This window comes from Vicugna pacos, chromosome 17, assembly GCF_048564905.1.
Source record: "Vicugna pacos chromosome 17, VicPac4, whole genome shotgun sequence".
Lineage (NCBI taxonomy): Eukaryota > Metazoa > Chordata > Mammalia > Artiodactyla > Camelidae > Vicugna > Vicugna pacos.
Genome location: NC_133003.1, coordinates 20,143,114 through 20,392,825, shown reverse-complemented (window position 1 = coordinate 20,392,825; position 249,712 = coordinate 20,143,114). Strand labels below are relative to the sequence as shown.

General features: G+C 45.2%; 6 protein-coding genes and 4 non-coding genes across 35 annotated transcripts; 6 read left to right on the top strand and 4 right to left on the bottom strand.

Annotated features, from left to right (window-relative positions):
• Positions 1–15,541: 15,541 nt before the first annotated feature.
• On the top strand, positions 15,542–31,120 carry ELP6 (elongator acetyltransferase complex subunit 6). Of its 5 annotated transcripts, none has more exons than XM_072941174.1 (8): positions 15,603–15,747; positions 16,023–16,227; positions 17,394–17,472; positions 18,483–18,553; positions 20,460–20,578; positions 21,968–22,169; positions 23,492–23,638; positions 30,257–31,120. In XM_072941174.1, exons 2-8 carry the CDS (start codon positions 16,150–16,152, stop codon positions 30,383–30,385), a joined length of 825 nt encoding a protein of 274 aa, XP_072797275.1. In that variant the 5' UTR covers positions 15,603–15,747; positions 16,023–16,149; the 3' UTR covers positions 30,386–31,120. The 5 variants fall into 5 exon arrangements, with proteins under 5 accessions (XP_031542510.1, XP_072797275.1, XP_031542509.1 ...); XM_031686649.2 differs by lacking the exon at positions 30,257–31,120 and adding an exon at positions 24,233–26,372 and having other exon boundaries at positions 15,604–15,747; XM_031686650.2 differs by lacking the exons at positions 16,023–16,227; positions 30,257–31,120 and adding an exon at positions 24,233–26,372 and having other exon boundaries at positions 15,542–15,747.
• Positions 31,121–32,998: 1,878 nt separating this feature from the next.
• On the top strand, positions 32,999–94,573 carry SCAP (SREBF chaperone). Of its 2 annotated transcripts, XM_072941172.1 has the most exons (23): positions 32,999–33,179; positions 59,149–59,368; positions 71,527–71,656; positions 81,377–81,534; positions 82,336–82,556; positions 82,742–82,847; positions 83,459–83,631; positions 84,020–84,146; positions 85,625–85,737; positions 86,751–86,845; positions 88,057–88,155; positions 88,290–88,508; positions 89,322–89,698; positions 90,203–90,391; positions 90,476–90,677; positions 90,766–90,881; positions 90,970–91,492; positions 91,587–91,672; positions 93,088–93,170; positions 93,257–93,423; positions 93,604–93,684; positions 93,873–94,079; positions 94,162–94,573. In XM_072941172.1, exons 2-23 carry the CDS (start codon positions 59,247–59,249, stop codon positions 94,405–94,407), a joined length of 3,840 nt encoding a protein of 1,279 aa, XP_072797273.1. In that variant the 5' UTR covers positions 32,999–33,179; positions 59,149–59,246; the 3' UTR covers positions 94,408–94,573. The 2 variants fall into 2 exon arrangements, with proteins under 2 accessions (XP_072797273.1, XP_072797274.1); XM_072941173.1 differs by lacking the exons at positions 32,999–33,179; positions 59,149–59,368; positions 71,527–71,656 and adding an exon at positions 80,202–80,299.
• A 311-nt stretch (positions 94,574–94,884) lies between these two features.
• On the bottom strand, positions 94,885–130,160 carry PTPN23 (protein tyrosine phosphatase non-receptor type 23). 2 transcript variants are annotated; one of them, XM_072941171.1, is made up of 26 exons: positions 129,993–130,160; positions 119,869–119,943; positions 103,586–103,713; positions 103,288–103,364; positions 102,567–102,616; positions 102,298–102,429; positions 101,992–102,072; positions 101,765–101,896; positions 101,630–101,677; positions 101,160–101,216; positions 100,975–101,033; positions 100,713–100,792; positions 100,482–100,596; positions 100,318–100,383; positions 99,813–99,958; positions 99,136–99,447; positions 98,899–99,053; positions 98,651–98,802; positions 98,384–98,563; positions 98,219–98,286; positions 96,546–97,591; positions 96,285–96,469; positions 96,085–96,189; positions 95,874–96,012; positions 95,670–95,783; positions 94,885–95,588 (listed from the first exon to the last, which is right to left on the bottom strand). In XM_072941171.1, exons 1-26 carry the CDS (start codon positions 130,074–130,076, stop codon positions 95,109–95,111), a joined length of 4,266 nt encoding a protein of 1,421 aa, XP_072797272.1. In that variant the 5' UTR covers positions 130,077–130,160; the 3' UTR covers positions 94,885–95,108. The 2 variants fall into 2 exon arrangements, with proteins under 2 accessions (XP_072797272.1, XP_031542513.2); XM_031686653.2 differs by having other exon boundaries at positions 96,546–98,286.
• A 4,622-nt stretch (positions 130,161–134,782) lies between these two features.
• LOC116284044 (U4 spliceosomal RNA) lies at positions 134,783–134,923 on the top strand. The gene has a single exon (XR_012060829.1). It is a non-coding gene; the product is annotated as a U4 spliceosomal RNA (small nuclear RNA).
• A 9,202-nt stretch (positions 134,924–144,125) lies between these two features.
• Positions 144,126–144,199, top strand: TRNAA-UGC (transfer RNA alanine (anticodon UGC)). Its single transcript has one exon. It is a non-coding gene; the product is annotated as a tRNA-Ala (tRNA).
• A 1,056-nt stretch (positions 144,200–145,255) lies between these two features.
• Positions 145,256–148,377, top strand: LOC102538647 (15 kDa protein B-like). Its single transcript, XM_031686655.2, has 4 exons — positions 145,256–145,493; positions 146,133–146,237; positions 146,867–147,016; positions 147,676–148,377. Exons 1-4 carry the CDS (start codon positions 145,314–145,316, stop codon positions 147,814–147,816), a joined length of 576 nt encoding a protein of 191 aa, XP_031542515.1. The 5' UTR covers positions 145,256–145,313; the 3' UTR covers positions 147,817–148,377.
• A 9,722-nt stretch (positions 148,378–158,099) lies between these two features.
• Positions 158,100–208,011, bottom strand: KLHL18 (kelch like family member 18). Of its 7 annotated transcripts, XM_031686661.2 has the most exons (12): positions 207,744–207,879; positions 203,970–204,113; positions 202,665–202,768; positions 181,295–181,425; positions 179,819–179,959; positions 172,900–173,098; positions 170,504–170,664; positions 169,149–169,285; positions 167,116–167,353; positions 163,842–163,946; positions 162,103–162,214; positions 158,100–161,365 (listed from the first exon to the last, which is right to left on the bottom strand). In XM_031686661.2, exons 4-12 carry the CDS (start codon positions 181,357–181,359, stop codon positions 160,979–160,981), a joined length of 1,545 nt encoding a protein of 514 aa, XP_031542521.1. In that variant the 5' UTR covers positions 181,360–181,425; positions 202,665–202,768; positions 203,970–204,113; positions 207,744–207,879; the 3' UTR covers positions 158,100–160,978. The 7 variants fall into 7 exon arrangements, with proteins under 7 accessions (XP_031542521.1, XP_072797268.1, XP_072797269.1 ...); XM_072941167.1 differs by lacking the exon at positions 203,970–204,113 and having other exon boundaries at positions 207,683–208,011; XM_072941168.1 differs by lacking the exon at positions 203,970–204,113 and having other exon boundaries at positions 167,116–167,338; positions 207,683–208,011.
• A 161-nt stretch (positions 208,012–208,172) lies between these two features.
• KIF9 (kinesin family member 9) lies at positions 208,173–249,349 on the top strand. 14 transcript variants are annotated; one of them, XM_072941159.1, is made up of 23 exons: positions 208,366–208,588; positions 208,685–208,786; positions 209,330–209,576; positions 212,980–213,077; positions 214,586–214,751; positions 216,494–216,600; positions 218,579–218,803; positions 226,035–226,118; positions 226,215–226,307; positions 227,077–227,224; positions 228,336–228,400; positions 230,416–230,493; positions 233,587–233,655; positions 234,499–234,603; positions 235,802–235,857; positions 236,625–236,715; positions 237,165–237,298; positions 238,913–239,089; positions 240,309–240,523; positions 243,248–243,424; positions 243,728–243,843; positions 244,256–244,360; positions 249,041–249,349. In XM_072941159.1, exons 3-23 carry the CDS (start codon positions 209,540–209,542, stop codon positions 249,089–249,091), a joined length of 2,397 nt encoding a protein of 798 aa, XP_072797260.1. In that variant the 5' UTR covers positions 208,366–208,588; positions 208,685–208,786; positions 209,330–209,539; the 3' UTR covers positions 249,092–249,349. The 14 variants fall into 14 exon arrangements, with proteins under 14 accessions (XP_006200795.3, XP_031542516.2, XP_031542517.2 ...); XM_072941158.1 differs by having other exon boundaries at positions 209,327–209,576; XM_031686656.2 differs by lacking the exons at positions 208,366–208,588; positions 208,685–208,786 and adding an exon at positions 208,214–208,344 and having other exon boundaries at positions 209,327–209,576.
• TRNAP-AGG (transfer RNA proline (anticodon AGG)) lies at positions 210,756–210,828 on the bottom strand. Its single transcript has one exon. It is a non-coding gene; the product is annotated as a tRNA-Pro (tRNA).
• LOC116284047 (U6 spliceosomal RNA) lies at positions 221,414–221,517 on the bottom strand. The gene has a single exon (XR_004193833.1). It is a non-coding gene; the product is annotated as a U6 spliceosomal RNA (small nuclear RNA).
• Positions 249,350–249,712: the final 363 nt, after the last annotated feature.

Below are 249,712 nucleotides of genomic sequence, written 5' to 3'. Positions count from 1 at the left end.
GAGCAAAATATTTTCATTTAGTGAAATTCAGCTTATCAATTATTTCTTTCATAGAAGAAGAAGTTGAGTCACATCAGTCCTCCAACTTTGGTACTTCTTGGTGAATATGGTGTTGGCTATTCTGGGTCTTTTGCCTCTCCATATGAACTTAAGAATCAGTTTGCTAATATCCATAAAATAACTTCCCATAAAATAACTGCATTGCATCTATAGAGCAAGTTGTGAAGAACTGACATCTTGATAATATTGAGTCTTCCTATCCATGAACATGGATAATCTATCCATTTAATTAGTTCTTCTTTGATTTCATTCATCAAAGTTTTATAGTTTTCCTCATCTAGATCTTGTACATATTTAGTTAGATTTATACTTGAGTGTTTCATTTTTACAGGGGGTGTTAATGTAGATAGCATTGTATTTTTAATTTTAAATTCCACTTGTTTATTGTAAATATTTAGGAAAGCAATTGATTGTGTATTAACCTTATGTCCTGCAAACTTGCTATAACCACTTAATAGTTCCAAGAGGATTTTTTTTGTTGATTCTTTAAGATTTTCTACATTGACCATCACGTCATCTGCAAATAGACAGTTTCATGTCTTCTTTCCCAATTTGCATACGTTTTATTTCCTCTTCTTGTCTTATTGATTAGCAAGGACTTATAGTACAATGTTGAAAAGGAGTCATGAGAGGGTACATACTTGCCTTGTTCTTGATCTTAGTAGGAAAGTTTCAAATCTCTCAGCATTACATAAGATGTTAGCTGTAGGGTCTTTATCAAGGTGAGAAGGTCCCCCTCTATTTGTTTATTGAGAGTTTTTATCATGAATGGGTATTGTATTCTGTCAAATACTTTTTCTGCATCTATTGATATGATCATATGATTTTTGTTTTTCAATGTGTAGGTGTGATAGTTTACATGAATTGATTTTTGAATGTGGAATCAGCCTTGCATATCTGGGATAAATCCCACTTGGTTGTAGTGTTTAATTCTCTTTATACACTGTTGGATTTGATTTGCTGATATTTTGTTGAGGATTTTTGCATGATGTTCATGAGAGATCCTGGTCTGTGGTTTTCTTTTCTTGTAATGTCTATGTCTGGTTTTGGTATTAGGGTAATGCTACCTCAGAGAATATGTTAGGAAGTATTCCCTCTGCTTCTAGCCTCTTAAAGAGATTGTAGAAAGTTGGTATGATTTCATCCTTGAATGTTTGGTAGTGTTTGCCAGTGAACCCATCTGAGCCTGGTGCTTTCTGTTTCGGAAAGTTGTTAATTATTTACTCAATTTCTTTAATAGATATAGGCCGATTCAGATTTTCCATTTCCTCTTGTGTGAGGTTTTGGCAGATTATGTCTTTCAAGAAGTTGGTTCATTTCAAAAACAAGAGAGAGAGAATATAGTGGTTCAGTTAGTATATAAATATGTAGTATTTTTGTCATTAGTTTCTTCTTTTGACCCTTTGCTTATTAGAAGTATGTTCCAAACATACAGGAATTTTCTGATTTGTAATTGTTATTGAGTTCTAGCTGAAATGTGTTGTAACTATAGAACATATTCCATATAATTTCAGTCCTTTAAAATGTGCTGATATTTGCTTTATTGATCATATATGATCACATTTTGTCAACGTTTTCTGTATGCTTGAAGAGTATCTGCAGTTTGGAGTTCTGTGTTCTACATATGTCAGTTAAGTCAAGTTAGCTAATCAGTTCTCTCTTCTATATCCTAATGACTTTTGGGTCTGACTTTTTCTATTGATTGTGAGAGACATGTTAAAAATCTCCCATCGTAATTGTGTCTTTATCTCTTCCTCCTTACAGTTATCAGTTTTTGCATACAAGTTTAGAATTGTTAAATTTTCCCGGTGAATTCAACCTTTTTAGCATTATCAGGTGAGCATCTTTATCTGTTATAGCTTTTGCTACTTTGTCTGATGGTACTATAGTTACATCAGCTGTTTTTTTAGTGCTTGTAAAGTGTATATTGTTTCATTCTTCTAGTTTTGACCTTTCTGTATATAGCAGAGTGATTCAATTATACATATACATAAATATATTCTTTTTCAGATTCTTTCCTACTATACATTATTTCAAGATGTTTAATATAGATCTCTGTGCTGTACAGTAGTAGGTCCTTGTTGTTTATCTATTTATATATAGTAGTGTGTATTCCATATAGTTTTTTTAAGTGTTTTTTTTTAATGGGAGGAGATAATTAGGTTTGTTTGTTTGTTTGTTTTTAATTGAGATACTGGGAATTGAACCAAGAACCTCATGCCTGCTAGGCATGCACTCTACCACTGAGCTATACCCTCCCCTCTCATGTCGTTTTTTGAGAGTAGAGATCCTGACCATCTTATTCACCACTGTTGCCCTGGGGCATGATAGGGAGGCCTGAGTCTTTGTAGAATGAACAAATGAATGAATGAATGAATGGTAGACTCTGGTTCCTTGAGAACAGGGTGGTTTCTTGTTTGTATCCATGGCCCTGGGGCCTGGAATAGGCCTGAGCCATCCTCAAGGTGTACTGAATGGGGCCCATGGAGTGAACCCACCTCTGGATCCCCAAGACGCCTGTCTTTGGGGCCCCCAGGGAGGCCTGTGCAGAGGTCCCAGGAGGTCTCAAAAGTGTGGCCCTTTGTTTGGCTTTGCCCTCTCGTAGCTGGTGCTCTCACACAGGCTCCCTCTCACCCCTTCCTTGCAGAAGAAAGGGAGCTGGCCTGCTTCCGCCTTGGCACGAACGTGCTCACTTGAAGCTCCTAAGGCCAGGCCCAGTGGGCGGCCTGAGCTGCCACCATTAATCACACAGCCTGCTGCTGCCTGCCCACGCGGCCGGCTTTGAGGGTTGGCCAGAGCCTCTGGTGGGAACCGCTTACTGCCCTAATTGGGCCTCTCTTGGGAGGCGGCAGCCCCTGCTTCTCACTTGTCTTTGCTCTGGTTGCTGCTTCGCCCTCTCAAGGAGGATGGCATGCTTCCTGAGCCAGCCGGCTCTGTGGCCAGCCGGGGCAAAAGTTCACCCTTGTTCTACAGATGGAGAAACAGAAACCCTGGGGTCGACTGGGTCCCTGCCCAAGGCCCAACAAGGCTAGGCAAGGTTGCCAAGAGTAACCACCAGAAAGCCAAGGGACACAGCTCTGTTCCTCACTCTGCTGGCAACTGGAATGAGTTCCCACAGGAAAAAAGATCTCCCTTTGGCTCCTGTGGCCACCCAGGCGCTGCCAAGTACCAGGCGCAGGATTCTGGCCTTTGGCATCCATGAAGATGTGCCCATGTGAGCATTGTCACGCCCCCCCTACCCCTCCAGAGACCCTGCCAACCCCACAGAAAGGCAGACGAGAATATGGCCGACAGAAGTAGAGGCAGGTCCCCTCTGAAGCACAGTGGGGAAAGCTGGGTAGCCAAGTACTGCTGTGAATTCTCTGCTCTGGGCCTCAGTTTACCCTTCCTGGAAAATGGGAAGTGTTTTCTGAGCAGGACGGCAGGACCAGGGGAGACCTTGCCTGTGAGAGGCTTTGCAGGATGCCTTCCATCGGTCACGCTCGGAGAGTCTCTCAGGTAGGGAACACTTCATGGTCAGCTGGTCCTTGTCCTCACAATGTGGCTGGAGTCACTGCTGGGAAATCCTCGAAAATCCTGAGCGGGCACCACTGGATTCCTTCAGTGAGAAGGCTCTCAATCCCTCCCACCATGGTCCAGTCCCTGTCTGTTTTGCTTCCACCACCTTTCCGGCCTTCTTGATACGTGGGTCATTTCTCTCCCCTGAGTCACCTCCTGGTCCTCGTTCTACTCTGTGAGCACTTGGAATGAATCTGTCTTTTTTTTCCTGCGATGGTCTTTTCAGGATCAAAAGACAACCAGAATGCTCTTCCTGAACCTTATCTTCTCCTGGCTGAATGTCTTCAATCCCTTCAGCCATCTTCATGTGGCAGCTCTCATGGCTGATGCCAGGTGCTCTTCCCAGAACATCATGGTGGGTCCAGAAGGGGGTCTCTGTCTCTAGGTGTGAACCCAGAGGGACCACTTGCCCGAGGCCCACCCCAGCATCCACAGGGCTGGGGCAGACTTGTGTCTGAAAGCTTCCAAGTTACGATTCAAGCTCACCATTCAGTGAGCACACCTCTGCTTTGAACTTCATACTTCTCCGGTGACTTGGAAAGCTAAGCTTGAACTTAGAATTCTTGGACTCAGAGTTGCACCCTATCCTGGTCCTCTTCCCTCTTAGCCCTGGCTCCACCTTCAACGCAAGGTATTTTAGGAACATGCCTGGGGACACCTCAGGCCACGTGTCTCAGCTTTGTTCATACCCCTTAGCCTCTCAGACACCCTCCTGGGCAAGCAGGCTGGGGGCCATTTGGATGAGAGATTCTGGAGTCCTGGGTACCAAGTCTGGTCTGGAGGGGAGACTGTGGGTCCTGAGCAGGCATGTCCCTCGGCCCTGAGGACCATCAGGGCCCTCCTTGCCTGGGTCTGAGGGCTTCACTGACTTGCCTTGTTGCCACAACCAGCATCACACATCCCTCTGTTGAGTCGTTCTGAGCTGATACCCATACAGTCCCTGAGGTTGTTTTCCTGAGGGAAGTATCGGTTCTGTCTGTTCAGTTTGCCCAGATGCTGGACAAGGGCCTTGTGAGAACCGAGTTTCATATTTCTCTTTTGTTCTGATTGCTTGGGGCCCCAATTCTGTCCTCCAGAACCTCACGGGCACTAACTGTTCATGTCTGTGCCACATGTCCATTTGCTGAGTGTGCCGCTCACACCCCAGCTGAGCCCTTCCTAAGTCATCTCGGCCCCGGAGCCTGGCTCTTTCACCTGGTGTCCCTTCCTCCCTGGCTACGTCGGCCCCAGGTGGAGGTTAGTGGTGCTGGAGGCAGCTCACGATGCTGGGGAGGACGGAGGACGTACAGCGCTTTGTAGACTGGGGAGCTTCTGCTGTGCAGCTGCTCCCTGGGTGGCTGGTTAACTTTCCAGCCCATTAGCTGGCCTTTAGGTGGCAGGTTGCCCAGCTCACATGCCCCAGCTCCCCAATGCTGCTCCGGCTTCAGCTGGCCAGGGTCTAGCTCCAGGCTGAGTTTCCCGGTCAATCTCCCCCGCAACCACCACCTCGCCTCTGTTCCTGTCATCTCTGCCCTCCCCTCCACATGGCCTAGTCCTGCCGGTCCCTCCAGCCCCATGTCCGCCCATGTAGCAAGCTGAACTGCGCTGCCCATGTCTCCCAAGGAAGGAGTATGGTCAGCAGCCCGCCCCTCCCAGCTGCACAGAGCCACCTTGCCCGAGGTCACCCCTGTCCCATGGTGGCCCACATCCAGTGACTGATCCAAGTTGGGGGAAAAAAAGCTGACCACCTTGGCCCCATGCCAGACAACCCCAGTGGCCCATTGTGGCTTCAGACCTCCCTGTGGGTTCAGTGGAAGCTGCCACTGGTCTGCATCACATTTTGACTTCTCTTGCATGTTTGCAGACAGGAGTGTGTAGGTAACAAAGGGCTTGATAAGGAAACTTGGAAAGTTTCTGCTTGACTCTTGGGTGACCAGCATAGTCCTCTACAGTAACTCTTGATGCCTCAAGCTTTATTGAATTGTGACTGATAAACTTAACACTAGCGGCACTGAGGTGGGTATCATGCAAAGTACTCAAGAGCATAATTTTGATTCATTCTCATGACAACCCTCAGATGTATGTAGGCATTGCTCCTCTGTTTTTCTTTTTTAATTTAAGTAGACATACACTATTATGTTAGTTTCAGGTGTACAACAGTGATTTGATGTTCAGATACATTACACGATAAGTCTAGTAACCACCTGTCACCCTACAAAGCTGTGACAGTATTATTGACTACTTTATGCTGTACAGTACATCCTGTAGCTTATTTATTTTATAACTGGAAGTTTGTACCTCTTCATCTCCCTCACCTATTTCGCCCAATCCCCCACAACCCCCGACAACCACCACTTTGTTCTCTGTATCTATGAGCTTGTTTCTGTTTTGTTTTGTTTTTTTGTTTTGCTTTGTTTTTTCAGATTCCACATATAAGTGAGGTCATGCGCTATTTGCCTTTCTCTGTCTGGCTTATTTCACTTCACATAATACCCTCTAGGTCTATCCACATTCTCGAAGGATTTCCTTCTTTTTTATGCTGAGTAGGAATCTGAATGTCAGTGAAATTAGGAGGGTGCGCTGCTTGGAAGTGACTCTTTCACAGAGCCACTCACTGAAGACGTCACACTTCAGACCAGTATTTCTTTTTTATTTTCCACTGCTTTTGATGTTTATTAGGTTTATAAAAACTGTCCATTTTTTATAAGAAAAAACATGAACTTAGTCATATTATTCCCAAGGGACACAATTACAATAATGCCACACATCCCTATATGATTTTCTTTTTATGTATTTTACTTTTTTTACAGGTGTGCAGAAAGGGATACACAATATTTAATAGGATGTTTCTATAGGTTTTTTTTTCAGACTGGTGTTTCTTATCTCTTAACTTTCCTATTTATTTGTTCAAATATCTTTACCCAGGCAGAATCTTTATGCTTTTATTAATCCTTTAGAGAAAGATATTTTGAAATTTCTATTTGAAAAACCAGTCCTTTGGGCACGGTGCTTATTTTCCGGTTTCTCAGTGAAGTCGTTGTTTCCCTTGGCCCGATCCCAGCCACCTGCCGATCTCCTCTTGGCTCCTCAGAGTCCGCACAGCCTTGCCCAGCCTCCTGGGGATTGGGCAGGATGGATGCACCTCCTGTGGCCACCTGGTGCTGTGGTGCTTCTGGCCTGGTTGGAAGTGCCTGTTTCTCCACTGCTCGGATGGGGAGTCCCATCCCCCGCCTCTTTGGGGTTCTGTCAGCCCCAGCGGAGAGCCAGGCTGTCTCTGCTTCCTAAAGGGCTGGGTGAGCCCAGAGAGCCCCTGTGACTACCCAGTAGAGGCCCCCCCGCCCCCCGCTTATCATTCAAGGAACAACAGCCTGGGATCCCAGGGGAGGGAGGAGACCCCTGAACCAGGCCACACTGGACTAACTTGGGGCTCTGGACTGGCCTGTAGATTTCAGGGTTGGGGGTGGGTTGGTGTGCTCAGACTTTGCTGGGCTGTCCAGCCCCCACCAGAGCTCACGGTCTGATTCCTTTGTCCTTAGAGGCCTGAGTGGCAATTACATTCAGCTGTGCAGTTAGTTGGCCGGGGCACCAGCCCTTTGTGATGGGACTGGGCTGGCACCAGACTGTGGGACGGGGGATGGCTGGCAGCAAAATCAGAGCAGCCCTTCTGCCACCAGCTCCGGCTTTCCGCTGGTGATACGTAAGAGGATTAGGGCTCAGGACTCAGGACAAGGGGCTTTTATTCTCAGGGCTCCGTTTTCATTGGCTTGCAAAGCCTTAGGGACAGGAACAAAAGTTGAGGAGGGACCGACCGCCAGATCTCTCACCCTTCAAGCCTTGTGCTTTGGGGGAGCACAGGGAACCCCCACCCTACAAATGGGATGAGTGGTACCCATCCTCAGCCAGGTTTGCCTGAGGCCAGAGCTCCAGGGCCTGGGAGCACATCCTCACCTGCTGAGGAAGCCTGAGCCACCAGCATGGGAATCCCAGAGCCCTGCAGGGTCAGGATGGCAGGAATCCTGTTCCAGCCTCCACTGAAATTTCCATGGGGAAACTGAGGCCCAGAAAGAGACCGTGTCTTGCCCAGGGTCAGTCAGTGAGGGAGGGTCTGCGCTGGGCCTGGAGGGAGGAACATGAGGGACAGGAGCTGCCTGGCCAGGTCTGGGAGTCAGGCCTTCTCCGCTAGGACCGCCCTGAGGCTAATTTGTTTCCACCAGTCGTGGGTTTTGCCTGCTCTAGAAGGTCTTGTAAATGGAATTATACCGTAACTACTCCTTGGGTTAAGACTTCTTTCTCACAGCATAATGGTTTTGGGTAAATGGATCAATCAGTATCTTGTTCCTTTTTATCACTGAGTATATTCCACAACTTATCTATTCATCAATTGATGGGCATCTGATTTGTTCCCACTTTTTGTCTATTACAAAGGAAGCTGTTATGAACACTCTCGTATAAGTCATATTTTTATAAAAAAAAATTTTCATGATGGAGAGTACAGAGAATAATGTGACAAACACATTCTTTCATCGGTATAAACACCTTGCTATATTTGCTGCTTTTTTCTTTGAAGAAGAAAACACAGTGTTTCAGTGTTTCAGACTCCAGTGTTTATTTCCATGTATGTGCTGGCATTTTTTCTAGGTATAGTCACTCATTCCATTCAACAAATCCTGAGCACCTACTATATACAAAGCACTGGTCTGGGCCCTGGGGCTGCAGCAGGTCAAAATCTGTGACCTTGGAGGGCTGACATCCTAGCGTGGGTGACATTAAATAATTAAATATATGGTATGTCCGGTGGTGGGAAATGCTGGGGAGAAGAATAAAGAAGAAAAGGGAGATAGGGAATGATCAGGTGGGAGAGTGGCTTGACATTTTAAATAGGATAGTCAGAGAAGGCCTCACTGAGGAAGAGTTCCAGTTTCTATGACTGTATAAGAAATAATTCAAAACAAGCGGCTTCAACATAAGAATCATTTACTACCTCTCATGGTTTCTGTGGGTCAGGAATCTGGGAGCATCTCAGCTGGGTGGTTCTGATGTGACGTGGGGTGTCTCACTAGGTTGCAGTCAGAGGGTAGATGAACTGGGATCACCACCTCAAAGGCTCCTTCACTCACACATCTGGTGTCTGGCCTGGGTAAAACCAAACAGCTGGAGACTGGTCCAGCTGGGGATCCTGGGGCATCTCTCTTCTTTATCTCTGCGGTCTTTTGACTTGGTCTTGCCAGCAGAGCATCTCCAAGGCAGCCAGACTTTTATGTAGCTGTCAGAGCTCCAAAGCTGCATGTCTGGCAGAGAGCCAGGTGGAAGCTAATTGCCTGTTTTGACCCAGCTTTGGAAATTACGTAACGTCATTTCTGCCATTCGCTTGGTCAAGGCAATTACAGAACCCTGCCAGGGTTCAAGGGAAGGAATCATAGACACTCCCACCCCCACACCACCTCCCAATGTAGTGTCAATATCATGTTGGAAGAAGAACGTGTGGGATGGTGTATACACTGGTGTGTGATAGGTACCATCTGTCCTAGAAGGTAGCATGTGTATGAAGGCCTGAAGGAGGTGAAGTGACAACCAAGTGCACACCTGAGGGAAGAGCATTTCAGGCAGAGGGAACCAGCATTTCAGTTGAAGGTAACTACCTGGCATGTGTAAGAACCAGCAGGAAGGCCAGTGGGGTGGAGAGGAGTGAGTGGTGGGGAGACTGGTAGAAGAGGTGAGGTTGGAGATGTAATCTGGGCTTTTAGGTCCCTGTAAGGGCTTCAGCTCTTCTAAGAAAGTGATGGGAACCATAGGAGTGTCAGAGCAGAGAGATGATGTGGTCTGATTTAGTCTTTAAAGGATCGCTTGGCTAAGTCTCAGGCAAGAACAGAAGCAGGAGGACTGGTTAGGATTCTACTGCACTGAGCCAAGGATGGATGCTGGAGACTCAGGGGACGAGCGGCTGTAGAGCTGGTGGGAGTGGTCAGATTCTGGACGTATTTTGAAGGTTGAGACAACAGGTTTTGCTGATGGGTCAAATGTGGGCATGAAAGAAAGTAGAGTGAAGGATGCCTTGACTTCAACACTGGAAGGTTTAGACCTGGGGGAGACTGGGGAGGAGCAGGTTTGGGGAGATGATTCTGAGTTGGTTGGCGACACCTGTTAGGCATCCAAGTAGAGATGTCAGTGAGGCAGCTGGAGAGAGGTGTGGGATGGAAATGTAAATCTCCATGATGCATTTTACTAGAAGTCCTAGCCAGGATGATTAGGCAAGAAAAAAATAAAATGCATCCAGATTGGAAAGGAGGAAGTAAAATTATAGTATTAGATGACATGTACTTGTATATAGAAAATCCTAAGGCATACACACACACACAACTATTCTAGCTAGAAACAGTTTAATAAGGTTGGAAGATATAAGACCAGTATGCAAAATCATTTGTATTTCTATACACTAGCAACGAACTATCTGAAAATGAAATTTAAAATAATTCCATTAACTCTCATTCTTCGCTGGTTGGAATGCAAAATGGTGCAATTGCTTTGGAAGCAGCTTCTGACAAAACTAACCACACTCTTACCATACAGCCCAGCAATCACACTCCTTGGTACTTACCCAAGGGAGTTGAAAACTTAACGTCCACACAAAAACCTACAGAGGGATATTTATAACAGCTTTATTCATACTTGCCAAAATATGGAAGCAATTAAGATATCCTTCAGTAGGTAAATGGATAAATAAACTTTAGTATATCTAGACGATGGAATATTATGTACTCTAAAAAAAGAAAAAAGCAAAAAGCTACCAATCCACGAAAAGATATGGAGATAACTCTTAAACGTATATTACTAAGTGAGAGAAGCCAATCTGAAAAGGCAACATACTCTATGATTCCAACTACATGATATTCTGGAAAAGGCAAAACTATGGAAATAGTGAAAAAAAAAATCAGTGGTTGCCAGGGGCTTGGGGAGAGGAAGGGATGTACAGATGGAGCACAGAGGATTTTTAGGGCAGTGAAACTACTCTATATACTATGATGGTGCATTTTTATTAGTATGGATTTGTCAAAACCCATACAACCTACACCACCAAGAGTGAACCCTGATGTAAACTATAGACTTTAGGTGATAATAATGTGTCAGTGTAGGTGCATCATTTGTAACAAATGTACCGATCTAGTGAGCATGTTGATCCTAGGAGCGTCTATGCATGTTTGAGGTCAGGAAGGATATGGGAACTCCTTCTCCTTTACACATAATTTTTCTGTCAACCTAAAACTACTCTAAAAAATAGTCTACTTGGAAAAAAATAAAGTCAAAGATCTGAATGGACATTTTCCATGAAAGATACACAAATAGCTAATAAGCACGTGAAATTATGCTCGAGATCATTAGCTATCAGAAAAATGTAAATAAAAATCACAAGATACCATTTTAGACCCACTAGACAGGCTATTAGAAAAAAAGAAAACAAGCGTTGGCGAGGATGTGGAGAAATCAGAACCTTTATCCTTGCTGATGGGACCATAAAGTGGTACAGTCACCGTGGAAAACAGTTTGGCAGTTTTTCAAAATTGGGAATTATCACATGATTCAGCAATTCCACTACTAAGTTTATATGCCTGTTGACAGAAAATTAATCAGTTGCTCTAAGAAAGAAATGGAAAAATGTATTGAGCCAAATTTGAGGATTATAACTCAGGAAGAGCATCTCAGAAAGCTCTGGGAACTGTTCCACCTGTTGGAACTCAAGGCACAGTTAGAGAAGTATTTTTTTGTTTTTGAAACAGAGGGCTGTACATCAAAGGACACACTGTTGACAGTTTATGTAATCAGATCTAAGCACCACGTGACCCCTTAACACCAAGAAGTAATGTTATCTGTAAGAAGTTGTCTTATTGATGCTAGAAGAATATGCTCTTAACAGTTGGGCAGGTATTTCTGCTGAATGGAAAAGTTGGGTCCATGCATAATGCAGATACACAATGCACAGTGGGGGTGGAGAGGAGGTCAAAGGGCAGAGAACATTTTTCATTTAAATCTTTCTTGTCTTGCCATAAAATATTAATTTTATTTCACATACTCAAGCCTGGGGTATGCCCACAGTCATTCTTGGATGTCAATAGTGTTGGCAGGTACAGTTGGTTAGTTTCACTTACATCTCTAATGAATCCACCATTCTCCTCTTAATTGCTTTTCACTACAACTACCATTGTTTCTGAGAGCACCTCTAGGTTTGAACTTCTTCACACTCTGTTGCAAATGAAGTCAATCCTTTGGGGAAGAAATGTGGAACTCCCTGCCTTCTCCCTAGCCCAGGCAAAATCCCTGAGCTGTGGCTCTGGACAGTGGCTGGGACCTGGCACATCTCTGAGCGGTCCCCTGCTCCAGCAGCTGGTCACTCTGTACAGGTGGGAAGTAACTTCAACTCTTCATTGTTTATCTCCACCTTATGCGTCAAGGTGAAGACAATCAGGACCCCAGTATTCTCAGTGGCATTGCACCCAAGCTGGAGATGGTTCTCCAGCTGGGACCTGCGGGGAGAAGGAGTCCTTGTGTTCTGGGCCACACCAGTCTGGAGTGGAATTTTCATCTTGCTGGACCAGGACAGGAAAGGGAGGAAAGGAGACTGATTCAAACGCCATAACTTTCATTTTTCTTATTGAGTAGATTTTATGAATAAATGTTTCTTCATTTGCTGAATGCCCTTAGGACAATTTCCAGGGACTTTAAATGGCTGTATTTCTTTTTGCAATTGTCACTGGTTTGACCAGGGAGGAGGAATGCAGGGATTCTCACATTGTTTTACCAGCAGTGGAACACCAATGGGCAATTAGAAGTACTAGGATTTTGGTTTGGATATTACAAGATGTCAGATCACCAGGTGACTGTCATGGGCATTGAAGTAACTTTTATATTTTCTGAAGCTCTGTAGTTCTTTCCTGTAAAAAGATTTTGAGGTTATGCAGAACAGAAACCATAAAGCAAACTCCCTCCCCCTGCCCCATTTGCACCCATTTTTTCTGGTCCTCTTGCCCATCTTGGCACAGAGTGCACTGGGCAAGTCAGTGGAAGCAGCAGAAGGTAGAACACAGGGGCCGAGGCTGGTGAGCCAGTGTGGCCAGGCGTCACCTGCCAGCGTCTCATCTGAGAGCAACTGGACTTTGAGAAGAAAAAAAGTCAATTGATATATAAAGGTGGTCTGGCTGAAAGAGCACAGGAACCAGGGCCTCAAACACACCTGGTGTAAACCCATCCTGAGCCCCACTCTTCCTCCTGTGTTGCCAGGGATGCCTCCCTCCCACTCTGAGCCCTTCACCCTCTGCCCTGGTGTCTTGTCACTTCTCCAGCCTGCATAGCTTTTTACGATTTCTCCTCCCCCCACCCCACTGCTAGGCCTGGTTTAGCCCCTCCTGGTCTCCTGCTCTGCCCCTTGGAACGCAGCCAGTGCTGTGTCTAAGCTCCCACCTTCTCGTCAGCAGGGCACCAACCCCCCTGCCTTCCTCTGTCAGTGGTCATGGCCCCCGCACAGACTCTCCTCTGATGTCAGCTTTGACTTCCTCGGATGCTCACCCTCTTACCCCAGGCAAAGGCTCCTTCAACATCAAGTGGGGCAGGCTGAGCAGACCACTCGGGGAGCAGGCAATCCACCCTCCTCAGCAGGCGAAAAATGTTCCAGTCCCTGACCTGCAGGAGCACAGTTCTGGGGGCCCCGGCTCAACCACACAGCTCATCAGGCCTCTCCAACTTCTGTCTCACTGTCGGCTCTGGGGTTCCCTTCTCAGTAAAGGACCTCATCTGGGTGGGGTCAGTCACTGGGGGGAAACAGGCTAAGAACTCCCCTTCCTCATCTGCAACCTTCTGGAAAGCACACTTCCTCCAGATCTGCGAAAGTACCCGCAGGCCCGAGTCCCATTTGTCACTCACTCACTCACTCACTCACTCACTGATCACATTTACTGTATCACAGGCACTCTTCTAGGTGCTTCACTACTCAAGAGGCAAAAATCCCTCCCCTCACCCAGCTTACGTGCGCTTGAGGAGAGACACTGGGTATCAAACTGAGTTGTGAGTCAGATAAGTTCTGCAGAGAAAAACAACACACAGGGTGTGGGTGGGGAGGGCTAGGGTATCGAAGGAGCTGAAGCCCAGTCGTGGAGTTTGGGGTGGAAGCAGGACTGGGCTGGGAGACCCTGAACAGTGATGCAGCCAAACCGCTGTGGTTTCTGGGGCAAGCGTCCTCTGTCTAAGGGCCCTCTCCACCCCCACCAACCTGGGGCAGAAATAACCAGGCCCCAGTCCCCCAGGTTCACTTAGTCACCAGACGAGGGGGCCCTCTGCAGCCCAGGTGAATCCTGGTAGGATGTCTGGTAATGCCTGCAGATCCTTCTGGGAAGTGGGGTCTGGGTGGTGCGACTCCACTTCTGCCACATGGGACTGACTCAGGGACGGTCTCACAAAGCAAAGATGTGGAGTTCGGGGAAGGAACTCTACAGACATGTGGCAGGAGAGTCATACAGGCAGAGGGGCAGAAGCTAGAGGCTCTGAGTGTGGTGGCGTCTGAGGCTGCAGGGAGGCTGGTGGGGCTGGAGCAGGTGAGGAGCAGGCGTTCCGAGCAGTATGGGGCCAGCCCTCTGAGGCTAGCTGAGGTCTCCGGCCTTTACTCTGAGCAAGGTGGGAGCCAAGGGGGCGTGAGAGTCAGGGCGGTGGGGACATTACTGAGAAGAGCTGAGCCCACGAAGGGCGCAGGGCTGAGCTTCTGAGGGGGAAGCCAAGGAGCCTGGCTAAAGGTCTGCGAAAGCAGGTGTTGGTCAACACTCAGGTCCTGGCAGCCCAGCCGCTTTAGGCGGTGTCTGCTGCCCTCTGGTGGGTGTGCGCGGGATTACCCCAGCCTTCTTTCAGCTTCTCTTGTGGGCTGTTGCCTGCGGTCTCTATGGCTTTTGCAGCTTCACCTGCAAAAAGTGAGCTGTAAAGTCTCCTTTGTCACAGGCGGCGGAGGTGCCAGGCAGCACCTGGAGGAAACCAACTTAGAGATAGGACGGCAAGGGGAAACTATGGTGTGGACTCAACAGTGATTGGAACAGGGTTGGGGCAGGGCTGTGCGATGTTCGGGGTTTTTTATTTTATTTATTTATTTTTATTGGAATATAGTTGATTTAAAGTATTGTGTTAATTTCAGGTGTACAGCATAGTGATTCAGTTATACATATATTTCTCATATTTTTATATTATAGAATTTACAAGATATTGAATATGGTTCCCTATGCTATACAGTAGGATCTTGTTGTTTATCTATTTTCTATACCTTACTTTTATCCTCTAATCCCAAACTCCTAATTTCCATGTATCTAGTAGAAGTGGCACTCTTATTCGCTGGGAGAAGGGATGTTTGGTTTGTCGCTTAGACAATGTTCATGTTTTGTGTCCAACATGATTATGGAGTGGTTTAGTTTTGTCTTCATCCATCATCATCTTCCTGCTGTTGATCTTTTCTGAAATTGTTTACGCTCAAGAGGAAAACACCAAGACCTAGCTGTGAATGTCAGGTTAGCTCCTGGATGCCACAGCCTGCTTTCCTCTTTTTTACATATGCATAATCGTGAAAGATCCCACTCTTGGCTGTAGGATCTAAGTCGCTTTGACAGAGGGAGGCGGCCTCCATCTCCAGCCCAGGTGCAAAGCTTCAGGTAAGTGACTACATTCCACATCAATCTTAATCTCGCAGTTTCCATGGAAACTCTGGCTCACGGTGCGGTCCAGGCCAGTTGTAGCCCGAGCTTCTAGAAGTGAGGCACACTGCGGAAGCTCGACAGGCTGCACTGTCCCGGAGCCCCGGGCTGGGGAGAGCGCGCGGACAAGGGAAGAAGAAACCAACCGGGTCCCGCCACACGGGGGAGCCCCAGGAGAGCAGCCGCACAGCCCAGCACGCCCAGCGCCCGGCCGGATGTGCGCCCTTGCGCGTGCGCCGGCAGCGGGTCCAGACGCCCGCCGGATTGGCTTCGGCAGGCGCTTAGAAGCGGCGTTGCGCGTGCGCGCTATGTCCACGTGGTCCTGAGTGGTGGATGTTGCTCTCTATCCTCAGCAGCAACCCTAGTTCCTGGTCCGGAGCTCGGAATGTTCCCAGAACTCAACAACCTGCTCAACACCACCCCTGACGGGCCGGAGCAGGTAAGAGGTCGCAAGTCGGAAAGGGGGCGGGTCCCGGGAGCGTGGCGGAAGACCGCATATCCGGATGAAGCTCTCGCGGACCCGTGGGAAATAATGCGATGTTGGGGGGCCCGGTGGCTGCTGGGAGTGGTAGTCTGCAGTGGGCGCACCCGGGGCTGGGCTGGACACTTAAGCCTGCGAAAGGAAGGCTTCTGGACCTTCTCGCGTCTTCCCAAAGGTCGTGTGTGCCCTTGAAATTCTCCAGGAAGCACGTCCGACGTTTGGATTCGTTTAAGTTCACAGACGTGTACCAGGAAACCCTGTGCGTGCTCAGTAGAGTGGAAGTCCTGGCGCCCAGAAGAGGTTGCCGAAAGGCAGTGTTCGACTTCCCACCCTTCACGCGGGACCAGCTTCCTAGCCGCCATGAGCCGTCTTCTGGCCCGGAAGCGCTCGGCAGGTCGCAGTGAACGCTGCTGCTCCTCTTCCTCCTCGTTGTCTCCAGTAATGCTCTTTGAAGCTGTTCTCGGCCAACATTGGACTGTATAAGTCCACCTTTGGCACCACAGCCTAGCCACTCTGTTTTCTTCACCCTCCTTCCCGAACCCTAAGGCACCTTGAAATTTTTCACATTTTAGCCCCGGAGTTACCTCTCCTAGTAACACACCTGGTTTATTTCATAACTGTTGTCTTTTTAATGAAATAGTAAGCTCCTCGAGGCAGTCAAGATACCGTGAATGTAAAGCCTTTTTCTGATTCCACAGTGCTAAGTAAATTGTAGTTTTCAGTAGAAGCTTGTGGATTTTAACCGCCCAGCAGTTCTTGCCTGCCCAAACCTCCAGATGGCGCTGGTTACCTTGCCAATTACTGCTAGCACCTCCCAAGTTCGCAGCCCAGGGCCAGAGTGAGGGAATGGTGGATAGGAGTGGGCACCAGGAAATGGCAACGCTGGCGGTAACCCTGCTGCTGTGATCTTTCATATTTTGTAAGTGAAAAAAAGTCACGATAGCACAGAGGTGACCTTTCTTGTCACAGACAGGGAGCTAGAGGTGGATGGAGTAGGGCAGCCAGGCACTGCAGAGACCATCTTTAGAGGTCTTCCTAGAGCTCCGCATGATCATAGTTCTACCTGAAGCAGTGACCAGGGCCATTGGGAGGAGAACTTTGTTACAAGAGGTCTCTGTCAATAACTATTTCCTCCCTGTCCCTTACCCTGTGTACAGAATTAGAACCAGAATTTAAAGTAGGTGGATCAGATGACCTCTATTAAAGTTCCCTTACATTTTTGGCAGTCTGTGATTTTTATTGGGTTCTGATGGTAAAAGCTTCCTTTGTTCAGGATTTAATTCTCCCTAAGACTGATCCTTGAGTCACTAAGGCGAGGAGTGAGGAAAAGAATGGATTTTATTCTATTTTTGCCTTGGGAAAGTGGAAGCTAAGATATGCTTGCCCATAATGAGTGACTTAATACTAATCACTTTAATTGTTGTTTTTTCCATAATTTTGGCTTATTATTTCCTTCTCCTTCTTATTCTTTTTTATTAAACACACACACACACACAGTCTCCAGATACAGCAGTATAGGGGTGGACACAATTGACTAGATTTCTATAGTCAGTTCACCTCTTTCCAGGGAGTGTAATTCACCTTTTTATGTTCTTAACTTTCAGGGGAAGTTGACCTTACTCTGTGATGCCAAGACAGATGGCAGTTTCCTTATGCACCACTTTCTCTCCTTCTACCTTAAAGGTATGGAACTCATTGATGCTGTAGAAAAAGAAACCCAAGGCAGAGGGGCAAAAAAAAGCCTGTTCCAGGAAACAATAAGAATAGTATTAACCAGCCAGGGCTTTGGTGTTTGGGTAACCAGGTGACTACTTACTAGGTAACAGATTATAGACCATCTTGTTCCCTCCCCAGCAATTCCAGAGAGTAGCATGTGCTCATTCTGTCCAGGTAATGCCTTCCCCTTCTCCATCCACTGCACAGACACTGCCCTCCTGAGGTCCTTGTGTGGCCTCCTAATTTAGTTGCTCCTCAGTCCTTGTGTATCTTGAGGTCTCTGGGCATTTGACCCATTGACACTTTGCCCTGTCGGTAGAAGCTTCCTAAAAAACAGGAAAGAAAACAGCATGGCCACTATAATTCACACTTGAAAATTGATTAGAAGAAGAAAACAGCCAAATGAAAAAAAGGCTTATTTATCTATTGATTCTCCTTGAGTCCATACTGAGCCAGACCAGGATACAGGGTAGACCTTTGGCACTTCTTTTTGTAATAACTTAAAGCTTTGAAAGTTTTTTTTTTTTTAGATGATGTTATTGTCAGCATGTAAAGAGCAAGAGAATCTACAGATAAATTATTAGAATTACTTATGTTCATAAGGTAGCTAGAGCTTCTTTGTGTTCCCCCTATATCCTCTTGGATATAAGACAACTTTTTAAAAAAATCAGTTGTATTTATGTGCACCAACAAACAAAAATGTAATTTTTTTTAAAAATTGCCATTTATTTACAATAGAACAAAATAAGTTTCCTAGTAATACGTCTCAGAGGAGAAGTTCATCTCAGAATCATTGAAATAAGGTATAATTATTAAATATGAAAAAAATACATTTTAGAATCAAATTGGGTTTGTTGGGTTGCAAGGCCTCTGGGTCTCTACACCTACCTCAGTGCTTTTGTTTCCAGAGGTACGAAGTATATGAGACAGATTGTAAGTAGAGACTTTATTAAAAATCAGTTTATTTTGTTTTCCAGCTAATTGTAAAGTCTGCTTTGTGGCACTCATCCAGTCCTTCAGTCACTACAATATCGTGGGACAGAAGCTGGTAAATATTCCAGGCCTCTGGGATGAGATCCCTGACTGTGTGTGTTTAGTAGGCTTGTGTGAGTGTGGTCTAAGGCTGAACTTCCCTGTTTGAGTTTTAGAGAACTTAGCAACCGAGGAACTAAGGAAATCCTGAGTTTCTGAACCCCTTATCTGAAGGGTGAAGGCAGCATCTCTGCGTGTTTTTTGAATTTATAAAGTTTGTAGAACCAGATCTATTGTTAATTAATCAAACCCTTCTCTACTGAGTCTGGACCAGTTAAGGTTTTCTCCTCAGTGTGAGCTTAAATCTTGTGTGTTTAATCTTTAATCCTAGTGTGTTAGAGATCACAATTTGGTCTGCTGCTAAGTTGAGCGCCTCCCACTCTCTCTCCCTAAGTCTAGGGCTGAGGACCCAAATGTGGGAAGAGATGCTTTTTGTCACCTGCCCCTCACTTCATCTTGGTTTGTCCTTTATCTCATTAGATGCAGGCAGACAAGGATAAGATGGCCAAGAGGCTGGAGAACCTCCTGACCTCACCTGGGCCATTACTTGTGACCTGTGATTAGGTGGATTTACTGGGTGGTTGTCGTTGTGTGTATTTGTTTTTTGTTTTCATCAGGCCAGCCCAGAGAGGGAGAGAACCGGGCTACCCATCAGCAGGGATCTTTTAAATGCCAGTCTTACTGTTGGGCCAAGTCACTGCCTTTTCTGATGGGGACAAACCAATGAGAGGGCCAGAAAAGGGTAGGCTCATCCTTTGCAGAGAAAGGAGAGGCTCCTGTGTTAAAGATCAGAGCATGAGCTCCTGAGAGCAGTCATGTCAGGAACACAGGTTGCATTTCAGATCTGTGCAGCATGTCTCTGTGGCCCTAGTGTCTGTGTTTATGGATGAGAAAGCTTCACTCTGCAGTCTCATGTCCAGATTGGCTGCTTTTTCTGTTACCTTTGAATCATTATCAACATAGCAGGAATGGCACACACAGCACTGGGCATGCAAAATACTAGAATGTGAGCTTCCGTACTGTTGGTGTATTATTGTTCTTACATCAATAGAATGGTTATGAGTAAGAGCACAGGTGACAACGAGGAGTCCTTCTCCCTGCCGGAGCCGCTCTGTTGCTAGTGGTGTTGCATAGTGAACACTGGTGTGTGAATGAGCGAACGAGACCTGATCTGGGGACCTGGAGTCTTAAGGAGTTCCGTGTCACCTGTTTCTGCACAGGTAGAACAATGGTTTGCATATTTAGATTAGCGTCACTGTCTCTGGGTGTGTGTTGGAATGCAGAGTCTTGGGCCCTGCCACCAAGGCTTCTGATTCTGGAGATCTGGAGTGGGGCTCAGGGATCTGCATTTTAATCCGTTATCTCAAGAGATTCTTAATTGCATGGCTTCTGAAGACCCATATTTAAGAAGTGCTGGTCCAGGGCAGGGGTTGACCAACTACAACCTGCACCCCTTGTTTTATGTAAATAAAATTCTATTGGAACACAGCCACCCCATGTGTTTACAAGTGGTCTGTGGCTGCTTCCGCTCTGCAATAGCAGAGCTGCAGCAGAGACTGGCATCCTGCCCCTACTCATTGTTACTGTTTACTTACTGTTTTGAAAGGTACTTCGTTTTGTAGATACATGCTCTTCATATTACTATTGTAAACTGAAAAGCAGTACTGGGTAATCACAAAACTAAATATATAGGCAAAACAATGTAAGTTTTACAAAAATGTGACAAGTAAATGTAAAGGCACGTCTGAAAACAGAATAAGGATGGTGGGGTGGGATCACCTGGGGGAGAGAGGACATGGGCCACCATGTGGGGTGAACAGGCACACACCTGTAGGGTTTGGAATGTGTCTTATGCCCTCTTGTGAGCTGGAGGTGGGTTCCCTGTGAGGTGCAGGAACCCCCCTCCTCTCTGTCGTGTTTAGGGTGTCAGCCTGACCGCAGCGCGGGAGCGCAGGCAGCTTGTGTTCCTCGAGGGTCTCAAGTCCGCAGTGGACATCTTCTTCCGGCCTCAGGAGGAGCCACACCCCCTGCAGTTCCTCAGGTTAGTCAGCCTGCGGCCAGCTGGCCCAGCAGGGCACACCTGGCGGGTGGGCCCGGAACAGGCTTGTGGTGTGATCCCCTCTCCCTAGTGTGTGGGGGACAGAGCTGGCTTCCTGGGTTAGACACTTCCCTGGTGTCACAGCATCATCAGAAAGCCCTCAGCTCTGACCTTGGGCTAGAGGATGTGCGGCTGTCCCCAAAACTACAGAAAGCGTTCTTTGCTGGGTGTGTGGCAGAACACTGTGCTCTGCTGGTTTTTCCAACCCTGGCTCAGAGCCTTAGCACACACCTTTGTTCTGTTCTTGGCTTGATCCAGGACTCACAGACTATGAGCAAGCGCCAGCTACTTTTTTTGGTAGATCAAGTTTTGTTGGAGTAGCCACACTCGTGTGTTCTCAGACTGTCCCTGGCTGCTTGGCTGCACAGCAGCAGGGCTGAGGGTTGAGGCAGAGACCATATGACCCACAGGCCGGACATAGTCACTATTGGCCTTTTAAGAAAAAGTTTGCTGACTGCAGGTTGATATTCTGAGATTGGCTTTCCTGCCTCTTATCCTTTATGAGTGTCAGCCACAGACAGCTCTGTGCTCATGCCCCGCCTGGCTGCTCTCCGTCCTGCACCACAAAGGAGTCCGTGCAGGAACTCGCCCCGCTGTGCCTTCCCTCCAGCTCAGCCTTCTGCAGCAGCTGGGGTGCAGTGTGGCGTCAGAAGACCACATGCCCTGACCCTGCATGTGTGGCCTTGCGCACAGCCCTTTTCATCTCTGAACCAAGGTGTCTTTGTCTCAGTGATGGGCCTGTTACACCTGAGGCGAGGTTGTGGGGGGGTGTTGTCTCTGCTTTTAGCGGGGCTCAGCCGTGGGGTAGTGTGGCAGGTGCCTGGCCTCTGGGCCTCGATTCTTTTTGAGCCCCAACCTGTTGCTGGAAGATGGAGGTGGGGGAACCAGCAGTGTGAGAACCAGGTCGGACCTGCTGTGTACGTAAGCAGCCCTTACACTGCTGCCCCTCACCACCAGGACACCCTAGCTGATGTTTAGCTTTTCATGTCCAATTATGGCCTCATAGGAAGGCCTTTCCTGCCTGCCCAGTCCCAGTGAATCTTCCAGATGCTTAAGCTGTTGGATCAGGAGCCCCTGGGGGCTGTTTATGTTTGTGTCCCCCGGTTTCCAGCACAGTGCTTTGTACCTAGTAGCCTCAGGGCGTGTTTGACTGAAGTAAACGTACTCGTGTGCACGCACACCTGTTCTTCCCAGCCATGTCGTCAGTCCCTTGGTGTCAAGGACTGTGAGCAGGTTCCCCTTCTCCCCCGAACCCTTCTCTCTTGTGCTGCTCAGTCTCATAGACATTAGTAGAGAGACTGGGCTCTCTCTTGACTTTGCCCTGTGTCCCAGGGAGGCCAACACCAGGAACCTGCAGCCCCTGTATGAGTTTGTGCGGGAGGCCCTGAAGCCCACGGACGAGGAGGAGGCTGCCTGGAGGTGCCCGGTGCTGCTGGTGGACGACCTCAGTGTGCTGCTGAGCCTGGGCGTGGGGGCCGTGGCGGTGCTGGACTTCATCCACTACTGCAGAGCCACCGTGTGCTGGGAACGGAAGGTAACGGTGGGCCTGCTCCCCATGCTCTGCCTGTGACCTCTGTGGGCCCAGGCAGCTCCCGACCTCGCTTGCTTGCAGTGATCTTTTCTGTTTAATTCCTTGGGCTTTGGCTTTACTCTAAGAGTCCCAGAAATCTTTCAGTCTGTGCACCCTGCTCTCTACTGCTGTTGCTGAAAAATAAAGCCCTCCAAAACTAAAGGGATCCCTGGCACCGTCTTTAACGGGGCGGTCACTTGCGGTACTGCAGTGGTCCCAGCTCTGCCACACGTCATTATTGCTTTGAGCGTGTTTTGAAGATCGGTTGAGATAGTCGGTTTAATACAGCTTTAAAAATTGATGTGATACAGGGATAGAATGTATGTAACCTTTACTGTCAAATTTTGTGGCAAAAATAGAGATTTTTGCCATGATAGAGATTTTAACAAAATAGGAATGGCGGTGGTGCCTGCCTTCCAGCTAGCTGACTGCAAGGGTTGGGTGAGGTAAGGCTCACGCCACGCCAGCTCAGGCGGGGCGCAGAGCAGTGGGGAGGGGAGGTAAATAAGTTGGCCGGGGGTGTGTAGGTCCCGCAGTGCGTGTTGAGCACCTCCTGTGTACAGGGTCCTGCCTGGAAGCTGGGTTTAAGGGGCCTTCGGAGTCCGTCCTGGCTACAGTCACAGGGCCAGGCAGCAGGTTGATGTGGCGAGAATGGAAGGAGGAGGAAACATGAGGGGCCTAAGGACACAGCTCATGGGGGCTCCGGAGGGAGTGAGAGAGTTAGAGTCAGCTTCTGCAGCTCAGCCTGCTCTGTGACCCACTGCCACCCACTTTTTGTAAAAATACTTCTTTTAGTTGAAAAAGTAAAACTTGGGAATAGTTTTTAAAAAAAGGACCAGAAATAAACAGTATAAAGGCTACTTCTGCAAAAAATAATTGTTTGTCTCCCTCCGTCCATGGCATGTCCTTCCAGAGAGTCTTCAGTTTATGTACACTTGTCTCCCTGCAGTTTTCTTCACGTTGCTGGTAACCTGCCATCCACACAGCTCGGTACTTCTTTTCCTTTAATGACACACAGTGTGTTTTGGTGTCCGTTGCCTGAGAACACAGATCTGTTTTATTCCTTTTAACAATGGGACACCATTCCTCCGTTGCAGATGAACTGAGCACTGGTGGGATGTGCTGGTGAAACTGTCCAGTGCATGATTGCAGTTATGGTCCTGGAGCCCAGGCGGGTCCTTCCCATGGAGGGGTTGCTGTGAGAGGGTGTGCAGGGCACCCAGTGCTCCCTGATTCTGGCATCCCTTCCGGGTCAGAGCAGTTCTCCCTCTTGGTCTCTGTTGCAGGGAAACATTGTGGCCCTTGTGCATGACAGTGGAGATGCTGAGGACGAGGAGAATGACATCCTGCTGAATGGCCTTAGTCACCAGAGCCACCTGATCCTGCGGGCTGAGGGCCTGGCCACTGGCTTCTGCAAGGACGTGCATGGGCAGGTGTGTAGGGGCTGGGGGCAGGCACTCGCTGGGCAGTAGCTGCTGCCTTCCCTGAGTAGGGTGCTGTCGGGTCATAGGGTGGTCTGGTTGGTCCTGCCCTCTATTGGGAGGCCTCGGAAGTTGTGTGAATACGAGCCGGTGTCTGCCCCAGATGGTGCTCGGCCCATGCATCAGGGCAGGTTTTCCGCGGTGGTCCATTCTTGGCCAGAGCACAGCTCCTGGAGAGGAGACAGCTGTCTGCAGTGGAAGGTGGGGGCCCTGCTACTAAATATGGTGGAGTTCCTCTGCAGGAGCACAGCGGCTTTGGGGAAATACGTGACAATACTCTAATGGTGTTTCTCCGGATGACTCTTTTCTACCTCTCAGTTTTTTTTAGTCTTTCATGTTTTCTGTAATGAGCGACTATGACTGTTATGATGGAGGGGAAATCTTTATTTTTAGGTAGCTGGTAATGAGCTTTAGTTTGGAAGTCGGTCCCATGACCGCATGGCACATGTGACTGTGATCTCATGGAGCCCTCAAGGAAAGGTCAGGTTCCCGATGGGGCAGGGACTTGGGGGGCCTCCGCTTTCATTCTTCTCTCTGACGCTGCAGCTGAAGATCCTGTGGAGGAGACCTTCACAGCCCACAGCCCCACGAGATCGGAGCCTCACTTACCAGTACAAGATACAGGACAAGAGCGTGTCCTTTTTTGCCAAAGGAATGTCTCCTGCTGTTCTGTGACCTGATTTAGAGGCAGCTGCAGCCACTTTGGACTATTTTTGGAGTGAAAGATAAAGCAACTGAGCAGGAGTGGATCTTTACACCTTTGTAGCAGGCTGGCAGCTCCACTGTGACCTAAGGCTGGTGGAATGGTGTGGCAATGGTGTGCCTTCACTCCCCCCGGGCCCTGCTCAGAAAATGTACGAGGAATCTGCAACACTGCCTCAGCTGAGAGAGATGCTGCATGTTAAACTGGCTGAAAGGGGTCCTTTTGAGCCTTCCTTATAAACACGCTTTAGCCCTAACTGCCCATTTTTGGTTCTCATACCTTTTAGAGCCAAAGTAGGTATGAATGTTCCCACCAGGAGGCAGTCCTGGATGGCATGTGTCCAGGGTAACAGCTAGGACAATCGTGGCTGGCATAAAGTGAGTTCCCACCTCATGGCTTCCCGTGGATTGTCTCACTTAATTTTCACCTTCATCCAAAGATAGTTTCCCCTTCAGTCCAGTGAGGAAACAGGCTTCGAGAGGTTTGGAAGCATGCTCAAGGCTGTAGGGAAGGCTGCAGGTAATGGAGGCCTGACTCTAAAGTCCACACTTGCTGACTGACTGTCATGGAAACCAGAGGCAGGCTCCCTGCCCAGTTCATAGGTCGGCTCCTCCAGTTTCTGTCGTACCTGCCCCTGTGCCGATGAGATCAAGCCATCGAGGGCCTGGCCTCCTGGCCTTGGCCACGAGGCCCCATGTAGGGCACAGGTGTGCCTGGCCTTGGTGAGAGGGATAAGGAATGTTCCTGCTGCCAGGCAGGACTGGGCCTTGGGGTGTAGCCAGTGTCTCCCTCACCAGTGAAGACTGAAGGCGGTGACCTTCTGCCCCAGCATCCTGCAGATGCCAGCTTGCCACACTCAGCCCCTCAGTCAAAGTCACTCAGAGTATTCTCTTAGGATGGGTACGTTTTATTATATGTGCTTTGTACCACAAAGAATTTGATTTTGAAAATAAATAAAATGAAAAAATAACACTGCTTTAAGGGAAAAAGGAAATTTCATATCTATTGTTTGATTTTAACCTTTTTTTACACTTTTTAGTCTTTGTAAACTGAACAGTTATCACCTCTCTCTTCAACTCATACCGACTTTTGGGTCAGTTATCCACTGAAACAGTAGCTGCTTTTCTTCTCAAAATATTGCAGACCTGATAGAATGTTTGAAAATCATGAGTGTAAGTAATTTAAGAAAGTAGTTATTAAAGGATCTCGTCATTCTTTTATTAGTAATGCAGTGTTTATACCAGCTTCGTGTAAGTTACAGTTCTGAATGGGTGAGGCACCACGGAACACTTCTTACACGATACCAATTGTTGCTGATATATTCTTCTCTTGATTTATAAGTGTTTTCACTAAATTTTTAATGTTTAATGGCTATTTAGCATTTTATAGGTCATTATAGTCTAATTTGCTTAGCTATTCTCTGGGCATATAGGTTCCAGTTTTTGTAATTATAAATTACGCTGTGATGAATTTTATATACTGTACCTTTTTAGGGATGGGGGAAAATACTTGTTTCCTTAGAACTTTCATTCATTCCTGCACTCAACAAATGCTGAGGCCTTCTATGTGGCAGGCCGCTCTCGGCCCTGAGGCTATGACAGTGACAAGATAGGGCCCTGCCCTTCTGGAGCTGACATTCCAGTGGAGGAGACAGAGACAGACAGTCACCAGAACTGAGAATTAAGAGATTGTAGAGTTAGACCTTGATAAGTGCTATAAATAAAGCAGGGAGGAGGCCTGTAAGGAGCTATGACAGTTTAGAGTGTACTCCCTGAAGTGGAATTTCTGAATGAAAGCAGGGACTGGCCCTCATATGTCATCAGGTGGTTCTTCAGAATGATGAAGCCAGTCAACAGTGATCGATAGTTTTCCTCCACCAATGCTGGGGTACTGGCAAGGGTATAATTTTCTGTATTTTCCCATGTGTATAGAATCTATTCCTCACTCTTAGTCATTTATCAATTAAAATCTGGTGTCAGCTTATTTTTTATTCTTTGTGATATTTTGGAAAGTAAGATTTTATCATTGTAAAATGGTCATTTTAATGTAAAAATATTTCTACATCTACAAAAATACTGTCTACAGAAACATTTTTTTCCTTATATTCAGAAATACATTAAAGAACTATTTGTAGAATACCTGTTTCATATAAGGGGTTATTAAGCTAAAGACACCTGCTGTAAGCTAATGGGGCACAGAAAACAGGAACCTAATTGATGTGATGCCGTGGAGGAGAAGATGAGGGCCATAAAAACGATTCAAGTAGTGGGAGACTGATAGGCTGATGGTCACAGAAAAGAGCAGTGATTTCACCTCACTTTTTTTTTTTTTCCCTGAGTTGAGGGAGTGGAGATTGAAGACTGTATGGCAGCAGTGCTATTTGAACAGGACCTTGGAATGTTCTGTTTTGTCTCTGATGGTATCTTAGTTCCTCAGAATTCAGAAATGTATATTTTTTCTCAGTGGAATTAAGATGCTATCCTTTTTTTTTTCTAGTTTAATTTTTAAAATATGCTTAAAATTTTGGCTCACTTAGAATTTGATACAGTGCTGTGATTTGTCTCCATGCTGATAACTAAAGAGCCCAACAGAATTTATTGAAAAGTAATGTTCCTTTCTCTTTCTGTAGTTCTGATTTATTTATATGTAAAGTTATTAAAATGAGCCTCTCTGAAGTTTGTCTTTAGTAGACATTGAAAGGTTAGTGTATGTCTGTATCAAGAGTCTTTTAAAAGAATATTGTATCCCGAGGACCTCTTATTTGTACTAAAGTTCCCAGTTTTCACAAAAAAGGGAGGGTAGGGGAGGGATATTATATTCAGGTGAATTTCAAAAGCTCTTTATCAAGCTGTATAAAATATTCTTCAGGGACTTTTTCTCCCATTTTAGAAATTGTAGTTGTATAATTTCATTTTAAAATAATGAAATTAATGTAATATTCTCTTATTAAGTGCTCTTTGTTATTGCAAAAGGAATTACATGATTTTGTTGTGTTTTCCTTGTCTTTGATATAGGAGTGCAGTTAACTTTTTAAAATTTATAACTTATCCTACAGTTTTTCTAAAATATAGCTTCTAGTAATTTTGGGGGATTCTGGAATTCTTTAGATATGTTTCTCTTTTTTTCCCTTTTTCTAGATACTATTAACATCTGAAAATAAGGATACCAACCTCTCTTATTTTCTTTTGAATAATTTCAACCTGCATTTTAAAATTTGTTTTAAGGGTGATTTGAAGGTGTTTGTTGTCTAGTTTCTATTTTTTAAGGGGATAGGAAGCATTGTATATAGTAATTCTTAATTTAAAAAGTATCTATTATCGAGTCAGTTAAAAAAATAACCTTGGAGAAGGAAAGGACAAAGAAATGTTCCTCCTCAATTTCCTGTCCCCCCTTCTTAAAAGTTTAACCAGTGATCATTGAATTCTGTAGACCTTCTCAGCCTCACTGAGGTAACGGCACTGTTTTTCCTGTGGATGTGATGAACATGGTCACACTTCTCTGTTGCGTGAGCCTGGATTCCTATCTTGGTCTTGTCTTCCTGGTAATTGTATTTTCTATGACCTGCTGTTAGGCTTGCTAAGATTTTTGAATTAATATTTATTATTGAGATTTATATTATTGTGATATCATGTCGTCTCTATTTGTGAGTTAAGACGACCTATAATTTTTTTGTTTATCTGTGTCAGCCTGGTCAGGTTCGAGCATTAGAGCAGTATACGCCTCATAAGCCGTGTTGAAAGAACTTGCTGCCTTTTGTACATTTTGAAATTCTTAGTGCTTGTTATTCCGAGTTAGGACTTGCATTGGTAAAGGTAACTTTTCGGAGGCAATGACCTTACTCAAGTTACTTAACCTCTCTAGGCCTCAGTTTCATCATCTACGAAATGGGGGAGATAATGGTGCCTGTTTCATGGGGTTTAGAGGGTTGTGAGGATGAAATAAGTGATGAGGACACGTACGGCAGCCCTGGTCCGTGTTTAAGTATTGGCTACTGCTGCTGTTCTCCCCTCACTAACTCCTACCTTCCGTGGCCCTGCTTCTACACATCCACTGGGTGATTCTTGCTTTTTGGTTTCCTGCCAACTAACTCCCTTCCACCCAGAGCACTTGGAAACTCAGTGGCAGAAGTTCAGGGGCTTTGAGTTGGGCAGACTGGTGTTTGATGCTGCCTCGTCACGACCTCCGGCAAGTTGTTAAAACTCTGGTTGCTTCGGTTTTACATCCCTAAAATGGGGTTTATCTTACCTGCCTCTAAAGGCCATCATGAGGATCATACAAGGTAATACATTGTAAAGCCCGTCTCTGGCAAGGAGCCAGCAATCAATAGTTTGTCATTATTATTGGCTGCTGTTATGACCTCTGTAATAGCCTTGTCAAATTGCTTGTAAGGTGTTGTTTAAAGGTATGCAATAAGACAACTGGTTTAGTGCGGAGAATTAACTTATATCCCTGGTCTCTGACACATGGTGGGAACTTGATGGGTAATAAAGGCATTGAATGAACAACTTGGAGATTTTAAATATTTTCAGTGACTGTATCATGATTATTATAATGACTACAGTTTATTGGAATCTAAGCATTTTACATGTGTTCATACCACTTTAATTTTTTGAAAACCACAGAGGTCCATTTTCCTGGAACGTGACTCCTAAGTCAGGGTTCCCTGAGGTAAATTTTCCTGGCCACAGAGCAGCTGCTGCAGCTGCGTGTCAGAAGCAGAATTTAAATCCAAGGAATCTGGCCCTGAAGCAGCCCTTTCTGCTTTATCACATTGCCAGCTGTTATCACTAATGCTTAATTCATGGTGAGCTTGATCATTAGTGCAAGTGATTGCAAAGACAGAGCTCTATCACTGTGAAACACCCTTCTCTGTGTCCACGAGGCTGCGGCGGCTGGGCAGTGGGCTGGAACCCAGAGTCCCGTGGCCACCTGCCTGGTCAGTTATCAGAGTGACCTTGGGGAAATCTCCTCCCCTGTCTCAAATAAGTTTTCTTCACTTGTGAAATAGACCCAGCCCCTATTTTTGAACATTGCCAAGATGTTTGGCCCAGGCTGGATTCTCAAGTTCTAGGAATTGTTATCACTTCTGGATGATCTTTAAGCTCCATTTAGTTTGTTTCAATTTTGAATTTACCTAGGGGAGCAATCCGAAGTAAGGCTGAGCTTTGGCTAGTTAGGGCAAAATGGAGCTTGTGGACAAACAAAACAAAACAAAACAAAAAACTGCCTATCATTTCAATAAACAGTGAATGTTGCCCACCATCAAGCCATCAGCCACTGCAGCCACTCCTCCTGCCCCATCAACGGTGCACCTTGAGGGAAATTCAGGATGGATAAAAACAGGGTACTGGCCCTAGATGGTTAAGATGCATATCAAAGGAATGAGTTCAGTGATTCCAGACTCTTGTATTTCCCATACTTGAGATGTCTGTTTTTACGATTAGTGGTAGTAGTCTCTTGATGTTTGACTACACAGTTTTGTTTTTGTTTTTTTCCAGTAAAAACTCCAATATATCCTGGCTTCTCTCCTTACCTCTTTGGAAGAGTTCCTCAGAGCTATCTGAAAGGCTGGGCTATCATCCTCAGTAATGTCCCCGAAAACCCCAGAATTCTCAACTTTCAGTTTGTGTGTATTTTTTCAGTCAACAGGCTGTTCCACCTGAAGTATATTTAGAAACTAAAATCAGGTATCTGTGGTTTACCTGGAAATGCATAACAGATAAGATGGATTGATAGGTGGAGAAAGGGATAGAGTTTTTTTAAGAAAAACATGTAATACTAAGCAAAACAGTGATAGTTGTAGAATCTAGAGTATATACTTGTTAACTGTTATGTTCTTTCAGCTTTTCTCTATGTTTTCATTATAGATTGTTGGAGAAGCCATAAGACCTTGGCCACTTCATTCCACTCACGGGGGGCAACAGACACTCCAGTGGCTCACCTCTTGTAGCGGAGGACTCTCGGCAGTGCTGCAAGACACAGAGGCACTTGGCTAAGTGCTTGTCAGTTTTGAAGGCTCTTATTTGGGGCGGAAGTGTCCAGATCTTACTGAGGGTCAGTCCCCTGTAAACACAGGTTGGGTAGGGAAGGGATGGGGAGTAAAGAGGGTGACAGCAGTGTCCCCAAAGACACTGTCTACCTCCTTATGGTAGGGGCTGTGAAAAGACAAGCTCCCAGCCCTCTCTGGAGAGAAGACTGGTCCAGTGGGCCTAGGGTAGGGCTCAGGAAGACTCCAGTTTAACTTTAAATAGTCCCTCAGGTGATTCTGCTGTGAGCCAAGTTTGGAACCACATTCTTTGTAGGAACGTGACGGTAAAAGGAAGGGACTGGTACCTAGTCACGCAGGGTGACTATAGGTTCACTCAGAAAACTAAAAAAATTGGATAGACTTTCTATTTGCCCAAAGGAAGGAGGCAGTGGAGAGAGAAGGAAGAACTGGAGCCAGAAGTGAGGTCCTTTTTGCCCAAGGTTTCTGAGGAGCCACAAGATGGCATCTCAAGGGATCGGAGATGGAGGGAGTGATGGGAGATGGATAAAGAGTATAGGTAAGGCTCACCATACTGATCTCTCCTTCACTCTCTAATTTAAAAATAACAACAACAACAAAATTCTTCCTTTATAGAATAAACGTTCTCATCTAAAGCCAAAATGTAACTCTGAATACAGGGAAAAATCTTAAAGGTCACTTTGGGCCAAAGCCATTGTCCCCATGATTAATTTTATCTTTTTTTTTTAACCTTTATTGAGATCTTTATTTCTTTTTTTAAACTTTTTTTTTATTGAATTATACTCATTTTACAATGTTGTGTCAAATTCCAGTGATTAATTTTATCATTGATAATGGTGTGGTGGGCAGAGAGGAAGACAAGATTTTGGAAAGGTTAGAACAGGGTCGAGGGGACGGGGCATGACAGTGCAGAAGGCCTGCTAGGGAGGGACAAGGTGGCTGGAGGTGCCTGAAGTGTGCCTCTGATTTCAGCCTGGCATTGAGCTTACATCTGCACTTTATGCAACCCCAGCGCTGCTGCCTTCCAGGGTAGGAACAGGAACTATCTGCCTTATCCAGGTAGCTCCAGGGTGGATGCGAGTAAGCTGAGAGGGGTGTGCTCACGGCAGGAGGGTGGGACGAGGCTGACCCCTGACACTCCAGATCTGGGTCCATACAGACTTGGGGTGGTGTGATCAAGGTCCCTGCGCACTGGCCCACAGGTAATCTCCAGGGGGTAGCATCCTGGAATGGGCTGGTGCTCCACAGGCTGGGACCCTCATCTCAGAGGAAGCCGCCTCAAAGGATACGGTAGGTAACAAGATCTACTTCAGGGTTTACCGGAAGGTTGGATGAGACGACTGTGCAAAGTGCTCAGCTCAGCATGTTGTCAAACCCGAACCTGTGTGCCTGACTCTGAGTGAGACCAAGCCAAAGGAAACGAGTTTTGAGCCTAGAAAGATTTGCTGTAGGGGCACACTAGGAGAATGGATGGCTCATATATGAAAGACTCAAACTCCTGATGGTTTTCAGGGAAGGGTTTTTAAAGGCAACTTTTGGGGTGAGGGCTGCAGGGTGCGTGACTTTCTGATTGGTTGGTGGGGAGGTAACAGGCAGTGTTCCAGGAATCTCGTGCGCAGCCTGAAGTTACCGGCCTCCACCTGGGTGAGGGCCTTATTCTGTATCCCTTGAGGAAGAACTAGGAGTCTTTCCTTTGCTTCTGCATTCCCTCCCTTCCCTGATTAGTAACTGAATCTGCCCTTTGGAATTCAGGGAAGGTCTAGGAAGCTAAAGCTTTTTTCTTACAAACAAGAAATAAGGGACATGCAAAGGCTTTACTATGGGGGGGGGGGACACAAGGTCCCCTTGTTTTAGTCCTTTTTCTTTGATACTCCTCAATTTTGAGGGTGACAAGTGCTGGACAAGAAAGGGAATAATGTTTTGACTAGAGAGGTTAATCATATAAACTCAGTAGAGGAACTTGGTTTTAGGGGGACTTGTTTTGAAGCACCTGGCACAGAACACACGTTCAGTGGACGTAGCTATTGTTACTACAACAAATACGTGTTCCATATAGAAAATGGTTATATGCCCCTGAGTAAATGGAAAAACCCCAACATCCATTACCCCCCACCCAGGGATGACCACTGACCACACATCAGCATCACCCCAGACCCTTCTCCTTGGATTGTTTTTAACAAAAATGAGCTCATACCCTACAGCTCATTTTGAGCCTTCTTTCAAGAACGTCTTTCCATAGTAGTAAGTACTGCTAAAACTTATCCTTTTAAAAGACCTTGGGAAGCTCGTTTTATGGATGTAATTTAATCGACCCATCTGCATTTGCTGTGTATCTCAGCTGCTTTTAGTTTTTTGCTGTTATAAAACAGGGAACCTGGGGATCCTGTGCGTGTTCTTGCTAATTCCCCGAATGTGTCGTTCAAAGCTCTGGTGCTGGGCTCGGGGCTCGGTGCCGGCTTCACGCCCCGCCTCCCCTGGCCCCGCCCCGGACCTCTCCCTCTGAGTTCTGTGGCCGGAGTCCGCCAGGGGGAGGGCTGGGAGCTGCGGGCAGGGGCTAACCACGCATGCGCGCGCCGCTGGGAGCACATGCGGAGGGCGGCGGGGGCGGGAGGGGAAAGGTAGGAGGTGAGAGGTGAAGGGGCGGAGAGCTGAGCGGGCGCCGGGCGGTCGGGAGCTAGAGGGCGGGCGGCACGCACCGGACCGCGCGGGCCGGGAGCGCGCACGCCGCGCCCCGCCCCGCCCCCGTCCTCGCCGCCGCCACCCGGGAGCTGCTGCCGCCACAGGTACCACCGCGCGCGTCCCACTGCGTCTGCTCGCGGGCCTAGGCTCGGGCCTCTCGCCGCGCGGCCCGGGGAGTTCCGGGGTGGAGGCCGCCGAGGGCACGTGCGTGCGGGCGTGGGTGCTGTCCAGCAGCCGTGCGGGCCCCGTGGGGAGACCGCAGCTCGGAGAGGGGGTCGGGTTGCCGCGTCCCCACCCCCACCACAGCAGTGCCCCCGTCGGGACGAGCCGCGCTACGGAACCCCTCCCCTTGAGTCTGGGGACCACTGCCCCGAGTGGGGTTCGCGCCGTTGGGGCCCCTGGCCCCACCGTCCCCCAGGAAGCTGCCGGTTCCAGAACCTGCTTTTGGGCTGTCTGGGTTTTCCAGAGTGCGGGGGAGAGCACGCTGTCTGCTCTTGCTTCGTCTGCAAGATGGGATTGAGAGGCAACACGTAGCTTCTTAGCTGGTTTTGCTTGATTTCTAGCTTTGTGTTGTGCTCAAACTTAAACAATGCTCACTAATGTTGCCTCTGTTGACTTTGGGTAGGTTTATTACCCCAGTATATCCTGCAGGGTCATAACGTCACGATAGCATTAGTTGCCGTGAGCCCTGGATCCAGACTTGTTTGAACCGCAGGTAGTTGCACAGGTGGAAATGCTTTTCGCCGAGGGGAGTAGCGAGTCCCCACCTGGCAGTAGTTCCCTGATTTCGTGCCTCTTACCAACCCATCTTCTGTTGTGAAAGAGCTGGGTGACTAAATTCCTTCCGGGGACATTGTAATAATTCTTGTGAAGAGGACATAGAAAAGGTTTCTTTAATGATGTTAGCTTTGAGTATGTTTCTGACCAAACGTTTGTGGAGTTTGGTATACAGTGATTTTATTGGTTTGCTGCCATCTCAGGGTATTGTGCCAAACACTGACGCTTATACAAGGGAGTCAGAGTCAAGGGTGTCTAGTTAGAGCTGAGTATATTTCAGGTGTTCTTCAGTGATGCCTAATTAACGGCCTGTATCTTTTTAATGTATGCTGGTAAAGTTTAGGTTTTAGGTGTTTTACACATTGGCAGCATTCCTCTGGGGACAAGATGTAAAAAAACCCCACAAAATATGTATACATATATCTCCATATTCATTCTTTAGGTCATTTGTTGAAGTTGAAAGAATTACATCTCATTTATTATGAACTAGTCTGGTGTTTGAGAGCTCTCTGTTTTCTTTTGCTGTTGTGGCAAAAACAGCACCTCTCCAGGGGTCTCCATGTGCTTTATTTATTATTTTTTATTTATGTATATGTTTATTGAAGTATAATCAGTTTACAGTGCTGTCAGTTTTTGGTGTACAGCACAATACTTCAGTCATACAGGAACATATACATTCGTTCTTATATTCTTTTTCACCATAGGTTGCTACAAGATATTGAATATGGTTCCCTGTACTATACTGTATTAACTTGTTGTTTATCTATTTTATATATATTAGTTAGTATCTGCAAATCTCGAACTCCCAATTTATCCCCTGCCCCGTAACCATAAGTTTGTTTTCTATGTCTGTAAGTCTGTTTGTTTTGTAAATAAGTTTGTTTGTCTTTTTTTTTTAGATTCCACATATGAGTGATATGTAGTATTTTTCTTTTTCTGTCTGGCTTACTTCACTTAGAATGACATTCTCCAGGTCCATCCATGTTGCTGCAAATGGCATTATTTTATTCTTTTTTATGACTGAGTAGTATTCCATTGTATAAATATACCACAACTTCTTTATCCAGTCGTCTGTTGATGGACATTGAGCTGGTTTCCATGTCTTGGCTATTGTAAGTAGTGCTGCTATGAACATTGGGATGCATGTGTCTTTTTGAATTAAGGTTGCCTCTGGATATACGCCCAGGAGTGGGATTGCTGGATCATATGGTAAATCTATTTTTAGCTTTTTGAGGAATCTCCATACTGTTTTCCATAATGGCTGCACCAAACTACGTTCCCACCAACAATGTAGGAGGGTTCCCTTTTCTCCACAGCCTCTCTAGCATTTATACTTTGTGGACTTTTGAATGATGGCCATTCTGCCTGGTGTGAGGTGATACCTCAGGGTAGTTTTGTTTTGCATTTCTCGGATAATTAGCGATATTGAGCATTTTTTCACGTGCCTATTGGCCATTCATATGTCTTCATTGGAGAATTGCATGTTTAGGTCTTCTGCCCATTTTTGGATTGGCTTATTTTTTCTTATTAAGTTGTATGAGTTGTACTGTAGATTAAGCCCTTGTCTGTCTCATCTTTTGCAAATATTTTCTCCCATTCTTAGGTTGTCTTTTTGTTTTGCTTATGGTTTCCTTTGCTGTGCAAAAGCTTACAAGTTTAATTAGGTCCCATTTGTTTATTTTTGCTTTTCTTTCTGTTGCTTGGGTAGACTGCCCTAGGAGAACATTGCTGAGATTTATGTCGGATAATGTTTTGCCTATGCTTTTTTCTAAGAAGTTTATATTGTCTTGTCTTATGTTTAAGTCTTTAAGCCATTTTGAGTTTATTTTTGTGTGTGGTGTGAGGGAGTTCTATGTGCTTTATAATCACTGCTTTAGGACCCCTCCGCCCCCATTATCTAGATTAGTTTACTCTCTGGAGGTGGGTATAAAAAATCTACTAGTTTATGGCTAGAAGTTGGAGGTGTAAAGATTGTGAACTGCTTGAGGTCATATATGAACAAGTAAACTGTCCAATTGGGAAATGAACCATATCTGTAGGGATGTACATGCATTTATTAACATTTGGTGGTAGACTTTAGGGGTGCTTATTCTCTTAGTATGACATGAAGGTGTCCCAAGAGCCCTGTAACGACACTTTGGTTTATGTGCGGTTTGCTTACCCTCACTGTCAGTGGCCATTTGCTGGCCACCAGTGTTAGTGTGACTGGCTCTGACAGGTTCTTCATGTATACTTTGGGTCATCACTCCCATTGAACAGATGAGAAGATTCCCCCTCATAGAGAAGCTGGGTCATTGGCAATCAGGCCTTCAACCCAAGTCTGCCAGCCTCCACCAGCTGGCTACTTCCACTGGAACTTGCTCTATTCCTGAGTTGGCCACTGAAACAAAGTCCAGGTGACCTCTTTTGCCACCTGAAGTAGGGATTCTGGGTAGAATATTTATTGAGTACTTGTGTTGTCTGTGTTCTGTGCTAGGTGCTCTAATAACAGCTTATCTCACTTAATCATCCTAATAACCAGGGGAGAGGACGCTCTTATCACTCCCTGTACTGATTAGTTTTAGAGATGTTACCTGACTGGCTCTGGGCCACCTGTTGAGTTAAAGGCAGAGGCCAGGTGCAAACCCAGGTTTGTCTGACAACACAGTCCATGCTATTATACTGTTATTGTACCTTTTGGCTCCACAGTCTTCTCCACTGCTTACCAAGTGAGAAGTAGCAAAAGAGGGTGTTAGGAGGGGCTCACAGTCTTAAAGACATGAGCCTGCTGTGACTCCCTTTGCCTGGCAAAGCAATAGAGCTGCTCTTTTCTATCCTCCCCTCCCCCAAAAAGAAAAAAAAACGAAGAAAAAAAGGAAGCGGTTATTAGGGGTGAAGGGAGGAACCCAGTATCACAGACTTGAGTCAGAGATGGTCGAACTCAGCAGGAAGGAGACATTAATTGGGCCACCATATTTGACTGCTTCCACCTGAGTGGTCAGGGGTGCTGCCTGAGAATGCATGCAGGTTGCTGGGCCATGCAGCTTTGCAGTAGAGTCCAAAGAAGGGTGTGTAAGCATCAAGGGTGGATGTGGGTCTCAGGAAAAAAAAACTTACAACCAATCTTTGTTTTTATTTCAGCCTTATTTAATTTTATTTATTTATTTATTGGGGGATAATTAGGTTTATTTGTTTATTTTAAATGGAGGTACTGAGGATTGAACCCAGGACCTCTGCATGCTAGGCACACACTCGACCACTGAGCTATACCCTACCCCCAAAGCCTTATTTAATTTTTATTATGTATTTTATAATATATACTATGTCACAGTAGTACATATGTAATTTATGTATAAATATTATCACAGTAGGACATATATATAATTTATGTATAAGTATACATATATTAGGGATATATACTTGAATTTTTGTTGTTGGGGGTTCATAATCAAAAACATTAACAAACCACTGGTTCATTTGCTGTTTAGCAATTTCTGAATAAAGAAAGTATGTGAGGTGTTGGGCTGTTTCTTCCTGAGTTGGGAGTCTAGTGAAGTTCAGTGTGATTTCACATCATTAGAGAAAGGGTATTTCATATTAATAACCAATTATAAGTTATTTTAAAAATTGCAGCCAGTGTGAAAGAGATCTGGTATTTCAATAGTCTTTATGTCTCAAATATAGTACCAATCTTAAGTTTCAAGCTACAGTGATTAATATGGCCCTTTAGAAGTTAAAATTTTGTTGAATCTCTTATGTTTTAAACATGTCACTTCAGTCTGAAACCAGAGAGACTATTCAGTTTACGCAGTTATGGCAGTTGTAATAGTTGTAGCTGTTCTATTCCCTAAGCTTAAAGTATTTTCAAATCATTTAAACACTGAAATTCCAAATACACTGATTCCTCATCACTTTTTTACAGACTGGATTCTTCAGCTCATTCCACTGCAGTAGTTAGTACATTCTTTTAAAATGAGCAGTTCTAGAATTCTACGTAATTTAAAAAATATCTTTATCATCTTCCAGCTTATCATTTCACAATTGAATAGATTAGTGTTTGTTCCAAGGAGTTTAGGTTAAAGTAACAAAATGGGTTTTGAGCAAAAAAATATATATTCTTAACTGTATAAACTGTTTTTATCTAGATGAAACATCATTACTTCGTAACAGTGGTTCTCAAACCTCAGTGTGGATGAGAATACCTGGAGGGATTGTTTTAATCCAACCGCCAGAAGCTGTAGGTCAGAGGTAGTTCCTGGAATTTGAATTTCAAACAAGTTGCCAGGTACTGCTACCCTCGGCCTAGGGAATCGCACTTTGAGAGCCAAGGCTCTAAAACCAGAGCAGGATGTCAGTGCTTACAGGTTTCACCCTGAATCTCATCAGTGTTAGTCAGTCTTACAAGTATCATTGTCCCCGACTAAACGATTATGTGACTTAACATTTTTTCGACTACACAGTGGTGCCAAAGTGATCATGCATTTCATAGAAACCATACTCCAAATTTTGAATTTTTGGTCTTTTTTTCTGGGCTAGTGATGAGCGGTACATACTTTTTCTTGAGATGCTGGACAGCGGCATCGAGCCGCAGCTCCCAGCCAAGAGAGTAAACACAGTCATGAGAGTAAACAACTGATTGACTGACAGCCATTCTGAACCCAGACAACCATTTTGTTTTTCACTTTCAGTACAGTATTCATTAAATTACATGAGATAGTCAATATTTTGTTATAAAATAGACTTTGTGTTAGATGATTTTGCCCAGCTGTAAGTGCTCTGAGCATATCTAGGTAGGCTAGGCCAACCTATGATGTTCAGCTGGTTGGGTGTATTAAATGCATTTTCAATTTATGATATTTTCAACCTAGGATGGGTTTATCAGCATGTAACCCCATTGTAAATCGGGGAAAATCTGTACGTAACTGGCTTTTGTTTTTTAGTCAATTTTCTCCTTATTTTTAGATGATGTCATACTTAAGATTGTACTATCAATTATAGTGCTATTTCTGTTTTTCTTGCTGCTTCCAAGTTTCTTGAGGGTTTAGACATTTAAAAAAATTCAATTCATCCATATTGAATAAAAGTTAACATGCACGTGCACATGCACACATGAAGTTTAGATTGTCTGTAATCCCAGTGGTAACCACTTGCTCGGGTTCTTTTCTTGCTCATTCTTCTGTTCTCTCTTCTCTCACTGTATAATGGGATCATACAGTTGTAGCCATTTTCTATTATTGTGTGAACATCTTTTCATGTGTAAAACTATTCCATTTTTTTTAAACATAAAATCTCATTTATTTTTAAGTTTTCCATTGACTTTCTCCTTAAGCAGCCTTGTCCAACCCAGCTTGCTGCATTTGGCTGTGAGCTTGGGTTGCACCTTTCAGAAGACTACACTGTCACTCAGAAGGTCTTCAGTCATGGTCTTTCTCCTCTTCAGCAATCTTCAGTACCTCCCAACTCTCCTGATCTGCCCTACGCTGGCCTACCCAACACTCCTTCCCTCTACCAGGCCATATTTATGCCACCTCATCTCCATGGAGTGATTAGTTTCCTTCTTTTGGGCCTGAGCCCTGGTTGGGTTCATTTTCACTTGTCACCCCAGTGACAGTGACTGTTAGAAACATCAAGACCTGCCTGCCTTTAGCAGGCAGTGGAGAATGTTGCATCTCATATTCTTGTCAGGGAGGATAATCTTGAGTGCTTCACCTCCCAAAAGCTATCCTGAGCTAAAGTGTAGTAAACAGCATCCATGGGATTGTGCTGGAGCATGCCTCAGTGCTCCTGTTCAGGCAGTGTTTTATCTTTGAATGAAAGTGGATCATTAGGAAGCAGCATACTTCTGGCCTTATTCCAGTTGTTTTTTACTAAGCTCGCTTTGCATGTCTCCTTCAGCTTGCATTAAGATCTATATATGAAGTCCTCAAGAAAATCTGTGAAGCCAGTTAGAAATTTCCTTCAGATCCAGTGCTTGGAATGGTCGTGCTTCTTCTGAACTATTGGCTCAGTTTTGTTTAAACTGTAGTGTAAACTGTGTCAATAATGATTCCCTTTGCCTTGGCCCCTAGGGAAGCTCAGAGTCTCATTTGTATTCAGAGCCCTCTGGCTTATGTTTTCTGCATTAACCTTACTTTAGGCTTATAACATTGTTTTTAATGGCTAGATATTTTACTCTTTCTCTTAAATTTTACCTTAAAATAAGAAACACATTTCATCCCTATTCTAAGCATTACTGTGGTTATATTCTTGTAGCCAAATCTTTGTTCCCATCCTAGTTCCTTTCATTTTTTGTACACTTAAATTCCTCTGAGCCTTACTTTCCCCTGCCCCCTCCTGTGTACTCATTCTTTTTTGTTGTTGTTCCATTCTTTTTATTGTGGTAAATACACATAACAAAATTTATCATCTTAACCATTTTTAAGTATACAGTTCAGTGAAAGTAAATACGTTCATAATTTTTTGCAACATCACCACCATTCTCTCCGTATCTCTCTTTACCTCTCAAAACTGAAACTATCCCCATTAAACAATCACTCCTCATTCTCTCCTCTCCCAATCCCTGGCAACAACCATTCTACTTTCTATCTCTAAGTATATCATAGAAGTGGAACCATACAGTATTAGTCCTTCTGTGAATGGCTTATTTCATTTAGCATAATGTCCTCATGGTTCACCCATGTTGTAGCATGTATCAGAATTTCTTTCCTTTTTAAGGCTGAATAATTTTCCGGAGTATGTGTATACCACATTTTGTTTATCCATTCATCTGTTGATGGACATTCAGATTGTTACCACCTTTTGGCTATTGTACACAATGCTGCTATGAACATAGATGTACAAATATTTGTTCAAGTCCTTGTTTTCAGTTCTTTTGGGCTTATATAGAAGTGAAATTGCTAGGTTGTATGGTAATTCTGTTAGATTCATTTTTTGAGAACCACCATACTATTTTCCACAGAGGCTATACCATTTTACCCCCTTACCAGCAATGCACAAGGGTTCCACTTTCTTCACATCCTTGTCAACACTTGTTATTTTCTGTTGTTTTGATAGTAGCAATACTAATGGATATGAGGTGATATCTCATTGTATTTTGGGGGGGGGTTGTAAACAGACCTCTTAAAGATCACTTAAAAAGCAACACAGTAAGTGATTACGTTGTATAGATCTCAACTATTCACTAAGAACAGATTTTAGTAACTTTCTTTTTTAAAATATATTCTTATTGAAGGATAGTTTACAATGTTGTATCAATTTCTGGTGTATATAGCACAATACTTCAGTCATATAGGAACATGCATTCGTTCTCATATTCTTCTTCATCATAGGTTACTACAAGATATTGAATATGGTTCCCTGTGCTATACAGTATAAACTTGTTGTTTATCTATTTTATATATATTAGTATCTGAAAATCTCGACCTCCCAGTTTATCCCTTCCCACCCACTTCCCCCTTCTGGTAAGTTTGTTTTCTATATCTGTGAGTCTGTTTGTTTTGTAAATAAGTTTGTTTGTCTTTTTTTTTTTTTTTTAGGTTCCACATGTGGTATTTTCCTTTGTCTGACTTACTTCACTTAGAATGACATTCTCCAGGTCCATCCATGTTGCTGCAAATGGCATTATTTTATTATTTATTATGCCTAAGTAGTATTCCATTGTAGAAATATACCACAACTTCTTTCTTTATCTAGTCATCTGTTGGTGGACATTGAGGTGGTTTCCATGTCTTGGCTATTGTAAATAGTGCTGCTATGAACATTGGGGTGCATGTGTCTTTTTGAATTAAGGTTCCCTCTGGATATATGCCCAGGAGTGGGATTGCTGGATCATATGGTAAATCTATTTTTAGTTTGTTGAGGAATCTCCATACTGTTTTCCATAATGGCTGCACTGGACTACATTCCCACCAATAGTGTAGGAGGATTCCCTTTTCTTCACAGCCTCTCCAGCATTTATCGTTTGTGGACTTTTGAATGATGGCCATTCTGCCTGGTGTGAGGTGATACCTCAGGGTAGTTTTGATTTGCATTTCTTGGATAATTAGCGATATTGAGCATTTTTTCATGTGCCTGTTGGCCATTCATGTCTTCATTGGAGAATTGCTTGTTTAGGTCTTCTGCCCATTTTTGGATTGGCTTATTTGTTTTTTCTTATTAAGCTGTATGAGCTGTTTATATATACTGTAGATTGAGCCCTTGTCTGTCTCATCTTTTGCAAATATTTTCTCCCATTCTTAGGTTGTTTTTTGTTTGCTTATGGTTTCCTTTGCTGTACAAAAGCTTATAAGTTTAATTAGGTCCCATTTGTTTATTTTTGCTTTTCTTTCTATTGCTTGGGTAGACTGCCCTAAGAGAACATTGCTGAGGTGTATGTCAGATAATGTTTTGCCTGTGTTTTCTTCTAGGAGATTTATATTGTCTTGTCTTATGTTTAAGTCTTTAAGCCATTTTGAGTGTATTTTTGTGTGTGGTGTGAGGGAGTATTCTAACTTCATTGATTTACATTCACCATGCTGTTTTGATCACTGTAGCTCTGTAGTATTGTCTGAAGTCTGGGAGGGTTATTCTTCCAGCTTCATTCTTTTTCTTCAGTAATGCTTTGGTAATACTGGGTCTTTTGTGAGTCCATATAAATTTTAGGATTTTTTTGTTCTAGTTCTGTGAAAAATGTCCTGGGTAATTTGATAGGGATTGCATTAAATCTGTAGATTTCTTTGGGTAGTATGGCCATTTTAACAATATTAATTCTTCCCATCCAAGAACATGGGCTATCTTTCCATTTGTTTAAGTCATCTTTAATTTCCTTAGTCATTGTTTTGTAGTTCTCCACATATAAGTCTTTCACTTCCTTAGTCAGATTTATTCCTAAGTATTTTAAAGAATAGTTTTCTTAATAGTATACAAGTGAGTACTTATGACCTGAGATAACGTATCCACTGACAGCATCATACATGTATTCAGAAAGATACCTTCAATGAGTAAGGCAGATGTCAAAAGTGTACTCTAGAAGAATACGAGCCTAGAAAAAAGCAGCATTTTAAAATCTCATTTTACGTGTGTATTTTAAATTTTATAGTATAAACAATTTAACAATTAAATATCGTAACTCTAGAGTTGACCATTTTATCAATATTCCTAAAGTTCATATACTCAAGTTGGTCTTAAAAATCTATAAAAATTCTTCTCATATTTAAGTGGTAAATACTGCCTTAAATTTTTGTTTGTACAGCTTATAAAATGGATGAAAGGGATTATGGAAAAGATTTCTAATAAATTGATTTAAGGTAGCAGCAATATGTGCTTAAGGATCTGCTTAAATTCACCTGAAGGAAGAAGTTACGAGTTTATCTTCTGAATGACACAACCTAGTGTTGATTGTACACAGTCTCAAATTACTGGTTCCCTGCTTCCCTTCAGATTGCTGAATCCTGCCTCCCGATATGTTTGCAGATGAACAGGAGTCAGGTTTGATGTTGTTCATTGGTTTTAAATGCCAAATGCTGTGACATTAGCACTATCCTGGATGTAGAGCAAGCGCTATTCTAGTAATATTTCTGAGTAATTTGCAGTGGTTGCTACTGACTCATTGTAGTTTTGATTTGCATTTCCCTAATGATTAGTGATCCTGAGCATCTTTTCATGTCTTTATTAGCCACTTGTGTATCCTCTTGGGAGAGATGACTATTCAAGTCCTTTGACCATTTTTGAATCAGATTGTTTGTTGTTGTTGCTAAGTTGTAGGAGTTCTTTTTATATTCTGAATATTAATTCCCTATTATGTTTTTCAAATATTTTCTCATATGTCTTCATTTTGTTCATATTTTGATGCACAAAATGGTTAATTTTTATGAAATCTAATTTGTCTATTTTTTAAAATTTTGTTACCTGTACTTTATGTCATATACAAGAAATACTTGCAAAATCCAGTATCATGATGCTTGTACCCTATGTTTTCTTTTAAGAGTTTTATAGTTTTAGCTTTTTGTTTAGGTCTTTAATCAATTCTGAATTAATTTTTGTATATGGTGTAAGTAAGGATCCACCTTAACTTTTTTGCATGTGGCTATCCAGTTTTCCCAGTAACATTTATTGCAAAAAGTGTTCCAAGGAGAAGGGCCCCAGTGAACCTCATCTCTTGGCTCTTTTGGTACTCTTCCTCTCACAAACAGCTCTTTTGCACATTTTGTGTTTGGAATGGAACCATCTTCCATGAAACACTTACATTAAAAGCTCCTGAGATAGTAATAAAATGGAGACTCATCACACATCCACTTTGGGGTAAGCTCTCAAGAACTGTGGTGCCTTCCAGCAGACCACATTTCCATCAAGAAAATAGGCAAGGGGCCTCCATTTTGCGTGGCCTGGCTGTGCCCACGTATGGCTGAGAGCAGAGGCTGGTCCTGGCCATGCTGCTGCCAGGTAGGACCTAGGCTCAGGCCTCTCTCCCCCTGGGCCAAAGGTCTTAGCTTGTGAAACGGCAGGGCTACCCCATTGAGCTCCTGGGTTGTTTCTAGCTCTAAAACAAATTGTCTGCCCATGTTCTTATCAGTGGTCAGTTCAGTCCCTTTGTTGGTCATTGCTGGCCAAGTCAAGAGGGAATAAAAAATTAGGTAGCCGGCATTGTGGAAGAAAATCTTTAACATATTTGTTGATGCTCAGTTGTGAAGAGGGTTGACATCCTCTGCGTGGTTACTTCCAACAACCATCACAACCAATTAATGTAATCTGGTCTTCCTTCAATCCAGATATTGCTGTGGCATCCCAACAACTATTCTAAATGTGGCAGTTATCATCCTCTTGAATATGTTTCTTTTCAGGCTTCATATTCTCCAAAATCAGCTTTCATTCATTAACTGAAACTCCTTTCCTTTTTCAGTATCCTTAGCTAAGTCTGCTAAAAATTCTTCCAGCTTCTTTGGCTAATTTTGATGCTTAGAGAAGCAGAATTTCATGTGCCGATCATTGGTCCACTTTGCAGAGTAACTTTCAGAAAAATCTTCTTTCCCCCAAAGATGAATTGTTTGCACCAATGGACTAGTTTAGTGAATAGACCTGCAGTGACTTTCCTCTAGACACCAAATGAGGTGCTGGGTGTTCTAGGGAACACAGGTGATTCAGCTGTGACCTTCTCCCAAGAGGGACCACAGTCGATCAGGGGAGGCTGAGAAAGTCAGAAAATACACAGGGCAGGGTGGAAATACAGTTACAGAAGCTCAGAGTGGAAGGCTTCCCTGCTTCTACAGGGAAGCATTAATAAATTTTAAATTTTAGCTTTTCTGTGCAGTACTGCATTCACGTAGCACAAAATTTAAAAGGTACAACAGGGTATGCACAGGAACAATTCCCTTCCATCTTGCCCTTGGCCACCAGATCCTTTCCCCAGAGGCAGCCAGTGTTACAAGTTCTCGAGTGTCAGTTCAGGGCTGTTCTGTGCATAATACAAATACAAAGAGAGCTCTTTTCTTTTACATGAAAGTAGCACACTTTATCCCTTGCTTTTTTCTGTTTGTTTGTGATAGCTCATTATTAGTACATAAGAGCTTTCTCATTGTATTTTACAACTGGATAATATTCCATTGTTAGGATGTACCTTAGTTTATTTAGCCAGAGCTCTGTTGATGGACATGTAAGATGGTTTTAGATTTTGCTAATGCAGACACCAGTGAGTAACATTCTGTATGCACCAGTCCATGTGTGGCCAGGTGCATCTGTGCGGTCACTTACCTGAGGCAGGAGTGCTGGGTTGGTGAGAATGTGCTTTTGTGGGTTTGATGGCTCTTACCAGATAAATGTCTGTAGAGGTTTTGTCCACATACGTTCTGCAGCTGTGTGGGGCAGTGCCTGTTTGTCCACACCCTCGCCAACACTATGGTACCTTAATCTTTGCCAGTTTGATAGATGAAAAAATCGTTTCTCTGTGTAGATTTTTTCCCCCCAAACTTCTTAGTTCAGCTGACAGAAAGTTAAAAGAATAATAGAATGAATGCTCATGTTATATCAGGGGTAGTTTTTTAAGGTTGAAGGACCATTTCTGTTTTCCTTTCTGTGAAAAACCTGTTTGTATTCTTGGACTGTTTTTCTGTTGGGCTTTGGTGTTTTTTAATCGATTTTGTAAAAATTGTTTTATATAAAAGAACTTTGCATTTTGTTAGTGATATGAATTACAGTTACATTTTTGTAGACTATTTATCTTTTTACTTAGGATGGTTTTGTCATGAAAAAAATTTTGGTTTTTAATTGGGTCATATTTGTTTGCCTTTTAAGATTTCTGGATACCTAGAAAGATCGTCCCTAGTAGAAGAGTATGAAGAATTATCCTGTGGTTTCTTAAAGTACTTTTTGTGTTTCATTTTTTACCTTTTAGTCTTTTATCCATTTGGAATTTATTTTGGTGCGAGGTGTGAATCCAACTTAATTTTTTCCAATTGGCCACCTATTTGTTGTAACACCTTTTATTGAACAATTCATCTTTTCCCACTTGTTTAAATAGCTCTTATCATTTACTATATATGATATGCTTTATCACATATGTATTTGCGTTTATTTCTAGACTTTCTATTGTGTACATTAATCCATGTTTTAATGGTTGGTACCATATTGCTTTCATTACCCTAGTTTTATAGCATGTTTTGATATTTGGTAAAGTTAATTTTCATTTGTTACCTGATTTTTCAGAACTTTTCCTGACTATTTTTGTTTTTCTATATGAACTTTAAAATAAGTTTGTCTGGTTTTAAAAGTCCTGTTTGTTTTCACTGGGGCATTTTTAGGTTCATGTAGGAAGAGTGACATTTTGGTGATGAGTCTTCTCCATTAAGAAAATTGAATTCCTTTCTCTTTGCGTCTTCTCTTATTTTTGAGAGATTTCTTGACATTTCTTGTCAAGTTTGTTCTCAGGTCTTTTTTGTTTGTTTTTAGTGCTGAAGTGTTACACCTTTTACCTACTTGATGATATATGTGAAGGCATTGATTTCTATATATTAATTTCTGTTACCTTACCTGATTCTTTTATCAGCTGGAAGAGATTTCCAGTTGATTCTCTTGGATTTAAAAAAAATTTATTTCTATTTATTTATTTACTTGCTCATTTATTTACTTAAATTTTGTTGGAAGGGAGGTAATTAGGTTCATTTATTTATTTAATGGAGGTACTGGTGTTTGAGCCCAGGACCTTGTGCATGCTAGACATGCAGTCTACCGCTGAGCTATACCTCCCACCCGATTCTCTTGGATTTTTTTTGTATGTAATATCATCTGCAAATAATGATAATTTGACCTTTTTTTCGCCCAATTGTATATCTGTGTTGCCTATGTTCTCTCTGTTGCCTAATTGTGATTGGTAATACCTCCACAACTAGTAAATAGTGGTGGTGAAGAGCATAGCTTTGTGTGGCCTCTAACTTTGTGGGAATTCTAGTATGTTCCCATTTGGCTTGATTTTAGCTTTGAGGTTGAGAAGGATGTAAATATGCTGCATCCAGGGCAGCTTGCGACCGTGTCTGAGGACGGGCAACACAAGACTTAAGAAACAAAGAGACAAAGTAAAGAGCAAAGATGGAACCAGGGGACTCAAGATCTCGTGGATCTAGAGTGCCAAAAGCCTGGTCAACATCATATTTATTAGGAGTATACATCTCAGAAAAATATTCGATCAAAGAGGTGGGGCTTTAGATATTTCATACAATAAGCACTAAGTTCTGCTTGCTGGTTAACTGATTAATTTCAGGCCTATCCCTTCCAGAAACAATCACCCTCCTTGGGGTATGAAAATTTTCTAAGTCTGTCCTGTTATTGCCTCTGGGACATCTCGAGATAGCAAATACTTCCCTCAGGTTAAACAGCGTGCTTTCACGCCAGAACAAAGTTCTGGCTTTCCAGGACCATTGTTTTACCCTAAGGAAATATCTGCCCTCCTTCATGCCCTTATGGTCAGTCTCAGGATTTCTCCTTACAAATTTTCTTTAGCATAATACGTGCTATAGGTCATGTACTGCGTAAAACATTAAAACAAAGCAAGCATGTGCATTTTAAGCAAGTAAGTATGAATATAATATTTTAAGCTCATGGAAATTTAGGTGAGGCTTGCTTTCCAGCTGCTTGTTTCCCAGCATAAATATGTAGTTGAAGTCTGTATCTTACTATATATTTTTTAATGTAAATCTATAGGTAAATATTTACCAAGCATCTATCTATTCTTATTTTATTAAAATTATTTTATTTAATTTTTCAGCTTTCTTGAAGTATAATTAACAAATAAAATTGTACATATTTAAAGTGTACATGATGATTTGACACATGTATATTTTGTGAAATGATTACCACTGTCAGGTTAATTAACACATCCATCAGCTGACTTTTCTTTTCCTTTTTTTGGTAGTGAGAATACTTATAGTCTACTCTCTCAGCAAATTTCAAGTACATCAGTATTATTAACTACAGTCACTGTGCTGTACGTTAGATCCCCAGAGCTTATTCATCTAATAAATGAAGGCTTCTACCCTTTGACCAGCCTCTCTCCATCTCCCCCAGGCCCTGGTAACCACCATTCTATTCTCTGTTTCTATGAGTTGGACACTTTTTTTATTCTTAAGATTCCACATATAAGGGAGATCATACAATATTTGTCTTCTATTTCTGTCTAATTTCACTTACCATCATGGTCTCTAGGGTCTTCTGAGTTGTTGCAAATGGCTGGATTTCCTTCTTTCTCATGACCAAATAATATTCTATTGTACACACACACATACACCCCACATCTTCTTTAGCCATTTATCTATTGATGGACAGTTAGATTGTTTCCATAGCTTGGCTATTGTGAATAATTCTGCAGTGAACATAGACATGCAAATATCTCTTAAAGATTTCATTTTCTTTGAATGTATACCCAGAAGTGGAATTGAGGAATCATATGGTAGTTTGACTCTTAATTTTTTTGAGGAACCTCCATACTGTTTTCCATAATGGCTATAACCAATTTACATTCCCACCAACAGTGTGTAAGGATTCCCTTTTCTCCACATCCTTGCCAGTATATGTTACCTGTTGTCTTTTTTTTTTTTTTTTAGTGAAAGCCATCCTAACAAGTGTGGGGTGATATCTCATTGTGGTTTTGATTTGCGTTTTCCTGATGATTAGTGGTGTTGAGCATCTTTTCATGTACCTGTTGGTCATTTGTATGTCTTTTTTTGAAAAATTTCTATTCTGGTCCTTTGCACATTTTTTAAATCAAGTTATTTATTTGGTTTTTGTTTTGTTTTGCTATTGAGAGATTTATGTTTGGATATTAATCCCTTATCAAGTATATGGTTTGCAAGTTTTTTCTCCCATTCTGTAGATTGTCTTTTCATTTTATTGATTATTTCCTTTGCTTTGCAGGACCTTTTAATGCAATGTAGTTTTGTTTTTCTTTTTGTTTGCTTTTTTTTTTCTTGAAGTATAATCAGTTTACAATGTTGTGTCAATTTCTGGTGTACAGCACATTACTTCAGTCATACATGAATATATATATTCATTTTCATGTTCTTTTTCACCATGAGCTACTACAAGATATCGACTATAGTTCCCTGTGCTATACAGTGTAAACTTGTTAATTTATTTTATATATACCAGTCAGTATCTGCAAATCTCGAACTCCCAATTTATCCCTTCCCACCCTCTTTTCCTATGGTAACCATAATTTGTTTTCTATGTCTGTGAGTCCGTTTCTGTTTTATATATAAGTTCATTTGTTTGCTTTTTTCCCTGTTCTTTTGGTGTCATGTACAAATACCATTGCCTTGGCAGGAGCTTTTTCTCTGTTTTCTTCTAGTATTTTTATGGTTTTAGATTTTACATTTAAGTCTTCAATCCATTGTAAGGTAACTTTTATGAATGGTGCAAGATAGGGATCCAGTTTTATTCTTTGGCAGGTGGATAGCCTATTTTCCCAACACCATTTATTGAAGATACTGTTCTTCATTGTGTGTGTGTATATATATGTATTTTTAAATTGAAATACAGTCAGTTACAATGTGTCAGTTTCCAGTGTACAGCACAGTGTCCCAGTCGTACATATACATATATATATTTGTTTTCATATTCTTTTTTCATTAAAGATTATTACAAGATATTGAATATAGTTCCCTGTGCTATACAGAAATTTGTTTTTATCTGTTTATATGTGTAGTGGCTAATATTTGCAAATCTCAGACTCCCAAATCTATCCCTTCCCACACACTTTCCCCCAGTAACCAGAAGATTGTTTACTATGTCTGCAAGTCTCTTTCTGTTTTGTAGATGAGCTCATTAGTGTCCTCTTTTTTTCTTTTTTTTAGATTCCACATATCAGTGATACCATATGGTATTTTTCTTTCTCTTTCTGGCCATTGTGTATTTTTGATGCCTTGTCAAAGATTAGTTAACCCTATATGTGTAGGTTTATATCTGGCTTGCTTTTGTGTTGCATTGGTCTGTGTGTCTGTTTTTATGCCAGAACCATACTATTTTGATTCCTGTAGCTTTCTTAATGTAACTTAAAATTGGGAAGTATGATGCCTCTAGCTTTGTTCTTTCTAAAATTGCTTTGGCTTTTGGGGGTCTTTTGTGGTTCCATACAAATTTTATAATTATTTTTTTCTGTTTCTGTGAAAAATGCCAGTGGAATTTTGATAGGGGTTCATTGAATCTGTAGATTGCTTTGAGTAGTATGGATATTTTAACAATATTTATTCTTCCAATCCATGAACTTAAGATATTTTTAAATTTATGTCTTTCTCAATTTCTTTCATTAGTGTCTTACAGTTTTCAGTGTACAGGTCTTTCACTTCCTTGGTTAAATTTATACCTAAGTATTTTATTCTTTTTGATACTATTGTAAATAGGTTTGGTTCCTTAATTTCTTTTTCTGATAGTTTGTTGTTAGTATATAGAAATGCAACTGACTTTTGTGTATTGATTTTATATCCTACAACTTTCCTGAATTTCTTTATTAGTTTGAACAGTTCTTTGCTGGAGTTTAGGACATCAGATTATGTCATCTGCAAACAGAGATAATTTTATTTCTTCCTTTCCAATTTGAATATTAATTTTTTTTCTTGCCTAATTTCTCTGGCTAGGATTTCTAGTCCTATGTTGCATAGAAGTGGCAAGAGTGGGCACCCTTGTCTTCCTGTTCTTAGGGGAAAAGCTTTGAGCTTTTCACCATTGATTGTGATGTTGGCTGTGGGCTTGTCATATATGGTCTTTACTATGTTGAGTTACTTCCTTCTATGCCCAATTAGGTTTATTTATCTATCTATTATGGAGGTACTGGGCATTGAACCCAGGACCTCATGCATGCTAGGTATTCACTCTACCACTGAGCTATACCCTGCGCCTCAATACCAATTTGTTGAGAGTTTTTATCATGAAAGAATGTTGAACTTTGTCAAATACTTTTCTGTATTTGTTGAGATGCTCATATGATTTTTATCCTTCTTTCTGTTAATATGGCATGTCACATTTACTGATTTATGTGTGTTGAACCATCCTTGTATCCCAGGAGTAAATCCAGCTTGACCATAGTGTGTGATCTCTTTAATGTACTGTTGAATTCAATTTACTAAGATTTTGTCGAGGATTTTCACATCTGTTTTCATCAGGGACGTTGGCCTGTAGTTTTCTTTTCTTGTAGTGTCCTTGTCTGGCTTTGGTATCAGGGTAATGCTGGTCTCATAAAATGAATTTTGAAGTGTTCTTTTCAGCTTTTTGGAAGAGTTTGGGAAAGAATTGGTATTAATTCTTTAAATGTTTGGTAGAATTCAGCAGTAAAGCCATCTAGTTCTGGACTTTTATTTGTTGGGAAGTTTTTTTGTTTTTTGGCTTTTTTTGGTAGGGATGGGGGTAATTTTTGATTACTGATTCAATCTCCTTACTAGTAATCGGTCTGTTCAGATTTTTCTTCATGATTTAGTCTCAGTTGGTCATATGTTTCTAGGAATCTGTTCATTTCTTCTAAGTTGTCAAATTTGTTGGTGTCTAGTCTTTCATAGTAGTCTCTTATGATCCTTTGTATTTCTATGATATTGTCTCCTCTTTCATTTCTGATTTTATTTGGAGGATTCTTAAGGGAGTAGGGGGTAGGGATGGAGGAAGAGACTCTCTTCTGTTTTGTTTGCTCCTCCCCACCATTTTCTCCTTCTCTTGCCCCATGAAATTCTATAGTGGTGAAAGCAGCCAGGTGGGACAGGAATCCTTTAGTTTATAGGGATTATGGTCCCAATAGCATGGAGAGATTTGCTGATTTTGTTCTTAATCCTTACCACTTTACCTGGGAGTCAATCACAGTTGTGGTAGGTGCTCAGCAGAGCAGGGAAACAAAAGCCCTTGCTTCCTAGCTAAAAGACTGGGAACAGGTTCCCTGGGAGCTGGCACATATCAGGAAGATTGCAGTGACCCTGAACAGCATCCCATAGGCTAGACTACTGCCCAAGTCCTATGCTGGCCACTGCACGGTATACATGAAACAGATCAAAATGGTGCTGCAAGGGCTTTGGAAATTGAACTGATATTGGAACCACAGCCCATAGAAAGTGGATTGGAACTTGTGGATTGGACCTAATCAGGTTGATTGCTGTTAAAAAAAAAAGTCAACATTTTCCATTGAAGTTACACAAGATCCAGAATAACATAGCATGGTATCCAAACATTCAGCGTGACTCCCTATATAAAGAATCAGGAAAATCTCACCGTATCAGAGGAAAAGACAGTTAACAGATGGCAACCATGATGTGACATTGATGCTGGAATTATCAAAGAATTTAGAGGAAAAATATAGTTAAAATATTAATTAAAACCTTGTTCTAAGAAGTGAAGGTGAACATTCTTGAAACAAATGGAAAGCTAGGCATTTAAATTTAAAATTGGATATTTTATAACTGAATCTAAATTTAAAATTCATGGACTAGACTCAGTGACAAAATGGAGATAACAGAAGTCAGTTAACTTGAAGGTGGAAGAATAAAAATTATCTGGCCTGACCAACAGGGATTTAAAATAAACTGAAGAAAAATGAAGAGAACTTCAGAGACTAATGGAACAATAACAAAAGGCTTATCTTTCATGTTATCAAAGTCCTAAAAGGAGAGGAGATGGAGTGGTACAGAAAAAATGTTTGAAGAAATTATAAAAAGGAAGAAATAAATATTGTTCCTATTTGCAGATGGACATGATAATCTACTTAGAAAATCACGAGGAATTTACAAGAAAGACTGCAAAACTAATTAGTGAGTTCAGCACCGTTGCAAGATACAAGGTCAGCATATAAAAATCAGTTATATTTCTTTCCACTAACAGTTAACACAGGGAAACTGAAAACAATGTGGCTCAGAAAAAAACGTTAGATGTAAATCTAACAAAATATGTTCAGGACTTGTATGCTGGAAACTATACAGTGTTGATTAAAGAAATCAAAGATCTCAGTGGAGAGAGAAATCATGTTCACAGATTGGAAGATGAAACATAGATGAAACATATCTTAAATTGATATACGAATATAATGCATTCCTGTGAAAATTTTAGCAGGATTTTTATACATATGGACAAGATTACTCTGATTTGTATATGGAAAGGCAAAGAAACTAGAAATAGGTAAAATAGTTTTGAAGAAGAATAAGATGGAAGGAATCACATTACCCATTTCAAGATTTAGTTTGTAGCTACAGTAATCAAGACTGGTATTGGTGGAGGGATAGCCACATCTATCACTGGAACAGAAGAGAAGTATTCTGGAATAGAAGACCCAGAAATAGACTCACACAAGTACAGCCAACTGCTTTTTGACTGAATGTTTGTGTCCCCGACTCTAGATTCATGTGTTAAAATACCAACCCCTCCACCCCCAGTGTTATGATATTAGGAAGCTGGGGCCTTTGGGAAGTAATTAAGTTGTAAGGATGGAGTCCTCATGAATGAGATTACTGCCCTTATAAAAGAAACCCCAGAGAACTCTCACTGTCTTTTCTGCCATGTGAGGACACAGTGAGGTGGCCATCTATAAACCTGGAAGTGGGCCCTCACCAGAAACCGTATCAGTCTATCAGTGCCTTGATCTTGGACCTCCCAGCATTTAGAACTGTGAGAAATAAATGTGTGTTGTTTAAGCCACTCAGTGTATGCTTTTTTTTGTTATAGCAGCCCAAAGGACTAAGGCAGGTGTCAAAGCAATTCAGTGAAGGAAAGGTAATCTTTTCAGCAGTTGGTGCTGGAACAGTTGGATATCTATAGGGAAAAACAAAACACAAAATACCTAGATCTAGCCTCATGTCTTATACAAAGTTACTCAAATGTATCACAGGTTTAAATGTAAAACTATAAAGAAACTTTAGGAGAAAACATCAGAGAAAAAATTCAGAAATTGGGCTTAGTGAAGAAATCTTATACATGACTCCTAAAGCGTGATCCATAAAGGGAAAAAGAGGTGAATTAGATTTCATCAAGATTAGAAACTGGCTCTGTCAGAGAGTCTGTGAAAAGAATAAAAAAAGAGACAAGTTATAGACTGGAAGAAAATATTCATAAACAACATATCTGGCAGAGACTCATACCTAGAATATATAAGGTACCCAGTGGATCAAAGAAGGAAGCACAGGAGAAGTTAGAAAATACTTCGAGGTGAATGAAGACAAAAATCATAATATACAGAAACTATGGGATGCAGCTAAAGTAGTGTTTAGAGGGAAACTTATACTTGTACATGCCTGTATTCACAAAGAAGAAAGCTCTCAAATCAATAACATTAACTACTTTAAGAAGCTAGAAAAAGAAGAGCAAAATAAACTTCAGGCAAACAGAAGGAAGAAAATAAATGAATAGAGACTAGGAAAATAATAGAGTAAATAAAAAAGTTATAGTTTCTTCTTTTAAAAGATCAACAAAATTTGCAAACCTTTAGCTAGAAATGACCAAGAAAAAAAGGAGACTGAAATAACTAGACTCATTAATGAAAGTGGAGACATTCCCACCAGCCTTTTAGAAGTAAAAGTGATTATAATACCATGAGCAGTAAATATCATGCCAATAAAGTAGGTAGCGTAGGTGAAATGGACAAACTCCTAGAAACACAAACTAACAAAACTTAAGAAGAAATATAAAATTTGATAGACGTAACAAGTAAAGAGATTGAGTTCAGTTTAAAAACTTCCCACACGCTAAAAAAGCCCCAGATCAGATGGTTTCACTAGGAAATTCTACCAAATGTTTAAAGAATATTTATCATGAACTATTCCAAAAAAAGTAAGAAGGAGCACTTTTCAAGTTATTCTTTGAGATCAGCATTAATCTAATGCCAAAGCCAGACAAAGACGTTGTAAAAAAAAAAAAGCTACAGACCAGTATCCCTTATGAATATAGACAGAAGTTCTCAACATTAGCAAACCAAGTCTAGCAACATTCAAAGAGATTATACCCAGGAATGCAAAATTGATTCAACACAGGAAAAATCAGTTGTGTAATATCCTTACTAGTAGGATAAGTTCAAAAGGCACAAAGCACAATACCCTTTGATGATTAAGAAAAAAAGAACATTAAACAAATTAGGAATAGAAGGGGACTTCCTCAACTTGATAAAGAGCTTCTATGAAAAATTCCCATGTAATATCATACTTCAGGTGAAAGACTGAATGCCCTCTTCCAAAGATCAGGAATAGGATGAGGAGTCCATTCTCGCCACTGCAGTTCAACATTGTACTAGAAGTTCTAGCCAGGACAGTTTATAAGAAACAAATAAAAGAAACACAGATTGGAAAAAAAGTTAAACTATCTCTGCTTGCAAATGACATGACCTCATGTATATAACATCTTAAGGAATACGCACACATGCTCACGTTCAGTGTCACTAGCCATTAGGGAAGTGCAAATTAAGATCCAGTTAGATAGCTACATACTTATTAATACGGCTAAAATAAAAAATAGTGACAATACCAAGAGCTTGGTGAGGATGCAAAGAAACGAAATCTCTGATGCTGCTAGTGGGATGTAAAATAGTAAGGGCACTCTGGAAAATGTTTTGGGAGTTTCTTAGGAAACTTAAACATACTATACTACCCAACAGTTGGGTAGTATACTTCTAGGCATTTATTTCAGAGAAATGGGATAGTCAGTAAACATTTGTGATAGGAAGAACAATGATGGTAGGTCCAGTGTGGCTAAAGCTTGAGGGAGATGGTAATGATTATCAACAAATAATCCTGGAAAGCTTTGGCACAGAGCCTGCTTGCTGTCTATATAGTTTTCACATCTCTTTTCCTACTGTCTCCATCTCCCTTGGGACTTTGGTACATTTATTTTTCTTGGTTGATTCTTAATTTGTGTGAGTCGGTTGAAGGGAATTTTAAATGCTGAGAGTTTGGTGAATACAGGTGCAAAATAAATAGAACATCATTTTAAAAAATCATGTCGTATGTTTATATATGTATTGTGTATGGATTTTTCTAAAATTTCCACATTTATTATCTCATTTGGGGCAGGTTGAGGATTCTGGGCACCTCAGGCAAGCTCATGACAGTGGAATGAACCTGCCTCCCCAGTCTGCCCTCATGGTCTCATTCTGTCCCTTAGTGCCCCTTATCTTCTGAGCCAGTGGGTCTGACTTGAACTGGGCTTGTCCTCTCTGTAGACGTCCTCAGAACTGTTCTTCCGTCCTTGTTCTAATAGTTTTTTCTGTAGAGCTCTGTAATTTGGGTATCTAATAACAAACTCCTTTGTTTTTGCTTGTGGTAGGGATTCCTGCAAAGGCATTTGATAGGACTGTTTACACTTTTATGTAAAGTGGTCCACTCAGGCCCTCAGGGCCTCCATCCTTTCCATATGTTGTGTTTCTTTAAATTCAGGAAGCTGAATTCAGAGTTGTAGATTTTGATCTGAATAAATTTATAAGTGTGGGGCAATGTAAGAAAAACAGGTTTTCAGTTCAAATTGGGTAAATTTTGCTTTGGAACAGCTTTGCCTTAAAATGTGTTCAGCAGCATAAGGATGAATAATTCTCTTGCTGAGTTCAGGTAGGTGAGCTCTGTAATGAACTGGAATTTGGATTTGTTTTTAACTTTATTTTCCAGGTGCAGTGAAAATTAACAATTAGTATAACTAATAAAGATCAGTGGAAACTGAAATTGGCTAAGGTCATGTCAGAAAGATTTGTATTTGCTGCAAAATGGAAGTGAGCTAGTTTTTTTTTTCTCATGTTAGTAGTTTCATGTATAAAAGCTGGATTGCAAAGATTGTACTATGTAGCGCAGGAAAATATATACAGGATCTTGTGGTGGCTCACAGTGAAAGAGAATGTGACAATGAATGTATGTATGTTCATGTATAACTGAAAAATTGTGCTCTACACTGGAATTTGACACAACATTGTAAAATGACTATAACTCAATAAAAAAAAGTTAAAAAAAAGCTGGACTGCAGATGTGGGAACCTGCCCCCCCACCGCCACGCCCCCAGCACACACACCGCTTCCTGTGTTGCTGATTTGTGTTCGGAAGAAGCCTAAGAACGAGATTGGGTTTAGTAGGATCAGAATTTCCTGGAAGGCTTGGTTTGGGGGACGCTAAAGGGAAGAAATGTGGGGCTTGGCAGAGGACTGAGGTTGGAAAAGCTACAAGTCGTTTATGGCATCAGTGTTAAGGGATCCTCTTGGTAGTGTCTCTCCACAGGCATGTATCCCATTAGTGTTTGTTTTCTCACTGGGGGCAGGATGGAGGGTTGGGGGAACAGGTTGCTTCCCCAGAGTCCTTGTTTCTTCTGGGTGGTGAGCACGGTTGCTGGTCCCCTGCTGCAGGTCCACTACTTGACATCTTTTTGACCTGTCATGACCAGGTGAGCCTTGTGAATGGTTGAGCTGTTGTCAACACCTCTGCTCCTTGGGACAGCAGCTGTCACCTGCTGATTCCTTTGTCTGTTGCCTTTTGAATTGACCCACAGAGGGTCCTTTGTAGTATTTCCTTAGAAGTTTCTTGGACTGGGAAATTGCATATGTGCTTAAGGCTTGTGCTCCTAGGAAGGTGGAAGGAGTGTTAGTCATTCCTCCTTGTGAATTGGCTGTAGTGTGACGCCTATTGCTTTTCATTTCTGGTCTCACACTTCTGAAGAGTCATCTCTTTGGACTGGGTTTTCATCGTTGAGCCTAATCAAGCCAAGACACATGTCTGGGCAGGTTCCCTGTAGCACAGACCAAAGGAAACAGCAAGATAGAACAGGATAAGTGGATTTAAACTGGAATGTCCATCAGAGGGCTCAGTAAGGAAGGGAATTCTAGATCACTGGGCCTTCTGCTAGAGTCTTCTCTTCTGATTTTATTGGTTTGAGGTTCTTGCTTGGAAGCAAAAGAAATTAACTTTGTCTTACACAAGTGAAAAGAGAATTTATTGGAAGGCTATGGGGATGGGTCACAGGCTCAACTTCAGAAAGGACTGGAGCCCGAGCAGCCGTGAACTTGGGCGCAGGAACCTCTTGGGGATGAATAAGCACTACCATATCCAGTTCCTGCTTCTTTCCGCTCAGAAATCAGAGTCCAGGGAGAGAGGTTCAGCCAGCCTGGTGGGGGTCGGGAGGGGCACCTTAGCTGACGGTCTGTCTGGGCCAAATCCTGTGGAGAAAGGTGGTTCCCTGGTTACTCAGAGGAGGAGACAGCTGCTGGACAGGCAGGAAGAGGAGGGGCCTCTGTTCGCACGCTCCTGGGAACAGCTGTGGGGCCAGGAGCAGAGACTTCCACCTAATACTGCTTCCACAGTGAAACTTGTTTTATGTCAGGGGCCTAGGGTTTTTGGTGTTTTTATGTGGAGGGCTGACCCCCAGTGGACTTTTTTAGTGAGTTACTGTTTGTGCAAGAATGTGTTTTTTGAGGGATCAGCCCTATGTAAAGATTTTTCCCAAGGATTTCTCTCAATCTGGCCTGCACACAGAGAATGGTGTGGGGTGTGTCCAGAACGCCCATTTGGCCAAGAGCAGCTGAAGGTGCTGTGTGTTACACAGGCGTCCTTTCCTGTGCCACTTGCGATAAAAATGCTCTCTCTAAGGAATCGCCTTTTAGAACTGCCTAATACAGAAGAGGACTGAGAGTTTATTGCCAGAGCTAGAGAGGCAGTCTTTTGGTTTCTTCAGTTAGGCCGACTTAGACACTGCCCACAGTCACTAGAAGCCAACCAAGATTGGGTGCAGGTCGGAGTGTTGGGATTACTGATTTCAGATCCTGCATGTGGGCATCCTGATACCCTTCCCCATCCCCGCCCCTGCCACCTCCCCCAGCAGCCCTGTTGTGCAGAGCCAAGTACTCTTTGTTAATTGGCTTTTCTCTCTTCGTGCCAGGTGCCTGCAGATGGTGTCCATTGTCAGTGCTGTCCAGCGTGTGCCCGGCTGATCCATGGTCACTTTCCGGGATGGCAGCAAGGTGACTTCAGCTGAGGATGACCCTGACTGAAAGGCTGCGTGAGAAGATATCTCAGGCCTTCTACCACCATGGGCTGCTCTGTGCATCCTACCCCATCCCCATCATTCTCTTCACGGGGCTCTGCATCTTAGCCTGCTGGTATGTTTCAGACTTGCCCTGGATATGGTGAGCCAGTGTCTTGGGACCATAGATTTCCTAACCCTGGCTGTTCTGTAGCCCTTGGACTGTATATGCTTTTTTCACAGTGGAACCTGAGGCTCATTAGAGCTGCCAAATGGAGAGCTCTAGTTCTGGGGTGTTTAACCACTAAACTAAAATAGTCCAGGCTGGCCCTGACTTGGTGAGTCACCAGATTGGTTCACATCAGTGATAATCTCTCTTAAAATAATGTTTGGATGCTTCTAAGAAACTGCAAGATAATTGAAAGGCATGATCTTTTAATTTTCCTTCTCAACAGTGGCAGCTTCCTTTGGTACCTGGTTAAGAACAGAAGCCTTCAAGTGTTGAAAGGCCAAGATGGTATCCTTGGATGGTATCCTTGGATACCATCTTGCATGCTAACCCCAGAGACTTGGTTTTCTACTGTCTAGTCATTTTCTTGTGTTAGTGTGGAGCCTCCTTATGACCTCTGGTTGATTCTTGGGGCCTGCTGTGCTCACCAGGGACTGTTGTGAGAGCTGTAGCTGCCCTTTGTCCACATCTGTCATACTGTCATTCTACAGGGCCTTGTTGAACCCTGGAGACTGTGGCTAATGAGGACATTGTAAAAGCCAAAGCTTGATGTAAGATGATACTTGGTGGTCCTCTTGGCTCTAAAACACTGACAGTCATGAAAAGAGCCCGCCTCATTATCCTTCTTTGGAAAGAATTCTGGTTTCCAAATTCACTGTACATCTAGCATTTGTAGATGTTTTTAGTGCTGTACTGGAGGAAGGATGGTTCAGGACTGAACTCGCTGTTCAGTTGTTAATGATCCCAAGTTCTTCCCTAATTAGGACTGGGAAAGATGAGGATCATTCATTGAGAATTTCCTGCTGGGTGCTGTGTTGGTGCTTCAGGTATACAATTAAATGTCTCATCAGTCCTCAAAAACCTTGGGAAGCGGTCTAGTTATATTTCCGTTTAAGCAAAGGGAAATGGAGGATTAGACGCTTGCCTAGTGTACACAGCTAATTAGGGAAACTGGGTTCAAATCCAGGTCTAGGGATTCTAGTGCCTATACCTGTGGCACTCTGTTCCTCCTGACTCTCACTCTGGCTCCGTGTATTTGTGCTGATGTTTAAACTTTGTTAATTCATGTTGTGCAAGCTAAGATACTTGTGGCTGCATCCTGTAACTGATGGATTAGGAGTGCTCTGAGAACCCAGTTCTTGGATTTGCTTGGTTTTTTCCCTCTTAATGGATCCATCTCTCTCTTTAAAAAATCATACTTTTCTGGCGGGGGAGTGGGTATAGCTCAGTGGTAGAATGCCTGCTTAGCATGCTCAAGTTCCTGGGTTCAATCCCCAGTACCCCCCCCCCATTAAAAATAAATAAATAAACCTAATTACCTCCACCTGCAAAAAATCTAAACCATAAAAAATTTTTTTCTGAAGTCATGCTTTTCTAGGCCTGAGCTAGCATGAGAATCATCTGGAGGGCATATTAAGCAAGGTTACTGGACCCTGCTCTAGAGTTCCCCATTCATCAGGTCTGGCTGGGCCTGAGTTCCCAGGCCTGGGAACCACTAAGCTGTGGGTCTGTCTTGAAAATTTCTCTAAAGTTCTGCCACATCTCAGCTAAAAGTGTTTCCTCTTTTATTCTAATTTCTGGAACAGGAGCAGCAGTTTGTGGTGATAGTCATGGTTATTGTTGCTCGTACTGCCTTCCGTTGAGGCGGAGGGGTTCCAGCGCCCCCTTCATAAATTCTCAATTCCTTACGGCCTCTCTTTGTGTACCTTTGCATATGGGAGGTTGGTAAGTAAGTACCTAACGGATGAATATATTGAATTAAACTCATATTCTTTATGGGCAGTTTCAGTTGAAGAGGTAGTTGTGATTCCCGTTCCACAAAGACAGGTATAGCTATAGGAAAGGGGTGTCTCCTCTTTACTGTGCACCTTCCAAGGATTGGGTGTCGCCAGCTGGGACCAGCCAGCTTCTTGGACAAGGAACGTAGGGTATGTTTAGCAGCTGCTTGCGTGCAGTTGGGCTTTATCTTTGAATAATTTGATATCACACAAGTGTTTCAAAACAAATTGTCCTTGGATTTATGATGTGGAGGCCTCTGATATGAAGACTATGAGATGGCTAAGGTCTCAAGTATGGAGGACTCCTCAACTGAGGGTGAGTCAGAATGGGATGGAGGTTGTGGGGGGAGGCAGATGTAGTAATAACAGTATTTAATAACCAGTACAGCCCAGATGCAGCCAAGCTGGGCAGATGCTTGTCTTATGTCCCACAGGTGTCTTGGCTGAATATCGGTCCTGAGAAAGGGGTCTGTGAGGCTCTGCTAGGATTGGCCTGATGGAAGGGAAAGGAAGACTAACCTTCACTGGCCACTGGCTCTTTCGGTCCTCAAGTGCTTCGGCACGGGGTATTTCATTTGGTTGCCTAACATCCTTGGAGGTGGTTGTTATTCCCTAGTTCTTTCTGATGATGAAACTAGCTTGGAGGGTAGTAAGTGGTACGTGCTGCAACTGGCAGGTCTGTGTTGGCAGATCAGAATCTGTACTTCTTCCGCTTCACCATGGTGCCATGAACTTTATGAAGAGCATTGTCTGGTGCTGATACCTTTTATTGCAAGGAGTCTGCTTCTTGAGCAAGAAGCCTGAGAAATAAGAGTCTCAGCTGCCTTGGGCCAGGAGAAGGGCTCAGCACGATCTGCCTAGACAGAGAACAGAGAGGCTTTTGAAGCAGTGGCCCTGTGTAATAGAAGTAGAGGAGAGAACATACAGTTGGGTTTTATAGCCATGTCAATAAAAATGTTTGTAATACATGCCAAGAAGTGTGTCAGCCAAAGCGACGCAGAATACAGCCCCTCCCTCGTCAGGTATCATGCATAGCAGAGGTGACACAGCCTTGGTGCAAAAGGAGACAATGCCAGGGAGGCTTCCTGGGAGAACCCCTGGGTCGAGGATTCCTGGAAGAATAGGTGGCGTCTTCCTCGCCTCCTTTCCTGTTTGCGCTTCTGGTCATTCAGCTGAGCACTCCCCCAGCAGGAGGATCGGGAGGCTGATTCCCTGGCTTGCCCCTCTGAACCTGCTGCCTCCTTCAGCCCCACCCTCTGAGGGCACTGTGGTTTCCTCTTGTCTTTACAGTTGCCCTGTACCAGCTGTACCATCACATTCTTAGTGCTGTGTACTTGTTTTCCCAAACCAGCATCTTTGTTATGTGATTATAAATAAACTGAGGACTTTTTTTCCCTTAAAATCTGATTGGCTTAGGAAAAAATTTCTGAGGCTAAATGAAGTCTCTTAGCCTCCAAAGATGATAAAGGTTGTATCAGAGGATCCACAGATTCTGGGCCTTTCAGGCCGGGAGGCTAGAGATCGTGGACCCAGGGCCCAAGCCTTACTATCCTCTTCTCCCTGGAAAGCTTTTCTGTCCAGAGTAGCTCTTCTTTTTGCCAGAGCTTCAGGTTGCCTGCAGAAACGAGTGTGATGAATGGACAGCTTTTGGTAGTTTTATTAGAGACTCAGATTCTATTTAATTGCTTTCCTTTATTGTTCCTGGAATGAGAGACTTGTTCAGCTGAACCCAAAGGACTGCTACTTTTGCTCCTGTTTGGATCCAGCAGCCTTGTAAGCTGTGGACCCTGTTCATCACCAGTGGATCACCCTGGGAGCTGTGAATGCTCTTTCCTCTGGGAAAAGCTGACGAAACTTCTAGCAAGTAGGCACTGTGGCAAGAGGTATCTGTTTACATTTCCTAGAGATTAAGCCGGCGGAACCCACGGTGTGACCCAGCAGCAGCCCAGCAAGGCAGAGGGTGCTGTTGCTGGGGGCCTGCCCTGGGAAGTGGCGGGTGCGCCGTGGGGTGAAGAAGAGTGTCTGTGTGCGGGTCAGAGGTTAATGTGAGGATCATTGGGTCACTTGTGTTTTCATAACCTGCTGCTCCTGATTATAGAGGGTGGATTATAGAGCTAGTTGGAATCACAGCGAGGCCATTCTAGACCTCCTGAAGGAGAATAACCCTGCAGCCTTCGTGGACATCCGAGGACAGACTTTGGCCCTTTCCTCATCCTCTTTCTTTGGAGGAAAGCAGCACTTTCCAGTTGAGGCTGGACATCTCAGCTGTGGTGGCCTCCACTTCTCAATGTCTCTCCCTTGTCTGCCCACGTCTCAGGTTTCCTCATGATCACTGTGGACCCTTTGGGGGTGGGCACACAGGGAACTGTAGAACAGGCTCCCTCTTTCTATGCCCATTTGGCCACTCTCTGGACACACTTATATCCTTTTTGTGAACAAGAAAGAAAGCTGAGTAACAAGCCCTGTCTGCACCTGTGCTTTGGAGAGTCCGGCTGGATAGAGGAGAACAAAGTCCCAGAGCACCACTGGCCTCTGTCCCAGCGCCTAGACTCAGGAGCCCAGAGGACCCGCTCCAGCAGCTGCTTTTGGGTCCTGTTCAGCATTGCAAAGCCAGAGCCTTCTCCCAAGCAGAAGTTACCCCAGCCTCACAAACAAGCTCCAAAAAAGCTCTGAAAGGCTTATAGGAGATCAGAGACTCCTTTATCACCCAAAATTTCAATCTGAAGAGAGATTAGGCGATCTCCACAGTTTCTCCTTTTAGTCTTTCCCTACCCCACCCCAGTCCTGTTGTTCCCCCCTGAGAAGGGAAGAGAGAAAACATGTCACACTCCTGATGTCTCCAGGGGGCTGTCCTATGCAGCATCTTCCCAGAGTGTCCTTTCTCTGGTTGCTCTGTCTGTATGTCTTCAGTGTCTACTGAGCTCCCTATCACAGGTGACTGGAAGTGAGAATGGGAGGAAATGTAGAGTCAAGATCATCATTTGTGGGACCCAGTGCAGCATGAAAATGCAGGGCTGTTTCTTCAAAAAGCAGGAGAAAAGTACCATTAAAGATACTAAAGTATGCTTGGATGGGAGTGGGTGAAACGCATGCTTCTGCCAAAATGCCCGCCAGACGTGCTGCTCAGCTGACAGCCTGGGATGGGGGCTGGCTGATGCCTCACCCTGCCCGAGGACACAGTGGGACATGCACATCTGAGCCCCACCCTCCTTGTTTTGCATTCAGGCCCCTGCAGGGGACGGCAGCAAAGGGGATACCTGGACAAGAAGGGGAAGGAGAGATCCTGGGATGCAAGTGGGCAGGGGAGCTGGTGGTCAAGAACCTGTCCCAGGGAGGAGGGACCACATGGGAACCTACACTCCAGATCCTCAGCATGTGCTCCTTTGTGGTGGGCTGCACCTACAAAACACAAGTTGAAAGAAACATTTATTAAGAATTTCCATGCAGCTACTATTGTTACGGAAACAACAGGCCAGCCAAGAAACAAGCACCACTCGGAGGGTTGGAGTACTCAGATTTATTACGCTGGCGGGCTCAGAGGGGCTTCTGCTCCGAAGCTCTGAGCACCTCCAAGACGTGCACATGAGGTTTATAGGGTTAATTACAAGTATGGGGCTATTAGCCAATAAGGCTCAAACAACAAAAAGCAAGGAATCAGTACACTGGAGTTTATCAATTTGGAACAGATCACGTTACTGACACTTGTTGAGCTTGGATTTACGAGTATAGCTTGTTAGCCCAGTAAATTGACACTAAACTTCAGATTTATGAGTTAGCCCAGCAGAACTTAGATCAGTAAACCGACACTTATCACACTTAGATTTGTGACTTAGCTTGTTAGCCCAGCTGGGCTTTTCCTTCACGCTATAGAGTGTTAAACCCCAGGCACACTGAGTCCTTCTGAATGCCTGGTCCTTTGCAGCCATACAGGTTGCACACCCATGAAGCTAGTCCTTGGTAGAGCATCTGATAGATAAATAATCAACCCACATATCCTGGACATCTTCCATGTGGCTGGTATTGGGGATACCGAAATTAGAATGGCATGGCCGCTTCTCACATGTCTCTTATAAATCAAGCAGGTGGACTGAAGTCTGTAGAGCAGTGTTTGCAGGCTGCTGTGGGAGTACAGAGGAGAGGTGTTCGGCTGCCTGCAGGTGGAGGAGTGGAATGGCATTATTGCTTGTAGGATAAGCAAGAATTTGGGGAGCAGGGGATGTGTTTCACTTTGGGCTCCTCCTGAGACAAGGGTTTGAATACACGTAGCTTATGTGTAAGATGAAATGAACACTGGTCGGAAGGTGGAAAAATGAGATAGACGGGAAGGTGCATCGTCCAGCAAGTTACCCCCCTGGGCAACTGAAAGTAATCTCACTGGGGGCGCTGAGAAACTGCAGGACATCCACCTCACAGTTCCTCACCTGGGTGTGGGGAGCTGGACTGCCTGCTAGGTCAGCAAACTCATTCCCTAATGGACCAGTAGGAAGGCCACTTGTGGTCTCTGTTGAATATTTTTCTTTGTTTTTTGTTTGTTTTTAAATAACCCTTTAAAAATGTAAAAACCACTCTTAGCTCCAGGCCACATAAAAGCAGAACATGGGCTGTGGTTTACTGACCCCTAATCTACACCAAGACATCAACTGCTAGTTGAAGGCTACTTCCAGCCAGCATGAGTTCCCGGCACTAGTGGCCTGTCTCACTTAGGCAGAGAGGCCTCCAGAAGCAATGGGACAACACCAGGCAAAGAGACGCAAGGGCCGGCAGTTGGAAGTTGAGCCAGCATACCCAAAAATAAGATCAGGGGGGATGTGGGTAGGGCAGCAGCAGCCTCTGGGGATGTGCTGAGCGGGCTGTACCTGCACAGCAGCAGAAAGGTGTGTGGGCCGGGAGGTGGGGGAGATGTGGATTGCAGTTCTGCACCTGATTAGGAAACAAAGAAGTGACTTCAGGAGTGGAAGCAAGGAGTCTAGCTAGGCTAGTGTATTACTCCAGGTAAGAGTTGATGGTTGTTGTTTAGTCTAAGTGGAAGCCCTGGAGGTGGTGAGACGTGGCTGAGTCTGAATATATCTTGAAGGTGGAGTCCTCGAAATTTTCTGAGGAACAAACGTGGAGTGTGAGAGAAAGTGGAGTCAAGATCAAAACGCTTGGCCTGAGCAGCTGGATGGGTGGGGCCGAGACAGGAAAGGCAGGGGAGGTTTTAGGGACCTGGTTTATTTCCTTTGCCCCTGTAAGATAAGGGTCGGGCAAGATATAATCTAGTCCTAGAAGCAAGTTTGCGAAAGCAACATGGGTGGTGGTAAAAATATCCAGACAGCTTCTTTCTTTAAATGTCTTGAGTCTTTTTTTCTGACCTTGGAAGGGTGAATGTTTTTACTTCTAAAATTGCCTGACACTTTTCTTCCAATCTTTCCTTTTGGTCTCAAATTTGGTAGCCATGGACAGTGATTATTCCCTTGCATTTTGCATTTTTGTAGAGTCTTTTTCTTTTGCTTATATTAAAACAAATTTATGGTAGTTTAAATTTTTGAAGAAAGTGAAACATAATACAAGGTAGTATAGTGTGATGTTAAGAGCACGGACTCAGGAGCCAGACTGCTTGTGTTCCCATACTGATTCTGTCGCTTTCTAGTGGGGATATGCCATCTGTGTGCCTTTTTAGGTGTGGTGAGGCTTAACGAGCAAAAAGATGGAAGCCATTTGGCACATAGTAGGTACTCAGTGAAAGAAACCATCAACCATCATCATTGTTACAGAGACAGGAAGAGGCAGGTCCACTGTCAGTGATAAGAACCATGGTTGGGGTGGTTATGGGGCACTTTGGCAGCTCATAGGAGGGGCCTTAAATCCAGACTTTGGGGAAAGGAGAAAGGCTTCTTGGGCAAGTGATACTGCAGCTGAGGCCTCGAAAATGAGTTACCTAGGAGGAGAATGGGCAGGCGTGTTCCAGCAGATGCAGAGCCCCCATACACAAGAGGGGAGTTGTGCGTGGCTCCAGGGCAAGCTTGGAGAATGACTGTGAGCCATTTTAAGCATTTCAATGCCTATGGACTTTTCCTAAGAGACTTGGTCCTAGGAAAGTGGATGCTCCAGAGTGTGCTTCCCTTCTTTCTCTTTCTGTTAGAATGTTTAGACTCCTAGAATTCACAGATATTTTTAATATTTCAAATCATGAGAAATACGCTACCTTTAGTTTAGTCAGTATGTTTTAAGCAGTTACTGTGTGGGAAGTGGATGTAGATAAATAAAATGTACTGTCTACCTTCATCGTGTAGTGTGGCTAAAACACCAGCAGCTTCGTTCTGGGCCCCACACTTCCTCTCTGCATCTAGAGCCCTGGGGTCAGCTCATGCACTGTGTGCAGCTTCCCCAAGAGAACCTTTGCTATGTCCCCAGAGAGCCCTTGACACCGACCCCCAAACAGCTGACCTTTGGTTTTTGGAAGCAGCAAGAGAGAAGCAACTCTTCACATACTGATTTCTCCTCAGAAACCATGGAGGCCTGAAGGCAGTGGGAATCACATATTTAAAATTCTGAAAGAAAAAACTCTACCAAGAGTTCTGTATTCTACAAAACTGTACTTCAATAATGAAGGAGCAATTAAGACATTCCAGATAAACAAAAGCTAAGGGAATTTGTTACCAGTGGACCTGCTGCACAGTTTGAAACCATAAGAGAAAATAACGGTGGTGACAATCATTACTGGTGTACTTTTGGTTTGGTTTCTAATTTCTTTCTTTGTCTTTTGTGATTTAAAAGACAAATGCGTTGAACAATAATTTAAAATCTTTGTTAATGGAAATAAATATAAAGTGTAATCTGACAAGAACTATAAAAAGGGAGAGACAAAGATGTATTGACAGTGTTTGTGTACTACTTGAAGCTAAGGTCTTCAGACTACATAATTTCAGCATCTTCTTTTCGTGGTTGCTAATCCTTTCTTCTGCTTGCTCATATCTGCTGTTGAGCCCCCGTATAACAGCGCTACTTAATCTAGGTTGTTATAAATTGTTAATAATATAATCCCCAAGGTAATCACTAAGAAAATAACTTTTTAAATATACAGAAGAGGAAAGAAGGGAATCAGGGTAGCACACTACAGAAAAATCAACTCCCACCCGAAAAGGGGCAGCAATGGAGGAACTGAGAAACAAAAAACATATAAGACATACAGAAAACAAATGGCTAAATGGCATAAGTAAATCTTTGTGAGTAATCACATTAAATGTAAGTGGATTAAACTCTCCCATTAAAAGACAGACTGGCAGATTTGATTTTAAAAAGACAGTCCATCTACATGCTCTCTACAAGACTCTTTTAGTTATACGCTACACTTTTAGATATAAGAACACAAAGAGGTTGAAAGTGAAAGGATGGAAAAAGATATTCCATGCTAAATCGTACCCAAAAGAGAGCTGAGGTGGCTATAGTATTATCAGACAACATTAAAAAGGTTACTAGAGACAAAGAAGGACATTATATATTGACAGATGCTTCAATACAGCAAGAGGAGGTAGCAGCTGTAAACGTGTAACACTTCACAACAGATCACTAAAATATACGAAGCAAAAATTGACAGAATTGAAAGGAGAAATACACAGTTCTAGAATAACAGTTGGAGCCCTCAGTACTCCACTTTGAATAATGGACAGAGCAGCCTGACACGATGGATAAGGAAATGGAGGACTTTACGGCAACACTGTAAACCAGCTAGCCCAATACACATTCCTCTCAAGTGAATGTGGTACATTCACCAGGCTAGACCACATGTTAGGCCAGAGACAAGCATCAGGAAATTTAAAAAGATTGAAATCATTCACAGTATCTTTGCCAGTAACAGTGGGATGAAACTAAAAATCGGTAATAGAAGGAAAACTGGAAAATTCACTGACGTGTGGAAATCAAACAATACATCCTAAAACAACCAGTGGGTCAAAGAAGAAGTCAGAAGGGAAATTAGGAAATACCTTGAGATGATGAAAACAAAAACACAGTACACCAGAACTTACGGGATGCAGTGAAAGGAGAACTAAGAGGGAAATTTATAGCTGTATAAAGGACTCTGGACTCAATCTGGAGTGTATAAGGTGACTCAATTTAAAAAAAATAATGGAAGAGGTGCTTCACAAAGTAGGATGTAGTCAAATGGCCAATAAGCATATGCAAGAACTTGCAGCATTATTCGTTGCACATTAAAACCGTAGAGAGATACCACCACCTCCTCCTCTAAGTGGTTAAAATTAATTGGACTGACTTGATCAAGCGGTGGCAAAAATTTAGAGCAGTTGGAAGTCCCATCACACCGCTGACGTGAACACAAATTCAGACAGCTACTTTGAAAAACTGGTATTATCTGCAAAGCTAAACATATGTATGCTCCACAGCCCAGAAGTTTCATTCTAGGAATATACCCAACAGAAATGAGTGCTTATATAAAAATGAGTGTATGTATAAAAATTACCATAATAGTTCTGTTCTTTTTTTTTTAATTGAAATATAGTTGATTTGTCATATTGTGTTACTTTCAGGTGTACAAGAAAGTGACTCAGTTATATATACATTTTTTTCAGATTATTTTCCATTATAGGTTATTATAAGATATTGAATATAGTTCCCTGTGCTATACAGAAAATCCTTGTTGCCTATTTTATGTGTAATAGTTTGTATCTTTTAATCCCATACTCCTAATTTATCTACCCCCCCTTCTCCTTTGGTGAGTGAACATAAGTTTGTTTTCTGTATCTGTGAGTATGTGTCTATTTTGTGTATAGATTTATTTGTATTATTTTTTAGATTCTTCATATAAGTGATATATAATAATTGTCTTTCTCTATCTGACTTATTTCATTTAGTATAATATTCTCTAGGTCCATCCATGTTGCTGCAAATGCCAATATTTCATTCTGTTTTATGACTGAGTAATATTGTGTATATATACCACATCATCATAAACCAATCATCTGTTGATAGGCACTTGGGTTGTTTCCATGTCTTGGCTGTTGTAAATAGTGCTGCTGTGAACCTCAGGGTGCATGTCTCTTTTCAAGTTAGAGTTTTCATCTTTTTTGGAATACCCAAGAGTGGAATTGCTGGAGCATATGATAGCTCTATTTTTAGTTTTTTAAAGGAACCTCCAGCCTGCTTTCCATAATGGCTGCACCAGTTTACATTCCCACCAACAGTGGAGGAGGGTTTGCTTTTCTCCACACCCTCTCCAGAATATATTATTTGCAGAATTTTTGATGGTGGCCACTCTTAAAACAGCTCTATTGTAATAGCTTGAACTGGAAACAGCCAAATGTTCCTCAACACTGGAATAGATAAATACACTGTCATATATTCATTCAGTGGAATAGTACATATACGTGGAGAAGAATGATCTGTGTGTGCCAATGTGGATGAATCTAGTAGATATAATTTAAGTGAAAGCAGCCAGTCACAAGAGTACACAGTGGAATGGATGGTTTCATTTCTATGCTGTCAGAAACAGGCAAAACTAGTTTATATGATAGAAATTCTAATAGTGGTTTGTGGAGGAGGATACTTTTCACTGAGTGGGGACACAAGGCCACCTTCAGAGGTTCTGGAGATGTTTTATAGCTTGATCTAGTTAGTGGTTACACAGGTGTAGGCGTATGTAAACATTTATCTCACTATATACTTAAAATTTGTGAATTGTAGTACATAAAAGTTAATTTTCAATTTTTAAAAAAGTTTGAAAAGAAGTGAGGCCTGAAACAAAAGCACATCCATTTGCCAACTTCTTGATGTAAGGCCAAGTGTTTTCCTTTGTGTGTAGTGGATCTGTGGACTTGTATTCAGCCTGGTCTATTGTAAACCTCGCCCTGAGTGTGTTGTGCACAGTTTTCATGGTCTGTCCCTTAAAATTAGAGTGACTTGCTCAGCAGTCTGAATCGGCATCCTTCTCGATTTTTGTTTCCCCAGTTTTTTATTGTTGTCTTACTTATGTCTAATTTGACCAGAAATTTTTTGGACTCTTTTTTTTTTTTTTAGCATCTTGCCTTTATTACATCTCTAAAAATATCCAACCAGTCTACTTTATGAATTGGGCTTCCTGTGACTAAAAAGAAGTTTGAAAAACTTTGATCTAGAGGCTTCTGAGTTTCCTCCTAGCGCTGAACTTATGACTCTAATGTTTTGTGCATTTGTGCAGTCCTTCCAGGAGGGAGAATTTAGTGCAAAAGCAGCGGTTCCTGTGTCACTGTCTTCTCAGCGTAGACTCTGCCTGGTGTCATGTCCTAACTCTTCTCTCCTTTTTGTTCATCCCAGCTACCCACTGCTGAAACTCCCCTTGCCCGGAACGGGACCCGTGGAATTCACCACTCCTGTCAAGGATTACTCGCCCCCACCTGTGGCCTCTGACCACAAGCCAGGAGAGCCTGCTGAGCAGCCAGAGTGGGTAGGTGCTCAGCGAGTGGCCAAAGCGAGCCCTGGGGGCTGGGTGCAGGTTGGCTGAGGCGGGGGTTCTGTGAGCGAGTGAAGGTGGTCAGCTTCTGATGGGCACACATCTTTACAAAGGCACCAAAATATTTAGTCATACACTTAATATGTTTAGTTATACATTCCTGTTTTGAAAGGAAACACCAGAAGACGTAGAAGCGTGACTGTCCTGGAGAAGCTGGGGGTTGTGGTTGCCGTACACGTGGCCAGCTGTGTCTGGGTTCATACCGCAGGCTGCTCACACACGGGCGCAGGTGCCGGGCAGTGCCCTGGCAGACAGGCCGTCTTGTCTTGCATCAGGTAGTCATGGGAACCACTCAGCATCCCTCCCTGGAGAATGTTTATCATCAGAGTCCCAGCAACATTTAGTATTTACTGTGTGCACCTAGTTTTTTCAAATCTGTTAGGTCCTACTTTATCCTCACAACCTAGTCAGGTAAAAAGTGCAGGTTTTGTTTGTCTTTTGCAGTTTGAGAAGCTGGGACTTAGAGTGATGAAGTGCCTCTATTTAAATTCAGTTTTTTTCCAGTCAACACTGGATTAGAACTCCAGGTCTCCTGGTCCGAAGCCCACTGCTTCTTCTGAATCATACCGTTCTCAGTTGACTCTCTGAGCTAAGCACTGATGTAAATGAAGAAATAGTCTCTCCAGCTGAGGGTCTCAGGTGCAGGACCTCACTCCCCAGAACTCTGGACTCATTATTTGGAAATCGTACATTATTGATTAGCTCGTCTCTAAACCTTTTGCTTGCCAGGGGTGGGTGAAATGTTCCTCCCTCATGTGTTGTGCTCTGGTCCCGTGGATTGGACGGGGCTTGCTGAGTCTCTTGTTGTGGAGCAGAACCAAAGCTCGGGGCACAGAGCTCTTCCTCTCCCACCTTTTCTCTGACAGTGATTGCACATTCCTTCCTGTTTCCTTTTTGGGTAACGTAGCAGCTGGGTAACTTGTTATAAACTTGGTTCTAATGTTGCTGAAATAGAGATGTTATCTGGTGAGGTGGGCGTGTGCTATGGCTACGCATGGTGTCAAGAGGAAGTGCCCAGTCCAGGCTCAGTGGTACTCTGTCCATGATGGTGAGAGGGAGCAGGGTCTGATGTGGAAGAAGCCAGTTCTGTAACTTCATGTCCCAGCTTGACCCCCGACTCACTATGGGACATTTTTGGTTCATACCTTTTACCTTCGTTAACCTCTTGATGCAGTTTTACCCACAGTGGAACTGGTGGTTCCCAGTCACAGCAAGGCAGCCTGTGTTGGTGGGTGTTTTGTGGCTAGAAGCGTTCAGTGGCCTGATGGTGCAGGACAGTTGCTTCATGACACGGTTGTTGGGGGTTTACTTGTTTGTGAGCCCTTTAAACCTCCTTAGTGCCCTTCTTTGGTCTGGGGTGATGGTTGTAAGTGGGTGTACAAAACAACGTGAGGGCTCAGGAATCAGAGGATTGTCCCTTTTTTTCTTTCTGGTTGGAGCCCCAGCCCCTGAAAGGTGGAGAAAGAGATCCATGCCCTGGGGGAGTCTCGTGTCAGCCTGCCGCTCAGTGGTCAGTTCTCTCACCTCCATTGACAGTCCATCATAAAAATAAAGGCCAGCAGTACTGGAGTTGTAAGGACTGCTTTTTAGTTACAAGGAGCAGAAAACTCAACCCAAACCAGAGTAAGTGAAAAGGGCATTTTTTGCAGGGGTCATGTAACTCAGGGCCGTGGGCAGGGCTTATTCAAGGACAGCATGGTTTGGGCCTTGGAAGGAGTCTGTCTCTCAGCTCTGCCCTGTCTAGGTCAGCTCCCGCAGATTCAGCCTCACATTCTTGGAACATCCAATCCAGTGGAGGACAAGAGCAGGCCTGTTTGGCTCTGATTGGGGTTACTTACCTGTCCCCACCTCAGATCCTGTGGCCGAGGGGGGTGCTTTGTTGATTGTCTTCATCCCCTGGTTGTCTTCATCACCAGGCTGAGGGTGAGAGAGGATGGTTTTCAAAGGAAATTAGGAAGCTCAGGCACAGGGCAGCCCACACCAAGGAACCAAAATGTCCTTCATTCCTTAGTTCCTTCCTTTAGTCAGCGCATGTTTACTGCACGTCTGCAGTGTGCCTGGCAGGATGATCTAGGGAACACATGGAGCCTCACTGCTCCCGAGGAGATCCCAGTCTACTTGGGAAGAAAAGACAAAGAAGTCAGTTCAAAATAAATTCAGTATACGTCAAAGGGACACAGGAGCCAACTGAAAGAGCTCCCAATGGCCAGTGCTGGAAAATAAAATATATTTTGCAGCAAAATAAAGTAGTATTGGATTATAACTTGAGGTGTAAAATAAATATGAGTCAGTATGATTGAATAAGTAAGTGGAGGAGAGTAGACAGATCTGGGCAAAACATTCTAAATAATTTATGTAGATATTCCACCCTCAGGGAGGGGGAATATAACTCCTCTTTCTTAAATGTGGACTGTACATAGTGACTTCCTTCTAAAGAGTATCATGTACAGAGGGGAGAAAAGAGTCACTTTACAGTGGAGAACCTGACAGCTCCTCAGCAAGGCAGTCAGGTCACCGGCAGCAGTGATCAATCAGGCTGATGGTGTAACCCCTGAAGCACCCTTGCTGTCTTCCTCCCAAAAACCCAGAAGCCCAGCCTAATCATGAGAAGAATGTCTGACAGATCCCACTTCAGGGATGTTCCATGCAGTTCCTGACTAACCCTCCTCAAGACTGTCAAGGTCATCAAAAACAAAGCCTGAGAAACTAACACAGCCACGAGAAGCCCCAGGAGACAGGACAGCTAAATGTGACATGCTGTCCTGGATGGGATCTTGGGAGAGAAAAAGCACATAGGTACAAACTAAGGAAATCCAGTTTCCTTACCTTTTTTTAGTGATAGTTTCTCAGACTTTTCTTGTTCTTGATGACCTTGACAGTTTTGAGGAGTGTCCCTCGAGTAGGATTTGTCTGTTTTCCCCTTGATTAGACTGGGTGTATGGGTTTTTGGAAGGAAGACTGCAGAGGTAAAGTGTCATTCTTTTCATATCCATCAGCCTCCTAAATTATTTTTTAAATTTCCATACATTAAAGTTCAGTCTTTTTTTTTTAATTGAAGTACAGTCAGTTGCAATATGTCAATTTCTGGTGTACAGCACAATCATGCACATACATACATACATTTGTTTTTATTTTTTTTCATTAAACATTATTATAAAATATTGAACATAGTTCTCTGTGCTATACAACACTTTTTTTTAAATCTGTTTTTATGTATAGTCGCTAACATTGGTAAATCTCAGACTCCCAAATTTATCCCTTTCCACCCCCTTTCTCCAGTAACCATAAGATTGTTTACTATGTCTGCAAGTCTGTTTCTGCTTTGTAGATGAGTTCATAGTGGACTTTTTCTTTTTTTTAGATTCTGCATATGAGTGATTATCATATGGTATTTTTCTTTATATTTCTGGCTTACTTCACTTAGAAGGGCAATTTCCAGGTCCATCCATGTTGCTGCAAATGGCATTATTTTATTATTTTTTATGGCTGAATAGTATTCTGTTGTATAAATATACCACAACTTCTTTATCCAGTTGTTTGTAGATGGACATTTAGGTTGTTTCCATGTCTTGGCTATTGTAAATAGTGCTGCTATGAACATTGGGGTGTGTGTGTCTTTTTGAATTAAGGTTCCCTTTGGATATATGCCCAGGAGTGGGATTGCTGGATCATATGGTAGGTCTATTTTGAGTTTTTTGAGGGGTCTCCATACTGTTTTCCATAGTGACTGCACAAAGTTCAGTCTTTGCCATAAAGTTCTTGGTACTGTAGGTTTTTTTAAAGCCTTTCTGTTAGAAGTAAGGAGAAATTTCATTGTTGTTTTAGTTTGCATTTTCCAGATGACTTAATGTCAAGCGCCTATTGTATTGGCGTATCTTCCTTTGTGAAGTATTTCAGTGTTTTGCCCATTTTGAATTGCTTGGATTTGTTTAAATTGAATTGTAGTTCTTTCTGTGTGCTGGAGGCATCTCTCTTTCTGTGTAGCCCTCTCTCTCCCCTTCTGCTGAAGTGATCCCCCCAGTGGGTTGTTGGCTGCACCCTGCAGTTGTGCCTTTGTGTGTCCTCTGGGGAGGACTCTAATCAACTCTGCCAGGTCCCTGTGCTCTGAATTAGGCCTGCCCTGTGTTGGAGTCACTGATCAGTGGCCTTGTGGGGTGGGAGAAGACAGTTCCCTCTGGGAAGAGGGATGTTTTTACCAGAGGAAGACCAGAGCAAAGCAGAAAGGTGAAGATTTTCCATTTTGCAGTGTGTGACCTTCTGCAAGTTATGTAACACCTCTGTGCCTTAGTTTCTTCACTCATAAAATGGGGGTAATAATTATACCCGCATTACACACTGTCATAGGGTTAAGTGAAAGAATGCAGAGGTTTAGTGCAGTGTCTGGCCCATCACTTTCGCTTAGTAAATGTTTCTGGCTCTCACCATAGTCATCATTGGCCTTGATTAGAACTGGCCAGAGCAGAGGGCAGGAGAACAGAGGTTCACATGCCTGGACTGGCCTCTGAGTGCACCAGGCATGCACTCCTTATCTTTTACCCCGCCATTGCACATGGCACTCTCCCCAGGAAGCCTCCCTCAGCTCTCCTGCAGATGTGTGCCCTGCTCCTCCTCTGTACCCTCGCGTGGCCCACTTGAAGTCATGTTTCATTCAAATTGTACAGTCCAATATTTTGCACATAGTATATGCTCAGGAAAAGTTTTTTGTTGAATGAAGAAGTAGCATGGCTTATTTAGGAGACAGGGAATCTGGAGTGAGGCACTTTTCTTGGAATGCGGGAGGTGATGAGGTAGGTGGGACAAAGTTGAACCCTGGGCTCCGGAGTTGGGACTAATTCTGTAGGTCATGGGAGCCAGTCCCTTAGAGGCAATGACATGACGAAAGTGGTGGTAAGAAGGTCAGTCTTACTGAACTCGGAGAAACTTGGAGACTGAGATGACCGTGCCTAGGAAGAGGGTGGGGGGATATGAGGTGGGGAGGAGGGGTTGATTTTAAGGGGATCCCAAATCCACTTATCATAGTTTTAAGACATAATGATATAACTGGATATAACTAACATGTTTTTGGCCACAAACCTTGCTAGATGGGATGGTGTGTTGTGTTGTTTCTGGTAACATCTGAGATTCTGTTCCTGGTTCCCTCAGTAAGGAACCGAGGCTTGGAGAGTGTGGAGACCCTTGTCCAAGGCTCACAGCTGAGGGTGGAGCTAGAAGTCGAGCCCTGGTGGGTCCCCTGAGCCTGCCCTTCCCACCACACCCCACCCCACCTCCAGGAGGACAAGGAGCAGGAGCCCTGTTTTCCAGAAGAGCTGAGTAACGGGAGTCCTCTGTATCACGTTCTAAAGGGAGCCCCGGGTGTGTCAGTGTGAAGATAATGTGCTCGGAGCTCTAGGTTCCTTCATCTAAATGTGAAGGCAGGATTGTGTTTAAAACAGCAACAGCAACAACAACAAGCTTGAGATGTCCTGCGCTGGCCGGGCTCCCCTAGACCAGGCCATCACGGAAGCCTCAACCCCACGCCAAGCCCTGCCTGCCAGGCCTGCAGAGGTGGCCAGGCTTCTGGGCCAGCACTGCAGTGTTAGTGGTGGCTGCCCGAGCCTGCACGCAGGGGTTCCAAGGAGCCCCGGTCAGGGGCCTCATGCTGTGAACGGTGGTGGCCAGAAACCTCAGGGGTGCCGGGCCTCAGCCCTCCTCCTACTCTGCTTGTGCGGGGCCTGCCCATCCACGTCCTGTTCCCCGTGGAAACGCACATTGTTCAGACCTACCCAGGCAGGTTGGCTGTGGAGAAAACATTGGCCTGAGGGTTAGGCAACCCTGGGCTTTCATCCTGGCTCTGCTGCCTGTCAGCTGTGCATCCTTGGGCACATCCTTCTTATCTCTCTGAGCCTTGGTTTCCTTATCTGGGTGCTCTAGCTCAGGGTCTCCTACAGGCTGCAGTCAGAATGTCAGCCAAGGCTGCAGTTTCTCAGCCTGACTGGAGAGAATTCGCTTCCAGGAGTGCTCAGGCAGGGGGCTGGGTTGAGGGACCCGGTCCCTCACTGGCTGTCAGCTGGAAGTCCCCGCAATTCTTTGCCACATGGACCTTTCTGGAGCAGCTCACGACTTCATCAGAGTGGTGGCTCCAGAAGAGGGGGCGGAGGAGGGGTCACAGTCTTTTTTTCCTCTTCCATTTTTTCTTGAAGTGTGGCAGAATACACACAACATAAAATTTACTCTCTTAACCGTTTTTAAGTGCACAGTTCAGTGGTCTTAAATACATTTACATTACTGTGCGATCATTACCTCCTCTGTTTCTGTGACTCTTCATCTTGTAAAACATAGCTCTGTGCCCATTAAACAGTAAGTCCCCATTCCCCTTTCCCCAGCCCTTGGGAGCTGCCGTTCTATGTTCTGTCGCTGTGAATTTGACTGATTTAGGTACCTCATACATGTGGAATCATACAGTGTTTGTCTTTTGGGGCCTGGTTTATTTCACTTAGCATAATGGCCTTAAGGGTCATAGTCTTTTATAACCTAATCTCAGAAATGAGATTTCATCACTGTTGCTGTATATTCTGTTTGTCAGAAGCAAATTACTAAGTCCAGCCCACTGCCAAGGGGGGTTGCACCCAAGGGGGCATGAGCACCAGGAGGCGGGGATTACTGGGGCCAAGTTGGAAGCCTCCATCTAGTGAGGACTCACCCCCCTGTACCCAGGGGCGTCTGGACTCCACTGGCCCTTATGCTGTCTCTGTCACCCACTGAGGATACCATGTGTCATTGCCCTTTCCGTGTCTGTTTCTCACTTGAATATCAGATAGGGATTACAATAGGGCCCAGCACAGTGAGGGGTAGGCCCTGCCCACACCCCTGCTACCATTTTAGTGCCTGCCCTCCTGCTTTCCAGCCACCAGCATCTGCATCTCATTTGTCAAAGAATCTCTGGTAGCCAAGGCCTGAGGTGCTGGAGAATTCATGCCCCCTAGGCAGCCCTCAGTCAGTAACTGCAGGAGTTGGTATGTAACCTTAGGTCTCTTCCCTGCAGTGGGATAATTCAGCTAAATACAGTCAGCCACGGGTCACTTGCTCAGTAACACACCCTTTGGTGGCAGCCTTCCCTTCCCTCCTCCTGTCCCTACTCTCCTTTCGGTGTTTCCTGTGCCTCCCGAGGAAACCACTAGCCTTAGGTTGAGGGTATAGATGTTGGATGATGAGTCTGATACAATCGTATTAAATGAATGGACCAAAATCTTGAAGGAGTTGGAAAGATGTTGGAAAGCGGCTTGGAAAGTTCAGTTGGAAGCTGGTGAGGATGAATCAAGAGCCGACCAGCAGAGGGCGGTGCAGCCAAGGCCAGAGCATGGCTGTGCCGTTGGTGCACTTCTGCGTGGTGTTTGTCTGCTGAGGCAGCCAGCTGAGCAGTGGAAACAAATGAGCAGGGGATGATACCCAGGACTGGTAGAAGTCAAAGGAGAAAGAAATACCTAGGACAAAGGGGTTATTACCTATTTCTGTGAAAATTTGATGAAACCTTTGTATCCTCTTCCCTAAAAATAATGTTGGTGATAATAATAGGTGGGCTTCTGAGCAGAAATATAAATTACGTGGAGCACTCATGGAACTCCTGGAGCCATCCCTAGAGCCCAGAAAGAGAGCGCTGGTTCTAAAGTATGTTCACTGTTTCTTTGTTGAAATGGTGGCCTGGATGGTCCTGGCTGGCGAGAAGGCACCTGGATGGGAAGGGGGCTGGATTTGGACCAAAGGGCCAAGGAGCTGTCCTGCCTGGAAACCAAAAGGTTCAGTTGCATAGGCGCAGTGGGCCTGAAGGTGAGGGTGGAGGTCCGACAGGGGCGGTGGGCAGAGGAGGTGGTGTGTGCAAAGTCACAGACCCGGGTCTGGAGGTTCTATCTGCCCCTGGGTAGCATGCTGTGTCCATCAGAGCCTGACGATGATCTCCCTGGGAGTCGCTCTCCTTGTCGAGCTGCTGGTCTCTGGGCAGCTCCTGCCCTACTCAGACTCGTGTGGTGTGCTGAGTCAGTGAGCCGCTGTTCAGGTCAGAACCTGTGGCAGTCAGTTCTGTCCAGATGCCTCTGTACCTCCTGACAGTGTCTGGGGGGCTGAGTCTGGTGGAGAAGAGTGAGTGGGTGAGGCCCTCTGTCCCCAGAGTCTTTGTGACATGGGTTCATAAACATATACTTCACAGAGGCTCAGATGGTTGCCTGGGGTTGTTCTTTGTGCCCAGGAGCCCAGGCGGTGTTAACTTGCTCTGCATGTTAAGCACCTTGACCCTTGCTTGTATGATCACCTGGAGTACTGCATCCTTGAGTGGCTAAATGGCCTTTTCTTCCATCCTGATTGGGGCCCAGGCATCAAGACAGTCCCCTCATCCTCGGCCAGGCCCAGCTCCCCCAGCCTGCATCTCACAGTACGTGGCGTGTGCGCCGGGGCTGTGGCTGGTCGCTCCCTGTCCGCAGTTGGACTAACTCCAGGGGAATCTCCGGAGCTCTCCTTCTCGAAGACAGTCAGGGGCTTTTCTCTGTCAACTGGTTAAAATCCAGAGGGCTCAGTCTGGCGTCATCCTGGTCTCCTCTCATTTTAGCTGTGAGTTCCGTTGTTACCCACGTGCCTTGCTCCTCGGAGGCCCTCCCGGTCCTTCCCTGCCCATCTCCCGCCAGTCCTTCCCCACCCCTGGCCTCCACTCAGCTCCTCCCCCGTGTACCGCTGCCATGGCACCTCGTTTGGAGAGTGCTCCTTGACAGGCCCATCACTGGGAGGCTTTCCCCGCCTGTTAACACGTGTCACTTTGGTCACTTAAATGCCTGTTAGCACTTTAAGGACAGATGGCAGGTTCTGTGAGAAGAGGATGTGATGTTCAGTGAGGAAACCTGGGTTTGAATCCTTCTGCCACCTTGCTCAGGTCCTGAGCACTGGACAGTCTCCATGCTTCCCATAAGACTGCCGTGGGGTCAGTGACACAATGTGCCACAACTGTCGTCCATGAACGCTTCGTCTCTGCGGGCGCTGTTGACACATGTGTGTGTGAGAGCCTGCCTTCATGATGCTGCAGGTGGATGTCATTATCCCCCCTTCACACTGAGGAAAGTGAAATCCAGAGAAGTCAAAGACATTTCCCAGGCCGTACAGTTGGAGAGTGGGGATTTAAAACTGGGTCTGTTGAGCTTCAGAAACTACTGACCTGCAGCAAGTGGCAAAACCAGGACCAGTAAGATAGGCTCCACCCTTGTGGGCGCCTACGGCCCCAGGCGGGGTCAGCACACGTTTTCCATCAAGGTTTAGATAGTAAATGTTTTATTTAGACTCTGTGGATCACGCCATCTCTGTCATGAGCACTCGCCTCTGCCATTGTTGTGTGAAAGCAGCCGTGGCCACTACAGAATGGGGTGGGTGTGGCTGTGTTCCAAGAGAACTTTATTTAGAAAAACAACTGCCAGGCTTGATTTAGCCTGTGAGCCATAGTTTGGCAACCCCTGTTCTATTAGGAAATGTGTAGGAAAGTGGTAAGAAGTCCCTGGTGGACGACTTCATTTTTGAAGGCCTGTCCTGTTGGCCCCACATTGCTTTGCCCTTAGTAAGATGCTCCGTAAATCCTTACTGAATATGGCTGTTCTTCTCCTGTGCTGAGCTGACCTTTCTGCCGCTCCCCCATTTCTTCTGCAGTACGTGGGTGCCCCAGTGGCTTACATCCAGCAGATATTTGTGAAGTCCTCAGTGTCTCCCTGGCACAAGAACCTCCTGGCAGTAGATGTGTTCCGCTCACCTCTGTCCCGGGCATTCCAGCTGGTGGAGGAGATCCGGAACCATGTGCTGAGAGACAGGTATCCCACTCTGGGACCGCCGCCTGGGGAGTCCAGTTCTGTACTGAAGGGAGGGTGCAGCCCTCGGTCTAAGTCCAGCGCACTCTGCAGAAAGCGTGCGAGTGAGCAGGTGGTGAATGAGGCAGCTTTGTGTTTCTCAACATGCCTGTGGGTCCACTGTGACTGCGTTCCCCTGGGGCCTGTGCTGATGGTGCAGGTGGAGCCCTGAGCTTCAAGTGGACAGACTAGGTGTCCACTGGGCCAACCCTGTGACAAGCTAACTGAGGTCCAGTTGACTCGTGACTCAGAGGGCTCCCTGCCTAGGGTTGTGAGATGTGCGTGTAATGGTGGTGGCCATGCTGATGGGAAGCAAGCTATACCTAGGGGTCCACTTCTGAAACCCCAGCCCACCAGGGATTCTCAGATGCATGCTGGCTTTGCGAGTTGCCTCACTGCTGGGTTTTAGTTTGCTAAGGGCTCTGATGGGCATTTTGATGAATGAAAATGAAGTCCCTAATTTTTACCCTGTCCCCTCTGCCCGCTGAACTGGCCAAGGTATTCTAGTGAATGGGGCTGTGCACGCTCCCACAGCCTGCCTCTCCTCGGACATACTGGGCTTTTGGGCTCCACAAGCAATCTGAAGGTCAGATAGCCACACGGTTTGGTTGTTGACCACCTGGAAGAACTTTCCTGGCTGCCCTCGTCCTCAGGCTCTTTGGATACTAGGCGTCCGGGAACCAGATGACAGAGGAGACCTCAAGTGCAGAGGGCCTGGCCTCCGCTGGCAGACACAGCAGGTGCCTTGTCCTGTCTCCCACACAGCTCCGGGACCAGGAGCCTGGAGGAGGTGTGCCTGCAGGTGACTGACCTGCTGCCAGGCCTCAGGAAGCTCCGGAACCTCCTGCCCGAGCATGGATGCCTGCTGCTGTCCCCTGGGAACTTCTGGCAGAATGACCGGGAACGTTTCCATGCCGATCCTGACATCATCAGGACCATCCACCAGCACGAGCCTAAAACCCTGCAGACCTCAGCGACGCTCAAAGGTATCCGCAGGGCAGATTCCTTAAGGACCCGCGAGGGAGCCTGTCGGTCACCATGTCCTCTTTGATGGCTGCTCTGGCCGATCAGGGGCTACCCCCTGTTTCCCAGGGTGGGAGTGGATCGGGGTCCTTGGTGGCTCTGCCTAGCTGCCCTTGCTTCATCGGCACCTGCTGGTTTCTGCCTGCAGACTTGCTGTTTGGTGTTCCTGGGAAGTACAGCGGGGTGAGCCTCTACACCAGGAGGAGGATGGTCTCGTACACCATTACCCTGGTCTTCCAGCACTACCATGCCAAGTAAGGCTTCCTGACGGGGCTGTGGACTGACAGGAGGCTTTGAGTAGTCCCAGAATGCCTCCTGGGAACTTGGAGTTTTCAGGCCTCCTGTTGAAATGTTTATATCCCTTAGGCTGAAGGAGGCTATCTCCTCACGCTTGAGGGGGGATGACCTCTGACAGCTGGTTAAGAATAAGAAACTAAGGCAGGGCTGGCAAATTCAATGTCCGTCGTCTCCACTGGTCTCTGGAGTCTAGGGCAGGGGTCCCCAACTGGTTACTACTGAGCCCTGTGTGGCCTCAGAACCCTTCCCAACAGAGCACTGCAGGCAGCTCCCGGTGAAGGTGAGGCACCCACAATGCCGCTGATTGGCCGTCTTGGGCTTTGGCAGTCAGAGTGGTGTGACAGCTTGGGAGGTGGGTGCTGAAGGGGGGGCTCCTGAGACAGCTTTGCCAACTTTATAATTCTTTCATGCCCCACCCACTCGGGACTGTAGGGAAGGTTAGACACCACAGAGAAGCTCCCTCCAACACACAGGGAAGAGGGAAGCCCTGACAGACCCTCTTTCCAGGGATTCTTTGTCCCCTGGACCAGGGGGACAGTCCATCTACCACCTCCCGCTCCATGACCAGGTTTCTGGCCAGCCTGCGCGCCCGCCTGATGCTCCTGCACCCCAGCCCCAACTGCAGCCTTCGGGCGGAGAGCCTGGTCCACGTGCACTTCAAGGAGGAGATTGGCATCGCTGAGCTCATCCCCCTCGTGACCACCTACATCATCTTGTTTGCCTACATCTACTTCTCCACGCGTAGGTCTACGGCAAGGAGGCTGGGGCTTTCTCCAAGCTAAACAGGCATTTCCAGATCCCCCCTTCCCTGCCTCTAAAGGTGGCTCGGGCAGAGATGCCACAAAAGCCAGGGCTTCGTCCCCTAGCAGAGCCTCAGGGGCTTGGGTGGGTCCAGGACTCCTCTTGCTGTTCATGAAAAGACCCTTCCTGGGTTAGGGTCCCCAAAGGACACACTATGCCCCTGAGACTAGGAAGCATATGTGTGGCGGTCCTTTTCTTTGGTTAAACTGGGGCCTTCCCTTCCTCGACTGTCAGGGCACACTCACCTCCTCGGAGCCCAGTTAAGAAGGGCCTGTGTATGCCGGGCTCTGGGGAGATGCTGCCCTGATGTGCCCTCTCTGCCCTCCAGGCAAGATCGACATGGTCAAGTCCAAATGGGGGCTGGCTCTGGCCGCCGTGGTCACAGTGCTCAGCTCGCTGCTCATGTCTGTGGGGCTCTGCACACTCTTCGGCCTGACACCCACTCTCAACGGCGGGTAGGTCCCGAGCAGGCTCCACTGGGCCGCAGGGCGGACCCGCAGCCCGGAGCGCCTTGCACCTCTGGGCACTTGGCCTGCCCTGCGCTGGACGCTTGCTGTTACCCCATATCCTCACATGGTTATTTTGACATTCAAGAGGTACATTTTTTTCCTCTTAAGTTACATGGCTTGTGTTCATACATATGTATATACAAAGTGTATCCATATTTACATGTAATATATATATATATAGATGTGTGTATATATGTACATTTATGTGTATACTTGTGTATGTGTATGGGGTAGGTATTAATATGTGTGTATGTGTGTTTATGCATGTGTGTATATGGTATGTGAGGCAAATGTGTGCAAAGGTAAGGGTACGTGAATGTGTATGTGTGTGTTTATATGTTAACTGCACATGTGCATATTGCTCCTTGATGACTTAAGCCATAGATGGGTGTGAGACAGAGAAGGTACATTTCTTCCTTTTTTCACTATTAAAACATTCAAGTGACTAATAAAATAAGTCATTTTAGAGTAGGCTTTTTAAAAGATCTAAGACATAAGCATACTCGAATTTGTCACTTTCTATTTTTTTCTTTCCCTGCCATTTCTCTGCAACATGATCTCGAAGCTCTGCCCTGGGTGTGTCCTCGGGCTTTGGTCTCCTCAGCTCTGGCTGGGCCCTGCCTGCCTTTCCATCGTGGTCACTGCCTGTTCCTTACCTTGGGGTGTCAGGCTGGTCCCGTGACAGGGATTTTGTGTTTCCTGTTACTTTCCTTGCTCGTAGAACATCTGCTTCCTTTCCTAGACCTGAAGGTGCTAAACGCCCTCCCCCCACTAGCTGTCTGCTGGGCCTTCCTCAGAGCCCTCACCTCCACTCTTGCACAGCAGAGAGCCCAGTGAGGTTCCCCTCGGCTGGGGTTCCTTGTGCCTAGGTTTCCTTCACAGTCTGTTGCTAGTAGGAGCCCGTGGTCTCAGACAGCTAGTGGCTTTCTTTAGGAACAGTTGCTCTTCAAACACAGCTTCTTCACAGAGGTGAGTAGGGCTTTAGGCTGGTCTCATCCCCCTTCTGTTCAGTCCTGATGGCTTGGCCTGGGGTGCTGTTGTGGGGTCTTGGCCGTGGTGGTTTCCTCTGGCCACAGAGTCTGGTGTGAGAAGGCCCAGGGGAGCTGTGCTCTGGCAGCTGGGCAGCAGGGGGCCTCCCTCGGCCCTCTTTCTGCCAAGCTGGATGGGTGGAGATGGGGATGGTTGCTGGCTCCTTGGCAAGGCTTCCAAAGCCTGCCTGAGAGCTGAGAGCTGAGTAGACGAAGGTCCTGTTGGGCATGGATGGGGAATGTGGGGTTTCTGTCCTGTGCTGTGGGACTCGCACAGCAGCCCCCACTTTAGGCTGCAAACTTCATGGCCCCCCAGGACCCAAACTCATTGAGAACCAGCCGTGTGTTGAGGGCCCTCCTCAGCACTGTCCCCACCCTCACCCTCTCTGTCCGCAGTGAGATTTTCCCCTACCTTGTGGTGGTCATCGGGCTCGAGAATGTGCTGGTGCTCACCAAGTCAGTGGTCTCAACCCCAGTGGACCTGGAGGTGAAGCTGCGCATCGCCCAAGGTAACAGGGGTGGGGTGGGGGGTGCACTAGGGCGGGTGGGCAGCTGTGTACACCTCCTGCCGAGGAAACGGAGCCCAGAACCTTTCCTTGCTCTGGCCTCCAGCATGAATGGCAGCTTGTTAGCATGTGCTCTGAGGGGCCGTGGACGGAGCTTTGTCCTGGTTCACATGTCAGTAAGAAAGCAAACCAAACTGTGCTGCGGGGCTTGTGTGTTTGGTGGCCCTCTGCCCAGGCTGGCACCCAGTCTTTTCTGCTCCTGCTTCACTCCACCACAGGAAGCCGGGGCTCCTGGGGCTGCTCGACTCAAGAGTCGCTGCCTCCACAGCTGCCAGAAAAGCCCCCTGTGGCCTCAGTGGCAGGAACTGGGGATCTGGGGTTTGGGGGAAAGCGAGAAAAGAGCCCAGGCCTGGAGGTCTCTACTCTTCGCCCCTCCTCCTCCTCACCCTGTATCTGTGGGAATGGGGCTGGGGGTAGGCTGTTTGTTCACTCTGCAAACCTTCGTGAGCTTCTGTGAGAGGCCAGACCCTGCACTAGATGTAGGTTCCAAGGAGGCAAGGGGAAATGGTCCCTACCCACCAGGCACTCAGAGCTTTACAGGTGCGACTGCGTGATGGCCGGGGCCTGGGGAGGGGCCTGAGGTCGAGCTAGCTCTTCTGGCCCTGGAGCCATTCTGCCACATGGCAGGCAGACCACATGCACCAGACAGAACGGCACGTGAGGCCGGATGTGCCAGCGTGGGGGACCCTTGGCTCTCCTCTTGGGTTTGCTCAACTCAGCACGCTGCTTCTCCCTTCCTCTGACGGCTGTAGTTCTCCCCCGTGCCCTCGAAGCCCCCGGCTGCACCTTGGAGCCTGGGCACTGGCAGGGTCATGAGGGTTGGGGCACTTTGGGGGAACAGCTACCTCAGAAGGCTGGGCCCCTCCCTGTGCTTCTCCCCTCTGAGGACCATGCACTTGTGTGCAGACGTGGACAGAGGTCATCTGCTGACCCCATGGCCCTCTTGTCCTCTACAGGCCTGAGCAGCGAGAGCTGGTCCATCATGAAGAACATGGCTACGGAGCTGGGCATCATCCTCATTGGCTACTTCACCTTAGTGCCTGCCATCCAGGTAAGGCCCCTCCAGGACTACAGCTTAGGCCAGCGTGGAGCCAGCTGCTGAGGCCCCCCTGCCCCCGTGCAGGGCACACCCCTCTCCTTGCTACTCCCCTCACCTATGAGGTAGGCCCTCTGCTGGTGAGACACTTGTCACCGTGCACAGGGTGCTCCTGGCATGCCTGGTTCAGGAGTAAGACTCAGGGAGCTGAGGGTGGGTTATGGGATTGCACTCCCAGCCAGACAGCCTCTGCCTTTGACCCTGTCCTCTTACCCCTCCCTGCCTGTCTCTCATTCAGCCAAGTGGCAGGAGAGGGCTTGGTGGGCACAGCAGAGACCAGTTGCCCGCGGTGCCGGCTACCCGCAGTTCTAGTCAGACCTCGTTTCCCAGTTCTCAGGCAGAACATGGTGGGGCCCCTGAACTGGGCCCCTCCTGTCTTTCCTGGCCAGAGCCCTGACCCTACCCCCTGCAGCCTCTAGCACACGGCCCGCACCACGGGAGGGCCACTGGCCACTGCCCAGAGCCCTGGCTCAGCTGCGGGGCTGTGAGCAGAGGTGGAGGTGGACCTGCTCTGAGTTGGAAGGCCAGATTGTCGTGTAGCCAATCCTTCATCTTACCCCATGTTTGAGTAGAAGCCATGGTGGTGTGCCAGGTACCTCAGACAAGGGCAGGGGAGCAGAACTTGTGTGAGAAAATTTCATCTAGCCACAGAACCTGGGGAGCAGAGAGACTACCCCTTCTCAGTTTTAAGGGCAGAATTCCCTCCTGCCCTCTCCCCATCCCTTCGTTGGTCCAGTGTGGTTGCTGGCTGGGAACCTTTCACAGCCCCGAAATCAGGCCAGGTCTGGCTCTTGGGTAGGTCCATGGCACATGAGCAGGGCCTGGGGCTCAGTCGGGAAGGGTTTTTTGAGTAGCAGGCTGGTGGGACTCGGAGCTTTTCAAGTTGGGTCCGGCCCTCCTCTCTAGGGGGAATCGGAGGTTTAGGGGGAGAGCACCCACCCTTAGTCCTCTCTGGGTAAATGTTCAAGTGCATCTCTGCTGCCCCTTGTGGGGAGGGAAGGAGCCACTGTATTGTCCTCCTTGGCCCCTCCCAGATTCAGAACTACCAGCATCTCTTCTTTCTCTCTGCTGTGCCCTGCTGGAAACTGCCCTGCAGATTCTGAGGTGCCTGCAGGAAAGGAACTGCTTCTTTTGGTGCTGGTATCCTGTCATCTGCTTAATTCCAGGAGTTCTGTCTCTTTGCTGTCGTGGGCCTGGTGTCCGACTTCTTCCTTCAGATGCTGTTTTTCACCACCGTCCTATCCATTGATATTCGCAGGATGGAGGTAGGAATGGGCTGAACCCTGCCCCGCCCACCTCCTCTTCAGCCCTGGTTTGCTCAGGGGATCCCTGGGTGAGAGGTGCAGACCTGGGGCAGTTGCAGGGCAGCGTCAGGCCCTGACCACTGCTCCCCCAACAGCTAGCGGACCTGAACAAGCGGCTGCCCCCTGAGGCCTGCCTGCCCCCAGCTAAGCCAGTGGGGCGGCCAGCGCGCTTCGAGCGACAGCTGGCTGTGCGGCCATCCACACCCCACACCATCACTCTGCAACCGTCCTCCTTCCGAAACCTGCGGCTCCCCAAGAGGCTGCGTGTCATCTACTTCCTGGCCCGCACACGCCTGGCACAGCGCCTCATCATGGTACCTGCTACCCCTCCCTGAGGGCCAGCGCTCAAGGCCCTCTTGCATTTTCACTTGCCTTGGAGGCGGGGTGGGGGTGTGTGCTCCTCAGGTCCTTGCGGCCCCTTGAAGCCTGGCTTTGGGAAGCTGCCCGCTCTGCCCTCCTGCCCTGACCCGGTGTTTGCTGGGGTCGCCAGGGAGAGGAGTCATCGTCTCCCCAGAGTGACCCAGGACGGGGTGCTGTGGGATGGAACCATGATGGTTCCCTGAGTCAGGGTTCCAGGGTTCACTGTGCAAGCATCAGAAAATGCTGGGCAGAATAATTCACCTGCCGGGCTGGACAGAGGCAAGAAGCAGCAGGGCTGGCTGCTGGTCAGTGGGCCTCTCTCAAGGAGTTTGAGAGGGGAGTGAGGCTGAGGCCTTCTGAGGACAAGGGACCTGTGTCGTCTCTGGAGCAAGTCAGGCAGCCAGTCCTTCTGGGCAGCTGACCCTGGGAGCTGACCCTGGAATGGTAGCTCTCCAGCTCCAGCTGAGATGCGGGTTGCAGCGGGGGGAGGGTGGAGTTCTACATAAACCTAAGGGTGCTCCTCTGTATTTCCAGGCCAGGAATCCCAACTCTCCAGCTTAGTCCCTCTAGTGGGGCAGTTGGCGCCCCAGGTGGTAGTGGGAGGACTTGAGGAGGCAGAAGGGAAGGACAGGTTGGGCCTGTGTCCTCTCCCCACCCCAAGGCCCACGGTGCCTCTGTTGCGGCTTTCCAGCCCAGTGTGCGGGCCCAGCGTGCTGGGGGTTGGGGCTGCCCAGAGGCCCTACTGAGCACCCAATGCCCCTCTGCAGGCTGGTACCGTTGTCTGGATTGGCATCCTGGTGTACACGGACCCAGCAGGGCTGCGCACCTACCTCGCTGCCCAAGTGACAGAACAGAGCCCACTGGGCGAGGGCGCCCTGGCTCCCATGCCTGTGCCTAGTGGTGTGCTGCCCGCCAGCCACCCGGACCCCGCCTTCTCCATCTTCCCACCCGATGCCCCTAAGTTACCCGAGAACCAGACTCTGCCAGAGGAGCCGCCTGAGCCTGGGGGTCCAGCAGAGGGAGTCCATGATAGCCCAGTTCCAGAGGTAACCTGGGGGCCTGAGGATGAGGAACTTTGGAGGAAATTGTCCTTCCGCCACTGGCCGACGCTCTTCAGCTACTATAACATCACACTGGCCAAGAGGTGAGTTGGGCTTTGCCAGGTGCCATCTCCCCACTAGGTAATATCAGCTCGCTGTCCCCAGGGCAACCCTTGCCCCTCAGGTAGGAGATCCACTGGTTTGACTTCTGCAATTCCTTTCGAATAATTAAACACCTATAAGGTTGTGAAGTAGGAACCAGTGCTCCAAGCAGCTCCAACCTAAGACACTGGCCCTGGGCCCTGCCTGGGAAGTCAGGTCACTGCCCCTTGGCCAAAATGAGATCCACCCCACTTTCTGCCGCCCACTCTGTTCCTGGCAGTGTGGCTGCTTAGGGGCTGGTGTCTGACAGCAAGGTTGGGGTACCAGAGCTGGGCTGGGGAGGTGCCTACTTCCCCCACCCCCCCACGCTGGGAAGACTGTCCTCAGAGGGTTGTCATGGAGCTGGCAGGTTGAGCTGAGTCCTGCGTGAAGAGAGGGGACTGGGGCAGCAGCAGGAGGGACCTTTCCAAGGGCCTCCTCTGAGGATGTCCGCTGCCTGGTCCCAGGTACATCAGCCTGCTGCCTGTCATCCCAGTCACGCTCCGCCTGAACCCGAGGGAGGCCCTGGAGGGGCGGCACCCTCAGGATGGCCTCAGTGCCTGGCCCCCGCCGAGGCCCGGGCATGGTGGGCTGTGGGAGGCCGGCCCCAAGGGGCCAGGCGCGGCGCAGGCGCACAGAGACATCACCCTGTACAAGTAAGGCCCACAGGGGGAGGGAGAGAGGGAGGGGGGGCCGGTGGGAGGGCCTGGGCTCGTCTAAGCAGGCTCTGCCCTGTGCAGGGTGGCAGCGCTCGGCCTGGCTGCAGGCATCGTCCTCGTGCTGCTGCTGCTTTGCCTGTACCGCGTGCTCTGCCCGCGCAACTACGGGCAGCCCGGAGCAGGGCCGGGCCGGCGGCGACGTGGGGAGCTGCCCTGTGACGACTATGGCTATACGCCACCTGAGACCGAGATCGTGCCCCTGGTGCTGCGAGGGCACCTCATGGTGAGTGCTGGCGGGGGCCAGGGGTACCAGGGGCCTGGGCCGTGCAGACATCAGTGCCTGTGCCCACGGCTGTGCCACACTCCCACAGGACATCGAGTGTCTGGCCAGCGACGGCATGCTGCTGGTGAGCTGTTGCCTGGCAGGCCACGTGTGCGTGTGGGACGCGCAGACGGGGGACTGCCTCACTCGCATCCCACGCCCGGGGTAGGTACCCCCATCTCTGCCCCCTGCCTGAGCCTTGCCCTGTGTCTGTGCCCCGCTGTCCTCACCCCACTCTCCCTGCCCCCTGCAGGCAGCGCAGGGACAGTGGTGTTGGCAGTGTGTTGGAGGCTCAGGAGAGCTGGGAACGGCTGTCAGACGGCGGGAAGGGTGGCCCAGAGGAGCCTGGGGACAGTCCTCCATTACGGCACCATTCTCGGGGCCTTCCGCCATCTTCCCTCTTTGGGGACCAGCCAGACCTCACTTGCTTGATCGACACCAACTTCTCGGCGCAGCCACAGCTCCCAGAGCCTGCTAACCCAGAGCCCCGGCACCGGGCAGGCTGCCGCCGCGCTCCAGAGTCCCCAGGCTACGACTTCAGCCGCCTGGTGCAGCGAGTGTACCAGGAGGAGAGAATGGCTCCTGTCCACACGCCAGCCCTGCGTCCACCCTCCCCTGGGCCTGTGCTGCCTCAGGCCCCCGAGGACGAGGGGGGCTTTCCTCCTGAGAAGGGCTCCCCTTCCCTCGCCTGGGCCCCCAGCGCAGACGGCTCCATCTGGAGCCTGGAGCTGCAGGGCAGCCTCATCGTGGTGGGGCGGAGCAGTGGCCGGCTCGAGGTGGGCAGGACTGGAGGTGGGCAGAGGCGCTGTCTGCGCAGGGGGTTTGTGGGCCCTCCCAGCCCACAGGTGTTCACAGCCTCTGCGCCTGCAGGTGTGGGACGCCATCGAGGGCACCCTGCGCTGCAGCAGTGAGGAGGTCTCCTCGGGCATCACGGCCCTCGTCTTCCTGGACAAAAGGTGGGTGCGCTACGATGCCAGCCTCAACCCTAGACCCTCAGCCCTTCCTGTCCAGGCCATACTCTTGAGATTTGAACCCTGCATCCCGTCACTCATGTGTGACTTGACTTCCCCACTCGGTGCCAAGCCCCACACCTGTGACAGCAGGTAGTCCACCACGATGGGAGGGTGACAAGTAAAAGACTTAACAGGTAGGAAGCACTTGGACTAGGGCCTGGCATGTAGTGAGATCCCAGGTTCCTTCACCATGGTGACAATGGTATTTTTCTTTGTCACCCTTCTGAAGTCAAAGTTACTCTAGTTGGACTGGGTTTCCTGGCTGCATTTTCAGTTACAGAAAAATGCATTTTCAGAACCATCTTATTAAAACTCTTCTTTCCTCTTGATGCTGGACATTATTCTCACCTCCCTCCTCAACACGCCTCTTGGCTGGGTGTTCCCATGGCTCTGCCTGCACATGCTCCCGGAGGTGGGGGTTCCCCAGACAGACACTCAGTCTTGGGTTTCTGCTTCTGGGCTGATAAACCCAAGTAGGTGCCTCTGCTTAACCCCTCACCTGCCTGTCCTGTGCTGGCTTATCTGGAGCCTTATCTTCTTGGGGAGGGGTTTTGGGGAGCAGGTTTCTGGTAGTGCTGCTGTCACTCCTGCCACTGCGAGGCTTCTTGCAGAGGCAAGACATCCAGCCTGGCTCAGTGCTGGTTCCCCCCATGCTTAGAAATTCTCCCCTGAGTTTTTTGCTTGAGTTTTTGGGAAAGCCCACGTCTCAGCCCAGCCATCACAGTTCCATGGTCTCTCCTCCCCTCCCTGCTGCCCCTTGCACTGTACCTCCCCAGCTCCAACGTGGACCCTTCAGATTCGTGGGTTGGGAGATGCTTTGCCCTTGACCAGAGTTAAGATTTTGAACCCTACTCACTTCAAAGCTTTGGGGCTATATGGCAGAAGTCCCCACCTCTGCCTGTCAACCTGTGCCTAGGAATCCCAGGCAGTGAAGAAAATCCTTATTTGGAGACAGCAGCACCAAAACACAGCCCCACTTCAGGCTCCTTCACAGAAGCCTTTCCTTTAGCTCCAGGCTGTGGAGGGGGACTGTCCCCATGCTTGTTCCTGTCTTTTATTTACAGTCTTACGTGACGTTCCCCAGGTACCACTTTGCACGTTATTAGCTCATTTACTCCATGACTACCTTGTGAGGTGGGTACGGTTGTCCCCATTTCACAGATGAAGAAACTGTGGCACAGAGGTTAACAATTAAGAGTTGTAGTCTCCAGCTCCAGCACCTGTCCCCCCCTTAGCCACGGTCCCTCATGTCTCTACTGTTCCAAGGCCCAGTGGAGCTGAGCCTGTCAAGGACTGATGGTGCTCAGCCCCAAGGCTGGGGGCTTGGAGGAAGTCACCTGGCAGCTATTCTCTTCTAGGATTGTGGCTGCCAGGCTCAACGGTTCCCTTGATTTCTTCTCCTTGGAGACTCACACTGCCCTCAGTCCCCTGCAGTTCCGAGGTGAGAGGACCTGAACTGGGCAGGTGGGGCATGGGCTGCCTACAGGGTGTCTTCTCAGGGATCCTCACTTGGCCTGTTGTCCCTAGGGGCCCCAGGACGGGGCACTTCCCCCGCATCCCCCATATACAGCAGCAGTGACACAGTGGCTTGTCACCTGACGCACACAGTACCCTGTGCACACCAGAAACCCATCACAGCCTTGAAGGCCGCTGCCGGGCGCCTTGTGACTGGGAGCCAAGACCACACACTAAGAGTGAGTGTTAGCATCTCTCTTGTGCACTAGGGTGGCCCAGCACAGGGGGCGGGGAGCATTTGGTGTCAGTCAGGGAGAGGCTGGAGGTGTCCTGGATAAACTGTGGAAGGGATTTCCTGGCCAGAGTGTCATTTGGAAAATCCCAGAAAGACCAAAACGTGATGCCTGTCCCTGTCTCAGGTGTTCCGTCTGGAGGATTCCTGCTGCCTCTTCACCCTGCAAGGCCACTCAGGGGCCATCACGACTGTGTACATTGACCAGGTGAGGGCTGTGGGTAGGGTGCAGGGGTACCAAGCCAGGCCCACGGCCCTTGTTTCTCTTGGGAGCCGGTCCTCAAGGGCCTGTGGGAAACCGAGTGAGAGCTCCTACCCACCCACCAGGGCACTAGGACACCCTTGTAGACAGAGGCGTTCCGCCAGTGAGCAGCTCCCCCGGGCCTGTTCCCTTAGACCATGGTGCTGGCCAGTGGAGGACAAGATGGGGCCATCTGCCTATGGGACGTGCTGACGGGCAGCCGGGTCAGCCACATGTTTGCTCACCGTGGGGACGTCACCTCCCTCACCTGTACCACCTCCTGCGTCATCAGCAGTGGCCTCGATGACCTCATCAGCATCTGGGACCGCAGCACAGGCATCAAGCTCTACTCCATTCAGCAGGTAGGCATGGTGGGGGCCGTGGGATTCTTGGCCTTTCAGGGAAGGACTCAAGACACTGAGCCTGTCCTGTCCTTATCTCCAGGACCTGGGCTGTGGTGCAAGCTTGGGCGTCATCTCAGACAACCTGCTGGTGACCGGTGGCCAGGGCTGTGTCTCCTTTTGGGACCTAAACTATGGGGACCTGTTACAGACGGTCTACCTGGGGAAGAACAGCGAGGCCCAGCCTGCCCGCCAGATCCTGGTGCTGGACAATGCCGCTATTGTCTGCAACTTTGGCAGTGAGCTCAGCCTGGTGTATGTGCCCTCCGTGCTGGAGAAGCTGGACTGAGGGTGGGCAGCAGCTGTGGCCTCCTTACTCATTGGGCTGGGGTGCTCTGTGGTGCAATGCACTGGACCTAGACTGGGGAGGAACAGCTGTCTTTGGGAAGCTGCCTCTGAACTGTCCTGTCCCACCTCATGCCTGTAATATTAAACTTTTTAAAAAATTCCCATCAGCCAGGGGCCCTGTGAGCCACTTAGCAGAGCTCCTCTAGGGAAGACCTGTCGTTTGTATGCTTCCCTCCTCCCTCCCTGTGCCTAAACCTCAGCACTTGGGTAGACCTTTCTCAATTCAGCTGCTTGCAGCAGGAGCCACAGAAGTCACAGGGACAGACACAAGCCAGCGCTCGAGGCCTTCTTAGCTACGTCAGAGGTGGGGAAACCAAGGTGGCCTGAGGTTATCCCAACCCCCTCCCCACCCCAGTTTACCAGAGGCGGTGCTACTGGGGCTCAGGCTCCCCCGTCTCTGCAGCAATGGGCAGACATCGGCGATATAACAGGTTGGTTTATTCCATAGCAAAGAGCTGAAAAATGTCAGGTCCCACAAAGGAGCAGAACCTGGCCCACGATGCATCTCCATCCCAGAGGTGCGGGCTGGGCCAGGTAGGGCTTGAAGGCAGCAGGAATGGGAGTAAGACTGGCCCCACCCCAAGAGGGCAGACAGGTGTGGGAGATGATGTGCAGTGTAAGGACCAAACAGGCAAAGCCTGTTCAGGTCTTGTTGAGTGTCCAGAGCGGATCCAGAAGGCTGAGGGGATCATCAGTGGGCCGGGCAGCCCGCAGACCCTGCCCATTATGGGCCTGCAGGAAGTTCTGCTTGCTCATCCGCTGCTTTCCCCTCAGGGAGCTGTCCAGGGAGAAGGCCTCGGGAGTTAGGGAGGCTAGCAGCTCCAGGGAAGAGGAAGGGGGCCCCAGGCTGGGGACCTCAGGTACTGGCTGCTCGTCCTCAGGCTGCGGGGCCTCGGGCAGGGGTGAAGAGAGAGGGGGTGGGGAGGAGGACGGGAGCTGGGTGGACTCTGGGAGGCTGGCTGGGGGCAAGCCTGGGGGCTCTACAGGGCCTGGCAGGCTGGCAGCCGGGGAATCTAAGCCCCCAGGAGGCCGGATGCTGAGCTTGGCGATAGTGGCCTGGATGGAGCTGATGGGCACGTCCCCACCCAGGACCAGGTCCTGGGAGTCCTGAGGAGCGTGATTCTGAGAAGACAAGAATGGGTGAGGACAGGGGTCCATGAGGCAGGGGCTGTCCCAACAGCACCCACAGGTTCGTTCTCTTACCTTCTGGCTGATGCTTGTGCAGGCAGAGGGTCTGCACGGAGGGGGCACGCCATGGCGCTGCAGGACCTGCTCCACATGTCTCACCACCGCCTCATGGCAGAACCTGAGGTGCAGCTGCAGAGGCATGTACTAGCCTGGTCAGCCGGGTGGAGCCCTTCCCCCAAGGCAGAGGGCCCATCCCAGCTCCCACCCAGCGGGCCTCACTTTCTCCTGCAGCATGTGTTTCCTCTGCTGCCGCATGCGCCGCACCAGCTGAGGCAGCTCAGGGATCCCATTTCCAGCCTCCACCTCCTGCACAGCCGCATAGAGCAGCGCGAAGGCTCCTGTGCGGCCCACCCCAGAGCTGTGGCAGGAAAGGGGTGTAAGGCCAGGCCAAGAGCCTCCAGAAGACCCCTCAGGTGCTGTCCACGCTTACCTGCAGTGCACGACAATGGGCGTGTGCAGGGGTCGCTGGTGCAGGTAATGAGCATGCACCTCCTGAATGAAGCGTAGCAGGTTGCCAGGGCTGTCGGGCAGGCCTCTGCAGGGGTGGGCGGGGTCTCTGAGCCAGACCTGATCTGAGGCCCACACCACCCCTCCCAACCCTTCGATCATCACCCAGGGCTGCAGACGCACAACTCAGGCCAAGTGGGGAAATGGAGGTGCACGAGCGAGCGCTTGAGGCTCTGGTCTCGGAACTGCAGGCTTAGTACCCGCTCCACGTGGGTCTCGGTGGTGCGGACACTGCTCAGAGCCAGGCTCAGGGCACCGTGCACCATGGGCTGGCCCCTCTCGGTGGGGAAGTAGCGTGCCACCTTTTGCTGTGGGACAAACAGGGCAGTTAAGGCTGGTTTGCCAGGGTCCCTGCTGGGCACCCACCCAATCTCTCTCTCTTACCTTCTCCATCTCGGCCTCGGACACCAGCATGACAATGACTGACACTTTTTGCTCGTGCACCATGAGCCAGAAGTCAGCAGCTGTGCCAGGCAGGGGGGCCTGGGTGGCCACCAAGGGTGGGCAGTACGGCGAGAGTCCCTCCACGCGGCTGGCGTTGATGTAGTCATCCTTGCCAGAGCGCAGCACCACACGATTGCTGTCATAGGGCATGACATCCTGATGCCGGTTCTTCAGTGAGTAGCAGCGGGCAATGGCGATGGAGCGGCCCCGGGCATCGTGCTCTTGTGCCTCTTGCAGCTCCCGCCAGACAGCGTCCAGAGCCCCCACGTCGCCTAGCTGTCCCCGAAAGGTCTCCAGCTCTTGTTGTAACTGCTGTAGCCTCTCGGGGTGCTCATAGGGGTCCCGCTCGATCAGCCGCAGGGCCTGTGGCCGCCGGCCCTCAGCTGCATCCACCTTTGTAGGCTGCAACAGGGGCTGCCCACCCCCAGGAGGCTGAGTGCCTCCATGCTGACTCTCGGGGCTGGAGGAGAGCAGATCTGCAGCGGCAGCTGCAGCGCCTCGGCGCAGACCTGGGGGTGGCTCTGCTACAGGGGGCCGAGGAGTTACTGGGCCAGGCCCTGGTGATGGGGCAGGTGAAGGCACCAGGTGGGGAGTGGGGGTGGGCTGGCTGGCAGGCGGAGGGCCTCGAATGGAGAGGGGGGCTGCCTGGGGGCCCAGGGGCCTGGGGGAAGGAGCAGGACCATATGCCAGGGTGGGATGAGGAGGCTGAGGGGGCCCAGGGCTAGGGAAAGGCAGAGCCCCTGAGTTGGGGGGCAGAGGGTCCTGAGAGGGACCTGGGTAGAGCTGGGTATGCACTGTAGGTGGTGGCTGCCTCAGGACACCAGGCTGAGGAGCAAAAGGGTAAGGGGGTTGGGCGGGTACCAGTCCTGGAGCCTGCGGTGGGAAGAGGTGTGGATGTTGGAGTGGAAGGGGCTGCTGGGGAGGCTGGGGCCCAAACGCCGCTGGTGTGGGATGAGGCTGGGGCCCAATCCTCGGGGCTGAAAAACCTGTGGGGATCCCAGGAGAAAAGTGGTGCTGGGCTGGTGATGCGGTTAGGGGTTGCTTGGTCCCTATAGGGTAGGTATAGGGCATGGGCAGTGGCTGTGGTGGGGGCCCCGGGAAGCAAGGCGGGGGAGGAGCAGGGGTGGTGTTTGGCCGTGGTGCTGTGTGGCTGGAGATGGGGGCCTGGACGCTATCTACTGTGGTGGTGGCTGGCCGAACCCCCATGGCCAACTCGGGGCCAGAGAACTGGGGAGGTGGGGCTGAGGGCAGACCTGCAACTGGTTGAGGGGGCCCTACCCCACCATAGGGACTGCTCACCACAGCATGCTGCGGTGAGGATCGGGGCACAAGGCCCAGCTCTGGTGTGTACGTCGGGGGTGTGTAGAGGGCAGGTCCAGGTGCCATGGCCACCGCAGGGTGCCCTGGGGCTTGGAGGGCCCTAGGCTGCAACACCTGGGTGGGGCCTGAGTAGGTACCAGGGGGTAAGGGGCCTGACAGATAATGGGGTCCTGGGCCAGCAGAACTGGGGAAGGGACTGGGAAGGAAGTGGAGCGGGGCAGCGGTTCCCAGGAAGGTGTCGGGGGGCAGACTGCGTAGCTCCTCAGGCAGGTCCCCTGTCTCCACTGCCTCACCCTCCTCCCTGCGGGGCAGCAGTGGCTTTGGGGCTGTGGGCCGTGGTGGTGGCTTCTTCTTCAGCTCCCTGTGGGACGAAGTGATGAAGAAATGGAGCCAGACCCCCACCTCAGCCACCCTGGGTCTGGGCTGCAGCCTCACCTTGGTCCTGGGGCCACACCTACCTGTCCAGGAGCTGCTGGCGGGCAGCCTCGCGGGCCTGGCAGATGGACTGAGCCCGTTCCAAGAGAGCGGCCACCTTGCTCTCCAGGTCTGCATAGAAGTCCTTGCCCTCCTGGGACTTCTTCATCAGGTCCTCATAGGCTTCATAGGAGGCCACCAGGGTCTGAAGCGTAGAGTTCCACCTGGTGGACAGAAGGGCCAGCAAGGGGTGAGCAGCTGGAGCCCAGCTTGGGGTGAGACTAGGCAAGAACACAGGGCCAGACACTGACTTTTGGTCCAGTTCGCTGAGCACCCGCCGCACGGCCGCATACTGCACGTTGGCCTCTGTCAGTGCCCGGAGGACATTGTCCTGGGCAGCCAGGTTCTGCTCCAAGTACACCCTCAGCTGGTCGTACTTCTTCAGCTGCTCCTCGAACAGTTTCTGAGGGAACGTGTTGCAGGGTGGAGGACACTCAGGGCCTCACCACCTAAGGGTGGAACCTAGAGTCAGCCCCTCCATGCTGCTCACCCAGCCCACCTTCATCTCTGAGTGCTCCGTAGTAACCAGTGAGGCAGTGATGTCATCCTTCTGGATAAGCTCACGCAGCTGCTGCTCCAGGGACACGCGCTGGTCCCGCATCTCCTGCACCTTGGCCAAGATGCGCTTCAGGTTCTGCAGCACCGCTTTGTCCTCTGGGAGCAGCAGTGGTCAGTGAGGCCAGAGAAACCCCTAGCTCCATGCCTTTCCCCATGGGGACGGAGCTGGGGTCCTCACCTGGGGTGAGGGCTGGTGTGGGCAGGGCAGCCCGGACCTGGTCCAGCGGCCCACTGAGCAGGCGCAGGTTGCCGACGTGCAGATTCATGGCACGGTGCAGCTCACTGTTGGTGAAGGAGGCCTTCTCGTGGACCTCCATGTACTTGGCCCACTCTCGCCTCACCTCGGCCAATTCGGCCTTGGAGACTGCTGTGCTGGCTCCCGCCTGGCCCACTGCCTCCTGCAACTTCTGTTCTAGCAGCTCATCCTCCTCCAGCAGGTCCCTTATGTCCTTCAGGGAGGCCTCCACATCCGTGAACACACCTGACAGCACTGGGGGCGTGTTTAGGGGAAGAGGGTCAGCTCCTGAGGCAGGCAGACCAGGGACCCAGTCTGGCCCATTGCCCAGGAGACAGAACTGCCCCTCAGTCAGGCTTCTGTGCAGCCCAGCACCAAGGAAAAGGCTGGCGGCCCCTCAGAGCCTGAGAACAAGGAGCAAGCCTGGCGGGGCCAAGGGGTGTCCTGACACTGGCAGACACAGGAAGCACAGGGTACGGTGGTCATGGAAGTGGTGGGTGCTGTGCCAGATGCTGGGAGAGGTGCAAACCTGCATCCTTGTTCAACAAGAGACAGAGAAGGCTGCAGCAGACGACTTCCATGTTCCCGCCCTCCACCTGCTTGCTCTCCCCCTTACTCACCCTGCATGGACTGGACGAGGTTCCTGACAGTGTCAGGCCGGACGCTGAGAGCCGCACACTTCTCCATGAGCTGGGGTGGGATGTGACTGTAGATGTCAAGGTTGTCCACTGTCTCAGGATCCAGCTGCAGTGAATCCATGAACTGGCTGTGGGAGGGAACAGCTCCAGGTGGGTGCTGGGTGCTGATAACCCCTCACATGTGAAAGCAACCCACTAGGGTGAGCCTCCCACCACTGAAGCGAGATCCGAGGTCCTAGCAGACGGCATATCAGCACCCCAACCCCCACCACAGAACATGCCCAGGGCAATACTGGTAATGGGATGTCCTCTTCCCAAGATGCACGAGTGACCCGCCTTATAAATCTAGCATACCAGACCCTGAGCAGGGAGGGCAGAGTCGGGAAACCTGGTGGTACGAGCCCACATTTCACTACTCTTCTTGTTACAGGCAGCTTGGGGAAACAGAGGCCTGGTGGGTACTCCCCCATGCCAGCCCTGCACTCACTCCAGGACCTCATTCTTCTCCTCAATCTTGGCCATCATCTCCCGAAGCAGCTTGGCCTTCTCCTCACTGCAGGAAAAGTGACAGAGCAGTTACTGGAAGCCTATGTCTCTTGAGACATACCAACCCAACCTGTGCTACGAATAGGGCCTGCCCCTCCCACCCACCTGTACAGCGATGAGGCTTCATGGGCAGCCATGGGTACCAGTTTGGCAAAGATGTCAGGGCCTGTAACAGCGGGATCTGTGGGGTTCACTGGTAAGGGCTTCACCAAGGGGGCACCTGGGAGGCGGAGGAAGAATTGTGGAGACCAGGCCCACCCACACAAACGAGCTTGCCTCTGTTCTGTCCCATCTTCATCCCCTACCCCAATCCTGGGCCTTCCCTCAGTTTCAGACCTTTTACAGGCTGAAGGGTGTCCAGTGCTGGGACAGCCTCGTGGTAGATGAAATCATTGTCCTTCTTGGCAGAATTGTACCTGAGGGTCAGGAGAAGGGGGAGTGGTGATTCTTCAGCCATCACTAGGGATCCAGGACCTAACCTCCCACGTGGGCCACTGCTCTCTGGCCCTGTTGGCTTCCTCCCAACGATTCAGGCAGAACACGAAGCCCTTTCCTAACAAGAAGGAACCAAAAGCCACCCCAAGTCCCAGAGACTCACTTTCCCCCGATGACATCCATGGCAAAGCGAAGTGCATCTTGCACAGTGTCAGGCTGGCCCTGTGGGGAGGGATGGGGGTGCTCAACACCAACTACGGCCAGTGCCAGGACACCCCTCGGCCCTGCCAGGCTTGCTCCTTGTCCTCCCAGGCTCTGAGGGGCAGCCAGGCTCTTCCTCAGCTTTACCTTGGCCAGCTTGATGGCTTCATTGAGCTTGTCCAGGGCACTCTGGAAGTAGGCGACCTGTGATGGGGCAGCAGGAAAGCCCAGTCCATCCTTCCCTGCTTGGACCCACACCTGCCACCCCACCAAGCCTGCCTGGCCACCAGGTGACCCATTAGAAGACAAGAAGCTGAGGAGGTAGGCAGGTGCCAGCCCAGCCAACAGCACCAAGGTTAGGGTCTATCTTACAGCTTCACCCTGCTCTGCCTCCCAGGTGACACCTCCAACCAGCCATCCCCTCTGATGGATGAGAGCTGCACAGATGGGACAACACAAGAAACACCAGGCCTACAGCAGGGGGTGGTCAGGGACATGAGAGGTAAAGGCAGACAAGAGTGCCCCCCCCCATTCTGTAAGGGAAGGGACCTCACGAGGACTTCACTAACAAAGCTGGATCCAGTCCTGAGTCCCCTCCTCGCCTAGGGCTCACTCACCCGCTCCCCAAACTTCTGCTGCTCCTCAGCCTGCTTGCCCATATGTAACTAAGAAAGAAGAGACATTATTTCCTGAGCTGTGGCAACTCAACGCAGCCCAGCCCAGCCCAGCCCCAGCGGCCATGGTGCCCTCACATGAGCCACAGCCGCAAAGTAGTAGATCTTCATCTGTACAAGCTTCTTCCAGTCCTTCTGGATCCGGCCCAGCAGCGAGGCAGTGTCAGGGTTCTCTAAGGCCCGGCATGCCTCCTTGTAGTAATCCACCACCTGGGAGCCGGGAACAGGCCGTAAGTTGGGGACTGAGAGTGAACCAGAGGCCTGCCATCAGTCCCTTGAGAGCCACCGTCTACCCCCATTCCTACCTGTGCACTGATGCGGGCCACCAGAAAGCTCTTCCTGTTGTCCAACATGGACTTCTCCAGAAGGCACTCTTGAGCCTGGCCCTGGAACAGCAGGTGCAGATGCACTCCTCTCACCTGGAGGCCCCGCCCTGCTCCAGGGCAGACCACACAGATCCTCTCTTCATCCCGCCTCCCCTGCTCCAGGGGGGGCTCAAAGTCTACGCCCCTGCTTGTCCCTCACAGCCCTGTGCAGAGCCTGGCCTAGGATCCAGCCCTAACTATCTCCTTCCCTGGATTCAACTCAGCCCACCAAGGGCACCAGCTCACCAGCATGAGGTTGACATTGAGAGTGAGGATCTGACGGCTCATGTCAACGCTGTAGGCGTGAGGGAAGTGCTCACGTAGGTAGGCGAAGGCGCCTGCCGCACACTGGAAATGAGTGCAGGAGACCTTCATGCCCTGGGAGAGAAGAGGGGAGGCTGGCTAAAGGAAGAGCCAGTGCCCACTCCCACAGGGCAGGATTCACCCTCTGGAGGCACTCAGCACCCTTCCCTGGTTCTGTCCTGTGTCCCACCCACTGCCACTGTCCTCCTCACCTCCTCAGATACCCGCTTGTCCATGGCTCCCAGCATGGAGTGCAGCGCCCCTGGAGAGGCAGAGGACATGGGGTCAGCGCTAGCCTCGGGCTGCTCCCCAGGCTGCCCACACCTGTGTCCAGTGTAAGGCAGAGGGGGCAGTGTTGTCACCCATGATCAGGAAAACGGGTCCGAGGACTGGGAGACAGTTGGTCCAAGGACACCAAAGCTGGAGTAAACGGAGAAACTCAGAAGTCCAGTCAAGCCCCTCAAGTTTCTTGCTCTGCACCAGGCACAGGTGGGGTGAAAGGTGTCCATAGCCCCAGCCTACAGGTCCAGTCTCAGAGCCTCAGGGATGCCTGCCTACACAGGACTTGGGGCTCCTCAGGCTGAGGCTGAGCCCTCAGGGTTGATGGCAGGGCTGGTCTAGGCCAGCCTTGCTCTCCTCCTGCCTGAAGCAGCCCAAAGCCACAAAGGAGGTCGGGGGGCTGTCCAGTCAGAGAGGCCACCTATGAGGCAGCAACACTATGTGGCAGCTGGCCTAGCAGAGCCTTTCCCTAGCAGGGTGGCTCCCTGTGGCCCTGAAAAGAGGCATCAGCAGAGCCGTGGGGAGGGCAGTGGGAGGGTCAGAATCCAAGTGTCTTCCCTCCATCAGGCCACTGCCTTCATGGCCTCCTGCTGAGCTGAAATGGGGTTGAGAGGGCTGGAGGCAGGACCATGGGGAAGGGGTTAGGTAGCTCACCAAGGTTATAGAGAATACAGGCTTGCTCGTACTTGATGTCCTCATGGGCCACAGACTTGCCTGAGAAGATCTCAGTCCTGTAGACAAGCCACTCCAGTTATCTTGAGGGAAGGAACTAGTGAAAGGACCTGCCTCCCCACTGTGAGGTCAGAGGTAGGGAGGCCTGGGGAGGCCACACCAAGCTGCTCCCCATCCTAGGCAGCAAGGAAAAGGGGAGGGGCATCCCCACCACCCAGGCACCCCTGGGCTGTCACAGGCATCCTCCAGGCTCCCCATAGCCCTGCCTGCCAGCTCTTACCAAGTGACAGGAACGGCAGCCTCCTGGCCCGAGCCCATGGGGACCCGACTCTGCAGGTAGTGGAGCTGGCCCAGGTACTTGCGGAGGACGCTGCAGCCCTCAAAGTCCCTAGGGACACGAACAGCATTCTGGGAGACAGATAGGAAAAGCAGGCCTGTCATCAGCTGGGGTAGAGGACAGGCAGGCCTTTCCACCCACGTGCCCAGGAAATATGCATCAGAGCTGAGAGGCTGCACTCTCCAAGGGATCCAAAGAAAGCCCACAGCTACCTGCAGTCATTCAACAATCATCCTACCAGCCAGGACTACTGGCTTGAATCAGTTCTACTTTTCTGGAAGATAGTTTAAAACATGCTTTAAAGTTGGATGTACTCAATGTTTCACCCATAGTTCTGTTATCCAAAAATACATAGTAAGAGAGACCCAGCAAAGCAAATGCTTGGATGAACATGCGAGGATGTTTCTCAACAGCATTAACAGGGCGAAATACTGGATGCCACCAAAGCTTCCATTAGAGAGGATTGTTTAAATAAATTATGTCAAGGCTATCCACAAAAAAGAATACTTTGCAGCCACAAAAACTGAAGACAGGGATCTCTACTGATATGCTGAGATGTCCAAAACAGATTTATTGTTGAGGGGGGGAGCATGTAACAGATGAGCAGCATAATTTCATTTTTATAAGGTCATATAGATATTGCTATCCAGCTAGGTATATGGACAAAGAGGAAAAAATCTAGACAGTTATATACCAAAAAGATAGTAGGGTTTTAAATTTATCTTATTCTATACATACATACAGAGACATACTTGATTCTTTATTATAGTGTTATGTATTCTTTATATGAAACATTTCCAATTTTTACAATAACCAGTAAAGCTAGTCCCACTTTGGAAAAAAATAAATCAAAGCAAATGAACTCTCTGCTCAAACAGAACAGACAATATACCTTCCAAGAAGCAGGTGCACAAAAAGTAGATGGGCTAGAAGCACTGTACAGACCCTCACCCCACCTGCTGGAGCACACCAGAGCCCCACACCAGGACTCCAGCAGCCGAGGGGCTCAGCAGAGAGCTGGCTGGCACGGGTTAGAAGAAATCCTCTAGGACAAGACACTCCAGAGCTGGGCTCTGAGCCTTCTGCCCCAGATGCTCTGAGAAGGGACACACATGCCCCTGGGGACCCAGAGCAGGAAGAGTCTAGCACTAGTTCCACTCAACACCACTTCCCGGCAGCATCTTGGGAAACCATCTCCTCTGCGGGCCTCAGTCCCCTGTTCCTGTGAACAGAAATTCTAAGCTCCCTTGTGGTGAGGCCTCTGGAATGCCCAGTGCAACGATACGGCATGTCACAGCCACACTGCTGTAGTACCACCTCAAGGGGCCTGTCCCATATGCTGAGGCTTCTCAAATCTAGTCATTCTTATCACTGCCCTCCCCATCATACCTCCACCAAAATGAAACAACGCAACACTTTCCATTTTTTAAAGTGGAGCCACATCCTAAGCAGTTACATGTCTGAAATAGCAGCTTGATGTCCTAGCTACACATTTTAAAAATACTTACTAAAGCATATACAAAAAGATTAAAATTAAAAATTTTTGTTTTAACGAATATATGTATATTCATGTATGACTGAAGCATTGTGCTGTACACTAGAAACTGACACAACACTGTAAACAGACTGTACTTCAATTAAAAAAAAATTTGTTTTGTACTTCCTAAAACCAATCTTTGGGAAACAAGAGAAGCAACCCCCTCAACCCCCCCAGGTCATGGAGATCCACCTGCACCCTTTTCTCCAACCAAGAATGCAGCCCCCTCTTGTTCCGCCCTGGCCTGTGACACTCTGTGATGAGCTGCACATGGCAGGAGCAGAGCAGAACAGGAGAGGCTGAAAGAAAGCTCTGATGCCACACCAAACCCTCTCCCTGACGCCTCCAACAACCTCTTATCCAACCTGTCAGTTTTATTCCCTATAATCACACAGCCAAAAATTTACTCCAGAGTACAAATGAAAAGTCTTCTCAGAGAACTATTCCAGGCCCAGTTTTACAGATGAGGAAACTGAGACCCAGAATCAGAAAAAAAGAATTGCCTATAGCTTCCCCAATTATATCCACCTTCAATTTCCACTGCAAAGAACTGAGTTATGGTAAAAAGTTAACTTCGCTTATGCTGTCTCTGCTTTCTATGTCTCTGTGCTTTGATTAATTTTCTGCAATTCACTGAAAACTAGACCACTGTTAGTTCTAAAATTGCTATAATAGTTCATTTAGTTATTCTATTTTATTTTCACTATTATACTGCTGAGTCTGGAAGCTTTCCTGGTCTGGTAATTTTTTTTTCTTGAAATAATTATTATCAGTGTTCTATGTAAAAAGTCTGTCCTGTGGTTTCACTGAAGAAACACTGATCTAGCCCAATTCTCACACTGTTTCAATGGGTTGAGTTATTCAATGACTTGAATAACTCAAGCCCCAAGGAGAGGAAAAGTGGCCATCCTACTGTCCTCCTATGAGCTCCATCTGTGCTGGGAACAGTCTCAGGTCTGGAGCTCTCTTGGGGGTGGCTCTCTCAAGACCGCTGCTCTGTGCAGGCTGCCTGCCCTAGGCCATAAACCATCTGCCTCAGAAGGGATGGGAGACAATGCTCTGGAGGGTGTTTCGTGTGCATGTGCACCTGTGTGTGCAAAACAGCGGTAGTCTTACGGGTTAGGAACATCTCACTAGTCCTCAAACTGTTCAAATAAAATCTTTCTTTAAAAATTTTATGAGTATGAGGAGTATTCTGAGAAGGTGGTAGAGTAGGAAGCACCAGGAAATCCATCTACTCACCTAGATAACAACTGCACTGGCAGAACTATCTTGGAACTCTTAGAGTCTACTGAGGACTTGCAAACTTGCAGAGGAAGGTAGAGAGAATAAATTAGGTGGATTTCAGCCCTTAGCACAGAGGCAGCTACCCAGCACCCAGCCCTGTGCAGGCAGCCTTGCATATGTTCCTGCTGCAGCTTGCACACAGCCTTTGGAAGCCAGGGTGGGCAGTAAGGATTCTGTCCTCCAAATATCAGGGATCTCTGCTCTGAGTCAAAGGCAGATTTGAGCACGTATATTAAAGAATTAGTGAAACTGAAGATAGGGCAACTGAAATTATCAAGTCTAAGGAAGAGAAAGAAAAAATACTGAAGTGAACAGAGCCTAAGGGACCTATGAGACACCGTCAAGCAGGTCAACATACACATTATGCAAGTCCCAGAAGAAGAGAAAGAAAAAGGGGCAGAGAGAGTATCTGAAGAAATAATGGCCAAAAACTTTCCAAATTTGATTAAAGAATATAAACATCCAAGAAGCTTAAAGAACTCCAAGCAGAATGAACTCAGAAACCCACACCAACACACATTATATTCAAACTGATGAAAGACAGAATCTGGAAAGCAACATAAGAGCAGTACTCATCAAATACAAGGGATCCTCAATGAGATTATCCACAGATTTCTCATCAGAAACTATGGAGACCAGAAGGCAGTAGGCTGATATATTAAAAGTGTTAAAAGAAAAACACTGTCAACCAAAAATCCCGTATCTGACAAAACTAAGGAGAAATCAAGACATTCTCAGATAAACAAAAGCTGGGGGAGTTCATCACCACTAGATCTGCTCTGCAGGAAATGCTAAAAGGAATCCTGTAGACTGAAATGAAAGGACACTTGACAGTAACTTAAAGGCCATATGAAGAAATAAAGATCTTAGTAAAAGTACATCATACCTGGACAATTATAAAAGCTTATATATTATAACAATGGTGTATGACTCCGTTTTATAAAGAATATCTTTTTAGTATATATAAACATGCCAATTAATTATCCCTGCTTTAGGGGAAAGATACAATCTCCTACAATTTGACACTGTAAATAAAAATTTTACTTAAACCCTCTTTTGTTATTCAAGTAGATAAAGTTATTTTTAACTACTTTAAAACAGGGTGGCAAGTGAGAATAATTCACCTTTTTTTGACAATTTTCTCCTCCTAAGAAGAGTGTCATCTTCTTTAAAAGTCAGGTAAGTTCCTCTACTTCAACATGATAAAGGCTAACTATGAAAACCCTTAGCTAACATCATACTAAATAGGTAAAAGACTGAAAACTTTTCCTCTAACACCAGGAACAAGACAAGGATGCCCATTTCCACCACTACAAGTATCACAGGACTGGAAGTCCCAACTCCCAACCAGAGCACTCAGGAAAGAAGGAGAAATGTATCCAAATTAGAAAGGAAGAAGCAAAATTATCTTTGTTCACAGACATGAACTCATATGTAAAAAAAAACCCTAGAGACTACACAAAAGAAGTTAGAATTAATAAACAAATTCAGCAAAGCTGTAGGATATAGAATCAGTACACAAAAATCAGTTGTTTGTACACAATCATAATTAAAGAAAATTAAAATTTTTCTCACTTACAATAGCATCAAAAAGATTATTTAGAAATAAATTTAACCAAAAAGGTGAAAGACTTGTATAGAGAAAACTACAAAACTACGCTGAAAGAAATTAGACATAAACAAAAGGAAAGACATCCTATATTCATGTATTAAGACTTAATATTGTTAAGGAGGCAAGCCTCCCAAAAGAAGAGATACTTTCTTGGATTTTACTTTTCAGGGGTTTAATGCAAATCCGTATCAAAATCCCAATGGCAACTTTTTGCAGAAATAGAAAAATCTATCCTAAAAATTCATATGGAATCTCAAGGGGCTAGCACCCAAATAGCCAGAACAATCTTGAAAAAGAACAAAATTGGACATCCCACAATTCCTGATTTGAAAACCTATTACAAAGCCACAATAATCAAAATAGTGTGGTACTGGCATAAAGGCAGACATATAAACCAAAGGAGAATAGAGAGCCCAGAAATAAACCCTCAAATATGTGGTGCTATGGGCTGAATGGTGCTCCCTCATCAGTTCATATGTTGAAGTCCTAACCCCCGTATATCTCAGAATGTGACTGTACTAGGAGACAGAGCCTTAAAGAGGTAACTACAGTGAAATGAGGTCATACAGGTGAGCCCTAATGCCAGTGACTGTTCTCCTTCTAAAGACATGCACAGAGGGACAATCATGTGAAAATATAGGGAGAAGATAGCCAAAAGGAGAAGTCAACCCTGCCAACACCTTGATCTTGGACTTCTGGTCTCCACAACTGTGAGAAAACTTCTGTTGTTTAAGCCAGTAGCCCATGGTACTTGGTTATGGCAGCCATGGCAAACTAATACAGATGGTGAAATGATTTTTGACAAGGGTGCCAAGACCATTCAATGTGGGACAGTCGTTTCAATATATGGTGCTGGGAAAACTAAATGTCCACACGTGAAAGAATGAAGTTGGACCCTTACGTTATACCATTTACAAAAATAAACTAAGATGGACAAAGACCTAAGTATAAGAGCTAAAACTATAAAGTTCTTACAAGAAACAAGGGGAAAATCTTAATGACATTAAACTTAGCAATGATTTCTTGGATATAACTCAAAGAGCACAACAACAAAAGAAAAACTAGTAAATTGGACTACATTAAAATTTAAAACTTCAGAGCATCAAAAGGACTCAATCAACAAAGTGAAAAGGCAACGCATGGGATGGAAGAAAATGTTTGAAAATCATGTATCTGATAAGGGGTTAATACCCAGAAAATATAAACTTCTACATCTTAACAACAGAAACGTGATTCAGAAATGGATAAAGAACTTGAATTAACATTTCTCTTCATAATGTTATGAATGTTCTAAGATTAAATAATAATACAAAAAAAAACATTTCTCCAAAGAAGATAAACAAATAAACTATAAGCACATGAAAAGATACTCAACAACAATGATCATTAGAGAAATGCAATATCTAAACTACAGTTAGATACCACCTCACATTCGTTAGGATGGCACCATCAAAAAAATATATATCAGAAAATAACAAGTGCTAGCAAGGGTGTGGAGAAATTGGAACATTTGTGCACTGTTGGTAGGAATATAAAATGGTACAGCTGTTGAAGAAACACGATGGTGGTTCCTTAAAAATTAAAACTATAACTGCCAGGGAGTTCTGGTCAAGATGGCGGAGCCGTAGGACCACGAGCTTGCCTCTCCTCACGACTACAACAAAACCACAACTGAATGCTAAATAACTATCGAAAAAAAGACTGGAACCTAGCAAAAGAGATCTTCTGCAACTCGAAACATAACAAGGGAACCACAGCAGGACGGTAGGAGGGCGAGCTCGTGATATAATTGGGCCCCATATCCCCTGGGTGGGCGACCCACAAGCTAAAGATTTGTTAAGTCACAGAAGCCCTCCCACAGGAGTGAGAGCTCTAAGCCCCACATGAGGCTCCCCAGCTTGGGTCCCAACATTGGGAAGAGAGACCTCAGGACATCTGGTTTTGAAGATTAGGGGGGGCTTGGCTCTGGGAGCCTCACAGGACTGGGGAAAACGGAGATTCCATTTGCTTGAGAAGCGTACACGGAAACTCATATGCACCAACTCCAAGGGCAGTGGCAGTGATTTATTTCACAGGAACCTGGGCCAGACCTGCCTGCTGGATTTGGAGGGTCTCCTGGGGACATAGGGGACAGGTGCAGCTCACTCAGGGGTCATAAAAGCTGGTGGCGGACATTCTGGGAGTGTCCATCTACATGAGCTTTCCTGGAGGCTCATATCTTGATTGGATCATTAGCACGGAAGACCTAGCCCCACCCAACAGCCTGTAGGGAAGCCTCAGGCCAAACAACATGTACAGGGTGGAAACACAGCCACACCCATCTCAGACTTCCAAAGCCACAAAGGCCTCTAGACACAGCCATACCCACTAGAGGTTGAGGACCAAGCTTCACCTAGCAGTGGGCAAGCAATGGCTCCTGCTGCCTGGAAACCTGCATAAGCCTCCAGTTCAGCCTCATCCACCAGGGGCAGATACTAGAAATAAAAAAATAATCTCAAAGCCTGTGGAAGGAATCCACAAACACACAGAAAGATAGGCGGCAAAGGAGTATCTCCCAGGCCAAAGCACAAGATAAAATCCCAGAAGATGATATAAGTGATGAGGAGATAGGTAATTTATATGAGAAAGAGTTTAAAGTAATGATGGCCAAGATGTTAAGAGAATTCAAGATGAGTATAGATGCACATAGTCAAGTTTTTAGTAAAGAATTGGAAAATATAAAGAATACCCAGAGTTGAAGAATAAAATCACTGAAATGAACAATACACTAGAAGGAACAAAGAATGTATTAAATGAGGCAGAAGAATGATCAGTGAGCTAGAAGACATATCAGTGGAAATCACTACTTCAGAACAGAAAACAGAAAAAAGAATAAAAAGGAATGAGGATAGTTTAAGAGAATTCTGGGGTAATAATGAAGCGCTCTAATATTCACATTACAGGGGTCCCAGAAAGAGAGAGAGAAAAGACCTGAGAAAATTTTGGGAGAGATAATCAGCGAAAACTTTCCCAACTTGGGAAAGGAAAAAGTCACCCAAGTCCTAGAAGTGCAGAGAGTACCACAGAGAATTAACCCAAAGAGAAACACACTGAGGTACACAGTCATCAAATTGATGACAATTAAGGATAAGGAGAAAATACTAAAATTAGCAAGAGAAAAGCAACGAATAACATACAAGGGAACTCCCATAAGGTTATCAGCTGATTTTTCAGCAGAAACTCTATAGGCCAGTATAGGCCAGAAGGGAGTGGCATGATATATTTAAAGTGATGCAAGGGGGTAACTTACAACCAAGAATATTCTATCCAGCAAGGCTCTCGTTCAGACTTGATGGAGAAATCAAAAGCTTCACAGATAAACAAAAGCTAAAAGATTTCAGCATGACCAAACCAGCTTTACAACAAATGTTAAAGGACCCTCTCTAGTCATCAAACCAGGAAAAAAAAAAAAAAAAAAGAAAGAGAAAAAAAAAGAAAGAGAGACCTACAAAAGATTGCTTTGGCTGTTTGGGGTCTTTTGTGGTTCCTTATAAATTCTGGAATTGTTTGTTCTGGTTCTGTGAGGAATGTCGCGAGTATTTTGACAGGGGCTGCACTGATCTGTGGATTGATTTGGGTAGTGTGGCCATTTTGATAGTGTTGATTCTTCCAATCCAAGAGCACAAGAAATTTTTCCATTTCTTTGTGTCATTTCAGTTTTCAGAGTATAGGTAACTTCCTTGGTTAAGTGTTGTTTTTGATGTAATGGAAATGTCTCTGCCAGTTATAAAATTCTGGGTTTTGAAGTGAAAAAAATAAAAGTGAATGAAGGGCTACAAATGGCAAAATATCCTTCTTTTTCATGGGTGAGTTATATTCCATTACATATATGTATATGCTGCATCTCCATTATCTATTCAACTATTGATGTGCACTTAGGATGCGTCCGTATCTTTGCAATTATAAATAATGTTGCTGTTAATAGCAGGGTGTATGTATCTGTAAGTTAATTCTTATTTTGTGGTTGGCTTTAGTCTTTTGATAACTATGTTAGTTTAAAAAGCTAAAAGCTCTAAACATTCTTAGAAAAAATGAACAGTACATATATGTAAACTAAAAAATATATGTGCAGTAAAAAAAAAAAGATCTATCAAGCCATGAAAGACATAGAAGAAACTTAAAAGACACATTACCGAATGAAAGAAGCCAGTCTGAAAAGGCTACAAACTACGATTCCAACCAAATGACATTCTGAAAAAGGCACAGCTACAGAAACAATAAAAAGATCATGGTTTCCAGGAGTTGGGGAAAAGGGAAGGAGGGAGGAATGAATAGATGGAGCACAAGGGATTTCTAGGGTGATGAAATTACTCTGTATGATACTATAGTGATGGCTACATGTCATCATGCATTTGTCAAAACGCACAGACTGTACAATATGAAGAGTGAACCCTAATGCAAACTATGGGCTTTGGCTGATAATAATGTGCCCATGTTGGTTCATCGACTGTACCAAATATGTCACACTACTGAGGGATGTTGAGGGTAGGGGAATACGTATGTGTGGGTGGCGAGGGCCACGTGCGAACTCTGTATTTTCTGCTCAATTCTGTTGTGAACCTAAAATCGCTCTAAAAGAATAAAGTCTATTAAAAAAAATTAAACTGCCATGTGAGCCAGCAATTCCATTTCTGGGCATATACTTAAAAGAATCAAAAGCTGGATCTTAAAGAGGTATCTGTACACCCACAGGCTTAATTAAATGTACACCATAGTGACATTATTAACAACAGGCAAAAGGTGAAGGCAACCCAAGTATCCATGGATAAACAAAATGAGTGCATACATACAATGGGGTATTATTCAGCCTGAAAAAAAAAGAAGGAAGTTCGGACATGTCCTAAAACATGAATGAACCTTGAGGACATTATGCTGAGTGAAATAAGCCAGTCAGAGAAAGATAAATACTGTATGAGTCCACTTATATGAATTAAAGTAGCCAAATTCAGAGAGACAGAACATAGAATGGTGGTTGCCAGGGTCTGGGGGGAAAGGAAAATGGGGGTTTATTGTTTCATGGGTATAGAGTTTCAGTTTTGCAAGATGAAAGATTCTGGAGATTGGTTCCACAACAATGTAAATATACTTAACACTACTGAACTGTACACTTAAAAATGGTTAGGATGGCAAATTTTTTATCTGTATTTCATCACAATGAAAAAAAATTTTTTTAATATTTCTACAAAGTCAGGTAAGTTCCCTGTAATAAGGCTTCTAATGAATTACAAATATGTAACACATTTTTAATGTATTTATTTTCTGCACTGTTGTAAGCAACATGTTTCCTCTTGTGTTTTCATTAGAAGTCTGAGGGCCTGAAGTCTCTGCACTTGTTGGCTGAGCTTGGGTCCAAGTGATGTAAATATATGCTGTAGAAATCAATAGCTGTTAGTATTTTGTTGTCTATCACTGACTGTACACCAACGCAGCCATCCCTGCAATAAATCAGTAGTATCGGTGACTGTTTTTAGTACATAACTGACCTGTTAGTTTTGGATACGTTTTCAATTAAGCTATCGACATTTTCTATGTCAGTTATTCAGGAGTTAGTACCATTAGGAACTGGTAACTTCAACCAAACCCAGAAATATATGAATAATATATCCATTCAGAGGATCTGCGATGGACTCATATGCTGCTCCATTAATCGGAGCCTTCTACTGCTCAAACTCTTGGGCAAAGTTTTCAAAGGTGAAAAAAGCAAACTGGCACTTGACCTTGATAAAACTGTTTCCAACTCTTTTACAACGCTGTTTCCAACTCTTTTACAACGCTGTAGGCAGCAGAACAGGTTCTTGCTTGAGAACTAAGTCTACATTGTATCTCCTAGATCAGATTTGCAAACCTGTTACTCCGGTAACAGTGTCTCTATGAAAAACCATCGTACAGATGATTGGGGCAGGACCATAACCGCCTCAGGAGGCTGAGACACGTGGAAATGGAAGAATGAAGGCCTCACTCAATACACTGCCAAACAGAACCACTACTCCAGCAACACAATCTCTGCATCCCACACGAAGTCACGCATCCTATTTTCAGGATTTGGCTCCCCAGACCTCTTCCGTGTCACTGGAGACTCAGCTTAATGCCACTGGTGTGACACCACTGCCCTTCTGATCAAGGAGTCTTATTTAAAATCCCACAGAACTCCACAGGAACTTTGTGGGTGTTTGCTGCTGAATCTACAGTGCCTAGAATAGTACTTGAGATTAAGAAAGAATTCAGTATAACACCCGATACAAAAATGAACTAAAAATGGATTAAAGACTTAAATGTAAGACCAGATACTATAAAACTCCTAGGAAAAAAACACAGGCAAAACACTCTTGGACATAAATCAAAGCAGTATGTTTTTTGGACCAGCTTCTGGAAAAATACAAATAAAAGCAAAAGTAAACAAATGGGATCTAATAAAACTTAAAAGCTTCTGCAAGCTAAGGACACTATCAACAAAACGAAAAGACAATCTACAAAATGAGAGAAAATATTTGCACATGATGTGAGCAACAAGGAAATAATTTTAAAAATATACAAAGAGCTCATACACCTTAATACAAAAAAACAAAGTAACCCAATCAAAAAATGGGCAGAAGACCTAAACAGACATCTCCCTGAAGAGGACAAACACATGGCCATCAAGAGAGAAAAGATGCTCGATAATTGTTGGAGAAAGGCAAATCAAAATTACAATGCGTTACCACCTGAAACAAGTCAGAATGGCCATGACTAAAGAGTCTACAAACAATAAATGCAGGAGAGAGTGTGGAGAAGAGGGAACCCTCCTACACTGTTGGTGAGCATGTAGTTTGGTTGCAGCCATTATGGAAAACAGTATGGAGATTCTTCAAGAAACTCAAAATAGACTTACCATATGATCCAGCAATCCCACTTCTGGATACATAACTGGAGGGAACTCTAAATTCCAAAAGATACATACACCTCAATGTTCATAGCAGCAAAATATACAATAGCCAAGATATGGAAGCAATCTCAACGTCCATGGACAGATGCCTGGATAAAGACATTGTGGTGTATTTATACAATGGAACAGTACTCAAGTCTTAAAAAAGAATGAAACAATGCCATTTGCAGCAGCATGGATGGCCCTAGAGATCGTCATTCTAAGTGAAGGAAACCAGAAAGAGAAAAATACCACATAGTATATCACTCATACGTGGAGTATTAAAAAAAAAAAAGAAAAAGAAGAAGAAAAAAGAAAAAGGAAAAAAAAGGACACTATGAACTCATCTACCAAACAGGAGCAGACTTGCAGACATAGTAAACAATCTTATGGTTAGTAGGGAAAGGTGGTGAGAAGGGATAAATCTGGGAGTTTGAGATTTACAAATGTTAGACAATATATATAAAAACAGATTAAAAAAAGTTTCTTCTGGATAGCACAGGGAATCATGTTCAACATATGGTAATAACCTTGAATGAAAAAAAAAACAGGAAAACAAATATATGTATGTATATGCATGACTGGGACATTGTGCTGTACACCAGAAACTGACACATTGTAATTGACTGTACTTCAATGTAAAAAAGAAAAAAGAAAAAGAAATAAAAGGGATCCAAATTGGAAAATGAGGTAAAACTGTCACTATATGCAGATGACATGATACTGTATACAGAAAACCCTAGAAGCTCCACACAAAAACTACTAGAGCTGATAAAAGAGTTTGGCAAGGTAGCAGGATACAAGATTAACATACAAAAATCAGTTGCATTTTCTTTACACTAACTGAATTAGCAGGGAAAGAAAATACAGAAACAATCCCTTTTAAAATTGCATCCCAAACAATAAAATACTTAGGAAGAAATCTGACCGAGGTGAAAGACTTACACATGGAGAACTACAAAACACTGATTAAGGAAATCAAAGATGACGTAAAGAAATGGAAAGATATCCCATGCTCTTGCACTGGAAGAATCAAATTACCGTTAAAATGGCCACAGTGCCCAAGGCAATCTACAGATTTAATGCGATCCCTATCAAATTACCAGAACATTTTTCACAGAACCAGAACAAACAATCCTAAAATTTATATGGAATCACAAAAGACTCAGAATTGCCAAAGCAATACTGAAGAAAAAGAACGAAGCTAGAGGAATAACCTTCCCAGACTTCAGACAATACTACACAAATAGAGTGATCGAAACAGCAGGGTACTGGCATAAAAACAGACATATGGACCAATGGAATAGAACAGAGAGCCCAAAATTAAATCCACAGACCTATGGTCACTTAATCAAAGGAGGCAACAATATACAATGGAGAAAAGACAGTCTCTTCAACAAGTGGTGTTGGGAAAACTGGATCACAGCATGTAAATCAATGAACGGGGAACACACCCTCACTCCATACACAAAAATAAATTCAATATGGCTTAAAGACTTAAATAGAAGGCAAGACATGATAAATCTCCTAGAAGAAAACATAGGCAAAACATTCTCTGACATAAATCGTAGCAATGCTCTCCTAGAGCACTCTACCCAGGCAATGAGGCAACAGAAATAAAGGCAAAAATTAACCAATGGGACCTAATGAAACTTATGAGCTTTTTGCACAGCAAAGGAAACCATAAGCAAAACAACAACATAAGGAATGTCACAAAATACCTGCAAATGATGAGACTGACAAAGGCTTCATTTCCAGAACCTATAAACAGCTCATACAACTTAACAACAACCACCACCACCACCACCACCCCAAACAACCCAATCCAAAAAATGGGCAGAGGACCTAAACAAGCAATTCTCCAGTGAAGACATACAAACGGCCAAGAGGCACATGAAAAAATGCTCAATATCACTAATTATCAGAGAAACTAAATTAAAACAACAATCTGATATCACTTCACACCACTCAATGGCCATCATTCAAAAATCCATGAACTCAAAAAACTAAAAATTCACTTACCATATGATCCAGCAATTCCACTCCTGGGCATATGTCCAGAAGGAACCTTGATTCAAAAACACACCTGCACCCCAATGTTCATAGCAGCACTATTTACAATAGCCAAGATATGGAAACAACCTCGATGCCCATCAACAGATGACTGAATAAAGAAGTTCTGGTATGTATGTATGGTATATGTGTACACACACACACACACACACACACACACACAATGGAATACTGCTTAGTCACAAAAAAGAATAAAATAACTTCATTTGCAGCAACCTGATGTCCCTGGAGAATGTCATTCTAAGTGAAGTAAGCCAGAAAGAGAAAGAAAAATACTATATGAGGTCATTCATATGTGGAATCTAAAAAAAAAAGAAAAAGAAAAAGACAAATGAACATAAATACAAAACAAAAACAGATTCATAGACATGGAATACAAACTTGTGGTTGCCTGGGGAAGGGGGGTGGGAAGGGATGCACTGGGAGTTCAAAATTTGTAGATACTGACAGGTATATGTAGAATAGGTAAACAAGATTATACTGTATAGCACAGGGAAATATATACAAGATCTTGTAGTAGCTCATGGTGAAAAAGAATGTGACAATGAATATATCTATGTTCATGTATAACTGAAAATTGTGCTCTACACTGGAAATTGACACAATATTGTAAGCTAATTATAACTCAATAAAATAAAATTTAAAAAAAGAAAAAAAGAAGTTGTGGTATAGATATACAATGGAATACTACTCAGCCATAAAAAAGAATAAATAATGCCATTTGCAGCAACATGGATGGCCCTGGTGAATGTCATTCTAAGTGAAGTAAGCCAGAAAGAGAAAGAAAAATTGCATACAATATCCCTCATAGCTAGAATCTAAAAAGACAAATGAACTTATATATAAAACAGAAATAGACTCAAAATACAGACTTGTGGTTGCCAGAGGGGAGGGAGGTGGGAAGGCATACACTGGGAGTTCGAGACTTGAATATACTGACTAGCATACATAAAATAGATAGACAGGTTCATACTATATAGCACAGGGTAATGTTTTCAGTATCTTGTAGTAGCTGATGGTGAAATAGAATGGGAGAATGAATATGTGTATGTTTGTGTGTGGCTGAGGAATTGTGCTGTACACCAGGAGGTGACACAGCATTGTAAACTGACTATAAATCAATTAAAAAAAAAAAGGGGGGAAAAAAAAAGTTTCCTCTGTATAGCGCAAGGAATCATGTTCAATATCCGGTAATAAATGAAAAAATTGAGAAAGATGAAAAAAAAGGAAAAGAAATATATGTATGTATATGCATGACCGGGACATTGGGCTGTACACCAGAAATGGACACATAACTGACTGTATTTCAATAAAAAAAAAAAAAAAAGGAAAACTATACTGAGAAGCCTGGGCGGGGGGACTGTAGAAATGCAGAAGAAAGCAACCTCATAAAGATGTTAACTCTATCTAACCAATATATAAATTTTATGAGCTCACCAAATTCCCAACATAATTTTGCGTAACTTGACAAAAAGATTCTAAGCCCTTTTGAGAAATATTCATGTGAGAATAACTATGGAAAAGTTGGAAAAAAAAAAGTGATTTTCAGGAATTAGTCTTATCATATAGTAAAATATATAATAGATACAATACTTCAAATATTGTGGGCCTGGCAGAAGAAGATGGGTGATGGCAGAGAACAGGACATTCTGAACAGATCTAAAATACACGAAAGAATTCAGCACAAGAGTGTTCTGAAACAATAGAAAAACATATAGAGAAAAAGTATGAGCCTTCCCTTACATATCATGCACTTAAATAAATATGATATAAAGATTTAAGCAACAACCAGAACCATGTAAATACCAGAGGGAGAACTGCTCACACCTTATTTGGGTGACAAAGTTTCTTAACTGCATATAAAAAGGCAGATACAATAAAAGGAAAGATGAGATGGATCTGATTTATAAACACTGAAATATATATATGAAAAATCTGAAAGTTTGCATTAAAAATACAATAAACAAAAACAATTGTTTGAGAAAAATACTTAAATCATGTGAGACAAAGGACAAATCATGTGAGTCATTAATGTATGACTGAGTCTTACAAATTAGTGAGAAAAAAGGTGTAACACCCTGATAAAAAAATGGACAAAGGACATTAACAGACAGTCCCCTAAAAGAAGATACTTAAACACATTAACAACTACTGTGAAAACTTAACTATTTAGCCAAATAACCAAAAATTAAAATTAACCACACTTTCCACCTATCAGACTAACAGAACTGAAAGTAACAGCAGAAGCTGGCGCTTACCCTGCTGGGGGTGTAAACCAAAACAAGCATCTTGTTCACCCACTAATTCCTACAGAAACAATCCTATCGACGTGCAAGGATGCACAGACTTGGATAATATTTTAAATGGTGACAAAATGAAATACCTTAATGATCTCCAAGATGAGACTGATTAAATTATAGTGCAATATAATGATTGTGGGCCATTAAAAATACTGTTGTATGCTCATTGATACAGAAACAAATCCACAATGCTAAGTGAAAAAGGCAGGCTACAGAAGCAGTATAGGTGTTGTATGATCCTACTATGGTTTTATGTAGTATACATAAATACAATTTTAAAATATATATACAAAAAATTATGAAAAGGGTTTTTCTTTTTGCTTTTTATTTTAGTATTTTCATTTTTTTCTGTCATTAATTTTGCTAATTTTATGGAGGAGCACTAAATTAAAATGAGAACACAGGTTCCAGGTGGTTTCTTTACTTCCCTATCAAACCTATTCTGCTTATGCCTGCAAATCAATACTATCCTCCTACCTGTCTGAGCAACTCCAGCTTCTTCAGTTCCTCATTGTAGGCTTCTGGATTCTCACCATAATTCTTCAGGACAAACTAGGGAGAGAGAGAAGATGGTAAACCAGGGATAGAGAAGACTCCCCTGCTCCCACCCCTGCCCTGAGTCCTTGGCAATCACCAGTCAGGGCTCACGATTGAGTCCAGACCCACAACCACAAGCCCATCTCCTGGACCACCAGGAACTCGACCTCAATAATGGGGCAGTGCCAAGATTATGACCAGAGAACCTCCTCCTTTGAGCAAAGTGGAAAATAAGACTGGACAACCTGACTGACTGCCAGCTCAGGAAGCCGGGGAACTTAACTAACTGAAAGGGGATCCTACTGAGCATCCCAAAGTGGGCCACAAATTCAACCCTCCCTGAAGCACTGGGCCCTGCTCTGTTCTGGGGGTCACAACCATAACCCTGACCCAAGAGCAGATGAAGGAAGAGACACCAAAGAAGAGGGGGAGTGTGAGGCCTTCTTCACTGGCCCACCCTCCCAGCTGGGAAAGGGTACCACAGAAACAAGTGACCCACAGCGTCCTCACAGGTGAGGAAAGGTCTGTGGATGTGTAATGGCAATGACCCAGACGGGAGAACAGGAGGAGGGAAGGTCAGTGCCCACCTCAGAGAGGGGACTGGCATGCTTGCGCACGACAGCACTCACTACCTTGGGAGCTGACTATCTTGGACAGCGAGCATACTCACCAGCCTGGAAGCATGGCCTGGATCAAAGGATCCCTTGTTGGCCTAAAAGATCAACAGACTAAGGCCGCAGCAACTACTCCTGTGGCAGTACCTGCTGCCTGGTGTCTGGGTTAGCAATATAGGGGGGCCAGATCCACTCCTTCCACAAACACTAAAGGCACCAATGCCCAACTCACAAGGTCCCTGAAGGCCCTATCCAAAGTTTGTGAGATGGCGAAGGAAGGCGGCTGTACAGGCTGAGAACAGGTGGCCTGCTCTGTTCAGTAGCACACTTACACCATGTCTACGGCCCACCCACCTTTCCTAGGACCTAGGACACATGGCTAGGCTGTGTGCCAACTCCTACCTGCCTGGCAGGTAAAGAGAGAGGGGGGACAAAACGGATGCTACTGATGAATTTATTTCAGCACCATCTGGCCACGGTTCCAAACCTACGACCCTAAACCCTCTTCTGTTGGTTTTACCTTCTGAAAGTTCCCTATCCACCTGACCACCTCACCTGGACATTCCACCCCTTCAAATCCACCCCTTACCTAGTGACCAGATTTGTCTTTCTAATACAACTCTGATGTCACCTCTAACTTTAAATCTTTCTGAAACACACAACCCCTTGGGGAAAAAATAAACTAAAACCTGCTCTTCTCAGGATACTGACAATATGGGAAATGACTTGTAATTTAAAAACAAAAATAGTAATCTGAAAAAGCTATGCAACAGTGGCTCCCCTAAACCTCCAGGACCAAATCTAATCTCCCCAGCACAGAGTTCATGGCCCTTCACAACATGTTCCCAACAGCCTTCAGCTCCCAGGGACACTCAGCCAACAGTACTTTAGAATTACTGCTCTCAGGTCTCAATGCTTATCCATATGTTCTCCCTGTCTTCTCAAGTCTCAGCTGAAACGTCACTTCCTTGAATGTCAGCTGCTGCCCAATCCACATTCTGAACATGCCTCCACCAGACCGAGTGCCTCACAGCAGGGTCATACCAGTGACCACTCCCACTGCAAACAGTAAGTGTATCAGGAACAGCAGGGACCTGATTAGGTGTGTTGGATACTCAGCAAATGGTTGCCTTTACAGGAAATGCAGAGGATGGATGAATAAATTCAATCAATACTGAAGGAGACACTCAGAAAAACTGAGAAGATGGGACATTTTACCCAACAATTAACTCAGTCTCTTTGAAAAACCAGTATCACTAAGGGGGCTGGTAGGGAGAAGACTATTCTGGATTAAAAGAGATGAAAAAAACAAGAACAACCAAAACCATATTGGGACCCTGACTGGAGCCGAGTTTGAGGGAAAAAAAAATTATAAGAAAGGTAATGGGTGGAATCTAAAAAAAAAAAAGCATAAATACAAAACAGAAATAGATTCAGACATAGAAAAGAAACTTGTGGTTGCCAAGGGGGCAGAGAGTGGGAAGAGACAGACTGGGATTTCAAAATTGTAGAATAGATAAACAAGATTATACTGTATAGCACAGGGAAATATATACAAGATCTTATGGTAGCTCACAGAGAAAAAAAATGTGACAATGAATATATACATGTTCATGTATAACTGAAAAATTGTGCTCTACACTGGAATTTGACACAACATTATAAAAGGATTATAAATCAATAAAAAATGTTTAAAAAAATGTACTGGGGACAATAAGTAAAATTTAAATATAAATCACACTAGAAAATTTTTGTGGATTTCCTTTGGTATGATGATAATATTGTGGTTATATAAGAGAATATCCTCTTAGGATGTGCCAAGATGTGTACAATTTACTTGCAAAGGTTCATGGGATGTATACACACTCATATGTATGCATGTGTATGTACAAGTGTGTGTATATATATATAGACAGAGAGAGAGAAAACACAATGGTGCAATATAACTATCAAAATTAGGAAAAGAGAATTTGGGTGAGCACTGTGTTATTCTTTCAACTTTTCTGTTGTGTCTGAAATCTGGAAAACAAATGTTTTAAGAGTTGCTGAGTCATGATAAATGCTGGAGAGGCTGTGGAGAAAAGGGAACCCTCCAACACTGCTAGTGGGAACGTAGTTTGGTGCAGCCATTGTGGAAAACAGTATGGAGATTCCTCAAAAGACTAAAACTAGACTTACTATATGACCCAGTAATCCCACTCCTGGGCATATATCCAGAAGGAACCCTAATTCAAAAAGACACCTGCACCCCACTGTTCATAGCAGCACTATTTACAATAGCCAACTCATGGAAACAGCCTAAATGTCCATCAACAGATAACTGCATAAAGAAGATGTGGTATATTTATACAATGGAATACTATTCACCCATAAAAACGACAATATGCCATTTGCAGCAACCTGGATGTCCCTGGAGAATGTCATTCTAAGTGAAGTAAGCCAGAAAGAGAAATAAAAATACCATGAGATCACTCATATGTGGAATCTTAAAAAAAAAAAAAAAGGCGACAAATTAACTTAAATATAAAACAGAAACAGACTCATAGACATAGGATACAAACTTGTGGTTGTCACAGGGGAGGAGGGTGGGAAGGGACAGACTGAGAGTTCAAAATCTGCAGATACTGACAGGTATACACAGAACAGATAAACAAGTTTATACTGTATAGCACAGGGAAATATATACAAGATCTTGTGGTAGCTCATGGTGAAAAAGAATGTGAAAATGAATATATGTATATTCATTTATGACTGAAACATTGTGCTCTATGTTGGAAATGGACACAACATTGTAAACTGACCATAACTCAATAAAATAAAAACAATTTTTAAAATTAAAAACAATTAAAAAGAAAAAAGAAAGAGTTGCTGAGCTAAATGGTACCTAAAAACACTTTCCCCTACATCAGCGGTTCTTAACCTACTGCAGGTCCTTTGATAATACGATAAAAGCCATAAAAAAAAATCTCCCTACAAGTATTCAACTATGCATAAACACAAAGATTTGCCAACAAGTTTTGGGGGTTCACAGATACTATGAATTCCATTCACAGGCTCTTGGTTTACAATCCTCTCTCTGATCTAGCCAACCTCCCCACCTCCCCCATCCAATCCACAAATACAAAATGTGGCCTGAGTTACAGGGTAAAACTTGACTATCTAAATGGGAACGTGTTCTTTCTTTGATTAAATCCCTTTTAGTAAGAGATTTCCGTTTGCTCACTCTGAGGCTAGAGAGAAGTAAAAGCGGAGCCTAGAGGCCCTGTGGGATAGAGGCCAAAGGGATTAGAAGAATATGAGAGTCCTAAAAACAAGGCTTCACCTGACATCGCTAATAACATCTGTCCCTGCTGGTCACACAGTGGTGAAGGAGAAAGAGATGCTGTCTCCACCCCCAGCAAACTGACCCTAGAGGAAACCTTCTACCTGTCACATTCCTCCTCCAAGTACAGCAGAAAACACATACTGAGCTCCTACACACAGGCCAGGTGCTGTGCCTAGTGCCTAATAAGTCACTCAATCCTAACAACAACCCAAAGAAATAGACAGACATCATCATCACCATTTTACAGACGAGGAAATGAGGAAACTGATGCAAGGAAGTTAGGGCATTTGCTGAGGTTAAAGCACTAGTAACTGATGGGGGAAATGACTGAAGTCCAGGCATTTAGGCTCCAGAGCCCATGTTCTTAACCACACATTAGACCAATTCATTTCAATTTTTAAAATGTTTTCATAAATAACTAAAAAGTGGGAAGAGAAAATGAATCTCTGGCCACACACAGTGAGTCAGTGGAGCAGACAGATTTTTTTTAAACTCTAACGAAATCCTCTATGACTTGATCACTCCCCCTACTGAACAGAGGAAAGAGGCAGCTGAAGGTTCTAGAATAAAGGATAGAGACTATCTCTCAGTCTCTCTGTAGCAGAACTCAGAACAAGGTCAGGCCAGGATCTGAGAAGGAAGGCCCAGCAGTAGGTAGAGTCTGGGCCTTGGCACCAAGGATCAAGAAAAAGAAACTAGAAGACACTGACAGGACCTCAGCACACCTACACAACTACCAGTCGGTTGTGGTTGGAAGGACCAGGGAACATCCAGAGCGCAGCCGGGCTTCAGATTTACTGAGGGAACAATGAGACCTATGAACAAGTCTATGTTCATTTAGAGCACGTCCAGGGTTCAGAACCACTGTGGGAGCCAGGGTGGAGGGAAGGAAGGAGTTACAATGAAAAAGCATGGAAAGACCATTTCCAGAGAGACATACCAAGACAGAGGAAGTCCTGAATTCTGCCCCTGGGCTGCTGTGAGATCTGAGCTTGGTTTTTCTTCTGTAAAATGGGGTTCGTATTACCCCTACGTCTAACAGAGCTGTCATGGGACTCAATCTATTTCCTAAACAGAGAAAGAAGATGCTAAGATGAAAATACAGTTACTGTATGTCAAGATCTGTACTAGCGACTCACATAAAGTGAACTCTTGATTCCCACAAGCTTATGAGGTAGTCATTCCATGTTACAGGTGAGAAAAGTGAGGGCCAGATTAGTGATGTAATCATTTGTAGCAGCTGGAGGTCACCCAGCTCTTAAGTCCAAGAGGTGGGACCTAAACCAAGGTCTGTCTGACTCCAGTGTCTATATTATTTCCATGATGATACTCTGCTCTTTTACTGAACAACACATAGCACAGAATTCTGTAGGTAGATGCAATCGTTGGAAATATCCATCCTAGGTCCTGCCACTCTTCTGCAGATTAGAAAAGTAGGAACCAGAGATGAGCAATGGCAGTGCTAGAACTTCAAGCCAGACTTCCTGACTTTTGGCCCAGGGATATTCCTTTTGTGTCATTTTCTCTGTGTCACTTTCTCTGGTACTAGCATGTTCTCATTCTTCTGTGTATTTTTTTTTTTCTGGATGATGAGTGTGTTTAGCTTTTGCTCTTAATTTGATATAACATCTTGGAATTGCATGGTGCTAATTAAAGCAATAACTCAAGAAGAAAAGGCAATAAAAGTCATCACAAGTGTAGGTATTACATTTATTTACCATATGCATTATATTTCTTTTTTCTTCACTTAAAGGACTGACTGAAATATGGGGAATTCCTTGGGCTAGTCTACATAAAATTGAGTCCCAACTGTTAATTAATGCAATGTATGTTCTTCTACTGAATTTCAAATGAGATTAATTTTATTCAGAGAAAGGAGTATAACTACCAAGAGAAATCTTTATCTCCTTGGTATCAGCAAGCCTAAAACCAAATTACAGGCCAAGAGCATCAGGAATGAGAAGAGACCTTCATCCTCACCTAATCTAAACCCTACGTAACACTCAAGGCCTCTCTCCTACATCTCTTCTGAACGGCCCCTCGACCTGTCTGAACAACGCTGGTGAGGACGACGCAAGTTATATCCTCTGGAGGGTACTAGAATTAGACTAGGTCATTCAACGAACACTTGTTAAGCACTCCCTACACACAAGTATTCATTACTCCCCAAGTAAAGAAAAGAATCCGGTGTGAAATGGGATATAGGGCTTTTGTGTATGAGATTAAAGTCAGAGAGGAATGAACTAAACAATCCAGGTCACCTGGACCTGGTGCCATTCTGCTGTAAACTCAAGCGGGCAGACAGCCTCAAGTAGCCTGGCTCAGTGACTCCAAATCTGTGATAAGAGGTAAGTGAGGTCACCACCACAGGCAACGTCCTGTGCTCCTCACTGCCAAGGAGCCAGGCACTTTTAGGCTCTGATCATCTCATTTTCCCATATATGTGTGGGGCAAGTTTTTCAAAAATCAGCTGTTCCACGGGAAATCTGGAAGGGGGAGATGGAGTCCACAAACCTGAAAACGAGGCTCTACCTACGTGTGAATAAAATGAACAGTAAGAAGCAATAAGAGCGTACACTCTGTGGTGCAGGTCAACTGAGTGAAAGGAGCAGTAAGACCAGTCAGAATTTGGAGGAGGGTGGTGCAACTGCCAGGCAGCTAAAGGGACCCTGACTAGGTACGGTTCAATCTGGGTGATGAACAGGAGGAAAGGAACTCCAGTAAGGATCAGAACAAAGACAATGACCAGATATGGAAGGAAAGAGGCTGAAAGTTCCTATGGGAGAGGCCTAGTGAGACTGAAGTTAGGGAAGCAGGCTGAAGTAAAGTGGTGACAGGCTTTGAACAGCAGACAGTTTCTCTGGAGGAACCTGGTGGGAAAGTGGAGATTTAGAGAGATCAAGACAGCCAGAGAAGGACAAGAAGCCACTTGGTTGGCAGGATGGCTACCTATGGTATACCTGCCCTTGAGGATGGTTTACTACATGCATCACTAGAAGATAAGCTCTGTGAGGGCAGGGATTTCTGTCATCACAGACAGCCTGGAATTCCCAGGGCTGGCACATAAGAGTCACTCAATCACTATTAGTCCAATGAATAAATCAGGGATGGACGGTAACACCTCAGTCCAAGTGAGCCTGACATGAGCTCAACTGCAGTTGGTTAAGGGCAGGTGTTTGGGACTGGAAGAGCGTAAGAGTCATCCCTCATCAGTTTCCAGTGAGTCAGCACTCTGCGCTCCAAAGCACATGTAAGAAGGTGCAGGGCTAGCAGCATTTCCCCACTAAAAAATTATGTGGATCCAGGTATCCCTATCTAAAATTTCGCACTGCAGTTCAAAACCATCTTGTTCTCCTGGCTCTTATTTCACATTATTCCTTAACTGAAGGCATATCCACCAGGAATGAAAACCAATACTAACCACTCTGAAAGGTTTTTTTCAAAAGCCGAGCTCTCACAAAGAAAGAAACCCTTTACCTTCCTGGGAAACTCCTATTCATTCTTCAAAACCCACCTCTTTAGCAAGTCTTCCCTGATGGCCCCTCCTTAGGCTGGTACTTCTGTACACTGCATATACTTCTGCTCTTCCACTGATGTCACAATCTAATTTTTAAATATCCTCTACCAGACTATGAATTACAGGGAAAAAAGGGACTGTTTCTTATTCATCTGTATTTCAGGGCTCAGCATGCTGCTTGACAGACTGACCTCAAAAGAAACCAATTTTCATCCTACTATTTTAAGTTAAATTCTACCCCTCAGCTCCAAGTCATTGGCAAAGGTTCCCGCAGCTCAGAGCAAGAGTAGAAAAGGACTAGGGTACTGCTGGCAGAAGGCAGTGGGGGCTCTAGGCTTGGGGAGAGGAGTCCAGGTCAGGAAGAGTTCCCAGCTGCAGTGGGTACTACAGTCTCCTCTACAGAAGAGAGTTCCAGAATACCTGAGGGAGCTGGCAGTTCTAGAGCCCAGCCCAACCATAACAGACTGCTATTCCTTTTCAGTGGGTTCATGTAAACATATGGCACAATTTTAACCTATCAAATAAGTGGTGGTATCTTTCTCCATCCCTCCTAAAAGGAAACAAAGAAAAAGAGCTGATGTCCAGGAAGTGAATTTTTTCCTCAGTATCTGATACCAATGTAGTAAATGGCTAACGAGCAACTCCTCTCATGGAGGCCCAGGGGTTCCCAGGGAGATCAATGCTCACATAATACCTTGTGGGCTGGGTGTAAGGGACAAGAGCCTCAAGGCTAAGTTCAAACAAAAAGACTTCCTAAGAGTTCTTGGGCTAAGATTTTATCTACTCGACTTCCATAAATCTATGGTCATTATCTTTTAATTCCCCCTCAACTGTCATTCAGTTGACAACATTCAGTTTGACAAACATTTTCTTGAGTGTCAACTATGCAGAGGGGAACCTGCTAAGTTGTGAGGAGCATGGAGATACCTCTCAGGTCACTTACAACTGACGAGAGGGGTTAAAACATAGTGCACATAATTGTCACCAGGAAAAGGATAAAAAGGGATTCAGAAGGGAAAGATTAATCCAGATGAAAGAAGTCTTGTGGGTGAGACAGAGCTTAGACTGGACTTTGAAAGATGGACAGAATCAATAGACAGAGATTAAATCAAGGCCCCATCCCCACCCAACCCAAAGATGAGAGCTCTTCTTGGTGGAAGGAATTCCACAACCAAAGGCACAGAAGAGCAAACATACAGAGAACGTTAAGGGAACAGCAAGTGGCTGTGAACAGAATTTGAGATACTTGTATCAGAAGCACATAGATCAAGCACATACTGAGCCCTGAAAAAATGTTGAAAGTACTGGGATAGGTGAGGGAGAAGTCTGAATGGGTTATGGTCGAACTAGACAACAACAGAGTTTTCTTGTGTTTTAGAAAAGTTCAGCTAATTGTACTTACATAAAAGAGCAAATGGAAAAGAGACCAAAGTCTGGGGAAGACGTAATAAAACTTTGGAATTTTAGATCAATTAATCTAATTTCTTGACTTTACAAATGAGTTAAAAGATGCCCAAAGAGGTTAAATGATGGACTCAAAGGAATACAAACTGCTAGTGTCTGAACTAAGACAGTGGTGGTGTAAAGAGAGTATAGGACAGCTTCTTGAGAAACTATTTCCCTACTCACTTTCTATTTTTTTTTCTCAAGCACCTTACTGAGTGGTGCACCATCTATATTACCTGGGACATATTTTGACAGCTACTGTGCTAAAACCACAAGGATGTCAACATGCGAAAGCCTCCTGGTTGTTTCTTTTCACTTTTCATTGAGGGTTCTGACCCGTCAATGCTACCAGATAGCCATTCCCAAAGCAGCAGATTTCTCAGAGCGTACCTGAAGCCCAATTAACACACCTGGCCCCACTTTGTATCAACGATGCCGAATCTCGCCATAGCGGTCCCTTGCCTCTGTTAATGCCAAACCTGCCTGTCTCCTCTGTCCAACTGAAGGCTCAATAAATAACCGCTAAGGTCTCTCCGAGAGCTACAGCACTGTTATCCTCTCTGGACAGTCGTGAAAAGCTGTAACCCTTCCCCAAATGACATGGAACTGTATCTTTTGGTCCAAAGGAGCTCCAAATTAGGGTTCTTTTTCTGAGGAGACTAGACATAACTGTAACAAGTGTCAAGAGACTCCAATTGCAGAGGTCAGGCATTCCTGAGGATCCTCGGGGCTTCCGTCTTAAAGCATATATCCTGAACCATTCTCAGCGTCCGTCCCAGTCCGGTCGCGGACCGAAAGCGCACCGAGGGCCGGGCACAGCCGACCCACAGCCGAGGCGGCGGTCCTGGCGTGCTGAAGGGGCGGAGAACTAGGTCCAGAGCGTCACACCGAGTAACTGAGGAGCCTCGGTAGGAACCGTGGATAGCCCTGGGCAGAAGTCGGGAAGCGAGTCTCGACGAAACAGCGAGTGCTAGCCCGGAGCGAGGAAGGGAGATGGTCTGCAGGCGCGGGGTAGGGTGGGAGTATGCTAGGCTAAGGAAAGCCAGCGGAGACCTCTCCTGGCCTCACCAGACCCCGCAACAGGGCCCGGAGAGAAGATGGACGCGCGGGGGGGGGGGGGCGTCACGCGCTGGCAGACGACGGAGATACAAGGCGCACTCACCTTCTTCACGGCTGGCTGAAAGTGGAAGTCACCGGCCTCTTTCAGGTCCAGCCAGATCATGGGCATGCGGGGAACAGCCTCCATGGCGGCTGGCACCCGCCGGCCAGCCGGCCGCTCCCCTAGCTTTCCCAGCTGCTGCCTCAGACGGGCGCCGCACTCCGCCCCTCCGCGCCGGAAGTTACTGATCACGCGGGGTTAAAAAAATGCCCCCACGGCCTGCTGGGAGATGCAGTCCCCACCCACGCAGCCTTTTGCGCAGGCTCAACTTCTATTGCGCATACTCAGTCTCCTCCGCAGGGAGGGAGTAGAGGGCAAATCTCCAGCTCGAGACGAAAGGGTTTCTGGGAATAGTAGTCTTCCTATACTTAACGCCCAGCAGTGCACTAACTAGTTTCCTCCTCCTAGGCAAAGTTGACCTGCCGGTTCTGGTTCCGGCCTGCGGCCATTCCCACTCAGGGGAAGGGTATTAGAGAATCTTGCCACAGACTTGTAGACCCAAGTAGTGTCGAGGGCTATGGATGACGGGGGCAGGTGCTATGGTAGAGATAACGCGGCCGGCGGGCCGCCCAGAAGAGATGATATAAAGACAGAGTCCCTGACGTAGGGGCCGCCTGGCCAAGACAGAGATAGGACTAAGAAGAGAGAAAGGGGTTTTGTCCCATGTGTTGAGCTGTGGAACAGAGGAGTGACTAGTCGGAGACTGGCACACTGGGTCCAACCTGTTCGGCCGGGCACTGCCTAAGAGACTGACTGGCACGTCCATTTGTGTTGATGGGGAAAGAACGCCTAGGTAGAATGTAAGGTGAAAAAAAGAGGCCCAGAGCAACGTGGATAGATGGAGTGGGAATGAATATATACTGCCACGTGAGTACCTTGGAGGCTGTCTGGAAGAGGACCACGGAACAGAGAACAGTTACTGCCTCTGGAAAGGTGACCTGTAGAGCAGAGATTTTTAAATCATGCATATACTACCTAGCTGTAGAAATAAATAAGATGGAGAATGGTTTGTTAGATAGGAAGGCAAAAGTGGAAGCAAGGAAACTAGTGTGGAGCCTTTTTTTTTTTTTTTTGGTAGTCTTCCAGGAGACATATGATGTCGAGTTGGCATGGAGAGGGGGGCGGGGGAGGTAAAATGTGGGCAGATTTGAGAAATGTTTTGGGGAAAAAAGTGTCCAAATGTCAAATATGATTTACAGGTTTCTAGCTGGTATAGCTAGGTGGCTGCATGGCTGTTTACTGATATGGAAAACAAGGGGAGGAACAGGTTTGGAAGGGAAGAGTGAAGGTTCAGGACTGTGTTAAGCTGCATATAGATGCCCCTGAGGCATTCAGGAGCAGACGTGGAGGAGATCATGGGGTATGGGATCTGGGCTCAGAAGAGAGTGTTCACCCACAACCAAGGACCTAGCTTCCCTTCACACCTACCTTCATGCCAGTTTAAGTTAGAGCAGAAGAAAATGCAAGTGCACCGACATTTGTAGTAGCATTATTTACAGTAACCCGAAGGTGGAAATAAACTATCCATCAACAGATGAATGGATAAACAAAATTTGGTATAACATACACTGGACTATTACTCAGCCTTAAAAGGGAAGGAAATTTGATACATGCTACAACAAAAATGAACCTTGAAGACATGATGCTAAGTGAAATAAGTGAGACACAGAAGGACAAATATTGTGTGATTCCACTTAAATGCAGTAACTAAGAGTAGTTAAATTTATAAAAATAAAAAGTAGAGTGGTGATTGCTCAGAGACAGAGGAGGAGGAATGGGGAATTAGTATTTAATGGGTACAGATGAAAAAGTTCTAGAGGTGAAGGGTGGTGATGGTTGCACAAAAATGTGAATGTACTTAATGCCACTGAACTGGACACTTTAAAATGGGTAAAATGGTAAACTTTACGTTGGGTATATTTTACCACAATAAAAAAATTTTTAAGAAAATGCAAGACCCTGTAGATAACTTTTTAAGGAAAAAAAAATTTATCAGCATCTTAAAAGAGCTTGTTTCAGGAGGACCATCTTAGGGTCACCTGCTCAGAGGTGGAAGAATTGAGGATAAGACCACAAGTCTGTCAGCAGGGTTGCTTTCTTCTGAGACCTCACTTCTTGGTTTGTAGATAGTTACCTTCTACCTGTGTCTTCAGAAGGTCTTCTGTGCGTGTCTGTGTCCTAATCTCCTCTTATAAGGACACCAGTCATATTGGATTAGGGCCTACCCTCATGACCTCATGTTAATCAATTATCTCTTTAAAGACTCCATTTCCAAATACAGTCACATTCTGAGGTACTGGGAGTTAGTACTTCAACATGAAATTTGGCCCCTGACACACAGTCTCAGTGACATGAGGGCAATTGGTGTGTGAGGCATCAAAGACCAAGAGCCCCTGTGAGGAGCCCTAGAATGTGAAGGCAATGAGTGAGGATGGGTCAGTGGAGGTAAAACAGCAGAAAGAATATCTCTGGGGCAACAGGTGCCCTCCTAACGCATCTGTTTCCTCACAGAGGCAGAGTTGGAAGTTTGGGGAAGTCTAAGACTCAACAGTACTGGGGAAGGGTAGGCCCCGTCACAAGGGGGCAGCAAACACCGCATTCAGCTGGGTCAGTTCATCCGTCTCTCAAGACTACTCTCCTGTCAGAATTGGAAGGGCCTCAGAAACACACAGACATCCTCCTCCATTTTACAATGTAGGAACTGACGCCTGAATTGGGGAGTGGACCACTTAAGTCTCCCAGCAAGTGAATGGAAGAGTCCGGGCTAGGCCTGGGTCTCCTCCCTTCCAGTTCATTTATTCAGCTACTATTTATTCAGCACCCACAGTGCTGTATGCACTGTTTTAGACGCTACTGAGTAAAACAGGCGAAGATCTCTGCCCTCATGAGGTCACAATCTAGTGAGGGGAGACAGACAGGAACACAACAAAGACTATACAGTATATAAGATGGCAGTAACTACTGTGGTAAGAAGAAAAAGAGAAAGGAGGTGGGAGTATGAGGAGGGGGACTTTTACAATGTTTTCCCTTTTATATTGGGTGATCACTGAAGGCTTCACTGGGAAGATACTGTTTGAGCAGAGATCTGAAGGACGTGAAGGAGCAAGCCAGGGACACAGCTAGGGGAAGAGTGTTCTAGAAAAAGAGACTAACAGATGCAAAGGCCCTGAGCCAAGACTGTGCCTGGCATGCCTGAAGGTCAGCAAGGAGGCCAGAGTGGCTGAGGCTGAGCAAGCGTGGAAAAGAGCAGGAGAGGGTCAGAGAGGCAGTGGGTCAGGGTTGCAGATGGAGTAGGGCCTCAAAGACTGTAATGAGGATTCAAGCTTTTCCTTGAATGTCCGGGGGAACCATGGGAGGATTTGGAACAGAGGAGGAATATTATCTGATGTAAGTTTAAGGGTTATACTGGTTTCTGTGGGATGGACTGTGGAGGTGGGTGGTGACTAGGAGGAAGGGCCCATAGCCAGGGTTGTGGATTCCCAGGACGCTGTTCTGGATGCTACAGAGAGGAGGGTGGAGACAAGAGAACTACACCACTCAGATCCTCCTTCAGGGTCTTCTTAGGGGGTCTGGGATTTGGACACACACAGGAAACATGTGAGGGGGGCTTGAAAAAATAATATACCACAGGGGCAGAATCAGGGTGGGGTTTGGTGGGATTAGGCCAGCCAAAGAGGCCAAATCATCTCTATAGAATGGGATGGGGAGAGTGTGAACCAGACGGGATTTACTGCCTAATGGGGTTGGTGAGGAGAGAAGGTTTCCCGGGAGAACAGAGGTGACCCATAGACTCAGTGCAGTTCCCGACAAATTCCCAATTTTGTGTGTGTGGAAGTTGACAAGGTGTTTCTCAAATTTATATGGGAAACCAAAGGCCTTAGAAGTCTTAAAGAAGAGAAACAAAATGAGAAGCCCTGTTCCCCCAGATGTCTAGTCCTATTAGAAAGCTGAATAATTCAAACAATGTAGGTATTTGCTCAAGAACACAACATTAGCCATCAGAACCAAACAGAGAACCCGGAAACAGACTCAAGACTTTCACATCCACTGAATGGACTCTAGAGGTAGTGCTGTGGGCCATTGAGGAAAGGGGCTACTAGGGAATACATGATGCAGGTCAGCTGGTCATCCAGATGAAAAAAATTAAACTGAAGTCTGTTATGGGTTGAACTGTATCCCCAAAAAGATACATTAAAGCCTACCTCCACCCCTCCCCCGGGGTATCTGTGAACATGACCTTATTTGGAAATAGGGTCTTTGCAGATGTAATCAAATTAAGATGAGGTCCTCCTGAATTAGGGTGTCTTTAAAAGAAGAAATTCTGCCTCGGGGTGGCAACATTTACTCATGCCTGAGTCTCTGGCCTGCCAGCCTGCCCTACAGACTTTGGATTTGCCAAACCCCACAATCACATGAGCCAGTTCCTTAAAATAATTCTGTCTATCTGTGTATTTGTCTATCTATCAACTATCTATCTGTCTCCTCTGTTTCTCTGGAAAACCCTGACTGATACAGAGCCTACTCCGCACCTTGCCTTCAGGAGCGTTTGAAGTCAGGAAAGTGGTCATCCTTGTGGGCTGGAGGAGAGAAGTGGTTGGAAGTGGGGGACAGAGGAAGAGCTTGGATTTGATAAAAATTCTGTCTCTTGATCAATCAGGCTGCTGGTTATAGGAGCTGGTTTACTTCCTCCTGTAAGAGGTAAACAAACCAAGCTGTACACTTCTCTTTTGAGCATTTTTTGGTATATATGTTACAGTTTAATAAAAAAGTTAACATAAAAAGTTAATTCCACAAGCTTTGCACAGTGGCAGTATCATAGTCAGTGAGGTTTATCCAAGGCACAATTATTGCTAATTGAAAACTTTTCCCAATACCCTGCCATGACGACTTGAAATATAGCCAGCATTGGCAGTTAATTCCAGGTATATTAAGGAGTGAAATGAGAAATGCAAATATATATAACTTTTAAAAAGCAGATACAGGAGAATATCTTTACAAAGTTGAGTAGGGGAGGATTTCTTAAACAAACTATAAAAAGCACTAGCTGTAAAGGAAGATCAATTAAGTTAAACTTCATTTGAGTTAAGAAATTCTGTTGCACAAAAGACATCATAAAACACAGGAACCAACTTAAAAGGCTTCACTTGCCAAATCTGGGACAATTTGAGCATCAAAATAAAATAAGGACAGTAAGAGATTATAACCCATCAAATAAAAGAATGTATGAGTTTACACAGATTTAAGTAAATAATTGGGGGAGGAGGAGAAAAGCTCTTCTCTACAGTAGAAAGCCTTGTACTAGATGTAAAAGGAAGGATGAAATTAGAAAACCAATAGTCAGCAACTATCATATTAATAATTCAGGAAAAGCCATCAATGGACATAAAACTAATGGACTTGAGAAGTAAAGTAGCAGGGTAATTACATAGTCCCATAGTATCTCCCCACATATACTTCTTAATTACAAAGGGAAACATAGTAACTTTATATGGAGAAATTTGAAAGACCCCACTTTAATCAAGTGATGAAATTTACTATCACCAGCAATGGACTAAATCTACATCATGTGCCTCCTGGTACAAAGCACTGAGAAGGACACAGCATCAAAAAATGCTTTACCTTAATATAATCGTGAATAAACACTAGACAAACCTAAGGTGAGGGAAATTCTATGAAAAAGCTGGTCTGTAATCTCTAAAAATGTCAGTGTTATGAAACACAAAGAAATACTGTTCCAGAATAACGGACAGTAAAGAGACACAACAACTGAAAATAACACATGATAAGGGATTTTCTTTTGCTCTAAAGGACATTATTAGCACAGCTGGTGAAATCTGAATAGGGTTTGTCAGTCAGATTGTAGTAGTGTATCAGTATTAATTTTCTAATTTTGAGGCTTGTTCATTGGTTATGTTTACATATAGGAGAATGTTCTTATTTTTAGGAAACATACACTGAAGTATCTAGGCATAAAAAGGCATCATTCTGCCCCTGCCCTTTACCCTTAACTGTCTTGTGGGGACAGGAGGGGAGAAGGGAAAATAAGTGTGTGTACATGTATTTGTATATAATATATGTAATATAACATTCTATAAATATAAAAATATAACATTTAAAAAATATAAATATAAAATATGCACATTCGGGGAATTTAAGTAAAGGATATGAAGGAATCCTTTGCACTACTTTTGCAACTCTTCTGTGTAAGTCTGAAATTATGCCAAAAGAAAACACTTAAAAGAAAAATAGGACACCATAAAGAAAGTGGAAAGACAAGACCGAAGTGGGAGAAGATATTTGTGAGACATAAGCAACAAAGGATTACCACCTAGGATACATAAAAACTCTCATGAGTTCTCAAGAAAGATAAACAATCCGACAGAAAAATGGGCACACAACCTACATGGAACTTACAGCAACAGCCAATAACATATGGAAAGATGTCAAACCTCATCAGTAATTAGGGAAATGCAAACCCAAACCACAAGGGGGGCCACTTGGTACTCACGGGACGAGTGAGTATGTATCTGTCAAAAATAAGAATTGGTGAGGATGTGGGACAACAAGAACTCTCACCTACTGCAGATGGGGTTGTAAATTGGTGCCACCACTTTGGAAAACTGGCCGTTACCTAGTCCGGTTGACACTGGACAAAGAATTCTTCGCCTGCCATTTCAGTAAACAAAGGATGTTGTGGTTATAAAGCCATCAGTCACGGCAGCCCCCTTGACCATGGGCCCTGAGGGGATTCAAGATGGAGGAAAATAGGACACTGGCCCTGGATAACTAAAGTGCATGTCAAAGGAATGATTTCAACAAGCCCAGACTCTTGCATATTCCCATACACAGAAAAGTGCTAAAATCATTAACTTGACATATCTGTTTTTGTGATTAGAAGTAATCTTTAGATGTTCTACATGTTGTTGTTTTTTCTCTCTCTCTCAGCAGAAATTTCTATATATCCTGGCTCCTTCCTTACCTCTTTAGAACACTCTCTCAGGGCTTAAGTCCTCAGTTAAGTAAATCATAATTTACTGCTGAATAAATCATAATTCTCAACTTTTAGGTTGTGTTTTTTTTTTTTTCAGTTTACAACCCCATATGTCCCTTGTGCCCCAGGAATTCCATTGCTGGGTGTTTGTATACCCTGGAAAGACTCCTACCACAGGCACCAGGAGGTGTGTCCAAAAAGAAGGATCATAGATACCCAAACAAGAAACATGGAGCCCTCCCGGGCTATCACGTTCCTTGGATGAGAATCCAGAGTCACTGCATGACAGAAAGAGGCTGCCCAAAGCACCATGTGACCTCTAAGGGAGGGTCAGTGAGAGGTCTGGTGTGGCAGGGGAAGGGTTGGGAGGGGAGAGTAGAGGGGAAGAGGGAAGCTCTCTTGGTCTCAGACCTGGCTGACCGGAGGCCAGAGCCAAGGATCCCAGGGTATCCCTTTCCTTCCAGCCAACGTTCGGGGTCCTGGGACTTGGCGAGGGAACTCCGAGGCAGCCCTCCTCCCTTGATTCAGAAAGAGGCTCCTATGGGAGCAGCAAAGGGTAAGCTGCTCATTGAGGCAGTGCTCCTCCCTCCAGAAGGTCCTGGGCCATCCAGGAACACTCAGAGCCCCGGCTACTTTCTCCCTAGGAAAAGGCTCCAACAAGACAAGTTGGCAAATATGAAGACTGGGGATCTCTGAGGCCCAGCCACATAACCACAACCTTTTCCTAGCTCCCAAAAGTCACTTGGCCAGCAGATGGCACCAAGGCCACAGTATTGTGACAACATAGCTGCAATCCTGGGGGTCACTGGCTGCACAAATGCCCAGCAGATTTGAAATCATGTTTTTTTGTTGTTCAGAACTAGGTTTACTTCGTGGGGCAATGGGAGGGGCCCTCCTGTCTCAGTGTCTGTGAGTGGAAAGGGAGCAACAGGGGATTTGTTTGTTCGTCCCTGCCTAGGACACATCCCCTGATTCAGGCCATTGATAGGGAGGGCCTCCAGGATAGATGGAGCCTTCAAGATTGCCCAGATACACCCTCCTGATTGCGTGGTGCCAGGCACTGAGCAGTAGCACAGCCAAATGTGGCAGAATTTTGAGACATCCTGACCTTGCAGTGAAAGCCTGGAGGCTGGGCGGCACCCCCCAGAACAAATCTGCTGGGTCAGGGCTGAGGTCAACCTGTGGGACTCTCAGATGCCAGGGTCTTCCTAGTTGAATCTCTGTGTCTGTGGGGCAACTTGTGTCCACATTGCTGGTTCTAGAACATCAGGTGTGTGTCCTCATAGGACCGGTGTGGCCAGAGCCACTTTCTCCACCCCACTTGACTTGCACAGGCCATTTAGGCAAGGGCTAAGGGTTTCCGGAATCTGTGCCCGACTCCTGACCACCCCATTACAGCAAGGAGGAAGCTGAGACCCAAGAAGGGCAGAGCTTGCCCAGGGGCCCACCAGGCTCCTTTCTTCATCATTCTCCACACATTGTGAAAGCTTTTCGTTCCAATCATCTTTTCAAAAACAAAAACAAAAACTTTTGATTTAATTCAATGGAAGTCTTTAAAATTAAAAAGAAAATCTTTTAAAGGAGGCATGGCAGCTGTGGGGACATTCAGGAGGAGTCACAGATCCCAGCTGCCTGTGGTGCTGGCTGAGTAGATAATTGTGGTGCAGAACTGCTCACCTAAATGGGATCTCTTGTCTCCCAAAGGTGGAATATTTTCCCCTGGAGTGTCTATTTCCAGCTCCCTGCATCCTTCAGCTGCCCTCCAGAGCCTTACCTACTCTCTGCTCCAACCTTAGGCCCAAGGATCGAGTTACACACTGGGTGGGTCTTAGAGAAACCTCCTGCTGGACACCTGGAATTCTGCCCTCACCCTCTGCAGTTCAGCTCTCAACAGCCAGGGACCAGACCCACAGTTGCCATGCTGAAAGCAGAGCAGTGTGGTGGATGACACTACCTTGGGTTGGAATCCCAGTACCTCCACTTACCAGCTCTGTGCCTGGGCCCAGTTCTTAACATCCCAGTGCCTGAGTTTTCTCATCTGCAAAATCGGGTCCCCTCATCAGAGCCTAGAGGGGTAAGAGCTCTGTGCTTGCTAACTGTCTTAGCTGCATCTCTGAGCTATCACTGCCCTAAAAGATACCACACCTGAGACCTTGTGCACTGGTCCAAGTCCTTCACCCACATTAGCTTTACTCTTCTCACCAGGAATACAAAGTAAGAGTTATCTCTGCTTTACAGATGAGGCACACTGAATCCCAGAAACACTGGCTAAGAACCAGTGGGAAATTGGCGGAGGTGGGATTTGAACCCAGGACCCTGACTCTGAGATGGGGCTCACATGGCTGTACCCCTGCTCTGGGTCACTTAGCAAGCACAAGTTATTGAAGTATTTTTATGTAGCTGTAACAGCGTCTGACCTTTGGAACTTATACTTTGTAAAGTCTACCTGTCAAAAAAAAAGTCCCACTTTCTTCTACCTGAGAGACCCCAACGTGAGTTCCCAGGCCTGACTACTGCCTTCCAACCTCAAACCTTCAGACATGTTGCAGAGTCTTAGTTTGATGGGATTATAAAGGTAACATAGTCTCTCTCCACCCATTTCCATTGGATGCCTGACCATTACATTTGTTGCAACGTCATGTTGTAAGTAAAAGAAAAGCCCACTCAAACTAGCTCAAACAGTAAACTGCAGAGGCCCTCCACCTTCAGGCAAGGTGTGACCCAGAAGCTCGTGATGTCATAAAAATCTGTTTTTCTCTTTCTCTTCTTTGCCTTCTGTGGTCCTGATCTCATCTTAAGGGACACACCTCACATCCCAAAATGTCTTCTTTGTCACATCTAGTCATACTTTCTTGTTTATTTCCAGGAGGAAGGAAAGTGCTTTGTATTTCCACCAAAAGTTCTGAGATGTATTCTAGGCGGATGAGCTTAATCACATGTGCACCATGAACCAATCACCAGTGGTGGTGGGGAGATGGGCAGCACTGCTTGACTTAGACTAAGAGGCTAAGCCCATTGTTCCTCTCCCAGAACTATGCAGCTCCTCAAAGGGAAACTGGGGACTGATTGGGAGGGAGAAGAGGTAGGGAAAATGGATGCAGGAGGGGGAGAGGGTATAGCTCAAGTGGTAGAGCACATGTTTAGCATGCAAGAGGTTCTGGGTTCAATCTCCAGTAACTCCATCTAAAACAATAATAAATAAAATAAAATCAATAAACCTAATTACCTCCCCCCTCAAAAAAAAAAAAGAGAGAGAGAGTGTGGGCTCTGAAGTTAGATCACCTGGATTTAAAAAAAAAAAAGAAGAAAAAAAATAAGAAAATGGATGCTAGAGAGGCCAGGCATCGAATGGCCTTTACAATCCCCTGCTAAGAGGTTGTCCAGACTCAATTCAATGTCTCCCAGGCCACCTCCGCCATGCTGGACTCCAACTATTGTCAGGAGATCTTTCTTATTGACATATCTCCCCTGGGAAGCCAATCTTTGGTCCTGTCTCCACCCTCTGAGTTGACAAGAACAAACTGTTCCTCTTGTTTGGGGCAGCCTTGCAGAGACGGAATAGGAAATTGTGTCCTCTCCTCGAGGTAAAGCTTCCCAGTTTCCCATCTTTCTACATAGGACTCAGCTGTGTAACTTGGGCAAGTTTCCTAACTTTTCCAGGCCTCATTTCCCTCATCTATCAATGTTGGGGACAACCTGAGTTTCTCAGACTTGTAGGAACCATGTAATGGGGGGCTTCAAAGTCCCTGAAAAAATATTCTACACATCTAAAGCCTTGATTTTGCTGGAGGCTTCTTTCCCTAATGAAAATTTAAAACATTTTAACGTTAAAACAGTTGGGGACAACTCAACAATACAAGGACAAATAACCCAATTAAAAATTGTACAAAGAACTTGAATAGACATTTCTCTAAAGAAGATATATAAATGGACAATAAGCACATGAAAAGATGCTCAACATCATTAGCTCTTAGGGAAATAAAAATCAAAACCACAGTGGAATACCACTTCATACACACTAGGATGGCTGTAATAATAATAAAAAAGACAGTAACAGTTACTAGCAAGGATGTGGAAACAGTGAAACCCTCACAGATTGACTGATGGGAATGTAAAATGGTCCAGGCTCTTTGGAAAACAGTTTGGCAATTCCTCACAAAGTTAAACACAGAGTTACCATATGACCTAGAAATTCCATTCCTAGGTATATATACCCAAGGTAACTGAAAACATGTGTCCACATAAAAACTTGTTTGTTAATAGAAGTGACATTATTCATATAGCAAAAACATGGAAGCAACCCAAATGTCTACCAACTGATGAATGGCTAAACAAATACGGTATATGCATATGATGAAATATTATTCAATCATAAAAAGGAATGAATCCACAACATGAATGAACCTTGAAAACATGATGCTAAGTGAACGAAGCCAGACACAAACGACCACATATTGTATGATTCCATTTATATGAGGTTTCCCATAGAGACAGAAGGTAGATTAGTGGTTGCCAGGGGCAGGGGGAGGGGAAAATGGGAGTGATAGCTGATGGGCACAAGGTTTTTTGGGGGCAATGATGAGAATGTTATGAATTGTACACTTTGAAAGGGTAAATTTTATATGTGAATTTTATCTCAATAATTCCATTGAACTTAAAAAAATAGTTGCAGATGTAGAATAAAATGTAGACTCCATGTGGGTATTTTAAAAATACTTAAAAAAATCTTTTTCTTAAATTATTTTTTACTTTTAAAAAACTTTTGGGGGGAGGTAATTAAGTTTATTTATTTATTATCATTTTTCAAATAGAGGTACTGAGGATTGAACCCAGGACCTTGTGCATGCTAGGCACCCACTCTACCCGTGAGCTATATCACCCCCCCAAAAAATACTTCTATTGCCAATAGGCATAGAAAAAAATGCTCAATATCCTTAATTATCAGAGATATGCAAATCAAAACAATAATGAAGTATCACTTCATGCTAGTAAGAATGGTCATCATTCAAAAGTCCACAAACCACAAATGATAAATGCTAGAGAGGGTGTGTGATAAAAGGGAACCTTCCTAGTTTGGTTGGGGGAATGTAGTTTGGTACAACTGTTATGGAAAACAGTATGGAGATTCCTCAAAAAACTAAAAATATGATATGATCCAGCAATCCCACTCTTGGGCATATATCCAGAGGGAATTCTAATTCAAAAAGATACGTGCACCCCAATGTTCACAGCAGCACTATACACAATAGTCAAGACATGGAAGCAACCTAAACATCCATTGACAGATGACTGGATAAAAAAAAAAGTGACAGTGAATATATGTATATTCATATATAACTGAAAAATTGTGCTCTGCACTGGAATTTGACACAACATTGTAAAATGACTATAACTCAATAAAAAATGTTAAAAAAAAAGATGTTGTGGTATATTTATACAATGGAATACTACTCAGCCATAAAAAAGAATAAAATAATGCCATTTGCAGCAACATGGATGGACCTAGAGATCGTCATTCTAAGTGAAGTAAGCCAGAGAGAGAAAAAAATATCATATGGTATCACTCATATGTAAAATCTAAGAAAAGAAAAAAGAGAACACTAATGAACTCATCTACAGAACAGAAACAGACTTGCAGACATAGTAAATAATCTTATGGTTATCAGGGGTAAGGGAGTGGGAAGGAATAAATTTGGGAGTTTGAGATTTATAAATGTTAGACACTATATATAAAAATAGATTTAAAAAAAGCTTCTTCTGTATAGCATAGGGAACTATATTCAATATCTTGTAATAACCTTTAATGAAAAAGAATATGAAAACAAATATATGTATGTATGTATATGCATGACTGGGACATTATGCTGTACACCAGAAATTGCCACATTATAACTGACTATACTTCAATAAATTTTTTTAAATTAAAAAAATACTTCTACTATTTTTCTAAAACAAAGTTGTTTACTGTAAAAAAATTTTTTTCAAGAGATAAAAGTCAGAAGACCAAAGTCAAAATCCTTTGCCACCTCCATACAGAGAAAAACAGGGAAAATCATTATTAACATTTTAGTGAACATCTTTTCAGGCACCTTGCTAGTGATATTGTTATGGATATTGATTGGTGCACAATTTTCTGTACAAGGAATCACACCTTAAAAGGGGGGCTGCATTGGCACGTTATCTTCCTTGGTCTGTGCAAGCTCTCTCTCTGCTTTTATTTTCTTTCCCATCCCATTTCCTACCCTCTCAACCATCAGTCATTCTTACCTGTACTTTGGGGGTGTAAATGTTTATCAGTTTGAAGGATGTATTCTAATACATACATATATACACACACACACACACACACATAGAGAGAGAGAGAGAGAGAGAGGGAGTGAGAGTGTGAGTGAGTTAAGTTACGTATCTCATTCTGTTGCTTCTCTTTGTTACGAAGCACCATGTGTTTAAAATTGATCCATCCGGTTGCTGTATGTTCATCTGGTCTGTTGCTCTATCTCAGGATTTCTCAACCCCAGCACTATTGACATTTGGGGCTAGACCATTCTTTTTTTTTTTTTTAAATTGCAGTGTAGTTGACTAACAATGTTAGTTTCAGGTGTACAGCAAAATGATATATGTACACATATCTATATATACATTTTTGGGGGCTGGGCCATTCTTTGTTGTGGGGGCTGTCCTGTGCATCGTAGCGTGTTTAGCAGCATCCCTGGCCTCTATCCATGAGATACCAGTTGCGCCCTCTCCCATGTTGTGACAATCAAAACTGTCTCCAGACACTGAGAATTGTCCTGGGGGTCAAGTGGCAAAATCTCCCCAGTTGAGAATCATTGCTTAACTGCTACATAGAACTCCACAGGGAGCACCCCACCATCTTTCCTTATTCGCGCTCCTTATGATGGACACAGACCAGCTCCCGCGAGACCAGCTGCACCAGAACCCTCATTCTTCAGCTAAGAACCTATAATGAACATAATCACCCACCAATAAATGGACCTGTATTCTGGTAAGCAGTGGTATTCCATGGGGGGACATACCACAACTGCTCTAACAATCCCCTCTTGAAGCATACTTAACGTTGTTTCCAGTTTTTCACCATTATACACCATGCCTGACTGGCTTTTAAGATGAGATAGGCCTTGAGAGGAAGGTATAGCTCAAGTGGTAGAGTGCATGCTTTGCATGCATGAGGTCCTGGGTTCAATCCCCAGTACCTCCTCTAAAAATAAATTAATGAATAAACCTAATTAACTGCCCCCCCCCAAAAAAGATGAGATAGGGCTTCAAGGCCTGGTTGGGCCTATGGAGGACTATTCTTGCTCTGCCTCTTCTCCCCACTTCTGGCTCTGACTTGCTCAGCTTCACCCTTAGTTTTTGGAGGAAGTATCCTGAGCTGCTCTGTGCCTTGATTTCCCCACTGGTGGGCTTCAGTGGGAACACCCGGTATTTGCTGTCCTTTCCCCCCAATTTCTGAGTCTCCTTCAGGAGAACAGGAGCCCCATAGCCAAGGGTGAGCTGGGACCTTAACAGGCAGCTCTCCTGTAACTGATGGTGCAAGGAAAATGGGAGCCCTTGGAGGAAGATGAGGCCCTTGCTGGTCCCCTTCTGAGCTGCTGCCTATGACTGCCTGTCCCAGCTGCCTAGGATCCTTGCCTGGATCCTGTCAGGGACTGCCTCCCAGCGTTGTGGGCAGGGAGCTTCCCGGGGGTGGGGGGAAGCAGACAGTGAGTCTCTTCCTGGAGAGGCTGCTGCCATGAGGGGCTGTAAGCCATGGACTATCAGATCTGGTGATTTTTCAAAGTAAGTCAGGCATCCAGATTATTAAAGGTTAACAACCAGTTTTTGAAAATGTATGCGACCTGGTGGATGTTAGCCTGAGCACAGCCTCAGATTGGACTACTTCTCTGTGCATTCTGCTGAGGAACTGTCACATAGAGTTCATGGATCCTGGGCAGTTGTTTTGGAATCAAACTAGAACAGCCAGGCAGAGATGGCCCAGAGTCCTGGGCTGTCAGAGCTGGAGGCGGCCTCCTCGTGGCACAGGTAGGGATGTTGAGGCCAGAGTGAAGGGCCTTGCCCAGCATCACACAGGTCTCTTGCCTCTAGGTCAGGGCCCTCACTTCACTCCTAGGCCCTGGCCAGTTGCCTAATCTTACTTGCCTCTTAGCCAGTGATATTTTGGAGTGTTGGTCAACAATGGGTTTCCAGCACAGGAAAGGAGAGGCCCCTTTCAGGAAGGCACCAGCCCTACATGTCGCCAGAAGCCCTTGGGCAAGGTGGCTGGAGGAGCATCTAAAAGGGGCTGCAAGTCGCAGTGGAGCAGAGAGGGGACGATGGCAGGGGCTTGGAGGGCACTGGTGCTGGTGGTAGGCTTGGCAGCCGTGGCCTGTGTGGCCCAGCGCAGTCTGAGCTATGAAGAGATTGTAAACCAGGCTTTGCGGTTCTTCAATTACGGGCGGCGAGGACAGCGCCTCTTTGGCCTGCTGGAAGCCATTCCGCCGCCTCTTACTTTGGTGAGTGTCAGAAGCTGGGGAAGTGGTAACACCTGCCTGTGAGGGCAGCAGGCAGGGGAGAATGCCTGGCACAGGCATAAAGTGCTTGGTTAACGTTACCTGTTGTTGTTATTATAATGTTTCTCCACTGGAAAGTAAGACAAGGGTAAGAAAGATTGTAATCTCTCTCGGGCCAGACAGCTGGCTAGCTGGTCAATTCAGGGCTTTGCCCAAGGATGAAATATGGGGTCTAGTAGTCCAGCCTGCACTGAGGCCCTGGGCTTGAAGGAATAAGCAGAGCTGTTTCAAAGGACAGACTGGAACCGAACTGGTCTCACCAGTGCCTCAACAGAGCTTTCCAGTGTCTCCTTCCCACCCCATTACCTCTCTCCTGGCAGCTGAACATGCAAGGATGTATTCCTGTTCGTTTGTCACAGAAGAGGAAATTGATGGGCAAAGATGGAAAGGCGATACAGCCATGAAGTGATGTCCTCCGACTAGTTTCCAAAAGCACACCTTAATCTTTGCTGAGGCTGCTTGAAGAGGCTTCCTTTGTTAGGTGCAAAGTGCTGACTTCAGCTAAGCCCCTTCCAACTTGAAATTGTGACCTCTCTCCTCTGTAAAAGGGAGATAATCATGAGTTTTCTCTTGTTTCTTTAGAACACGACCACAACTATCCCGCTTAACTTCAGGATTAAAGAGACCGTGTGCTTTTCAATCTGGTTCCGCAGACAGCCCCGAGGATGTGCCTTCAGGAAGGGCGGGGTGAGTCTCCGATCCCTTGGGTCCCAGTCCCGCTGTCCTGCCTCCCTGAGGCTGTGTTTACCTCCACTCGCCACATCTGACACAGTGACGTTTGATTGTGGGAGTCTTTTTGAAAAGCAAGTTTTTCCTTATTGTTTTTTCTCACTACAAATTATTATCAATCCTTTTAAAAAAGCTAAAAAAAATGACTAAATAAAGTGAAAGAAAAAAGGGGAACCATAATCCACCTAGAGATAGCTTTTCTAAAATTAGGAAAATAACATTTTATTATAGCAAATTAACAAAATGTGGAGAAAATAAAACAAAAATCTGCAACGCCGCTACTCAGGAAGAGACATTAACCGTTGGTGTATCATCTTCCGTATCTTTTTAATGCACACATACACGCCTTAAACAAACATAGCTTCCTCTGAGGCTAATTGATGGAGGTCTTTTCCCATTTAGTAACTTGCATGAACGTCCTTTATTTTCCTGGGCGCTCACGGAGCCCGGCCGGGTCCTCCCAGTGATCGCCGCCCCCGAGCGACTGGTGGCGGGGGATGAGGGACCGCAACGGGCTCGGAGCCGGAGCCCGGAGACCTGGGCGAGAGCGCCGGGCCGCTGCAGCCCCTGTGCTCGCTGCCCCGCAGGAGGAGCGAAACTGCACCGGCAACTACTTCAGGCTGCGTCACGTCCGCCTCCTGTCGGTCGACTGCCCCCAGGACAGCGAGCGCGAGGACGAGGGAGAGCGCGAGAGCGAGCGCGAGGGCGAGGGCGAGGGCGCCGAGACCGCGGTACAGGTGAGCCCCTGCGCCCGCCGAGCCCACATTGTCCCCGTCTGTTCCCGTCGTGGGCGGCGCTCTGCCCGGTGACCACCGATGACCGAGAGGCCACCATCCGGGCCACTGACTTCAGCGCGGGGCGCCTCAGTTTCCTCATCTGAGAAACCAGGCCGATTGAGCCCTTCTCAACGCAAGTCGTCAGGAAGGGGGAGGCTTTGGGGTGTGAGGCGGGATTGGACCTTGATGACTGACTGCTAGACATTTGGCGGGAGGGGAAGGGAGAAAAGACTGGTGGTCGGGGCTGAGGGGCATCCAGTGGGTGGGCTGGGGGTACTCAGCCTTCTCAGGACACTAGCTCTACTCTGGGCCCTGAGCGACTTCTGGAAACAGACCCTCCTCCCCATCTCACATTTGGGAAAACAGAAGCCAGAGGTGGAGTTTCCTGGCGAGTGAGTGGAACAGCCGGGGTGGAAATGAGTGGCAGAGCCCACGGCTGCCCAGGCCCTCAGGACCCTTGAGGGGAAGGGCTTGACTGGGACCACCTCCAGCCCCATCTCCAAGGTCACTGCCTGTGTCTCAGTCTGGTCCCCACCTGGAGAGAGAGGCCACAGGCAGAACAGGAAAGGGGGCCAATCGATGACGGTTATGGGAGTGACTATCCAGCATCACTTCTCTAGGTCCCCCGGGTGAGGCGTTCTGCTGGGGTGCCTGAGGAAGCCACTCCGGAGAGTGACAGCTCCAAATTGCCACCGGTGGTCAGGGAGCAGTACGAGAGAGCCAAGTACGACATCATCGCCAACATCCTGAGGAATTTCTAGGGCTGGAGAAGGAGCGGAGACCCTGCATTCTCACCATGACCTCCTCTTCCCACCTGTCCCCTTCCTCTGCTGCCCTCAGCACCCCCTTTCCTGCAGAGGCAGAGCCCATTTGTACACCTTGCCTGGAATTCCTGCCTATCTTGTGTCTGTAAATCCTACTCATCCTTCAAGGCGCAGCTGCAAAGTCACCTCCTCCAGGAAGCCTCTCTGCTCTTCCCTGGGCAGAACTGTCCTTCCCTGTGCACTCACAATCTGTGCACTCACAATCCTCAAACCTCGGTGGCAATACCTGCTGTGTCCCCTGCTACACAGCACTGTGTCTACTCAACAGCTGGGCCCTCCTGAGCCAGCTGAAGGTGGCTGGTGAATGAGTTTCTCAGCAAGGTGCTCCCAGAATGCTGGGAAGGCAGTTCCTTCTGTGCAGGATACTGAGCTCCCCTGTTCCCTGCCTGCTGTGACAACTAAATTCATATATCCAGGCACCTCCAAGAGGGGGGTCAGTTCACCCTCTGGTGAGAGCCACAGGAGAGAAATTCAATAAAATGTTTCTGAAGTAAATGATTAGGTGAGTATGTGAATGAATAAAGGCTTAAAGCTGGACCGGCTGGACATGGGGTGAGGAGACCAATGAGGCAGGCCCTGGGGACAGTTCCACTGTGCTTCCTAGGACCCAGACTCCTTGAGGTCAGGGCAGGATGATGGAGAGAAACAGGGGGTTGGGGGGGCATCTGAAGGTTACCCTGAAGGCTCAATAAGACAGAGTAATCTTCCCCCGGCCTCCTCGACCACCTTTCATTCCTTTACGTATCCTCCAGCCAGAACCCTAGACTTGCATATCAGATTGCCTCCTGGACACCTCCTCATGGATGTCCAAAGGCTGTCATACACTGGGTATCTTCCCTCCAAACCCTGCCCTTCCTACAGCCCACCCTAGCCCAGCTGTTGGCAGCTTCATCCATCCAAATGCCCGAGTGTTTGGCTCTCTGCTATCTCTCACAACCGCATCTGGTCCATCAGTAAACTCTGGTCTTGGTCATGGATATATCCAGCCCTGAGGACAGACCCTGGCACACTGTACTTGCTCAGTAAATAATCAGTAAACTCTGGTCTTGGTCATGGATACATCCAGCCCTGAGGACAGACCCTGGCACACTGTAGTTGCTCAGTAAATAATTGTTGAGTGGATGATGCCCTTTTTTCCCTCATTGGTATGCTCCTACTAGTCTTTGCTCTAGAAATATCTGAAGGAAACTCTCATTTGAGGGACCATGGTGTAGAGCCCTTGGGGGAAATGGGCTTTTTAGTAATAGTCCCAGGAACTCCTCTCCATTACTGACAATAATAGCCATCACTTATGAATGCCACGTCCCACACAGCCTCTCAGTTCTCAGAACTGCCTTGCAAGATGCACGCATCACCTGCAACTTTTAGTGAGAAAACAAAGTCTCAAGAAAGTTGGTTGACTTGCCTACAGTCCACACCAACTCCCTTGCTACCTAAATCCTGAGTAGCACCCACTGGTAGGCAAGATGGGTAGGGGGATGCTGCAGGGAGGACCCTGGGGTGGGGCTGGAAAAGGGGCAGGTTTGGGCTGAGCAGGATAAATTGAGAACCTAGACCCTTCCCCCATGGTGAGGAAATGATGTTCAGCTGGAGAAGGCCACTGTAAACCCTTGCAGCCACACAGAAGCTACCAGCACTGCAAGCCCACCACCACATACCACTCCTCTGCCAGACCCCTACCCCAAAGAGTTCTTCCAGGCCTCACCCAGGTCTTCTGGGGGATGTCAGGCCCAGCTGCCTGGGCCCTGGACTATGAGACTGGGCTGAGCACCCTCTCCGAGGAAGCTCAAAGCTCACCTATGGGGGTCAATACCACATCCCAGGTCTGGGGAAACTGGCCCATTGTGCGGCACCGTGCAAGAGAGGTGGGCCTATAGGACCCAGCTCTGTGGGGACCATACTGCTGCATACTCTCACAGTCCTGACACTGTCGCGCCCAGAGATAGCTCCAAGGCTCCAAATACGGCTCAGCCTCTCGACTGACTACTTACAACTCTACCACAGAGAATGTGAAAACCTGGAGGAAATGAGTGATTTCCTAGCTAAACATGACTTATCTGCACTGACCCAGGACCAGAAAGGGAACACGTGAAAAGATCAATTTTCTCAGGTGAGTCTGGAGCAGTGATTAGAGTCCCAGGACCAGATGGTCCACAGCTGAGATTTACCTAGTGTTTTGAGTGGGGTTTCTCAAGGTACACAACAGTCATCTGAAGAGTCTTATTAAAATACAGATTCCATTTCAGTAGGCCTGGGTTGGGCCCCAGGAATCTGTTTTTGTAACTGGCTTCCAGGTCCATGAACCACACTTGGAGTAGCGAGGCTTTAAAGGATATATAATTCCAAAGTTATTTAAACTTTGTAGTTTATATAAAATATACATAAAATTATATATTTATGTTTAATAGTTATTTAATTCAAAATTAAGGAAAAAGATGGAAAGTGCCTCAATTCATTTTCTTAGTCTCAGAATACACTTAATAGTAAAACTTAAAGATAGAACACAGGTGTGGCTAAGATGGTGGTGTAAGAGAACCCTGATGTCACCTCCTCCCATGGGCACACCAAAATTACAACTATTTACAGAACAGCTGTCTATGAGAATGACCTGAAGACTGGCAGAAAAGATTTTCCACACTAAAGATACAAATAAGGAACCACAACAAGATGGGTAGGAGGGCTGCAGATGTGGCATAAGTCAAGACCGACACCCTTGGGTACGCAACCCACAAATAGGGGGATAACCACAATTGCAAAGATTCCCCAAGAAGCAAGGGGTCTGAGCCTAACAACAGGCTTGCGAGTCTGGGGGTCCTACACTGGAAAGGCAACTGACCCAAAACATCTGGCTTCGAAGGCCAGCAGGGCTTGCATTCAGGAGAGCTGGAGAGCTGTAGGGAACAGAGACTCTGTTTTTAAGGGGCACATGCAAAATCTCACATGCTTCGAGCTCCAGTGCAGAGGAAGGAATCTGAAAGGAGACTGAGTCAGACCTACTTGCTGATCTTGGAGAGTCTCCTGGAGAGGCAGGAGGCAACTGGAACTCCCTCTGGGGACAAAGATGCTGGCTGGAACCATTTTGGGGAGCTTGTTCTACCATGAGAACACTGGTACTGGAAAGTACCATTTTAGAGTCCTCCCTCTAGCCTATTCGTGCCGGGGCTAACCTGTCCACCAGTGGGCTGGCACCAGCCCCAAGACCCCTTGGGCCATGCAGCCAGCCATTCTAGGACCTGCAGACTGGTAGCCACCACACAAGGCAGGGCCTGGCAGCCAGTGGGAGCAGAGGCCAGCCCCACCTACCAGCAGAGCCACGGCAGTCATGTCAACCACAACAGAAAAGCCCACATAGCCCACACAGGGGGCACCCCTGGAGCATACAACTCTGGTGACCAGAGAGGAGTGTGCTGCTGGGCCCCATAGGATGTCTCCTACATAAGGCCACTTATTCAAGATTGGGAAACGTAACCAACCTACCTAATAAATAGAAATAATTACAAAAAATTAGGCAAAATGAGGAGACAGAGGAATATGTTCCAGATGAAGGATCAAGACAAAATGCCAGTAGAAGAACAAAGTGAAGTGAAAATAAGCAATCTACCCAATGAACAGTTCAAGGTAATGACCATAAAGGTGCTCAATGAACTTAAGAGAAGAATGGATGAACACAGTGAGAAGTTTAACAAAGAGTTAGAAAATACAGAGAAGGACCAAACAGAGCAGAAGACTACAATAACTGAAATAAAAAAATACACTGGAAGGATCAACAGTAGATTAGATGATACAGAGGGATGAATCAGTGAACTGGAAGACAGAGTAGGATAAATCATCCAAGCCAGACAGAAAAAAGAAAAACAGAATTTTAAAATATGACAATAGTTTAAGAGATTCCTGGGACAACACCAAGCATACTAACATTTACATTATAGGAGTCCAGAAGGAGAAAAGGGAAAGAAAGGGTCAGAGAACTTACTTGAAGAAATAATAGCTGAAAACTTCCCTAACCAGGGAAAGGAAGCAGACATCCAGGTCAAGAAAGCACAGAGATTTCCAAACAAGATGAACTCAAAGAGGTCCACACTAAGACACATAATTAAAATGGCAAAAATTAAAGACAGAGAATTTTAAAAGCTGCAAGGGAAAAGCAACTAGTTACACACAAGGGAACTTCCAAGTGACTACGAGCTGACTTTTCAGCAGAAACTTTGTAGGCCAGAAGGAGTGGCATGATATGTTCAAAGTGATGAAAGAAAACAACCTACAACCATGCTACTCAGCAAGGCTATCATTCAGATATGAAGGCGAGATAAACAGTTTTACAGAGAAGCAAAAGCCAAAAGAATTCAGCACCACTAAATAGGCTTTATAAGAAATGTTAAAAGGACTTGTCTAAGTGGAAAAGACCACAACAAGAAATATGAAAATTAGGAAAGGAAAAATCTCATTAGTAAAGGCAAATATACAGTATAGGTAGTAGATCAACCACTCATAATGCTAGTGGGAAGGTTGAAAGATAAAAGTAGTAAAATCATGTATATATGCCAGGTAGTTAAAGGACACACAAAAAGATGTAAAATACGATGTAAAAAACATTAAATGTGTAGGGGTGGGTAGTAAAAAATGCATTTTTAGGTTGTCAGAATGCATTTGAACTTAAGAGATCATCACTGTAGACTAACCATACATGTATGTTACATATGACCCTCATGGTAATCACAAAACAAAATTTATAATAGGTAAACACACACACAAGAGAAAGGAATCCAAACATAACACTCAAGATAGTCATCAAATCACAAGCGAAGATATCAAAAGAGGAAAACAACCAAAGAGAACTACAAAATAACCAGAAAACAATGAATTAAATGCATTAAGTACAAACCTCTCAATAATTACTTTTAATGTAAATGGACTAAATGCTCCAATCAAAAAACACAGAGTGGCTGAACGGATAAAAAAACAAGACCTACAAGAGAACATGTGAATGTGTGCTGGCCACAGATAAGAATCCAGATGCCTTCCTCACGTATGGGAAAGGGCAGCAACAGCTAGGGAGAGTTCATTCTGAGCTTTGGGGCCTCTTTATATTTGGAAGTTAGAAAGAGGTGAAGGTAGGCAGTACCAGATTGGAGAAAAGAGATAATCTTTGAAACAAGGAGAAGTGAGCATCTCCAGACAAGGGAGAGAAGGAAAGTGAAGGGCTTGCAAGGATACAGCCCAGGCCCACTCCGGTAGTATCAATCCCTGTTGATGGGGCAAGAATTTCCCCAATAACAAGGATCCAATCTACTGAATCTCCTATGGGTACCTGTCCTCAGGGGGCCCCCAGGCAAATTAAAAAACAGAATTAGAAATTTAAAACCTTCCTTCAAATAGAAGGCCCAGATGGCTTCACTGGTGAATTCTATCAATTATTTTAAAAATAACACCAATCCTTCACAAACTCTTACACAAATAGAGAAGAAACACCTCACTCATTCTGTGAAACCAGTATCACCAGCCAAAGATAGCACAAGAAAAGAAAACAAAATAGTTCTCGTGAACACAGATGCAGAAATTACTTAACAAAATATCAGTAAGCCAACCAGCAACAAGAAAAGGATTCTACACCCTGACAGTGGGATTTATCACAGGGATGCAATGTTGGATCAACATCTTGAAAATCAATTGTTATTTATATGCCATATTAACAGGTTAAAGGACAAAAACCACATAATCATTTCGATAGAATTCAGGAAAAGCATTTGATGAAATCTAATACCCAGTCACGACAAAAATTCAACAAAGTAAGAACAGAATGAAACTTCCTCAACTTGAAAAAGGGTCACTGATGAAAAACCCACAGCTTAACATATTTAATGGTTAAGGACTAAATGTCTTCTTCCCTAAGACTGAGAAGAAGGCAAGAATGTCCACTTTTGCCACTCTATACAACACTGTACTGGAGGTTCTAGCTAGTGCAATAAAGCAGGAAAAAATTAAAGGCATCCAGATTGGAAAGAAAAAAGTAAACTGTCTTCATTCACAGATGACATATTATGTACGCAGAAAATCCCAAGTAATACATATATGGAAAAATTTTTTTAAAAGATAAAATAAATGAATTTAGTAAGGTCACAGAATACAAGATCAAAATGCCAAAAATCAATGGCATTTCTATATACTAACACCGCAAAAAACCCAAAGATAAAGTTAAGCAAGTATTTCCATCCACAACAGCATACAGAATAAAAATACTTGAGGATTATTTTTAACAAAAAAGTGCATGACTTACACAACAAAAATGGCAAAATATTGCTGAGAGAAATCAAGGAAGATCTAAACAAATGACAGACATTCTATATTCTTGGATTGGAAGACTCTGTATTGTCAGGATGGTAATTCTTCCAAAACTGATCTATAAATTCAAAACAGTATCTATTAAAAACTCAGAAAACTTTTTGGAGAAATTGACAAGCTAATCTATTAAAAGTTACATAGGAATGCAAAGTACCTAAAATATTCAAAATAATTTTTATAAAGAACCAAGTTGGAGGACTTAGATTATTCAATTTTAAGACTTACTCTAAAGCTGAAGAACTCAATACCATACAATCAGTGTCGTATTGGTTCATGGACAGGCATATATAGATCAGTGGAATAGAACTGAGTGTCTAGAAACAAACCCTTATATTTATGGTCAACTGATCTCAACAAAGATACCAAAGCAATTCAATGCAGGAAGAGATAGTCTTTACAACAAATCGATATCCACGCACACAAAAAAAGATGAATTTAAAAAAATTAACTCAGAATGGATCATACACCTATACAAGAGCTAAATCCATACAATTTTTAGAACAATTTCTTCATGACCTTGGCTTTAGTAAAGTTTTTAAGATATGACATCAAAAGTACAATTCATAAAAGAAATAATTTTAGAGAATGTTCCATGAGCTCTTAAAAAGAATGTGTATTCTATTTTGGGGGGATGTAATGTCCTAAAAATATCAACCAAGTCCAACTGTTCTATTGTGTCATTTAGAATCTCTGTTGCCTTATTGATTTTCTGTCTGGAAGACCTGTCCAATGATGTTAGTGGGGTGTTAAATAGTGGGGTGTTAAAGTCTCCTACTATTATTGTAGTCCCATCAGTTTCTCCTTTTATGTCTGTTAGTGTTTGTTTTACATATTTAGGTGCTCCTATATTGGGTGCTGTACACCAGACATTGACACAACATTGTAAACTGACCATATTTCAGTAAATAAATAAATAAATACATATATACATACATACATATATATACATTAAAGAAATAATTAATAAAACTAAACTTAATCAAAACTAAAAACTTCTAAAACACTATTAAGATGCAATTAAGGAAAAAAAAGATGCTATTAAGAAAATGAAAAGACAAGCCAAAGACTGGGAGAAAATATTGCAAATTGTACCTGATAAAGGATTTGTATCCAGAATATGTAAAGGATTCTTATAACTCAGACGTATGACCCAATTTAAAAATGGGCAAGATTTGAGTAGATATTTCACTACAGATATACAAATGGCTAACAAGCTCATGAAAAGATGCTCAAAAATCATATAAAATGATGTAACATGCATTTCATGTTACAGAAATGCAAATTGTCAGTTTCTTAAAAGGTTAAACATAAACTTACCATATGACCCATCAATTCCACTCCTTGGAATCTATCCAAGAATGAAAATATATGTCCATAAAAACTTGTGTATCATAGCAGTACTATTCATAATAGTCCCAAACTGGAAACAATCTAAATATTCATCAATTGATGTAAAAAAGTGGATAAACAAAAGTATCCATACAGTGGAATACTATGCAGGAACAATAAAATAAAAGGAACATACTACTGATACATTCTACAACATGAATGAATTTCAAAAACAAGAAGTTGGACACAAAAGATCACATATTGTATGGTTCCATTTATACAAAATGTCCAGAACAGGCAAATCTATAGAGGCAGAAGGCAAAACAGTGGTTGCCCAAGGATGGGGGTGAGAATGGGGATTAACTGCATATGGGCATGAGGGAACTTTATGGACATAGTGGTGAAAATATTCTAAAATGGGATAGTGGTCATGGTTGCACAAATTCCCACATTTACTATAAAGCACTGAATTGCAACTTATAACGTGAATGTTAAGATATGTAAATTATACCTCAATAAAATTATTTTAGAAACAGTGATGCAAAACAGAGGGAGACTAGGAAGCAGATTAGGAGACCTTTGAATTTGGACGTACCTGACTGTCCTCAAGGTCTTCAAGAAACGTTACGTGTTGAGTCTCTTCTGTGTGCCTGGTGCTGGTACACCAATAATGGAGACAGTCAAGGAGCCCACCATCTAGCCAGTAAGACAAGCAAACAGGCCACTGCCCTGGTGGGATAGTCAGGGACAAGCACGGAGGAGGGTTACCAGGCCGACCAGAGATGCCAGACCACAGCAGCCTTCTATGCCATGCTATGTAGTTTGGGTTCTTATCCTGAACTGCAAATCCAGAAAAAGAGAATTAAACAGGGAACTGAGCTCCATTAAAGAGAAAAAGATTTGTGTATCACTAGAGATGAAATAGGGAACTATAAGCCTGGGATAATTTCTGTGAGAACAGTGAGATTACCTTGCCATTTTGGGGGTGGGTGGGTAATGCTATTGTGAGCAGCAGTAAAAACCAGTAGTGCTCATCTATGGGGTGAAGAGGAGTGGGCTCTGCTGCTAGTTGTGAGGGGAGAGGCGTCCAAAGAACAACAAAGAGATGGAAAGTCAAGCAGATGAGCCCAGCTAAAACTCACAAGTCCACTCTCCACCCGTGGGCTATTTGGTTCTGAGCAAGAGTGTATAGGTTACATGCAAAGGGCTGTTATTACTTTATAGGCATCTGACCTTTCTCCCATAGCACGGGGCCTGCAGATAATCTGACTTCCTCTGTTTCAACACAAAGGGGCTTATTTCCATAATCCAAAAATGGTTCCTTCTCTCCCTCACTGCCCAGTCTGCTTCTCCAAGACTCATCACAGTACTGGGCAGTAGACCTCCACATTGTGAGGCTGGCTGGGAGGCTGGATGGATTAACTGCTTCGGAGGATGAAGACACTGCTCCCCTCAGGCAAACTGGACTGTGAGAGTAGAGATCTTCTCTCAATTCTTGATACCACTACCAGTTGATGAAGCAGATCAGTTAGCCCTTCTGACGCAATTTCTTTATGCTCAAATGAGCTATGCTACCTACTCCGGGGAGGTTACTGAGAATACCAAGAGAGACTCAACAGAGTGTTCACGTGTGAAACCTGTGCTGGTGGGTATTTGCCCAAAAACTTTTTTAAAAAATTGCCATCCAAGAGTGTAACCATTACCCATTGGATGAGGCCAACCATAAGGTGATTTTTGGAAAAGTATGAATGAAGAGTTTCCTAACATCTGCTACCATGGTAAACAGGGAACAATCGCAGGAAGGCAGATCCGGAATGTGGCTGTATCTGAGGAAGTGGAAACTAAACACAGGAGTCCGGTTCTTACACTTGGATGAGCATTATGAACCACCATGGAAACTTGCCCACACCAGGGCCTGAGCTACACTCCAGCCCTGGGAAATCAGTCTCTGGGGAGGGGTCTACAAGTGTTATCTGTGGTTTAAAAAAATTTCCAGTGACTTCTGCACACCAAAGTTAAACAGATGTAGCTTGCGATACAAAAAAGGAGCTGAGGGTTTTGGTTCCAGGCAGTCACAGGCCAGCTACATTCCACTGGGGAACAATGGAGGTTTACAGCAGTGACTGCAGAAAGGGGGAAATCTAAGAGAAGCGGTAATCTGGACAGTAGCAAATATGCAAGCTTCTCATGAAATCTTCTGTGTATTTTTCACCAGAATCCGTTCTTTTTTTGTACGTTTTTTGCGGGGAGGTAATTAGGTTTATTTATTAAAAAAATTTTTTTTAATGGAGGTACTGGAGATCGAACTCAGGACCCTGTGCATGCTAGGCATGCATTCTACTACCAAGCTACATCCCTCCCCCGATCAGAACCCATTCTTATAAAATAAAATACTCATACGTCTCCTCAAAGACGACTTTTGCTATCCAGCTGGGCTCTTCTCTTATTTTCACGGTAATCTTTCCATATTGTCCAGGTTTTTTCTCACTGACTTGTAATAAAAATATTATTTACCTCTAATATTAAAAAAAAATCAGTAAAGGGCAAGGAGATATTAGGAGTGTACTCTTTATTTCTCTTTGGTTTCTTAACACAAAAGACATGCGTTCTATAAATAAAAGGAATTAAGGTTTTCTGGGAAACAATAAATTGGAGGGGAGGATCAGAATTCCCACCTACTCACATCTCTGTGGCCACATCAAAAAGCTGGTCTTCAGCTCCTATCCTGGCTTTTTTCTCAGATGAAACCCAGAAGAGAAGGCTCCCTGTGTTACCCAAGAAGGGGAAACACCCAAGGACAGCAAATGCCACAGTCCCCTGCTCAGAGCTGGGCTGGACCGAGGCCCACTGTCCACAATGTCTGTCCTACACCCATTTCATAATATCCTTGGCTGATGTCTCTTCTTTTCATGCTGATATTGGAAAGGCTCCACCATCAGAGGGCCAGACCAGCCATTTGTAAACAGTTACCACCATCAGACGGAAGAACCAAATGCAGAGTGTGAACATGCTGGTGTTTGCTCACTTGTGCTCAGAGCCCAGATCAAATCGCTGGCTTCACCTTACTTGGAAACACTGACCTCAGGTGCAGCAGAGTAACTTCTACACCAGGAGGTGGGAGTGGACTTAGGAAGGCCACTACAAGAGCAGCAGATCATGGGAAAATGATCTCTCAACCCCAATGGTGAAATCGGGGTCAGCATCCTAAGGACCTGGCGAGGCCCACTTGCTGATTCTTAACACATTCACAACCTTGGCTCCTCGGTGCTGTTTCAAATTCACAAGAGAAAGGGGCTTATGATAAGACGAGGAGCACTGATAACTCCTAACAGGAAACATGGGCCTCACCCTCCTTCCAAGTCTACCACTGCAGGCAAACTGAGAGGGAGGGAGAAGTGGCAGAGCGCCAGCACAAGCCCGGGCTAAATTCAGATTGCTAAGTCTTTTAAAATAAAAATACCATTTTCAAGTGCTTGCAGCAGAGACCCAGCTCCTAAGTGGCAGGTAATAAAGGTACTTTCCTCTGGAAACATGGCGATTGCACACACTGGGAAACCTCCTGGTCCCAGGATGGGAGAGACGTCTCAGGTGCCATGTGGTGCCTTTCTGTTCAGCCTTCCAGGACATGCAGGCAGGCAGCAACTGGCAGGAGACCAACCAAGTGGAGATGGGGACCCTAAGACCCAATCTTGCGTTGGAATCATATCCTTTTTCAGTCTCTACTGGAAGAACTTGAGAAAACCAGATTTTGGCAGCAGCAGTTGAAGGACAGCCCCTCTGCCCAGTGCACTGGTAACAGAAGTGTCCTACTGTTCAGATTCTGCTGTGCTTCACCAAGGTCCCATCCAGGGAGGAGGGAGGAGGAGCATGGAGTCTCTTTAAGAGGTCATTTGCTAAGATCACAGGAAGAAATATAAAATCTGTTCGTTGCAGCAGCAAGAGATTCTTTCGGCTATTAGTTCTTTATGTCATAAAGCCAGCTTTGCTAGAATGTAAAGGTCCACCTTGCTGGTCGGTCTGCCAAGGGCTGGAGGGGAAGCCAGACCCCTGGAATTGGCGAGTGGATACAGGAATAGTGGACTGGCAGGGTAGATGAGGTTACTGGACCAAGCCAGCCCAAGGCTGGTGGAAGGACCAAGTCCCTGGTTAGGTTCTAGAGGTACAAATGGTCAATGTGCCTCAGAAGCCTCACGATGAGGAAAACTATCTAAGAATGATAAATGGGCAAATAAGAATCTGGCCAGATCTGCTGTTTCCTGCTGGTCAAATACAGAAGGAAGGAAAGCGGGGGATGAAAATCTGAGTGAGCGCTATGGTGAGGTGGCAGAGGGAGTAACCACAGGGGCATCTGGAACCTCCAGCGACAAGCTGGGAGCTCCCACCTAGAAGAGTGGCAATAATTTAGCCAACTCGCTAAGACTACGATTAAAAAAGTCCTCTGATAGTGGGTGTGAAGACAAACCCCACAAGCACCTTGCTACAGGACTAGTCGAGAGTGCACTGATTCCAGACACGCGGGGTCTCAGAGGGAACCCTGAGTGCCATGCAGGGGCTCAGGACCCTGGGATCCGAATATGGGAGCGGATACCGGCCCCCTTCATGGGTTGGGTGGTTTTCCATTTAAACACACATTTGCCTTTAGTGTCTTTTATGTTTTCTTCTTGCAAAAAAAAAAAAAAAAAAAAGCTCACTTTAAAAAACAGTATTTTTCTTTCCAGTTTCTTTCAAGTGTTTCCTCATTTAACTTTCCTTCAGTTTCTTTCAAGTATCTTTTTTTCTTTCCCTCTGTTTCTCCTGAACAAGATGAAAAAGTCTTCATTGAAATCCCAAAATTAGAAACAGGAAAAGCTTCTGTTCTCCCTGCTTATTCAGCGATGTGGACAAAATCCTCGGTGCCATCAGAGGGAAGGAGGTGCCATGTGCAGCCATCACTGTGGTGGCTGCAGCCTCACAGGCAGTGAGGACGCCTGGACCGTGGCCCTCCTTTCCCAGCCACACCCTACACATTCCAACAGGCTTGGCCACTGCAGCCATCCCATTGCAAACTGGCCACAACACAGCTGGTGAGCAGCAGGTGAGGAGTGTCAGATGGAAGGTCTTCTGCAGGTGGGTGGCCTACAGAGCTGTGGCGGGTGGGAGCTGGGCTTGGGTGGAGCCTGTGGACGCGTGGACCAGCAAAGCAGTCCTGTGTCACCGGCTGTGGGACCCAGAGGGGCGTCTGTCCCACTCTGTACATCTTGGTGACCTAGGTCTGGAGGCCACAAGGGCCGCACAGTGAGGGAGGACTTAAGCACCTGGAAAAACTGTACCTCTGGCGAGCTCACATTTCATCCCGTCTTCTGGTCCACCACCTCTCCCGAGGGGGACTGCCCCTGGAAGGAAGTGCCTGGTTTGTACCAGATCCCTACCCCACCACATCCCACCTTCTGCCTTAGATGGTGAGGAGAGGGATGCAGCCCACGCCGACCCCTCCCTCGTGACAGGCCATGGGGGCCATAAACGTCCAGTGGTCCGTGTCTGGGTCGTACATCTCCACTGAGCTCAGGTTCGACTGTCCATCGTAGCCTCCCACGGCGTAGAGGCGCCCGCAGCTGGCCACCAGGGAGACCCGGCTCCGGCGCGTGAGCATGGGGACTATCAGGCACCACTGGTCCGCCACAGAGCTGTACACCTCAGCGATGCTGAGGAAGCCCGAGCCGTCATAGCCCCCACAGACGAACATCTTGCTTCCCAGGGACGCGGCTCCGTGCCGGCAGCGCTTGTTGAGCATGCCAGCCGCGGGGTGCCAGGTGGCCGTGTGGTGGTTGTAGTGCTCCACCTGCAGCGGGGAGAGAGGCGAAGGTTCAGGACAGTCAGAGCCAAAGCTCGGTCCCTGGCGGCCCACATGGTGTCAGGCCCCAGGAGAGGCCTGGGGACCATGAGCTCTGCCAGTCTGCACTTTGGCCCTGATGCCCGGTTTCTTCAGTTGCACACCTGCTCATAGGCTTACAGGGACAGGTGAGAGATGGCCTAACCTGACTAGTTCTGTTTACCACTGAGGAAACAAATTAAGGGGCTGCCCTAGGATGTACTGCTATGTAGTGACAGAGCCAAGATGACAGTGGGGGTCTCCTGAGATCTGTGCACTGTGTTCCCCTACAGCACTGACTGACTCTGGAATGACCACTAAGTGGCTGCTGAGGTTTTGTTTAAAGAATAAATCCAATTTCAAACAAGTTATCCAGAAGAATGCAACTGTTTGCAAATTCACACTCCATATACAATTGGGCTTACTTGGGGCAGGAATTTTACCAGGTCTCATGAAGCATTTGATGGGGAATTGAATAGGGTGGGGCTGGGGGTGACATGGACACGCTCTACCCACTTCCTTTCTGCACACTGGCTCCCATTCTTAGAAGAATTTCGGAGCACGTGGCAGGTGGCCAGAGAACTCTAGGTGATGCTTTACCTAAGCAATGGCAAGGCTAAGGTTTTTTCCCAAAGAGCTGCCTTTCAAAATAACTCTCAAAGACGAAAGGGGTAGGTGCCCTTAGCCCAGGAGGAGCCTAGACTCACACTGTTGAAGATCTGCAAACCATCGTGGCCGCCGGACACGTATATCCTGCCCTCGAAGACTGTAACCCCCGCAGCACTGCGATTCGAGCTCATCGGGGTCACCACTGTCCATCTTCAGGAAAGAGGCAAAGCGGAAGGGGAGCCGTGAGATTCCATGTTCCTGTCCCCCCGAGACAGCTTAGAATGGTTCAGGCGAACTATGCCATGCTGTCTCACCCTGGACAATCTTCCCACTTATCAACTCTCCCACCACCTCTGCAGATGGCTCACTCTGGCTGCCTCTCCCCTAAGCTTCAGGCCCACAGCCAATCATCTCTGCTGGCACTCAAAACCAGCATGTTCCAAACAAGGTCTCTCTTATAGATCTGTTCCTCCCTCACACTCCCTGGTCTTGTTAATGGGACCACCAGCTAGCCACTTGCTATACTTAGAATTCCGGTGGTTTTATGGCCTCTTCTCCATCATCCTCAACATTCTTGTGGTCACCAAGTTCCCTCTTGTTTGCCTCGTAGTCACTGCTTGTCCTCATCCCACCACTGCTGCCCTGGCTCTGGCCTCTCACCTGGACACCTCAATAGCCCCCTCACAGGTGGCATGGCTTTCAGATCATTCCCATCTCAACCCTGCACAGCACGTCCTCCAGTGTGCCTCCTCACTGTTTTCTCTCAGGCAGATTTCCAAGTTCCTTAATGTGGTTCTTTACCACGTGGTCCTCATCTATACCACATGGTCCTCATCTACCTTCCAGCTTCACCTCCTGCCACACGCCACCCACGCCTGCTCCTCAGCCAGACCGAGCACATTCTCATCTCCAACCCTCTCTTCCCGCTGTCTCCCGCCTGGGATGGGCATCTCCCACTACCCAGGACAGGTCTCCCCTCAGACTTCTCTGCAACCTGACTCTCCCTCCAGCTACGAGGAAGATGAAAGCCCTCCCCACTCTGTGCCCAAGAGCTCCAAACACAGGCCTCCTGGGGGGGACGCTCACAATGTGCCATGGTCCCAGCAGACTGGGTGCTACTTAAGGATCTTAAGACACCCTGCTTGCTGCCTGATATATAATAAATTGGTTAAGTGAGTGGAATATTGGATTGGCTTAAAAGCATAATGATGAATCCATTCTACTAGTGTGCTTACATTGTTAAATAGCAGAGAAGATTCAAATGCTGAAATGAAAAACTTGGGCTCACCTTGCCAGTGTTTTCGAAAGGGTGTTTGCAAAATAATTCCACAAGGCAGTGATAGATGGTAGTAAAATGCAGTTAAAAAGGTTTCTTCACTGCAGAATATTTTAGTCTTTAAAATGCTAATATGTATTTTGGAAAGGTGAGGTTTCTGGTGTTACAGACATCAGTGATTCCCAAGCCTCTATGACAATCTGCCAGGTAACCTTTTTCCCCCAAAATCATATCCTACTCACTTTGGAAAGTGCTGATCATCTATTTCTCATCCCCCTTCACCTGCATTTCCATTAAAATGGGCTGATTTAGTTAAGAAATACAAGCACTAATAAATGCTTCCAAGTATCTACGCAGTCTATTTGTTTTTAAAATTTATTTAATCATTCACTCACTGAGCCAAAGATTATTAAATGTAGTACCTACTATATGCAAGGTACTATAGGAGCTAAATAGGTGAGATAGGCCCTACCCCGGAGCAGAGTGATTAAGACTGCAGTTCTGAATTTTTATAGTCTATTTAGCAAGCTCCAGTTGCCCCGGGGGAACTGGAGTCCTTACTTGTCTGTCTCAGGTGAGTAGGTCTCCACGGAGTTGAGGGAAGAGTTGCCATCATAGCCCCCGCAGACGTAGATCTGCCCGTCCAGCACGACCGTCCCCATGGCACTGGAACAGACAGGGCTGTCAACTCCACGGGCCTCAGACCTCCCGGGGCAACTGCTCATGCTCACTGAGAAGTAAACCTAGCCCCCAACTGCCTCTTTCTAGTACACACCTATATCCCAGGTGTACGACTAAGAAGCGTGTAAAATTGAGGGGAAAGGAGTTGCCCTGCGGTTCCTCTGGCCTCCTACCCCTCCCGCCTCAGTCCCAGAACTGTCTCACATGCTCATCTTCCACCCTGCTGGGATCAGGGTCTGATTTACCCTTAAGGCCCAGGTCAAATTCTCCCCTCTCCTCCTTCAAGATTCATGGGGGATGCCCCAGCAATAATCACTCTCCCAACCCCACACTTTTGGAGCCGCTCCTTTACTGCAGCCCCTGGCAGTCATCCATTTGTTCAGCAGATTTTCATCAGGCCCTCCAGAGGCATGCTGGCCCAGGCACCAGGTTTAGAGAGCTGAGCTAGCCAAGGCTCCTGCCCATGGGGTACTGAGAATCGACCCACCACCTCTTAACAAATGGAGACCTCCCCAAAGACAGAGGTCTCCATCAGTGTGACCCTGACGGTGTTCAGAGCGGTGCTTTGTATGTAAGAAGTCCTCAACATATGTTTGTGTTACCCGATGATCTTCCCTCTCATCTCACTATAAAGTCTGATAGACATCTTTTCGTTATACACTTGGCCCTGCATGTCCCTTAATTTGTCTCAGAAGGTGAGGCAACAGCTTCTGATTGCTGCGCACTTACTACACACATCAGGCGCTCTATATGCGCCATTTTCCACCCTCTCCACATCCTGCAGGAAGCATCACCACATCTCTGTACCGGTGAGTAGCTGTGGCTCAGGGAGGCTGGGCTCTTCTCAGGGTGGCCCAGAGAGGCGAATGCCTTGGATTTCAGTGAGACAGGCCCAACCCCTAGGCTGTTTGCCATGCCAAGATTTCCTAGCATCAAAGACTCAGGGGTCTGGTGTAATCATGCCATCTTCTATTCTACCCAAGGCCTCATGAAATATTAAACATAAGTGCCAAGCTGCCCAACTCACTGTTTTCAAACCTGATACTGGAGAAGATTAAAATGAATCTGGGTATCTAGCAAACAGGAAAACAAAAATATACCAGGCTTTACTGCCATTTTTCGAATGTATAGAGCAAATCAAAGTGGTCCACGTCATGTCCCTGAACCAGCCTGAAAGAGGAAAAGGACTTACCCTGGGAGAGGGCTGTGGGAAGGTCACAAATCACTAGACATGTCACTATCCTTCCAGAGGTGGACACAAGTAACAATTCAGGAGTTCAACAAAGATGTGAGAAAGAACTGAGAGGTGCCAGTGAACTGTGTGAGATTAACTGTGAATGAAACGGGGAAGACGGTGTGAAGAGATAAGGGCTCATCAGTGAGGACTGGGACGGCCCAGCGGGGATGCTCCACAGAAGCATCCTGGAAGACTGGAGGAGGGGAGGGGACGACAGTGGAAAGGAGGCTGTCACCAACTGGCAGTACGGCATGTGGGACGTCAGGACAGAAGTGACTAAGAACATGTCAAGGTAGCTGGTAATTTAAAGTGGATGAAATGGAGCTGGGTCCACTCTATTAGTAACAGGGCATTAACCACAGTGAGGGGGAGGGATACCCAGAGCCTCCACCCAGACTAACCTCCAAACCCTGTGACATCACAGCGAGCAAGTGGCCCAGAGCAGACATGCCAAGAAAAACAAATGACTGCTGTCAAAGCAACAAAAAGCCCTGCTGGTGGGGAATATGGCGCAGCAAGTCATTCGAGGCCACAGAAAGCTGCAGAGTATCCAAGGAGCAAGTGGAGGCGGACATGGTGGGAAGAAGGAACCATGAGAACGTTTGTTTACGGCTTCGGGAGGGGCAGATCTTACACACCTATTTTTTTCTTCCAAAACGAACCTACTCTGGCCCTTTGTCAATCTTACTGGTACAAAGGTGGATTCCTCCCAGTTCAAAGCCACCCACAAACCCTACTGAACACGGACCATGTGTAGCATGGCCGTGACACTTTTGTGTGACAAAGGATGTCCACACTGAAACAGGACTCTTCTTCCTCACCAAGTGCAGTTACTTGATCTTGTCTTAAATGGTGGTCACGTGATCTTACAAGTAGAAAATCCAAAGCATGGCCAGACAAATGGGTCTGTAAGGCAAATACTCAGATCACAGGATTACAAAGCAGAAAGGCTCTTAAAGAGCAACTGGTCCAGTGTTTTTTTTTTTAACTTTTTCCCCCTAAAGTTTGGCACGTGTCAAAGAAGCTCAATATGTAAAAGGGATAAATGCAGAGCTATTCTGGTCAAAGGGGTAGGGGGCCCAAGGCTGCTTTCCTCTCCTCCGTCAGTCTTGGAAGAGAAATGTCAGAGGCATCTGAAACCACTGATGCGCCCTGAGGGCAGAACAGAGCAACTTGTCCAGTTAAACGCCCTCTCTTCGAAGCTCCCACCACCCAACCATGTCAATACTCCACACCCGGCGGATGGAAGGGAGGACGCCACGTCACTTGAGCACTAAGAAGGCTAAATAGCAGCACTATGTGTACATTCTCTAGTCTCACAACTTATTCGGGAACGTGAACAGGCAAGTGATGGAGGAGTCAGGCGGCTGGAAGGTGTTAAGAGACATAAACTTGGTCCACCTCACAGACAGCTGTGTGCTTAGGCCTGGGCAGTGTGTGGTGCACTGCGCTGTTGCACATACTCCCTGGCAGTGAAAGCACATGTGGGGCAGGGATCCTGGGGGAAAGAAGTATAAAGAGAAACACCTTGCATTTCCCTTTGCGACTAATAAAATTAAATCCTCCTTATTCTTCAAGTTTCAACTTTGATCCTACCGCTTCCCTGAAATCTCCCAGATGTTCTGGTCCAGTTTCTCTCCCTCCTCGCATCTTCCACAAAACATTCTTTCCTTCTTTATCTGGCATTTAAAGAACAGTACAACTTCCACATGTCTGTGTCTCATCTCCCCAAGTTCTTCAAATGACAAGGCAGGGGTTTTACTCTTAAGCAGATGGGGGCCGGCTCCCGGGATGTACTGGCGGTGGTCAGCCCGGCTGCAGGAAACTCCCAGGCCAGAGCTTGTGTCTACTTTATTATGAGTCCTGCTTGTCTAGCATAGCGCTCCCCAGATGCCAGTGTGTGTGCGTCCAGAATACCTTCTCTTGCTATTCATGCTCCCCACTCTGGTCCACGTGTCCGTCTCTGGGTTGTAGACCTCCACAGTGCTCAGCCGCAGCTGGCCGTCGTACCCCCCGATGGCATAGAGGAGCCCATTCACCACGGCCACACCGACGCGGCTGCGGGCTGTGGTCATGGGGTGGCACTTCTCCCAACGATTGGCGATGGGGTCAAACACTTCCACCACATTCAGGGAATCACCTGCATAAAAATTTGCTACTCAAATTAAAACAAATGAGACCGCTCGTTTAGATCACAGCTCTTAGGCAGTGATTATATGGAACGTTTGACATGATCCTATCAGCTCTTCCCACAGAATTAACTCAAGCCAGGATGGCCCACAAAGAAACTGCAGCCATGATAATCTCAAACCTTTAAGGAAAATCAGAAGCAGACAGGAGGCATTTATTTACCTTCTAGAGAGGGCAAGGAAGCACTTCACCCGCTTAAAGGCAAAGGTGAAGGTGACTGGGACCACTACTTCCCTGAGGCAGGGGCACACCCACAGAGCAGAGCATGGCTTCCAGGGCGACTTTCACTTACTAGTGGGTGACCCTGGGCAAGCTGCTGTGTATCCCCAGCTTCTGTTCTCACACGTGAACTGGAGATAATCTCTATGGCAGAGCTCCCATGAGGATTAAATGACATAACAGGTAAAACACCTAGCATAGTCCTACTGGTGCTTACCAGTGGGGGGTTGGAGGCGAGATGGAGGTGGAGGATTAAGAGGTACAGACTATCAGGTATAAACTAAGCTACAAGGAAGTACTGTACCACATGGAGAAATATAGCCAACAGTTTATAATAACTATAAATGGAAAATAACATTTAAAAATTGTGAATCACTACACTGTATACCTGTAACATATAATATTGTATTTCAACTATACTTCAATTTTTAAAATATGATTATTGTAAAATAAATACATAAATTAAAAAAAAATTTAAAAAACCACCTAGCATAATTCTAGAACAATATATAGCAGTCACAGTAGCAAGGCATGTTAATTCCAACCCTTCTGTTTTCATCAGTTTTTTTAGGATCAAATAAAATTACCCCCTGCCTGTTTCATTCTCCTCTGGGACACTTACCACATGCCATCCTCTAGCATTTCCTAGTTGAGGACTTAACCTTTCCCAGGTCATACGGTTAACAGGCAGCAGAGATGTACCCCACTCTCATTAACTTTCAGTTAAAAATGAAACTTCCCAGGACTGCCCACTGACTCTGCACCTCCCGCAAACCTGGGTTGACTCTGTGAAAAGGCCTTTACATCTGAGGTGACAACTCCCTGTGCCACTGCACTGCAAAAACTCAGATGTCCACACTGTCCTCTCCTAGATCACTACTGGCCTGCAATGGTGTCTGGGGTGGGCAGGAGGGACGAGGGCCCCATGGAGCTTTCCTGAAAACTTGACTGTATGATACAAGAGCTGCCAATAACACACGGACTGTAAGGCGTGTGTGTTTCATCAGAGGTAAGAGGTGAAGAAAAAAAAGTATTGATAGTGCCGACCCTGTGTATTTGGAGAATTTCCTTCTTATGGTGACACTCTTACAGTATAAGCCCAGAGCTCCACGTGACCGAATGTCATTAGCCTGCTAACAGAATTGGGGCTCTGATTAGATCCTATCCAGGGCTGAGTAAATCCCACAGCTGACGTGTTATCAGGGAAGGAGTGCAGGCTCAGGAACCAAGACCCAAGTTCTAGTCCTTGTTCAGCCAAAACAGCTTATGTGACTGTAGCTGAAGTTCTCTGGGCCTCAATTTCCCCATCTGTGAAGTAGGTGGGGGTAGGTCTCCAGGATTTTTAAAGGCCTCTTTTGCTCTGATATTCTGCTTCAAGGTATTAATATCTGACATGCTTTAACTGCAGAACAGTTGTATAGAATCCAGAGGGACATGAGTGGTAACAAAGGAGAGGAAGCAGAGGGCCAGGTTAGGTTGTTTGGTGTCTCCTCAACCAGGAAGTCCAAGACAGGGCTCTACAAAGGGGAGCTGCAAGATACCTGCTGAGTTGAGGCCCCCCACAGCATAGATGAGCCCAGCGATGGACGTGCAGCAGCGAGGCCGAGTTCTGAAAGCTGGCAGGTGGGGCCGCCGCTCTGGCATGAGGTGATAATCCTTTGCTTCATCTACCAGGTCCCTGGAATGAGGTACAAGATGTGAGAACGGGCAGTATTCTCCACATTTGGAGTTCCTAGCCTGGTCCCCTACCTGCAACTGCAGGGGAAAACTGGGAGGAGAAGCCTTCTGGAAGGTTCGGTCTCAAAGAACCCAGGTGAGTCCAGGGCAAACCAGACATAGCTACTGAGACATGCTCAAAACCGGAGGGGCAAGAGGAGCAGAGCCCACCTCCACTAGTGTAATCCAGATGAGTAACTTCTAATAGGCACATACCTGGCAGAGGGAAAACAGGGTGGTTCCTAGAATAGCTGGCCTTGGGGAGGTTCAACAAGCTGCCTGCATCCTCAGACCCAGCTCTTCCTTTCCATCCCTATGGCTCACACCCTGCAATTAACCATCTCTCACCTGGGCTACGGCAGCAGAAGCCAGCTGCTCCTGACACATCTCCCTGTCTCCAGCCCCATCCCTCTAACCCCCTCTCCACACTGGAGTCCAAGCTGGTTTTCTAAGAACCTTTGATAACTACCCACTGCCTACAGAACAAAGCTCAAACTCCCCAAAGCATCCTTGAGACTGCTCATCACAGGGTCTCAGCCACCTCCAGCCACACTTCCACCCCCACCTGACACACACCTTCACATCGCTGGCACCAAGCCGCTGACTTCCTCCTGAGCCAGCTGTGACTGTGATAAGCAATTTGGAGGAGGATGAACATTTCCCTCTGCTGCTCTACTCTTGTAACAACCCTCCTTCAGGGCTGCCAGCTCCTCTGCTGCATCAGGTTGTTGTTGATTTACTCTGGGGAACATGCTCCACCCCAGCCCATTGCTGTAGCTGGGCTAACCCCCCTGAGGCCAGCACACTGACTAATGTTTACTGAAGAGGATGAAGAGCCCCTGGAGTCACCACTAAGTCAGCTGCTGGTGTGCCCTGGGGTCAGGGCAGGCAGTCCAGACAGCTGTAGGTCATAAACAGCTCAATGGATGCTGATGCCAAAAAATTACCAGATAAGGTAGGGGAGGGAGCCCCTTCTATCCTGATGCTCCCACGCGGCACATTTCTCTGCCCAAGGCGTGAGACTTGGGCTCTTCTGGGTTGGAGACAGAAGGCAGATCAACCTGTGTGCCATGAGTTAAGAACTACCACTCCAAACCCTTTCTCCCCTGAGCTGAGTGGCCAGGTTCTCCTCTCCGCCCAGACCCTCGGCAGTTATCCATGCAGGCCCACCTCTGCTCACCTGCATTTGTGGCAGCAACGCACCAGGTCATCCTGCTGCACTCGGTCGGACAGGAACTGGGGCCGGCAGAGGGGCAGGCGGATATTGGACAGCAGTTCAGGCAGACAGGGCCCCCTCTGCTCTCGGTCGTATCTGACCCAGGCCAACGCGGCCTCAAAGACCTACCATGACAGAGAGAGGAAGCTCTGGCAGCAACTCCTCCACCCAGAGGCCACGTCCCTGTACCCCAGTCACAAACCCTCTGCTCCCTATACTGAGGCAGTCCCTTGGGCCCAGCAATCTTTCCTTCTACTTTTCTCCTGAATCCACTGTTTTCTTTCCACTTCCCCAGCTATCCCATTGGGTCCAGTCTCTTGAAAGGCAAGCCTAGGTTACTGTAACATCTTCTTGGCTTATGACTTCCTAACCAAAACCTGTCAAAGGTTCCTTCTTCCTTTCTATATTGCAAGCAAGTGCTTGCTGACCTTCCTTCCTGCTGCTCTTGCATCCTCTTCCTAAATTCCCTCCACTACTCTAGCCAAGCTGGCTGCCCCCTTCACCTAGAATGCCCCTATCTCTTCCTTTTCATCTAAACCTCCTGCCCTTTCTTTAAGGCCTGGTTACAGATCCATGCTCTCCAAGAAGCCTTCCCTAATGACTCCAGTCACAAGGATATCTTCCTCTAAAGCCCCGCAGCCCTTGCAGAATATATCACTCGAATAAATGGGAGCTGCCCTAGGTCATGTGAACTAGTGGCAGAGCCAGGGACAGAACTCCTTGCCATTGGAATGGGGCTCTTTTCCCCAAATCTCAGCACCCACGCTGCTGAGCTCAGGGTCCACTTTTCTAATGGTCACTAATATGCAGAAGTGAGGACTCTTCAGACATTAAGGAAATGAGCTGAGTTGGGACTAACATCCCAAGGGCTTGCCTCCTGGAGCCTAGGACTGCCCAGGCACAGCCTCATGATAGGCCAGGACTCTTGATCAACTGGCCTAACAGGTAGAGACATTGCTGTGGTGGTGCTCTGGGTGCCTGCAGGGCCAGGTCCGATTCATCCCCACATCCAACACCATCCACTGCTCAGCCCCTGTCATCCTCTGCTCAAAGTAACACTTACTCACTATCCTCTTAAGACAATTTGCACCACACTTTTATTGAACAGAAAGGATGTCCTTCGTTCTTCTCTGGCTTCTAACACCCTACACTCTCATTTAAGCTTTTCTTGACAGCTCCAAGATGTCTCCTTTGTCCTCAGAGGATTCTTTGATCATCCACACCTTGCTTAGCCAATTTCTTCACTTCCTCTTCCATAATTAGAAGTACACTAGAACTTAACCACTGCCTCCAGTCCTTCCGGCTCAGTTACCAACCCCACTAAGCCTTTGACACTGCTCCCCCTCCCCCAACCTCCCTCTCCAGTCCCTCTCCAGCCTATTTCCTCACTTCTCTCCCATCTGGCATGGGTTCTGTGGACTATTACTCCCATGCTAGCCTCCTAGCTCTCTTAGTCACACTCACCCTAGAGAAGTCCAGCTCTTTTAATTCAATTCACCCCCAAACCCTGCCCCACCATATGCAGCTGACAGAGACAGTACACAACAGCGTGTGACTGTGAATTTCACCTGGCCCAGCTACCTGTCAAACCCTCTCCATTTCCCGCCCATTTACTGCCCTCCTCTCCTAGTGGGCCACTTCACACCTTCTCATCTCTCCTCAAATGCCTAACATTCCTCCCTCACCCTGACTCTCAGCTAAAAACAAGTTAACCAAAAGAGAATATAGACAGAACCCCAGCATCTCCACGCCCTCTCACCCTTCCTCTCCGTCCTGTGCCCAAGGATATGGACGGCCTGAGCTTCTATCAAATAAACACCCTTGTGCCCTACACTCTGCATCTTCTCACTTATCCCAGGACACCATTCTCCCTTTTCTCCTACATCACCAATTCTTCCCTCTCTTCCGGAAAATTCCCATCAGCAGTCAACCTACACTGTAATTTCTCTCATCTTAAAAAAACAAAACCAAACCCTCTTGGCTTCACAGCCTTCCTGCCCCTACAGTCTCCCCCCAGCAACTTCCCCCTTGCTCTACCCTCCTTTAGAATAAGACTCTCAAAACATTATCTTCATTTCCAGTTCACAGAAACATTTCTAATAATAAATTTTGAACTAACCCAAACATTGAAGAATGAGGGACACGGGGTTGATAATATCAGCTGAATATTACTTATAGACACTAAAATGTATTTTAAAATGTTGATGAAAAATGCATATGGTATAATAAAACAAACCCGAAACAGACAACAGTTGCACACACACCAGGATCTACATTTTGAAAAGAGCGAAACAGGAAACGAAGACCAGGAAGAGCAGCAGCCCTGGTGTCACCTGTGGACTGTGCCATGCTCTACAGACCTGCTCCTCTGATTTCACATTCAGCTCGTCCCGAGACACCAGCTCCAGTACGTCCTCCAAGGGCAGGGCCAGGAATTCCTCCGACATGGACACCTCCACAAAGTGCTGGTGGATGAAGCTGTTGGCCGCGTCGTACAGCACGGCGCACATCATTGTCTCAGCAAACTGGCGGACACCCAGGCAGTTTTTGGGGTGAAGCCTTTTGGCAGGAGAGGAGATGAAAAGAAAATTCAGAAGAAGAATGTTTTCTCCCATCATTCTCAAGCTGGTTCTGAGCAGGGCTGCAGAATGGAAAAAAACAAGCTTGGCCCTCAGCTTTGTTTGACATACACTGTGTGACATCAGGTGAGCCTCTGTGGACTGAACTCGTAAAGGTATAAAATTAAGAAACATTATCCTCAAGGGTCCCAACCTCTTGGACCTAGTGCTCTGTGTGTCTAGGTGAAGTGAGCTCTCTGGGAAGTCCCAGCAAGCAGCTCTCAGAAGAGAAGACTAGAGCACATACTGGAAAACCGTTTGCTTTTTTCAGCTGTAAACATTCTTGGTTGAGTGTCCACCTCTGGTCACCAGGAAGGCCCTGAAGTTGTAGAATGAGAGTTTAAACCACCTGCAGAGATGACTTCTTTAACACTGGGACCCTTACACTTCCATTCAAGCCGAACTCAGACAGAGAAACAGCAGCAGCTATCGCGTACGTGGCACCATCAGGGAGTAAAGTACTTTGCCAGGCCCTTTATACACATTTCCTAGAATCTTTTTAACAGCACTCCAAAGTAGTAATTGCTCTCATTTTTAGATCAAAAACTGAGGCTCAGAGAAACTAAGAAACGTGCTCACAGTCCCTCTAAAAGCAGGTGGTGCTGCTGAGACTGAACCTGGGTATTTTGTACATGGTCTCACGGCCCCAGGGCAGACCTGCACTCATCAGGGCCAGGGAACCCCGGGGAAAATCCTGGCCCTGCCACCCTGGGCGACTTGGATGGATTCCTTGGGCTCCTCAAGTTTCAGTAACAGCCTCACCTGGAAAAAGATGATGACAATAGTTACCCAACTCCTAGGGCTGTAGCCATGATCAAGTAGGAATGTAGAAAATGCACTCAGCATGGTGCCTGGTATGAAGTTAGCTGCTGTTTTAATTTTTATTATGGTTGTTTTCCTTACTACTATTGCATCTGAGAATATCCCAAATGAATCCTATGTAGTTCAGAAATCTTGGTGACAGCAGTAGACCCTCATTTTGATTTTGTGACTGACAATCTTGCAATGGGAGATAGTATGTATCAGATTTAAACTGCCCAGGTTTACTTTTCTTTGCAAGAATGCTTTCTCTCTCCTCCCCACCCCCGTATTGATTTAAGGCTTAAAGTAAGTTATACTTATTAATCAATATTTGCCAATGCCCCCAGCAGCAGACCTGGCAGGGAGAGAAAGGGCAGAGCATCTCAGGAGCCTAGCTTTATGACTACTCTAAATTCTACACAGCTGTTGTTTCAGTCCAGCCTCAACTGGCTCTGTCCATTGCTTTGAAAACCTAAGTGCATTTCCAAAGGCCAAGGAAACAGGAGTACTGAGCACACGTAGGCAAGCAGCATGGCCAGTGAGGAACACGAGTCTCAAGTCAGAACATTAGCTCCGTTATCCATCAAATAACATCAGCCTTTCTCCTGGATGAGACTTGTTAAAAGCGCTTTACATGTGTATGGCAGGTCAGATATGAGGCCAACCCCCCCCCCCCGCCCCAGGCCTCTACAGCATGTGTGTCATTCATCCCCAGGATGCTCTGACATCAAGTTAAGAGGACGGTTCAAATGCCATGGACAGGGAACTGCAAGAGGCCAAAGACATGGGAAAGGATGATCAATATTGCTGACTGGCACGTTTCCATCCTCTCCCTCTCAGGTTAGGATTCCTGTACTTCACCTCTGGTTGTCTCTGACTGCCTTAGCATAATACAGATCGCAGAACACACCTTCCACTTAAGTAGGCTTTCCCATCTCAGAGGACAGGATGTGGGGAGCCTGTTTGTAAGCCAACCAGTCGGGAAGGAGGAGGGAGAGCTGCCATGCAGGAGAGGGGACCATCAGGAGAAGCAGGGAGACAACAGAGAAAATAAACCTAGGGGGGCAGGTAGAGACCCACATCATTCAAGAGCCCTTTCACAACCTTCTTCCTTGCTGACATAGCTTGACTTGGTAAGTAAGGAGACCTTGATAAGAGGTAATGCTTCCCAAGGCACACAGTAATCAAACTGACAAAAATTAAGGATAAGGAGAAAATATTAAAATCAGCAAATAACATACAAGGGAACTCCCATAAGTTTATGAGCTGATTTTTCAGCACAAACTCTATAAGCCAGAAGGGAGTGGCACGATCTATTTAGAGATGGAAGGGGAAAACTTACAACCAAGAATACTCAATCCAGCAAGGTTCTCATTCAGATTTGATGGAGATATCAAACGCTTCACAGATAAACAAAAGCTAGAAGAATTCAGCATCATCAAACCAGCTTTACAACAAACGTCAAAGGAATTTCTCTAGGCATCAAGCCATAAGAAAAGAGAACAAAAAGAAGAGAAAAAAAACCTACAAAAGACTGCTTTGGCAGTTTGGGGTCTTTTATGGTTCCATATAAATTTTGGAATTGTTTGTTCTAGTTCTGTGAAAAATGCTGTGGGTATTTAGACAGGGGATGCATTGGATATGTAGATTGCTTTGGGTAGTATGGCCATTTTGATAAGGTTGATTCTTCCAATCCAAGAGCACAAGATATCTTTCCATTTCTTTGTATCATCTTCATTTTCCTTCATCAATGTTTTACAGTTTTCAGAGTATAGGTAACCTCCTTAGTTAAGTTTATTTCCAGGTATTTCCTTGGTTTTGATGCAATGGAAATGTTTATGCCAGTTATAAAATTCTGGTTTTTGAAGTGAAAAAAAGTGAATGAAGGGCTACAAATAGCAAAATATCCTTCTTTTTTAAGGGTGAGTTATATTCCATTACAAATACATGCTGCATCTTCTTTATCCATTCATCTATTGATATGCACTTACGATGCTTCCTTATCTTGGCAATTATAAACAATATTGCTCTTAATAGCACGGTATATGTATCTTTCTGAGTTAATGCTTTTGTTTTTCTCAAACACATCCCCAGGAGTGGAGTTCTGGGCCATGTGGTGGTTCTATTTTTGGGTTTTTGAGAAACCTCCATATTGTTTTCCATAGTGGCTGCACCAATTTGCATTCCCACCAACAGTGTACAAAGGTTCCCTTTTCTCCACATTCTTGCCAACATTTGTTATTTATGTTCTTTTTGATGACGGCCATTCTGACAGGTGTGAGATGATATCTCATTGTGGTTTTGATTTGCATTTCCCTGATATTAGTGATGTTGAGCAACTTTTCATGTTCCTGTGGGCCATCTGCATTTTCTCTTTTGGAAAAATGTCTGTTCAGTTCTTCTGCTCATATTTTAAATGGGTTGGTTGGTTGTTTGCTTTTTAACTGAAGTACAGCTGATTTAAAATATATAAAATATAATACAGCTGTATTAGTTTCTGGTGGACAGCATGGATGACTTGGAGGGCATTATGCTAAGTGAAATAAGTCAGTTTAAGAAAGAGAAATACTGTTAAGACATCACATGCGAATCTGAAAAATACAACAAACTAGTGAATATAACAGAAAAGAAACAGACTCACAGATGTAGAGAAGGAACTAGTGGTTACCAGTGAGGAGAGGGAAGAAGGGAGGGGCAAGATGGAGGTGGAGGATTAAGAAGTACAAACTATCAGGTACAAAATAAACTACAAGGATGTACTGTACAACATGGGGAATACAGCCAACATTTTATAATAACTATAAATGGAGTAAAACTTTTAAAAATTGTCAATCACTATACTGTATACCTATAACATATATTGTATATCAACTATACTTCAATTACAAAAATATGATATTGTAAAAACTCTTCAGCAAGTGGTTTTGGGAAAACTGGATAGCAGTATGCAAATCAATGAAGTTAGAATACATCCTCACTTCATACACAAAAATAAACCCCAAATGGCTTAAGGACTTAAATATAAGACAAGATACGATAAATCTCCTAGAAGAAAACATAGGTAAAACATTCTCTGACATAAATCTTAACAATGTTCTCCTAGGGCAGTCTACCCAGACAATAGAAATAAGAGCAAAAATTAACAAATGGGACCTATTTAAACTTAAAAGCTTTTGCACAGCAAAGGAAACCATAAGCGAAACAAAGACAACCTGTGGAATGGGAGAAAATAGTTGCAAATGATGCAACTGACAAAGGCTTAATCTGCAGAATATATAGACAGCTCACACAACTTAACAACAAAAAAACAAACAACCCAATCCAAAAATGGGCAGAAGACCTACACAAGCAATTCTCCACTGAAGACATATAAATGGCCAATAGGCGCATGAAATAATGCTCCATATTGCTAACTATCAGAGAAAGGCAAATCACAACTACAAAGAGGTATCACCTCACACCAGTCAGAACTGCCATTATTCAAAAGTGTACGAAAAGTGCCATTATTCAAAAGTGCCATTATTCAAAAGTGGGGAAAAGGGAACCCTCTTAGACTATTGGTGGGAATGTAGTCCAGTGCAGCCATTACGGAAAACAGTATGGAGATTCCTTAAAAAACTAACTGTATTCAGTATCTTGTAATAACTATAACGAAAAAGGATGTAAAAACGAATATATGTATGTATATGCATGACTAGGACATTGTGCTATTCACCAGAAACTGACACAGTATAATCGACAGTACTTCAATTAAAAAAAAAGATATTGTAAAACAAATAAATAAACAAATATAAATAAAGTCATTTACTAAAGTAAAAACAAAAAATGTAATGCAACATCAGAGGCAGGAAGCAGTGACCTGGATTAAATAAGTTATTGGCTTGTTTCACTGATGCATTTGATGTTCCAATCCAGTTCTGAGAGAAGAGTTTTTTGCACATTACAGTGCTCACCTAAAACTGAGGAGGCCCATTCACCTGAAGGCTGGGGAAAGGGCCACAAGAAAAATCAACCCCAACCTTAAGGGAAAAAGAAAATCAGCCGGCTAAAGACCTAACAGGCAGAGTGGCCTCAGGAACTGCTCTAAGAATTCTGAAAGCTTTGCAGCGTCTCTGTGCTCTGTCACGCCCGGTCCTTCCCACTACTGCTTGGGATGGCTTCCCTCAAGTTATTAGTGAGCAAACCCTGAAACGGAAGGGCTCTCTTCAAGAGCACACAGGAAGGGAGCAGCTGGGAGTCCCCATCACATTCTGCAGTCGGACTCAGGGAGAACCAACCCAGGGAACAGAAGTAGTGATGGTACCTGCTGGAAAGAAAGAGAAAGCAGGCCACGCCTCTGGAGCCTGTGACAGGGAATAAAAATAGGAATAAGGTGTGAGTTTAGGCTTCAGAAGGGGACTTGCAGGGATGAACAGAAAAATGTCAAGAATGAACTCAAAATATCAGCCTTTGTGTTTAAGTACCTTTGCCTAATATAGCATTGGTGCATGTAAAAACTGCAATGATCTAAAAAAGTCACTTTTCTAAGCATCTTTGAGGTGACACTTCTTTATAACAGAGCCTGAATCCAGAGTGGACAGTGAGGACCTCAAAAGCCCCTAGGTGGAGCTGTTGTCCCCTTGTGAGAGTGGCCAACTTCACCCTTTCCAGAGGGCATCCCTTAGTCATTCTCCAAGCTCTGTGGGAACACAGAGATGAACCAAGTCCAGTCAGCATCTAAGAAGCTCACAATGTTTGCCCCCTTTCCCCATTCAGCCCTCCAGCCCAACCAGAAGGCATCCTAGGGCAGGTCAAGCCAGACTCTGGGGTTACATTCTCACTACATGGTCTCCAGATACAAAACCGAATAGGACCACCTAACTCACAATGAAACCACTCACCCTGAGCCCAGCACAGTGCGCCCTGTGTGGTAGCATTGTTACCATGGTTGTTACGACCAGCCACACACACAGCAGTGCTCACTGATGCCTCCGAGCACCACACGGCCAGGATGTCAACAGCGGGCAGGGTCCACAGAGCTTCCCGGTGAGCTGGGCTGCTGAAGCAGGAATGGGAGAGGGAGAGGTTGGCTCTCAGAATGGATGAGGCTCAGGAGGGCAGATGTGAGGCGAGAGGAATGCTGGTCTTCAGGCCAGGGGCCTTGTGTTCAGAGAAGCACAGGAGGAGCCAGGCCTTGGAGAGCACCAACGACACGGGGTGCTGTTCTGGTTTCTCCCTGCCTGTGTGCAGCCCAGCATTGACCTTCACTCCCAAGCCTCAAGGGGTTAAAGGCGGCTTCTACCTTGTGACTAAGAGCTCTGTCTCTTGAGAGAGAGGAAGAGCCTTCTTGTCTGCTCAGTCCTCAAAATGTCATAGCCAAGTGTTGGAACATACATAGGTAGGGGTATAATCCACGGTCCTTCCCTACAAGAACATACTGTGATTGCTTCTAGGGGACTGAGGGGGACAGAGACTTCCAGGAGGTGAAACTGGGGTGGGCTCTTACAGAGCAGAAGGAAAAAGGAAGATCAAGAAATTCAAGGAAGGGCAAGGACCTAAACAAACACGGAGACAGCTGTGGAACAGTGAATACCTTGGGTGGTGGCTGGTCGGACTGGAGAGAGGACAGGAGAAGAGGTACATGTTGGATCAAGGCAGAGTGCAGGCAGGGTTCTATAAATCATGTTCCTCAAAGGTTCATCCCAAAGAACTGGGTACCACTTGATACTAATTTCAAGAAATGTCATTTTTGCAGTTAACTTCCCAGCTCACTCCCTTCCTAAGACCCTCTATGCCTCGAAGACTCAGCAAATTGGCAGGGGATTCCAGCAATGAAATGGTCTGCTCCCTGCCACGGGCCAGGCCCATCACATCACCTCACCGTTCTCGGAGGAACGTGCAGCAGGCGTCTTTGATGCTCTGCAGCTGCAGGAAACTCGCCCCCATCAGCAACGACTGGACATTTTGTTGGTCAATGGCTAGGTGGCCGTTGTAGGCAAAGTTGATCAGAGCTTCCAGGGCGCTAGAGGAAAGAGGAAAGATGCTCTTATGCTCTTCAGAGATGGGTCTGGGCCCACAGCAGACTCAGGGCCTAAATGGGTGGACATTGTTACCTGAGAAATGGATGGACCCTGCTCTCAAATACATTTAGTCCATGTCCTTTGAGAATCTACCTAAATGGAACAGTTACTTCACCACACATCTACTTCTACTTCTTAGGTTGTCTCTACTGTCCAAATAATTTTATTACAGAAAGTTCTGAAAAGAGAAAGCAATGACCCACAATCTCACTACTGAATGAATCCTAGGTTCACTTTCAGTTCCTGTTTGCCTGCATTCATAAACTGTATGGATAGAATCATGTCATACTTAGGAAGTCCTTTCCCATGTTGCTACACTGCCTTCAGGTTTAACATTTTTCGTGGCTGCTATACAGTAATTCAACATGTAAATATGCTATAATTTACTTCCTTTATTGGTAGGTATAATAGCCATTACCATCTTTTTGCCATTATAAATAATGTTTTTGTATTAATTCTTTGGGATAAACTTCCAGAATGAGGTTTCCAACATTTTTTCTTGCCTTCCAATTCACACCAAGAATGAAATCCAAATTCTTCTTATAGGGTTGTATGTGGTCTGGCCCCTCTACATCTCTCTGACCTCACCTCCTTCCACTCTTCCCGCCTCACTCTATTCCAACATGGTGAACACACACTCACCTCAGGGTCTTTGCACTGGCTGCTCCCTCTGTTTGGAGGGCTCCTCCCCTAGATGCTCCCTCCCTCCCTTCAATTAAGGTCTTGGCTCAAGCTGTCACATCATCACAGAAGGCTTCCCTGATCACCCTGAAAGAGCACAGACCTCCACTATCATTCACTAGTCTTTAATCTGCTACATGAGCTAGTGGCTACCATTTTGGAGATTACAAACAGAACATCTTCACTCATGCAGAAAGTTCTAATGAACAACACTGTTCTAGATTGATGAGAAGGGTATAGAATGAAGACATTTATTTAAAAACCTATTTTGCCAGCAAAAGGGCTAGCACAGAAAAGTAGAGAGAATAATACACCATGAACTTTGTACCAAGTCCTAGTTTAAAAAAAAAAATCCTGGACTTTAGTTCCTGTGAGATGCGTTACACTTTAATATAGTAAAAACACATCAAAATTCTCTTCATCTTAACCCTGTCTCAGGCCAACTGAAGTTCTAGCTTGTTTACTGGTCACCTACTACGTGTATGGAGCTGTGTGAGATACTGGGTCCTGCTGGGAGGCTGTCAAATGGCACCAAACGCAAGGCTGAAGCTGCACCTAGAAAGCAGGTCGTGGAACCTAATGGAGGAAGTTGGTACCTTGGGTCCATTCCTTGCATTACGATCTCATCCTGCTTGCACTCCATCATGTCATTTGTAAACATAGCGTGGAAGTACGGGATTGAGGCTGCTAAGACGATCCGGTGAGCACTGAATTTGTGGTCCCCAATCTGTGGGCAAAGTAAAATACAAAGACAGGTACTGAGGAACGCAAATACAAAAACCCACCCTGACCCTTCCTTCCACAGCTTAACCCTCTGTCCGCTGGAGTGGTACTGAAGGCATCCCAGGACATGACAGCCAAGGCTTTTCACGGAGACCCTGAGGTATTTTAAACTTTGCATACTCAGTTACAGTAGGGGAATGCAGACAACACATTTTAATGAGGTATTAAAATGGTTAAAAAATTATAAGCCTGAATGCTTAAAGTGGCAGTTTTTATTTACATGGAAGTCTTTACTGCACCCCTCCAAATTCCCCCCACCAACTCAAAGACCTGATTTCTCTAACACTTTATCCCAATATGAGTTTTATTAGATGGCAGATGGAAGAGACCACCTGGCCAAGAGCCCTGAAGCACCTACAGTAGGCTCCTCAAGAAGAGTATAAACATGTAGTGACAGGAAGAGATGAGGAGAAACAAGATCAGGCTTAAACAGGGGATCAAGGGCAGAGTAGGCATTGCAGGCACAGGTGTTGGGGGTCCTTGGGCACCAATCAGGCCGTGGTAGACCACAAGGAGCCCAGAGTTCTCTTAGGAACATGACCCTGGAGGCAGCCAGCCAGAAGGACTGGGGCTGTGGACTGGCCAGTGCTCTGCAGAGCTCACAGAGCTCACGGGGACAGCTGCAGACGAATTTGTACCAAATCCTCGTGGACACATCCTTAGCCTGGGGAGTTCTCTAAAGTGCTTTCCAACTACCTGCCAAAAGGATATTCCCTTTAACAAGCTTTGCCGTTTATAGCTCCAAGACATACAAACATTTCCACTTAAGAACTTTCTACTCTTCAGAAAGAGCAAAAGGATCTTTTTTTCCCCACCCCCTCACCCAAGTTCCACATTAGTGAAATGCCAGAGCCATCTCACTACCTGAGGCTCATCAATTTTTTGCATCATATTTACTGAAGGATTCTAGGTCAGGTTCTGTCACTATGTCCTCTTTCTCACTAAACTTTAAGTTTACTATCTGTAAACTGTCCTTCAAGATCACATGCACACAATCTTCCAAATACCAAAGGATCCTTAGCAGATTCAGATTCTATGAGCTCATATAATCCATGTATTGTTCTACTACCGGTGCTGGGACATTAAATGGCTGCATGCTTTGAGGGTTGTTTATAATTTAAAAAAAAATCACATTAATACCCACAAATATTTCTTAAAGTTGTTCTACGAGGCTTATAATGAAAAACCAAAGTTTCTGGCTCCCTGATTCCTGCTCCCAAGGGCAACCTTTTTCCTCTGGTATTTATCTCCACCTTTCTAAGTAATATGCCTATAATATGACTTCTTGAATTTTCACTTTCAGTTATTACTTGTGGTAGTCAGTCTCCAAATAGCTCCCAACAGACCCCTGGCATTGATGTCCCTGTGCAGGCCCCTCCCACAGTGTCTCAGGGTTGGTCTGTGTGAACGTAGAAGTGATGGTGGTACGTTACTTTCAAGGCTAGGTCATAAAAGACTGCAAATTCTTCTTATTGTCTCTCCTGGATTACTCGCTCTCAGGGAAGCCAGATAATAACATATCTTGAGGGGAGGCCCAGAGGACTGTGGCCCAAGGTGACACCTGGACTGCAACCTCAGGAGAGATCTTTAAGCTGCTTCTCAACTCCTGATGCACAGAAACTGTGAGATAATAAATATCTGTTAAGTCATTAAGTTTTGGTTTGTTTTTGTTTTGGGTGGGGGGGCGGGTAATTAGGTTTATTCATTTATTTTTGGAGGCAGTAGTGAGGACTGAACCCAGGACCTTGTGCAAGCTAAGTATGCTCTCTACCACTTGAACTATACCCTCCCCCTTAAGTTATTAAGTTTTGGGGTAATCTGTTATGCAGCAAAATATAACTATTATGTTATCTATTTAATTCTTATGGTGGAAGATTAGGATTTTGTTCTGACACATTCTTCACATACTACTCAACTTACTCTCTCCATTTTTCTACAGAATTACGAAAAATTTTGGTTAAATCAGTATTAAGAGTTGCATTTTTAGGTCTACATGAATACTATTTGTAGCCAAGCCATGATGTAGACACTACGATTACATTTCTTCATCGGTATAATTTTTATCTTTCCTTAAGACAAAGTTCCCTGGTGGTCTAGTGGTTAGGATTCGGCGCTGTCCTTAAGACAATAATAAAATATAAAACTCCCTTTAGTATGTTCCACCAGGTATCCTGTCAGTTTGTTCTTCGGATACCCGTACTGGAACTCCCTCCTGGGAATTCCTTTCCCCTCATCCATGTTGGAATCCCTGTTTCCTGGATCCCATTTAGTCCTCTTCCTCATTAATTCCCTTGTTCTGGTGGAAAGTGTCTCCTAGTAAAGCTTCCTAAGAAAGGATGTACTAGAAACTGTTTTCATTCACAGCAAACGTATAGGTTTTGTTCTCACACCAACCAGTTTTCCAACTCTCCAGACACCAACTAGTATCTCACAATTTAATTTAAATCCGACACTAACTACCTAGAATTAGTGCAGACCCCACAGGTTAAGGACTCAGTCCCACCAGACTCCGTCCCCCTGTTCCAGATGCCAGTTACATGTCTGGGCCACTCGTACTTCTGACCCATCAGCTGAAAGGCTGGGGTCGGGGGGTTTCCCACAACCCCTTCCTCAGCTTTGATAATCTGCTAGAATGGGATTTTTAATGGAGGCTCCATTAGGTAGGCAGGACTGATTAAATCATTGGTCACTGGTGACTAGCTCAATCTCCAGCCCCTCTCCCCGCCCCAGAGGTAGGGCTGAAAGTTCCAACCACGTGGTTGGTTCCTCCAGCAACCAGCCCCAACCTGCCACTATCTAGGGGCTCACCAGGAGTTACCACATTAGCACAAACTCAGGTGTGGCTGACAGCATTTCCTCTCACCCTTATCACTCAGGGAATTCCAAGGGTTTTAGAAGCTCTTGTGTCAGGAACTAGGAACAAAGAGCAAATATTACAACCACAAATGCTCTTATCACCCTTACTACTCAGGAAACTATAAGGATTTTAGAATCCCTGTGCCAGGAACCAGGGACAAAGGCCAAATATATATTTATTACACCACTCTACCAGAGGGCAGATGCACAATATGTCTGGAGATGTCTCTATTATCCTAAGTTCAGGTGATAAGTTTACCCGGCTATAAAATTCTAAGTTGAGGATTTTTTTTTCTGCCAGAATTTTAATAGTATTGTTCCAATGTCTTCTGGTTTGTTGCCTTTGAGAAAGCTAATGCTGTTCTGAATAATAACCCTCTGTATGTGCCTGTTCTCTCTAGAAGCTGTTAGGACTTCCTCTGTATTCTCAGAGAGCTGAAATCTCACAGGGCTGGAATTTGGGAGTTTTCTTTTATTCACTGTGCTGTATCAATCTATAGACATTATTTTAGTTCTGAGAATATCTTTTCATACCACTTCTTTAATAATTTCCTCTTCTCCACTGTCTGTTTTTCCTCTTCTTTAATTTCCACCAGTCAGGTGTTAGAACTCTTGGAATGATCCTTTATAATTTATTTTTTCTGTTCTCCCCAGCTTTCTACCTCTTTCATTTGGTCTATCTCCTGGGAACCTTCTTCAACTTTATGTTTCAGTATTCCTGTGTTGTATTTTTCATACTTGCTATGATATTTTTAGTTTCCAAGAGATCTTTGTTGTGTTCTGGAGGTTCCTTTTTTTTTCCTAAAAGAATCTAGTTCATCTTTCATGAATGCAGTATTTTCTCTCTACTCTCTCTCAAGATAGCATCATTAAAATTTTTCCTTTTCCTCCTCTCTGCTTTTACTGTTTCCTCTGAGTTCTTTTCTCTCTCATTTATTTGTTCTGGTCCCTGTCTTTTACGTTCTTTAAACATCTCATGACACTTGGATAATGCTCACACTTTTAAAAGTTGTTTCAAAGCTGTGTATGGGGGCTAAAAGCTTGTCAACTGGTGGACTTCACCTCAGGGTGAAGAATCTGCCATTTTATGGAGGACCCTGAGAAGTAGACAGTATCTTTAGGACTTCTTCTCTGGGACTAAATTTATCAGAGAAGGATCTTCCAATCTCTTGCATGGGAGTACCTGCCTGCAGATATTCTGAAAACTGGGTGAGAGAGGGGAATGGTCCTGCTAATCACTATTGACAACTTTGTCTTAAAGCCCTTATTTTCAGTTTTGCTCCATATTCCATTCCATCATCTGTGCTTGCTGTGCCTCTGGTTCAATATCTAAGACTAATACTTTGTCTCCTGAGAGAGCAGGGGAGAGGCTGCAGGCATCTACTTGCTTTTCACACAGACTTTCAACTAATCTTCCTGTTTTCAGTATGTAGTTTCTCAGACTCAAGCTATCTCAGGGTCCTGCATTACAAATCCTCTTTCTTAGTTTCTCCCACATAGCAGGCACTTTCAGTTCCTCTGGCCACCAAGTTCATCACACTTGCTTTCTGGTTTCAACATTCCATTAACCTCTCATTTGTTGATCTCTCTTCTCCCTCTTCTTCCTCTTCCTATCATTTTAGTAGAATTACAGCAGGGAATGGAGGTTGAAATGTGTATTCAATTTGCTGTGTTAAGCTGCTGTGTATTTATTTTTCATCTAGAAAGTAAACAGGAGACAAAACAAGCCATATGTGCATGAACTAGGTGACCTGATTTCCCAAAAAAGCTCAGCTAAAGAGAAGACAGGCCTATCTTGGGATATGCTGGCCAGATTACATCTGAATTCTATGTTCAGTTAAGGGGAACAACAAATTTGTCTTCCTCTAGAAGAGGGAGACCAAGATGGGGAAGGGTCTGCAAACTACATCTTATGCGAGGGAAAGCTAAAGGATAGTTCGGAAAAGGTAATTTAGCAGGAACTATAGTTGTCCTCAGAGACTAGAAGGGCTATCACATGGATGAGGCAGATCTTGAAGTTACAGGGAGGCAGATTTTGGTTTATCATAAAGAATAACAGCTTATCACCTAAAAATGTTTAGGGAAAGTCCTTGACTGGTTCTAAAACTATTAAGGGACCTTCTAATTCTATAGTCCTGGGATAATACACTTTGTGAAAAGCTTCAGAAAACACCCTAAATACTCTCATTTGTAATCTCAATTAAAAAAAAATTAGATGATCATTTATGTAGTTCCTTTTGCAAAGTACCCCCCTTTACATATATTTTTCTCCTCACAGCAACCCTGGGCTAGAGATGAAAACTCTCAGTGTCAGGGCCAGCTCTACTATAGATGTAAGCAAATTGCTTAATGTTAGCATGGCTCAGGTTTCCAGGTTGGAATGTAGGATTATTACTTATGGGGGCATGGCAAGGAATATACTAGTAAAATAAAATTGAGTTTCTCAAAAGAGCACTATAAATACTGGAAAATATATCACAATCAACAACTCTATTAGACAGTATTAGAAAGTTCAGCATGGCATTAAAAGTTAAAATACTTGCCAATCTCTACCCGTGCCCATTCCAGGGGAGGCAGACAGCACAAGCCACAGAGTACATACACACTGCAAGTGTCTGAGGCCACCTATTCCCTTTCTGCATGACTCTTCCTTTCACCTCTGAGCCTCAGTTTCTTCATCTGTAAATAAGGGGCTTTAACTGGTTCAGGTTTCTCAAAAGGTAGTAGTTGGGTTAATAATAGTAGCCTAACATGAATTCAGTAAAGGTTTTCTTTAATCATGTTGGCATCTACATGCATTCGAAAAATAACTGTACATACACCTAAAACATATCAATTATCTGGACCACAGATTGGTGCACACGCAGATTTGAGGGCCCCTTGCAATAACTCTTCAAAATCCCTGTAGCATGGGAACCCCTGCATCATAGGTTCTCAGAGGTCCCTCCTGGTTAGTAGAGTCTGAGACCATGACTAAGCAAAAGAAACTAGAAGTCCTAAGCACCTCATGTCTACTTAAGCTTTGATTTGCCTTAATACACACACACACACACACACACACACCCTTCCCATTTTCTTTCTTGAAAAGACTGGGAAATTTTCCATTCCCGGCTCTGCCCTGGTGGTATCTTTGGATCAACAGGGAGAATGTAGCATGACACCACAAATTCTGTTCCCCATCACAGGCAGCTGGTGCTCAAGATTCAACCAGTTGCTTATTCAAGAAGGAAAAGCAGCAGGGCAAAATCTGAGTTGGGAGTAATCTGAGACAGGTGTTCCCAAAGAAAGCAAAAGAGATACCTAGAATAGATTCCACTTTGATGGAAAACATTTTGATACTACTGCTTTAAGGAGCCCACAATGAACATAAATTAAACAATAAGTGAACGGTTAAGTGCTCTGCCTGTGCAGACAGAATACCTTTGGGATCAGGGGATTTAAGACTAAGCTTTTAGGCAGTCACAAGAGATGCTGAAAGTGCATGATAAGTAATAATTCATAATTTTACTAAGGCATATATTTGAATCATTAAGGCCATGAATCTGGTGTGTAAGAAAGAGTCTATAAGAGTAAGTAGGGATGGATTAATCTCAAAAATTCCTTTAGGGTAGAAACTCAACAATTCCAAGTTCTTTAAGAGAGATAGCACATTATCGTAGATAAGAACAGGTACCTGGGAATTAAAGTACCTGGGTTCAAATCTAGGTTCTGCCATTTACAAGCTGTGTAACTCTGGACTAGTAACTTAACTTCTCTGTGCCTAAATATATGAATTTGAAAAAAATGAGGTAAACAGTACCTCCCTCGTGGGGTTATTGTGTGGATTAAATTAGCATTTAACATAAGGCATTTAAAACAGTGCATGGCACATATTAAGTGCTATATATTAAGTGCTTATTAAATAAATAAGTAAAATGTCCTTACATTCAGAACTTTGTAGAAGTTATTTTTAAGGCACTTATAGAAGGGGTCAGCAAACTGGCCTATGAGACAAAATCTGACTTGCTCCTTCTTGTTTTTGTGCGGCCCATGAGCTAAGTGTAGTTTTTACATCTTTAAATGGTTGAAAAATATCAAGATTAATATTTCATGACATGTGAAAACTATATAAAGTCCAAATTTCAGTGTCCATAGACAAAGTTTTATTGGAACACAGACATGCTCATACAATGGCAAAGCTGAGTAGCTGTGGTAGTGACCAATGGCCTGCAAAGCCAAAAATATTTACTGTCTGCTTCTTTATAGAAAAAGATAACTGACTTTCACTCCAGAGTCACAGAGAACAAATATTATGAAAAAGGATGTGAACACATTCTCTAGAAAGGAGACGATGCTGATCACTTATTCAAGACCCTCCATTCTCTGCCCACATCACATCTGATTTGCTGCTGGTATTCACAGACTCCCTTGCTGAACTAGTGTGAACTGCCAGCACTCTGTGGACTCCAACCCTGAGATAAACAGTGTCTTATACAAAACGCTTGCTCCTTTTAAAAAGGAAGTGAGCTAAGCCTGAAATAGAGGCATTCACACTGGAGCCATTAATGGCCTATATGGGCCTGCCACCACCAACTGCTTTTTTTTTTTTTTTTTACAACTTCACTTTCTTAACCATAGTTACACAATTATTCTTTCTCCAATGCCCCATGGAGTTTCAACGCTAATTAGCCTCAGGGAATAATGCAGCCTTGTCCATCAGAAATGTAGGAGGTGGACTGCATGGAGATGACTGGAAGCATCTGCCTTCCAACTTCAGGTACCAACCAATCCTCCACGTTATTCAGCTTCCACCCAGTACAAAGCCAGCTCAGCCCAGCTCTCTATCCGCAACCAAAATCTTATCCACATGTTAGACCAGTAAGACTATGCCATGTTGGAGATGTGAAGCCTCTAGTCTTGCACTTTTCTGTTTTTACCTACTCTGGTGGGCTTCAAACTCTCTGAGGTAGTAAGGGTCTTGTATATCCCCTAAGTAGTTCAGTAAATATTTATTGAAATGAAAATACCAACTCTACCATTAATAGCAGCCCAGAAAATCAATAATTCCCTGGGAAAATAAATTAACCCCATAGAAATGGTGGCAGTTTCATTAAAGGTTATAGTCAAAATGGACTGCAGGTTCTCTCAGTTAAATTTAGAAAAGGATATGGAAGACTGAGCAGGTGGCATTGTGATTTTCCACTCATTTTTTCCAAAATTTTCTTACGTATATAAATAGGTATAATAAATCTGCAAATAACCACAACATTTGAGGGCTATTACAACAACAATCTATTATTATTTACTAAACTAGCTATAATGTGGTTTCTATGTATCTTTATAATTAAATATAGCTATTAACTATATATTAATAATGTTTTACTAGTATATTAACTATGAATCATCTATAACATGATGATGATGATCTAGGAATGACTTTAGGCTACTTGAAGGTCAACAGAAAACACTTGTGGCTTCAATACATGCCACTAAAAAACCTCCCAAAACATGACTAGCTAGTTTAGCTCCATCCAGCATGCCTTCCCTCCTGGGAATGCCTCCTATCTTCATTCCCACCACACTGTAAAACATACGACCTAGGCCCTACCAATTAGACCCTTCCTCAGGATTCTTCAAATGAGAAAGAAGGAAGAGGGACAATCCCTCCAGGCAGCAAGGAGCCATCAGGTGCTCCATCACCTTCTGTATGTGATGAACCCAGTCTGCAGGGTGGGGAGGATGCTGACCACAGAGGGAGAGTCTTGGCAGTATTTTAGTCCCCCAGGACCATCATCACCCCTGTCTTTTCTCCTGTTTGACTACATAAGCCAATAAATGACTGCTCTAGACTACTGAGGCTAGTTTTGCCATTAAGAGCCTACATTCTGAACACTGTGGTCTGCAGAAAGCCCTGGGGGAATGCAGGAAAGGGGGATCCCTCCTTCCTGGCCTTAATAGATGAGCTCTAACTAAAGGAGGTTTCAGCTGTGTCTGGGCCCTGGTGATGCTTCAAGGCCCCCAGTCTGCTCCCTAGTTAAGTCTTAAAGGATCTCATGTGTAAAAATACCACTGTGACGGCATCTGCTACAGGCATCAAAGGCATAAAGCAAACAATGTTTCATTGACTGGGAACACTGCAGGGGATACGGAAGTGGTCAACAGATATCTGCTGCACGGATGACTCATTTTTTTAATTTCTAGCAGTTTATTTTCTGGGAAAAGTTACCATAACTTTGGATAGAGGATAACCAAACCCAGTATCTGATTCTCCATCATAACTGGGGTCTGTGACGTGTCTGAGGTCAGACAGACAAGAACTAGGGCCATTTAGTGTCCTCTTCTGTAAGTGTGAACAATAGATTCTCAAGAAAGTTACTCCTTCCTCACAACTCCACTTTCCCCTTCCCCCACCATAATGATACCCTGAGAATTTTAATAGCCCCATAGCTAATAAGGAAATTGATTTTGTAATTTTAAAACTCCCAAAAAGGAGATCTCCAGGCTCAGGTTATTTCATTAGAGAATTCCACCAAACATTTAAAAAAGAATTAACACCAATTTTAAACAATCTCTTCTAGAAAATAAGAGGGGGCAACTCAAATTCATTTTATGAAGCTAGTACAGTACAAAAAAAGAGATAATTACAGACCAATATCCCTCACGAATATAGATGCAGAAATCCTACCCAAAAACTCACAAAAAATGCCAAACCCCGTCCAGAACTAACCTAGAATATGTGAGTTCAGTAAGGTCAGTACATAAGGTCACAGGATACAATATCAACATAGAAAATCAACTGTATTTCTACATACTATCAAATAACGTGTAAACCAAAATTTATAATTATATAATCGCTTAAAAAATTAAGTATTTTAGTATAAATCTAACAAGCTGATTTACAGGACTTATCTGCTACAAAATGTTGATAAAAGACATTAAAGGTCTAGATAAATGGAGAGACATACTGCGTCCAAGGATTACAAGACTCAACACAATAAAGACGTCAATTCTCCCCTAAATTGGTGTACAAATTTGATGCAATTCCTGGAATCAAAATTCCAGCAAGACTATTTTTATAGATATGGACAAGATTATCCTAAATTTTATATGGAAAGGCAAAGGAACTAAAATGGCTAAAACAATTTTGAACAAGAATTCAGTGCAAATGGCCAAGAAGCACATGAAAAGATGTTTAACATCGTTAGTCATCAGGGAAATGCAAATCAAAATCACAATGAGATACCACTTCACACTCATGAAGATAGCTATTATCAAAAAAACAAAAACAAACAACAAACAAAAAACCCAACCCAGAAAACAATAGGCATTGGTGAAGATGTGGAGATACTGGATCCCTTGTGCATTGCTGGTGAGATGCAAAATGATGTAACCATTATGGAAAAGAGTTTGGTGGTTTCTCAAAAAGTTAAACATAGAATAACAGTATGACACAGCAATTCCACTCCTAGGTAAATATCCCAAAGTAGTGAAAGCAGTCTCAGAGAGGTATTTGTACTTCACTCATATTCATAGCACCATTATTCACAGTAGCCAAAAGGTGGAAATAACACAAGTGCTCATCAATAGCTAAATGGATAAAATGTAGTATAGAATATTATATACATAAAGCAGAATATTATTCAGCTTTAAAAAGAACAAAATCAAGAGAAATATTAGCCACAGACTGGATGAAAGCATTTGAAAAACACATGTCTGATAAAGAACTGTTACTCAAAATATACAAAAACCTCTTAAAACCCAACAGTAAGAAAACAAACGGCTGAATTTAAAAATGGGCAAAAGATTTTAACAGATATCTCACCAAAGAAGATATATAGATGGTAAATAAGCATATTAAAAGATGCTCCACACCATGTCATCAGGGAAATGTAAATTAAAACAACAAAGAGAGAATACACATCTACCAAAATGGCCAAAATCCAGAACACTGACAACACCAAATGCTAGCAAGGATGCGGAGCAACAGAAACTCTCATTCATTGCTGGTGGGAATGTAAAGTGGTACAGCCACTTTGGAAGACAGTTTGGTACCTTCTGACACAACATACGTTTCTTACTGTATGATCCAGCAATCACGCTCCCTGTGTTTTTCCCAAAGGAGTGAAAATGTATGTCCACATAAAAATCTGCACATGAACATTTACAGCAACTTTAGTCATAACTGCCAAAACCTGGAATCAATCAAGATGTCTTTCAGTAGGTGAGTGGATAAATAAACTGTGGTACGTCCAGTCAATAGAGCATTTTTCAGCACTAAAAAGAAATGAGCTATCAGGCCATGAAAAGACATGGAGTTTGCACAGCAAAGGAAACCAGAAGTAAAACAAGAAGAAAACCTACAGAATGGGAGAAAATTTTTGCAAGTGAAACCGACAAAGGCTTGATCTCCAGAATATATAAGCAGCTCATACGACTCAATAAGAAAAAAATAAACAACCCAATCCAAAAATGGGCAGAAGACCTAAACAAGCAATTCTCCAAGGAAGACATACAAATGATCAAAAAGCACATGAAAAAATGCTCAATATCACTAATTATCAGAGAAATGCAAATCAAAACTACAATGAGGTATCACCTCACACCAGTCAGAATGGCCGTCATTCAAAAATCCACAAATGACAAATGCTGGAGAGGCTGTGGAGAAAGGGGAACCCTCCTACACTGCTGGTGGGAATGCAGTTTGGTGCAGCCACTATGGAAAACAGTGTGGAGATTCCTCAAAAGACTAGGAATAGACTTACCATATGACCCAGGAATCCCACTCCTGGGCTTGTATCCAGAAGGAAATCTACTTCAGGATGACACCTGCACTCCAATGTTCACAGCAGCACTATTTACAATAGTCAAAACATGGAAACAGCCTAAATGTCCATCAACAGGTGACTGGATAAAGATGTGGTATATTTATACAATGGAATACTATTCAGCCATAAAAACCGACAACATAATGCCATTTGCAGCAACATGGATGATCCTGGAGAATGTCATTCTAAGTGAAGTAAGCCAGAAAGAGAAAGAAAAATACCATATGAGATCGCTCATATGTGGAATCTAAAAAACAAAAACAAAAACAAACAAACAAAAACAAAGCGTAAATACAGAACAGAAATAGACTCACAGACAGAGAATACAGACTTGTGGTTACCAGGGGGGTGGAGGGTGGGAAGGGATAGATTGGGATTTCAAAATTGTAGAATAGATAAACAAGATTACACTGTATAGCACAGGGAAATATACACAAAATGTTATGATAACTCACAGAGAAAAAAATGTGACAATGAGTGTGTATATGTCCATAAATGACTGAAAAATTGTGCTGAACACTGGAATTTGACACATTGTAAAATGATTATAAATCAATAAAAAGGTTAAAATAAATAAATAAATAAATAAAATGAACTTTGGACCCCCCCCCCGCCCAAAAAAGAAAAGAAAAGACTTGGAGGAATCCTAAACGCATATTTAAGTGAAAGAAGCCAATCTGAAAAGGCTACATGCTGGATGATTCCAACTATATGACATTCTGGAAAAGGCAAAACTATGGCAATATAGTACAAGGATCAGTGGTTGCCAGGGGTTGGGGAGGATGATCAGGTGGAGCACAAATGACTTTTAGGGCAGTGGAACTACTCTATATGAATATTATAAAGGTGGATACGTGTCATACACACATCTCAAATATCATAGAACATACAACATCAAGAATGAACTCTAATGTAAATTAGGGATGTTGGGTGATAATGATGTGCTGGTGTAGGTTTATTGATTACAACAAATGTACCCTCTGGTGCAGGATATGATAGAGGCGCGGGCTGTGTGTGCTGTGGAAATAGGGAGTGTATAGGAAGTCTCTGTCTTATGTCCAATTTTCCTGTGAACCTAAAGCTGCTCTAAAAAAATAAAGACTATTTTTTTAAAAAAAAGGTGAAATCTGAATACATACCGTAACATGGATGAACCCTGAAAACATTATACTAAGTGAAATAAACTAGACACAAAAGGATAGTATTTTATGACTCCACTTAGATGAAGGGTCTAGAATAGGGCAAATCATAGGGACAAAAAATAAAATAAAGACTACCGGGGCTGGGGGACGGGGCAATTGCAAATTACTGCTTAATGTTTATAAGATTCTGCTTTGGGTCATAAAGTTTTGTAAACAGCAGTTATGGTTACACAACATTGTAACTGCATTTAATGCCAGTGAGTTGCACACTAAAAACTGGTTAAAATCGGGGAAAAAGTAAAATAAATGAAAGAATAAAGCAGGAGGAATATAACCTTACTGATTTCACGATTTATTATACATAAAGCTAGAATAAGCAAAACTGTGTTGTACTAGTTCAGGGATAAGGACACTGACCAATGAAACAGAACAAAGAACCCAGAAGTAGCTCCACACAGGTATAGCCAAATGATTTTTGACAAAGATACAAAAGCATTTGTACCCCAAATGGAGGAAAGAGAGTCTTTTCAGCAAACAGGGCTGGAGCAATTAGACATCCTTAGGCAAAAAAAAAAAAAAAAAAAAAAGAACTTCAACATACATCTCAGATTGCACAAAAATTAATTCAAAATGGGTCATAGATTCTTGAATGTAAAACTTTAAAATATAGAACTTTTAGAAAGAAACACAGGAGAAAATCTACAGGACCTAGGGGGTGGTGAAAAATTCTTAGGCATGAGACCAAAAATACAATCTATAAGGAAAAAAACTGATAAATCAGACTGAATCAATTAAAAACATTTGCCGTGTGAAAGACTCTGTTAAGACAATTAAAAGACAACCTAAAGCCTGGGGAAATATTTGCAAACTTGCAATATAAATAAATAGATTAAATTTACAAATTAAAGGTACAGTGTTTCTTGGCCTCAACTTTATCTGCTTGTAAAATGGGGGACACTTATACTACCCTTAAGAAAGACTTTTTCAAAACTGAATGATACAAAAGAAATGAAAGATCTTATTAAAGACAGACTCAGCAGGACCTCATTTAAGGGTGCAGGTCTTGGCTCTCCTGTCCTTCCTCTGCAGGAATCCAAGGAACGGGGATCAGCAGAGTATGTTTTCTGGATGGTGTGAACGGGCCTCCCCAGATCTGAATAAGCAGAAGAATCCCAGTTTCATAAAAACGGTAGACTACGCTAGTGTAGAAATCTTCCCACTACATACATACATACACTGATGAAACAAAAACAAGAGTATTATTTTTTTGCAAAATATGCTGAAAAATTTGTATTATTATTTGTAAATACTACTTTTTAATAATAGGACTTAATACTATTTAATAATATATTTTTGACATATTTGTCAAATATGAGTCCTTGACAAAGGACTCATATCTATATATATAAAGAACTCTAAAAACTCAGTAGTAAAAAAAAACCAAAAACAATCCATGAGAAAATGGTCAAAAGACAGAAAGAGACATTTCATCAAAAAGGATAGACAGATGACAAACACATGAAAAGATATTTAACAGCATTATCAATTAGGGAAATGCAAATTTAGGTCATGAGATAGCACGACGCATTTCACAAATGGCTACAATAAAAAACAGTGATAATACCAAAAGTTGATGAGGATGCAGAAGAACTGGATAACTGGATAACTCATTACGTTAAGTAGGATGTGTGTGTGTGTGCGTGTGCGCGCGCGTGTGTGTGTACAGAGATTCAGGTAAGATTTCTAGATTGCAGTCTAGAGTCTGGACTGGGAAAATCAGACAGGGTTCTATGTCAAAATTTTGAAGAATTATTTCTTCTTAGGGAAACCTCAGCTTTTGCTTGTAAGATCTTCAACTGATTGGATGAGGCCCATCACATTATGGAGGGTAATCTGCTTTTCTTTAAGTCTACTCATTTAGATGTTAGTCACATCTAAAAAATATCTTCACAGCAACATCCAGACTGGTATTTGATCAAACAAGTGGGCATCACAGCCTAGTCAAATTGACATACAAAATTAACCACTGCACTCATATGTGCTGGCAGGAATGTAAAATGGTATAGCTTCTCTGGAAAATAGTTTGGTGATTTCTTCAAAAACTGAAAATGAATTTACCATGTGGCATGCCAATCATATGCTTGGGCATTTATCCCAGAGGAATGAAAATCTGCGTTCATGCAAAATCCTGCAAATGAATGTTCACAGGAGCTTTATTCATAATAAGCAGAAACTGGAAAGAATCTAAATGTTCTTCAGTGGGTGAGTGGTTACACAAAATGTGGTACATCCATACCATGGAATACTACTCAGAAATAAAAAGGATAAAACTGTATACACAACAACTCAGATGGCCCTCAAACACATTCTGCTGAGTGAAAAAAGCCAATCTCAAAGGACACATACCCTACGATTCCATTTATGTAACATTCTTGTTAGGAGATGGAGAAAAAATTAGTGGTTGCCAGAGATTAGGGGTGGTGGGTGGGAGGGGGATGGGTGCAGTGTGACTATAAAGGGGTGGCACCACGGAGATCTTTGTGGTTGTAGAATAGCTCTACATTGTGAGTCGTTGTGTATGGAGAGGCTACTGATAACCCTGACAAGAGCAAATGGTGTGGCTTGATATGGCTAACTTACCTGTCTTACTAAAACATAAGTTCCACCAAAGGAGCAATCTTTTTTTTAATTAAAACAAATTTTTTTTGGTGGGGGAGTTAATTAGGTTTATTTATTTATTATTTTTGGTAGAAGTACTGCTGGGGATTAAACCCAGGACCTCGTGCATGCCAGGAATGCACTCTACCGCTGAGCTATACCCTCCCCACTCCAAGGGAGTACTCTTTCATATTTTCTAGAATAGTCTAGAAATTAACATTCAGTATTTGTTGAATGAATGAATGAAGCTTCTGAAGGAATCATCCCGATTTATAATTGAGTCTGGTCATGGCAGTCCCAATTCTGTTGGGCTCCCTACCACGTACAAGTCAGATCCGAATTCTAAACTGGCCCCCACCTAGCCTAAGCTGCTGGCAATTCCCTCCTACATCATCCTATTCCCTCTACTTGGATCCTTCTCCTGTATTTTTCTGCCCCATGAATTACTCCTCATCCTTGAAGATCCAGCTCAAATGCTCCCTCCTCCAAGGGGCTTCCCTGACTTCCAGGCAGTCAGCTCTCCCCTTCCTGTGCACCTGGTACAAGCTGCCAGCAGATATTATAGCATCCTATTTGTCCCTAATGAATGTCTCCTCATCCAGGCGGAATATCCTTCCCACGGAAAGGGAAGCTTGTATCCTAGCAGTTAACACAGTACCTTATTCTCAAGCCTTCTTAATGAATCCTAAAATGATTTCATCATAAAGGTAGCTCTTAGTCCTTCATTTGAGATACAAACAAATAACAAAACTTCTGATAAATTTCACCTCTTATTTTTAACCTAGTTCAGGACTGGTGGAGCTGGTGGGAGAAAGGCACTGGCTTTCGACTGAAGAAAGCATAAGGAGCGTCACTCTCTAGCCTTATCCAAAAATTCGTTAGCTGAAGTCAAAGCCTCAAACAAAAGATGATAAGGCTTAGGGCCAACTGGCTGAGGGTTTGACTTACACACTCACAGTGCAGTCCCAACCTTAGAAGAATAAACAGGCCACACCACAGTTGCCCAGTTTAGGTGCATTTCTAACAAGCTGTCATGTAATGAAATGGGGGTAGGGAGTGTGTCCTTTCATCTTGAATGCTGGATAGCTTGCCCACCAGCCCAGGACACAGGCAAAGGGATGCTCATCCACCTCACCATCGGAAGACATGACTAGTTCTCACAAACTCAGCGGGTGGGAAACAGACGGCAAGTACAATAAACATACAGAACTGGTTCAGTCTGGGGTTTTGATGGCATTTGAAAGCACACTGTGTGAAACCCACTATGATGGAGCTTGGGTCTCTCTGCTTTAGGGGGCCCCGCTGGGTAAGTGATTCAGGAAGGGAGAGAGGGAGGAAGTGGCTGACCAGCTAGCACTAAAAAAAGACCTGGGCTATGGTCCCATGAAAAGAGCTGGCTAAACATTCAGGCCTGTCCCCATCTCTTCCAAACCCTCCCCCACCACACCCATATCCAGCAAGGTAGAATGGGAGGAAAGAGGGAGACAGGGAGACAGAAACCACTGAACACCTACTTATACCAACCACATGTGATTTACAAATGTTTCTTACTAATCCAGACTCCTGACCATGAGTGTTCAAGGAGTTCAGTCCGCATTTAACCCATCTCCCCAGTCGCACCTTCCACCTTGTACCTTCATGTCAAGAAACATCCTGCATGTGTACTTTCATGTCTGGGCCCTTGAATAGGCTCTCCGCAGCCTGGAGTGCCTCTTCTCACCATGTCTGTCTGCCAAAGTCCTATTCATCCTGCAAGGTACCAATCAGACACCATCTTCTCCATGAAACCATCAAACCCTCTGAGATGCCAATAACTGCTATCCCTTTGGTGCTTCCTCAGGCCTCTGGTGATACCTGTGCAGTTATATCACACTCTGCCTTGTCTCATAGTTAGCTGATGTGTATCTATCTCCCCTACCAATCTTTAAATGCCAAAGATATGGGCTGACTCCTACTCATGGTAGGGTGCCTCATGCATCAAGCAAAGCACCACACACAGCGGAATGCACTTCAATAATATGTTGACTGAAGGAGCATCTCAAATGCCAGGGGCCCCTGCAGATAACTCAGCACTTGAAACATGCCAAGAACTGTGCTGGATAATGGGTGCTTCACATGCTTCTGAAGCTCAACATCTAGATGGGGAGGAAAATTCTCAAACACATCTACTCACTGCTCAGTGTGCCAAGGGGAGTGAGTGCAAAGTGTTAAGACAATGCTTCTCAAACTTTCGTGTGCACAGGATGTAAGATTCACCAGATTTTAGTTTAGCAGGTCTGAGGTGGGGTTTGAGATTCTGCACTTCTTACAGGCTCTCAGGCAATGCAGATGCTACAGGTACAATGAGGACACTCTGAATAACGAGGGGCTGAAGTAAAGTGGAAGAGGGAGGGATTACTGCACCTGGAGGGACATGAGAAGAGTGTCTTGAGAGAGCTGGGATTTCACACAGCCACTCTCCACTGACACGGCAGGGCAAAAGAAAGAAAATGGCTCGGGTCTCTGCCCAACAGAAGCATACAGCCTGGCAGGGAGGCAGGCGTGCAAACTTGTGACCGCAAGACAATGCTGAACAGACACAAATGCAAAGTGCTTTACGAGAACAGAAGGAGTGTTTGGACGATTCTCTTCCCTTCAGAAGAGAAAAATACAAAAGGAGCCTTGAAGCGTGGGTAGGACTCTGCTGGCAGAGGGGAGCAGATACTCCAAGCCAAAGGAATACTGGAGCAAAGGACCAGAAGTTGGAGAGCATAGATCTTAAGAAGAGTCAGCAGGTGGAAAACGTGGGCATCTAGGAGAGAAAGGAAGAGAGGGGCCAAGTCTGGAGGAACTAGAGTATCAAGAACACCGCTGGAGATCCTAGAAAAGTCACCCAGGAGTGGCAGTCAACACCAACAGAACATCCTTAAGCTTCTCCCTCTTGTATCTCACAGACGGCAGTGACGGATTTCTGTGAGCAGCTTAGAATAATCAGAGATTCAGTTAAATCAGCAGTCCTTCCATTAATCCTACCGAAAACCAGCCACCACCTGCTGCTCCTGCACTCCCACTACCCCACAGCCCTGCCCAGATGTCTCACTGACTTAAAGTGATAGCCTATGACATGTGGAAAAAAGACAAACTTTACCCAATGTGGGCAGGAGCGCCTTTAAAAACCACCAAGAGCTGAGCAGCTCTGTTCTACTTCCTGCTTGCCTGACAAGTTTCTGACCTCTGATTTTCTCTGTGGTGTGGAACAGACATTCCTCCCAGAACAAGCCAGAATTGGTCTCTCTTGCTCTGGTTGTTAGCATCATCTCTCCTGAATGGGACAAGAAGGGCAAAGTCCCGTGAAATCCTGTGCTTGCTTCATGAACTATGGAAAATGCATCGTACCTCTCTTAGGTACAACTCTAAGACCCACTCTGCTCTGCCCTGCCCTGATTCTTCGTTCACAAATAAATACTGCCTAGCTTCATTCATTCATCCAGTCACTCACTCATTCAACAAGTTATTTCCTGAGCCATACTGTCTTGTGCAAGGAACTATGTTGGGCCTGGGGGCTGCCTCTCCAACATCGTGTCCTTCCACTTTCTTCCTGGGTCACTCTATTCTTACCACACCAGCTGCTTGCTGTTTCCCCAAAGTGCCAACTGTGCTCCTGCTTCACCTATGCTCATCACTCCCTCCACCGAGAATACTCTTCCCTCAGTTACGCTCAGGGATCCCTCCTTCACTTCATCAGATCTCTACTCAGAGGGCCTGGCTCTGGTCCCTCTAACAAAAACAGCACAGCATGAGTCCCTGGACATGTTATATCTACTTATTTATTATCTGCTACCGCCTAGAAGGTCAGCTAACACTCACACAGACTTTGCCAACTCTGCTCACTGCTGTGGCCCCAGCACTTAGGACAGTGCTGGGCTCATGGGGGGCACCGACATATCTGCTGATAACCTGTCAAATGGGAATGAAAGGGAAGCCACGCAGAGCAGCAGAATGACGTGATTAGAGCTGAGCCTGAGGAAAAACAATCTGTTGGCTGCACCAGCATCTTCCCCTAAAGGGTCTGGAAGAATTCTCAGCATACTGCCAGAGGTAAAGAAAGCCCGGGTTAGGTGAAAGGTGGAGAGGGTCTGGATTAGGACAGTGGATTACTAAGCACCTGTTATGCAGACATCTCAGTATAGGATTCAGTCACAGCTCCCACTCTCTGGAGTTATAATACTGTATATAATTATGTGGCAATTACTGCGATAAATGCCACAACATATGCGTAAAAGAGAGAGGATGAATCAAAGCCAACCTCAGAGTTTCAATCCTATGTGACTGGGTGGATGGTGTGCGATCCTTACACGAAGGGAACAAAAGAAAAGATAGTTTAGAAGAGAAAAAGGCTTCATTTTCACACTTAATGAGTATGAGGATCAACAGGACAAATGGAAATGCAAGTTGAGTGTTTAGGGACAAAACAAGGGGTTGAAATATAGATTTGAAAGTCATTTGTAATCTGCAGACTACGCCAACAAACCTTTAGTTGGAAGACAGGTTAGCACAATGTGTTTCACTGATCCTCAGGATAGCTCTGTCAAGGTCACGTACATTTAGATTTTTACAAATCATCCCAGGGGAAAAATAAGCTTATAACATGTGTGCATCACTTAAATGTCTATCTCTTAGAGGTTGATTCCTTTTAAGTGACCATTTGAAGTGCAGCCACAGGGCTGAGCTAATAAAATTCAGCTCTCAACAGCTGAAGCAGCTTATTGCAAAAGCTAAAGCAAGATTACTCCTTAGTATGAAATGTTTCTGATCAGTGGGTTTGGATACAGAGACAAATTCTCTTTAGTGTCTCTCCAGCCCCACTGCACTGTAAGCAATCTAATCTCACTTGCCCACCTGGTAACAAGTCTTCGTCAGCTTATCTTTTTTTTTTTTCATTGTGGTAAAATATACGTAACATAAAATTTACCATTTTAACCATTTTTAAGTGGACAGTTCAGTAGTACATTCACACTGTTGTGCAACCATCACCACTCTCCATCTCCAGAACTTCTCCACCTTCCTAAACTGAAACTACACATTAAACACTCACTCCCCACTCCCTCCTCTCCCAGTCCCTGAGCAATCTCCATTTCACTTTTTATCTTTACAAATTTGACTCCTCTAGTTACTTTATTTAAGTGGAATCATAAAATATTTGTCCTTCTGTGACTGGCTTATTTCACTTGGCATAATGTTTTAAGGTTCACCCATGTTGTAGCATGTGTCAGAATGTCCTTCTCTTTTTAGGGCTGAATAATGTTCCACTGCATGTATGCAATATTATTCCACTGTATGAATGGAACAAAACATATCACATTTTGTTTATCCATTCACCATCAATGCATCCTTGGGTTGCCTCCGTCTTTTGGTTGTTGTGAACAATGCTGTTATGAACATGCTTGTATGTTGTATGAATATCTGTTCTGGAGCTTATTTATTTATTTTTGTGGGGAGGAGGAGGTAATTTATTTATTTACTTACTTATTTATTTTTTTAATGGAGGCACTGGGGATTGAACCCAGAACCTCATGCCTGCTAAGCATGAGCTCTACCACTGAGCTATTCCCTCCCGCTTGGAGCTTCTTCTCTGAAAGGCATGTTCTCATCAGATATGCAGCACACTGCCCAGACATATTGGGCCATATCTGAACTACTGATCTTCTATCTTGCCTGCCAAATGCCCAAACTCTGGCCCTTACCTTCACGGCCCTGAACACAGCCGTCAGGTCCACGGGAACACAGGAGCCATCACGGTCTCCTCTGGCCTGCCATTCTGCAAGCAGCTGAGCATCCTCAGCTTCAACTGAGACAGAAAGGGAGCATGTTGTCTTTAGTTAATGCTTTGGAAATAGTCTGCTTCAAGCTTCAGCAGAGTTACAAGACCGTAAAGATGAGATGCAAACAGAACAAAAACTTCTACGACAGTTATTCAGTCACCAACCAGGATAGTTCCATGATCACCTGCAGTGATCTGGAAGAAGAGTTTTTCATTTCTGGCTTACCTGCACTCTTTAACAAGAGATGCTTCCAGTTTCTGAAACCACAGAAGCACATACTGGGGCAATAAAGCAAGTGTAATCCACTCCAAAAGCCTTAAACTTTACAAAGACTGTATCAGTATATGAACGTGTTTGGCCCACACCTGTTTTTGTAAATAAAGTTTCACTAGAACACAACCAGACTCATTCGTTTATGTATCGTGTACAGCTGCTTTGGTGCTACAACATCAGAGTGGAGTAGCTGCAACTGAAACTGTATGACCCACAAATCCTAAAATATTTACTGTCTGGCTCTTTACAGAAAATGCTTGCCATCTCTTGGTTCACACATTTTGATTCATTCTCTCTTCTTCCCAGCTGGAAACAAGTAATGATATGATCAGTTGTTTGGGTAGAAAAAGGTCTAAACTAACTGTGGGGAAGCTGGCTGCTTTCTATGCCAAAGAGGCAAAGGGAGTGTCAAACCCTAACAAACCACAGGAGGAAGGCAGATGCCAGGCTTATAATTTAGGAGGGGCTAGGAACACACCTCTAGAAAAACAATGTGGTCTCATTTTCAATCAACCAGCCTACACACTGAACCAGGCGTGGCAAGGTGCAAACAATGGAGTCTCCAGTACAAAACAGTAAAGGAACCACCTGCAGTAAGAAGCATCCCCAGACACAGGCTTCTGAAATACACCCAACTGGCCAGCCAAGCTCCAGCAGCCCAAGGGTGAACCTCATGAATATTGCTGGGCCAGTTAACTGATTTTCCAAGATACCTCCAACTCTTTTCCCACCTACATGTGAGGCAGCATCAAGCTCTCTCATACATCTAATCAGTGTCCGACTTTAACAGTATCACCCACAGCATAACTCGAAGAAGAAGAAAGAGCAAAACTGACTTTTTGATGAATATGAATTCATCAAGGAGCACATTCTTCCCCTTAGTTCTAATTACTCATTAAAGAGTTCTATTACTCATTCTAATAAAATTAAAATTACTCAAATAAACGCAACTACCTGAAAAAAGTCAGAAGAAAGTCCCGGGAATGCACGAATTCAGAAGCACTGTATTTCCCAATCAGGAGTCATTTCCAAATCAAAGGAGTCAAAAATTCATGTGTCCAGAAGACTAGCAGAAAAAGCCTGCATCTGTCTTCTCTCCTGAAATAGAACAGTGGTGTTGCATCTGGCCATACACATCACTGTCCTCCACGCTCAAAGATGACACTGCAGATGCTGTCTGTCCCCTGCTCTGCTTTGTACCATTAGCAGGCAGGTGAGTAATCCGACAAAGGATGTAAAAGCATCGCTTCCACCAACAAACAGCTGTGGTGGATCTCAGATAATACAGCTTTGTGCCTTGGGCAATCCCTTAATATCTCTAGGCCTCAGGGTTTTTTTCATCTGTAAAATGGATGGCTTTGATAGAGGACCTCTAAGGCTCCTTTTCATATGATTATTCCAGCTCTATAATTATACCTGCGTAACTCTACACTACACATAATATAAAAATGGCGTGCATCAACAAGTCCTTCCCTCACTTCCATATCCTCCTCCACCTACTCTTTCATCACAAAATGAGTGTGACAACAAATTAGCTGAGATTCCAGACTCAAATGTGTGGCTCTTGAAGTCAGTTTCAGTGAAAACTGTGTACTTGAGTGTAGTGGGTCAAAAGGAAGTATTCTAATACTGTGCCTTTCACCCACGGAAAAGACATTTCCTTTTGAAGGATAAATGCTCAGATGTGGATTCAAAACTTTGGCAGGGGCCTTGGCAAAATGCTGGGAAGACTGATGCCAGCAGATCTTTGAGGAACCATTTACTAGTGGTTGCAAAACAAAATGTGTGTGTGTGTGTGTGTGTGTGTGGAGAGGAGGCTCCTCCCTCTTCTAAGTTTATGAGTCAGTGAATAGTATGACGGTTTGGTGATCCCATTCTGCTCTCACAAATAAAAAGAAATGAGTATGTGAGAGAAGAATAGAAATATAGGAATGTGGTAGGTGTAAATCTCATGAATAAGAAGAGGTTTGGAGAACACTCATTGCATCTGGGGAGTCTGCTAAATTTGCTGGACCCAGATGAACAGACAGATGAGGCCTGAGCACTGGGCTCCTGGCAGCCCAGAGGAAAAGGAGACGAAACCAACTGTTGAGAAGAGGAGACGAGAACTTCTGTGGATGAAAACCTCTCTACTCAGACTAAGCCTTATGCTACAGGGTGCCAAAAAGTCTTGCACTACTACGCTCCTAAACTTTAAGATAAAATGACTTGCCAAAGAGAAGTAGCATGGCTTTTTTTGATAGGAAAATACTATTCAGTTTGATTCATCATCCAAGATCCAAAGATGGGCTTCATGGGAATTGCTCCCATGACCAAATGGAAAATTTTGCATGTTTGAAAAAGTATGTGCATTTTTCTGAGAGGGTTCAGCACTTTCAGTTTTTCAAAGAGGTTCAAGTCACCAAAGATACAGAATGTGATTGAAAAATCTAATATATTACTCTTTTCTGTTACACCTCTACTTAACTATCCAACAGGCACCCAAGCAATTTAAACAACAGATCTTCCCAAAAAGAAAATTAAGCAAGGTTCAGGAGTTGGCAGTGAATTCTGAGAAAGTGACATGCCTGCTAATGCTGCCTGTCACACTCTCCCTAAAACTTGGGGAGACAGAAAAGGTGACATGTTGTACAGGATGAGTACAACTGACTTGAGGTAGAGTAAATCACATGCTATCAGCTGAAATCAGTTCAGTCATGTCAGTGATAGAAAAGGCAACAGTAGAGCATGAAAGAACACTTGACCTGGAGTCCAGACTCCAGGAGTCTAGTCTCTAGTCCTAGCTCTGCTCAGTTCAACCTGTGACCTTGGACAAGCCTGTTCTCCCTGTGGGCTTGATCCTTATCTGTAAAAATGCAAGCTATTCAAGTAGACCAATGGTTTGCAAACTCTTTTAAGGCAATGAACATGATGTATAGATGAAACATCCAAAATTAATCAGAAGCTAAAATGAATTCAAAGTGGCAGGTTGAACATATGCGTTTATCTATACTTCCCTTTAATGGGAAACCCCATTAAGTTATTATTCATAAATATCTACTACTTACTGAGTATTCATTACATGATCGTTTTAAGTGCATTAACTAGTGGAGTCCTCAGCACTCTTACTAGGTAGGTGACAATCCCCATTTTACAGATGAAGGAACAGAATCACCAGTGCTGTTTTCATGGCTAATAAGTGGCAGAGCCATGATTCAAACCCAGGCCATCTGGCCCTTTTCGCTTCTCTGTGTCTTCCCTGGCTCACCCTTACAGCCTAAATCTTAATCTGAAAATTCTCCCCCATTACTGCTTTTCACCAGTCTACTCACACCAAGTGTTAGTGCCATCACCAGATCACTCTTTTGCTTACAAATTTCTAGTAGCCTCAAAGTCTACTACCATGCAATCACAGTGGACAAAAATTTCTCATTTATATTTACTTCCTCTTCCTCCTTTAGCCCAGCTCATTTTTCTCAGACCTCTTGGTTCCACACTAAAGATGCTTTTCCCTCTCAGTCCACTTGACTCCTCTCCAGGAAAACTAATCTCCTTCAGGAGGGGTTTAGACTGACAAAAACCTTAGGCTAGGCATTATGCAAATAATACCACAAATTTTCTCATTTAATCTTCATACTAAGAATTAGGAATCATCCTTATTTTTACATTTGGAAAACTGATGCTTAGAGAGATTAAGTAACTTGCCCAAGGTTATACCTAGGATTGTAATCCAAATCCTTCTATCTCCAAAGCCGCACTCTTAACTATTCTACTCGACTGTCTCCAGAGGTCTGACTCAAATAAGTGAAAAAGGAAAAGTTTCCTTTACCCTATAGAACAAAGAGATCTCTACATAGTTTTGTTTTTGTTTTGTTTTTTTTTTCAACAGAGTCCTTCACAAATGCTGGTAGCCTTCTAGCCAAAGCCCACCACGGAACGCGGCTTGCAACAGCATCTCCCTACCTGGAGGGCTTCTTCACGTGGCTCAGCAGCTGAGCTAAGGAGTAGCACAGCATGCCTCTCCAGTGGGAACGGATGCAAAGCACAGGACGAAGTCTGGCTCTTGAGCCCATAATGCCAATAGGGAACAGGTGGTCAAGAAATCCCTCTCCCCACGCAGCCCATCAATCCATTCTCCGAGATCTTTGAGGTGGTGGTGCTGGGGGTGTGCCTTTCAGTGTCGGGAAGCATAGCTGCCCACCTCAAAAGATTTCCAGATCCGAGGTTAAAAGCTCTTAAGAGACAAGGAAGTAATCTAACAATCAAGGGCAAGGAATGACTCCTAAGGAAAAGCCTCCACCTCTACAACAGCGCAGCTAACTTCGAGGGGCATAAAGAAACGTCTATGGTGGCAAGAAAAGGTGCTTCCGTGATGCCCGTCAGAAGAATGTAGAGACGGCCACGGCCACCGCCCCTTCTTCCCTAGAGGGGCTGTAAGTCCATTTTCTCTTGTCTGTGTAACAGAAAAGGGAGGCAGACACCCCAATGTCTCCATACATTCTGAGGGCCTCAGCGGCGCCGCTCTCAGCCTTTCCTTCTAAGGGCTAAGAGGCTGTCCCTATCCATCTCCCCATTCGGCCCCAATCCCCCTCTCCCACTCTGGCATCTCTCTCTCCCCTACTCGCTCTCCCTCCAACCTCCTTTCCCCACCCCTCTGCGCACTAGACCTCTCTTCCCCTATCCCCCACCTTTCTTCCCTCCCCATTGGGTCCTTTGGCCCTCAGCCTCGCGCCGTCCAGCCCCCGGCACCTTCAGCGTCACGTCGCACAGCTTGCCCTGCCGCCGGATCTCCTCCATGACGCCGTAGCCGCGACTAGGCAACTCGGACACGGAGAAGTGCACCAGGTCCTCCAGCTCCTCCGCGCCGTCCTCCACCATCTTCCCCGGACGCCGCGACTGCGCAGGCCTGGCCTGCCGACTCCAGACTAAGCAGGGCGGGGCGAGGGCGCGTGCGGACAGCTGCCCGGAGGCAGGGCTGGCGTCAGACGGGCCTGCGCGGCCGCCGTAGTCTCAGACTACTCTGCGCCGGAAGCGCAGCCACCCCGCTTCCTGGTTCTTGCGCATCTTTCGTTCCCTCGCTACCCCGACCCTGACTTCGTGCTTGCAGCTGTCGAAGTCTTTCTAGTTTAGTTGGTCCCATCTCGCGTCCTCCTGATTCGGCCCTGACCCTGCCTGTAACTCAGCAGAGGACCGCGGATCTCATTTCCGCCACCACCATGTACTTCCGGGATCTCCGGAAGCGGCCCGTTGCCACGGCGACTGTGTACACAGCTCGGCAGCGGTGCGTGCCGGGTTTGGGTCTCCGCTCACTCAGCGGTCGCGCTGCTGGAGGGCTCCTGCCTCCCGAGCGGTGAGCGGGGGTCGCGCGCCGCTGGGGTGGGGAGAAGGGAGGCCGGAAGGGGGTTGTCCGCCTGGGCGGCAAGCAGTTGCTGAAATCTGAACACAGCCCAAGTGTCCCCCAGCTTGGTTCGCTGATCTGTGAAACCCTGACCAGGGAGGGGGCGGTATCGCGGAGACACTTTCAGCCTAGCTGCGGCTTAGGGTCTTTGGATCTAACTTTCCTTGCCCCAGGAGGGTCCTACGTCGCTCCTGAGGTTTGCAGATCTCTAGTCTTCTGAACCCTTCTGTATTCGTCGGTTTTCTAACTGAAGGGGCTTCGGGATCACCAGCCCCAATCCTTTGCTTTACAGACACGGAAACCGTTTTAGAGAGGGACAGGAATGGTCCCAAGGCCCACTGCCTCCCAGACTCCACATAGGCATCCAGCATTTTGGGTTAGAAAAGGGGGAAAGGTCAGTTCTACCTGGATCTGAGTCTTTTGTTTAGCTCAAGGCTAGGTGCAAATGCACCTGGACCGTATTTGGGTGGGGTTCAGATGCTGCTGCCTCTCTGGTGGCTATGAGAGTTCAACATGAAGGACTCTTTTCTGGACGGAAGCTCTGGAAGATAGGGTCCTACCTGGTCCTCTCCCTTTACCGAGCTTTCAGGGGTGCTTGGTGGCGATTCTGTTCATTCCCACCCCTAAAACAAATGAGAAAACCACGAGCCTCTCAGTAGGAAGGTCTCCTGGTGGCCTCAGCGGTTCTCTTATTTACACCAGAAATATCTAAGGGTGGTGCCCATGAGAGAGAGGTATTCCCTACTAGGTCCTGAGGCATAAAGACCCTACTAAAAGGAAGGACTTACAAAAAGGAAGCGTGTGGTGAGGGGCTGAAGTTGGCTTCTTGCCGTGGTGCCTGGAAACCAAGTGTCCTCCTGGAAGGGCTGTGGGCTCAGGGTTGGAGGTGGTGTGGGAGGGGAGTGACATCATGTGCCCTTTGGGACTCTCTCAGTAGTGACTGAAGATGGACCCACATGTGGAGATTCAGCCACCCTCTGACTTCCAGCCATTACCATGACCATCACCACCAATCACCATTTTCTTGAGCACCTGACCTGTGCTGGGCACTGTTCTGGACTTTGAGGGGGGATTCAAAAGAGAGAAAAGGCACAGTCCTGCCCCTTAAGCTGCTTATAATTTAATTTGGGAGCTGAAACCCGCTCATATGATGCGGCGTAAGAACGGTGACAAGCGTTATTTCAGTAAGTGCAAGATGGCATGGGGTCCCCAAATGTCTGGGTGTTGAGGGACCGCTGGGTAGGGAACTCACAGGAGGGATGCAGTTAACAGAGAGGGCTTGCCTTAGGTGGATATGGCTCGTGGCACAGGTGGAGCCATGGGTGTAAGCATGGGGAGGTCCTTGGGAAGCACAGGTAGGATGATTGCATGTGCATGTGCATTTGCATGTTGGCAAAGTGCTGGGCAGAAAAGGGACAGGCTCTGAGGGGAGGGCTTTGCTTGGAACTGGCCTGTGCTGACCTTGGGCTGTCAGTGGATTGGGGCCGCAGGGAGGGAGGCTTGGACACCCGCCCCAAGAGCTGCCCTTCATGGTCCCTTTCAGAGGCACCCTGGGCAGCATCTTAGCTTTCCTGGGCAGCAGGATGAGCCCTCGGACTGGTTTGGGGAATGGTTCCCAGAGCTTTAGAGATGGAGTGTAAATGTTTGCTTGAGTCCAAACACACCTCCCCCTACTCTCTATTTTCCAATAGCCTAGATCAAAGTGAACTTGAAGATGAGATACTCTCTTCAGTTTCCTCAGTTGGGGAGTCATGTTAGAGCTATATGTGGCTTTGTATTTCTAGAGCTCAATTCTGCAAACAAAAACTTTAGAACTGAAATTGGACAAACCATTCTTCTTACTCACATGAATACCTTTCAGATTCATTTTCTCAAAACTAAAAGATCTGAATTTGGCCTTCTAAAATCTCATAGTGGCCTGGATAATACGTCCATAAAATAATTTCTTGAGGAATGTGAGAAGTGGTCACACACCCTACAGCAGGCAAATATGAAAGTAACATGTTTGATTATTTGCTTTGACATCTGAAGGGCTGGTAGTAGGGATTAGAGTTATATTTTGCCCACTTTGTTGAAGCTGTAAACTGAAAGGGCAGGGCCTGTCTCTACTTAACTTGCTTCTACAGAGATACTTAAGGCCACTTCATGATAGTTAAGATAATTGTGAGAGGAAATCAAGTGGTGATCACAAGTTGTAATTAGAAATGTGGAGGGACATTAATATTTTAAACATCTGGAATCATGTTTATCAGGTAACACTCATTTAGCCTCTCTTAGATAATATCTATAACATGCTAATATTCTTTTTTTTAGAGGGGAGGTAATTAGGTTTATTTATGTATTTTTTAATTAGTTTTTTTTAGTGGAGGTACTGGGGATTGAACCCAGTACCTTGTGCATCCTAGGCACACACTCTGCCACTGAGCTATACCCTCCCCCAGTTAATATTCTTTATTTAATGTGCTTTTTTTTAAGTGAAATAATTACGTAATTAAAAGAAGAAATCTGTCATGCGTGACTTTTTCTTTACAGTCAATCTTGAAAATTAGCTTTTTAAAAATATTAGACATCTTATCAGTTTATTTGTTAGAGGCTTTGCAATAGCATGAGCAAGCTATTTTTTTCCCTTAACAACTGTGTTGATATTGCTGTTTTCCAGTTTGAAGATGAAATCAAGTCACCTCCCTATGCCTTATGTTTCCCTAACTCTTCATAAAATCAGCAATTCCTCTGCTGGTTGGCTTTTTCAAAAGTGTCCAGGAGTTTTCCTTAGCCTCAACTCCTCTATTCTGCCCCATGAAAGTACAGGTTATTTGAGGTGCAAATGCCTCATTTCTTATTGAACTGGCCCAACCCAACCAGGGACATCAAAAGAGAAGTGTATGTCACAGCACATGTCCTGACTCTCAGGTCTTGTCTCAATTCAAAGTCTGTTTTGTGTATTGTGGCACATTAATTCTAAATGAGTTTTTAACATTCCTTGTATTCATGGTTCCATAAAAGTGCAATTACTGAAATCTGAGAGCCCAGTTTTAGGACTACATGGCCATAAACTCCTTGATGCTATTATTCAACTTATATTTTAGAAAGGAAAAAGAAAAAAATTAGAATTATCTTAGAAAAACTTACATGTAAAATTTGAAATGTTTCATCTTGGAACAATTTAAAATTGTATTATGTTAATTTGCCTAATAGTTTTGAACAATTAAGTTATTTGGCATATTTTCATAGACCTTTATCTTGTTTTCTAGTATGACTTAGCTAGATTTATCACAACTGGTGATGATTACAGATGGATTTTTAGCTTTCCACAGAGCTTTGACATTTTCTCTCAATACTTAATCCTTTGTCATCAGTGTATAAGAGGCACCTGAAAAGCAAATTAAGTTTTAAGTCTCCCTTAATGCAAGAAAAATCATTGCAATTATTACTTCTGTTTAAGAACCCTCTTTGCTTCCCTGCCAAATATCCACCCTATATCCATCCTGGTTAGAACCAGAATTTACCTTGTAATAGTTTAAATAGGTTTACCCAGACAGTCTCAGGAGAGGGCCTGGTGCGATTTGACCAATGAGACTAATCGCCAATAAAATGTAAGCTTTCTTAGTTATCATTTGGAGGGTGTACCATTGAATTTTTAAAAATGTTTATGAAATACTTTAATTGGACAGGATATTAGAGATCAATTAACTCTCCCTGCAATACAACAATCCATTTTGTAGCAACTCTACTAGTTGGCATCTTGACTTTGCTTGACTGTTAATGGTATTTATGGCCCTTCCCTTGAGAAAGTCTTTTCTATTGTAGGACAACTCTATACAATAAGAAAGTTATGTACCTCCCTGTCAGTTATATCTATAAGCTTTCATCCTATTTGATGATGCTACATTCAACATTTATTTTAACATTTTATTATACATGGTAATTATTTGTGGTACTAAAAATGAAGGAATACAGATACATGTGTGTCTACCTGAAAGAAAATGTATATACATAGTTAGGTTTTAGGAGAGGCAGAGGAGGTAGGGGACTGTGATTTTTCTCTCAATGGAGTGGCAGAGAAAAAAGGATATTTGACTATATAGGCTAGATTAAATATACTTCCAGGGAATCTTTTTCTGATCTAAGTTAGTCTAATAGAGGTAGAGGAGGAGATGCTACATCTGAAGTAAGGTATGTTCATGAAAAAAAATCAGTTCTAATTCATTTCATAGTATTTTAGAGGAAAATATAATGAATAAGGCAAAATATAAGTGGACTCAAATTCAGAACATTTCTAGAAACCACATTTAAATTTAGGCCACTGAAGGGAGCATTCTTTTTGCTTTGAATTTCAGTCTCTTAGGGGGTCATTGGTGGAAAATGATGAGACCCCCTATAAAGTAGGAAGTACATGGACTTGTGGAGCAGCAGCCTGTGGGCAGAGCACTGAGAATGCTAGGGGGTAAAAAGGAAGACTGGCTCTCAGTGGGAGAGGAAAACATGGACCACATATCACCCTTTTCTGATCTTCTTGATGAATGACACCTCCCTTCTAATTGTTGTTTGATGATTGACTACTGAAAATATTTGCTGTCTTCTTTTTAGCTAGAATGGGTACTAGGAAAAAAGTTCATGCGTTTGTCCGTGTCAAACCCACCGATGACTTTGCTCATGAAATGATCACATATGGAGATGACAACAAAGTAAGTGCAGTGTGTTTGCCTTCACCTGTCTGGGCATCTCTCTGTACCCCCTTGCTACAGTATGACCCTGTTTGCAAACAACCTTTTAAGGACCAAGACAGAATTGGTAAAAGTTCAGATGGAATCTAGAGTCCTTCAAGTCCAAAGCACTCCCCTAAAATGCTGTTGAGGAAACTCATGAAACTCCCATTTTAAATTGCCTTTTTGGTTAGTAAGTTTACCTTATCCTTGTATCTGACACAAGACTAACACTTGTCAACACTCACAAAACTTTCTGGTGACCAGATCTGCCATTATACAATCTCCCAGGAAGTACAGTAGGAATGTCTTCAGTTGATTACTGTTAAACTTACCAAAGCAGATGGCGAAACTCTTACTAAGAGAACTGGAAGGATTTATCCATCCCCATGTCCCTACCACTGTCTGAGAACTTTTCAGAAGCCTATGACAGGCTTCAGACACCTTGAGAGTATGGGATGGTTCCATTCAGCAGATGTCTGTGGATCTCCTATGTGCAACATTGAGACATTCTTTAAGGGAGGAATTCAAAGGCCACCTTCTCAAGATTCAAAAGTCCTAGCAGTCAAAAGGAAACTCACCTGCAACCTTGTGAAGTGCACCCTGCTAGACATGGCTTCAGTGAACACTGAAGCACAGAGCATTTCTTGCCTGAATGGACAAAGCCTCTCTCTGTTGATATTTTTTCTGTGTGTGGCTGTGTCTTGGCTTCGGATTAGGGCATCCAGGATAAGAGTCCAGTGAATGTCTGTTTATATCAGAAGCCCCCATTTTGAAGATTGGAATCTACCATTGACCTAACTCAGTATGTTTCTGATCCAGCTACTACCACAGTGGTTTGCTATAGAGGGATGAAAAACATTAAAAAAAAAATGTTTAGAAATCTTTACATCTAAAAATCTGCAGATGACAAGAAGGTAGTCACCCTCAATCTACTCTAATACCAGTGAGTAACTGAGAAGTCCAGAGCCTGTTCTGTGACTCTCATTTCATCATTACTCACACTGGCCCATAGCGTGTATGTGGGAGTAGGTGCTCACCACAGTGCTGAGGAGGTCCTTACCGCCAGGATCCAGAGAGATGGGGCTCAAGCCCAGACCTCTGTCACCAAGCCCACTGTTCTCTCTGGCCCAATTGAAGGCCTCCTGGTGCTTACTGAATTTGTCTAAAGCTTGTTTAATGAGAACTTGGTAAATATTCTTGACCCCGTATCATAGATGGGGTGAAGCAAGACAGACAGCACCCTGTAAATTAGGGTGAGAGTTGTGGAAACTAACAAGTGCTCCAGTCTCCTGATCCTTCCACCTTGAGGGGGTGTGGTGTCCCTGCAGGAGCTTCCTTCCCCACTCCCAAAGATCATCCAGAATATATGGGAGTCCCTGTTCTTCCTGAAGTAAATCTCCCTGAAGTTCCTTCCAGATCAGGCCTTGGCTATCAGTGACTTTTTTATACCAGTTTCATAACAAGTTTCTCTCTCTCTCTATTCCTAGACCATTGATATTCACTTAAAAAAAGATACTCGGAGAGGAGTTGTCAATAACCAGCAGACAGACTGGTCATTCAAGCTGGATGGGGTTCTCCATGATGCCTCCCAGGACTTGGTTTATGAGACAGTTGCGAAGGATGTGGTTTCTCAGGCCCTTGATGGCTATAATGGTAATTTAGTTAATTAACTGTTGTTTTACATAAGAACCTGTGGAAATCCCCTCCCCACCAACCCCCTAGTATGAGGGGCAAGTATTTTATGGTGAATAAAATAAAATATAACTTCACTTGATAATTTTTGTTTGCTTATTTGTCTATTTCCATGTTCTTATGGTGGAAAACTTATTTGCTTGGTGACATTGTGGGCATGGCTTGATCCGTGGTCCTAGGAAGATTTAATGAGCCTGGCTCTGTCTAGGTCATGGGGATTCAATTATTATCCTGTTTCCACTCCCTCAAATATAAGTTTTTAACATAATGTCTTTATGGTAAATTTGATGTAGTCAAAACATTTTTCTCTTGGTTACTCACTAGGAGCTATTTCCATTCACTCTACCAGCACAATCAATCTGTTCATATTCTAGTATGGGATTATTTACATATTTCACTAAAAACTTGAGTACAGCTTGATATTTCTTAAAAGCTTAACCAAAAAAAGCTTTCTTAACAAATTAAAATTTATTGGGAAAATCTTGAAAAGATTTAAAAGTCCTTAGAAAAAATATATCACAGTTTATAGACTTTGCCCTACATAGTCTGGTGGCTCCTGACTAGAATGTTCCCTGTTTGCAAGTTTTAGATCTTCTGTTTAAAAATCTGTTCAGTGTAGATGCCCAAATATTGTATTCTGTGTGTGATACATAGGTGTGGTCCTCACTGGTCCTGAGGGGAAGGGGGCCTGAGGAAGTGGAGACAGAGGAGCTAAGGCCCAGGGAGGTTAAGAGACCCCAGGAGGTTAAGAGTTTTGGGTGCTGTGGAGCCACAAATGGGCTCTGAGTCCCGGCTGAGCTGATTACTTCCTGCACTTTTGTGCAGGATTAATATCTATTAGACACTGCTTCTGACTCCAGCTCAAATGCTGAATTAGGGCCCCTTGTGTAAAAATCTACCAATCCCAGGAACTAGAACATCCACATGGCAAGGGCAAACACTGATTTCCACAGCCCAGTGTTGCCTGGGCAGGTCTGCTGTGAAAATGCCCAGAAGCAGCATTTGGGATGGGGTCAGGCTCAGGCTGCCCAAGCCAGGAAGAAGAGCAGGTAGGAACTGGAGCCCAGGGTGACCAGTTTGTGTCCCAGAGCCTGGTGGTGATGGTAGACCCAGAGCACGTGAGAGGTCCAAATGAAAGTCTTGCCAGAGAAGGCAATGGGACTAGATCGGGACTTGCTCACAGTGCTCTGTTTAAGTGGCCTGGCAGCCCTGTTTGGTCCCGTGGGAACTTGAAGTCTACAAAGGAAATGCCCTTTTCACTCCCGTCTTTTCCTGGTGATTTTGAAAGTCCTTCTTTCCTCCTGCCTGGCCAGCCCCGCAGGGAGGCCCAGCCCAGAGAATCTGGCAGTTCCTGACCTTGCTAAAGAAGGGCTGAAGTTTAGTGCACTTATCTCCCTTGTCTTTCTAGGGAAATCCTCACTTCCTCTGTTCCCTGGGATTCCTTGCTCTCCTCAGAAGCCTGAGGAGTAGAGCACTACAATGGACCCCAGATTCAGAGAAACCGTCTGTGTTTTGAACATTTATATCTCTGTTTCCCTGCCCCCGCTGCCTCCATGGCAGGAATTCCTGATGTCCTTGGCTACTCCTGATGGCCATCTTCACACCAGGGCTCTGGCTGGCACTGGGCATGCTGCAGGGTAGGAGAACTCTCCTTGGAGCTATCTTCCTGGATGTCACCAAGATGTGTTTTGAAATGTTTGCAGGCACCATCATGTGTTATGGGCAGACGGGAGCTGGCAAGACATACACCATGACGGGGGCAACTGAGAATTACAAGCACCGGGGAATCCTCCCTCGTGCCCTACAACAGGTAGAGAGTGGGCCCATGGGTGGGATGCCACACAGGTCCGCTGTCTTTACCCCAGATGCTGCCCATCCCAGGCCAGCTCCTGCAGAAAGAGGGGTCCAGGCCTCAAAGGAGTTGCAGCCTGTAGGGGAGACAGGATATACGTAGTGGGTGGTGTGTGTGTGTGAAAACTAGGATTTTGGTTTCCAGACTCTAACCTATACTCACGCTGAGTCTGCTTCCTCATTTGTGAAAGAGGGAGTTGGACATGCTGACTGGTTTCTTGCTATTCTGATGATCTGTGACCTTGTAATTGAGGAATTAGGAGTCCTAACCGTGTTCTTTCCTGGTTTTAATGAGAGGGATATGGACCCTTGCACAGCTTCCTTACTGGCCTGCTCTGGCTTCTTCCACCACCTCAGCCCCAGAAAAGAGCAAAGGGTAGAAGCAAGGCACGGCATGAGCTTTCAGGACTGAGTCAGCCCTGAGGGTCTGGGAAGTGTGACTTAAGATAGGACAGAAGGGCTTACCTTTGAGGTCCGCTAGTCTGGGTTCTGTGAGGACCCTCTTTTTGGAGGTGGGAGGCAAAGGACTTTTCCCTAAAAGCATCTTTAGGTTTTAAAGCTCTGTCCTGTAAGAAGTGAAAATGTCCATCTAGTGTATAACCATCCATGCTGTAATTTTTTGAAGCAATATCCTTAATATCCCACTGTCAAAGCTTCAGTAGCTCAGCGTCTTAGACTCTAATAGTCTAGCCCAGCGCTGCCCAATAGAAATATAATGCAAGTCACATATGCAATTTTGACTTTTCCAGTAGCCACAGGTCAAAAAGTAAAACAGGTGAAACTAATTTTAATAATATACTTTAACTCAATATAGCCAAAATATTATTTCCACGTGTAATCAATACAAAAATTATTGAGATATTTTACATTCCTTTTCCTTATACTAAGTCTTTGAAATATGATATGTATTTTACACTTAACAGCACATTTCAATTTAGGCACTAAAATATTCATCAGAAATAGTAGGCTCTGTATTTAGATTTGGTGGGGAGGGTATAGCTCAGTGGCAGAATGCATACCTAGCTTGCATGAGGCCCTGGGTTCAATCCTCAGTACCTCCACTTAAAAAATAAATAAATAAACCATAGTTCCTCCCACCCCCTAAAAAAGAAAAGTTTAAAACAAATTCTACATGTGTATTTAGATTTCATGAAATTTACAGCTGAAAAAGTAGATATATAAACCCAAGTTGTTCCAAACATACTTAAATGTTTACCAATAACTGAATTTAGCATCAGTTTTATATTTTTAGTTAAAATTAAATAAAGTGTAGAACTGAGTTCCTCATTGCATGAGCCACATTTCAAGTGCTCAGTGGCCACTGAGCTAGTATCTACCATATTGGACAGCATAGATCTAGACTGTTAGAGCAAGGGGGTACTTCAGGGATCATCCAGCCCAACTCCCCATTTAACAGATAAGAAAGTTAAGGTCCAGAGAGGGGAAAGGACCAGCCCAAAGTCACCTGATGATACGAACTGGGGAGAGTTATTAGGAGTTGAGAAGGCTGAGTTCTGGCTTGGCTTCTTCCCTTACTAGCTGAGTGACTATAGATGGGTATTACCCCTGTTCTGCTCTAATCACAGTGGAGTTATGTGGATGGAGTTAAGCAATGGATGTCAAAGAGGATTATATGTGGTAAAACTCCACCAAAGAAGATACCTTCACTTCTGAGTCCTTTCTGTTCACCATGCCTCTATTTCTTGAGGCTGTACACGTATTAGTCAATCTGCAAGTTAGCCCTCAATAACCTACAATATGATAATAAATATCACCCGATGGAGCTACTAATAATTGTTGTTTTTGATGATCGTCACATCCACTAGACTCTGAATTCCTTTAGTGCAAGGATTCCCTCCTAAGGTAAGAAATTCCCCTAATACTGATGGGTATTTGGAGCTCTGCTCTTGGTGACTTCTGTCCAATCTCCCATCTAGGTTTTTAGGATGATTGAAGAGCGCCCCACACATGCCATCACTGTGCGTGTTTCCTACCTGGAAATCTATAATGAGAGCCTGTTTGACCTCCTGTCCACTCTACCCTATGTTGGACCCTCGGTCACACCAATGACCATTGTGGAAAATCCTCAGGGGGTCTTCATTAAGGGCTTGTCAGTTCACCTCACAAGTCAGGAGGAAGATGCATTCAGCCTTCTTTTTGAGGTGAGATGAAGTCTAAGGGTTCCTTCCTTCCTCTCTTTCTTTCCGTCCTCCCTCCTCTCTTTTTTCCCTTTTCCTCTCTCCCTCCTTTTTAGTTTTTTACTCACTTTGATAACGAGAATGAAAATAAATATATACTCATTTAGCAAGTTCAGATAGTAATGAAAACATGTAGGAGCAAAAAATGAATTCACTCATCTGTTTTCTGTATGTGGCAACAGTAATGTGTAGGTTTGCTTATTTCCTTCCAGTCCTTTTTCCCGTGCAGTTTTTTTTATTTACTTAGTTGAAATTGTCCTTTTTATTCTTTTTTAGTTTACATTAAATCATGGGCATCTATAATATAGAAAAAAAGAATTAATGTCTTTGGTATATAAAAGCTCTTACAAATCAATGAAAAAAACTCCCGGGATATGTTATTCTTTTAAAAGTCATGTAGATTGAAACTCATACATTGCTGGTGTAATGTAAAATGATGCAGCCATTTTGGCAGTTTCCCAAAAAGTTAAACATTAATTTTATCATAGGGCCTAGCAATTTTACTCCTAGGAATCTACCCAAGAGAAATGAAAGTATATGTGCACACAAAAGCTTGTATACAACTATTCATAACAAGATTGTTCATGATAGCCAAAGATTGGAAATAAGCAAAATATTCATCAACTGGAGAATGGATAAACAAAATGTGGTACATCCATACAATGGAAAACTATTCAGCAATAAAAGGAAATGAAGCATTGATACATGCTACAACATGGATGAATCTCCAAAAAATGCTAAGTAAGAGAAATATAAAAGATCACCTGTTGTGTGATTCCATTCATTTGAAATGTCTGGATAGCCACATCTATAGAGACAGAAAGCAGGTTAGTGGTTGCCTGGGGAAGAGGGCAGGAAGTGACTGCAAATGGTCCTGAGGGAACTTTTTCGAGTGATGCAACATTTTAAAAATAGAGTCGTGCTGATGGTTGCACATTCTTGTATGTTTAAGTGGTGCACATAACCATGAATTTCTCTAGGTAAAGCCAAGAACTGCAATTGCTGGATTATAGAATAAGTATGGCTTTAGATTTCTTAGATGATGCCAACTGTTTTCCATAATGGGTGTATTCCCACAACAGGTTATCAGAATCCTCATTATTCTGACCTTAAAATTTTGACTAATCTGACTGGGGTGAGTTGTTTCCCACTGTGGTCTTGGTTTGCATCTCCCTGATTTCTGGTGAGATTAAGGACCTTTTCATGTGTTTATTGACCAGTTGGGTTTCCCTGCTTATGTCTTTTATTTTCTTTATAGATATCCTTTTTCTTTCTCTTACTTATTTGTATAAATTCTTTACATATTCTGAAAACTAGTTCTTTTTGCAGTTGTATGTATATAAATAATTTCTATTTCCTGTGGCTGGCTTTTTTTTTCTCTCAATCTTGAAAAATATTTTTGCTGGACATAAAATTCTATTTTAGCATTTGTTTTCTTTTACCACATTAAAGATATCATTGCAAAATTATGGTTTCCATTGTCACTGGTGAGAAGTCAACTGTTGGTCTATTCAACAGTCTTTTAAAATTATGTTAGTCTGGGTTCTCTGAGAAGCAGATGTCAGGATGGGATTAAATGTGCAAAGATTTTAGGAGGGGAAATTTGTGTGTCAAGGAGGTAGGAAGGGAGCCATGTAAGGCTGGATAACCATCAAGCCATGATGCTAGTCTTACCTCAAGTGAAGGGAGGGAAAGTTGGGTAAAAGCATCCAAGACTGCCATGCATTATGAAGAAGGTTCAGTGTAAATAAGTTGGGAATCTTTGAGCCAAAGTTGGCCAAGTAAGAACAGATCTGTATTAGTATTCCTGCTATATTCAGTCACTGATGGGAAGCAATCTTTCTTGTGATTTGTTATACTTCATGAATCTGAGGATTCATGTCTTTTCTATCAACTGAAAAAAATCTCAGCCATAATTCTTTTGAATATTACTTCATCCTTTTTTATCCCAATTATCTCCTTCTGGAATTATGATTAAACAGACTTCTGTCTTCTTCACTCTGTTCTCCATGTCTCTTAACCTTTCTTTCTTGTTATTTATCCTTTTATCTCTAACTTAAATGTTCAGTGGAATTCACCAGTGAATCCATCTGGGCCTGTGATTTCATTTTGGAAGGTTATTAATTATTAATTCTATTTCTTTAATAGATACAGGCCTGTTCAGGTTGTCTATGCCTTCTGTGAGTTTTGGCAGATGATGTCTTTCAAGGAATTGGTCCATTTCATCTAGGTTATCAAATTTGTGGGCTTACACTTGTTTCATAATATTATCCTTTTAATATCCATGGGATCTGCAATGATATCCCCTCTTTGATTTCTGATATTAGTGATTTATGTTGTCTTTTTCTCTTAGTTGGCCTGGGGAGGCTTACCAATTCTATTTGTCTTTTTAAAGGATCAGGTTTTGGTTTCATTGATTTTCTTTATTGATTTCCTATTTTCAGTATCATTGATTTCTGCTGTAATTTTTATTATTTCTTCTCTCCAGCTTACTTTGGATTTAACTTTTTCTTTTTCTGATTTCCTGTGATGGAAACTTAGATGATTGATTTTTAGATCTTTTTTTTCCTTTTTAAAAATATGGAATACTTCATGAATTTGGGTGTCATCCTTGTGCAGGGACCATGCTAATCTCTGTATCGTTCCAATTTTAGTGTATGTGCTGCCTAAGCAAGCACTCTTCTTTTCTAATACATGCATTCAGCAGTGTAATTTCCCTCTAAGCACTGCTTTCATGGCATCCCACAAACTTTGATGTCATGTTTTTATTTTCATTTAGTTCAAAATATTTCTCTTGAGATTTCTTCTTTGACCCATGTGTTATTTAGAAATGTATCATTTAATCTTCATATGTTTTGAAATTATCTAATTATATTTCTGTTATTGGTTTCTAGTTTAATTCCATTATTGTCTAAGAGCAGACATTGTATGATTTCTATTCACTTCAATGTGTTAATGTGTGTTTCATGGCCCCAAATATGGTCTATTTTAGTGATGTTTCATGTCAACTTGAGAAGAATGTGTATTCTGCTGTTGCTGTCTTGTAATTTTTTCTTGATAGCTGGACATAAAGTACGGGATAAAAGGAACTTCTTAACACAAGTTCCCATGGACAGTTCTGGTCTGAGATGTCATTCTCTGTATCTGCCTGTCTGTCTCTCCAATTTTGTCAGCGATTTGCCCTGTGACCTCATTTCTCTTACAGATTTAAGAAGGGTTGTTGATTTTTCAGTGTGTTTAGCTTTTTACTTGTTGTTAGGATAAAGTGATGACTTTCAAGTTTCTTCCACATGGAACCAGAAAGCAGAACGGTAATCTCTTCAGATTTATTTTCTATTTTCCTTATTCTCTCTTCTGCAGATTAGTATTTAATCTTCTCTTTAATTTAAAGTATTCTATTTTGTCGTTTCCAAAAGTTCTGTGTTGTTCTTTATAAACCTTGCTAGTTATTTTATAGAATTTTGTTCATTTCCTGTGTTTTTGATTCCTTTATTTCTTTAAACATGGTAAACATACTTATTTTATATTCTTTACCTAATAATTCCACTATCTTAACATTCTGAGAGTCACTTCTGCAGATATTCTTTCTGATTCTTGCTTATGGTACCTTGTTTCCATCTATGTTTTGTGATTTGATTATAAGCTCTACTCCCTTGGACCTTTATTAGTGGGTCTTCTTTGATGCTTGGGTTGAGAATATGTTACTTTAGAGAAGATTTTTCTTTCAGGTGCCTAGGGGACATTACCAATCCAGGGCCTTTTTAAATCAGATGTTTATTTTAAGGTTATCAGAACTTTAAAGTAGTATATACTTGTGCCCCAATCTCATGTTTGGTTGAGGCTGTGATTGTAAATTCTTGGAATATATATATATATATTTCCCTGTTCTGTCCAGAGATAATGCCAGTGCTGAAATAGTTTCCCTCCTTTCCACTTTCTGCAGCAGATTTTCCTCTATTTCCCCTTTGCCAAAAGGCATAGACTTCAGGGACATGGGTCAGCAGACACTTTCCTTGGGTAGATCCAAACCTTTTTCTGACTTCATCTGCATAGTTGCATTACACGGTGTTGAGTCCAAACCTGTGAAGGACCCCACCCACAAAGACATGTACACACACACATGCACAGATAGACAAAGACACCTAGAAACACTAGGCCTCTGAATCAGAAATCAGACCTTTATTACTCAGCCTCACAGTGGTCGCAGTGGTTTTAATAATACTGTAGCACAGTTTCCTACACCCCAGATCCCCATAGAGCAACACAGTGAAGGCAGATGTCACATATGTTTACAGAAGGGAGGGGGTGTCTATCTTACTGGAGATGAAGTTCAAAATTGTGTATCTCAGGGTTTATATAGGAGCTGCTACATTTACTTCTCTTCTCCTCTGTGGGGATAGAGAGAGTTGGAGGTGGAGAGGGGCAGATAGGGACAAAAGGGGAGAATGAGAGAGAGCATGTGGTTTATTTTGGAATGTAAGTAAATTTTCTCTTGGGAAAGGAGGGGAAGGCCTCTGCACTGAAAGTTAAGCATTTGGCTCTGAAGGAGGAAGAAAGATTTTATTACCCTTTGTATTGGAGCAGACAGCTTGGGTAGGGGGATGGAAGTGGAGGGAGATGGGGAAGGAGACAGGTGGCTCCAGGTCTACCACCTTCAGAATGTGAAGAGCTTTAGGAGAAAGAGGAGATTTTCTCTATCTTTATAACAGGTCAATTTCATTGCTCAGAGAAACACCAAGAAATTCAGCAAGGACTGTCTGACAACACCCAGTTTGCATGTTGCTCTCAGGGCAATAAGAACATTGGTTCTTGTTTATAATTCCTGGATTCCTGCTTCTGCTTTGTGTCTGGCCCCTAGGTATTTTGCCTTACTTTCTTGCAATCTCAGCCATGCATTTAAAAGGAAGTTTAAAATATTCTGTCTACTATTTTTAGGTGATTTGCAGTAGGAAGGTTTCTGAACACTTAGTCCCTTGTATTGTGAGAAGCCCCTTTAAGTTTTGGGCTGAGATACAGTGCAAAAGGTGTAGGGCTTGGAATTGGGGAACCTAGGCTCAAGTCCAGATTTCTTTCAAGCTCTGAAGCCTTAGTGTTGAGCAAACCATGAATCTCTCCAGGCCCCAGTTTGCTCATCTGTAAAAGTGGAGACACTTTTTTTTTAACCTATCATTATCCCAAGGGTTGTTACGAGAATCAGATGGGATCAAGCATTTTTATAATTGACTTATAACATTATATTAGATTCAAGTGTACAACATAATTCAATATTTATATACACTGCAAAATGATGACCACAATAAGCCTAGTTAACATCTGTCACCATACATAGTCACACATTATTTTTGTGTGTGATGAGAACTTTTAAGAGCTACTTTTTGTGACTTTCAAATATGCAATACAGTATTATTAATAGTCACCATGCTGTACACATATCCCTGTGACTCATTTATTTTATAAATATCCTGAAGTGGAATTGTTGGATCATATGGTAGTTCTATTTAAAAAATTTTGAAGAACCTCCATACTGTTTTCCATAGTGACTACACCAAATGGGATCAGGCACTTTGAGCATCGACCACAGAGCCTTGCATAAAATAAGTGCTCAGTGGATGCTGTTCAAAAGCATGATTGCTCAAGCAGTCATATTTAGAATTGAACCAGGCATTTTGTTTGCAACAGTAATTCCTCAAGGGCCACGTCCTTGCTGGGCAATGATGGTGGAAGGATAAATGGGAGTCGTAAGGAGTTCACTACGGAACAGGAAAGGGTAGGAGGGAAACCGGTGACAACCAGGACATAGTGTGAGCTGTGCTCCAGGAGTGACAGACACCTGGATGGATGTGGCCATGGTGGGGACAGCCAGCAAGGGACTCTTTGTGGAGGAAAAGGCACTTCTCTGGCCTTCAGAGTTTGCTTAATTAGAAGCCAGAAAGACAAGCAAAGAGGGTACTTCAGAAAGAGAGGACTAAAGGATAAAGATGAAGTGACCCCTGCAACTCTTGGCAGATGTCAGTGAATCTGAAAGACAAGTAGACAGTGAGAGGCTATAGGGATAGAGCCTGGGGGTCAGCCAGGCCCGCTCCACAGTCCAGGGCCTCCCTTCCTCTTTGAAGGAGGACGGGGAGAGGAATGTGGCATCACTGATTTGGAGCTTGTTCACAGCATTTCCCAGGGGCCTATAAGGAGGAGGAAGTCCCTCCCACAAGGATCCTTTTCTCTAAGAACAGCCCCTTCTGCCATATCTCCTTTTAAGTGTATTGTGGTCATAGTGCCCAATCCTGTGATTTAGAGGCAAGGCCCTGCTGTCCCTTTAAAAATACAAATATTGGTTTTTCCTAATTTTAAATTTCAAAATTAATACACATCCACTGTAAAAAAAAATGAAAGCACAAACCTGTATACATAAAAATATTACTTATAAACCCCAAACTCAGAAGTGACCATTATAAACATCTTGGTAGTAGCATTTGTTTATTCTTTCTTCCGTGATTGCTTTTGTATTCCTTAGATTGTACCATCATAGGATTTTTATCCTTCATTGTGTTACTGAGGTGTACCACATTGACTGATTTGCATACGTCAAAGCATCCTTGCATCCCGAGATAAACGCCACTTTGTTGTAGTGTACAGTTCTTTTATTGTGCTGTTGAAGTCAGTTTGCTATGATTCTGCATTTTCCGTTGTTAAAAACTATCAACATTCTCCTGGTTACATAACATTCCATGTACAGATAGATCATTCCCTAGTTGTTGGATATGTAGGTTGGTTAAGATGCAGTATTCATGAACATTTTTAAGACTCTTAGTTCTTACTGCCACTTTGCTTTTCAGAAAGCTGTATAAATTCACACATCTCTAGCAGGAAGTGAAAGTGCAGGACTGGACTCCAATTTGTCTTCTCTTCTGCTAGTTTATAAATGAGATTCGCCTGGAAGGCCTGGCTGATTGCAGTGATACAAAGATCACTTGTATATGGTTGAAAAATGACCCCAATAGCTTTTTATTTTATTGTTTTTGTTTGTTTTTTGGGTTCTTTCGGGGAGGGGAAGGTAAGTAAAGCTATTTATTGGAGATACTGGGGATCGAACCTAGGACCTCCTGAATGCTAAGCATCGCTCTACCACTTGAGCTATACCTTCCCCCCATGCCTTATTATTTTAATTTTTCAAAACGTCTGTGTTTTCCCTTTTCTTCAGGGAGAGACCAACAGGATTATAGCTTCCCACACGATGAACAAGAGCTCATCTAGGTCACACTGCATTTTCACCATCTACATGGAGGTAAGTGCAGGCTCTTTGAATAGCCCGGGAGCGGCAGTCGATCCCCTTGTGACCTGCTCACTGTGACAGTCTAACCTCTGTTTGGGTGTTTCATAGGCCCATTCGCGGACCTTATCAAATGAAAAGTACATCACTTCCAAAATCAACTTGGTGGATCTAGCAGGCTCGGAAAGGCTGGGGAAGTCTGGGGTAAGTGGGGAGGAGGAAGTTCTTCCTTAACAAGACAAGCCATGGCCTGGTTTCCAACTTAGTGCCTGTGCATGTGGGCTATCACTGACTGAGCATTCGTGAGCACAGTCCTGAGCTAGGCGCGGTGGAGCTGGAGGGACAGAACTAGGAGTAGTGAAACAGCTGCATCAGAGAGGCAGTTCCTACCTGACAGGATTTTTGTGAACATTGAATAAGATGATGGCTCCTAAATTCTTAGCAAGGACCTAGCACTCAGGCAGAGCTCAGTAAATGCTCCATGCTCATGTTAGCATTTTTCTGTGTGAGTGTGAGTGTTCACATGATGAATATTTGCATAAGTATTTCATCTTACATAAATATTCAGATGAGTGTATTAGCATAAGCATTCACAAGAGCATTCAGATGAGCATTCCTATGTGTATTCATATGAATGCGTTTATGTATTGTATGAATGTTTGTATGTTCCCAGGATTATTTGCTCAAGTGTCTACGCAAATATACCCATGTGCATTCATTTAGTGTGACTCTTAAGTGAGTATCCATATGAATATTCACTTAAGTATTAATATTTGCATGAGCATTCACATGAGTATTTGCATGAATGTTCCTGTGAGGGTTTGTATTAGCCGAAGGTTGAATACAATCTTATGACAGTGAGAGAAGACCCTAGTTTTGGGAAGGAGGCTCTGGCCTACCCACAGACCTGCAGTGTTCTTTGTGGGGCAGCCTCCCCACTTGGTCTGAAGAGGAACTGACCTTTGGTTTGTAGTCCGAGGGCCGAGTCCTGAAGGAAGCCACCTACATCAACAAGTCGCTGTCATTCCTGGAGCAGGCCATCATTGCCCTTGGGGACCAGAAGCGAGACCACATCCCCTTCCGGCAGTGCAAGCTCACCCACGCCCTGAAGGACTCGTTAGGTGAGGATGTGGTTGGTGCCCAGGGAGGAGGGACTGGTCTGCCACATCTGCTACTGGTGATAATGGAATTGCTCCCTCCTGGTGGCGTGGACTTACCTGCAGCCTTTCACAGTGACCTTAGACACACGTGAAAAGGCAGAATCAAGCATAGTGCCCTCTGATGTCACCCACAGCATGCCATTCTGTTCACTCCTCAGAATCTTTGCTTAAGCTTTTGCTTCTACTGGGAATACCTTATCATCTCCCCTCATCCCTGAACCAGCTGGCAGAATCCTTCATTGTTTTGAAGACCCAGGTAGAGGGCCTCTCCCATGATGTCTTCCCTTCCCTACAGCCTCCGATTGAGGAGCTGGGGCTGTGTCCTGTCATCCTTGGGTTCCAAGGCTTTCGTGTTGGGCCTGATGACACATAGTTGGTATGTGATTATTAACTGAGTGCCCCTCTGAGCAAAGCCCTGGCCCACAGCCCTCTGCCCTGCCCCAGGCCATTTCTCCTCTGCCGTTCCCCTGGCTCTCCTTTTAGGTACAGACGGCAGCCTCTCCCTCTTCTCTCCCTCCTCCACTTGCCTCCCAGCCATGTGCAAGCTTGCACATGTCCTCTCTGACCCTGTTTCAGTCAACTCAGGCTGCTATAACAAAATACCATGGACTTAAACAACAGACGTCTGTTGTGACTTAAACATCAGACGTCTATTTCTTACAGGTCTGGAGGCTGAAAGTCCCAGATCAAGGTCCGGTGGGAATGGTTCCTGGTGAGAACTCTCTTCCTGGTCTCTAGGTGGCTGCTTTCTCACTGTGTCTTCACATGGCAGAGAGAGAGAGAGAGAGAGAGAGAGAGAAAGAAAGAAAAGAGAGACCAGAAAGAGACACAGAGCTCTTCTCATAAGGCACTAGTCCCATCATGGGGCTCCACCCTTATGACCTCATCTAAACTTAATCACTTCCTGAAGGCCTCACCTCCAAATACCATCACATTGGGTATTAGGACTTCAACATATGAATTTTGAGGGGACACAAACATTCAGATCGTAATAGACCCCACTAGCCTCAAAGAAATCTCTTGGCAGAAAGTCCACATGGTTCATGGCCCTTCTGTGTCCTGTTTTCTGCAGGGGGAAATTGCAATTTGGTCCTCGTGACAAACATCTATGGAGAAGCCGCCCAGTTAGAAGAGACGGTACGTAAAGACAGCCAATTCAGCAGGGTTAGAATCCTTCCTCATGAGTGTGAGGGCTGGGTAAGCTGGCACAGCAGCCATAGACATTGTTAAGGGTGGAGGGACCCAGGGGAGGTGGCTGAGCCAAAATTGCTGAGGTGGCCCCAGCCAGGATGCAAGTACCAAGGGGCAGAAGCTATGTTGAGGAAGAGGCAAGGCAGGAGGCAAGCTCAGTTTGGGGGCTAGTGTGAGGAGAGAAGGCTGAGAGCCAGCTTTATGGGGGAAGGACCATGCTTTCGGGGGTGCTGCTCCTGGGAACTGGAATCAAGGAGGATAGCTGATTCCCCATTCTTCGTAATCACATGTTTAAAAATCTTGGAAATAACTCAGGATTCCAGACTGGGGTTATAAGGCTGGTGTGAGCAGAAAGGGGTCGAACACCTGCCATGTGCAAAGCAGTTGGGGGAGCAGCTCAGTAGAGATGAGGCATATGTGGCCTTAGGCCTTGGAGTCCCCAACCTTGGCCCTAAGTAGTTAGAGAGGCCCAGATGGAGGAGTCCTCCAGGGGAGGGGGCATTTTTCTTGAAGCTTGGGAACTGAGCTGGCTCGGAGGTAGGGAAAGCAGAGATGTTCCTGGCAGAGGAAACTGTGGGCCTGAAGATGTGGCCCGTGCCATGAACATCTGGCCACTGCAGTGGGGAGCTCAGGAAGGGGAGGAAGAAGAAGAAGAAGGTAGAGGGGCTGGATGTGCCCTGGTGGCCAGGCTGAGGCCTTGGCTGTTCTCTTGCAGGTGGCTAGGGTTGTTACAGGGTTTGAGTGGGTTAGGACTGTGGCCAGCATTGTGACTCAGAGAGGTTAACCCAGCATCAGGGCACAGGTGATCTGGGGAGGGAAGAAGCTTACGAGAACCAGAGGCAGGAATTCTGGTTGAGGCAGTGACACAGGTGAGTCCACACAGCTGGGCACTCAGTCTGGGGCTCCCCGCCTCTCCTCCCTACCCTACATATAAGTAAGATAGGTTTGAAAGCTCTCCCTAGACATTTTGCTCAAATGTGGGCATTCAGGGCAAACTTTAGTCATCTGGAGAATCCACTTAGGTGAAACTGCAGGGACACTGCAGAACAAAATGCTCCTGCATCACCACCCAGGTTTGTGCATTAGGGACCATCCTGGCTTCCAGGGGAAGTTCTGCCACACACCCTGGGACTTGAGAGGCCAGGGAGGAGGGTAGCTCAGCTGACATGCAGACAGCATCCCCAGAGGAAGGCTTCAGGACCCTACTGGTCTCAGTACAACAAAGCACAAGTGAACCCCAAGAGTTCACTGAACTCATGTGAATATTGGGCCTCCTAGGTGCCTGCTTAAGAAATATGTTCTCCAAGACCATTGAAGACCCTGTATCCCCTTATCCCCTGAGATGTCACCACACAGGAAGCAACTCTCCTAGTTCTTGCTGTCCCCAGAGGCTTGTCCCAGTGCCACTGGGGATCCTGCTCGGGACTGAGCCTACAGAGCCCCAAGATGCTGCTGGAGAGGTTTCAGGGGTTTGGGATAAAGGCATACCAGGGGTGTGGAAGCTCATGGTTCTCTTCTACAAATGTTTGAAAACCTTCAAACTGTTTGTCATGGTTTGTGTTGCTTTATGCAGTGACACTCACTGCATGTGTGTATGACGGAGTCAGCCCAGCATGGTGTGAGGCCTGCCTCTTGCCACCACTGGCTGCTCCTTGCTGCCAGGGAGCAGCCCTCCACTCCTCATGGGACATTAGTGCAATGGGGCCATTTCCCAAGTGCCTGCTTCTGTGGTTGCCTGCTGGGCTCCCAGCCATAATTACACCTGACTGCCTGTGCCCTGAGAGGGACTCAGGCAGGACCCCCCAGATGTCATTCCATGGACTCAAGGGACCCCTCAGTCCACTGGGGAGCATGCCTCTGTGCAGGGATTTGTCTTTCCTAGCGGGCTCCTTTTACCTGTTTTACAAATATCTCTACTCATCAGTAACTGGCCAAGAACACAGGTCTGATCTGTTTTTCAGCTGTCTTCACTGCGGTTCGCCAGCAGGATGAAGCTGGTCACTACTGAACCTGCCATCAATGAAAAGTATGACGCTGAGGTATGAAGAGGCTTATGTGCAGTCATCTCACTGTGGGGGAGGTGTATGGGTTTGGTGCCTGGATCACACGAGCCTGGCTTCCCTTCTTGCCTCAACCAAAGATACCCGTGCAGTCCTGGCTCACTCCCTTTCCACTATGGGATGGGCCAGTGTTCGGAGACCCTGAAGACCCCCTTGGAGGCTGCCACAAAGGTGAAAGAGCTCCCACTCAGTTTTCATATGGGGCTTCAAGGCCTCTGAGTACTTTCAGTTTCTGTATAGAACTAACTGTTTCTGAGCTAAATCAGTGTGGACCATCTCTCAGACTCATCTAGTTGGGTCACTACGGAACCTCTTTCCTCCCAGTCGGAGAGATCCCTCCCAGCAAACAGAGCTGACCAATCAGAGGGAATGCTGAGCATCACCATTAACTAGGGAAATGCAAATTAAAACCTTAGTGGAATTCCACCCTCAGACTAGCAAAAATTAGAAATTTTCTGACAATGCAAAACAGTGGTGGGTATGTGCAGAAACAGGAATGCTTATTTATTCCTGGTCAAAGTGTAATCAACAGCCACTCTGGAGAGTATTTTGGCAACATCTAGTGAAGTGAAAACACACCAATAACTTGGGTTTCCTTTAAGAAGCTTATGGAGTAGTTACTGGAGAGGAGTAAATGTGTGGCCTAAACCCATGACAAACTCCTAAACTTTCCAGATTCTAAATCCTGAAGGAAAGTAACAGTCCCTGGGGCTCTGTGGATCTAACCCCATGGTTTGGTGGCCAGCCCTTACTCATCTCCATCCCCTCCCCTCAGGCCACAAAGCCTACCAGGCAGTAGGAGGAGTGGTCTTCATGCTCTCAGGGTGCAACATGGAGGCTGGTGACCCATGGGAGCAGATCGCCCATTTCCACACATCACCTGATTGGCCCAGAGGTCTAAGCCTGGCTCCTCATGCCACATTGGACAGAGTCATCCAGCAGGAGGCCCCCAGCAGCACAGCCAGACTTTTCCTAGCTGGGGCATGGTGCATTTTCTAGAGCTGAGATCCCTCAGCTGGGAGGAGGGGATGGAGATGGGGCTGGCCACCAAGCCTCTCCTGCTCACCTCTAGGAAGTCCACCTGAAGGACCATTTTGAGGCTGTCCAGAGAATCTGGACCCCAGTTGTGTGTCTTGAGTCAGGCTTTGTGCCCTGATTTGCCCCTGAGCCACCAGGATACCAAGACCCCTTGCTACAGACTGGTCATGGCTTTGGTCACCAGGCCTGAGAACTAGCTGTCGGGGCCCCCTCAACTGACCTTTTTTGACAACTAAAAGAAGCCATTTTGTTCACAGTGAAGGTTCTCAGCATGAAGTCCCTTGTGCTTCTTATATGAAAGACACCAGGGCAGTATCTATCAACTGCAAAATGACTTAGCAATTCTGCTTCTAGAAATGTGTCATTTATTCATTCAGCTAAAATTTACAGAGTGCTTACTATGTGCCAGGCATTTTTTTAAGTACTTGGGATACATGAGTGTACCAACAGAAATACAAACCTCTGTCCTTGAAGAGCTGACAGTCTGCTGAGAGTGGGAGAGGGAGAGATAATAAACATAAGAAATAGGTCAATTCTAGATCCTGCCATTTGTGACAACATGGATGAACCTAGAGGACATTGTGCTAAGTGAAATAAGGCAGACACGAAAGAAAAAATACTGCATAACCTCTCACTTGTGTCTGGAACCTAAAGAATTCAAATTCATAAAAACAGAGTAGAGCAGTGGTTACCAGGAGCAGGGCAGGCTGAGAAATGGGGAGATGTTAGTCAAAGAGTATAATTTTTAGTTATAAGATGAGTAAGTTTGAGGGATCTCATGTATAGCATGGTGACTATAGTTAATAACACTGTACGTTATGCTGAAAATTTGCTAAGAAAGTAGATCTCAGATGCTCTTACCACACACACAATGGTAACTAGATGAGGAGATGATATGTTAATTAGCTTGACTGCAATAATCATTTCACTGTATACATGTATATCAAAACATCATGTCATACCCCTTAAATATATATATAACTTTTCTTAAAACCAAGACAGATAAATTCTAGAGCTTCACTGTCCAATACAGTAGTTGCTACTCATATGTGGCTACTGAAATCAGTTAACGTTAATAAAATTACAAACTCACTTCTTTATTTATACTAGTCACATTTTAAGTGTTCAATAGCTTTATGTGGCTTGTGGCACAAATATAGAACATTTCCATCATTCTAGCAAGTTTTTAGACAGAACTGCTCTAGGGTATGTTGGTGATGTATGCTATGAAAAAAAATTAGAGCAAGACTTAAAAAAAGAGTGGCGTGGGGGTGGTAAGGGGGTTGCAGTATGACATGGGATGACTGAGGTGCGCCTAATTTAGAAGCTTTTGAACAAAGACTTGAAGGAGGTGAGGGAGTAAGCCATGGAAATACCTGGGAGACAAGTGTCTCAGGCAAAGGGAACAGGGAATGCAGAGGCAGGAGTGTGCCAATCTGGTGGGGGTAGAGTGAGCAGGAGGAGAAGGTAGGAAAGGAGTAAGGGGGCAGACCACACAGAGCCTCGTAGAGCACTTATAAGGACACAAAGGTAGAAGTACGAAGATGTTTTGCAGCACTGTTTGTAGCAGCAATAGATTGGATTGGCATACCTGATTATCAGTAAGAAACGGTGATAGTTGTGCAGTGATTGGGAAGGATAAGGGTGGAAAGCATCCTGGATGCATGGGCTGCACTGAGAGGGCCATTACCCTGGTGGACAGAAAATAAATATCTTGTAGCTCCTGGGAGCTGGGATTTGAGGTGGCCCCATGGCTGCCTGTGCTCACTCTGTTCTCAGTCTCCTGTGTGGTAAAAGCCAGAGGTCAGGGGACTTCTGAGACCACCCCTTCAGTCTCTAAACTCACCCAGTTGGGGAAAAGTCACCTGTGGGGAGGGAATTGTTTAAATGCTGAGATCACACTCCATAGATTACCAGGAAGGGCCAGGATGTCCCAGCACAGTGTGGGGAATTGTAGACGTGATATGGGAGAGGCAAGGTGGCCTCTCTGACCATCCTCCCTGTTCCCCCCACCCTAATATGTTTCCCTGGCAGCGAATGGTCAAGAACCTGGAGAAGGAGCTGGCATTGCTCAAGCAGGAGCTAGCCATCCATGACAGCCTGGTAAGTGGCTAAAGGTTATGGTGGAGGGCGGTGGCTGGAATGCTAGAGGAACTGTAGTCAGGGTACCAGTTGGTCAGAAGGACTAGGTAGGGAGGGGGCAAGGCATCAAGGCATGGATGCTGGATTGGCAGTGGGGTGGGCAGGCAGAGGGACTTGGTGGACAGGGGGCCAGATGGGTAGAGGGGCTGAGTAGACAGGGAGACTGAGGCAATAGAGATTGGGGGTGGGGAAGAGAGACTTGGGGGCCAGGGATGTCTGGAGGGCAGCGGTACTGGAAGAACAGGAAGATAGTCAGGAAGCAGAGCCAGGCGATGGGCAGGGGGGTGAGGGGCAGTGGTCAGAGGCCTGGCAGGTAGGGGTACAAGGACAGACAGTATGATGGGTGAAGGTCAGGGGAGGTAGAGCAGGCTAGTTGGTGGGGGAAGGGCAGCAGCAGGGAGCCATGAAGATAGTGGATGGGGGCGGAAGTCCTCCAATAGGCTGTCTGAGCTGATGCTTACTGTCCAGAGGAGCCGCGAGGCAGAGGCAGCCCCTCCTTCCTGTGACCCTCATCCTACAGAGTCTGCTGAGACTCAACCAGTAGAACCCACTTGCTTAGAGTAGCAAGCCCTGTGTTGGGAAGCCTTTCCTTCCCTGCCCCACTTGGTTGTCCCTTGCAGACCCGAGTGAGTACCTGGCTGGTGGTTCAGGCCCCACCAGGACCTGGTGATGAAGGGAATGGCACCAGCTTTGGTGGCCAAGGTCTGTGCCCAATCTCCTTACTTTGGTTCTCAGGATGGTCCCTGCCTTCCCTGCTTGGGCTCCAGTGCTTGGAGCTTAACATGTTCATTATTCTCCTCCAAGGCCAATCGCACTCTTGTGAACTATGACCCCATGGATGAAATTCAGATTGCTGAGATCAACTCCCAGGTGCGGAGGTACCTGGAGGGGACGCTGGACGAGATTGACGTAAGGGTCCCCTCCCCGGGACCACCATGCCCAGCTGGCCTGGGCCTCCCTCTCCCAGCCACACCCTGATGCATGTCCTGCTAACCTCAGAACCTCACATTGAGTGGGTACAGGGGGTGCAGGGTAGGTGGTGCTGGACTCCTGGCCTCAGGGGCTCTTCAGCCCACTGAGGCCTCAGCATTCATATTTTGGGGTTGCAGGGCTAGGGGTGCCCTACAGAGTGGCCAATGGCCTTAAACAACTTTGAACACACCAGAGGGGTCCATCACTCGGGGCACAAGCACAGACCCTCGAGCCAGGCTACCCTGGCTCAAATCCCAGTTCAGCTGTCTCCTTGCCGAGTGACCTCAGGAAAATGCTCAACCTCGTGTACTCTGGTGGCCTGACCTGTGCAGTGGGGAGGGAAAGTTTCGAATGGGGATGAACTGAGGTGTAGCATTTCAGGTGCTTGGCTGTGCCAGGCAGAGTGAAGGCAGTAAAGGATGATGGTCATGCTGGTTGTCTACAAGGCAGATTGTCCCCCTCCCCGACCCAGAGCCTATGCTGGAGTAGGCCAAGGAGGAGACAGCACACAGGGAAGTTGGAAAGATGCATTCTGTTTTTATAGCACAGGCCAGCAAGTCCCTCATCAGGGAGCTCATGGGCAGACCCTGGCCTGGCCTGTTACTGTGAGCCACGGCAAAAGGCAGGCCTGGGACAACTGAGAAGCAGCCTCTTCTGGTCTTCCTAGCAAGGGCAGCCCCGGCTGACAGAGGCATTGTGGTAATACTGGCAGGCTACGGGGCCGAGAGGGAGGCTGATGGCCTTCCTCCAGCCACACGTGTGTATGTGTCTGTGCCCACACAGAAAGATTTATAATGGCACCTTTTGGAAGCAGGAGGACAATAAATTTTATTTAAAATTTTTCTTAGCATTTTCAAGAACTAGAATCATTTTAAATGTATAGAGAGATGTTCACTCAGAAAAGGTGATTTTTATAGCCTCAGTAAATAGTTTTAAAACTATTAATCGGGTGTTTCTCTGTTCCTGAAGATGGCTTGATTGCCACTTTGCTGAGGGGCTGTTTTCAGATGTCACATTCTCAAGACAGGTGGTCCAAGGGTTAGCCAAAAAGTCCTGGTTTCTCTACTAACACAGACACAGCCTCGGTCCCATGGTGCCCTTGGTCTAACCTCTGCCTTGCTTTCTTTACTACCAGATTATCAACCTCAGACAAATCCAGGAGGTGTTCAACCAGTTCCGGGTGGTTCTGAGGTAAGGGACCTACCCCATCCACTCTACTCTTACATCAGGCTGCCATTTTTATTCCCTGTGGTCTGGGCACTAGCCTCCAAGTACACCACCTTCTCTCTGGTGTGTGAGGAGTCACATCTGAGTCCTCTGGGTACATGCAGGCCCCTGGTGTCACAGACAGTCTCTGCCCCTGAGCTCTCAGATCCTCCTGCCCTTCCCTTCCCCTGGGGGAAGTAAGGAGGACAGCCCTCCGTTCCACGGCTCCTCAGAGAGAAGGCTGTCCCTGTCCCTGGTTGTTAATTGGACAGGAGGTCTTTATGAAGTGCCAGTCCTGAGCGTGGCTGGAGAAGTGTATTTTGAATACTTCCTGCACTCCCTCCCCACCTCAGGAAGCATTTGTGGTTTATTTGAGTACAGATGTACCTGTAGCCCATCTGGCCCATACTGGGTGGTATCACGTGATAGCTGGCATGTGGTTCTGAGGGGGCTTTTAGAGACAGATGGGTGGGAAAGCGTGGTCCCAAGGCAGGCTTACAGTCCTTATTAAAGGTCTTAGAGCAACTGTGCCTGGCACATAGGGTGGCCACAGCAGGTCTGGGGACTGGACGGTATGTGCATTGGGGAGTGGGGAGCTGAGAATGAGCTTATTTGGTCTGGTCTGGTTCATGATGGGGGGTGTGGCTCCATCACAAGGGGCCACTGGACTTCTAACTCCAGTACTTGGTTCTTGCCCCTGTGGGTTCAGTATGGCCCCAGGTGTAAGGGGTTCTTTTGCTCTCTCTCCCAAGCCAACAGGAACAGGAAGTGGAATCCTCTTTGCGCAGAAAGTACACCCTTATAGACAAGAATGACTTTGCAACCATCTCTGCTGTCCAGAAGGTATGCACAGTTACCTCCTGCCAACATGAGGAGACAGGAGGAGGACAAATTTTTCCATCCCCAGACCTTTCCAGAGGCAGTCAGATCCTACATTAGAGCAGATGTGGGATGCAACACCAGGGGTATGGGGGACTCAAGCAATAGTAAACCACATATGAATTCAAAATGATCTCCATAAGTTGGAGACAAGACCAGTTCCCAGAGTAGGTTGGAAACAGGCCTCAAGAGCCTCAGTGTATGGAATGAGACACCAGATCATGAGAGAAGTTGATGTAGAAAGTGGACAATTGGGAAGGGGGTCAGAGACAGCTCTTCTGGGGACAGACTGCAGCTGGCATCAGCAGGAACCATATCACAGTGTGTGACGAACATGCCCATCTAAGCCTTTGGATCCCCAGGGACCTGCACCCTTAACCTAACCCACAGACCTGCAACCAGCCTCTATTCAGGCAGGGCTCATGGACGTTGACGGTCACCTAGTCGGCGAGCCTGATGGGCAAGGTTTTGGACTCGGAGTTGCCCCTTTCTCTATTAAACCTGGGAAGAAATCCAAGTCCAAGAAGACAATCAAAGAGCAGTTCAGGTGAGTGACCTTCCTGCTGTTTTGGCTGTTCAGCACCTGGCCCTCCCTGGCTGGTAAAGGGGAGGACAAAAGCTGTCCCTCCCTTCCTCCTGGTATCTTAAAGTTACTGGTTGCTCACAATGGATGTCACTCCTGCCAGTACTAGCAGCATTTGTGGAGCCAGGGCTGGGGCTGATCACCTGTCATCCTCACAGTAGTTCCATGAGGTGGGAGTTCATGTTTCCATTTTACTGATGAGGAAACCAGGGCTGAGAGAGGGGAAGTCACTCCAAGGTCACACTGCTGAGGAGTGGTAGAGCGGAAGTGAGAAGCTGGGCTAGCACTCGCCCTCTGGTACTGCATGTGGAAACCCACCCCGCACCACCAAATTCCTTCTGTGACCCAGCTGATTGGCACCCCTGTCACCTAAAAACTCCCAATTCCCCTTTCAGGCAAGACTTGTTTGTGGGTGCAGGGTGGGAAGAGGGTCAAGGTTCCCTCAATAAGCCAGCCTCCCTGGAATGTCGTGGTGGACAAGAGCACCAGCTCCGGAGGTAATGCCTGGGCTCCTGTCTTTGTGCTGTACTTCTTTCACCCAAGGGGTCACCTTGTGTGAGGCAGGAGAGCCTCTCTGCCTCTGTTTCCCCATCCCTAAAATGGGAATAATAATAATAATAATAATAATAATAATAATAATAATAATAATAATAATAATAATAGCATCAAAGTCACTGGCGTGGTTGTGAGGATAAGTGAGTAAACGCAGTCCCTGTACTTGGAAGAACTCAATAGAAATATGTTGTTACCATTATTATCACTTGTAAAATGTCATGGGCCAAAGCTGATTGTAGAAGAAAACTGTCACATGCAGGACTGGGGTCAGGTATCAGGATGCCTTGGCTTCCTACTGCCTCTTCAGGAAGGGCAGTCACAGCCCCACCCCCTCTGTTCTGCCATTGGGTAATCAGTGCAGTAATAGATGGATTGAGGCTTGGACCCCTAAGCCACACTTGTTGCAAGAAGAAAAGAGAAAGAAACAGTGGGAAGAGCTGTGGACATCTTTCCTGCAGTACAGTCCTGCCTACATGTGCCTCTCTGGGAGGGAGGATCTCGGGAGCCATCACTTGGAGAGGGAGGATGGCTACTTTCCTGGAACTGGTGTAGGCATTGATGGAGGTGGGGAGAAGCAGGTCATGGACTTGTCAGAGCAGCAGGGCAGATGTGCCCTGCTTTACTGTTGGTCCACAGATAGATGCACCCTGGGTGGGGGCTCTGCCACTTCTTCCCAGGGATGCCTGTGTGACTAGTACCTCAGCAGCTATGATGCTCCTTAGAGCCTGTGGCCCACCCTAAAGGTCGTCATGCATTCAAACCTGGAGACTTCCCATTCTTCCCAGTTGTCTACTGCCCAGACTGCTGGAGGGAGGCTCCTTGTTCTGACAAAAGGGAGAGATGCTCTCTTCCTCCCCATCTGCATGACTTAGGGTTGTACTCTTTACCTTTTGGCCTAGGTTAAGAGGACCTGAGTGGGATGGGGCTTCTGGTGTTTGAGTGCTGAGTGAGGTCACTCCCTTCAGCGCTGGAGACCCCTCACTGCATGACTGAGCCTGGGGTCTCTCTGCCTTCTCCTTCCAGCTCCTCAGCAAGAAAGGAAGGTGCAAGCAGCCCTGTGAGCAAGGAGTTGGAAGTTTCCACCTCCAAGTCCCAGCTGACCCCATCCTCCAAGGATGGGGATGTCAAAGACATGCTTCTGCGGGACCGAGAGACCTCCAATACTTCAGACTCCCCAAAGGAGGAATTACGCCCACTCAGGTGACCATCTAATGCTAGCTCCTGCCCTAGATCATACAAAACCAGAATGTGATCTTCAACAAGGGAAGAGCACCTGCAGATAGAAGAGAAATAAAATAGGGGGTAATGGGCAAAGACTAGGAGCACAGTCCAAAAAGAAGAAACACAGTGGCTTATACACATGCATAATGGTTTGACCACGAGTCATCCAAGATACGTAATTATACACAGAATCATTAGACCCTCAAAATAGCAATTATTTAAATAGTTAAATTTGCATGTTTTTGGATAAGTAATATATTCAAAATATACAAAATTCTCAAGGTATGAGACCCCTTCCTCCAGCCACCTAATTCCTATTCCTGGTGAGTCAGAAATTAAGTTTTTAGGGGTCTAGCCTGAGGAAATACTAGAGATGTGGACAAAGATTTATACAAAAAAGATGTTCATTGTGTTACTAATTTACAAAGAAAAAAAAATTTTTTTTGGTTACACCTTCAGTAGCCAACATTAAGAAAAGGACACTAAGTGAATTATTATCTCTGCCCTTGAAAAGTACAAAGATGCACATGAAGAATTTTTCCCCAGCCTGTGAACATTTCCAAACATTCAGAGAAACTGAAAGAATTGTATAGTGAAAACTCTCTTGATTCTACAATTAACATTACTATGTGTATTTCATCATGTATCTATCTTTCTCTTCACCCTCCACCCATCTTTTTTACCTAATGGATTTCAAAGTAAGTTGCAGACAATCTACTTTCCCTGCACAACACTTCATCTGACATCTCATTAACCAGACTCCTCAAAGAGTTTTTAATAGTATGAAAGAATGCTTCTGTGAAAAAAGTAAGATATAAAATTATATATACTGCATGACCCCAAACATGTAAAAATTTTATCAAAGAGATCCCTGAAGGAGATACATCAAAGTGTGGTTGCCAATAGGCAGTGAGTGGTTTCTTTTTGTTTTCTGTTTTTGCGTGTGCGTGTTTTTGTTTTGTTTTTTTTCTACTTTTCCTTGCTTTCCTCATTTTCTGCAATAGTCACATGCCTTTGAGTGCTGAGTAAAACAGAGATGAGAGAATGATTCCCACACAGTTTAGCTCCCGTCTGGGGTAGGTGGTGCCCAGGAATTCTGACCTCCTGTTCACAGAAGCCCCAGGGAAGAAAGGTGAAGTGCCTGGTTGCTCAAAGACAACTGCCTCATTTCTTCCTCCTCCTCTCCCTCCGTCTTCAGGCCCAGCACCCCGCCCTCCAAGCCTGTGGCCTTTGAGGATTTTAAGAACGAGCGAGGTAGTGAGATCAACCGCATCTTCAAAGAAAACAAATCCATCTTGAATGAGAGGAGGAAAAGGGCCAGTGAGACCACACAGCGCATCAATGCCATCAAGCGGGAGATCGACGTGACCAAGGAGGCGCTAAATTTCCAGAAGTCACTACGGGAGAAGCAAGGTAAACATGATGGGAAGATAGCTTAGGGATTATGGGATCTGAGTCATCCTATTCCAAATGGGGCAGCCTTGGGCGCTGGAGGACTGAGTAGAAAGGGGGCTAGCAGGAGATGTTAGGGTGCAGCCTTCATCCCTGCGTCATAACTTGGCTCTAGTGAGCCCTGGGGAGTCACAGAGTCCTTCCGTGTCAGCTAGCCTCTGCCTGTGGGTCCTGCATTATTGCATTATCTCAGACCCAGGTGCTGGACCTTTCATCTGCTATGTGCTGCTGCTCATGGAGAAACAGGTCATTGGTCTTGTAGGGGCTTCCTCAGGAAGATGGGTGGCTGACGACCCCCACAAGGTCCATGGGTCCTGGTGTGGTCTCCTCAATGTCTATGGTAGTCTGCTTGGGGTGGGAATGCTGGTCAAGACATAAGAAACTGAGGAGGGAAATGAGAATATGGATACTAGGGGCCAAGGGATTAACTTCATTAAGACCATTCCTCATGCCAAACCCCCAGCACCCATGCTGGCCTGGCAAAGTCTCATCCCCTAAGGTAGTTGCGGGGTGACCCTCAGGCTCAAAGAGCAGAGACTCCTGCATGGAGAGGGTGCTCACCTGGTTACCCTGACCTAGTGCCCTGTCCCAGTGGCAGACACTGCCCACACTGCACTGTGCACCAAGAACCCTCAAGCTTAAGTGAGCAAAGGACTCATCTGGGAGGGCTGGTCAGGTGCAGATTCCTAGGCTCCAACCAGTGGTTCTGACTCAACAATCTGGAGCAGGGTCTGGAACCTGCATTTTAATGATTGACCATCCTAACAGTGAGGCTGTTGGTTCAGAGGTCACCCCCTTGTTCATAGAAGGGGACAGGGCATACCACCAGTTACTGGGCTTTCCCTTGTAAATCACAACCCTATTCTGGGCTGGCTTTCATGAATGATCTCATTGATCACCTGGGATCTCCAGATGGCAGTTGGTTTTCTGCTGGTCAGAGGGATATTCTCACTCACAGGGGTTGCATTTTACTCATTCATTTTTCAGAGAGTAAACTGTATTTCCAAATGCTTGGAGCCATTCTGCTTGTACCCTACAGACCAAACAGACAATTCCACAGGGCAAAGCCCTCCATGGGTTTGAGAAGCAGGGTAAGGCAGGTGATGGTGGCTCCAGACATGCCCCCGACCCAGAGCTTCCAGAATGAAGGCCTTGCAGGACCAACAAGAAGCACTTCTTTGTCCCTTCTGCTCTTACCTTCTTGGAATATGCAACTGTTTAATACATATTTATATATATTAAATAACACATAAGCATGCTATGCTGACATATCATTTGCCCCTCACTATACATGAAAATGGATTTTTAAAAGATGAGATCAAGAAGAGATAAACAATATTTTAAATATTTTTAAATTTTTTCAATATCAAAAAATTATTTTGCTCTTTTCCCCACAAAGCATTTATTTTCCAGTTGGTTGTTAAAACATCGAATAAAATACCTTCATCTTGAGGGAACAGATCAAGTAAATTCATTTTTTTAAATATCTGCTGGCACCTTGACTGGTAGCCACTTATCTGCCTAGAGCAGTCAGTGAATTTAAAACATTAATAAGTCTTTCATGAAAGAAAAATGAAAAAGTCATCTTAAGTTCAACTCTCATTAAGTTTTTTCTTTGAAGATAGAGAACCTCTGAATAGTACAAAAGATGGTGTCACTCCCCATCTCAGCAGAGTACTGAAAAGACTCAACTCTGTAAAGGATCTGTGTTTATCAAATTGACCACATCAGAGATGGCCCACAGTACACAAACCAGGTTGCTCTGCACTGAGGGATCTGGTGAGGGCGACTCTGGACCCCCTCATATCAGACACCTTGAATTGGAACCCTTGCCTCTCCATTTATGGTATCAGTGACACAATATGCCTTACTTTTCCCCTGTAAACATCAGCAGAAGTGCTAATGCTTTCCTCCAGTACCTGGGATTGCCTTGGCACCCCGGCCATACACTTCAGTCACACAGAGGATTCACCCTCCAGGGTTTCTGGGGATGGAAGCCCCATACTCTGGAGGGGGTTGACATGATAACTTTGCTGAACTTTCAAGGTGCTGTGGGCAGTGAAGAGCCAGGTGAGTGGTTCTACAGACCATGCTATTTTGTCTTAACCCAACAACCCTCATCAAACTGACAGACCTTAAAAGGTCTATGCAGAGAGATCATGAGTGGAGGAGATGACTAGTAGTACCATTGACCCCTCTTCTCCTGGAGCTCTCTGACAACCACCCAACATGATAAACACATCTAATAGTCTCTAACAGGAAGGTAGCTGGTGAACACTGAAATCATCAAGAAGACAGCTGGGTTTACATCTATTGATATAAATAAGGAATCTTACCCAGGTGCCTTGAGGTACTAGCCAGAGGTGGCAGTCCATGTATGTAATTTACAAAAAGGTAAATAGCCATGTATAATAAAGGTGTTTATTGGATATCTTTGTCTAATGATGTTTAAGATGAAAAGAAGCATGGAACGTGGGCCATTTCTACCCTTTCCTCTGCCCACCCCTCCTGTTTGTTCTAAAAATGCCAGTGTGATCCTCTGATCTGAGCTTCCTCTCCCCATGAGACATGTCCTGGTAGCCTGGCCTCCTCATGCTTTGCCAGCTCTGTCCTCTCTTTCCGAATGCCTTCCTCCCCGCTCCCCAGGTGGGCACCTCATTCCCTGACCTCCTCATCCCCCTGCAGGCGAGTATGAGAACAAGGGGCTGATGATCATCGATGAGGAGGAATTTCTGCTGATCCTAAAGCTCAAAGACCTCAAGAAGCAGTACCGTACAGAGTATCAGGACTTGCGCGACCTCAGGGCTGAGATCCAGTACTGCCAGCACCTGGTGGATCAGTGTCGCCACCGCCTACTTACAGGTGCGCCATTTGGGAAGGTTGGCCGGCCACCTGAGGTTCCAGGAGGCACAGGTCAGGGCCACTGCCTGGGTTCTAGAAGCAGTTTCAGAACTTCTCTCTGGCAGAGGCAGGGGCTGGGCAGGGGCTTTAGATGTGTGTGTTTCCAGGACTCTGAGGGCAGGACACGGAGATGGGAAAGGGTGAGATCCTGCAGCAGGAACGGAGGGCAAGCCTGTGACAGGAACAAGACAGACAGGCACACATTGCCTTGACCTGATTTCTCAGGGACTCCTCCACAACTCACAGTGCTATCTCCCTGTGCAGAATTTGACATCTGGTACAATGAGTCCTTCTTCGTCCCTGAGGACCTGCAGGTGGCAGTGAAGCCAGGTTGCAGCATCAGGCCAGGCATGATGCCTGTCAGCAGGATTGTGTCTCTGGTGAGTGGTACAAGGGCAGGGGTGGGGATGGTGGATGAACACAGGGGCAGTGGGCAGTGCCCGTTGTGCTATGTTCTTGCCACAAAGTGTGTGTATGGGCTTCTCCCAGCCTTTCCTCCAGCTGGCCCAGGCAGGGGGGCAAGTTCAGATGTTTTCTCAGTTACCAGGGATGAGGACACAGAAATATCACTTGCTGCTGCCACCTTTCTTGAGTGGCTCATCCTGCTCAGGTGGCAGATATAGGGTATCTTTGATGACACTGGAAAACATGGGGCTGAGGGGTTGTGAGATGCCCTGTGTGAGGGTTTGCAGACCCAGCAAGGTGCAGCCCTGATGCCCACCACAGGCCCTGTCAGGGTGGATCCTGGCAAAGCCAGGCTGAAGGGACTGTGCTGAGTTGGGTCTCTTCTAGGGAGAAGATGACCAGGACAAGTTCAGCCAGCTACAGCAGACGATGCTTTCCGAGGGCCCTGATTCTATCTCCTTCTACAACGCCAAAGTCAAGACAGAACAGAAGGTAACTGGGGAGATTCACGTCTCCAGAAGGCAAGGCCTCAGGGACCTCATTACTAGAACACCCAGGATTATACTTCCCACTTTAGAGAGGCAGAGGAGGAATATGCCAGCCCAGGGAGATCCAGAGTCACGCAGTCTTCTGCCAACTCCAGGGTCCTGGGACTGGGCTGGACCCAACAGGAGTCCCACACACTATGGTCAAGCCTGGACATGGCTGGTGAATGCTAAGCCAGCCGATGTGTGGTTAACAGCCCAAGAGAGGTCCTGGGGATCCCCTGAGGCCACTGCCTATTGGAGAGAACCTCTCCAGCGGGAGCCACATTGCACAGGTAGCAGGGGACCAGAGGACCACATGCAGCTGAGGCAAAGTAGACATAGGCCTGGTATTCTCCTTCCTGAGCAGGTTGGGCTGGAGCAGAGGCTCTCCACTCTGCTGAGGCCCAGCCTGACACTAGAACACAGATAGCCTGTAATGCTGTGTGCTTTTCTGTGCCCAGAAACAGTTCTTATACAGCAAGTGGCAGCGGCAAGTGAATTCATCCTTTAAAACACATTTTTGTGGTACTCATTTACACTTTCAATAGGTGATTCATTCAGTTTAAACGTTAAAAAGCATGAAAGTACTAATACCCAGTTCCCTGTCAGTCCAGCTCCCACCAGTCCCCTCTGACAAGGAACCACCATCACTTGTTTCTAGAGTTCTTCTTGCATGTTGTTCTGCATCTTGCTTTTTCCACTTCACAGTATACCCTGAAGATCATCCCACATCTACCCATCAGTGCTGCTGTGTTATTTTTCACTCTGCATAGTAATACTCCACTGCCAGGGTGTATCAGAGTTCATTTAGCACATCTCATATTTAGGGACTTTTAGGAGGTTCTGTTTCTTTACTGTGACAGACATTGCTGCAATAATTAACCTTGTACAAATGTGAATTCACACAGGAGTCAATGTATGTGAGAGGCTTGTTTGTAGAAGTGAATTTCTTGGCCAAAAGGATTTTTCATGGATGGTGCCAAATTGCCTACCTAGAGCTGGACCCATCACACCCCCTGCCCCCCCAGGAGCATATATGGGATGTTTGTTTCCTACAGCTACCCCACAAGATGTAGTATCGCACTTTTTGTGTTTTTTTTCAATCTGAAAGGTAAAAAAATGGTCTTTCAGTGTAGTCTTAATTTGCATTACTCTTATCAGTCAAGTTGAGCTTCTTTTCATATGTTTAAGGGCCATCTTAATTTCTTTTCTGTAAACTGCCTGTTCATATTTTTTGCCCATTTTTCTCTTGGTTGTTGGTCTTTTTCTTATTAATTTGTAGGAACTCTGATATATTGGGGAAAATAGCTCTTTATTATATGAGTTGCAGATATCTCCCCCTGTTTGTCATTTGTCTTTTGGCTTTACTTATGTTTTTTTGTAGCTACTTTGTTGAATTTTATGAAATCAAGTATATCAGTCTTCTCTTTCTTGGCTTCTGGATTTTGTGTTGTAATTAGAAAGCCCTCCTCCTGACTGAGTTCATTCTTTATGTTTATAGTTAAGCTGATACCTTTATTGATGCTGATAGCTGTGAGGAGCTGAAGCCCACTCAAAGAGGCTTGAGTGAAGGGATCTGTTAGCACAGATTGTGAAGGTCTCACAGAGTAGCACCTCTCATCCTGTGCTGTGTACACATGTCACCAGGAGTCTTGTTAGATTGCAGATTCTGATGTAGCAGTTCTAGGGTGGAGTCTGAGAGTCTGCATTTTTAATAAGTGCTCAGATGATGCGCATGCTGCTAGTCTAGGACCACACTTTGAATAGCGGGACATAGAACTCATCTGTAGGAAGCAGGCCCCAGGCTCCTCTTCCTCCAGGCCTTTCTCCCTCCAGACCTGGCCTTAGCTTCTCCCTGAGGTCTGCTCCTTCGCCTATCTGTTCTCTGCACCCCACCTCCCAATTTGTAGCTTCATTCTTGGCCCTAGCATGCTCTTATTTTCCCAGACTTCATAGTTCCAGGGCCCAATATCACCTGGACCACTTACTCTGTGTCTCTTTTGCATAATTGACTCTTTTGAGTTAAGTGTACATTCTTAGAGTAATCAGCTGTGTCTTGAGGCAGGATCACCTACCCATCCCAGTTGCCTGGGCTCCTTCAGCAGGACAGAGGATGGCTTTACTCAGGCAGCCACTTAGCCTTATACTGTGAGCATCAAGCTTTATTAACCCTGGTCCCAAGAGGGAGGCCCTAATCAATGGACAGGGCCCTGCCCCTCTGGAAAGGTTTGCTGGAACCCAACCACTGTGGATGGGGAAGGAGACCCTGGCCAGATTGCTTCCATGGACCATATTGGCTGATTCCAAAGAGCTCCTTCAGGGTTGTCCATGAAAATCTCTCTGTGGGTAGGCAGAGCTCTATGGGAGAGAATGAAGTAGGAGCAAGTAGGCCTAGGCAGCCCAGTCTCAGAGATCATTTGGCTGTGACCACCATGCAGGGGCTTCCTCTTCTGACCACAGAGAGGCCTACCCCTTCTGGGATCAGAGGAGGGGGCATATGATGTGAGGTAGAGGTCAAATTTTGCATGTGGATATCCAGTTTTCCCAGCACTAATTGTTGGAAAAAAATGATTCTTTCTCCATTTAATTGTCTTGGCACCCTTGTTGAAATTCAGTTGACCATAAATGTGATTGAACTTAAGAAGCTCTAGGAGTCCTGAGTGCGTAAGGTGAAATTACTCTCCTCCTGAAAGAGTTTGACCTACTTTTGCCTTTAGCCATGGGGCATAACCAATCCAGGACCATTTTAAGCTCCTTCAAGAATTCCAACTTGATAAGGAATTAATATCCAGAATATATAGAAAACTCCTGAAACTCAACAACCAAAAAGCAAAACCCAATTCAAAAATGGGCAAAGGTCTTGAATAGACATTTCTCCAAAGAAGATACACAAATTGCCAATAAGTACATGAAAAGATGTTCAATGTCACAAACCAAATGCAAATCAGAACTATAATGAGATACCACTCTATACCCATTAGGATGGCTACTGTCAACAAACAAACAAACCCAGAAAATAACACATGTTGGCAAGTATTTGGAGTAGTTGGAACCCTTGTGTGCTGTTGGTGGGAATGTAAAATGGTACAGCTGCTATGTGAAATAAGCCAGTCACAAAAATAAAAACACTGTATGATTCCACTTATATGAGGTATTTAGAGTGGTCAAATCATAAAGATAGAAAGTAGGATGGTGATTTTCAGGGTCTAGTAGGAGAGAGGAATGGGGAGTTATTGTTCAAGGGGTATGAAGTTTCAGTTTGGGATGATGAAAGGAGTTATGGAGATGGATGATAGTGATGGTTGCACAACATTGTGAATGTATTTAATACCACTGAACTGTATACTTGAAGCTGGTTAAGATGATAAATTTTGTGTATTTTACCAGAGTAAAAAAGTGGAAAAATATAGTATAACTGCTGTGAAAAAGAGTATTTGAAAATTAAAAATAAAAATAAAAAATAAAAAATAGAATTACCATATGATCCAACAATTCCACTTTTGGGTATATACCCAAAAGAATTGAAAACAGGGTCTCAAAGATATATTTGTACACCTATGTTCCTAGCAGCATTATTCACAGTAGCTAAAATGTGGAAGCAACCTAAGTGTCCATCAGCAGATGAATGGATAAGCAAAATGTGGCATATACATACAATGGAGTATTAGTAGCTTTAAAAAGGAAGGAAATTCTGATATATGTTACAACATGGATGAATCTTGAGGACACTATGCTAAATGAAATAAACCATTCACAAAAAAAAAAAACCCCAAAAAACAAATACTGTAAGATTCCACTTATAGGACATACTCAAAATGGTCAAAACTGTAGGAACAGAAAGGATGGTGGTTGCCAGGGGCTGGGGGTAGGGGGGATGGGAAGTTACTGTTTAATGGGCAGAGAATTTCCATTTTACAAGATGAGAGGAGTTATGGAGATGGATGGTGGTGATGGTTACACAACATTATGAGTGTATTTAATACCGCAGAACTGTACACTTAAAAATAGTTGAGACGGTAAATTTTATGTTATGTGTATTTTACCACAATAAAAAATTAGGGGAAAAAAAGAATTCCAGCTTAACGTGGGACCTTCAGTTTCTGTTCAGATTCACTGTGTGGGGAATCTGAGATTCACCTCCATATTCCAAGTTGGTTTTAGCATTTGCTTGGTTACTGCCCACTGATTCAGCTTCAGCTTACTTTCTCCACCAGCTTTCTGAGAGCTTAGCAGTGCATTAGAAGGCTAGGATTCATGAACGCCTAGTTGATTTGCAGAGAGAGGGCCCTTCAGAGTATATGGGCCCCCATCTTCTAGAGAAAGAACCCTTTTCTTATCTTTTCGAACCTAATTCTTGTCAGAAGCCTTCAAGGGGGCCCTTGAAACATGATGTCTCTTTTTAAGCATGCCTGCCCCACCATTTAAAAAACAGCTTTACACACTTTCTTTAGGATAAAAGAATGAGAAGGATTGAATGGAACATTATTTCTCACAGAGTTGGGGCTAGTTGGAGGGAATCCTTGTCCCTAAATGGTGATGTCTTCAGGAAGAATGATGGGGTAGATGTAAGTGGCATGGTTTCTGAGTCTTCCCTAAGTCCACATGTCCTAATCAACTCCTGTTTTCTCCCCTTTTCTGTGTCCAGCAAAATTATTTGAAAACCATGATGGGCTTCCAGCAGACACAGAGGAAATAAGGACTCATCGCCAGTGCCTTGAAGGACCACACCCCCAGCAATTCCTGCCTGCTCTAGTGGAGCTGCCAAAGCACCTGCCCAGACTCCAACCCTCTGCTCCAAGGCTGGGGCCCAGCACAGAGAACACTCAATGGCCTGCCTGCCAAGAGGGACAGGACAGCCTTCAAAAGACACTCTTGCCTATCTTCACAGAGTACTTTTGGTTTCCATTCACTATCTTATGTGCAGAAACAGGATAAAATAGCTTTCTAGTCTGGACTTCCAGTGCTCATCCAAGAACTTTATTTAATTTCCTATCTGGGAGGATGTCTTCCCTGTATACAGATGGGATCCTAACCGAGTCTCCAGTAAGAAAGTGAAAAAGTAGATCAGCCCGGCTCCCCCCGCAGGCCTCTGTTCCACTGGTCAACCTCATTCCTTTCCTGGATGGCCATCCTGGGAATGACCTGGGTCTGCAAAGCCTTGGTTCCCACAGCTCCCTCATAGGTTCTCTCAGGGCATCCTCTGTGTTCCTGAGCCAATGAAGGCAGGAGGCCTTCCTTCCTCAGAAACCAGGAGAGGATGGGGTATAGGTGGAAATGACTGAAAGGCAGATTTTTATCTCAAAATAAGAAGAGGCTT

Bases quoted from the DNA above. Each gene is read 5' to 3' on its own strand.
- SCAP (XM_072941172.1), top strand. From the start codon at position 59,247: ATGACCCTGACTGAAAGGCTGCGTGAGAAGATATCTCAGGCCTTCTAC. The intron at 59,369-71,526 runs GTATGTTTCAGA...TGTTCATCCCAG, and splicing joins CTCTGCATCTTAGCCTGCTG to CTACCCACTGCTGAAACTCC. The intron at 71,657-81,376 runs GTAGGTGCTCAG...TTTCTTCTGCAG, and splicing joins CTGCTGAGCAGCCAGAGTGG to TACGTGGGTGCCCCAGTGGC.
- KLHL18 (XM_072941167.1), bottom strand. From the start codon at position 207,872: ATGGTGGAGGACGGCGCGGAGGAGCTGGAGGACCTGGTGCACTTCTCC. The intron at 202,769-207,682 runs GTGGGGGATAGG...TTTCTGTCTCAG, and splicing joins CCAATGGGGAGGGAAGAAAG to TTGAAGCTGAGGATGCTCAG. The intron at 170,665-172,899 runs GTCTGTAGAGCA...CTGTCATGGTAG, and splicing joins ATGTGAAATCAGAGGAGCAG to GTCTTTGAGGCCGCGTTGGC.
- KIF9 (XM_006200733.4), top strand. From the start codon at position 208,211: ATGTACTTCCGGGATCTCCGGAAGCGGCCCGTTGCCACGGCGACTGTG. The intron at 213,078-214,585 runs GTAAGTGCAGTG...CTCTATTCCTAG, and splicing joins CATATGGAGATGACAACAAA to ACCATTGATATTCACTTAAA. The intron at 230,494-233,586 runs GTATGAAGAGGC...TTTCCCTGGCAG, and splicing joins ATGAAAAGTATGACGCTGAG to CGAATGGTCAAGAACCTGGA.
- LOC102538647 (XM_031686655.2), top strand. From the start codon at position 145,314: ATGGCAGGGGCTTGGAGGGCACTGGTGCTGGTGGTAGGCTTGGCAGCC. The intron at 145,494-146,132 runs GTGAGTGTCAGA...TTGTTTCTTTAG, and splicing joins TTCCGCCGCCTCTTACTTTG to AACACGACCACAACTATCCC. The intron at 147,017-147,675 runs GTGAGCCCCTGC...TCACTTCTCTAG, and splicing joins GCGCCGAGACCGCGGTACAG to GTCCCCCGGGTGAGGCGTTC.
- PTPN23 (XM_031686653.2), bottom strand. From the start codon at position 130,076: ATGGAGGCTGTTCCCCGCATGCCCATGATCTGGCTGGACCTGAAAGAG. The intron at 103,365-103,585 runs GTAAGAGCTGGC...GCTTGTCTACAG, and splicing joins GCTGCCGTTCCTGTCACTTG to GACTGAGATCTTCTCAGGCA. The intron at 99,959-100,317 runs GTGAGTGCAGGG...TCCCTCCCACAG, and splicing joins GAGAAGAATGAGGTCCTGGA to CCAGTTCATGGATTCACTGC.
- ELP6 (XM_072941174.1), top strand. From the start codon at position 16,150: ATGAGCCGTCTTCTGGCCCGGAAGCGCTCGGCAGGTCGCAGTGAACGC. The intron at 16,228-17,393 runs GTAATGCTCTTT...CTTAACTTTCAG, and splicing joins CTTCCTCCTCGTTGTCTCCA to GGGAAGTTGACCTTACTCTG. The intron at 17,473-18,482 runs GTATGGAACTCA...TTTGTTTTCCAG, and splicing joins TCTCTCCTTCTACCTTAAAG to CTAATTGTAAAGTCTGCTTT.